We start from the raw sequence: 288,358 nt of genomic DNA, 5'->3' as shown, positions 1-288,358 counted from the left end.
AGTGCATGCATGGTTTATACTACATTTTGTCTTCAAATAACCAGAAGAGGCTCAAAAGTAACAAAGTTCCAAAATGCAGTAGCATTTTTTGCAATTGTTTTCTTTCTAATGGACTGTGTAATACTGGGGTTAATTGAGACTGGAATACCTGCAGTGATGACACTGAATGGCAGATCAATGACTTGGAAACACCATCAAAGTTGATGCCTGGGGTATTTGTCTGTGATACATGTAGGGTATGAGGTAGTCACATCAGATGAGGTAATGTCTAGAATACAATTGTGCCACTTCTGGGCTGCGCACCTGACTCACTCTACTGCTGTATTATAAAACACATAGATATCACATAATAAGCTTTTTAAATTTCCTCAGGGCCTGGAGGACAGGCAGAAAATTTGTGTTTTGAAGCATCAGTTTCCCACTAAACTAAACTTGAATATTGAAAGAGGCATCATGCATCAAAGTACCTTTGCAGGGTACTTTGTGGGAAAGAAATTCAAGAGCATCCTGGGCTGTACTAGAAGGAGTGATGCTAGCAGGTAGAGGAAAGTGGTCTTGCCCCTCTGCGCAGCTCTCATGAGAGATATTTGGAGGGTTATGCTAAGTTCTGGACATTTTTACCGTGACAGAGGTCAACCACTGGAAGATAAAGGTTGTGGAATCTCTATCCTTTGAGACACCCAAGACACAACTAGACACAACCTTGAGTATCCTGCCCTAAGTGACCCTCTTTAGTAGTGAATTGGACCATGGACTTCATGAAGTATTTTCCAATAAGTCTATGATCCTACACTCAGTGTTTGCCCTGTGCTAAACCAGATTCATTTCTAGAGTAAGTTCAAATGAGTGAGAAATTTTTATCTTAATATGCACAATGAAGAGAATCAAAGGCTCCAGAGGCTGAGAAACACAACACAAGGCAAAAAGTAGTCTGGAATCTAGGCTATGTAAAGACTTTTATGCTGGGACATAGAAAGCACACTAAGAAGTATTGGTAGCTCTTTTCTTTCCAGGAGAAAATGATGCGGACACATTTGCCCATTTAGTTCTTTCTTAAAATCTTATTTTATAATTGATGATCTGCTGAAAGTCTGGTAACAGTTTTCAGGAAATATCCTGCTATTTTTATTTTCTGCAATAGCTCAAATGGGTGAGCATTTTCATATATACCTATTAATAACACCAATAAGGAAATAAATGATTGTTGGTAGAGTCCTGGATATATTGCCTCAGGAAATAATAATTTGTCATGTCAGTCTTTCTACATACCATCAGCTAATATCTGAAAAATTTCTCCATAATTATTAGAGAGGTCAAAATCACACCTAATGACAATCTTGCATGTCTTCCTTTATCTGATCATATAGTATTTCATTCTCCTGCCTTTACTGTCATGTTAGTCTCTTGCAGTCCCCTGCTATTAAGCCTTAAAACACTACCTATCAGCTCAATCCAATTGATTCTCTGGAATTACAGTTCTTTTATGTGTTTACTTGACAGATAAGGGCAAATTTTCGATTTCAGATCTTTTCTTTGAAACATCCTATAATCTTATAGTCAACATTAAACCTTGTTTTCAAGGAAAAAAAAAAAAAAGAAGAAAAAACCCCTAAGGTCCTCACTGTTCTGTCATTTCCAAATTTTCATACATATTTCTGATAGTAAATTGTTAATAAACTGTTCTTCATCAGAACTTGTTTATATCAGTGGCTTACCTTTATGTTTTAACATATTCCATAGCATGCATTTTTAGCCTACTTCCATAAGTTTATACAATACTAATGGGACATATATGTGCTTGTCTGTGTGTCTACATGTGACTGCCAATTCTTTAAATCATTTTGAAACAACTTGCTGATTTCAAAGCGAGTTCAAAAATTAGGAAGCTATCTCAAAAGAAGAATGTTCTTTAAATTTCATGAAACTGTAAAAGTGGTTGACAGAGACCATTTCTAATGCTTCTACACAAAATCAATTAACCTATGAAATATCGAAGAATCTATAAGGGGGAGATACCATGGAAACCCACACTAAGACAGCGTAATTTCTGCTGTGCACGTCTGGTACTTCCATGTTAATTATCATACTTTGCTTTCTTTTTGTTACCAGTTTTCACTTTCCTTTCTCCTTTCCTTCATTTATTTGCTTTTGTTTATTTGCTACAAATTGGTTTAAAAAATTGAGAAGAAATGTAAACAATATTGGAACAGGAAACTTCTAAACATTTTCCTCAGTGCTTCTTAAGGGAAAAAAACACCCTGAACCCAGATTCTTTTTTATTTCTCCTTATTCTGCCATCACTGTTTTGCAGGTTTTTTCTAACAAGGACATAGCCAGCCCTTTCTGATGCTGGCCACCTTTAAGATAAATGTAAGCAGTGGAAAACATTTGCCAAGGTAGATTAATGTCATTTTAGTTGTATTTGGATTGTAGGACTTGTTCTCCTCCTAACTTATGAGATCTATGCACAGAAAAGACATTTTACATTCCATATGTTGCATCCCATGCCCTTTTGAGAGATCCTGTGTTTCCTACTATGGTGCTAAGTTAGCACCCTTGGTATGGCACACAGCTGTGGTTTCTCCCTTGAAGATTCCTCTTAGGGCTTCACTGGCTTCTCAGACCTTCTCTGAAGTACTTCAAAGACACAAAACAGCAATGTGCGTGTGGAAGTCTGACATATTGCTGGGTGAGTCAGTTTGCTTCTGGTGGTAATATATTGAGATCCTCAAAGTGCTCTCTGTACTCTCTTCACTTATTCAATCTGCCTCTTGCTGTGATGCACTGTGTGGGCCAACTCCCTTGGGTCAGCTTTACATTTGGGGCTTCTACCTACCATTCATAGTCTGTACATTCTTGGACCGCTTTCTGTGAATTCATTCACATAGCGTGCAAATGTCAGCCTAAGTCAGACTAATCTACTATCTGAAATAGAAATCTATAGATAAACAAGATACTGACACAGAAAAGAGAAGGTGCTTAGTTTAGGCTTTCTGTAGATTTGTGTTTATCTCTAAGTTTGGACATGAAGTATTATATCTCAAATATCCAGTTGAGCTCTTACATTGCCACATGCCCTCCTGTCCTTTGAGTGTTTGTTTGTCACCCCAACTATCTTACCAAGGCATGTGACTTAATTTACTCAGTAGCTATGCTGTGCATTTTGGCTGACCTTACCATCCTTATACCCAACACCTTCAAGAGAAACTGCTTACCTTTGCTTAAGCTAAAATGAAACCTTTTGTCTCTTAAAAAATATTAAATGTTAAATTATAAAACATTATAAGAAAACTGAAATTTTCCTTTTCCTATTGCTATGAGAAAAATAATTAGAATCATAGAATCATAGAATAACCAGGTTGGAAGAGACCCACTGGATCATCGAGTCCAACCATTCCTATCAAACACTAAACCATGCCCCTTAGCACCTCAATTAATTAATTAATAACTTGAAACTGATATTGTTCTGCCAGTCTTTGAAAAATCCAGGACGCCAAAAGCTACATGCAAATTAATTATTAAAAGTAATACCATACAGTACTATTATTACATTTCATGTTGTAGAATATTTTTCAGACACACTATGTCTTGAAAGGCTTTTTGAAGTTGGAATATGAACCTTAGAGGTCCAAATAATAGGAACTGAAAAGAGAGAGCAAAAGGGCAAGAGATATCCAGTGAAGAAATTTTTTCAGATGTGGTTTGCAAATAGATGGAAACATGGAGTATGATGCAAAGAGAATTTGAAACAACAGAGTCAACAAAATGTAGTGACAAAATTGGAGAAAGACACCTATATTCTTGAATATACTGAAGTTAAAATTGTCTTACATTCTTTACATATGTATGTTAAAGAGAATACTGACATCCAGAAGCTCCATCTGAAAGGATTTAATGAAACTTTAAGACAATGATTTCTGACAGAATAACTTGTCTTTTCAGGTATGGAATGTTGCACCCTCTGTTTGCATACAGAAAAGTGTTTTGGGATATCACTCAAGTCACATATAAATATATAATAATTAATGATAAATCTAGATAATGTAGCATCTATGAATGCAAGACTTTATTTCAGTCTCCACATCTTCTCTTTCTATCTTTACACTGTTAAGCTTTGCCACTATATGTTACAGGAATATTTTAAGGCTAAAAACCTACTAAACCTACTAAAATATATACTTGGTTACTGACCCGAATAAAATTTAAGATATACATACAAATCTGTTTTGTTTCATTTCATACATTAGCATCTGATTCTGCTTCATAAAATACTGACCTTTCATTTGTGTGGAGTTCCTTAAAAAAATGAAGAAAAGCCGCACAATTCAAAATCCTGCTGTGCATATTAAAAATGTTTATTGACGATTAGATGCATATGATGACCCTGTTAATAGCCCTGATATGCAGTGTTTGATGCTCTAGCCAGGGTGACTTGGGGTGATGTGTGCCTTTCTTTGCATAGCACACCAAGGGAATTCATTGAGTGTTTGGGTGTATTTTAGTGCACTTCTTCCTTCAAATTAACTGTTTAGACAGGAATTTTTAGTCAATTCCAGTATGGAGCAAATATTCTTGAGGATGAAATTCTATGCTCCTGCTTGGTGTGTGAAGAGGACAACCCTGACTGCCGTCAGTGAGGACATGAGATAGACTTCAGCCTGGTTCACCTTGAACATCTGTTGCTTGCAATTTCCCTCACCATCAGTGAACATCAATTTAAGGACATATAGAGAGGTTTTAGCTAGAATGCTGATCTTTATCAATTGTAAATCCAGCACCTACTGCAAAGAAATTAATGTTCTATGTATATACAACCACCACTAAACTCTCAGTTTGACTTTTCAGAGAACTTCATGGATTTTGTGATTTAAATTCCCTCTGGCACTTTTTATTACACAGTTTTGAGAAAATGTCAGAAGGTAAGAAGAGAAGTAGTATCAGAAAAAGGGAGAATACCATGAAAGAGGCAGCCTTTTGGTTTAAAGGGGAAAAAAAAATAAATCTTTGTCCTATTTATATAAGAAGATAATAGGTGTTGGAATGGTGTGCATTAAATATTACTTAAGGGGAAATTAAACAAGGTTACAAAAATGTTATTAAGGCTACAAAACTGAATAACTGTCAATTATTACCTTTGCAAATTTTACTTTCTGTCTCAGTTCACAAAATAAGGCAAGGACCTCTTGTGATCATGTAAAAATTGTCTATTTGACAGTTCTTCAGAGAAAAAAAGTCACTGTAATATGTCATAACGAAGTGTGTTCAGCAGCCACAACGCACTGATTGCTACCACTTCCCCTACAAATGATTACATTTGTAAGATGGTTAGAATATGACTTATAATGGAAATCAACTCAACCTTGACAACAGAAAGATGTTAGTTTCTCTTTAGTTAACCTCTGAATGTTATGAATTATTACATAGAGAGATATTAAATTATAATCCATGCAGATCAAATCCTTGCTTTGGTATTTTGTCAGTCTTTTACAGCACATCAATTTTATACCTGTCAGGGGGTTTAAACTATTGGTTGAATAATTAAATCATACTGTCTTCCCTGTACATCCAGGCAGGACCAAGTAATGATGTGGTTTCCCAACATTTGCTGTATAATCCGTATTTTTTTCAAAGACATTTTAAGCAATGTAATTATGCTCAGAGAGATTCTTACAAGATTTTTTCAAGCTCTCCTAGTTTTCCATGGTAAGGAACTGCATTTTATATTGTGTAACAATATGTAGTTTGTATTTTAATACACAAAACCAGGTTTTGCTGAGAAGTTATATCGGTAGTCAGTTTTTTAAAGGCAGCTATTTTGTAATTTGAGACTTAGTTCATTTCATAGAGCTAGAATTCTGAAACTGTTGCAAAAGTAGATGCGTTTCATAGAATCAGTAGGTTGGAAAAGAACTTTGAGATCATCAAGACAAATCAAACCTGTCCACTACTAAATACATCCCTAAGCAATTTATCTCCCTGTCTTTTAAATACCTTCAGGGGTGGTGATTCAAACACCTCCCTGAGCACCCTGTTCCAGTGCTTGATAACCCTTTCAGTAATGAAATTTTTCCTAATCTCCAAACTGAACCACCCATGTTACAACTTGAGAGCATTTCCTCTCATCCTATTGCTTGTTACTTGGGAGAAGAGATCAACACCCACATCCCTGCAATCTCCTTTCTGGCAGTTGCAGACAGAGATAAGGTCTCCCCTCAGCCTCCTCTTCTTCAGACTAAAAAATCCCAGTTCCCTCAGCTGGTCCTCATATGACTTGCCTTCCAGTCCCTTCAACAGCTTTGTTGCTCTTCTCTGGACATGCTCCGGGACTTCAATGTCTTTCTTGTAGTGAGGGGACCAAAACTGAATAGAGGAACCAAGGTGCAGCCTCACCAATGTTGAGAAAAGGGAAACAATCTCTTCCCTGGTCCTGCTGGCCCAGCTGCTTCTGATACAGGCAGAGATTGCTATTGGCTTTCTTGGCCACCTGGCACAGTGTTGGCTCATATTCAGCCAGCTCTCAACAAACACCTTCAGGTGCCAGGAAGATCTCTTCCCTCTCTTCCTCAAGCCTGTAGCACTGGATGGGGTTGTTGCATCCCAAGTGCAGGACTCCACACTTGGCTTTGTTAAACCTCATCCTGTTGGCTTCAGCCCATAGATCCAGTCTGTTCAGATCCCTTTGTAGAGCGTGCATACCCTCAAGCAGATCAACATTTCCTCCCAGATTAGCTTCATCCATGAACTTACTAAGGGTACATTCAATCCCTTCATCTAGATCACTGATAAAATTATTGGACAGAATTGGACCTAGCACTGAGACCTGGGAAACACCATTGGTGACCAGCCTCCAGCTGGATTCACATGCAGACTTCTAGCTGGAATCACAGATTTTTCACCCAACAGGGACTTTTGTATCAAGGTTAAGAAAATCTTTCAAAGAATATATTTTTTTAATCAATCCTTTAAAGATCACCTCAGCAATTGCAAAATTGCCTTTATTGACTGTGCAGCATAGGTTGTATAGTTCACACACCATCATTTCTAAATCACACTGTAGGGTCAGTTCAGCTGCCTAATAATACCAAAATCTAAAAATGTTACTGTAATATATCGGCCTCAATGCTGCAGCACTGTGGGAGGCTACCACTTTGGTCACTGCTAGACACCTCAAGAGGACAGTTATAGCAGCAAGAGTCTGTCCTCATACAGAAATATGGTGTTGATGTTGTTATACCTCCACTGAATTGCTGATTTTGTTCCAACACCCTTTCAATAATGCAGGAATTTTAAGGCTGAGGACATTACAGTAGTTTAACTGAAGAATATGCATTAGGCCCACCTCTTTAAACCAAGCAATGAAAAGCAAGAAAGAGAAGGAAAATCGAAAAGGATCTTCAAATGTGATTTTTTTTCAAATACCTTGACAAATTCAGTGTTATTTTTTCATTGTCCTCATGTCATACACTGAGAGTTTTTTTCCTAGATTTCTGATGTTAATATCAGTTTTAAAAGAACAAACTGAAATTATAATATTGTGCGTTCATACATTCTGAATGCTTTTGCTTATTTAGGTGGAAGTTGAAAGACAAATTAATGCCTGAATTGTAGTCATCTCCTTTCTGCAGGACTTATAGTGGTAGTCAAATAGAACATACGTCAATGAGAAGTCTTTTCAGTACTGAACACCACACTTTCTTGTATTTTTTTTAATAACTGCTAAAGTAGCTTAGTATTTCATTAAACAGTCATGTAAATTAATTGAATAAATAAATAGTCAGCCAATCTGCAGCTCAATTTAAAGTATGAAAATGTGAAACTTCCGTAATGGATCAAAAACCCTCCCCTACAAAAAGAAAAAAAAAAAAACAACCCAACTTTACTAAAACAAACCTGTAAAGAGCCCCCTCTCATAAAAACACTAGTGGGTGCAATTGTAATTTCAATGAGTTTTGGGAATAGATGATTTTAGAATTCTTAACCTCTCAGCTTTGACCCATTATTAGGTATAGAGTCAGTTGGAGTTAGTACAATTGAACAAAGGCCGCCTAAGTGGAAAATTGATCCTGGTTAGTGCTAACTTACTTGCTTGACACATTAATGTTTCCTGTTTTAGTGCTCTGAACTTTTGCTCTGTGATAATGTGAGTTCAAGTCCCACTAGGGATGTTGAACTTTCAGTAAAGACTTAGAGTGAGCATGGGGGATCTGTCATTCCTTTACATTTTAATTAAAAGGATAAGTTGAAACTAATGGAGAAAATATAATGAAATTACCATCATCATCTAGCTCTGGAACTGGGAAATAGACTTTTCTGTCACTTAGTCAAGGGAATGGTTGACTGGGGAATTAAAGCAGGCACTGAAAAGTATTGAAAGGTGCTACATCCAAAGTCTGATCTCTTTCGTCACTGTCTTCCTTTTCTGCCAGCCTGCTGGAAGGGAAAAAAAAGTAAGAAAGAAAAAAAATTGTTCAAGTGACTTTGAACAGAGTTTGTACTTCAAGCACTTATTAGTCAGCCATAATATAAATAAAATGAAATAAATGGATAGTTTCAAGAGCACCTTACAGAATAATTACATAGTTCTCACAGGACTCTCGGGAGATAGGCAATTAAATATCTTCCCAAATAGATAATTTTGAAAAGCTGGGTAGAGTGATGAACTAGGGAAAGTTACCTGGGGAGCCAAATTTAATGATAATGTGGAACTTCCTCAGGTCTCATCCTGTGCTTAGTTTAGTTGAGTGAGGCTGAATCTACAGAGAAAACTTGCATTTACCTAGGTTATTAAAAAAGCCTTTTACAAGGAGGAGTATAGTATCAGATTTAACAAGATATAAACATTTCTCCCTCATTTGCCTCTCAAAATCTATTTCTAACCTAAGTACAACATAGAATTTAGCCTTTTAATGGCAGAAAGATTTGGACACTTCCTGAGGTTCATACCAATCACTGTGTAGGTATCATATGAGCAATTTAGACACAAGATGGATTGTGTCCCTGCATAAGCTTTCAAATTTGGGTTGATACAAATATTTATGAGTATGAAAACTTCCTACCCCCAAATCTTTTCCAAAATTCAGGACAAAAAGGTACAAAGGTTCCAAATTATCTTTTCAGAACAATTTGAACTTTCATTTTGCATTTGCTAAGGGAGGCATCACAAATATCCATGCTTCTGGTTAGTTAGCAGATTCTTTAGGTATGGATAAGCTTTCAAAATTTTGGAAATTTATGCAAGTTAAACTTGAGTTTTTTCCATACTTCATAGATATAGAACTGCATGGAAAAGGAAACAAATTTTGAATCTACCGGACACTGGTAGCTAGTGTTACTATTTGTAAAACGGTCAGTTTTAGTAATGTAAGCACCAGTGCTTATGCTGTTCATCTTCCTGGAAAGATAACAAGGGCAAATGTAAAAAGCATATGTGATAATCACTGGCATTTAGATATCAGGTCAAAACTACTGCTGATGGATAAATATCACAAAATAAAAGTCTCCACTGCACAGCACTTGATGTACCAGCAATTTTTTTTTAAAAAAGTCTATTATTTCAAGGCTTATCCACATTTTTTAAAGTCATTTTTATTTCTGAATCAACAAATTTTTCAGCAGAGAGACATAACAGTTCATGTGCTGTTGCCCTCACAACTGCTTTTCATACATTTAATCCAAGATCCCAGAAACAGTCTCTGATTAGATTTCTTTCGTATGTTTAAACATGCTCCAGACTTGTCTCATCTGATAATCTGTTGCCAAGCTGATAAAATTCATTTGACCCCTGTTGCTTTAGAAATTGGTGGATGTTGTAAGCAAAAATGACAAATGAGTTGGATGACAGGAAAGTATCTGGGCAAAATTATGATAGGAAGAAAAAGAAAAAGTAAAAAAAAAAATAATAAAAAAAAATCCACCATTGCTTTATTTTAATGATGAATCCCAGGGCAGTATGAGTTTAATCATGCTGTCAGCAGGGTGGAAGGGCTGGAAGAAGCACCATATGCTGCACTAACCTGTAGCTACTGGGTCTTTGGTTATAACAGCCTAGCATTGCTTGATTGCCCTTAAGCACTCAAACCCTCATCCTAGGCATTGCCCCTATGATATACATAAATGCCAAGGATTATTACCCAGTTTGGCCAACACTACTGTTTATCTAGTATTTGTTATCAAGGAAGTTTTGGGGGGCATAGGGAAGAGTTCACTCCAATCATTTCCATTAAAGAGACAGTAATCTAAATGATTAATCCATAACGGCTCAGTAGAAAAAAAAAACAAAAACCTTTAAGTATTTGATAAAAACTAAGCTAGTATTTATAATTTTGCTAAACTGTGTTACAATTGCATATGTAACTAGTGTTAAATGTCCAAGTAAAACTTTCCCAAACAAAATCCTATGGTGTGGTTTAAAGTGACATTTAGGCAAAGCCAGACATCTACTTTTCATCAGGTAGTACTCATCAGAAAAGTAAGTCACTCTCCAAACAGGAGACTAAGAACATCCCAAATGAGAACTGAACCTGTGGCATTATGAATGGTGATCAGACACATCCTTTCATTCTTCCTTTTCATCCCAGAATTTAAGAGAATTCCTTGCTATTGTCTGCCTTTTTAAATGAAACAAAATAATTAAATAATAGAAAACAATCTGGATGTCCTCTGCCCTCAACTCCCAACAAATATTTGCTCACATTATCTGACAGAAAGGCCAAATACAGAGAAAATGAATCCCTGGTATCTGATAAGTAAGCGGGATTTATTTACATGAATTTGTTTAATTCCAATCTCCTGCTTGTCTCCTAGTTCATCTGCTCTGTTTCACTCATTTCATGCAGCAGAGGATTTTTCAATTATAAATCCAGGCAGCACAGTATATCTGAGCATACTGTCAGCTTGATTTGTGTTTACACCCAAAATGAATTTTAAGCTCTCTCCTCAAAAGTCATCACATACGATTTGGAAACAGAATTTCTCTGTTGCTTGATGGGATTACAAATTGCTGGATAAATGGGAAAAGTCTGAAAATAGCTAAATCAACCATATAGGAGCCAGTGATAAATCCCAACAGAATGATTACAGAGCTTCTACTCACGTTCTTTATTTTGTTTTCTATCCTTATTCTTCTATATCTTATTTAATCAATTATATTTATTTATCAGCCTTTGATAATTTCATATATGCTACAGTGAATACTGCATTTGCTACTTGAACTCTGTGAATAGATAAGCAACTATAGTTACAAATTCTGGGCTTGATGATTTCAGTCACTGGAAAGTAAGAAAGCCACAGGGTTCCTATTTGACAGCAAAATCACCCATGGGAATGAGCAGGACAAAGTGTCTACATCTTTGGCTGGGCAAAGGACCCTCATGTAGGATGAACCTATCTCAAGTGGAGAAGGTGATAGCATCAAGAGACTTCAGTAGGAAAATGGGATTTTTTTCCCCTCACATCTCAAGATGTAGGAGGAATGGAAGATGCATGTACGCAACTGCATGTTTGTGCAAGTATATACTTTATAAAACTGTTCCCTGCACCTGTAAGGGTTACTCAGGATCTGTATTTACAAGCTGTATTTACAATACATGTAGAAAAACTGTCAAAGAACTAAGGCAAAAAGCTTCATCAAAGGCAAATAATTAAAGCACAGGATCTAAGTGATGTTTATGTCACCTCTGAAGTCTTTTAGATTCCTGTGCAAATCTTGTTTGTATCCTATAAGAATATAGTCTTCTAAAACACTACAATTCCTTTGAAGTATATGCAACATTTCACTAATGAGCTTTCCATAAGGTGAAGGTTAGAGGTATGAAATGCTAGTGAATATTCAGAGTAATCTTTCTGACCCATGAATTCCCACACTGGCAACCTGACCACGTCCTTGTGCTCCCTGTGCCTGACAAAGACGTGTTTTTCTTGCTAGGCCTGTTAAATTTATTGACAACCTTAAGCGGCAGAAAACACATTGCTGTTTTGAAAGCTGGGACATTCCCGTGACAATCGTCAGTAAGTGGCTAGCAACTTGAATAGCAGGATAAGTCTGTAAGAAATCAGAGATCACCAAATGTTCAATTCTCACTATCTATAAAGTGGTTAGCTAAGAGCTTTGAGGAATCACATAATTAACCCAAAACTCTGGCTTGTCAATAAAATGTACTTTCGATGACATGATACTTTGAAACATGTTAATGCTGTCATATCTTTAACACTGGCCAAAAAAAAGTATTTTCTTTCTTCATTGTGACAGAGAGAACTGAAGTCTGCTTAAATCTGTGTAGGTCTTTTTGTTGTTTACTGTACACATACTAATAATACTAATGCTTTTGCAGTCTGTGTTTTTTTTCATGTAACTTTGAGTTTCTGAATGTGCATATGAGTGACTGAAAAATTTATTTTATTTTCCTGAGTCAAGCCATAACTTCAGCCTTTATAGGATTTCTCAATATAACGCCTACTGTAACCATGCAAACAGTTTAGTGGCTCTGTGATGGACCTAGATTGAGCTTTACCGCAACCTTCTTTTCTGGCCCTGCCTGCAGCCCTTCATACTTCTTGTATCCACAGAACTTCAGGTGTGCTGCGGCATCCTCAGCATGCCTGGGGGCAGGAGGTGGAGGCCCATACCAGCATCCATCCCTCTAACCATTGTGTGTCTTCCCGATGCTTGTCATATTACCTGATATTATCCCCTTCCCCCTTCACATCTAGTTTAAAGTTCTGTCAATGAGCCCTGCTAGTTCCTGAGCAAAGAACCTCCTCCCCCTCTGGGAAAAGTGGCTCCCATCTGATATCAGTAAATCTGGTGCCATATAGGCCATCCCATTGTCAAAAAAAAAAAAAGTTATTGCGGTGACAGTAGCCAAAGAGCCATGTATTAATAGACTGGACCCACCTGATCCTTACAGTGACACCGCTTGTAACTGGAAGAAGGGAGGAAAAAAATCACCTGGGCCCCATATTCCCTCACTAACTATCCCAAGACCCTAAAATCTCTTTTAATCACTCTTGCGCTATGTACTGCATCTTCATCACCTCCCACATGGAACAGCTGTAATGGGTAGTAGTCCAAGGGCCTTACCGGACTGGGAAGTTTCCTAGCAATATCCCTTACCCAGTTACCTGTGAGTAGGTGACTTTCCTGTGAGTGGGGTCTGCTCGACATACTAGACCCTCTGTTCCCCTCAGCATGGAATCCCCTACAACTATGACCTGCTTTTTCATCCTCGAGGCAGTTGTAGTAATAAAGTCTGTGTGCCATTCCAGTCTTGGCCCTTGCTCTGATGTAGACGAGTCATCACCCACATGCTCCTTCTGTCTGTCTTCCACATCTAGAGCTTTGTATCTCTTGTGCAGAGGCACCTGGGGAGGTGTGGGCAAGGAGAGGGTTTGCTTTCCTCTGTCGATGGATTTGCTTCCACTCACTATTCGCTTTAAGTCCCAGCCTACAACCTGATGAGGGTAGGATACCAAATCCCTTTGATCAGGGGCTTTTTCTGGTGGCTGTTTCTGATCTTGTATCCGGGAGCTCAGGGTGTGGTTCCAGCAGTCTGTCTCTTGCTCAGACTCCCTGATGCTCCTTATCCTCTCTCCTTCCTCTTGCAGTGCTGCTACCAGGCTGAGGAGATCATCCACCCACTCACACCTTACACAACAGTTGCCCCTGCTGCCCTCTGTTTCTGGTGTAAGCTGGTGGCACTCCCTGCAGCCAGAGACCTGGACAGCTGTGTAATTTCCCAAAAGCTCAGTCTGGGCTGATGTGTCCCTTCTGGCAGATGCAGAGGATGTAGCCTTCCATAGAGTTGATTCCGTGGCTGGACTCCCTCTCACTGACCAAACTCACCTCCTGACCATAGACACTCCACCCTCCCTGCATGCCCTGTCTTTGAGAACTGCTGTCACAAACTGCTTGAGCCTGCACGCTTCTGGGACTGCTTCCCCTGCGTCGGTCTCAATATAGGAGCTGCCACTTCCAGAAGCCTGGAGCAGCCCATCCCTTGCTCCCTCTGGGGTTTCTGGGCTTCCCTTGCTCTGGCAATCTCTCTTCACAGGGCAAAACTGGCTGGTTCCTCAGTTGTTAGGGTTCTGGGAGAAAGCGTGCAGCAGGGTGAGTTAACACTACATCACTCTTGTTCTCCAGCTAAGCCAGGAAAGAAAATATTATGGAGAAATGTCCTTCTTGGGTTTGTACCACAGAGTGGGCAAAGGCACCTTTCATAGTCTGAAAATGACTGGATTACTAAAAAAGAATAGGTGTCTTAACTGTTAGCATTAAATGATTATTTTTTAGCTAAAGTTACATGACTGGAATCCCACTGATATCAAATGAGCAAACTTAGGTTGAGAGAGCATGGGGTGAGTGAAGGCCTGTTTCAACAGCCCATTGTTTGCAGATAGGACTTTCATTTACCTTGACAGCAGATGAAAGGAGTAAGTTTTAAGCCTGCCAGAGGAAGAGACAGTCAGCCCACATCCTGACTGCAAGAGATAAGTGACCTTGTCATTCTTGGATTTTTTCACAAATGAAGATACTTTTTAAATATATTCAGAATAGAAACACTTATACTGTAGGAAAGGATGGCACTCTAAGTGCAAAAACAAATGGTGTTGAAGTACCCTCTTTAGCACATGGATGAAGAGCAGATGAATCAACCTCCCCTCCAAAACGGTTAACAAAATATACCTGATTCAGCACAACCTGGGGCAAGGTGCTTGGATGAGAAACAAGACACAGCTCAGGACAGACACAAGTTTTGCAAAGCAACCAAGGAGGCAGTGAGGTGAACAGAGGAAGTTAATTTATTTCTGGCAGAAGTAGCCTTCCTCTCCCATTCTTCAAGGTTTTGAACCCCAAGCTGGATATCAAACTTTGCTGTCTGTGAGTATTTCTCAAATGAGAAATGACTTTATATTTCTTCAGCTGACCATTGATATTCATGCTTTGGCAGATGCTTCAACTCTGCTCTCAACACATTCCCAAAGTTCTAATATTTTCTCTGGATGACTTGTGGGTATAGGGGTCAATGAACCATCTGATAAAACCTGGCATGTACTATATATTCAATCCATTTAGTGCCTCAGTTTACTGAGGGACAAGTTTTTGAATACATTTTAGGCACTCGTCAGTACCTTGAGTAAATTCACAGCTTTAATATTCACAGGTTAAGATAAAAGTACTGAGATGTTAGTTATTGAGATGATAAAATCTTACCTAAGTTGGTGAACAGAGCTACTGCTTCATCATTTCATGACATTGTTTTCTTCCAAAACTCTTACAGCATTAAGCATTATACCACTATTAAAATATGTAAACTCATGTCACTCATCTTGTTGCTCTGGTCTGAGGTGGGATTTGCTGGGTTTCTTACTAGATTTGCCTTCTCTTTGGCTATTGAACTGATGTTTCATTATGTTGCTGGTCTGTAGGTCATGCCAAAACTCATTTGGTAAACAGGAAAGGTCTCCATAGATGTCTGTGCCAGATTTAATCATGCTCAACATCTTATATGATTATGAGAGGGAAGCAGATGTTTGAAGGGCATGACCCATCAGATCCAGATCAGGTGAGCTGACCTGATCTGTAAGTGATCTTATTTCTGTTAATGATCCAGTCTAGCTCAGCTGCAGACATCCACAGTATTGTCATCTATGTGAGTTATCTCACAGCTACCCTTCAGCAGCTACACTGTACCCTGCAGAAGTGATTTCAAAATATTTTCTAATTTTCCTAAATGATGAAATTAATACCTGACTTATATGTCAAATCAATTGTGCAGTTAGCTCCATATTCTTATTCATGACTAGGATAATTTTATTGCTTCTTATGTATATTTGTTCGTTCTGAAATTAAAGAGTTCCTAAAGTTGTAAAGCTGTTGGAACTTCCACAGTTGAAATGTCTTCAATTAACATAGCCACAAGATAGATGTTTTAATCTTAAATGGAGAGTATGGATTTATTTTTTTCTTATCTCTATTACTGAAAGTGCTATGAGTGGATTTTCCAGAATGGTGCTATAAAAACAAAGGCCGATTGATTAATTATAAACCTACAGCTGGGAAACATTTTCCAGGAATGCTTAGAGGAAATGCACAATAGTCTATGAATAGAAGTAATTTACTGTGCACACACTGACAACCAAATTTGCAGGTATCTGATACATTTGGCTATAGCAGTGTCAGATATCATGAAATAATGACATTTTTCTGTACTCATTCCTTCCTGTTATGCTGAATCAGAAGATGAGGATACCAGAACCACAAACTGCCTTAGAGATAGTCCTTAATTATACCTTTAAATGTTTAAGTCTATAGGAAACATATGAGTGTACATATAAAAATACATACAGAAATTGTCTTCAGAATGCAGCAAACTCACTGAAAATTAGCCCTGCTAAAACGAAAATATTTATCAGTCCCTTCCTCATCTTTCATTACAAGAACAGTAGCCACAGGGAGGGCTGCCAAAGCTTAATGAAAGCAATGATAGTTTGTCCTTTGATTTCAAGTGTCTTTGTATCAGGCTGTACCCATTTCTAAAACAATCTGTGTATAAGCAAAAAAAGTGGGGAATATTTGAGAGTAAGAGAAAAGGCTTTGTATCATGTACTTTAGAGGGAGGTTAGACATGAAATAGTAATAGAACAAGAGACTTCAGGGAATTTTCCTATTTTTTTTATTTTTTTTCCCTTTTCGTGATAAAATGTGCTAACTTTAAACTGAAGTTTGTCATAATGAGGAACAGGAAATCATCACTCCCTGTTGCTGGTATTACTATGTCAGAAATTCTTTGAATTGCTGTCTGTTGCTGAGGTAAAATGTCTTAATCTGATTATTTTAAATTACATCATTGACTAGCTCTGAACAAATAAGTTAATAAAATAAGAGGATGTACAACATGTCATAATTAGACTTATAGATGCTCTTGGAAGCATGCAGGTTTAAACCCTCTTGCATTCTACCCAACCCCTGTTCCCCTCCCTTCTTTAAGGAACATAAAGTGGTTATGCTGAAGTCTGACATAACAGATGCTTAACAAAGATGTCTGAGCCGTCTTCTGTAAAAAGACAATCCGTTACAGTAAAGCACAAATCAGGACTTAAAAATATCTACTGAAGTCTGATTTTGATAAAATAAAGATAACATTTAGGAGAGGTTCATTCTGAAAATACCAATTAACATGTTAACCAAGATTATTTTCATTTTTCCTATTCATCTCTTATGCACGTATTACGTTTGATGCTATATTTTATTTGATGCTGTACACGAAACTGTAATCTCTGATTTAGGCTATGAACTCTTGTATTTGTTTTATGTAGAGCACTTTGCACATTTGAGGAATCATAACAGGGGGACTAAGAATGAACCTTACTGAAAATAGGATATGGAATTTCACTTTTCCTTGTGTCTATAGATCTGAAGACAAAGAACATTTCAGAACAAGCTTAAACATGTCCTTTTGAATAAAGGGTAATATTTCATAACATTGGTAAAGCAATACATACTCAAATTCTGTTACTACATCATCAGTAAAAAATCTTGCCTAAGATATAGACACTATGCACTGAGAATAAAATAGGCCTGTGCTTCTTCACAGCCCTTATTTCTTGTGTAGGCATGTTAGACTGCTTGGCTCATGGGTCAGATGGCAATGACTATAAGAAAGATAAGCACAGAAGCTGATGCAGAGGGAAAAACTGGCTTTTGGCACACACAACCTCTGAAGTCAGCAAGCACTGGAAAAAATCACCCCTGCAACATATGAGGTAGTTTAAGCTAGTCAAGTTCTTCCCTCTACAGAAAATGAAGAAAGGAAATGCAATTCATCCTATCTTAGGTATTTATAGTTAGGAAAGATGAAACTGAACTTCAGGTCTTAACTCAGAATTTAACTCAGAAAGGAGAGAAATTCTGGAATACTGCACCTGAAAGCTTCTTAACCCCAGGTCCAAATGATATCTTACCGTTCTATGAGCAAAATTTTACATAAATACATATATGTAGTTATTTACTTATTTATTTATATTCAGATATTTTTTACAAATTATAAACATATTATTACAAATTATAATTATTGTCTTCAAAGAATTCTCAATAGAAATTAGCTAGTGAGATGATGCTATATCCGTATTTTATTTAAGATTTTTATCTAACGTAAAGGGAAGAGCAGAAAAATTATACGTAACCAGGTCATGTGCTTTATTGTTATGCAAGGTAAAAGTTAGAAGCTGCAAGGTTAATTACTATAATTTGTAAAAGACAGTATAACTAAAATGCAGATGCTGTAATATCTATGTAATTAACTTGTAACTGTAGCATAATTGCAGTGGTTTTACTTTGCAGTAGATTGCTAAACTGGATTTATACCGTTTTACGTATGAATAGGATAATTATACAAATGTTAACATCATATTAAATTCATTTTTGTGACAAAATTCCTTCAAATTATCAATTGAGGAGTGTAAATTTTTTTCAGTTTCCTCAGAAGTAGAATATTTAACTGTACTTGTATGCTATATATTGATAGCATGCAAAGTTCGTAGCAAGTTAAACATGAATGCTAAAAAGCTTTAATTTATACACTATGCATTTCTTTTCCTCACAACATCTACCTCATATGTATCACTTGTACTGGTAAAGCTGTAAGCAGTAGAAGGAAGACTGAAACCTAAGGTCAAATGTATTCTGATGAAATGTAGTTAAATACACAATACAAATAATAATTAAGTAATTTTAGAGAAATAGTGGAGTGACACAGTTATCGACTATCTTATGTGTCTCCTGATATCCAGGTATACAGAATGACATATCTGCATCAATACATGGAAGTATCTTGTACTGCAGAGAAAACTAATGATTCTAAGCAATTTTTCTTGATAAATGTAACAGTCACCTCAGAGAAAAGGGAAAGGAGAGAAGAACTCTTCAGACCATGGTATACCTTGAGCAAATAAAAAACCCTACACTGTGGCTTTAGAAGATTGGTGAAATGTTGGAGCAGCTGAGGAGAAGTTTTAGTGTTAGTTAATGTTTTTTTTTTCATGCAACTAGTTGTTTATTCAATGTTTTGGATTAAATATCTTTTTCAGTTCTGTGGAACAGTGCAGCTGATTCTGATCAAAGTAAGTAAGTCTTTTGCCGTGACTGTGGTGAGTCCTAAGACTGGACTCCTTCCAAAATAGCTGGCAATACTCTCCAGAGTATTTAGAAGGTAATGGTGTCATGCTTCTAACATTAGGACATAGGCTAATTAGAGAAATTATAACACAGACATCTGAGAACATATGCTAGTTAGCCCTGAAGGTCTCTGGCATGTGTCAATGCAGCAAAGAGCAAACGTGTACAAGGGCCATGAAAATCTATACAGGTAACATGAATATGCCCGGTACTATCCCCATTTAGGGGGAGCTAGCATGAAACACCCTGCTGCCTTGCTATTAAATGTAGTTAGCCTCTTGCATCCAATTTTCATGCAGAGGATCATCCCTGGCTTTTAGAATATACTAGTTTCATTGTACTTATACTGTAAATGTTTTTTATTATAAAGAAATTCCATGTTCTCGCACACAAGGTGCAACTGTCTGAGCGTGATGTGTAATCTCTACTTAATTATAATTAAGGAAAAAATTATTTAACACTTTCATTGATATAGTTCAAGGCAGGCGTTGGTGGTATAGTGGTGAGCATAGCTGCCTTCCAAGCAGTTGACCCGGGTTCGATTCCCGGCCAACGCAGCTTAGCTTTTTATAGGTGAAGTGAAGAGGGTTGTTAGTAGGATGGTAGCATTAAATTTCCAGAGGGCAGACTTTGATCTCTTCAGAAGGCTGGTTGGTGAAGTCTCATGGGAGACAGTACTCAAGGGCAAGGGAGCCCAGGAGGGCTGGGAGCTCTTCAAAAAGGAAATCCTAGCAGCTCAGGAGAAAGCCATCCCCGTGTTCCGGAAAAAAAGCTGGCAGGGGAGAAAGCCAGCTTGGTTGAATAGAGAGATCTTGAGGGATATCAAGAGGAAGAGAAATGTTTATGGGCTCTGGAAGAGGGGACAGGCCTCTTGGGAGGACTACAGGAGGGAAGTGAGATTGTGTAGGGGAAAAATCAGAAGGGCTAAGGCTCAACTAGAAATCAGATTGGCTAAGTCCATGAAAGATAACAAAAAATCCTTCTATAAATATATAAATAATAAAAGGAGGACTAGGGAGACCATACAGTCCCTATTGGACACAGAAAGAACAACAGTGACAGGGGATGAGGAAAAGGCTGAGGTACTTAATGACTTCTTTGCCTCAGTCTTTAGTTGTAAGGAGGGTCGTTCCGTCTGTGTACTAACCTAGGAGCTAGAGGAGCATAATGAGGCTCCCATGATCCAAGAGGAGGTGGTCAGAGCCTTGCTAGCCCGACTAGACAGCTACAAGTCTATGGGGCCGGACGGGATTCACCCTAGGGTACTGAAGGAGCTGGCGGATGTGCTGGCCAAACCCCTTTCCATCATCTTCCAACAGTCCTGGAAGACTGGGGAAGTCCCACTGGACTGGAGGCTGGCTGATGTTGTGCCCATCTACAAAAAGGGCCGCAGGGAGGACCCAGGAAACTACAGGCCTGTCAGTCTGACCTCAGTACCAGGGAAAGTCATGGAGCAGGTGATCTTGAGTGCTATCATGAAGCACATGCAAGAGAACCAGGGGATCAGGCCCAGTCAACATGGGTTCACAAAAGGCAGGTCTTGCCAAACTAACCTGATCGCCTTCTATGATAAAGTGACTCGGCTGCTGGATGAGGGAAAGGCTGTGGATGTGGTCTTCCTGGACTTCAGTAAAGCCTTTGACAGAGTTTCTCACAGCATTCTGTTTGAGAAACTGTCAGCCTCTGGCCTGGACAGGCGCACACTCTCCTGGGTGGAAAACTGGTTGGATGGCCAGGCCCAGAGAGTGGTGGGAAATGGTGTGAAATCCAGTTGGAGGCCAGTGACAAGTGGGGTTCCCCAGGGCTCAGTGCTGGGTCCAGCCCTGTTCAGTGTCTTTATCAATGACCTGAATGAATGTATCGAGTGCATCCTTAGCAAGTTTGCGGACGACGCTAAGCTGGGTGGAAATGTCGATCTGCTGGAGGGTAGGGAGGCTCTGCAAAGGGATCTGAACAGGCTGGACCGCTGGGCAGAGCCCAATGGCATGAGGTTTAACAAGGCCAAATGCCGGGTCCTGCACTTGGGGCACAACAACCCTATGCAGTGCTACAGACTAGGAGAAGTCTGTCTAGAAAGCTGCCTGGAGGAGAAAGACCTGGGGGTGTTGGTTGACAGCCGACTGAACATGAGCCAGCAGTGTGCCCAGGTGGCCAAGAAGGCCAATGGCATCTTGGCTTGTATCAGAAACGGTGTGACCAGCAGGTCCAGGGAGGTTATCCTCCCTCTGTACTCGGCACTGGTGAGACTGCTCCTCGAATCCTGTGTTCAGTTCTGGGCCCCTCACCACAAGAAGGATGTTGAGGCTCTGGAGCGAGTACAGAGAAGAGCAACGAAGCCGGTGAGGGGGCTGGAGAACAGGTCTTACGAGGATCGGCTGAGAGAGCTGGGGTTGTTTAGCCTGGAGAAGAGGAGGCTGAGGGGAGACCTCATTGCTCTCTTCAACTACCTGAAAAGAGGTTGTAGAGAGGAGGGTGCTGGCCTCTTCTCCCAAGTGACGGGGAACAGGACAAGAGGAAATGGCCTCAAGCTCCACCAGGGGAGGTTTTGTCTGGACATTAGGAAAAAATTTTTCACAGAAAGGGTCATTGGGCACTGGAACAAGCTGCCCAGGGAGGTGGTTGAGTCACCTTCCCTGGAAGGGTTTAAGGGACTAAGGGACGGGTAGATGAGGTGCTGAGGGGCATGGTTTAGTGTTTGATAGGAATGGTTGGACTCGATGATCCGGTGGGTCTCTTCCAACCTGGTGGTTCTATATTTTTGAACAGAATTGTAACTGATGTCTCCTTTTAACTGCAGTTATAACCTTCTCCTATCACATCATAGAGACACAAGACAATAAACAGACCTTTGAAACCTGATTTTCTATGAGGTAGTAATAACATTAGCCACCTTTAGGCTTTTTCTCTTACACAGCAGAAGATAAAGTTGAAATTCTATCAAACAGGGATTCATTTGCCAAGAAGTAGCAGTATCTCTAATATGTTAGACTAGTGTGTTGCTGGAATTCAGAAGCAAGGACTGATATTATTTGCTCCACAGATCAATAATGTCCTAGTAGTTAGACACTTGGTTGTCCTTGTTATCTCTAGCATAACACTAATTTATCTACCACACCAAGAAAATACCAGCATTTCTTGACAATCTTACCATAAAACCACATCATGGAATGCCAAATTTCTTGCCAGGAAAACAGGTTATATAAGAAGTAGAAAAAGCTGATTTTGCATCCTAACATCAGGATCTGTCCCGGAATGCCTCATTTTATGAACTTTATGGACTTGAGAAAGAAATAATGTGGCCAAAGAGCTGTTCTCTACAGATTTTTTTTCTCTATATCTCTCTTTTTTTTTTTTTTCTTTTTGGTTCCAGATGTTGATTTGGTACCGCCATTCTTCATATATACTTAAGTATAGAAAATTGAGACTAAAGCTATCATGAGAATTAAACAGTATGAACAAAGATTATGTAAAGAAAGCACAACAAAAATTCACTTGAAAAGTATACTAAGTAGGCTTTTGAATTACACATACAACAATGAAAGGAATGAGAACATAGCACAGCTTACTATACTATAATCATAGGTCTCCTATCCACACAAGATTTCATACAAACTGGAAGGAAGATAAGGGTTTTGTACATATACTGTTATTTAATATATTAGCTGAGATGTATCAAGTACAAAATACCAATTATCATAATTAAGGGTTTTTATATGTATTATTTATAATGTTACTACCATATAATGAATGTAGGAAGCTAGAAAAGACTAACTGGGTCACAAAGTCCAATCCCAGATACTGTCAGAAAAATCACGATGTAGATGTTTAGCAGTGGAAAAATTAATGATAAACTTGCTACAGTGAGGCTGATAAACAAGCAGTCTGCTGGATTGGTGGTCTACTATTTGCTATGATATATTTTCGGATTTTAACACACCACCAATAAATAATGTTGCCTTTCTGGGGCAATGTCTTGTTTTAGTTCTAGTTTAAAAGCCCTGTAGCTAGTTCATTGCACTGACATAGCTGAAGTCAAATTCTGATAATAGGCACCATATTAAATAACAAAAAAAAAAAAAAAAGGAAGAACACTCTCCCCATACAAAACAAGCAAAACCCACCACCATAACCCCCCAAACCCAATGCTATTTGGAAGTTGGTTGTGATTCGCCCAAGTTGCTGCTCACTATTCCCTCCTTATTCAGCAAGAAACATAAGGATAAATTTGACTCCCTTACAATGAGCTTGACAGATTGATGAACAGAGGATTGACTTGATTGTATGCTTCAATATTTTTCTGAAATGATTGTCCTGCATAGAGTCAATTATTTTAGCATACTGAAGGCCTGAACTCTCTCACTGGGCACTTCAGGAAGAGTAAAGATGTGAGCTTTTTTTGTGCAAGCCCATAAACTGATCAGATTAGTTCTAGCTTCCAGTCATGCAAAAGCTGGTCCTCCAAAACTCATATCTTTTAGGGCATCCTTATGCCTTTTTAACTGTTGAGACAATCACTTGCAACCAGCAGAGGAAAAAGAAATATGGACTTACAAATGCATGGTAAACCCATGGTTGAACAGATTTGAATATGGAAAAAATTCTGCTGAAAGAGATTTGGTATATTTTTCTTATTTCTAACAAGATATAAAGAGAAAAATTATGATGAAATCATTACAGAAAGAATGCTGAGAGCACTTCAACTTCAGTCAAAACAGCTTCGTTTTCCAAAACATTTGTTTCATTTCTGTTTCATTCAGTACTGAATTCATTTTTATTCCCAGAAAAATCCATTCATCTTAGTGTCTAAAATTATTTCAAAGCCAAAATAAACATGATTTTTCTCAGTTTCTGAGTTTCAAAAAAAGTGTACTTTCTCATGTAGAATGATTCTATTTACATTTTCCTTGCCAAGTCATCATGATATTATCAATGTGCACAGACACAACTGTAGTCTGGTGTGAGAAGGACCATGGCTCCAGATCCATTCCCTTTGGATCATGATTAGCCTTTGGAAAATCTTTGAAAAAACAGCTGCTTAATTTTATGAGACATGTTGTTAATGCCTCATTTTATGAAGCTAATATTGTTAGCCCTAACATGGGGAGTACATTCAGGGGAGACTCCTTGCATCTGGCAAGTGAAATCCATAGCATGACCTGAACTAATATGAAAACAACCTTTTCTTGATAAATAGATACTGATTACAGAAAGTCAATTTATTATACAGCAAACAAAGCTGTGATGGGTAGTTAGATACAAATTAAAACAAGTAATTTCTTGCTTTATAGATTACTGAAGTGTAGCCAAAGTCAGAAAACACTGTGAAGACATAGCTTTTGTTGTTACTGGCTTCAAAATTTCAAGCAGGTTGTAGTTTATGGTGATTTAACTTACAGAACTACAGGAGTTCACCTTTGTAGAAAGTTATCCTTGAATAATCTGTGTGTCCAATAGGTTTCTTTCCTCCTTCATGTTGTCCCATTCTGTCCATGGCTATGTTCTTAGAAAGAACTGCAAATAGATATCTCTGAAGCACAATGTGGTTTGTTTTGTAATGGATCAGATGGCGTCCAGTGACAGATATATTCAAACAATCCATTCCCAGAGAGTACACCTCTTTTTCTCCACAGTACCTGAATTACATATGCTGTCTGTAAGTTCATTAAAATATCTGGAGTTTCTCTAACAGTTATACGCAAAACTGTTACCTTCTGTTCAATAAGAAAGCACAGTGTTTGGTGGTGTCATTTTTCTTGCTTGGTTTTTTTTTATATATTCTTTTCTGGGTTTGTGACTACTTTAAAAAAGAAGAGGATAAACAGATTCTTGTTTCTTTCACTAGCAGTGGAACCAATAATATCACTTACATTTTCCATCAAATCATTTCAAACACCCTGGATGTATAATACTGCAATTAGGCTTCATTCGATGATTCAACTTTTTAATTTTTTTTAATAAGGTGATGTGTTTACATGTACGTTATATTTACTGACATCTGAGTGGGGCTGTATGACAGAGGATGTGTTCTCTTGTCTTGTCCTGCCTTGCCTTGCCTAGCCTCTAAAAAATAAAAAAACCAACAAAGTATCATCATTCACCTTTAAGTTAGGATTCAGGTTCTCTAGAAGTTTGGCAATAAAACTTATTGAAGCTTGAATACATTCCCTCCATTTGTGGCTGAATGCCTTCTAGTCACTGAAAAGCCTCTAAATATTCTCTACCAGACTAAAATAAGGTTTTGCTTAAAGTCCAAAATGGCTTGAATTTTGGGAATGATGTGTTATTTTATTTCCATAATTCTGATTCTGTTCCATATTCAGCAGCACTTTATTTCTTAAGAAACGTCTGACTTAAGCTCTGGGTTTAAGAAAATAATCAGCCACATTTTGTATGATTCTGCTGTGTGCTATTTCAGGTTGGCAGGCAGGGACTATGCTCAAACCCCAGAGGTTACATCCATTTTACGGAGATTACTTTCTAACCACCCTTTGAAACCAGCATCTTATAAATCTCTGATGTTTCACAACCTCACCCAGCTAACAAGGACGATTTTGTTTTTGCAAAAATGGAATTGTTCCAATTCTTATCCTACAATTTAAAACACATTTTGATCTGTTCTCATACTTCCAGAAGGTCTCATTCTAGGTCCTGCTAAACATGAGCTTACAAATTTAACCTTTTCTCTCTTTCATAATAATAGAAGTTTGCCACTCAAACTTCTGCCTAGAGAAACAGTCAGAAGTTATTTGAATGTTACTTGATAGAAATAAACTGGAATGTTTTAGAAACAGTGGATTTAAATATTAATTTTAGTAATGTAAATCAAATAAGCTGATAGCAAATTGATGTAGATACTAAACAATGAACAAAAATTAAACAGAATGATGCATTGATATGCTTACATCCAAAACTATATTTCCAGCTTCACGCATTGAATGTAAATTACAATTACAATCCTGCTAAGAACTGATAATTCAGAAGCTGTGGATTTAGTTTAACAAGGAATGCTGGTTTGTTCTCTCACACAGGAATATAGAAACATCATCTGAAATGTAGGCATACGCTTTGAAGTACAGGGTAAAAGCAAAATATTCTCAGCATCTGCTAACAATTGTTAGGATGCTTGGGTTAGATCTTGGATATAATCTGTCAGATTATAGCAATCAATCAAGTTACACTTCAAGATGTAATGAAACGTGATGAACACAATTAAACACAATAACACAATATGGCAGCAAAAATGCATTCTTGATGATAGAGGGTAAAGAAAGTACAGCTTTGGTCTCGTGCATAAAATATTGCTTACTTTTTTGAGTATTTTTTAGGATACAACATGCTTTTTGATTCAGGTTTTTGGCTGTTCTCATAGAAATTTATAAGGGCATAACGGGTACATTTCTTACTACTGCACTGCTGAGGATTTTATTTGCAATTAATTAAGAAAAAAGAAACTGATCATCTGCAACTTTCTGTAAAAAATGTCTTCTAGCATGCTATTAATACAGATCACAACCTAGAGACTGTATAAAGCATGCATGGTATTGCCAACATTTAAAACCAGTTACAAATACATAACCCTAGGTAGTTTCATTACAGATTATAATTGAACAATGATAACAGACTACTTGACCAAACCTTCACAAAATCTTTATTGCTGTATTCTTCAGTCAAACCATTAATGAACTTGAGACTGGACACTGATTAATATCGTAATGATAGTCACGGCAACACTACCTGGACAAGGTGATCCCAGACAATAGCAGCCAGCAAAACACAGCTCTCATTAATTCAATTGTAAACATATTAAATCTACAAGATTTACTTGTAGAACAGACAAGTCTTTTGTGTGACAGAAATAATCTGACAAGATTTGGTTACATTCTATATGTCTTCATATATGTATTTTGTTCAGTAATACTGCTGACTTTTTGTTATATGTATATGCATTTATGTGAAATTCTTTAGAAGTCTATGTTTAGGACATCTGAATAGTGTTTCAGTTGTATAATAATAGCTTAATAATCAGCTGGCTTTCTGATCAGTAAATAAGTGACTAATACAAAGAAAATCCATAATCCTAAATCTTTTTTCTCAGTGCACTGCAAGCTGCAGATGTGATGGGTTATGTAGAGCACCGAGCAGGCTGCTAGACCAACTCCATGCTCAACATGCTGGTGGCAATCCTACCACATAAAGCTTAAGAGGCTGGTAAATCCATTTGTTTCTGAGTACTGGACTACCATCAATCCCATGCTTGTCTTGGATTTAATAATTTCATTTGTTTCAGAATGCTACTTGTAGCAAGGATTCTTAAAAATGCTTACAAGAGGCAGCCAGATCAATTCCTGCTAGGTTTTGTTAGTATCAGTGCATTCTACTCCTTTAAAAAGCTGCAACTTTATGTTTGTGACTCCATGCCTCCAGAAAGAAGTGTATGATTTTATCTGCATACACGACCGTTACTTATTCGAATCCAAGATATACGAGAAAAGACACCTCAGTGGAAAACAAGGCAACCAGGAGATCAATCCTTGAATCAGTTGTTGGGAGCTAGAGGGTTCAAAAGCTTGTAAATCTTGTAAATCTTATTTTCTTTGTGTAAGAGTTAAAGGTACTATTTTATATAGCTTTTTTTTTCAAATTTCATAAAAGCTATAGAGTGTTCAAAATCCAGATTTATGTCCTCAGGCCTTAAATTTCCTGCAGGGTGAATTTCATTACAGAAAGAATTGTTTCCTGTAGAAAGGCACTCTTCTCCTGTAAGCTGATAAAATTTAAATCTACACTGTCTTCTCTAACAACAAACAAACAGGTGCTGTTATATCTAAGTGAGCTGCTGTAAATGTGAAGTCTTTATTGAATTAAAAATACATTGAATTACCTTGAGGTTCTACAATAAAATAAATAAGTACAGAAAGAAAATTTCTGGGCCACGTCTTGAGCCATGAGAGGCAGCAAGACTCTGAAATTATACAAAATTTTAAATTATCTCTTTCTTACCTTAATTACAGCTTTTCACTGATGTCCTAGAAGCTGAGAACATACCATGTTTCAAAGCAGAGAAATATATCCATCCTACCAAAAAAAAAAAAAAAAAAGAAAGTATTGAAACAAGGCCTGCAATTTCAGATTTTTTTTTCAATTGTATCACACTGGATTTAAAAAGTAATATCAAAATCCTGTTCAGTGCCAGAGGAAAGTAAGTTTAATTATATTTTCTATGAGTAGATCATAGGCGTGTGAAACATTTAATGAGTGTTAAACTGAGATGACAACACAATGGGACTGAAGGTCTTTTTTCTGTCACTGATTCAAACACCTTTCAGCAAGTCACTATCTTTTTCTGTCATTGATTTATAGAGCAGATTTTCTGACCTCTTATTCACCTGACACAGTTTAGTACAATATATTTTTAAAAAGAGTATATTACACTGTAAACCAAACCAATGCTTATAGTAAGATCTATGAGACCCTGATCCTTAGCCAAAACATATAATTAGCGTTATGCAAGCTCAAAGGAAAAAGCTGGTCCAGGTATATGTAACAGTATTAAAACATATATCTGAAAATATGAGTGTTTACCTTTACTGTCCATCCCATTTCCCATCAGCCCAACAAAGATACTCCATCCACTTAACATGTAATACTTAACATTCAAAAGACACACATATGCATATTACACATATAGCTATAACTATAAATATATAAATATATAAATTTAAGATGATAGTATGGAATGGGAATTTAAAGCCGAAATATTTAACTTCAAGCCATGACTGTTCTGATATCACTGCATCTTCACATACTGCTAAATTATCATAGGAGATAGTCTTGATACAGGAACAGAATAGAAGATAGAATCATAGAATCACCAGGTTGGAAGAGTCCAACCATTCCTATCAAACACTAAACCATGCCTCTTAGCACCTCGTCCACCCTTGTTGTAAACACCTCCAGGGAAGGTGACTCAACCACCTCCCTGGGCAGCCTGTTCCAGTGCCCAATGACCCTTTCCATGAAATATTTTTTCCTAAGATCCAGCCTGAACCTCCCCTGGCGGAGCTTGAGGCCATTCCCTCTTGTCCTGTCCCCTGTCACTTGGGAGAAGAGGCCAGCACCCTCCTCTCTATAACCTCCTTTCAGGTAGTTGTAGAGAGCAATGAGGTCTCCACTCAGCCTCCTCAGGGCTAAACAACTCCAGTTCCCTCAGCCTTTCCTCATAAGGCCTGTTCTCCAGCCCCTTCACTGGCTTTGTTGCTCTTCTCTGGACTCGCTCCAGAGCCTCAACATCCTTCTTGTGGTGAGGGGCCCAGAACTGAACGTAGTTCATTTTCCCAGACAATTTTTTTTATGTATATGAGTGCAAAGGAGAGTGCAACATGCATAAACTTCCAGTACCTTTTTCTACTGAATAAGCATAAATCGATGAGTAATCAATTGCTGTCTCTAGAACCACAGAGGTGAAGAGGACAACAAACTCCCCGGCCTAAAGGCTAATCTGTTTTTAACTGTTGTTCCCATATTCTGGCTAACAGGATTAAATAGAGTGATTGTCCTTTTCTTTTGTGGAGCAGAAGATTATTTACTCTTTTCCCCTGGACTTCTCAGAGCAGAACCTTGTCCTTTAGTTTCAGCTACCTGTGGAGCCAAAATCACCATCAATCTTAGTTTCTAAGAATTCTGAGAAATGATACTAGGTCATCTGTATTGAGGTGTATATGGGAGCCAGTACTCAAGGGCAACGGAGCCCATGAGGGATGGGAGCTCTTCAAAAAGGAAATCCTAGCAGCTCAGGAGAAAGCCATCCCCGTGGCCCGGAAAAAAAAGCCGGCAGGGGAGAAAGCCAGCTTCGTTGAATAGAGAGATCTTGAGGGATATCAAGAAGAAGAGAAATGTTTATGGGCTCTGGAAGAAGGGACAGGCCTCTTGGGAGGACTACAGGAGAGAAGTGAGATTGTGTAGGGGAAAAATCAGAAGGGCTAAGGCTCAACTAGAAATTGGATTGGCCAAGTCTGTGAAAGATAACAAAAAAATCTTTCTGCAAATATATAAATAATAAAAGGAGGACTAGGGAGACCATACAGTCCCTATTGGACACAGAAGGAAAAACAGTGACAGGGGATGAGGAAAAGGCTGAGGTACTTAATGACTTCTTTGCCTCAGTCTTTAGTCGTAAGGAGGGTCGTTGCATCTGTGTACTAACCCAGGAGCTAGAGGAGCATAATGAGGCTCCCATGATCCAAGAGGAGGTGGTCAGAGCCTTGCTAGCCCGACTAGACAGCTACAAGTCTATGGGGCCGGACGGGATTCACCCTAGGGTACTGAAGGAGCTGGCGGATGTGCTGGCCAAACCCCTTTCCATCATCTTCCAACAGTCCTGGAAGACTGGGGAAGTCCCACTGGACTGGAGGCTGGCTGATGTTGTGCCCATCTACAAAAAGGGCCGCAGGGAGGACCCAGGAAACTACAGGCCTGTCAGTCTGACCTCAGTACCAGGGAAAGTCATGGAGCAGGTGATCTTGAGTGCTATCATGAAGCACATGCAAGAGAACCAGGGGATCAGGCCCAGTCAACATGGGTTCACAAAAGGCAGGTCTTGCCAAACTAACCTGATCGCCTTCTATGATAAAGTGACTCGGCTGCTGGATGAGGGAAAGGCTGTGGATGTGGTCTTCTTGGACTTCAGTAAAGCCTTTGACAGAGTTTCTCACAGCATTCTGTTTGAGAAACTGTCAGCCTCTGGCCTGGACAGGCGCACACTCTCCTGGGTGGAAAACTGGTTGGATGGCCGGACCCAGAGAGTGGTGGGAAATGGTGTGAAATCCAGTTGGAGGCCAGTGACAAGTGGGGTTCCCCAGGGCTCAGGGCTGGGTCCAGCCCTGTTCAATGTCTTTATCAATGACCTGGATGAAGGCATCGAGTGCACCCTTAGCAAGTTTGCGGACGACGCTAAGCTGGGTGGAAATGTCGATCTGCTGGAGGGTAGGGAGGCTCTGCAAAGGGATCTGAACAGGCTGGACCGCTGGGCAGAGCCCAATGGCACGAGGTTTAACAAGGCCAAATGCCGGGTCCTGCACTTGGGGCACAACAACCCTATGCAGTGCTACAGACTAGGAGAAGTCTGTCTAGAAAGCTGCCTGGAGGAGAGGGACCTGGGGGTGTTGGTTGACAACCGACTGAATATGAGCCAGCAGTGTGCCCAGGTGGCCAAGAAGGCCAATGGCATCTTGGCTTGTATCAGAAACGGTGTGACCAGCAGGTCCAGGGAGGTTATCCTCCCTCTGTACTCGGCACTGGTGAGACCGCTCCTCGAATCCTGTGTTCAGTTCTGGGCCCCTCACCACAAGAAGGATGTTGAGGCTCTGGAGTGAGTCCAGAGAAGAGCAACAAAGCTGGTGAAGAGGCTGGAGAACAGGCCTTATGAGGAGCAGCTAAGAGAGCTGGGGTTGTTTAGCCTGGAGAAGAGGAGGCTGAGGGGAGACCTCATTGCTCTCTACAACTACCTGAAAGGAGGTTGTAGAGAGGAGGGTGCTGGCCTCTTCTTCCAAGTGACAGGGGACAGGACAAGAGGGAATGGCCTCAAGCTCCGCCAGGGGAGGTTTAGGCTAGACGTTAGGAAAAAATTCTTTACAGAAAGGGTCATTGGGCACTGGAACAGGCTGCCCAGGGAGGTGGTTGAGTCACCTTCCCTGGAGGTGTTTAAGGCACGGGTGGACGAGGTGCTGAGGGATATGGTTTAGTGTTTGATAGGAATGGTTGGACTTGATGATCCGGTGGGTCTCTTCCAACCTGGTTATTCTGTGATTCTGTGATTCTGTGATTCTGTGATTCTGTGAGGTGCTACTGTTATTTGAGGTTGAAATAGGAGACTTTCATGCTGCTGACTCTGAAGCTAAATCTGATCTGGGATTTGTCCTCAACCCAACCATCCTAGTGGCTGAGACTTAGTGCTTTTCTAAAAACAAGCAAGCCCTCTCAGTCATTTAAGCTCAGTCACACTGTCAAAGCAATGCTATTCATACAAAATAAATTCACAGATAAAGGAGATTTCTTCATATAGATGGTTCTTGTTTGTTCTTTCCCAGTTCACACACTGTTATGCTTTAATCAGCAGGATATGGAAACCCAGCAGTGACAGTGAAAAAAAAATGACAATCTGCTTGGAAAAAACCTGAAGCTGCAATTTACAATGACAGTGTTTGTCACTGAAGTTCCATGGATTGTCCTTCATACATAAACAGGCAAGTCTATGCGTTGCCTTTGCCTTCAATAAGAAAGTGAAAAGGTAAAAAGATATAGCAGAAGAGAAAAAGTGTCTAGCAAAATAGTTTTATTTTACAGAAAACCTGAAAATCTTTTTTTTTCCTTTTTCTTTTTAGGCTTTGTGCATTTATCTGATCAAAATTTTACTTTTTTAAGATTTTATGCTGAGTTTTTTTGTACTTGCACTATACTCCACCAGGGGAGGTTTAGGCTAGACGTTAGGAAAAAATTCTTTACAGAAAGGGTCACTGGGCACTGGAACAGGCTGCCCAGTGAAGGTGGTTGAGTCACCTTCCCTGGAGGTGTTTAAGGCATGGGTGGATGAGGTGCTGAGGGATATGGTTTAGTGTTTGATAGGAATGGTTGGACTCGATGATCCGGTCGGTCTCTTCCAACCTGATTATTCTGTGAGTCTGTGATTCTGTGATACATATGAACCATGACTCTGTCAAGTGGTTACTTCTCTCTCAAATTAGTAGTCTGGAGCTGAGGGTTGGCTGAGTACACTCAAAAAAGAGAAACCCTGATATAATTGCATGCTACGGTAACACTAACACATATTAAGTATCCATAATGCCCATGCAAACCCTCTTTTGTCCTCAGTTTCCTTCTACAGTTGCTGGTTATTAATTTTTATACTTTTATTCATTACCAGATAAGTTATAATGTAACATTTAGGAAAACCTGTAAGCAAGAAAATGTGCCAGGAAAAGTCATGGAACGGGGGATCTTGAGTGCTATCATGAAGCACATGCAAGAGAACCGGGTGATCAGGCCCAGTCAACATGGGTTCACAAAAGGCAGGTCTTGCCAAACTAACTTGAATGCCTTCTATGACAAAGTGACTCGGCTGCTGGATGAGGGAAAGGCTGTGGATGTGGTCTTCTTGGACTTCAGTAAAACCTTTGACAAGTTTCTCACAGCATTCTGCTTGAGAAACTGTCAGCCTCTGGCCTGGACAGGCGCACACTCTCCTGGGTGGAAAACTGGTTGGATGGCCGGGCCCAGAGAGTGGTGGTAAATGGTGTGAAATCCAGCTGGAGGCCAGTGACAAGTGGGGTTCCCCAGGGCTCAGTGCTGGGTCCAGCCCTGTTCAATGTCTTTATCAATGACCTGGATGAAGGCATCGAGTGCACCCTTAGCAAGTTTACGGACGACACTAAGCTGGGAGGAAGTGTCGATCTGCTGGAGGGTAGGGAGGCTCTGCAAAGGGATCTGGACAGGCTGGACCGCTGGGCTGAGTCCAATGGGATGAGGTTTAACAAGGCCAAATGCCGGGTCCTGCACTTGGGGCACAACAACCCTGTGCAGTGCTACAGACTAGGAGAAGTCTGTCTAGAAAGCTGCCTGGAGGAGAGGGACCTGGGGGTGTTGGTTGACAGTGACTGAACATGTGCCAGCAGTGTGCCCAGGTGGCCAAGAAGGGCAATGGCATCTTGGCTTGGATCAGAAACGGTGTGACCAGCAGGTCCAGGGAGGTTATCCTCCCTCTGTACTCGGCACTGGTGAGACCGCTTCTCGAATCCTGTGTTCAGTTCTGGGCCCCTCACCACAAGAAGGATGTTGAGGCTCTGGAGCGAGTCCAGAGAAGAGACACAAAGCTGGTGAAGGGGCTGGAGAAGAAGTCTTCCAAGAAGCAGCTGAGAGAGCTGGGGTTGTTTAGCCTGGAAAAGAGGAGGCTGAGTGGAGACCTCATTACTCCCTACAACAACCTGAAAGGAGGTTGTAGAGAGGAGGGAGCTGGCCTCTTCTCCCAGGTGACAGGGGACAGGACGAGAGGGAGTGGCCTCAAGCTCCACCAGGGGCAGTTCAGGCTGGATATCAGGAAAAAATATTTCATGGAAAGAGTCATTGGGCACTGGAACAGGCTGCCCAGGGAGGTGGTTGATTCACCATCCCTGGAGGTGTTTAAAAGATGGGAGGATGAGGTGCTGAGGGGCATGGTTTAGTGGTTGATAGGAATTGTTGGACTTGATGATCCGGTGGGTCTTTTCCAACCTAGTGATTCTGTGATTTATCTTGCTCTTAAATGAATTCTGGACAAGAACAAGAGTAGGGACACATACTTAAGAATGTGATAGAGTTATGAAGATTTAATGAGTTACAGTTTATCAGCTGAATTTTTATGAATTACTGTTTGCATATTTTTCAGCTCTCCTGTCTTTGCAGGTTAATGGAAAACTAAGACAAGATTTTTCAACTAAAATATATTTCACTTTGTGTTGAGTTGGCTACAAGTGCTCATTCTGGCAGTGGTGGGGTGTAGCTAAGATGAAAGTGCATTTTTTTTGAGCCAATATTACTGACATCTGTACCTAAACGAAATACTCAGATTAATTTTTTTTTTTCATCATGGATTTTGGTGAAACTACTTAATTTGCACTAATATGAATGAAAGAATTGAATCAAAATTACCCAGGAAATGTAAGGAATTTTCCTTCATTAATTTCTACCATGACATTTTCTTCTAATTTCTGCTATTTTGACAGTGCTTTTCTCTTTTGACTTTTTCATAAAAGTCGACCTTAGTTGCTTCTCACACTGCAGGGGCTAAATGGTTGTGCAACCGTTTGACATTAATGAGTAAAAAGCTCTAATGTCTCACAATAATTAAAAGGACCATTGAAATTGATGAACACTTGGGGGAGAACGCTGTTCTTTAATTCAGAGAAAATAAAGTTCTTGACTTGGGTTTGGAGGAAGAAAATATGAAAGATAAAATGAGAAAAAAAATATATAAGGGCAGATGAGAAAAAATTCTGAACAACTAAGTATAGTAATTTCAAAAACTGCTGCTTAAAATTCTTGTTGAACCTGCAGCTGAGGAGTCCTCACTGGAGAATTAGATAGATTAGATAGTACTTCCAAGAACTTGCATTCACATGGTATACCAGAGTTAAAGGGAGATTAAGCATTAATTATATATATAAGAACAAGCATGCCAGAACACCATTATCCTCGGGGTGGGGTGGGGGGAAGGCTACATACGATGCTGAATTTAATTAAGCAGAAAAGTTGCAAAGACCCTACCTTGCCTCTGATTTCTTTCTAACCACTTTGCTTCAACTTCTGATCCCTGTTTTAAGGTAATCCTTTCCTTGGTGAGGCTTCTTTTCTTATGGTGAGGAATATTTACCAGGGAACTCGTAGTGAGACTGGACTAAGCAACGTGGAGTTTGGTTATTCCTCTCTTTTTTTCCCCAAGTAGACCTCTTATAGGGCTTAAAGATGTGAATTTGCTGATGGGTCTTTAATTTCTTTTGTATGGCAAGAAGATATATGAGTTACGCTACCTTAAACTGAGTTTCACAGATCAGAGATCATAAGATTTTCACTCAGTACCTACTGTTCTACTCAGTACCTACAGAGAATACAGTACCTACTGAGAATACAGTACCTACCTGACCAGACAAACCCTGTAACATACTCTTGTGAGAAAAAGAAAGAGATGTGTCACATTTCATGTCGTAAGCATAGAATTTTCATTTGATGATCCCTTTTCATGACTCCCAGATCACTCTTTTTCAACACAACTGAATCCTGTGATTAATTTGTAAACAAACTATGCCTCCTATGAGGTCTTGGTACAGCACAGAAGCTCCAGCATTCCACAGCAGCCAGGGAACATCTACCCCAGGATGTTCACTGTGGCTGCAACCCTGGCTTATGAACCCACCTGGCTACATGACATACCTTAGCATGCCAACAGGGGGAAAAAACTATCTTCTCATCAGCTGCCTTATGGTACAGTACGTCACCATGGCTTCATGCTCAGAAATCTTTATCTAGCAAAAAGCATTGACAAGTTTCCCTGATACTACAGAGCAAATTACTTTGAAAAATATTTCAAATTCTTTCCCCCTAAGCCTCAGCTATCTAGGAAAAAATGTCTAACCAGCTACAAGAGAATTCTGAAAGACATTCAAGATGCCATTTTTGCATTATTATATTGTATAAATGACAAATACCAGCCCCAGGCAAACCTCAGTACTTGTAAGAAGTACATTTTCCTAGTCTACTTTCCAATTTTTTTTCCCCTTAATTCTCTCTGGAAAGCTAAATTGGTCTTGTATCTCTAGGGTGCAACTTTCACTTGCTAAGCCATATATTGAAGTCAGAGCCTGGCTGTTTTTCTGTTATTTCTACTATGATTATGGATTAATAGACTATAAAATAAAATTAAAGTAGATCACCTAGAATATCCAACAGGATTTTACCCATAACGCAGATTAAAAAATATCATAATCTTCATAACTCTTTATCTGATTGTTGCGTAAACTAAAAACATCCATTTAGTAAATATTCTTTTGCAATTTGTTTTTTTTCACAGGCAGATCAACATTTACTATTACACTGCAGTTCTCCACTACACTATACTCTTGCTACTCCAGTTTAGTTACAATCATTAGTGAATAAGCTCCATTACAGGTGCTTCTGTAAGCACCTCAGTAGTGAAGCTGAAAATCTAGGTCATTTTTTTCACTGAAAAGTGAATAAAATTTCTTTCTGACAGTATTGGAAAGTGTGATAAGGAAAAGTTCTGCTGCATGTCTTGGTAAACTTTGATAGACTCCTGAACCTCAATCAGCATTACTAACCAATAGCATCAAATCACACACTTCTGTGTGAAGCAGCTACTAATAAATGCTCATCCAGCTAATGCCTCAGTACAGGTGGGGGCTTATCAGCTCTAGGAACCATGTGTCACTCTCATTTGCTTCTACATATTTCCAGACTCTCTCACCACTGTGTCAGTGTGACCAGGCAGGAATGTGTGAATAGAATTTAGCCACGTGAATCTATCTTACAGGGGAATTACATAACTAAATGAATATCACTGAAAACACAGAATAAAAGAATCCTAAACAAGGTGCTACAAATTTCCTGCTCTCCAGTGTGGTTTCAGTAGCTTCCCTCTCTTTTGCTCTTAATTGGAATATCTTAACAAAAATAACATTCCAACGAGGCCACTATGTTTCTGTACATGAAATCACTGTCTGGTGGTTACAGTGCTTTATGTAGTGAAGCATAATAGGGTTTAGATTTCTCTAATTTCACTCTTAATAGTACTGTCTTGCCAAAGTAAGCTGTACAGAACAGCACTGTTCTGTCTTACATTTGCAATCTATCAATACTCAATCAATTTCATGAGTGCAAATAAACATATATGAAACTTTGTTCTTACTCAAAATGAAGATGGACTGCATAATCAGAAATACTTATATATCTGATGCTGTCTAGCATTTAGATAACCTGGTCAGGTGGGATAGTTTTCCCCTATTTCTGCCCTCGCTGATGGTGCAATGTTAGGCAAGTAGCACAATATCACTCTACCTCAGCTTCTTCCTTCATAGAATGGCTATAAGGCAATCTCCCTGCTATCCTTTGTACTGCTCTTTGAGGTCTTCTGATGAAAGGTGCTAAAGTAAGCATTATGTATTATTCATATATTAATTCACTCTGGCATATTGGTTTCAGGAAACTTCATTTAAGTGCACTGGGAAATCAACATCAAAGAAATGCAGAGTTACATGCAGTGAATATACTCAGCAGTGGAGCAGAACAGGCTTGATGCACCTCTGAAAGGCAAATAAAAATTGAGCATAGAAACTCTGTACTCACTTTATGACCAGAAAAAGAACAAAAAGAGGCCCTATGATAACTTTTCTACAGCTTTGGGGACAGTCTTGTACAGCTTAGTAGTGAATTCAACACTGTTGATGGAATTTTGTAGGGGTGGCCCAAAATATTTATGGAAATAATTTAATTAGGTGGTAGTCCTAGACAAAACATTAACTGATTAAGGGCCTTTGAGTTCCTTGGCTTCCAGATTGATTTTTTTAAGAGGAATTACTTCTTAGAGAGTTTTGAGATGCTGCTTTTAACTTTCAGTCTTCAAAATATCTTGTATGGGATACCTGGGAGCTGACTATTCTGAAATCCCCTATCACTTCTGAGATTCTGGAACAAACTGACAGCGTGAGGGTTTTTTTTTAAAAAACCCTCTTCCTTATTTATTCACCAGGGTTTTTAACCAAGTTTCAAAACCAAAGTTGCATGTATGGCAAACATTTTTTGTTTTTTTTCATCATTTCTCTCCATCACTTTGAAAGTGATGTTTCATATATGCGTTTAAAATAAAAGAGTATGAACTCTAGAGGTAAAAGGAGAATTTCACCCGGCAGCACCAAGACATTTCCAAAAAAACTTTATAGCATAATTTCCTATAATGAGCCTTGAAACTTAAACTCTTGATTCTGTAAACAAAGGCAGTATATGTGCACTGAGGGAAGACAATTCATAGTAATTTTGTCAGGAAAATTGTTACATTGAAGGCCTAAGCAACACTTCATCTACCTGTCACTTGTCTTGAAAGGGCAGATTACTTTTTCCTCAATCTTGGCGCATCTGATTAAGGTAGACTTACAAGCCAGGCAGGTGTAAAGTGCAAGCCAGCACTTGTCCACATTAGCAATTATCAATGGAAAAAAATACATAAGAGCTGGGGCTTGGCACAACAGTTACCCTGGCAACCATTAGCACTCAGAGCCTCAGCAAAGACTAACATGACAGTTTGACACCTTTTCCCATAAAAAAAGATGATTGCATTCTCTCTTTCGCTTCCTGTTCTTTCCTTTCCCCTCCTCCTTTTGTGCTGTTTTTTCCAAAGCTCTCGGCAGTGACCCTTCCTTGTTTAACTCTAGTCATTCTCTTACTGGAGTGTAGGGCATTGAACAGAAATCCCTTGTTTTGCCAGCCGTAGAAGCATCCTGTGTGGAAAACAAGTGTGTTTACTGTTTACCTGGCCAAGCTTGAAGAGGCAGAAATAAAGGTGGAGAATCTGTATTAGTGCAATAGACCTAAGATAGTCTGAGACCTGCTTGCAAAGACAAGTTCGCTCATGTTACTGTTTTTTTTTCTGATATTCTGAAATATCCAGTAAGGCACACCATTTATCTATGGCAACTTGCATCAAAATTCTGGCCCCTCTCACTTCTGCTTGATCCTTTGCAAATTCTTCACTCTCTATTTACTAACTTCTCAATATGGAAGAGAAAGTCAGCCATAAGGATTTTGTGTAGAGGGGGAAAAATCCTTCCTCCTTAGTTACATCAACAAACTCTGTCCAAGCAAGCACTGCAGAAAGCACAACTTAAGAACTTACCCAATTACCCAGCCCCTGAGGACAGGGGAGCTTGAAGAAAGCTGAGCACCATTTTGATTTAGTCTTTGTTCTGTAGCACACTTGTGGACTAAGTTGTTCGAACACGTTGACTGTGTTAGCTGCCAATTCTGTTATTTCTGTTTGGGATTTTGATGTTAATTGGATTTAAAAAATTATATACCTACATCAACATGTTGTTAATTAATTAGTTTCAGGTAGAGTTTACTTGGCTCTCCTTTTGCTGCTGCTTGAAAGCCATTTCCTTTTCTTTTTTATTTTTTTTAAATATCCCTTTTCTAGACAGCCTTCTGACATCTCTGTAATTTTATATACATATTTCAATTTTAAAAGTGAATTAAAATCTTCCATATCTGGATGCTATTTAGAATTATTTTCATTAGTTTATTTTCTTCCCCCTTTCTCCCTTGATGTATCACATTCCTGTCCTTCATCTCAAAGTTCTCACTCACTATCATCTCCAAATGGAGAAGAGTGGACGGACTAGGGATAGTTGTCTTTTTCAGGTCGAGGTAGAAAACATTTTGTAAGCCTGGTATACAACAAAAGATTCCATGATGAAAATGAGCAGATCATCTGCTCCTTACTCTTAAATCTAGACAAATTGGGCACATACTCTGAAAGACAGAGAGTAAATCAAAGTAAACTTCTCCCAGTGTTTACAAGAAAATTTTACTTTTGCTTACAATTGCTTATGCTGCACGCTTAGACCTCACAGATTTCAAAAGCCTTGGTCTTAGCTATGAAATAACACTGACCTGAAAATGTAAGATGCTGAGCCAAATCTTACTGCCTATGTTTCTGTGATCTGTTTCCATGGGCAAACTCTATCTGTACTGTAAATTTATTTCTGTCACCAGGATGAAGGCATAATAAATAAAACTAGTAAACATTTTAAATGTTAAACATTTTTTCAGAACTAGTCAATTAGACAATCTTGACCAGGGTTAAATTTACTGTAATGTTTCTAATCATGAACTAGAAATGAAGTCGTACTTCCTCTGGTACAATTGCATAGATTCTGCACTGGTGAGACCACACCTCGAATCCTCTGTTCAGTTCTGGGCCCCTCACCACAAGAAGGATGTTGAGGCTCTGGAGCGAGTCCAGAGAAGAGCCACAAAGCTGGTGAAGGGGCTGGAGAACAGGCCTTATGAGGAGCGGCTGAGGGAACTGGAGTTGTTTAGCCTTGAGAAGAGGAGGGTGAGGGAAGACCTCATTGCTCTCTACAAATACCTGAAAGGACGTTGTAGAGAGGAGGGTGCTGGCCTCTTCTCCCAAGTGACAGGACAAGAGGGAATGGCCTCAAGCTTCACCAGGAGAAGTTCAGGCTGGACATCAGAAAAAAAAAATTCATGGAAAGGGTCATTGGGCACTGGAACAGGCTGCCCAGGGAGGTGGTTGAGTCACCATCCCTGGAGGTGTTTAAAAGATGTGTGGATGAGGTGCTGAGGGATATGGTTTAGTGTTTGATAGGAATGGTTGGACTCCATGATCCTGTGGGTCTTTTCCAACCTAGTGATTCTGCGATTCTGTGATTAGAAGAATGAACCAGGAAATTTTACTACTACTTTAAGATTCTGGGAATAACGGAAACTTGTTTCTTTCCCTGCTATTCTGTGGATTGCATTGCGATCTCTTCTACAACAACATAATTTAATTTAAAAATCATGATGCTATAAGTACTTGAGAAGCAGTTATAGCCATTCAGCCAGAGAAAGGTCATGTTAACATAAATATTGAGAAGAATGATAATTAGGCAACAAAACCAGCAAAACACATTAAAGACAAATGAGGCAATTTTAAAATGTTAACATCTCTGTTCAGAAATGTTTACACTATATTTAATGATTCCATTTTCAGTGGCATTCCAATAAAAAAGTATTACTGAGCAAAACTACGGAAGAGAATTACAATCAAAAATGACATTGTATACAATTTACTATCTTGAGAGAAAATGAATTGTCTGAACCTAGTTAAATACAACAGAATTCAAATTGTACAAGCATGACTTACTGCAAAATCAAGCAAAGGAGTCTATTAAGAGGAAAGAACTTAATCTTTTGTTGATCATTCATCATTTTAAATTCTAAATATTTGAAGTACTTGCAAAATATTTAATATTTATTAATAAAATTATTAATAATATATTTAATTTTTCCTATAAATTATCCGACCCATGTAGTAACACACTAAAAAACTAAAAACTCCTGAAAAGGCTAAGCTTATTGTTGTTTCAGGGAGACTTCAAAATTACAGTGCATGCTTTTCAAGTTTGATATTGGGGAAGGTTTTATCTAAACTAAAAATAATTAAAAATGTTTAACAATTGTATAAAAGATACACAGGTTTTGCATACGTTCCTTTGATATTTTTTTACATTCCTCTCATTTATTGCTCTTACCATTCAAATATGTTCTTTTTAAAATAATTTTTTTAGTAAAAGCTAGAGTTTGCTTTCAGGAAAATGTGAATTGTTCTTCAGTTTTGTTTGTGTAATCTGCCTCAACACCACAACACAAGTTAGAGTGCCACAATAATACAGTAGTAGCACGATACAGTCCCCAAATCAAACTCAATACAATTCTGCCAAACAAGGCTGAAAAAATAGGATAGACAGAGCAATAAAGAAATGAGCTTCCAACTTAACTTTCTTTTTTTGTTGTTCGTTTTTTTTGGGTTTTTTTTTGTTTTATTCTCAGTTTATTTGCCACAATGTAAAGCCACATGGTTTAATCTGCACATTTATCAGGTCAAGGAAACACTTATTTCAAAGGGAAAGAGGGATGGGTAACAGAAGTCAGATATTAGGAAGAAGTGATTAAGACATTGTAAGAAGGAACAAATTTTTATAAGAATCCCTTCATTGATTATAACTTCCTACAGCCTTCTTTAAAATGCAATTCAATCTGCTTAACTGAGTTTACTTTAAAAGGACTGTCATGTGAGACCACCATTATTTGCAGAGACCTGCAAACTTAAAGGAGAATAGCAGAATAGATTTCAGAGGACTTAGTCCTTTAAATGAATATAAAATATATTCCTGTGGTTTTCATTCCCAGGAGTCAGGGTTTCTTCCCCTCATGCAGCGTACCTGCCAAGAATATAATGTCAATTTACAGGCATCACAACAGGAGTTCAAGCAAGTTGCTTGCTGTTGTAAACAGCAGGATCACTATTCTAGCAAGGAAAATCCTGGATATTAGATAGTCCAGCTACCTGTGAGACATTTGAATATTATCCAAAAAAAGGATAGATGGAAGGTGCTTAAAATTATAACAAATTTATGTGAAGGAACAGCAGCAAAAGCAACAAAAACAAATCAAAACCATGGCTTTATTTTTCTGCTCTTTGGTACAAATACAGATACTTAAGCAGTGTTCAACATTGTGAGTATTATCGAGTCAATTTTCAGGATACCTAGAGGCACAACTACTGTGATTTCTGTAAACAGGCTATTAATTTACAAGCAAAATCTGATTTTTGGTTTTGACCATATTATGTCTCTTGACAGAATCTATCTGCAGAAATTTTAGCAAAGATGTACTTCTATGAAAGAAATACAGTCTCAAACTTCTCAGCAATACTGGTACTGGGAAATAGGATTTGGAAAATCTGTCCCCGGGCAACACTGAAAAAGTAAGGCTTAGTAGAAAATAGTGTGAAAAAAAGGGAGTGTCAAGAAATTATTCCTTGATAACCTGCACAAAATAATAAAAAATACTCCTTTTGGTTCACATTTTGAATCTTTCTATAAACCTCCTTGGGAAAGATGCCCCAGCCTCCCAAGCAACCTTTTTCTGTGTTTTACTTTTCTGTTACAAAGTTCTCTCTCTCTGATGCAGTTGAAGCCTTTGCCTCTTACTCTGTTCAATGAGGACAAAGAGAGTTTTATTCCTTTTCCCTTTGAAGGTCTCTTCTGCATATTTTGGAGATGATTATTCTGTTCCTTCAGTCTTCTTGTCTCGAGACTAAACAGTCTCAGCTCTTTCAGGAATTACACTGATTTTATAATGTCTGTTTGTCATTTTTTGGAATTTGAACAAACTCAACAGATGCATAATAACTCAAAAGTCTTTAAAAAGCAAATATGTTTTAGACACTAGTATTTGTTGATCCTTGCAGAGGAAATTTCTGTTGACTAATACTAATAAAAATAGCAAGAAACATTGTGTGAACTGACATGACTAACACTGGCCATTGTTTACCACATCAGATGAGTGAATCAGAGCTATGTTTATTACTTATCACAGGTCAATCCTTTGAGTGTTATCATTCCTTAGCTCAAAAATTTTGATGACAAAAATACATGTGATTTGCAAAGAATGGAACTATTCTGGACCATCTTTTTTCTGTGTTCATCTATTTCTGCTATAACAACCACTGTAAAAATTCTTGAAGAGAATATTTTTGTCAATGGCATATAACTACCTCCTGAGAACTGGGCTGTAGTGACGACACAGACTCTTAGGACTTTAACTTTTACATTTATTTTAAAATCAGGATTTGGTGTCTGCACATGCCATTTGATATGGGGAAGTAACCTTTCTCCAATGCATTTTTGACCATGCATACAACAACTTAAATCTGTGAAAATGAATCAACTGAGTCAGCTGCCGATGACTGCAAAAATGGCCAGGATGTCATTTACTGTTACCTTTTCAAGCAGGAGCTTGAAATTAGGAGAACTGTCATTGAGGAGAAATCGACTGCCTGGGATTTGCAACGCAAACCTATTCTTATCCCTTATGCAGGAGAAAGATAAGTGGGAATAAAACCATAAATTAACAGCCGTAAGAGTTCTCTCCCAGCTGCAGTTTCATCTTATTTATTGTTGCTATTTATTTATATATACATATTTAAAAGCTTAAATGATTATTTTTAGCTGTGCATCAAGATAACCCATATAAATGCATGTTTTATTGCAGATGCTACAGCTTTTAATATTGTTTATTATTATTCTCTTAACACCTAGAAACTAGTATCACACTTTAAGGCCCTACTATGCAAGTCTCTCTATGAGCAAGAGAGATAAGGGCAGTTGCTGCCCTAGAGGGCTTACACCAGAGCATTTTTAAAAGATGAAGCACATGACCATAAAGGCATCGAGAGGCAACTGGGGTGACATAATGATGTACAAGTCAATATATTTACTTGAAGAAGCAAGCTTTGCAGCAGAGATAGGTGTGTCAGCGCAAAATAGAGTATAGGGAGAGGTCTTTGTCATCTTCTGCTTTGCTGTGTGGCTTCAGATAGGGCCTTGAGCTGTGACTGGCTCTTCCCAGGCTCTTCACTACATCTGTATGGAGCCAGTGATGGAACAAAGGCATATTACTTCCAGGAAAGCACCACTTGGGAGTCTTTGGCATACCAGAGGAAAACATTGATACAAATACCTTAGGCTAAAATTACCAGCATCCATCTTGTGCTGTGAGCAACAATTCCCTAAATGAAAAATAAAACATTGTCGAAGGACTAGAAAACCTCCTTAGCCTTAAAAGATCAAAGAGGAAAAAAAAATCCAAACAACAGAAAAAAGATGTCTAGCTGGTTAACAAATGCAAGCTGGAAAGCAAGCACTCTAGCTGAAACATTTCAGAATTTCTGTCATCTGCACAATTTTTTCCACACTGTGGAAATTCTAGCCTGGATTCCTCCTTCAAGTTTCTCATGTCAGAAGAAGATATGATTTATTAGCTATTCTCAACCTGTCTGAGTCTTTATAGGTTAAAGCTAGCATTGTGGTTTCAAATGACTTTCACAGAAATGTGTATTCCCTGTTTTATAGTTTCTAATCTGGTCCCATGGTAGATCTGTTGACTGATGTTCAATGTTTTATTCAAAAGGATTTTGTATATGCCTATGCATATTCTGAAATCATCTACTATCTCTATAAGCCATCCCAGGGTCCAAGATCAGCTGAAGTGTTTTCTCAAGTACTTGTTGGGCAGAAAAACATAATGAGTGCTGGTAAGTTGTGTTCTCAATGGATGGGCTCCCAGCTATGTAATTTAATCCACTTTTTCACCCCTCACACCCTCAAAAGGTTCTTATTCAGCAAAATGGCAAAACATTTACTGAAAAGCTGATTGATTACACGTGTTGTATGCTAATTTTTAGGATCCATTGTTAAGGTCATCTGTTCAATGAGAGAGAAGGCAACCTGAAACAAGAGGCCAAGGAGATCTAACTGGGAAGAAATTAAACTTTAAAAATATCATTTGTGGTCCTGAGGGCTAGTAATATGTATTTGGCTAAATACCAAAATCTATGGATAGAATCAGTATCTTTTGATTCAGGGGGTTGAAGTTCCGCACAGGAAATTTTGAGCGAATATACTCTATCAAAAACAGTGTGCTGCAAATAGTGGTTGGGATTTTCTGTCCTACTGATCATGCTGCCTTTAGAAGCCAAAAAACAAGAGGCTGTCAAGACTTGCATTTGCTATCTTATAGATACCTGTCATTTTGAAATATCCACGTTGCAGGTCTATAGAGATAAGGTAGTTAAAAAGGTGCACTGGACACTATTATTTGATCTTACTTACGTCAAAAGAAACAGATTTACTTTGGAAACTAGAGGTGTATTTCAGACATCCAAAGTCAGGTGTTTAGCATTTACATGTAGACAAGTTGTCTACTTCATATTCTCCGGAGATCAAGGCAATACACCGCGGAGTTGTTATTCACCTCCTAAAATCACAGGTAAAACCACATCAACAAGATAACACCCTGTATACCTAGAAGCTCAATTTAGTTGGTGTAACTTAGTCACCTAGTGCCATTTGAGATGTTCTGGACTACCCCACTTGATCTCAAGCATCAGCTCCAGAAAGGTGGAGATCTCTAGTACACCCTCTGACAGTCAGATGATTTCAATATCATAAGTCATACTGATACCTGCATTTAGTCACCTGCATTGTTTCTTGTGAAATGTATTACCTCTGTCTACCTTGACTGAAATGAGAACTTAAATATCTACCATATGGGTAGATTCTTGTCTATAGTATAGATATATAACAGACATCTGAAAGTAGTTGAATTCAGTTGATAAGCAGAAACTGGTATAGTTTATGCTTAGAAAATAGCCTCCACTTAAGTGAAACAGACAGCCTTTTATCAGCTGAACAGCTGAACATCAATTACAATTAAGTGATTACACAGAAATATAATATACATCAGTACAATGTAAAAGATAGATAGACTTGGATGATATCACAATACCAGTGTTAACTTGAAGTACTGATCATTAAACCAGAACCTAAAGCATCATGACCAGTCCAGAGAAAAAAAAATCATCCAAAATCAAATGAAAATAATGTGATTCACAATGAAGCAGAAATTATAGGATGCTACCTAGGGAAACAGTTACTTGGACTGATTCTGTTGTGTCCTTGAAAACTACTGACTTTGTACCAGATAATGACAAAAAAGCTGTTTGCGATAAAGACAGTGCTAAACTCCTTGAATGCTCAAACTGTCTGGCCTTGCTGCCAGATGAATGTCTAAGTTTCTCTAGAAATGCATCTTTTTAGAGCAATTATGCTTATTAAAGGATTTTAAGGATCCTATCTGATCTTGAGCAACAGAAAATCTTTTAAACATTTTCATTTTCTTCCAGAAAAATTTACTTTTCTTTCAGATGTGTTATCATGACTTGGCCCTCTTTGTAAGTACTAATAAATAGTGGAGGATCTCAGTAAAATCAAGTTAAATTTTAGCTGTATTTTTCAGAACTAGGGTAGAACAGGATTTCACAATATTTGACTGATAACAGATGTCATTTCATGGAGATGTCATTCATCTAGTTCCCTCCTGGAAAGTCTGAGAATATACATAGTAGTCTAGTACATATTTGTACTTATTCACTTGAGTAGACTATGTTGGACAAAGACATAAAATAATCCCAAAACCCAATGCATTTGCCAAATTCATTCTCCAAAATTATGTTATATTCTGTTGTAATTTTTGTCTCGGGAAGTGTTGAACTTGAGCTTGATAGACCCAGTTCAATTCCCAGCCCTTCCACTATTCATAATTTGTGACAGGGTTTTGGGACCTCCTCGCTATTCTGATGTGGAGAGTTCTTTCCTGAAAGAAATGTCCTGGAGGGAAATAAAGGTAGGACTGAGATACACCATAAAAATAGAAGCCACAGCTAGTTGATATAGACAAATGCACACTTCTGTGGTCATTTTCTTTTTCTTTTCTTCCAGCCAGCAGGATATTCCAGCCTCTGGGAGGTTTTAAATGTAATGACTTTCATAATGTATTTCAAAGATGGGAATCTGTGAATGGCAGAACTCACAAAGTTTTATTTCTTGGGAATTTAGTCTTGTGGTAGATCTCTTTTCCAACAAAATTGTTGTACTGCTGTCATGTGAACTTATCTTACTGCCCACCAGGGAACTCTTATGGAAGAGAGATTTGCCTAATGCCTTAGCAGTGGGAAAATCTTCATTTGATGTTCATGACTTATTAGACAACAAAAAATTCATTCTGAGATTAGTGAGATGCATGCTTTCTGCTATCTGCTCTAGGGTGGATTGAGGCTGATGGTCTTCCTGTGATTAGAGCGTTCATGATGTCTTCTTTGTGTGAATCTTTTGGTCTCTAATAAGGATTGCAGTACTTGTCTGAAGACATGAGAGCAAAAATATATATAGTCTGTTCTGTTAGTTCAAATGATACTGTTAGAAAGACCCAAAGAGCTAGCTTTCAAATTGCATGCACAGTTTTTAGAACCAATACAGAGGAAGCTAACTTCAAAACTAGTGCAGGTAAAGACAATTAAAGATTAAGCAGAGTGATTGTAATCTGCTAAATAGTCTGAGGAAAAAAGGGAGTCCAGATTGTGGAAAACAATGAGAGCAGGAAAGAAAGGGATGCTGCTAACTATTGACAAATATCAATAAATTCACATATCATATGGGAAAGTAGAATGAACAATGATTTTTGATTATTTTCTCCATGGAGGAAACATTAGTGGGGCCAATGGCATGAAGAGATATCAGGTGTAAAAGCAAACAAAAGGCAATACTTGTTACATAACATGCAGTTACAATTTAGAGCTCTGTTACTGCAAGGCAAAAAATATAACCATGTTAAGACACAGATCAGAGATATTCATGTAGCTCACAGAGATCAAAATTCATACAGGATCTCTTACTTTGGAAGAGTCCAGATACTGATAGCCAGAAGCTAGGAAGGCAATAATCTCTCTATACATGCCCTGTTTCTCAAATTCCTCTTTAGGTGACTTTTACTGCCTTTTCCTACAGACAAGACTTTGACTTGGTGTGCCTTGTGCTTTGACCCAGGGTGATAGCTCTCATGTTCTTCAGTTACCAGTTTTAATTACCAAAACAGTGAGAACTTTGATGATTTCCATCTCCAAAGTGCTCTTTGTGAGGGTGAAATATTATAATCTAACGTATACCCTTGTTTTAGGTTGGCCATGAAGTACTGGCAAGCTATCCCAATGTTGAGGTGGACTTGAATATACAGAAAGTGAATTGGTGTAGTTATTCATTTTGCTTTTGTCTACTTGGTCTTCTAATACCTATTTCTGTCAGTTTGGCTAAATGTGCATTTAATATAGCTATCTCAGGTTAGCCTGAGAAGATTCTCAGCAGGTAGTCTGCCACATTGCAAAATGCAATTAGCTGAACATCTCCTGAAATCCCATATTCCCAGTAGTAGAGGTACATCAGCAGCTGAGAAAAGAAGACAGGGTGTCTCTTCCCATAAGGCAAGGTGCAAAAATAAAAGAAAGATGAGGTACACCACTGGGGAGGGGACAGGATGCAATGGGACAGGGCAAGACTTTGGTCATAGTTGTGAAAAAGAGGTGAAAGAATTTTCCATCAAACTATGTGTGTGGCTGAGGTGAGATAGCTAGGCACCCACCTTTCTGCCTCTCTCTTTACAGGTAGTAGGACCGGAGCTTATCAAGCTTTCTTGGTCACCATGTTTGGTCCCTGTTGCTGTAGCTCTGATGACACTTGTTCTGCTCTTTCAAGTCTTCGTATTACCTCTGCAAGCACTCTTCTTAAATGAAGTTTACAAATACATTAAGCCACCAGCTACACATTATTTCCTTTATTTTCCCTGAACATGCAGTCTTACTCCAATTTTCTAATTGGAGAATTCAGGAGAAATTTGTTTGAACTGCTCTTCATAAGCATTTTTCAATCTGGAAATTTTGAGTAACACTTTTCAAGGTACTCTTCTATAACGGAGCAGTGAAAATGAGAATTTATTCCTCTTTTTAAAAAATAATTAGTGAACAAAGAGAAGACACCGATCAATAGGTTCATAGAACATCTTCTTCCTGGCAGCTATAAAGAAATATAACTTAATTCAATGCTAAATCTCAGAAAATAAATTTTAAAGAAACGTCTATTACAATAACTTGAACTAATCTTGCATGTACCGTAGAGAACTGGGAACAACTCTTGGACTTTCTACAGAAAAACAATAGATGAGGTAATGCAGAGGTATCTTTGCTTTTTGAGACTACTAAGAAATGTATAAGTGTATGAAATATTCTTTCTGACTGTATAATCAATTTGCCATATCGGTCAATTCAGAAGCAGCCATCTTATATAATACTTTCTGTGGTTCACTTGTTAGAAACAGAAGTTCAGGCAAGGATAAACAGTCAAGCAATGTATTTTTGGAGAAATGGAAACTCTTTAGAGTATTTGCTGTGATTCCGGGTGAAGTGCATGGCAGAGACTTTGCAACAGAGGTGTAAGGGTACAGGAAGCATGAGGAAAAAGGTCACTTGGGAGGAAATGAGATAACAGAATCCAATTTTATATATTCATTGACTGGGCTTTGATCTTCAAGTGCTCTAAGAAGGGACTTTGAAAAGAAAAAAGTGTGTTTGAGGGGAAAATCTTCTGCCATAGTGTTGAGAAGTGTTAAAGGGCAAGAGTTAGAGAGTACAAACTCTACTGCCAATATTGGAATCTTGAAGCAATAACAGGAGGCAAACATGTTCAGTAAATAATTATGGACAGGACTAAAGATAGCCTAAAAACAATTTACAGGATATATGAACTAGAATAAAGGATCACAAATTGCAGCAAGAAGCAAAAGGAAGTGATTGTGTCAAAAAAAATTAAAAAATAAATCATAACAAGAGTGTGTTGAGACATTTAGTATTATGATTCGCTTTTCATTTTGAAGTCTACTGTATGCAGTGGGAATAGTTCACATGCTCAGGTAATCAAATATGTTGCTGAACAGAGTAACTAAGAACTTTGTCTAAATTAAGTATTAAAACTCGACAAAGGGACAGAGATCATGCAGACAGGTCCAGAAGATGCTGTTATCAATATGTAGCTGTTCTACAAAGGCTGGCACACTCTTAGGATGAAAAGGGAGGAGGAATCAGATTCCCATTTGGTGTGATTGTATGGGGAAAAGAAAAGCAAGAACTCAGGAATTTGTATTTCTTTTTTTAGAAGACTAAATATTTCAAAACCTTTTTGAATTCCATTGTAGGAACAATTACAATAAAAATCAGATAATAGGTGAGGAGAAATCTTTCATTAAAAAAAAAAGAAGATAAATGCTGCACTCTGATTTCAACCTGTTTTCGTTGTATATTAAAGTAAAAAGTGAAAAAAAAATCCCCGAATTTATTTTTAATTGAAAAAATTGACTGTTACGCAGTCAAACTGAAACCTCTGCACTCACCAGTGTAGCTCTCCCTCTGTGCACTGCCCTTGCCCTCAGCTCCAACCTCTCAGTGCTTATTTCTGAGCTAAGCGTTTACTTTTGAATATCCTGAAGCAGCTCCCCGCTTACTTCCTGGTATCTCCAATCCTATGCAGAACCATCCAACCCTCTCTAGTCATGCCATCAGGAGCTCATACAACTAGTCAAAGTGTTTTGATTCTGCTTCAGTTCCCAAATATCTGGTTCCCTTTGAGCCTTAACCTCAGACAGCTTCGTGTTTCAATTTGGCTTCCTGTAAAATGGATGTTTCATAACACACACATAAAATGCCTGTGAAGGGAGAAGACTGCTATTTCTGTGCAGTCCCCTCAGATCAGGTATTTTGTTGTAGTAAAATGCAATAAGTACTTGTACGTGCACATGTACATGTTCATGTTCGACTAGATGTACTCATTGTGTACTCTGTACTCATTGTGTACCATGACAAAATGCTAGAAGTAATGGCTAAATGATGAGAAAGAGGGAGAATCACTGAAAGGATCATTTTTGCATATAACCATGGTAATAAGTAATGACACAAACCAGTGTTGGCTCTTGGATACAATTGTCTTGTATCAAATTTGACTTCCACATTAGATAATAATGTTAAAATAGGATGTGGAATAAGGCCAAGGAATCAAGATTATTTTATTGTCTGACCTAACAAAAAAAAAAGCAACAATTATTGAGTTTTCTGTTAGAAAAACTAAGTCTTATAGCAACATTAAAAAGGAAAAAGACGAACAGACAGGGAAAGTGTGTAAAATAGAACTTACTGAGACAATTGACGAGGAAAAGATTTGAGCGTTATTGCAAAGAAAACTCTAAATTCTCAGCTCACTGAAAACTAGTGGAAAAAGCAAAGAGTGTGTAGGTTATATTTTAGGACTGTGACATATATGGGAGAAGATAGCAGTTCTGCTACAATAATAATTCAACACTAGTTTCTTGATAAACCCAAGCTTTATCTATAATCGGTTGTCTCAATACACACCAAAAGATGAGAAGTATTTCTAAAAGGTGATGATTTAGAGCAGGCAGAATTTCAGTCAAAATATTACTTTTTAGAGAACATAAATTACAGTGAAATATGTACAAGCATTGTGCCCATCCTATTCCAGCTGAAATCTGTAAAATGCTGATGAAGGAGATTGATAAGCATGCACCTGAGAGGAAAATATGCAAATTAAATCACCAGGGAGCTGCAATCAAATCAGGCAGGGCTGTGTAGCTGTGGGTGCTGCTCTCAGCAGCACTTACTTCACAGCCGCATCACCTCCCTGATGCTGTTCCCTGTGTATCCCTGGACTGCTGGACTGACAGCACTGGAAGTAGACTGAAGACTGGCATGAGGGGGACAGCAGAATCAGTGCCAATTTTCCCAAAAAAGGGAGCAGAAGGAAATAACTTGATAGAAACATGAAAACAGCAGATACAGTGATTGCAGAAGCTACTACTTATATACTTCCCATGTATTCTTTCCCTTAACACATCATTTGTTGAAGTCTGCTCAGGATACTTAAAGGTGCCCACTTGAGTTTAGATCTCTCTGATTAGGGAAAGCTTGAGTCACTAGCTTGTGAAAGGATAAATCAGATATCAGGTATCAGATATCAGGACTGGTGTAGATCAGGAACCTGAGCTGGTCAACAGTATTGTGTATGTGTGTATATCTGGAGGAAAAGAACTTAAGATCTATTTTTTAAAAATAAAAACAATAAAAAATATTCATACATGCTCTTGGCATTTAGTGATAAACCTAAAAATTAGAGAACAGGAAATTTTAAATATCAAAACACTGCAAAGAAGTTCTCACTGATAAGCTGATCAGCTGGATGATAAGCAATTAGTGTGTTCATGCTTAAAATGACTCAGCAATTCTTTTTTTTCTCCTTCCTGCATAAAATTCTACTGACTTTGCAAATGTAAGTTGAAAGTTTAATTTTGTTGACTCTCATCTCTCAGAGTTACAATAACTAGACACAACGAGGAATGATACAGTTGGTATAACTACTTCTTTGGGTATTTTTATTTGTCGCTTATTTATCCTGCTTCAGGATATTATTCTTCAAACTTTCAGGACACGGTGGAAATAATTAAACATATCAGTTCACTAGTAGCCCATCAGCAAGGTGTTTATCCAAATCCCACTATCAACAAGATGGAAGGAATCCTCTCATTTGCAAGATCACTCATATCACATAGCTTACAGGATCCTCGGCCCTGCAGCCATCTACCGAGGAGGGTTGAAAAGCTGTTTCATAGTGCAAATCAACAGCTTCCAGCACTGCAGGACAGGACATAGAAGCTATCATCTATAGCATTTTATAAAGAACGTAGGAAAGAACATTATTTTTTGTTTGTTTTAAAAATATCTCTTATGAGTACACCTAATTTGTTGACTGATATCACTTCAGAAGGATGAGATCTACCTCGCCATTTCCTACAGAAAAAAAATATTTTTTTCATACAGTTAATATAAACTCTGTTGTTGCATTATCTCCTAGACTATGTACAAAGTGAACCACAGCCCTGCAGAACTGAAATGACTCAATCACAACAGCACTATGGGCATGATTGTAAGTGTAAATGATCAGAAATACTCTGATATTTCTGTGGACTGCCTCTGTGGACTGCTTGTAGAGCTGAAATTTTTTTGATCTGAAATGGCTTATGTATATTAGATGTAGTCTTCTTTCTCTTATGTGATCTGGTGCAGGAGAGACATTTGTTGTAGTACTTTCATCTGCAGATCTCAAAGTAATATATGGATATTAATGAAGCCATAGCATACCATATATATGTATTTCAATACTATTAGAAATAAAGCATGCACAATTAAAAAAGTTTATGCTTAACACAACATTTTCCTGCCTAATTAAAAGAAAGCAAAGAAAAAACATGGCATAGACTATTGCCACACAGTAATATCTTAAGGGAAATGATTTCTTCTAAACTCTGTGTTTCGTTTCTTAGGAGAAAAATCCAGACTTATTTACGAATGTGCTTAGCTTTAAGCATTCAGAGATTTCAGTTCTGTAGTGAATACGACCTAATTTTTTTAATTAAGTGCCTCGTTGTCCTTCCAAATAATGTTAGACCTTGGTTAGTCTGGAAAAAAAATAAAAAAAAGAGAGAAAAAGCCACAAACAAACAACCCCAAAACTACATTAATTTCATTTATGCCTCCTCATTTCATTTACAGTGTCATTTGTCACTGTGATGATGCAGCAAAAAATAAAGCCTTGCTTGGCTAGTTTGCATTGCACCTCGCTGTGCCACTTCAACTCTCCATGCTTTCCTCCTGATTTACAGTATCTCAGCTCATCCCACCACATCAATCACCACATCTCTCAGCACTGAGGGAACAGTAAGGAGGAATATGCAAAAGTGTATGGGGGGGAGGAGGGGAACCTGGCACACAAAGTGCCTGTGAAGAATAGCTGGTGTTAGATTTCTGTCTACAGAGACAGGGAGATAAAATCTGGCATGTGAGATATCTTAGCTGAGAATGACTGTCCTAACTTCATTAAACTGTGATTACTGGCTTCAGGGGGAAAATGATGCCTTCTTTAGAGGAACATATAATCACTAACACAGCTTTTCCCCTAAAGGGAAACCTGTTTGACAAATAGCTTGCAAGATTAGTGTGGTATTTCTGTGGTAATTCTATGTTGTCCTCCACAGTCCAAAGGCAAATGCAAGTAATTATAAGGTAGATGAAATACAAGCCTGACATTTCAGTGTGTTATTAGCTACGTGCAGTATATGCAGAACAACCCCAAAATACAGACGGTCCCTGCTTCTGTGGCTTTGCAAATTATCAGTTCTCATCCCTGCATGCAAGTACAAACTGAACGTTGCTCTTGAGCTATGCCTTACATTTTAAGACAGTTTCAGTCTCCCATTGTGGCATTGCCATTTGGACTTAAAGGCTTTTCATGATAAAACATAGATTTTCCTGTTTCTGTTCTCTGCCAATCACTTTTCCCTCACAACAGTTAACATCTGTTTTCTTTTTGTGTTGTTTTTTTAAATACTAATCATGGGTTTGGACAATATTCCCACTGCAGATATCCTTTCCCATCGCAGATATCCTTTCCCATCGCAGATATCCTTTCCCTTCTGAAACACAGTTGAACTGCAACTCTGGCTCAGAGCTTTGGAGCTCAGATTTCTCTATTAGGATAGGAAAAGTGGAAAGTTGAGACACAAATATGCCTGAAATTCACGCGCATTTTGTTTTCCTAGTGTTGTTCTTGGTCTTACATGACTTTAATTCTACTGATTCTAACAGAACTATTCTTGACTTAAACTATCATAAGGGAAAGATGGAATAAAGATTAATGTAAAAAGCATTTTAAAATAATCAAAGATGCTTTGTTACCTATGTGGTCAAATCTTGGAATCTCTTATTGATACTTACTAATAAAATATGAAAAGATATATCGCATTTGATCGAGTGAAAAATAAATAAAAGATTCCAAAATTTTGATATGTACACACAGTCTTGACATAGACTTTCTTCCTACCTACAAGAAAAAAAATATTCATATTTTTTTCAACTTCATTTTCCTCAGCTCTTATATTATTTTAAATTAACATTCCTGGTATGTTACTTAGATGTGTAAATATTGTTAAAAGAAAACTGCTCTTTCTTCTTTAGTCTCTCTCTACCTCTTCCTCTCTTACATGCATGTGCACAGATTCATAGGACAGCTTGCATGTGTATGGAGCTAGGCCAGTTAGAAATATGCAATAAATTTAATTGACCAAAAGCATGTCAAAATTCATAGCAGATAAAAATTCTAGGCCAAATGTAATGATGCTAAGTCTTTCTGCCTTCTAGCTGAATAACATTTTGTGATTTAAGTGTTATCACTGCCCATCTTTATCTGACCTTAAACCCATGGTTTCTGAGCTCAGGCAGCGGAACCACAACACCAAGTGATACAGCGAGAGCCAAACAATGGCTTAACTAGAATTTCAAGATCAAAAATTATATTGCTAAATAATAATTGCCTTAAGACCATGCAGGTCTGACTGGCTTGTGTTCACACTGCTCAGAAGTATTCCTCTCTAGAGGGGACTTTCCCTGGCTAGGCTTAATTGAAGCAGAGCAATGAGCCTGGGAGAAACCCAGCAGTTTTGCAGTGGGTAGATTGAAGCATTGCTTGCTCCCTAGCTTTCTGCACAGGCATTCAGATGTAGCAGAATGGTAACTTCCAAAGAGCACGTCAACATGACCACCGAATCAAACCAAAATGGAAAACAGAATCTCTTTACCTTCCATGCTGCACTTGATAATGCTGTAGACCCCAAAACAATTCAGTCAAAGCATTGTAATACCAAGAACAGAAGAGTTGACTCAACAATACAGAATGTGCAATTTACATGCTGCCTAATCCAATATTAACAAAAATGAGAGCTCAACTGTTTGAAGCAGGGTCGGGGGTGGGGGTGATGTTGATGAAAAGTAAAGAGTGGAGTACATGTCAATTAAAAGCACAAGAGGTGAGCAATCATAGGAGGCGTTGTGGTAGATGAGAGTCTGTGACCAAACAAAGAGAAGCTGGCCTTGCAGAGCAAGTCAGGATCTGCAGAAGATAAGATATATACACCTAGAAAGACTACAGATAGGTGAGAGGGAAAACAAAGAAGAAAGCAAAAAAAAGGAGACCCATTACACCAGAAACATGATCTAGGCTCATACTGTATATTTTTTAACTGGAAAAGGGCTTGAGTCTGTCATTTCATAGTACCTCTCTCCACAACTAGACAGCTGTGATTTTTGGTCCTTATGACCCAGAGGAGTAAGGAAGATTTGGATTGTGTTTGTGTTAAAATGAGATTTCACTTCCTAAAACTTATGTTTAAACCTTACCTCTGCTTGAAATTCAAATGCTTTCTGTGATTTTTTTTTTGCCTCCAAGATTTAGCCTTCCTTCTCAGGACAGTTCTCTTAAGTGACTGATTTGTGGAGACTGAGGAGCTGTGAAGCAAAAGGTTGGAGATGGGCATAGACCCAGTCACAAAAGTTCAGTTCATTAAACCCTTATCTCCATGAATCCACATGTTAGACCTCACCCACCACCACGTCCCTCCACATGAGTATACATGAGTATACTCTACATGAGTATAACCTTAATGATATCAGTGGGGAGTCATTGATGGAAAATTTGTTTCATGCGGTAGAATTTCTGGCTGTAGACTGTTGTGCTTAAGATGCATGCCAGAGTCATTATAGAGATGACGAATTTTGACTGATCCTTGGGAAACTTTGGTATTCATAGTTCTCCAGCCACATATTTCTACTTATGCTCAATTAAATTGTTCTCTCTCTAAGTAAAATATATTAATGTTTGCCTGTAATTTCACTAGTACACGGCTGTTATCCCTGTACTTAGGTGAACTTTGTTTGTCAAATGGAGAAATACCTGGATGTTGTTGATCATACAAAGGTGTCTTAATGTATGTAATGGTGTGACCAAGAAGATATTGAGATATTGTGCTCTGAGAAGTGCAGGCAGTTGGAATCCTTGCCAGCTGAAAATGCAGAAGATAACATTGCACTCACATTTCCATTTGTTTTTTTTTTATAAAATACGGCATCGTGTGTGTTTTATGGATTTCAGCATGACTAGGAGTTACTTTCATAGCAAGTTATTAGGCAGTTTGGACAACATACTCAGCTTATCACGAGATGAGCTCGTCAGATCATTAAATATTGAGTCAACTCCAGAATGTAGACACCTAAATTTTCATGTCTCAATATGCCTATAAAGCAGATAGATTCCTAATTTCTCATTAAACTCAGTGGTAACCAACACAAAGAAGAGTGTAGAGATTTCTCAGCTTAATCTAATATAGACACATTCAGGCTTCACTGACTACATTCACTAGCTCTCAATTAGCTAGGAAAGTGAATTAGGTGTCTAGTTCAACACCCATTCCTACATGTCTACAAAGCTAAATCCCAGGCCAACAGTGTAATGCTGCAATTAAAGTGATATAAACGCACTGATGTTTAATCAGTGGGATAAAGTGACTCGACTACTGGATGAGGGAAAAGACTGTGGTTGTGGTCTTCCTGGACTTCAGTAAAGCCTTTGACACAGTTTCTCACAGCATTCTGCTTGAGAAACTGTCAGCCTCTGGCCTGGACAGGCGCACACTCTCCTGGGTGGAAAACTGGTTGGATGGCCGGGCCCAGAGAGTGGTGGGAAATGGTGTGAAATCCAGCTGGAGGCCAGTGACAAGTGGGGTTCCCTAGGGCTCAGTGCTGGGTCCAGCCCTGTTCAATGTCTTTATCAATGACTTGGATGAAGGCATTGAGACTTTCCTTTGCCTATATCCTAATTTGTAATTTAATTGTTATTTTATTTTCAGAGTGTTCATGGCAAGAAAAAACCTAGTATTTATAGTCTTTGTTTAAGCAGGTAATGTATTTTTGTCCTGAAGGCCAAAGGAGGAATTTGGAAATTTCCCATAAATATATTTTGGGGAGCAAGAGCCAGTACTGTGACAGATGAGACTGGGATGGTGTGTTTGCTCATTCAGGACAAGATACAGCTCTTCAGCTTTGCATTTTACTCTCTTGTGATCAGTGGCTGAAAACACTCAGATGTTCAAGTACAAATAGGAAAATAAACTTGACAAATTCGGAATGGAAAACTAGAAAGAAGGATGCACAGCTAGGGAATGAAGGAAACTCTCTAGAATACTTTTTTGTGATCACTCAGATTTACAGTGACAGAGAATAAACTAGCACAGACCTGGAATGAAATATCAAAACCAAAGAACATCTGTTAGAAATTGTTCTTAGATTGATTAGATTATGGAATATTTTTATTGGAATTTTAAAATCTTGATCAATACTGCTAAAATGTATCTGCATTTTTAAATTTACAGTTGCAGTTAAAGTGGAACTAAGATAAGTATTGCAAATAAAATCAAATGAAGAATGCGAAAAGGATCACACAGACAACCAGTAACATTTTTTATGTGTAACTTCTGTTGCATTTGGCTCAGCTTGTGGGCAAAATTAACATGTCTAAGGAAAAGGGAAGGAAAGTACGTCTTCTCCTCTGTGCTGGTGACAGGACTTAACACATAAATTATTACTCTACTCATTCTATTCGTGCCAGACCAAAAGTGGCCACCTGCAGGTCACTTACTTGTAAACTGGCTAGAATATTGAAAATCCAATGCAGTGCATGGTCATATTAACAACTGAGAAAAAGAGAAGGATGAAATATGAACACCTTTTTTTTCCCCCGCCCGATCCAAGAATCACCTGGACAGGCGCACATGCTCCTGGGTGGAAAACTGGTTGGATGGCCGGGCCCAGAGAGTGGTGGGAAATGGTGCTAAATTCAGCTGGAGGCCAGTTACAAGTGGGGTTCCCCAGGGCTCGGTGCTGGGTCCATGTAGGACAGGATTTGGCTAGCTTCAGGAAGACCCTCAGCAGGGACCAGTTGATAAAGTAGGATGTGCTGGACGTGCTGGAACTTGTCGCCGCAGGCCTTGGGAAGAGCGAGATAAGGCTTTTGTTTAGAAGGAACAAAAGAGTCTGGCTATGTGAGGATGAGCACAGGTGTCTGTGGTTGTGAGACAGTCACCTTGATAAGAGGAACTATTGTTGTTACTGAAGGAAGTACATGTTTGAAAAAAGCTTTTTTGTATTAACCAATCTGTGATTGCCTAGTTTGGTGTGGGGACCAATCGGTTTGAGACACGCTTCTTGTAGCTAGTATAAATATGTCTGAAGAACACAATAAAATTGACACTTTTTGCTTGTATCAAGTATTGTCCCGTCTCTCAATCGCAGCAGGTCCAGCCCTGTTCAATGTCTTTATCAATGACCTGGATGAAGGCATTGAGTGCGCCCTTAGCAAGTTTGCGGACGACACTAAGCTGGGTGGCAGTGTCGATCTGCTGGAGAGTAGGGAGGCTCTGCAAAGGGATCTGAACAGGCTGGACCACTGGTCAGAGTCCAATGGGATGAGGTTTAACAAGGCCAAATGCCGGGTCCTGCACTTGGGGCACAACAACCCTATGTAGTGCTACAGACTAGGAGAAGACTAGCAACGAAGCTGGTGAAGGGGCTGGAGAAGAAATCTTCCGAGAAGCAGCTGAGAGAGCTGGGGTTGTTTAGCCTGGAGAAGAGGAGACTGAGGGGAGACCTCATTGCTTTCTATAACTACCTGAAAGGAGGTAGTTTTCTGTGAAAGGTACCTTTCACAGAAAGGGTCATTGGTCACTGGAACAGGCTGCCCAGGGAGGTGGTTGAGTCACCTTCCCTGAAGGTTTTTAAGGCACGGGTGGATGAGGTGCTAAGAGGCATGGTTTAGTGTTTGATAGGAATGGTTGGACTCGATGATCCGGTGGGTCTCTTCCAACTTGATTATTCTATGATTCTATGATTCTATGATTCTAAGAATACAAACTTAAAACAGAACAAGATACCAGTGCTGCAATTTTGCAATTTGATGTAACTGAAGAATGGATGAGGAGAGAGGCAGTAGGAATATATTGTAATATCCAGGACTGTGAGCTCAGAGTATTTATACTAGAATGACTTCACAGGGACAGCAGAATCATAGAATCATAGAATCATAGAATCATAGAATAGTTTGAGTTGAAAAGGATCTTAAAGATCAGCTAGTTCCAACTCCCCTGCTATGGGTAGAGCAACAGGAGAGTGTGATACCATAGGTATTTTTGGTTCAGGACTCTTAAATAAGCTAGAATAAGCAAGGTGAGTCCTCCCAGGCTGGATCAAGTATAAACGTAAAACATTCATTAGTAAGGCTATAAGAAACTTTCTTAGGGAACTGGTCTTTATTTAAAATAAAATAATTTTGGAAGCTATTTCTAAGCCTAGGTCAAGCTTTATAAATAGAAAATAAAGTGGGAAAACAGAAATGGTCACAGGCTGTGTATTAGGCACTAAACTGGGGTGCAGGTGGTGAGGTTCAAGGACTATCTACTGCTTCATTTGGAACAATGATGTAAGCCAAAGTCATGGCCCTCCTAAGAACATGGCAGTGCTATGGTGCTCTGCAGTGGGGAACTCAGATCTTCGTACATCCATCTTAAATATTTTTATACAAAATTATATATAATAATATATATAAAATATATATGCTATATTAAACTGTACGAGGAAAGATGAATTTAAAAGCTTTTTTTTTATTATGCCCCTTTACTTCAGAGAGGACATTCGTCACTGCCTGTCCCACTATGCATTTAAACACTTCATACAGGAATAAACACCATCAACAGCAAAAGGTGGAAGCAGTCTTCTTCTGAACATCACACAGATCATACCAGGCTGGTACACATCCCTTCTTGTAGACAAGAAAATCAAACCAGAGGTTAATTTACAGATTATACCTTATCAAGCTGGAAGACAACTGAGCAACCGAAGTCCAGAAGTCTGCATGTTTTTCTTTCAGTGTCACTTTGCAGAATGTAGTCTCATTTAAAAGTATGCAGTTCCTATTCTTGCTGTATTTGCATGCAAATCCTACTTTCTGCTTTATTAGGACATATTTCTGTGTTATGCAGCTGTCTAAAATCTGCTTTTGCTTTAAAGACAGATGCAAACAGCTGTTTAATGAATCTGTCATTCCCTTATCTTCTCCATTTCTGCAGTGTGATTATTTCTAAGTGCTGCACTGCTTTTAGAGACATGTCTTGTAGGAGGAATAAGTCACATTATCTTCTGTACTTCCAATATTTATGTCAAATTGGGAAAAATATCCTTTCAACGTTAAATCTAAAAAAAAACAAACTAAAAAACTAAAAAAAACCCAACAAAGCAAGGGAATAAGTTGATATATTAGACATTAAATGTGATCTGATGTTTTACAAGTTTGATCTCACAAGGAGCATGTTGTCAAAGGAAATTCTTCAGCTTGTTCACATGCTCGTGAACTGAATGCCATTTCAATGCTTGATGGAAGTAATTTAGGATAATATGTTAAAATGCCATATATCACAGGTGAGCAGTTTTCTCTGAGACCTGCTGCATAGAGTCTAGACTGATTTTTGAAAATACTGTCAGTTACTGCCATAGTCTAGTACTCCTCAGGCTGACATATTCTGAATGGCAGATTGAAGACAGGAGTGAAATGCATTTAAAGGAAAAGGAAAAAAAGAATGAAATTGCAAAAAGATTCAGGGAATCTCTAAAAAGCATTAAGGTCTACAAATTGCAATCATGATGAGAACCATAAGAAATCTACTAAAGCATGAACTGATAAGTTATATGTAAAAACCCCATTGAGTGATATGTGCATGCCATCTTCTTTCTAAAAAAAGGTATAGTTGAACAGCTTTAAGAAAGTGAGCATTCCAAGAAAGTGATAAAGTTTGATTTTCAGTTTAGGATTAGTGTTGAGGTCTTTTTCTCTTGAGAAAATGAGTCCAACGTTTGAAATTCTGTTCTACTATAACTTGACTTACACTGTGTTCCTATCTTTAAGTGTTATAGTTGAATTACAAGCTTTGAAGTAGAGTTGAGACAAGGGAAATGCATACAAGGAAATCAGATTCTTTCTGACTAAGTAAGCAGTTGTTCCCTGATTAGGTGCTGGTTATCCACAATCACACTGTCATTGGGTGCTGTCGGCTAGCAAAATAAATCAATAATATAACAATACCTCTACCTCTGAGTACTTCCAGGGGTTTAGATACACTGCCTTCCCCCAGTATGTCCTGGATCGCTCAGATATTCCAGATTGCTCATAGATTAATTAAAACAAATTCATTTTTTTTCAACATTCCTATATTTCAGCTAACCCAGAAAACAATACATGGGGAAGTTTTCTTTGTTCCAAATACTCCTCCCCGCTTCCCCTGAGGTAGAGAAGGAGGAGTGAGCAAGTGGCTTCATGGTTCTTCTTTTTTCAATTGGGAGTTGTCACTAAACCACAATAAATATTAGAAAGATAGAAAATTATCTTAAAGTCATAAAATGATTTTTGTTAGAAAAGAACTTTAAGATCATCAAGTCCAACCCTTAGCATAACACTACCAAGTTCATTACTAAATCATGTCTTGAAGTATCACATCTGCATGTCTTTAAAATACCTGCAGGGATGATAACTGAAACAATTCCCTGGGCAGTTCATTCCAGTGCTCAAAAACCTTTTCTGTGAAGAAATTTTGGATAATATGCAATATAAACCTGCCCTGGAACAACTTTAGGCCATTTCCACTCACCCTGTCACCTGTTGCTTGAGAGGAGAGACCAATAACCACCTCCCTACAACCTCTTATCAGGTAGTTGTAGAGGGCAATAAGGTCTCCCCTCAGCCTCCTCTTTTCCAGACTGAACAACTGGTGTTCCCTCAGCTACTCCCTACAAGACTTGTTCTTCAGACCCTTCACCAGCTTTGTTGCCCTGCTTTGCAACACACTCTCCAACACCTCAAAGTCTTTCTAGTATTAAGGGGCCCAAAACTGAACACAGGATTTGAGGTGTGGCCTCGCCAGTGCTGAGTACAGGGGAACAATCACCTTCCTACTCCTGCTGGCTATGCTGTTGCTGTACGCGCCAGGAAGGTATTTGTCTTCTTGGCTACCTAGGCACACGACTGGCTCATATTCAGCCTTCTATTGACCAACACTCCCAGGTCCTCCTTTTTCTGCTGGGCAGCATTCTAGCTATTTACCCTCAAGGTTGTGGTGTCACGTGGGATTGTTGTGACCCAAGTGCAGGACCTGACACTTTGCCTTGCTGAACCTAAAGAAATCATAACATTTTATTTTCCTAGCTATTCAGAATATTTTAAAATGAAATTTCTAAATTTTCTATGGGAGTAAAAAAGAAGTAAAAAATAAGAATTATTTATAACACATTTTTCCCCTCAGATCCCCTCAGCATAGGACTCAGCACAATACTTCTACATAGTAAGCTGTCAAGCGACAAAAACATCAGGTGAAATCTCATACAGAGAAATAAATGACACCAATCCCCTAGACAGCCACTGAGTCAGGACGCTATCTCCAGCTCATTGTGAAACACTTATATCGAAATAATACACCCCTAAGCACATTCTTATGACATCATGGAACACTCCTTAATCTCTTTCACCTTATTAAGTATCTCCCAAATTTCATTTATCAGTTTTTGCTGAACGTGATGAATAAAATTGTGTTCACCTTATATCTTATCTGTACACAATTTCGATATGTTTCATTAGGTTTGAGAAATATCTTGAAATTAAATTATTAAATTAATGAAACTTTTGAAACTTATGAAATTAACAGTAAGTCTGAAGAATAAACAAATATGGTTTTTAGAAGAAAAACTGAAACACAAGAAAGGTGTTGCAAGAAAAAGAAAATTTGTGGGTATGTAAGTCCTTTTTTACAGACACTGATATGTAGGAATGGTTGGACTCGATGATCCAGTGGGTCTCTTCCAACCTGGTTATTCTATGATGCTATGATTCTATGATTCTATAAATGCTCAGGGTGTATTCTCAGTAGGCTTGATCTCACCAGTACCATATGTTTCTTGCAAGACTTCCAAAAAAGCATTTTCATGCCTTGATTTCCGTACTGGGTTTTCTTGATGGTGGTAGGTGGTAGGCAGAACACACCTGCATTTCTGGAGATTCTGGTTGATAAATTCACAGAAGATTTGGAAATGGATTGTCCTTGTGAACTACCTAGGAAGTGACATACATCCATACTCTGATGTTATTCTAACAGTTTTAGCCCTACCCATCTCCCACTAGTCTCATTCTAGCTGAGAGCTTATTTCAAATAAGTAGAGTCTAAAAAAATTACTGGGTTGAAAGATAGTATTTAAATTCTTTTTAAGTCTGCTTTCACTGATTAGGATTCTCTTGCTAGAAATATCCCTACTGGGAATTGAATGTAGCTAAGCTATTTTTTCATAAATATGCTGCAGTGGAAGTAAGGAAATGATATATTTAATATCTTTGATAATACTGACATATCCAAAGAGTGGGAATTGCTTGGCAGGAGAGCTTAGGAAGAACATCTGAATGTCCCCAACAATAGATACAACAGCTTTCAATGATACACTACATTTGCTGTTTTATTAGTCATTGTTCTTACATGTCAGAAACTTTTAACACCTTAGTTACCACATAAGTATTCAAAATTCGCAATTGTGTGAATTTCGGTTGCTTATTTTCACAGTCATTGGTTTTATTTTTTACACAGTAGTTATTGGAAAAACCTATAAAATTATTTATTGAATATATTTGCCTCCTTTATGTAGAACCAAAAGGCAGATTTTCATAGAGTTTCACATGTGGACACCTTATTCCTGGCTGCTGTCCATACTGTGGGTTTAGTGACTAAGCCCTGAGGCTTCTTCTGCATTTACTCCATGACCAGTTGATCCATTGTAATGGCTTGTCTCATCATTTCACATCTGGTATATATTTTCTTGGCTAGTTGAGACAGCATGTGGTTTACTTTGGCACGTGTTTTTTTCTCTTTTTATATCAATAATGACACAATGTCATAATAATAATAAAAAAAAACCCACCAAAACTTCAGTTGTACCAAAAATGAGAGCTCTGATCTCTTAACTAATAGATAGTATTTACTTAATTTGCCTAAGACACTCTTGTTTGGTCCTGTTGACAGTGCTGGAGAATTTCCAGTTGCATGGGATTATGAAGTCTTAGACAGCATTGCCATTCCCTGCAGCTTTTATGAGGAAACTTATAGAGCTGACATCACAAACAGCCCAGGTCCCAGTGTCATGTGAAAATCTGATCTTCCATGTGAAAAACTATTTTCAGCTGAGGAGAAGGCATGCAGTACCATTTAAGGACTTTTTAAAAAGCTCAAAAAGCAGAAGATCCAGAATATATTATCACTATGATAATTTCAAAGAATAATTCTGCTTACTTTCAGTCGATTCGCCAACTTTTCTTCTCCCTTTTGTTTCTTTTTACCACAAACAACAAAAAACTTATTGTTATTATTTTTTTCTTCACCAACTAGATTCATTGTAGTCACCACATTGACTCAGGCTTCTCATTCAAATTAAGTTTGCATTCTAAGTTCAGCACTAGCCTGTGCTACACTTATCTGGGCAATGATTTTGTTTCATCCATCCATTAAAAACAAAACAAACAAAACGAAAGCAATAAAACAAACCAAATAAAAAGTAAAATGAGACATTGCCAACTCCATAAAAATCTGTTTTCTTTAAAGAAAAGAACACTTCAGTGAATATATGATTGCATTTTTTTCAGACTCCCTGAAAGTCATGAGAATATAGATCACCTTGAGTCACCAGGGCAAATGAGGGGAGAAGAACAATTTTGATGAAAAATATGTCTGATGGAGTAAACAATCAAATAAACAAAGACCCCAACCCTGAGTTAGTGCCCAGCTTGCTTATAAAGTTCTACATACTTTTATTAGTTTGTATCTCTCATTCCAGGGGAAGGTACGAGGAATCCAGAAGTAACCATATCCAAGAACCAAGAAGGAACGTAACATGTTTTGGCTCTATAAACTCTTGCATTGTGATGGCTGTTATTTTCAGTAAGTTTTGAAGATGAAATTGCAAGTGGTGAACATTTATTCTCTGCATTTTTTGGAAATGCAAATAAAAAATAGCAAACTGCCTGGTTGAAACCTGGAATGCCAAGAGAGGATGGCAGACGCCACTATGTAGCACTTACAATAATAATGAGGCAGCAGTGATTAACAGCTCACTCAAAGAAACTTAGTTAAGAGTTAGTCCACAGCTACTAATGAAAGTTTATAACACAAAAATTAGAAAAATTACAAAATAAAAATCAAAATTTAGTAGAAAACTCCTAACATTCATGTTTTATAAATGTCTCAAGAAGTACTCTACTTTTTCGATTTTTGCTAGAGTGAATGCTGTCTTTTTTATACTTTGTTTCTAGGGCATTCAGATTTGCCCAAATTAAAAATCGGGTCTTAATATGGAGTTGAGATTGAGTATGTAAAAATCATAACATGCAATGTTACTTCTAAAACCAGAACTGTTGTGAAGGAGTGATAGATTTTACTTCTGATTTTCATAGAATCATAGAATCACCAGGTTGGAAAAGACCTCTTGGTTCATCGAGTCCAACCATTCTTATCTGCCACTAAACCACGTCCCTGAGCACCTCGTCTACCAGTCTTTTAAACACTTCAAGGGATGGAGACTCAACCTCCTCCCCAGGCAGCTTGTTCCAGTGCCTAATGACCCTCTCTGCGAAAATTTTCTTTCTGATATCTAGTCTGAACCTTCTCTGGTGTATTTTTTCTTGTTACAGGTCTTCAAAAGTTGAAGTTGTTTTTATAAGTATGAAAATCATTCTTCACCTGCTCCCAGTTAGTTCTTTCACTTTTATTTTAAAGAAGTCATGTTAACATAATCATGTCCAGAAATAACTAAAAGGAAGCTGGTGCCATGCATTATGAACTTCCAGTCTCACAGCAGGTGAAGTGGCAATGCTTTTGGTTAGATTATTCAAATAAATTGAGAGGACATAAAATGGAGATAAAGCAATTTTCAGTAAATCCTTTCCAGATCCACTCTGGAGGCTCTCAAACAACTGAGATATTCTCCTCCTTCATTATCTTTCTGTCATTTCTTTTATTATTATCTGTGTAAAATAATATTTGATATGTAAGAATATGGATGACCTAAACTATTTTAATTCTTACTTGAGAATGATGCCAGAAGAACATCCATGGAGACTAGTACCTTACTAATCCATGCAACAGATGCAGACATGATAAGACAGGAAACTTACTTCAGTCTCTTGCTGTAACTTGCAAGGGATTAATATTAAGTAATTAAAACAAACCAAATCCAAAATCCAAAATTATTAGAACCCAAAGAATCTCTTATTCAAATATTTACAGTCATAAGTACGTGCAAGATTTTATGAAGCTTTTGGGTTTTATTTTTCAAAGTTCCTTTGCCTGGTTTTACAATAAAAGTAAGCAGAATTCTTCAGAGCAACAAGACTTAGTTGATATTCTCTTTCAGACACACTAAACCCTATTATAATTCTACCCTCTAAGGAGTCAAGCTGTGAGCAATATAATTTTCAAAATGGGAAAGAATGGTATACATTGGTTATGGGCAATCTGCTCTTGTAAGTTCTATAATCAGCCAAGATGATGAGCTATGGCCTTCCCCATTATAACAGAAAATCAGATTTACCTCTGCCAAAAGAAATAGCAACACTTAGCATTTATATAGCTCTTTTTCTTGTAAAGCTTTTTAGAAATATTAACTAATTACAGACAGAGTTTTAGAGTTTTCTGAAAAAAAATACCACAGCCTTAAATACTATGAAGGGAAATAAAATTCCTAAAAAGGAAAAGGATCCTGGAAATGCATCTCATTTATACTTAAAAAAATCACTCACAGAGGAAAAACAAAATCAATAGCATCAATTTCAATCCTGTTACAACAATGCATTTAATGTTTACAATTGCTTTGCAATTATTTATAATAAAGAAAAAATCACTCATAGTGTTATTAGAAGGATGACTTTACATCATGTCTTTATCATAAGAAATTTGATTTTGTCATTCAGGATTTCTTTTTTTCCAAGTCAATGTTGTATTATTTACATGTAAGCCATTTGCTCTGGCGAAGAATTATCACTTAACTAGTACAGCTTAATGGTATAACTGCTTTTTTAAATCATTGGTATGGTCTGATGTTCTATAATGGACAAATCTTTCAAGCAGAACTACTAAGAGCAGAAGTAAAAATGTTAGGGCAATAATCTGATAAAAATGAAAATTTGTAAGGTATTTAAGTTCCTTGAGCTGTTTTACAACCAGAAAAGATCATCCTTTGAAAATTTTCCTAATGATCATTTTGAAAGACCATTTGTAAGGAAATTCTAGGGTTAGAAGGAAATTAGTTGTGGTTACCTTTTCTGTTACATGTAGCTAGTTTTATACTTTTATTAGTGTTCAGCACTATGCATTATCCACCTGCCAAGGGATTCTGGAATGAAAAAGCTGTAATTTATTTTCTGTTTGTATAGTGGAGTGTTATAGCTTCTTTTTTTGTTGTTGTTTTGTTTAAATTTATATTATTTATACCCTTATGCCTGTTCACATCTTTGAAAGCAGGCCAAATTAAAAAATATGCAGCTTACATTTGTAGTACTCTCCCACTAGAGTATGCTTATGGTAAAAAAAAAAAGTGTGTGTGTGTGTGTGTCTGTGTGTATATATATATAAAAATCTATTTGTTGAATAAGCAGACTTGTCAATCTTCGTCTTGATCCCAGAGTTTTAGATAACACAGCTTGTCTGGGTACTTTGTACTAGAAGTAAGTTCTTCAGTTACTTTGTGCTTAAATCCAGCATTGGTGTAGTTCACATAGATGGGAAAAAGAGTATTTATGGTCTGGGTCAGGCTAGCATCCAGTAGAATGAAATTGTTTTCTTAAACTGACAGATGTCTGAATCACATACACTGCAACATGAAAGACCAGCATGTGTCCAGAAAAATTTCTAAAACATTGACTCATTCCGAGTCTGTCTTCAGCCAAAATAAACTATTACTTTACTGAAATTTCTTCTGCTTGTTACATTAGTCTCACACTTGCTTATGTTCACTCAAACACTTCTTTGTTTATGAATCAGTCTAATTTGAGCATTACTTCATGTTGGTTATGATGGCAAGGTTAAATCTGCTGAAAAGCACTTTACCTTCTGTGCTTCCTTCTGATACGCTTGTCTATGCATCCAAGGAGGTACTTGGTCCGTTTTAATAAAGTCAGTGTAGATTTAGTTAATCTCAGGTAATGCAAGAAGAATGATATTTATTAAAGTTTAGCACAAGCAGAAACCCCAATGCCACAGTGAAACAAAACAGTCTATTGACCTCTTTTACTTGAATCAGGGCAAAAAGACCAATCATCCAAACTGTAATATGTGAGAGTTACAATGTCACTACAGTTGCTATCCAGCTGAAAGCAATGTAAGTTCATAGGAAATAAGGATTTTTTTTAAATTTTTTTTTTTTTTTATTTTTACCCCCAGTTTCTTGGATACAAGCTCTGGCCAGGAAGCTACACAAATTTTTGGATAATGCATACCATCAGAGTTTCTGAACATCTTACAGATGTTATTAGTTCAGCTGTTCTCAAACATAATCATGAAATGAAACTGACTTCTCTCTACTGTAAGTTCAATTTCCATAATCCTATAGGTCATATCTCCTTGTAAATGGAAAGTAGAAAAATGGGAACAGTGAAAAATAAACCTCATTAACCTTACAGCTGGGATACCTTACTTCAAGCCCTTGCTTTCTTTTGAATAATACAAACCTTTTTATTTTCTTCTCACAGAAAGGTTTAACTTTTTTTCCAGGCTATTGACATGTTTTCTCATAGTTGAATCTATACTGAAGAAACACAATATAAGGACATGGAACAGCTGCACTAGGCTTTATTTGTTCTTGATTTAGTAATTGAAGCGGTCAAAAGTGCTACTAGAAACGAAAGCAAGCCCTGAATTGGACTTTGGGCTGCATGAATCATCCCAGCATGAAGACTGACAGATGCTTCATCTCTTGGTCAGAAAAAAATCTATAGTCTTCAGTTCAGAAACACTATGTTTTGACACTATGTAAGTGCTATTCCCATATTCTCAACAGTGAAGTTCACTGGCAGAGTGCTGCAATGGGTTTTAGTATATATTGTCTATCAGTGTTCTTTATGCTAAACTACTTTTATATATCCCAAGGTATGTTTATACACTATCAAAATTTGAGGAAAAAAGTATTTTTTAACTAAAAAATTAGCAGAAAACATATTTCTTACAGTTTCACAGTTTGAACACAAAATAGCAAAAAATTGTTCCTGAGTGTAAGATTTTCTTTAGATTCAGAAAAACAAAGAAAATACACGCATAAAGAAAAAAAAAAAAGAAATAGTGGTTATTTGCATTAACTCCATGGTACCAGTAATTAATTCTATGATACCGTGAATATCATTGATTAAATGGTAAAAATTTTATACCATAAGTAGTTGTTAACAAGTAGTTTACGACTTCCAGTAAAGGTCAAAGCCCCTGCTCTTTATATAATCTTTATCTGGGATATACAGGGTGGGGGGAAAATCAAAAGAAACTATGAGAAAAGGCAAAATATACAATGCAGATTTTTTTATAATCTGATTTAACAACATCAGTCATAGAATCACAGAATCACAGAATCACAGAATAACCAGGTTGGAAGAGACCCACAGGATCATCGAGTCCAACCGTTCCTATCAAACTCTAAACCATATCCCTCATCACCTCATCCACCCGTGCCTTAAACACCTCCAGGGAAGGTGACTCAACCACCTCCCTGGGCAGCCTGTTCCAGTGCCCAATGACCCTTTCTGTGAAAAAATTTTTTCCTAACGTCTAGCCTAAACCTCCCCTGGCGGAGCTTGAGGCCATTCCCTCTTGTCCTGTCCCCTGTCACTTGGGAGAAGAGGCCAGCACCCTCCTCTCTACAACCTCCTTTCAGGTAGTTATAGAGAGCAATGAGGTCACCCCTCAGCCTCCTCTTCTCCAGGCTAAACAACCCCAGCTCTCTCAGCCGCTCCTCATAAGGCCTGTTCTCCAGCCCCTTCACCAGCTTTGTTGCTCTTCTCTGGACTCGCTCCAGAGCCTCAACATCCTTCTTGTAGTGAGGGACCCAGAACTGAACACAGTATATGAGGAGCGGTCTCACCAGTGCCGAGTACAGAGGGAGGATAACCTCTCTGGACCTGCTGGTGACGCCGTTTCTGATACAAGCCAAGATGCCATTGGCCTTCTTGGCCATCTGGGCACACTGCTGGCTCATATTCAGTCGGTTGTCAACCAACACCCCCAGGTCCCTCTCCTCCAGGCAGCTTTCTAGACAGACTTCTCCTAGTCTGTAGCACTGCATAGGGTTGTTGTGCCCCAAATGTGTCATAATGCTAATTGGGCAATGATAGTGCGGTGGAAGATAACATCCCCAAATTAAGTGTAGAATCCCCTTCTTTTTTCAGTTTTCTCTTTGTGCAGACTTACTTGATCCTTCCTGAACACAGGGAAGAAAAGGTAGACATGTCCTCATATCCACTATTGAGAGCTAATCATCTGTAACATACTTAAAATTCACCATTATGTGGTTAGCACCAGCTGTCAAAGGCCTCAAAGCTGCTTTCACTGAACCTACATGTTCTCTAATCTACAATGACAGAGGACTTTGGGCATGATCCTGTATGACTCAATCCAATGGGAATTTCAACTCTGATTTAAACAGAATGGGATCCATGAAACCAAATCAGAAAATTACTTCAGTACAGCTTTAGCCCCACTCTGGTTAAGAAACAATGCAATTAACCAGTCTTCCTTCTTCTGTGCAGTCATTCATCCTGGTTTGGGGTCTACCTGTTCATAATAGCCAGAAAATCTTGTTGGTTCCATTACATTATAAACCCACAAACCCACAAAAAAACCAAACCCACACACCTGTTTTGTGTCCTTACAACTTTACAGGACTTTCCCTTATGTTGTGCATTCCATTGTATAATGTCTCTAGGACATTACTGATATTAGAGACTGAGGGTATATACACTTATGAGAGTTCTCATGCTCCAAATGCCTATATTTCATTTTCTATTTCCACTGGTGCTAGAGGTAAAGCTTATCATGATTGGAACAATGAAAGCATACAGAGAAAGAAAATCAATTTAAGTCCCAAAAGTCTGAACGGATTACAACACACAGAAAGGGAAAGAAAAAGGGAGGAAAATAAAGAGGTACTAGTCTGAGTCACATTATCTGTTTGATAAAGCTGCTTTCCAGGTACCATACTCTTCAAGCATTATCAAAACTTATCTGATTGTTGGGGAGACTGGCATTTGACAGAAATAACACAGACTAACCCTGTCACATCAGTTGTGCCACTGCAATTAGCTATTTCCAAACAATGCACTTCACTGAACTACTTCTGCAAAGATTAAATGAGTCCTTCTGTCCCCACCCATCCTTTTGCTTCTTCCTTATGTTCTGTTATGTCATACTATATTCTGTTATGTTCTGTTATGGTGTTATGTTATGTTGTTTTCTATGCTTGTAGCCTTTTGGGGATGTATAATGAGAATAGCAGCACAAATGAGAAAGCAGAAAATACAAAGCAGTGAGCATAGGTCTAGGTAAAGTGACAGCTGCCACTAGAGATAAGGTAATTCTACTAAAAGGCTCCAACAGAGATTAAAAACTAGCCCACACTGCCAAGCTGCTAAAGAAAGAAAAGAGCTTTTTTCTAGCCATTTTTCTCAGCTGTTGTTGTTTTGGTTTGGTTTTTTTTTCAGGGAGGACTGTGGAAATTCATAAAGAATTTATCGTCGTCTTTCACTTATATACTCCTATAAATAAAGGAATAAAAAAAAAAAATCCTCTTTTCCTTTAAAGAATATAGTTGTGTTCTTGTACAGATATTATTCCCCAAGCCCAACCAGCTTCTGCCTTGTCCTGTCATGCCCCTCAGAAAAAGAAAGGCAGCACAAGAAAGGAAGAAGCACAGCAAACAAACATGGTGCAATTTAAAATGCTCATTCAACCTTCTGTGAGTGTCTGAAAATAAACCCATGAAAAAATTTCCTGTTAATTTTTCCATATTTATCTGAATTAATGACTCTCCCTTCAGTCTCCCATTATCTTCCAAAGAAAATATGAAAATTTTAAACAACTAAAATTACTTAATTAAGAAAGTACATTTATAAGTTCCTTGCCCAGCTCATTCTTCTTACAACAGCTTGAATCATACAACCTGCCTGGACGCTGGGTAGCTAAAGCTATAATATTAGTCTAGAAAAGACAGTTAAAAGATGACATTTGAGAACGTAGACCTTCTAGATAGATCTGCAGTAAATGTGTTATTCACATCTATTTCCATCTTTCCATTTGTAAAATCAAGATAATGTACCCCTGCCTAGATTATTTTTGGCTGCATAGATCGACTTTTGGAAGAAAAAAAAAAAAGGGGACTCGTAAAACATATTGATGATAAACGTTCCCGCTTACTGAATACATATTTGCAACCTCTGCAGGTAGCTCAGTACTAGCCATCTCTGGGCTTGGTGCGGTGTTTCTGCTATGATAGATACAATATCCTAGTACCTCTAAACTCCTTACTAGCCAGTGACTAATGCGTGCTTTCCTTAAAAGGGATTAGTGACCTAGAGGTATGAGCTGCAGCAGATAAATATGAGGAAAATAGCAAACTGATTAAATTAATTGGAGCACACCTACCCATCAGTGCAATTTGCAAGGATTTTCACCTTAAAGAAGGAAACTTTAAGCAACCACCTTAAAAGATCAAATTACCTTGGAAAAAATAATTGCTAAGAGTGCTTAAAACACAATAAAATCCAGCTTTGATAGGATTTGAATACTGTGAAGTCTGACGCTGATAGGAAGGAACAATTAATACACACTCTAAGGGGCAAACTTGAGGCAGTGAAGATGACTGTGCTGTCTGGAATCCTCTTAATTTAAAATCCCTACATACTATTACCTCATAAATCTCCTGATTTTATTATAATGAGTTGTTTTTCCTGTACTTTTCTATTGTTCAGATATTTTACTTTTGTCTTATCTTTTATGTGTGCTCTTCTACTCTTCTGCCAAACCTGCCACAGGTGAATGTCACAACAGTGAAAGTAATGCTTTTTTGTATTTTTTAATACAGAATTTTACTACAAGATGTGTGTATGTATGTATCTTGTCCATAGAAAACACCAACCTGGAGTCCTCCTCAATTGGAAATTTTGACTCATTATTCAAATAAGAAGATCAGTTTTATATTGCCTGCAGTGTTGACCAGGATAGATATCACATATACCAGTATGCACACTCAGAGGGGTAATTGCTTGAAAAGCATTTGTAAAAGTTCATTTATCGGTGATGTAAACAAAAAAACAAAATTCAAGGAAATGGAGCTCTTAACTGAAGAGACCGATTTAGTACTCTTGTACTTCAGCAAATTAGCCATCCTACTGCAGTCATTGGAGTAGTTTTGAAGTGGGCAAACACCTGGCTGCCACTTTTAGAAGGCAAATTTAACCATATTTAGCTGTTACATCTCTAAATTCAAGTATTTCAATTTTTTTTTTTTTTAAATAATTGAGTATATTACTGAAATGGCCTGCATGCCTACCTTAATTAGTCTAATGTCAGAGTCACCATATTATGGAGCAAGATTGTGCTTCAAACAAAATATATGTGTGGGTATACACATATATGCATGTTTGATTTAATCTGATTCTTAAAGTCAGAGATCTAAATAATGTATCTGGTAATGGAACAGCTCCTTCTTTTTAAACTTCAGGGAAATGTAGAAGATAGGAAAAGTTGCTATGAGAATTATCTTCTTCTGAGACAGATTAGATGATTAGACATCTGGTGGACTTGAACTGGAATACTATCCCCAGGCAAACAAACCTATTAACCTTTTTCCAGAACTGGCTAAATCAAAAAGCTCAGCAGTATCAGTTTATACATTTGTACATTCTTCAATGAAATGGAAGTGGAATGATTCAAAAGGAAAATCATACGCTGATCTACAATATAATATTCATAGCACAGTTTTGGATAGAATTGTGCAGAAATATCGGCATGACCACCTTGAATTAGGCATTTAAAGATAATTAAGACAACGATACTATTTAGAGATTTATGGACATTCATTAAGATTATGTGAATGTGCATAGGTGGAGGGAGTATGATAAAGAAAGAAGGGACGTAACCAGATGTTTCAGAAATGGATACACACACGAAACAGGTACAAAATTAAGCCAATATAACTATATATAGAAAATATTCAGTACAGAATTTCTATATCATTAGACCTAATGATGTAGAAATAAACATTTTTAAAAGGGCTTCATGAATTATTGTCTTAATTTTTACTAAAAGTAGACATTTAAATAAAGTTAAAAGGCAGAAATAATGGTGTTAGTGTTGACTTCTTTAATGGGACAGTTGGATCTTGTTGCCTCCAACCAAGGAGTAAAGAATCACATAATGCAATAGCAATAGTATAATTGGGAAAAAGGATGACTTATGTTCCAAAGGACAAAACCTGGCCCAAAATTTTATACTATCATAACATTACAAGTGTTAACTAAGGGAAAAGCCAGTCAAACAAAGAGATCATTCATATTCAAATCTGAGGAGTGTTTTAATATTAAGCTCTTTTTGCATATAATTAACTGTTGATAAGAGAAATCCATATATGCCTTTGTTTTCCTTCCTTTATCCAAGTTTTCCCATTCCCTTCTCTTCTTCTCTGAAAATAAATCAAAAAGCTGAATCAATCCAGCAAAGAGCAAACAATAGCATAACCCACTACATCAGTCGAACTAGTCTTATACCTAGTATTTTTTAGAAATTTTTTGTTTCAGTTTGATTTCTTTTTTTTTTTTTATCTTTTGTGACTGCTGATTATCGGCTCTGATCATCATTTATATTCTTTGCTGCTAGCAGCTGTCAGGCTTCTTATTCTCAGTATGGATGATCTCAAATAGCTAGAAAAGGCCTATCAAATCAGGTTTTGAAGTCTGAATAGAAAGAGATCTGTGTGTGGCACTCACATTTGCAGACATCTGAATACCAAAATTCTTACTTTTAAGAATTGAAGCATGCTGGTATGCAAAGCTAAGCAGCCACAATACCTTCCACTGACTAAGCTCTTTTTGCCTTTCCAGCCCAGGGTCAGGACACTAGTGCAACTTTTTGAACACTTAGACAGCCATGAGCTCAGCAGTAAAGATCCTATTATTTGACTATATAATCTGCAGGATATATAAGATGAAAACACAGTAGAGTAAATTTGGGCCTGAGTTCCTTAAAAATAAGAACCAGGAAAAAAGTATCAGAAAGAAATAATGGCTTGGGAGCAATAAATTCCCATCTGTCTATCTTACTGCTTACAAGGGGAAACAAGCCTCTGATGATTTATATAAAGAAAAATGATGAGAGCTACAACTCCTGTTACAGCAAGTCTGTTGTTTAATGGATATGGTGTCACTAATTAGTACAGAGACCACAGAGCTGCTGCATGTTGTACAGGCAGTGAAATCTGTACCGGGTCCTGCCATTAGTGTCCTTCAGTATCACTGAGAACACCTAAGGCTGTTTCACATGTCTGTTTACTACAGACAGAGAAGCAATTGCACTGACTGATCAAAGGTGGTGTAGAGATGCCCCAGCCAGCCCTGATCATTCAAGTTCTAAAAGCAGAACAGATGTGTCAAAGCAATATTGACTTCATAGTTTGGCCCAGTACTGAAGTTGTTCTAGGTCATAAAATTTGTTATACTATATGTTCAACATGGAGATGAATACTTTTACACATGGTGGCAATAAGAAGGCTAAATGTGAAGTTATGGTATGAATATTATATAGTATATGAACTTCAGGTTTAGATTAACAATAACTTGGCAACAGTACTGATGTTTATTGCATTGGGTGGACATGGACAACTATGCTTTTCCTTTCCTATATACTTTCAGCATTGTGTATATATAGTAGAAATAAGATGCAGTTTAGACATAGATGTCTGTATTTGCCGCAGCAACTGCCCTAAGTCACCTTGTGCAAGGATGCATATGAAGTCCTACAGCACATCAAAATCGCTATCAGAAGTCAGGTGTTTCCTGTCAATGTTCCCACATCTAACCCATTAGATCACTGCAACTTTACACAAGTCATCTAATCTCTATTTCATGTTCACACATTAATGGACCTGAATGAAGCTGCAGTGAAATAGAAAATAGTTTGTTATTAGTCTGAAATATTCCTGCATTAAAAACATTTAACATAATGATGCCATAAAAGAACTGATGTAGTACTGCTGCGAAGCTGGAACACAGATTTTTGTGATCATACTGCCTATATTACATAGACGATACCTGGAGGGTGCTTCCTGTTTATGAGGTGATAACCATTTCCTAAGCTGTATAATTCTCAGGTTTATTATGCAAGGGAACAAATATTCGAGAAGAACAAAAAGAGCTTTTGAGGCATGACATCAAATATTGTTTCTTTTTTTCATAATTTTACAAGTTTTTCCAAGGGAGATTCCAGTTGGACACAAGAGGAAAAAAATCCAGAATGAGAACAGTCAGAGAAGTAGTGGATTTCTCAACACTCAGTAGTTTTAAGATTCAGCTGGACAGGGTGCTAGGCCATCTCATCTAGATTGTGCTTCTCTGCCGAAAGCTTTGACAAGATAACCTTTGAATCATAGAATCATAGAATCACCAGGTTGGAAGAGACCCACCGGATCATCGAGTCCAACCATTCCCACCAATCTCTAAACCATGCCCCTCTGTACCTCATCCACCTGCACCTTAAACACCTCCAGGGAAGGCGAGTCAACCACCTCCCTGGGCAGACTGTTTGAGGTGCCTTCCAACCAGGAATTCTATGATAATCAATCATACCCTGCTTGATTCTCACATGACTGCAACAGACATTGTGTCCTTATTGTTCAGAAAAATTAAACAATGCAGAAAGAAAGAGACTGACTTTACTCTGCATTTTACTGTTGTTGCAGCATATATAAGGTTTGCTGACAGAAGAAAACCAGTGAATAAAGCCATATATTCCTGAAAACAGCCATTTACAAATTCTGGAGCAAAAGGACCTGTTCTTTTTGAAGTATGGGGGATATTTCCAAAGGAGGTTTTTATACAGCCTGAGTTGGTAGGACTGATTACAACTTTCCACTTCACATCTGCGTTTAAGTCATTGCACGATGAGCCAAATTTCAATTTGACATTTATAACATAATTCTGTCTGGTAGAGACTATGATGATTCTGCTGTGGAGAAAAAGGTGCCTTTCAGTGAGCAACAGTGATTTGTCTTTGAAACTCAAGTATCTACATTAAAGCATTCAGCATTTTTCTATGGTTAATCCCTTTTTAGCTGAACCCGGAAAAGTAAGGAAAATCTTTTACATTATGAAGAAACAGAATGAATTCCAAGTTAAAGATGTGACAGAGAATTTTTCACCTAGGTGTACTTTTTTAAAATACAGTTTATATACTTCTCAAAAAAAAAAAAATATGACAAAGCCTTAGAAGCCTTCTAGGAAATATGTTCATAATATGCACAATTTCAGCATGCCTGGTTATTCCTTTTTGAAAAGTATCTTACTTCCCGGCTTCAGGCAAGAACACTGAAACCCATCTGCTGGACAGCTAATACCAGTGATGTTATTGAATCTCATCTTAACTGGGCTTCAGACAAAGAACCTGAAAATATCACAGAACACTTTCTATGGCCGCTGATATGTTATCCTGTGGGCTGAAGACTCACCAGACCATATCATCCCATGTCCTCTGCTCTCTACCTTTCCACCTACAAAAAGGTCTGGACATGAGTTTTATTCATGCCTTATTTGTAAAGTGATCAGATGCTGAATGTCGTTCTTGTTTTGGAGGTTCTGCTGTAGTTCTCCCACGGATAACTACAACACATGGTACAGGGCTCAGCTGCAGCCTGTCACTTCTATTTAGTGCTTAATGTCAAGAACTTAAACAGTGTTTTTCATGTCTAGTGTCATGTATAATTATTCAGCTTTTCACAGTGTCTACATTACAGAAAAAAAAATATAATTCTCTTTCCTTCACCACGGGATGCATTACAGTCTTTTAAGTTATGCTAGTCCAAGAAGGGTTTTTTCCTTTCCTTCTTTTTTTGAGAATGCAAAAGTTAAGGTTTACTTCTCTCATTTTTTTAAGTTGAAGGACGTGGAAATTTAGTGCAGATATTTGTTCCCATGGTACACTTCCTTCTCAGCATGCAGTACTGTGAAAATGAACCCTCATTTGATTATAAATTCAATTGGAGGGATTGCAAAAAGAATTCCCCACAGCAAATGTCTGAAAAGCTCAAGCTGGCTTAAATTGAAGCCTAAATAATTTTCTATTAAGAATAGTTTTCCCTGGAGAAATACACCTGCCAGGTTAGCTTGCATGTTTGAGGTGAGACCTGAAGACCAGCAGCAATAAAGTCACGCTCAGCTGCACTGGCTGCTTTGCTCCTTCATCTCCTAAGTGGACTGGCAAGACACTTCAGCACCAGACACAGGATCTGAATCTAAGGAAGGTAGGTAAAATTTTGATATCAGCTGTCAATAGTGATAAAGAAAAGCAGCAAATAGGTACAAAAGATATTCCATTAAAACAGGAACTAGGCCTGATAGAATATGAACCTACCCTGGTGACCATCTGTTTTATATCTGAGCTTTTTTGGCAAGCCTGAATGAAACATTAGTGTTTCCAAATTTCCTATAGTGAACTTTGATGTTATATGGTAACTTAAAATAAGAAGGAGGGGGGGGTTAAATCCAGAAGGCTTTCATACTGCAAGACAGCCTGAGTTTTGAGTCATTATTTCTGAGCACCATTACACTAAAACGAATAAGGGTAAAATTTCATGTAGTTCTAGCATCCAGTCCAGGAATTTTGTTGGAGAGAAGTCTAATGATGTTCAGGCCCTGCCTGGAATACTGGTGCCTGTTTCTGAGTGCTACATTAATGAGGAAAATAGAAAGAAATTAAGGAATCTTCACAGAGTGTTAAATACTAATTGTGCTGACATTCCAAGATATAAACTAACATAGACAAGAGCATAAAGTAAGGTAGAGTTAACAAATGCACAGAAATAAGGTGGAATCATCTGATGGAGAGAGTCAATGGACTGAAGCGGAAACTTTCAAGGTATGATTCATCTAATCCTTGTACAACTGTTTACCATAGGTTAGAGAAATTACCCTAGCATGCCTCTTTTTCTGCATAGATGATAAATACAACCTGTTGGGATTACTGCAGATATAATCATCTCCAGTAAATATAATGAATATCAGAATTGATATCTACACGGGAAATGCAAAGATTTACATCTTTAGGTTACATATATTGGGGCAATTTTTAAGTTTTCAAAAAAAAATGCATTAGATTCCTTAAAAACAATTTGATTTATAGATTCATGGAATAAAACTCCTCAAAACTCTCAACAACTCTCAAAAACTACTGAGTTTGTGAAGGAAAAATAAGTATCAATTAAGTTCCCAAAGCTAAAGCAGACTAATTTAAAATAAGAAAATGTATATGCTATACCTGACTAGTTTGTGAGTGGAAAACATGTTTCAGTACTATGAAAGAAAAAAAAACCCCAAAACCCAACTTCATAGCTACAATTGTAGGAACTCTAAAGCAACATGGATTAAATATGAAAGAGTTTGCAGTTTCCTTCAGAAAAGGTATGATAGAGAAAATAACAAAACTATACAAAAAATTAATCACTTAAAGAAATAGTATAAAGCTTTTTAAAATTTCTTCCCTTTTTCCCTCCACCTTATTTAAAAAACTCAGTGCCAATTCAGGGATACAGATGAATACTGATGGAGGAACATCATATGGTGGTATAAATAGGTCATACTCCTTATAAAAAGAATTACGAAAAATTTATCAAAAATAGTCATCCTGAGTTGTAGCAGTAATTGCAAATAAAAAAGTACTTTGATAGAAACATAAAATCATTTAGATTGGGAAAGGTTTTTAAGATTATCAAGTTCAACTTTTAACCTAACAGTGCCAAGTTCACCACTAAACCATGTCCCTAAGCACTGCAGCTTGAAAAATACCTCCAGGGATGGTGACTGAAACAATTCCCTTCCAATGCTTGACAACCCTTTCCATGAAGAAATTTTGCCTAGTATCCAATCTAAACCTTCCCTGGCACAACTTGAGGCCATTTCTTCTCGACCATCACTTGTTATGTAGGAGAAGAGACCAACACACATCTCGCTACAGCCTCCTTTCAGGTAGCTCTAGTGAATGATAAAGTCTTCCCTCAGCCTCCTTTCTCCAGACTGAGCAACTGCGGTTCCGTCAGATGATCCTCATAAGACTTGTTGTCCAGACACATCAGCAGCTTTGATGCCCTGCTTTGGACATACTCTAGGACCTCAATGTCTTACTTGTACTTAGAAGCATAAAAGTTAACACAGAATTCAAGGTGCAGCCTCACCATTGCTGAGTACAAGGGGACAATTACTTTCCTAGTCCTGTTGGCCACACTATTGCTGATACAAGCCAGGAAGCTATTGGCCAGATCAACACAATTTGGTGTAATCTGCAGACTCACTGATGGTAAACTCAGTACCCTTGTCCAGTTATTAAACAGATCTGACCCAAACACTGAGCCCTGGTGAACACCACTTGTGACCAGCTTTCAAGTAGATTTAACTCCAGTCACCACAACACTTTGGGCCCAGCTATCCAGCCAGTTTTTCACTCAGCAAAGTGTATGCACATCCAAGAAGTGAGCAGCAAGTTCTTCCAGAAGAATACTGTGAGAAATAGTGCCAAAGGCTTTGCTGAAGTCCAGGTAGACAAAATCCACAGACTTTTCTTCATCCGCTAAGTGAATCCCCTTGTCACAGAAGGTGATCAGGTTAGTCAAGCAGGGTCATAGCATCATAGAATCATAGAATAGTTTGGGTTAGAGGGGACCTTAAAGAGCACCTAGTTCCAATCCCCCTTCCATGGGCAGGGATACCTCCTACTACACCAGGCTGCCCAAGGCCCCATCCAACCTGGCCTTGAACACCTCCAGGGATGGGGCATCCACAGGTTCCCTGGGCGACCTGTGCCAGTGCCTCACCGCTCTCATGGTGAAGAATTTCTTCCTTCTGTCTAGTCTAAATCTGCCCCTCTCCAGTTCATACCCATTGCCCCTAGTCCTATCACTACAAGCCTTTGTAAACAGTCCCTCCCCAGCTTTCTTGTAGGCCTCCTTCAGTTACTGGAAGGTTGCTCTAAGATCTCCTCTGAGCCTTCTCTTCTCCAGGCCACCACTTGGATCATGGGAGCTCCACTCTGTTCCCTATCTGTCTTCCAGTTCAGGGGGCTGGGTGATTCTTGCCTCAGGAATTGCAGGTCCAATACATAAGTGGAAAAGTCCGGGGTAAGGAAGACGTATCCTCAGGCCATGGAACATTTAAACAAACTGGACATACTGAAGTTCATGGGACAAGATTGTGTCCTCCACCCAGGAGTGCCAAGGAATATGGCAAATGTCATTGCAAGGGCACTCTAGATTGCCTTTGTAGAACTGGCAACCAGGAGAGGTTCCTGAAGATGGGAAGAAAGCAAATGTATCTGAAAAGCAGTTTCAAAACAGAACAGTGATTTCTAATGTTGAATCCTAATCTGTACCACAATGCCAGCCACCTATACATTTCCAAAAGTCTCGGCAGGCATTTCAAAAATTTAGAACAGCATCCCTTTTGACATGATTCAGTATATTTCATTGCGATATTCTTAATCACTTCTGAAACTTTGTGTTGAAACAGAAACAAATTACCCAAGGAAGTTCCCACACTGATTATAATTATGCTGCTTTCTGAACATGGTTCAAAGCTAGAAATAAGGGAGAGCTATCACGTGACATACATGAAATAAACTATGCTTGTCTTTGCCTAGAAGCTACAAGAGCAATTGTAGTCACCAGGTGTTTTCACAGTCCAGAAGCAACAATAAGCTGAAACTACTTACTTTTATTGAGAAAACTAGTCATCTCTATCAGATTGCTCCCATAAATAAAATAAACAAATTGGTGGCATTTTCATAGCTTTTTGACAAGGAATAGCAAGGAAATAATAAATACTTACTTTAAGAGCTTGTATTTTTCTAGTATGTTTAGGGGTTTAATCCCCTTTTTTTTTGTTTGAAACCAATTTTTTTAAATCCGTCACAAAATACATTTCTAGAAGAAGCACTAAAGTATGTTTCCTCCAGTATCTTTGTTTAACTTTATTGAAAAAAATGTCATTACTTGATATTTTTCCTGCTGTTGTTGATTTTGTCATATATATTACATTGAACGTCACTAAGCCACCAAGTTTCTTTTAAATTTAAATATAACACAATAACCTTGTAAAACAAAAAAAAATGCTATTCCTATTTTTATGTCAATGAAGGCAAAACAAGGAACAGTGCAGAAGCAAGCATTTAATGATCTGACTGGTGTTATCTAGTGGAATGAATTTATTTTTAACAAGTCTGGTTTACTTCTAATATGTGTAGACATTTTAAAACAAATGATGAAAATTCACGAAATATGAATCCTATTTGTCACATAAATGATATTAATATATCTTTCTTCTCTCCCCTTCTGCCTTTGATTTAAAAGGAAACAGAGATGAATGAATGAGGTAAAGATAACACAGCATCTATCAGCTTAGATCCTAATGTTTCCACTCAGAGCTAATTACTCAGAGAGTAACCCTGCTTGTTTATATAAGAATATTTAAAGAATAAGATAATGCCATGACTAAGGAAAGAAGATGTTATCTTCCGGCAGCCAATCAAGAAATAATACCAGCCTATATTTTTTCTGCATTAACTCTTCTGATCCTTAGTTTCTCTTACAGATCACCTGTCATAAGCTGTTTTCTGTCAAGTAGCTCACTCGGCATTGTTTTTTGGCTTCAAGGTTATTCTTTTATCACTAACTGCATCATCTTCTCTACTGAAAATGTGTTCTTTTCAGACAATTAAACCCCACTTATAACCAAGGCTTATGGAATAGCCTCAAATACTCAAGGATTATTTCAGTTAATGGCAGTCAAAACTTTACTTTGTTACTTCTCTGAATGATGAACCTTTAATGGCTCTTTATTTAGAGAGCTAGATATTTTCACCTGGACATTTGGAAATATGACCTATCTTCAACTCAATAATTAGGTCTGGAACATGTAATAGGGTTTTGAATATGCATCCAAAGGTTGACCAATCTCTGTTCTGCTGATTAAGTTTCATATAGTTGTTCACCCAATGCAACAAAGTTATGGTATAAAACCCTGAAGCAACACTGAAGAAGTCCTGTCTTCTACCAAACTTTAGCTTTTCTTCTAAACTTTCTACCAAACTTTAATTTTAGCTAATGTCATGCATTTTCAAGAGTAGTAAACAGTTGACATTGCTTCTGCATACCTACCATTATTACATCATCCTACTGATCAATGTTATATTTTCCCTGAGACTTTCTCAGAGTCTTTCTTTTCAAGATCAGGTATAATTTTGGACCCCATATAACTCCTGGTTCTATTTATCTTATTTGGAAAACATTGTCTCTCCCTGTTGCGGTAAGATAACATTTGTTTCAGAATGTATAGTCTTAGTAGAAACACTTCTTGATGGTTATTTGATAGACTGCTATGGGATGACACTAGTAAGACCAATAGGAATAAGTGACAGTTTATGGACCAGAAGAAAAAATCATGGAGCATAATACCAGCTATTGGACAAAACAATGAATTTCAGAAATTCTGGAATTAGTAGCAGTACAAACCTCTTGTACAGAATAGATAAAGTCCAGACAACATTTTTTCCAGCAAATCTTACCATTCATGTTAGTAGATTACAAGAGAGACATTTGAGTACCCACGAAAATTTCTTGCAATTAAAACTTCAGTAGTAATCAGTAGTAAAACAGTAGTGATCTTGCCTGCCTTTAATAGCAGTTAGGGATAAAAGTTTTGGAATGTATTTAAGGGAAAAAAAAGAGTAAAAAAAAAAAAAGATTAAATAAAACTGAAAAAAATGTGGAATGGTTTAAAGAAAACTGTGAATGAGAACAGGTAGATTTAATTTAATCACAGCTATTAAAAGATGATCAAATAATAACTCCTCTTGATGTTTAACTGGGCAGCTGAAGGTCTTTCTGTGGAAAAGGCTGGATCACATTTTTTAATTCATAACTACAGGCCTGGCTGTATGATCTCAAAGCTAGAAAAGACCTTTTGTATGGTTGCCTGTAGAATACAGATCATACAAATTCATAGATTAAACTGAGACCAGTGATATCATTGTGTTGTTTACTTTTATTCACATCTCTTCATATCTTCTCTAATTCTCTCTTTCCTCCCTTCTGTTACCCCTATGACTTTTCAGCAATTCAATATTAAACAATGACACCTGCATGCAAGTGCCAAACAATTAGCACAGGAAGGAGAATACAGGGTCAAAGAGAAGGACAGATACTGGGACCATGTTTCTTAGTTGCTGGTAGACTCAGGTTCACAACACTGCACTGACTACATACATTTTTATTTGAAATCATCAGTAATGCTTTCAATTTCTTGACACAACAGAGCCATATTTTACCTCATCTTCACCTTCCCAAACTACCCATGAGATCACCCGCTTATATCAGTTCTCTTGGACAGGACAAATTGCTGAAGCAACACAGGGTTGATCAGATATTTAAAATGCTGTACAATTAGAATGAAATCTTAGAGGACTGTTTTGTTTTGCAAGTTCTCTATGGTGTTACCATTCGTAATGCCTTGTTCCCCTTTCAAAGACTGTTATAGAAACATATAGAGTAAATGGCAACAGACAAGCACACAAATCTCATGTAAGTGTAAGTGCAGTGAGAGTCTGCAATCTTCTGATACCAAAGCAAAGAACATAATTGCAAGAAATAGCTGTAATGAGAGAGACTGTGAACACAAAATACTATGTACAAAAGGTATAGGCACAAATGGCTAAATAACAGGATTGGTGCAAACAAAATGAAAATGGCTTCTTGTATACTTAGAGATGATCCAATGAGAGGAGAATACAAGCTACCCACAGAGAAGAGATTTTTTTTTTTTTTCTTTTTAATTAGATTAGAGTGTCTCAGGAAATACAGCTGCATTCTCTGGGGGGGGGCGCGGGGAAGAGGTTGGGGAAGAGGGGAAGAAGAAAAGAAAGCAGCAGTCTAGCAGAAGAAATAAAATGGTTACAAATCTATATGATATTTAAAACAGCCCCCACTTTCAGTATCTGCCTGCCCCTAGCACTAGAATACTATTTAAATTTCAGCAGTTTTATTGCTCACTTGCAGAACAGAGTGCACTGTGAAAATACTTCCAATGACACATATATCTTTCCAGAGAGCAGAAAAAAATGTTGGGGGAGGGTAAGTCAAAAAAAGACACCTTATTTTTCTGTAAGAGACAAGTGTCCTGTTGATATCTTCATCCTTATTCTATTTAAAACTGCCTGCAGCTTTCAGTTGTTAAAGAATTCGTTTGTTAGGGTTTGATGGGTTTTTTTTTGAGAGGGATATTTTTTTTTAAATCAGTGATTATATATTAATAACCAGTTTCAAAAAGTGGCACTTCATATCAAGTATCAAGTATCAAGGGATACTTTTGTTTGTTTGTTTGTTTTTTGTTGATGTTTTCTTGAAAACATCCTGAACAGGGAAGTAACTGTAAATTAAAATAACAGAAAATTGTGATTAAATGTTTCTGGACATGGAAAGTAGACACAGTCCATTGTATGCTGGCTCCATCTAAGACTACATTAGAACTACAAAAGCGGCAAGTATTTGTTGGAGGATTTAGGATGGAGCCTTATCCTGAAAAGTATCTGAAGTCTGAACAATATTTATCTGCAAGAAAATTTTCTGGATACATAATCTACTCAAAAGTTCATATGGAATTACTGTCTTGGGTATGCTTTGAAATTGTTTAAAACAAACATTTATATTTCTGAATCACTTCAGGCAATTTTGAAACTGGCTGTGAAAAATAAAAAAGTTTAACTGCTCAGTTGTTAGACTCTGAGACAATTTTAGACTGTGCCAGCTCCCTTGTAAATTGTTTCTAGACGGCTTAGGAACTAGAATAAACAAGGGACCATTCCTAAGAGATAGTCTCAATTGTGTTTATGAATACAAATGCACAATTATTTTGTTAGGATAAAGGTAATTTATTTGGCCTTGAACAAACCCTTTGCTTCTTTGATTTTGCTTTCTGTAGATTCTTCCAACTCTCCAAAATGCAGAGGTGAATCCCTAAACATCTGGCTGATACATAGCTATGAGGGTGAAAATAGGAAAGGAAGGGTGACTTATATCTGTTAAACATACAGGTTTTCAAATTAACTGTTTGAAACCTCACATTTGAATACAGGGGAAGCTAAGCATTTCTGATGGTTGCATCCTATTTCACATATTTTAGTCTTCTAATATCAACACAGATACAATGGCACCAACATTTTACTGTCAGCTACTTCCACTGACAAAGTTGCTGAATCAGTAGCTGGGGGAGTCTGTGGATGTTTTGGAAGGCACTGAGGAATTCTAAATATTGCTGTGAATAATAGAAAACTATTCACATTTTGCCTGCTGCTGTCTTTTTCTGAGGTCTGGGTATCATGTTTCCTTAACAAGATTAAAAAGGATGGGTTGTTTATAAAATGAGCTTGTCCCACATGACAGGCTTCCAACCAGCAGGGCCAAAGATAAACAGTCTGGGCTGAATCTAGAGAAAAGAAACACACAATTGTTTCCTTAACGTTTATTCCACAGCTACTTGATGTTCTCTCCTTTCATAAGTTAGAGGCAAACACAGAAAAATGAGCAAACCCAGATGTACTTTGGAGCATTTCTGACACATATAACACAACAGAAAGGTAGCTGCTTTAATACTTCTGGGGCTACTATGCACCATATTTGAGAGGCTGTGGCAGTCTGGTGAAGTTCCCATCAACTGGAAAAAGGGAAACATGACGCATATTTTCAAAAAAGCATAGAAGGAAGACCTGGGGAACTAAAGGCCAAGTCTCACCTCTGTGCCTGACAAGATCATGGAGCAGATCCTCTTGGAATCTCTGCTAAGGCACACAGAAAATAAGGACGTGACTGGTGACAACCAACATGGCTTCGCTAAGAGTAAATCATGTCAGATCAATCTGGTCTAGTGGGAGGTGTCCCTGCCCATGGCAGGGGATTTGGAACTAGATGATCTTTAAGGTCCCTTCCAACCCAAACTATTCTATGATTCTATGGTGGCCTTCTGTGGCAGGGCTACAGCACTGGATAAGACAAGAGTAATGGACATCATCTACCTGGCCTTGTGCAAAGCATTTGACATTGTCCCATATGACAATCTTGTTTCTAAATTAGAGACATGGATTTGATACATGGATCACTCAGTGGGTAAGGAATGGGCTGGATGGTTGTACTCAGATACTTTTTCACAGACATGAACAGTAGGATCAAGTCTGAGGATGACACCACACTATGTGGTGTGGTTGACATGCTGGAGGGAAGGGATGCCGTCCAGTGGGACCTGGACAGGCTGGAGAAGTGGGCCTATGCAAACTTCAGGAAGTTCAACAAAGTCAAGGACAAGATTCTGCACCTGGATCAGGGCAATTCCAAGCACAAATATAGGCTAGGTGGAGAATGGATTAAAAACAGCCCTGGATAAGAAGCTGGGCATGAAATGGCAATGTGCACTTGCAGCCCAGAAAGTCAGTAGCATCCTGGGCTAAGTGTGACTTGTAGGTTGAAGGAGGTGATTTTCCCCTTCTATTCTGCTCTTGTGAGACCTCATCTGGAGCACTGTGTTCACTTCTTGAGTCCTCAGGACAGGAAGGACATGGATCTTGGAAGGACATGGAGAGGAGGGCCATGCAGATAATCAGAGGGCTGGAGTGCCTCCCATTTGAGGACAGATTGAGAGAGCTGTGTTTGCTTAGCCTAGAGGAGAGAAGGGTCTAGGGAGACCTTATAGCAGCCTTCTAGCACATAAAGGGGGCCTACGGGAAAGCTGGGGAGGGTCTTTTTATCAGGGAATGTAATGGTAGGATGAAGGGTAATGGTTTCAAGCTGAAAGAGGGAAGATTTAGATTAGATATTAGGAAGAAAGTTTTTACTGTGACGGTGGTGAGGCACTGGCACAGGTTGTCCACAGAAGTCATGGATACCCCACCCCTAGAGGTGTTCAAGGTAAGGTTGGATGAGGTTGACCAACCTGATCTAGTGGAAGGTAGCCCTCCTCATGGAAGGGGATTGGAACTAGATGAACTCAAAGGTCTCTTCCTAACCTAACCATTCTATGATTCTGTGATTCTATGAATCTGCTCACTCTGTACAGACAATAGGACTCTTCTGACCATTTCTGATGCTACTTTAACCACTAATGGCTAATAAAAGCAAACTATCACCTTTCAACCCACTGAATAAGAAGCAGTGTCCGCTGATGCTTGCATCCTTTTTCAGATTTATATTGTACATGTTATACACGCATCTTGACTATTACAAGCTCTCTGCTCCCATCAATAACAGTAATTGCAACCTATCCCTTTAAAGTCCATTGGGTTGGTACATTTCAGCAATGCCCAAGAAAGACAGCTACTCCAACTACCGTACATACTTCTGAGGTTTACGAACCAACTTTACGATTTTAATTTTGAAACTGTTATTAGAGAGACAGATTGCATTTAATAACAATTTTAGTATTGCCTGCTGCTTTGACCAGCAAGCAATAAAGCAAACTAAAGTTAAAACAGGAATCCACTGCTAGAAGGCAAGCATATATAGAAGGTGGCAGTCTGTTGTTGTAACCTCTATAAAATATAAGAAATTCTGTTCATACGTTAACAAAGGCCATCTGAAATTGAGCTCAATATATTGCCTTTAGCAAAGTAATACTCAGGGTGCTGTTTGCATCAAGGGCCCAAGACCTACTTCCCATAAAGGAGATTTGGGTAGATGACTGCTAGGCATTATCAATGGGGCATATGTATTATGGCTTAAAAAGCAGGATAGTTATTGGTGATCTGAAGTCTTCAAGCTATGTTTTCCACATATCTTTTTGACAATTTTCCTTCCTTCCTGTCTTGCTCCTCATAGTCTTCAAAACTTCAGATTAGAGGTTGAGGAGATTCTCTAGCTTTATGAACAATTGCAGGGCAATGGAGAGGATGGGTGGAGCTGTTAGGGCTTTTAGAACAGCTGATTGTAGAATACCTGCAGTACACAAAGCTGGCACAGACTATGCAGCTCAAAAGGCTATTAAGATGGGTAAGCAATCTCATATGTATTTTTTTCCATCGTGGAAGGAAAGAATTAGAACATTTCCAAGAGCATGAGAACTACCATGAAACCACATATTGTTCTGACAGCTCTTCAGGAGATCTCTCACAGATCTCTGGGGTGTCCGTGCACTTGTACTGACACCTGGTGGCAAAACCCGAATAAGAATAAATTGAATAAAGATGGCTGAGAGCTTGTTGTCTCTGGGTTTGTAATATTATCTAATTTCCAGGTTAACTTGCATGTCCACTTTGAAAATGACGTTGATCAAAGCATGCTGTCATCTACTCTTTCTGAAGCTTGTGTTGAGTTCCTTTAAAAGTTATTTTGCAAGGCATACATATTTTTGGAGCCCAGCTGTGAGAATTGTGGTTATTGTTTCTCATTTTCCATGTTATCAAATCATAAATGCTTGTGATCAAGGTGCAAGGAGTTGCAACAGTACTGGTCAACAGACCCAGTTCCACAATTTTCTGTTGCTGGTATGCTTAAGATTTATAGCATCATGTTGAAGAGAGACCTTTCTGGAATATTTGCAAAGCAAAATAGTACCCAGGAATATGCTAAGTATAGTTTAGGTTATGTAATGAAATCCAGTCATAAAATGGCTGTAAATTTTCTGTCCTTCCAGAAATCTAACATTTCCATCATCATTTCCTAGGAAGTTACTTCATCCTAAACCATTATTCCATGTGTAGAGGAACAAATAAAGACTGCTGTCCATGAAATATCATAGCTAGGAGCCAGAGCACAGGCAAAATTAACCTCCTTGCTTTCTTCCAAAGGTGGAAGATGTATCCCATTCAGTAACTTCTGCCACCATTACAGAAGTCTCTAACTCTTATTAACTAATTAATTTCAGCTTGCCCTAAGAGTGGCTAAGTAAAGCAGTTTGTGCTAAGTCTGAAAAATAAGATCTTTCTCTTCTGTTTTGAAACAAAACCCAGCACAAGTGAAAATTTATTGCATCTTCATCAGCACTGTCAAAACTGATGGATAGGCATGAATTCAAACAACCCCTGAACAAGGTTTGTTTCTGAGCTGAGATATATTCTGTAGCGTATGAGGGTAAGCTCTCTGTAGAAAGGAGTATGTTCTGAATGAAGTTAGTGAAATAGTTATTTACTTGGTGCCTGAACAGTGTAAATCATTACTGCTGAACATGTAAATAATACTTAATAAATTATCTTCTGTCCCAAGCAACAGTAGAGTCAGTTCATTTGGAAGCAAACTTATTTTCTGCTATATAGTTCATCCAGGTCTGTAAGAATTTGATCTAGTGTCAGTTCTTTTAATGAGTTGAAAATGTAATTGATTAAATTACAATGTTAGTACCTTTCCCAATAAATCTATGCACATAAAATATTAAAAAAACCCAGCCATGCTTCATTGTAAAAGAATGATCAAAAAGGCAACCTCAAACTATCTTTTGACCAAGGAATCACAAAGCAGATTATTCTTCTCAGCTGAAATTCTTATCACAAGAGCTCAGCATAGCTGTCTTCTTGTTTCCTCTATGCTTCCTCAGGGAAAATGAAAGATGATAAAAAGTGATGTGACCCAAATGACAAGGAAATTTAACTAGTGAAGTTGCCTTCTTTTGTATCACCCTACCCATTTTTGGGCTGCAAGAAGAATAGCAAAAAAAGAGATAATTTGTGACCTAATTTGAAATGCTGAAATTAAACACAATCATTGTATATTTCAAGTAATTTCTGCTTTTGGAATTAACTAGTTGTTAACCAATACAGAGCAGAGAATGTTGCAATTACAAAGGCATCTGAAGTCTTGAGAATTTGTTCATGTTTAGAGTTGCTTATATAGGCAGATAGATGCAATTTTAGGTGTAAATTCCACATATTGCAGGCCTCAATCACACTTTTGGACCTCTCCTGCAGTCCTGTTGATAATTTTCAGCAATAGTTTTAGCTATCCATAAATCCATAGAGCCAGTGATCTGAGTCATTGCTCCATCTGCAACGTCCTTGTGGAAATGTCAGTGGCAGATGCTGCTAGTTAAACAGGATTTAAGTTAAAAGAGTCAGAAAAAGATATCAAAATACTCAACAGGGATTTTAGCTGGTTCCTACTCTCCTTCTAGTACCACATTTTTGGAGTTAGTCCAGAATACAGTTTTACTTACATCATCTGTGGGAAGCGCAAAGCTCCTACCATTCCTGGTAGGATAAAAGGTGGACACTTAGAGATGACTTCTAGTTTATACCCTGCATTAGGACTTCTGTCATTGCAAATCAAACACGAAACACAACTGGTGGGAATGATACAACCTCCTCCAGCATTTGGGAAAAGACTCCTAGAGAAGAGAAGTGGCTCTTTATTAGAGAGAATCACCACAGAGTAGTAGCATTGTCTTGTAAGCAAACCTGGGGGGACAGTATAGCCTCTGGGCCTACAGCACTATATAGCACTAGAGACAGTCTCACGATGCCTCAGTCCAGCAGCCTGCACTAAACTACCCCTCTGAATTCCACAGAATCACAGAATGACCTGAGTTCTAAGGGTTCCACAAGGATCATTGAGTCCAACTCCTGTTCCCCCATAGGACAACCCTAAATTTATACCATGTGTCTCAGTACATTGTCCAAATGGTTCTTGAATATTGCTAGGCTTGGCGCCCTGACTACTTCCCTGGGGAGCTTGTTCCTGTGTGCCACCACTCTGTGAGTGAAGAACATTTTCCTAACATCTGGCTTAAACTTCTCCTGTCTCATCTTCCTGCCATTCCCTCAGATCCTATCGCTGGTCACCAGAGAGAAAAGGACAGTTCCTGCTCCTCCTCCCTCCCTTGTGAGGAAGCTGTAGCTTGCAATGAAGTCCCCCTCAGTCTCATATTCTCCAGGATGGACAGATCAAGTGACTTCAGCTGCTCCTTATACAACTTCCCTCTAAACCCTTCACCAACTTTGTGGCCCCTCCTGTGGACGGTCTCCAGTAGCTCGATATCCATTTTATACTGTGGCACCAAAAACTGCACACAATACTTGAGCTGGGGCCGCGTCAGTGTGGAGTAGAGTATGATAGTCACCTCTCTCAGCCAGCTAGCAATGCCATGCTAGATGTATCCCCTTACATGGTTGGCCGCTGTTGGCTTAATAGTCTTAATAGTCTTATGAGCCTAACTTGAAGACAAAGAGATCTTGGAAAACTACCTCCATATTTAATTTTTTTGTAAATTCTCCTCTCCCATAGTATTTTAAACAGTTTATTTAGCATATTCCAGCATTAAGATCCTTGGGAATTGTATTTACAATATAAGAGAGGAAACAAGCACAGAAGACTTCCAGTTACACTCTGCCTTCTCCCAGTTAGGACTCCATTTATCCAGAGGCTGGAAAAGAAAGTCAGATCCTCTCTCATCACATGAATTGGAACAGATGTTTTCACCTTCCAGAAGAGGATCCTAGTGACTACCTCTGTTGTGGTTTTCTCTGTCATTCTCCACTGTTGAGGTTGCTCTAGCTTGTCAAAATGAAATCTCAATATGCAGAAGAATAGCACATGAAATCCAGAAACTCTACTCTTTCAGCCATATTATATATCGGGGCACAAAATTCACTCCTTTTCTGCTGATCCAGTAAATATTAAAGTAGTCTTTCTCTGTCTTCCCAGGTTGTTCTAAAACTATATTTGTTTAGCAATGCATATGTGAATAAGACAACTTCTGAGGAAGGTTTAAGGAATTTCGCATAGCCACCAGAAAAAAAGAAAAACAAACAAAACCAAACCCACAAACAACACAAAATATCATTCATCTAGATTTTACCTACAGCTACATTCTGTACATGCATACTCATGGTGACATTAAAGTTCATAGGCAGAGTTGCACATTGCAGTTAAGATATTTTAATTGTCTTTCCTACTTCTGACCACAATTGTTGGATCTCTGTGACCTTTCACTTCACACATATGCCTAAAGACACTGAAATTTCTTTAGAGTCCAGAAGCTGTTTGTATAATATAAGTAACAGCCACATGGATGCTAGGCTTGTGTAATTATTGCTCGTTGAGCAAGATACAGGTGCCTAGACAGGATATTCCCTGAACACAGTCAATGTGAGTTAGCACAAGACTTGGAGTCAAGAACTATATGACCCTGAAGAGATTATTTAAAAATCTTTGTGCTGTTTTCCCATTTGGAAAATTGTCTTCCTACTTACAAGATATTTCTTTCAAAAGTGTTAAGAACTTATCTAGAAAGCACTTTGGGTTCCTTTAATTTTAATGAATTTCCTTTCACCTTTACATTACCTAAAGACTCTGAACCTTTCTTTTTGGTGCTAACCTTGTCTCTTTTAAATCTTTAGTGCTTTCAAACTATGTACAATACTCTTCTAAGAAAAGGGATTTTCAGAGAGTGGCATTAATAAGTTACTTGTAGTAATTCATTATTTCTTCAACTATACATGAGTTACTTGTGTTTCAGAGTGATGAGGTATACGTTCACTTCTATTCCCTTGGTATGACTTTAAGTTTTTATGTATTGAAAGTGCTGCAAGCCACGGCTTTCCAGAAAGAGAGCTGAACGTGTCAGGTTATTTATATCATGATGAATGTAACAAGGGTCTTTTCTGTCCTGGATGGAAGTATATTATTCCCCTCACTAATATAAATTGCACAGGCATATCAAGGAAGAGAGCACAAGCTTATAATGTTAATGTGAACTTACATAAGACTGTTTTATTTGTGAAGTATCCCTGAAGTTTTATACAATCATTATATTATTTATTCAATAGCCATTTCTGATACACCAAGCAGGAAGAGCAGGCAATATTTAATTACTCCTAGTAGGATTTTACAAGTATATCAGAGCTCATACCATTACCCTTTCTTATGAGGTGCTCAGTTCATAAGAAGTACAAGTAAAATCATTTCAACAGGGTTATAAATATAGTCTATTTTCTTCTAGTTGTAAAGAAAAATACTGGCTTGGAGAAGGCTGGCTACTTTAAAAGACCATTTATGAGGTTTCCCTTCCAAGAGGAAGAAGCAAGAAAATCACAGCTGTGCACATTCATGTTATCACCAGTGATTCCTTCATTCATTTATCCAAATGAAGCAGTATGGGGAGGAAAGATTTAGGGTTTCCCTTGGATTTCTCAGTGCAATTTATCTCAATGGGCAGTATGCTCTGTTGCAAGGCAGGAGTTTCAGTGCAAAAATGTTCAGAAGATACTACAATTTACAAGTCTGTATCCATAAGTAAGGCCATTGTGCAATGACAGAGCTCCTTTTGCAATAATCTCCTATGGTCTCTGCTCAGCACGCACACCACACCCCATTCCGTGAGCTGAAACACATGTTGTTTCTGATTGAAATATGGCTTATGCATGAGGTATGGAATTCTTGGCAGCATGAAGTAGTAGATAGGAAACAGAAGTGGGTTTGAGCTTTAAAGGATTCTGGGTTTAAGGACAATTTAGCTGCCATTCCTGTGAGTTCTTGGGACTTACTCCTTGAAATGAAAGTTAGGGAAGATTCACTCACAAAAGTCCTTTTCTGGATCTAGCCACAACAGCTCAAAGCTTGATTTTCACCTCAAAGAGGGACTAGAGATAGAGGCTGTGGAGTTGAAAAAAAAATACTTATCTGATTTAACTGATCTTACAGGGAAAATACAGTGCTTAATACAGCTTTATAGAGGTTGGGGGACTGGATATTTTTAAAGCCAATAGAAATATCTACATTGACTTGGCTATGGTCTAGAGACTTGCTTCACCAACTGAACACCAGTCTGCTGTTAATTAAAAGTTAATTCAAACATCTAAAGCCCTGTCTTCTTACTGAGAGGGGTCTGAAGCATTTGAAGCAGGACTGAGATATTTCTTACAACTTTGCATCACCCATGTGGCACACACTACATGTAACAGCCATGTCACATAAGCTTAGATTCATCTTGGAAAAGATCTGAAGAAGCCATTTTTCTGTATGTTGCAAAGTACAGAAATGACACTTTCCCATCAGAGCTTTTTGTTTAAACATGAATAGAAACCAAATGAAATATAATAAGAGGGAAAACCTAGAAGAAAAATACCAGTTGGTTTACTTTTATTTATATTCTTTGTTTACACTTGTGAATGGCTTTTCAAATATCATTTATAATATTATCGGCTATTTATAGTAATTTCTGAGTGAATTAAAATTTTGTTTTAATTATATGTGACTTGAAAATTGACAATTGTTGACATTTTCAAATTTATGGCTATTTGTGTGGTGAATTTGTTATAAAATAGCCCTGTGTTTTATATGACATTTTGCTATAGCCTTGATTATTTAAAAGGGCTTTTGTGCCTGAAAGCTTGTCAGATTTTTCCCACGCATACCAGTCATTTTAATAAAAGATCACAGGGTTGTGGGTTTTTTTAGAGTAGCTGAGGTTGAAAAGACCTCCGAAGATCATCTGGTCCAACACAGTGCACGAATCAGGGTCAGTTAGACCGGTGTGCAGCTGGACTTTGAATATCCCCAGGAATGGGGGCTGCATAATTTCTTTGGGAAATCTATTCTGGTATTTTACCATCTTAGCAGTAAAAAAGTTTTTTTCTTATGTTTTAACATCATTTTCCCGTGTTTCAGTTTGTGCTCATTGATTTTTTTGCTGTCACTGGACATCACTGCAAAGAGTCTTGCTCTGTCCCTGTTATTCCCTCCATTAATTGTTTATATAGGTTGATTAAACTGAGCCACTTTTTCTCTGGGCTTAACAGACCCAGCTTTCTCAGCCTCTCCTTTTATGTCAGATACTCCAGTCTGTTAATATTTGTAAGGTGCTCAGCTGGCCTCACTACAGATGTGTCTCACCAGGGCTGAGCAGAGGGATCATCTCCCTTCAGCTGCTGGCAAATACACAGAAGACTGCTGGCTTTCTTTACCATGAGAACAACAAAGACAACTTGGTGTCTACCTGGACTCCAGGTCCTCTACACAACTGTAGGTGCTTTGGAGAGGTGCCTGATCGTGCTGATTTCACAGATGTTGGAAGCTTCTACATCATACTCTCCTCTCTACCCTTTTAAAAGTGCATGTGCTTGAAATTACCCCCCTTTAATCCCTTTTTCCTGATTAGAAAGTTTCTCTAATCCACATCACTACTCACACTTTGCTTTCCAACACAATCCATCACTTCTTCATTTGACTGTTCGCCACCTCCTTCCCTTGTTTTTCCTAATTTAACCTATTCTCACTAGTGTAGTGAGACTGTTGGCAAAGAAAGCTGTTGCCCTCATTATTCTTAGTTTTCCTCTGTTCTAACTGCAATATTCAACCTACAATTCAAAGAATATTTTCTTAAAAGACGAGCTCTGAACAATACTGAAGCATAAACTAATCTGAGGCTGTAGAGGATGGGGTTGTAATGGTTACGCATAACTAATGGAAATTCAGTAGGAGGGATTTTAATTAAACTGTAAATTCAAGGAGTAATGCTCTGCCTGAAAAATGGCAAACATAATGGGCTACACAAAAAGGAAAATAAAGGTGATCCCTGCAATTACAGGACTTTATATTTGACTTAAGTGCTTTGTGAAGTATTATAACTGTTCTTGAAAGAAACAATAATTAAGGACACAGAGACAAAGGAAAGTGAGTAAATTACCCATATGGGTCAAAGGTGTCAGCCTAATCCAATACATGCCTTTTTTTTGAGCATTGATTTCTTAGATAAGATAATGCAGTAGATTTAGTACCTGTAGATTAAAAAAAAAATAAACACAAAGAAAAGAAAAAAACCCCACAATCCAATCCCAAACACTAGATATGGTTTCTGAGAGGAAACTGCTGCTCAAGGAGGAGATCATTGAAGAATATAATAGTAAACCAAGAAAAAACTGGCTAAAGAAGAGTCTGTAATAGCTTACATTAAAAGAGCTGAGTATGACTGGAGAAGTACTGCTACTTGTACTCTTCAGTCATCAGTCTGAAATTAGTTCCACTTAATTTACCAATGACCTAGAGAAAAGAAATAGATAGGTGTTCATCAGAACTTTCTACTGGCAAAATTAGAAGACACTGTCGATGTTAGGGAGGATTGAATTATCATTTAAAGAAAAATGGCAGAATCTGTGGAAAAGTCTGTAAGTGGGATGACATTTAAGAATACAGGTACAAAAGTAGTTTTCCCCATTGCTGCCCTCCTGACTGGACTGTGATTGGAAGGGTCCTGGGGATGGGAATCATAAGAATCATTCCCACAGCCATTTTTGCTTTAGTCTGAGACTTAATCATGAAGACCAATAGCTCAGTCTTACCTAGCAGTGGGATGTGTGCATATACGAGGCAATAGCACTCATTCTGTAGGTGATAATATTAGGGCATTATTTGGAATTTATTAATTTGGATATGCAATCAGGCTCATCCTCTTAAGAAAAGTGAGATTCAATTTTAAAGTACTATATATGTAGACCATGTGGGACAAGCTACCATATTAAAGAACTGAAGACATCGGAGGGAAAATTTGCACAACTTCCAATTTTTTATTCTAGGTAAAAATTAGATAAGTCATGTATGGAAGATCCAAATCACCTTGAGAATTCAGCTAGTTTCCATGAGCACCTCAGCCAATTTTTATACTCAAATATTTCAATAATATAGGAGATATTTAACCAAGAAATCGTTTTGAGCTTTATCTTGCTTTTTCCTTGGTTCAAAACTCATTCTCAATTCCACCAAGGATCAGAACATGTGTCGATAATGAAGCCTGTTTGTTAAAACTGCAGGTAAATGTGTGCATCAGCGAAAATTATGTAAATGTGTTAAAGTTTGAATACTCGTCCTCTAAAACCTTCTTGGCATATGCCAAACTCATTTCACCTCTGAAGAATCACTAAATTTTAAACAAACTTCACTCTGAAATCCTCGGTTGGATTTGAACCATCAAACTAAGCTGCAAGGCTTTGTATCATGGACTAAACCGTGGGACACGTTCAGTCCAAAGCATTCTCTCCTGTCAAAGCATGGAATTTTGTAATGGGATTGGGAAATGGCATGATAATCTATTCACAAACCCAATTTGGCATTCAAATGCCTAACAGAGTCTATATAACACTAAACCATGCTGAAGTATTTAACCTTTGTGTTATTCTGTGTGTCAAACTTTTTTTTTTTTCTTTCTTTACACCTCGGTCTCAAATCAGAGAGCCTGAAGAGATAGGGAGGCTGCACAAATCGGTTTAGAGGGCTCTGTAAAGGTCAATTTTGCACACTTGCCCATTACCTTCTGCAAAATATGCAAGGGATTTAAATTGTGGCACCTAATTCTAATGAAGATTGCAATGCAAAGAGGAAATGAGTGATATGAATTTGTTCTCATGACAAGGATAATAATGAGAGCAGAAAATAGCACAAATGCACTGTGGAGTCATTACAATTTTAAATCTCCAGTCTCCTATTCTGAATACAGTATACAATGGGCAGGCATGTTTTTCATATCCAGTCCATTTCATTTGCTTTAAAATGTAAGTCTACAATTCAGGATTTCATTCAAATTCTGAAGGAATTCTTGACTCTTGATTATAATTTAAATTACCTGCATTTCCTAACTGTTGATTTGTACTTATTGCGATCAAGTTCTTTGCTTTTCTATTCATTACGTGTAATTGCTACTTTCACTTTTTCTCTAGTCATTATGCTTTTAGCCTGAATTTCACTGGAGAAAATCTTCTGTAATGATCCTGTGATTGTGTGTTTGTGGAGATGGTATGTTTTAGGCATTTCCTAGTTAAAAAAAGTTTTTAACCCACTGGTCATTGTAAAATAAATTTGGCATATACCTAAAGGTATTTACTTCCCTTAAGTTTTGTGAAATAAGAATTTGCTAAGGCATCATTAAGAGTAAAACAAATCTGCAAATTCATTTCTTATTAGGAAAATCTCCTTTGGAGAACACTTTTATGAGTGAACTAGGATAAAAGCTTCAATCACAGATCACACAGTATTGGATACATGTCCTAGAGAAGTCAAATTTTATCAGGTCAACTGCATTTAGCTGAAGAAAAACTTCTTTTGGAGCTGCAGAAGCTTACAGGGTTTTTTTGTAGTATAGATAAAACTTTCAATATGTCTTCCACATTTTAGAAAAAGTCTTACCTTGTCTAGCTCTATCCTATATCATATCATGACAGCTACCACTGTAACATTGGAGACATAGATTGGCTCTTGGTACATTCTGACAGAAATTTCTTAGTCAGCAAATATCTGTGGTTTTTTTTAGACTGGAAGAACAGCTTACAAATGCTAAATTTCAATACATGCACTCGTATAGGGTTTACATGGCAAGGTTTCGGTAATGAAGGGGGCTGCAGGTATAACCTCTGAGCGAAAAGACCAGGAGAAGCCTTCATGTCAAACAAAGCCATTTTCCACTAGCTAGGTGCAAAGATTCACTACTGCTCAAAGTCGAGCCCATCAGTGACCCTGGTGGCACCTCTGTGACAACATATTGAAGAAAAGATGAAAAATACTGTGCAGCATCTGTGAGAAAAATGGAGAGAAGCAACTCTGCAAACACCAAGATCAGTGAAGAAAGAGCAGGAGCAGGTGCTCCAGATGCCAGCGCACAGATTCCCCTGCAACCAGTGGAGAAGACCATGGTGAAGCGGGTTGGCCCCTGCAACCCATGGAGATCCACAGTGCAGCAGATATCTATGCTGCGGCTCATGAGTGTCCTGACACCAGTGCAGGAGGATATGCCCTTAGGGAGGCTGCAGCCTGTGGAGGGTTCACCATGCAATAGCAGGCTTTCTGGCAAGAACTCTGGCCTGTGGAGGACCCATGGGTGGCCTGTTCTTGAAGGACTGAACCCCGTGGAAAGGATCTATACTGGAACAGTTCTTGAACTGCAGCCCTTGGGAAGGATCCACATTACATGCAATTAAACTGCTGAACTCTTCAATTCTAAGAGTCAAAGATTCAACACATGTTATTAAGTCAAGTCCAACCTTAGTATCTTTAACTTATTGCTACAAATTCAGTATATTCTCTTTTGACCAGTGAGAGGAATTGCATCTGGCCACATCAGCATGGTAGAACAGGAGATAGTAAGTCTCAGCAACAGACTATTTAGTCTGTTACACAAGAATGCACCACTATATTACTTTACATTGATTAGGTCTAGCAACATAAGACAGGAAAGGAATTTCTGAACCATCAAATCCAGTTTTTTGTGCCATTATCATGGAGAAGTGCATCACATGCTTTTTTGATGTTGGGCTTTCTTTTGGTCTGTTTTTTGTATACTTTTCAGTCTTCATCCAAAAAGCTGGCAAAATTTTTGTTCCCACTGCTCTGAACAAAATTCTGTCCTGTTGACAGCAATGATAATGCTACCATTGACTTCAGTGGATCTCTTCCTGATTTAGAAAGGCTTGGAGAAATAATAGGAAGAGTAAGGTAGGGAAATGGTATTTATTACTGCAAAATCATTTCAAAAGTAACCAATAAATATAAATGGGAGCTTTATGAACACATAAAAATGAACAGATGAATTGAAAAGGAATGTCAAATGTATATTTATATTATTTTTCATAGTAATACACAGAGAAGAAAGAGAAACGGTGAAAAATGGTATTTGAAAAGAATTATTTTTCTGGTGTTCTTAAAACCCTAACCAAAATAGACACAAAGAAAGCTTTAAAATAACCGTAATGAAAATTGCTTGTTTTGCCAAGCATGATTATGTTCCTATCCCTGATCTCTGAAGACAAACAAATACAGAAGAGAGACCTAGAATGTAAATAAGAGAGATTGTAAATACATGAAGATGATACTTGATCACATTCATAATGCTTATTGCTTCCTTAATGGAAAACTAATAATGATCTTTGCTCAGCAAGCTGTACCTCAAGAAGAAATAGAAATTATAAATTACTTTACTCTCATGACTTAAAAAGAGTAAAATATGTGGTATTCCTATTGGTTGGTAACTGCCCTCAGTGGATAAAGTGACTGAATCTTCTTCATGCTGTTTCTTCTCTCACAGAAATTCAAGTACTACCCCAGAAATAAGATTGAAGCTCCTATGGTTGCCTTGATTTGTATTTACTAGCTAAATACCATATTTCAAACATCCTTCAGAAGCTTTCCTTGGTTTTCTTTTTTCTTTTTCTTTTTTTTTTTTTTTGCTTTCTTTGCATTGTTGTTACTTTGTTACTAAGTAAAAGAAAGGCTTCTAGTTTTAAAACAAGTATAAAGAGTTCTATAAAGCATTAATCTAATCTCCTTAGGTACTCTGGAAATTTCTAGGTTCCTCATGCTATCAACATCGTCATGATATGTTCAAATAAAATTCAGGGATAATGAATTCAGGGATACTGCTGTTCCAAGAACTGTGCTCCCAGGGTTGGCACACCATGATGAAGATAGTCAGGCACTGAAGAATTACTAACCACACCTGTGGTAGGATACACAAAGGAAGAAATAGGGAAGAGATGAACAAAGACTGTGGGCCCTCATTTGAGATTTCATCTACAAAGTTCCACTAATTCTAATTTTTGTTCTCTGGCCCAAGAAATATTTCCAAAAAGTAGAATACATTAGGAAGATCACAGCCTTATTTATCCTGAATAGTTCTTTGTTTCAAAGCAATCAACATGCACCAGCCAAGTAGTGCAGACTACGTAAGAAACTTTTCTAAAGGTGGATATTGTTGGAATGAAACAATGAGATTTGAAACTCTCCTAAATAAACCAGTGGATCAGGAAGCAGTTGTTTTCCTACAAAGGCATAAACACAGATCCTCCACTCCATTCTCCAAGAACATATATTGAGCAGAGGGACACTGGATTATGCTACCTGGAGGAAGAAAAGAGGTGCACTTTGAGATCATTATAGTAAATATAGTAAATTTAGTCACTTGTTGCAGCCTTTGCAAGCAAGAGCAATTTGTGGGTACATGGAGGCTATTCTAACTGGGAGAACATAACCAAGACACTCAGAAGAGCATATAAAAGTGTCTTCAAACTACACTCCTCTTATCAGCTATACCAGGGTTCTTTTTCAGGCTGGCAATAAACAAAACCAGCTGTGCTTGCCTCTTAATCTCGTCCATTGGACCCAAGTAAAATATCTAATGTAAGGTAAGTGATGGAGAAACAGACCCACTAGAAGCTCTGTAAGTCCCCAGAAACCCAAGCAAAGCATTATTTAGTGCAAGACTGTATCTTTTACACTTTCAGACCAGGTTTTACACATTTCAAGACCCTGATTCCCTACTGCATTATTCAGCAATACTGCTGTCAAGCCTCAGGAGCACAGCTGAAAGTCATTTCCTTGGTGTTGTGCTAACTCCATAAAACATGTCTTAACAGCTTAGTCTTTAATGGTTTCATACACCATGTGCTACAAAGTGAAGACACTAAGGGTCACCAGGCCAGCATTAATCTTTCCCTCATGGACAACATTATGAAGTGATACTGCTGATATGAGTTAAATAGCTCACAGAAATAACCAGCATAACAGAAAAATCTCCCTAGTGTTAAGCCAGGTACTTCAATGGAATTGTCAAACATTTTGTCTGACTCTTGTGCCTTGATTAGCCATTTACACATAAGCTCAGGTACAGTAAACAGTTGTAAAATCAGACCTCACCATTCATATGGGTATAATATTTCATATCCGTAAGGGTGGTGGAAAGAGCTGCAGGTTCCGATGTTATGAGCTTACACAATCTTTTCCTTTTACTTGCAAGATAACTGGAAACATAGAGCAGAACAATGTTGAACATATGCTAAACCTACACTGTCACTGATTGTTTTGAATTGTCTCCTCTGTTACTAGAATGTCTCTTTATGGGAACTGCTGTGCTGTATGAGGAGCCAGGCTCTCAAGCCTCACGCTGGGCTATTCCGCTACCTGTTTATTACATGTAATTAGAGAATGCAACACTGACTTGAAAGTGCTGGAATGTCTTGAAAAGCACAAATATATTGCTTCTTTGTTTCCATGCATCTAGACATGGAAATCTCTATATTTTTCATAATTGTCTTAGACCTTTTTTGTTGCTTTTGTTTCTTTTTCTCCATCAAATTAACATGGATCTTTTACAGAAAAAAAGAAATGCTGGCTTTATGTTTGAGTTTTCAATTCTTTTTTTCTATAGGAAGCTAGCAGGAAAATAGCACACTTGTAAGAATAAGTGTACAAAAGCACACATATATTCCTATATTTTATTTTGTTCTGAGCAAACATAATAAGAAACAAATACATAAGAGAATGTAATGAATTAGGCAGGCTTGCAGGATTTCTAAGAAATTTTTTCTTTTTTGTTTTAGATAACCTAGAAGTATGTTTAAAACTTCACAAGGGTATGGAGCTGGAAGAGCTCAGAAGACTTTCAGTATAAGAGTCAGGTTTATAGACTTTTGTAACAATAAGTATGGGCCTAGAGGTGGATGCAGGTGTAATCCTGATTATTTTATGACATATTTACATTTACACTATTGTGTAAAGAATGCAAAGGATACATGACAGTCAGTCTGTGAGATCCCTGCAGATGCACCTGTATTTATGTGTTTGAATGGGAAGACAGCAGATGAATATTTGCAGTGGAGTTCTGTGGGAATATATAGATATAACTTATGGAAGGGTACCCCCAACAGAAGTACTGGAACAGGAACTATTTACAATTAGTCATTTAGACAGTTAAATGTAGGAAAACAATGAGAAATGAATGTCACAGGACAAGAACAAGTGGTTGCTCAGTTGTAGAAAGATGCATTCTTTCAGACACTTATAGAAAAAATCCAAAACCTGATAATGAATATAAGCACTGTTGCTCTTAGATGAAGTCAGTTTTCAACATTTTGTTTTTCTGAGCATGAAGAGTTCTTGCACACACATGGGTTTGTAATACTATTCTTTGCTTTCTAGCACAGGTACCAACATGTCAAATGGAGTCTCTGTGTTCTTTCTTATCAGTATTTGCCCTCTGGTTGGTAGCAATGATTGATTACTAGTGTCATGAGTCAAATGTCAGAGGAGGTTCTTTCAGAAACTAGCAATGCAACTGCTAGCACCAAGCTACACAGTGTCATAAAGATGACAAAAATAAATAAGGTCAAAAAACCCCTTTATAAGCGCATGGAAATACATACTCCTTACACAGGTGATACATAGGATATTACTTCAAAAGCAGGAGACTTTTGGAAATGTGGTACTTCAGTAAAACTCCCTTAGTTCCAGAAAATGCAGAACATCACCACTAAAGGAGCTTTGTTGTAGATTCAAACCCTTTTGCCCCTTTCATCTCAAGGGAGACAAACATATATGTGTGAATCATAGGTGTCTAATATGGCAGGAGAGTTCCACCTTTGATAACAGCAAGAAGTGTTATCATCTTTGTTACTGAAATTTTTATGCCCAGTTCATACAATGACATAGTAGGATACCATACAGGGTACAAATTCCAGGTTTAGTTCTTTCCTTTTGCTATGCCTTTACATTGTCCAAATAGGGTTTTAAACTTCACAGCTCCTATGAAAGTCATCCCATATACCTCCAGCTCATATATGACTTCCGACCCTATATCCAGCTATTATTCTTTTTTCTGTTTACCATACTATCCAAGGCCTGAACAGGTGAATCATTCTATCTTCATTTTTTCCGTACATAATAGCATGACAACTTTCTCTGTTCCCATTGCTCCTTGCTTATAACTCTGACTAACTACTTTGAATGGGAATCAGGTTTCAGATTAATTAAAGCACTTTCCAACACTGAGCATTTTTATAGGGTTATGGGTAATGGTGAACAGAAAGCAAGAGATAATGAAATTATTTCAATATCCATGACCCCTCCATGTCACTGGAATGATATTTCCATGATGATCTTTTTCTAAATTACATAATTGGTTGCTGAGGAATCTATGAAAATATAAGGGAGGAAACACCATAGAGCTGAATAAAAATGGTAAAGGTAGAATATATATTTGTATTCCAATTACTAAAATTGTGTTTGGGACATTTGTCAAAAAGTTGTTTAAAAAAATAAACTTTCATAGACATCCTGTTCCATCAAAAGAAACATTACATCTTCTTGATTTCAAGACTGAGGATCCATTTAGGCCAACACAGCCTCTCTCTTTCCAGTCAGATCTTGGAGAATATTTTAAAAATTAAGATATTTATCTTGAGGACTGATCTTGCACTCAGCTTACCTAACCTTCCTCTTTTACAACGCTGAGGCATTGTGTTTAATCTTCAAAATGGAGGAAAAAAATAAACAACAAACCAAACCTGAAAGCCTGGAAAAGTTGCCTAGATATGTGTCTCATTAGTGTCTAAACATAAGCCAGATTTTAAAATTCATTGAGTCAAGTTACGAGGAGGAAAGGGCCAAATTAAGTAAGTTCAACACTGAATCTGAGCTAAAAGACTTCTTTTGCTGGACTTCAAGAAAATCAAATAATAATAATAATAAAAATACAGTTCCAGATGCATTTTTTTTAAGATTGAGCTCTTTATATTTCACATCACATAGATGACTAAATGGTGAACATGATTTGCAATCTTTGCAGCTGCCAGTTCTTTCCCTTAAAAGGGTTTTTATCTTTCATTTCCTTTTTCTTATTATTTTTCCCTCTTAGATTGTCCAAATCACTGCTTTGTCCAAACACAAAAAGAATTGTTTTGAAAACCAGTTAAGGTTTCTAAGGAAACTATAAAGTTGCCATTCTCACATCATTTACAAAACCTATGCACTTTATGGCAAGGAAATGAATAATTAAAGGCATTATAAGTCTTATACTGGCAAAACAATGAACACATGCATTATTTTTCTTGGGAAAGTAGAAACAGAAAAACAAGACCTCTGATCTGAAGAATCCAAGAACATGGGGTTTTCCCTAGCCAGCTAACAGTAAACTCCTTTTAGCTGTAAGATATGAATAGATGTTTTTTTTCTAAGTTTCAGCCAGCCAGAAATATGTTCAGAAGTACTTATAAATTCAATGTTTTTTAAAAGTGATCACCCAGCTAGAGAAAGGGCGTCTTTACTTTGTCTGAGAATGCTGTGAATATGCTTTGATTATGAAAATTAAGCCCAAGGCATTTCAAGCTGTGCAGCTAAACTGAGATTGCCATATTTTGTTTAAATTAGAGGCCACACTTGAAACTATTGGTAATTTTGCCTGATCTTGTTCCTACTCAAGTAGATGGTGGAACAAAAATTGATTGACTTCAAAGACAGAAATGTTATGTCCATACTTCCTACCAAAGTCTGCAATATCAAGATTAATTCAAAATGCAGTATCCCTTTCCATTGCTGTGGGGCAGTAGTTAAACAATTGTCTAAGAAAAAGTTATAGGAGAAGAACAAAACCACATTTTAACCATTACAGCATTTGTGGAAGGAAAAATGCTTTTCCATTATAGCTCTGAACAATATGCACAACCCTCAAAGTCTTTGTTGCACCATTTCCCATGTTTCCCAGATGGTTTTTGAATGAAAAAAATACTATTCATATGAACTTCTAATGATGCTTATTCACATTTCATTCCCATATCCCAGTCTTGGCAGAAATTTTTATATCCTTTTCAAATTCAGCTCTTTCGTATATGATATTTCTTTCTATCCAGTCTCAGTTGCTGATCTCCTCTACATCTATTTTTATACCTTTAATCTTTTTCCTGTGAATTCAGTCTTGAATTTTAACCTCAGATCCAAAGAACTGAGCTTTTACCCCACCTTTTGCTCTATTTCTCTTTCAGCTTTAACCTCCTTCAAAGGCTTATTAGAAAATATGTTCCGCATGCCTTTCACCAAACCAGACATCTTACTTGTTTGACATGACTGGCAATTTTTATGATTTGTACAAAGACAGTACTATGTAGAGTTTGTGTACGATAAGCTGACGTGAGGACTAGTGGTATCTGTGCTATTCTTAAATTTCTCCTTTGGTTTGCTTTCATATCTGACTTTCCTATAACTTCTATGGGTTCTTCCAAAACAATGCTAATATTTCTACTCTAGCAGTGGTAGGATCATCTTTTTTTTATGTGTTAAGAAGACTTAGCAAAATCCATAGCCAATATTGCTGGACAAATGTACACAACAGATTCGTATGGGTCTAAATTTTCTTGTAATGGAGGTCAATAGCAAAGCCCCCCATCACAATGCTATACTATAATAATTTGTTTATGACTGCTCCCTTCTTTTTTAAATTCCCCTCTTGTATTTCCTCTGCTAAAGAGTTGCTGAGAGGTGGGAGCCTGTAGAAGAAGGACTCCTAGAGCCAGAAGCAGTGAGGCCATAGGAGTTGGATCAGTAGCTTCTGGCAATTTGACTGAAACAATCATTTTAGTGTTGGTTTCATTTAGATGAATCTTTGACTATAATAGGTAATAGGTCTTGTTATTTCTTCCCATTGAGTAATGAGTGAGTCTGAGCAGCTGCCAGATTTCTAAAAGTATGGGGAATGCTCCCATCACAGAGGAGTTTACCAATGTTAGAACTTCACTGTGTTTCACTAAATGTTAGCGAAAATTAAATATAAATGCTATCAGCATGCATGAAAAATATTTGATTGATCTTCATAATAAAAGGAGGACTAGGGAGACCACACAGTCCCTATTGGACGCAGAAGGAACAACAGTGACAGGGGATGAGGAAAAGGCTGAGGTATTTAATGCCTTCTTTGCCTCAGTCTTTAATTGTAAACAAAGTCGTTCCATCTGTGTACAAACCCAGGAGCTAGAGGAGCATAATGAGACTCCCATTATCCAAGAGGAGGTGGTCAGAGCCTTGCTAGCCCAACTAGACACCCACAAGTCTATGGGGCCGGATGGGATTCATCCAAGGGCATTGAAGGAGCTGGTGGATGTGCTGGCCAAACTCCTTTCCATCATCTTCCAACAGTCCTGGAATACTGGGGAAGTCCCACTGGACTGGAGGCTGGCTGATGTTGTGCCCATCTACAAGAAGGGTCGCAGGGAGGATCCAGGGAACTACAGGCCTGTCAGTCTGACCTCAGTGCCAGGGAAAGTCATGGAGCAGGTGATCTTGAGTGCTATCATGAAGCACATGCAAGAGAACCAGGGGATCAGGCCCAGTCAACACGGGTTCACAAAAGGCAGGTCTTGCCAAACTAACCTGATTGCCTTCTATGACAAAGTGACTCGCTGCTGGATGAGGGAAAGGCTGTGGATGTGGTCTTCCTGGACTTCAGTAAAGCCTTTGACACAGTTTCTCACAGCATTCTGCTTGAGAAACTGTCAGCCTCTGGCCTGGACAAGCACACACTCTCCTGGGGGGAACACTGGTTCGTTGGCCGGGCCCAGAGAGTGGTGGGAAATGGTGTGAAATCCAGCTGGAGGCCAGTGACAAGTGGGGGGTTCCCCAGGGCTCAGTGCTGGGTCCAGCCCTGTTCAATGTCTTTATCAATGACCTGGATGAAGGCATCGAGTGCACCCTTAGCAAGTTTGCGGACGACACTAAGCTGGGTGGAAGTGTTGATCTGCTGGAGGGTAGGGAGGCTCTGCAAAGGGCTCTGAATAGGCTGGACCACTGGGCAGAGTCCAATGGGATGAGGTTTAACAAGGCCAAATGCCAGGTCCTGCACTTGGGGCACAACAACCCTATGCAGTGCTACAGACTAGGAGAAGTCTGGCTAGAAAGCTGCCTGGAGGAGAGGGACCTGGGGGTGTTGGTTGACAGCCGACTGAATATGAGCCAGGAGTGTGCCCAGGTGGCCAAGAAGGCCAATGGCATCTTGGCTTGTATCAGAAACGGTGTGACCAGCAGGTCCAGGGAGGATATTCTCCCTCTGTACTCGGCACTGGTGAGACCGCTCCTCGAATCCTGTGTTCAGTTCTGGGCCCCTCACCACAAGAAGGATGTTGAGGCTCTGGAGAGAGTCCAGAGAAGAGCAACAAAGCTGGTGAAGGGGCTGGAGAACAGGCCTTATGAGGAGCGGCTGAGAGAGCTGGGGTTGTTTAGCCTGGAGAAGAGGAGGCTGAGGGGAGACCTCATTGCTCTCTATAACTATCTGAAAGGAGGTTGTGGAGAGGAGGGTGCTGACCTCTTCTCCCAAGTGACGGGGAACAGGACAAGAGGGAACGGCCTCAAGCTCCACCAGGGGAGATTTAGGCTGGACATTAGGAAAAATTTTTTCACAGAAAGGGTCATTGGGCACTGGAACAGGCTGCCCAGGGAGGTGGTTGATTCACCTTCCCTGGAGGTGTTTAAGGCACAGGTGTACGAGGTGCTGAGGGATATGGTTTAGTGTTTGATAGGAATGGTAGGACTCGATGATCCGGTGGGTCTCTTCCAACCTGGTTATTCTATGATTCTATGATTCCATGATTCATAAAGGGTAAAGGGCGGCTGTTGAAAATTATGAAAGTAACATAGAGAAAATGTGTGAACTTGTTATATAGGATTTAAAAAATAATAATACCCCTGGTGGCGCGAGTACTGTATTTTTAACCAAAGTATAAATTTCCTCAATTTATGTAATTCATGCCAGTTTTTCTTATAGAAGTAAGTTAAAGGAAATAAAAATGCAATGAATTGTATAAACATCTCAAGATAAGATGGTTAAGAATGTTACAGAATATGTTATGGGGCAAGCAAAATGATGTACGAACCAATATTTTGTCATATAAATTGTCGTTACGAATATACATATTTCTTAATGCCCACTATATCTGTTGCCATAACAGATGTGAATTAACTTAAAGAATTTAGAGTGTTTAATCTTTTAAATTCTCCCATCATCACTCATGTTCTGGTATTCAGTTCCACACTGAAACAATCAACTGCAGCTGCATGTTACGGCTACACAGAGTAGGTCCATTTGACCCTTTCATCTTCTGTAGGTAATAGTGCTCAACCTTAAAATAAACTCAGTATACATTTTGTCTGCTTGACAGCATTCCAAAACTGATGGCAACTCATTGATTATGCAAAAAAATTTCTACTAAGCTTTCATTATGCATTAATTTCCTGTTAACAATTAAAGAAATGAACATACTACGCACAATGTTAGAAAATTTCATTTTGTTGGCTTTAGCAAAATGCTAAATATTCTAACTATATTTGGGCTCTTCAGCACAATCCCATTAAATATACATTTGACATGGCACCCATTAATCTTACAAAAGACAGTCTTGAGTTACTCAGTCTTGTGACATAATGGATTCCTTTCTTACACCTTGGATGAGCAATCAAATGTAGATTGACTTTCTTCATTTAGTCAAATAGATTTATCTAAGCCATGTTTCAAATGACTAGATTAAGTAGAGCAATGTGAGTTTTTTATGTCTGAAGAAAAAATCCATTTAATAGAACTGTGATTGCAGAGTGAGAATTCCTATCAAAACACTAGACTCCTTTCTTTGTAGTTTTTTGTTATAATGATCTAGACAGTCTTATCTGCCTGTACAGCAATTGAGGGTATTAATACTCCTGTGACATGTCTGCAATATAGTATGTTCCAGGGCAGAAGAGACAAAGAGTCTCCTTATATGAGGCCATTTGTGTATTATGGTATGTGTGATGAAGAGGACAGTGAACAAATGTCCTTTTGTTATTATGTCACAGAAATTATTTTCATGAAGTATTAATTTGTTAAAAACAACAAAAGGGCATTTTCTTTTCTTGCTCATAATTAATTATGGGAGGACAAAGTTTCTGTGCAATAGAGAATTGTAATTATCTTACAACAGGGAATTTAACCATTCCTTTGCACTGTAAAGGAGATGAACAGAAGCTCCACAGTCTGTGTGCATTCTGGAGATCTTTGCTGAACTGAAAGAAAACCTCTCAACTCTTTGTCAAGACCCTACTATGGAAACAGACAACTCAATGGCATTTTATCATGAGAAAGATCTGAAGGGCAAGTAAAAGAATGTTTTTTGAGATTTCCCCAAACTTTTCACCAAAGTGTAGGTAAATATTTATTTATTAATTCATGATGAGTCTAATACGATTCATTTCAGATTATATGTGAATTTTTACTTGAAATGTGAACAAGAGGATTTATTTTGATTTTTTTTTTTTAAAATGCTGTCAAGATTTAAGCCTACTTGGTTGATAAAATTTGGTAGGATTCCTATGTTTTCTGGAATGAAATTTTTTTGAATCAGGAAGGAATAGTTGTAGTCAGAAATCTTAATAATATCTTAAAGATGTATGAAATACTTAATCTAAAGGCAGCTGTAAAACTAATCTGAAAGTGTCTCCAACTCTCCTGAAGCTGCGGCTTTTACAGGAATGTAGATTCAACAGAGTTTTGCTACAACCCAAAGCTATTTATAAATGGAAAATAATAAGAACTCCATATTGCAGGTCCCCCATTGTACTGGTCATTCTTACAGTACTAGTACCTCAGAAGCAGCTCTGTGATTTGCATCCACTGATGACCTGATCCACATAATCACATGAAATTGAATGTTAGCAATGGAAATGTAATTATAAATCTGAAGAAGAAAACTGAAAACTGTTCATTGAAATCTAAGCTTTGTTTTGGAAATGAACAAGAGAGTCTGCATTTTTTAAAGTAGCAGCATATATGATTTGTGATGAGAAATAAAGAAGTGGTTTGAATGACAGCTGAGGCATAGTTAATATTATCTCAGTTAAATGACACTGGTGGTTTGAAAGGAAAACACACTTTGAGCATCACTGGCCATGAAGGTGTGCTCACAGCTGCAAGAGCGGGCTGAAAAAGGCAGCTTGTCATATTCGCATATCTCCTTTCTTTACTGCACAATATCTTTCTTATTTACATCTGACATCTAACTCACATTAATTAGATTAAAAAATAACACAGATTAATGCTGAACTAACTATGAAGGCTTTGGAACACAAAATACAGTCACACCAGCTTTCACTTCCCTAATCAGCAAAAATCTATATCAATGGATTTCAGTGGTCCAGCCATAGTGTTTTCTTTTGCGAAGACCTGTGCTGCTGCTTCACAAGGCCATGTAGTAAAAAAAAAAAAAAAAATCCATATAAACACTCCATAATAACAGCCTTCATAACACTGGCCACAATAAAATGCCATATATTTTTTTTTCTTTAAAGGATGTACACCAGACTCTAAGGTTTATTGTTCGGCACTATCCTGTTCTAAGGTAAACCTCAAATGTAAGATGCCACCAGAATGAGGTACTAAATCTCTGCTGCCTTTTCTGCTAGCCCTGGGGATAAACACGAGTGGAGCACAAAAGTGAAAAAGAAAAAGTAAAATTACATAACACAATCTACTAAACAATCAAAAGATACCTTATTTTAATGCCCTCAGACAACTCCTTCTGTTGCTTTATTTTTGAGTTCTGATTCAGCATAAAGCATTCAGTTATAAATCAAAGGACATAACATTGCTAACAACAAGCCTGAGATGGTTTTCCACTACAATATACCTAGAAAGATACTTCTAGGATTTGATTGCTCTTTCCTCAAATTAGACTTCATTAATAAGGACTGCAGTATCTTTTTTTTTTTGTCCTTTTTTTAATGCTTACAATGACACTTCTGAAAAGAAGTTCAGATTTTAGGAAAGATGGATAGCCCATAGAAGGTTCTCTTTCACCATTGATTGAACAGCTTGCAAGAATTCTACTCTTTGAGAGAACTTTACAGGCTAAGGCCCTGATCAACACAATCTAATCTCAAATCGAAATCCAACTTTGAAAGACAGTCTAGTCTGATTGCTTTTGGAAGAGGTTTGATTGGATTACTGCCAGAGGTCACTTCCAGTATAAATTCTGATTCTATTTTCCTTTCTTTAGCAGTTCTGTATGTATCTAAGGACAGGCAGGCTGAACCTGAGACTGAGCGAAACATACGGGGCAGAAAACTAAACCTGCAGGGAAAGGAGGGATATAATTTTTTTTTGCTAATAGGCAATATTTTATTACTGCCTCGTGACTGTAGTTAGGAGGGAAAAGTCTTTCAATCAGGTGATAAAATGCTCTTAGGATCACGATAGAATATGTGGTTAGAAAGATCATATACAACCTTTCCTTTGTGATGGTAATGAGAACTCCTTTTCAGCAAATGTTATTGTCCGTATAAATTATTCATCAGCCAAATAGGCTGTATATAGATTTCTTAAAAGGAATATTTCATTAATATGACAAATTACATGTTTATCCATTAAATGCTTAGTTGCTTCCATGAATTTAGTTGGGAAAGACTCTCCATCTTATTCTTCCATACCATGACAGTGTATTCAGTAAACTATTTAAAAAACCCTGAATCCAGGCATACCAGGGACCAAGCATGTATGGTTCAAGTATTAATTAATTTAATTGTAGGTTACTACTAGTTTTACTGTCATATAACAAATACACATAAATGTCTGTTGGTTTCAGTTAATTTCCTTTTTTTTTTTATGAACATGCACTTTGAAGCTTAAAGCAGAATGTAGAGGTCATAGATGTGTTTATCACTTTGATACTAACTTCATATGCAAAAAGACAAATAGAAGAAAAAAATCTCAAATAGCTTCCTTATGTGTGATTGTTATTTCCCAGCTCACTTTAGACACAAGGACTGATGACAGTGCCTTGGTTTTCTTAGTGATCTGCTTGAAGTACCAGCTGTGGTTAGAACAGTGGCATTCCTGATGACTTTAATTGTCCAGAAATCAAATAATCTATTTTTAAAATTTGTCTTCATTAAGATATTTTAAACTGATTGTAGATCAAATATCCATAAACCAGCACAGTTGTGACAATTTTTCACATGTGTATTCTCAATTCCTCCAAATGTGAAGGAAACCTCATTGACTGAAAAAATCATTTTCTGAGGTTTAAGCCAATGCATTTTGTGGGGGCTTAGATGAGACATCAGCATAAAAGTCAGTTTCATTGACTTAATTAAAAAATAGTAACTCTGCACACTGCTGTACTCAGCCTGCATGTAGTCCTATGCTCATCTCTTCCATTTATATCAATGCAGCACTGTACTGCCAGTTTTCTAAAATTTAATCAAACTGTGCTTCCTAGGCATTTGCAGATGTTAGTCGAAACACTGAACATTAATGGAAAGATCTTTTACTGCTACCACTAAATTAACTTCCATTTGCTTTTTAAAAGGCATTTTAAGAGTGTTATGAATATTCTGATTTAAGGAGCACTCAGTGTTCAAGTATTTTTATCATGCAGTTTTTTTGAAAAGGGTTGCAGTCTTTTTGAAAAGGTTTGCTGCTTCTGATTTAGTGTAGCATTTTTTACTTCCACGTAAAACACTGTTAATTTAAATATTTTAACCATCAGATGCAGGTCAAGGTGTACTGTTAATTACAAAAATACTATTGTAGTTTCCTTTGAAAAAGCTCTATAATAGAAAGAAGATGGAAGGCAAAGCAGCCAGCAGTTAAGTAGCATGAAAACACTGCTTTCCTTCTTCAAAGACCTTGTTTACAAAATACAAGGTCAATAAGATCCAAGGAATCACTCTGAAGACAAACTAAACTTCAATGAAATGCCTTTTTCCCTCTTTTTTTTCTTTCTTCCCTGTAATGAGAGCAATTGGAAAACTTCTTGAACAAAACTGAACTTCACATCCACTTTCAAGGTGTTTTATGTAGATACATGCACAATAAATTGCAGTCATTTGTTCAGAAAGAAGAAGCGACAAGACTTTTTACCAAGTTTTGCCTTACATACCTGCTTCAAAAATGATGGCACAGTAATTTAGAAGCCTTCAGAATTGTTTGCCTGTATCAGGTAAACTCTTAAAGAATATCAGTATTCTGATTAAATAGAAAGTTAAATTAACTGTTACAGCTAAGCACTCACCAAATAATCAACCTATTTTTTGTTTTGATTGGCCATACCAGTAGATTAAGCTGCTAATATAGAAAAAGACAGATGTCAATCACTGCAGCATCTCAGCAATCTACTAATGACTAAGCTTATGAACTTTAATAATCCTTCTTATTTTAATGATAAGGGGTGGAAAAGCTGAAAGAAAAACTGATTAGAGCAATGAATTGCTTATTTTAAAAGATGCCATTTTAGCATAAATCTATTTTTTAAATCATCTTGTTCTTGATTGCATATCACTTTTGTTACTGGTTTGGTATTACTAGTAATTTTACTTAAAAAAAAATAAAAAAGAAAAACAACCCCCAAAAAAACTCAGCAGAGCTAAAGGAACAAATCAAAACAGAAAAAAAAATGCACATGAAAATGAACCTTTTTTAAATAACGTAGATTCAACTCAGCTGTTTAAGAAAATATAGATTTATCTTCTCTACTTGCTGTAGAGGGAAGCAATATGGTAAGGTTAGGATTCCCACTTTTCATGCTCACTATAGGTATTCTAGTACCAAAGGGTACATGCACCCCTATCAGAGTGATTATTTGGGAACCACTCCCATTGCTAGGCTCCTTATACATAGGATGGGCCCATCAAACCTGGAAAGGCAACTTAAAGGTTTGGATATTGGAAGCAGTGATGCCATAAAATTCATCTTCATAATTCAGAGTTGCAGCAATAGCAAGCCATTAGTCACCTCCTTCTATACATTTTACAGACTTTTCTTGCAGTACCACGGATGCTTAGAAGTTTATGCCACATTGCACACGAGTATTTAGACATAAATATATTGGTATTAGGCATGGCTCTGCTACCACTTAGTGGGAAATATTGCCTGACAGAAGGAGGCTTGAAGCTCACTGAAGCACAGGGGTTTGATTGAGGGCTGTGCATGGGCTATCTCTATTTGCTTTTATTCCAGAGAACCAAGTCCTCTTCTCAAGGTATGTGCTGAACTGCGCTAGCCTTATTGGTTAGCCTGAAGGTCATTCATCTGCTCTGCAAAAGGCAGGAAGTGCTTCCAGTCTCTGATCTAATGATTACTTCTGTGAAGTTACTTCCAACCGAAATCCATAAATTATCCTGAGCAGGTGGATCAGCACAGTGGACTCCTGTTCTGAGCTAAGTGGCTTAATCATTTCATAATGTGACCTCCTTTTACTTGAACAGAAATTCAGAGATTTACTGACATATTCTATTGATTCATGGGTCTGAATTCCACTCCAGCCTCCTTTTAGGTGGTAGGATCACTCTACATAAGTAAATTATGTATCTCTCTCTCTAGGTAATCTTAAATATTTATATGGCTCCAACTAATTGTACTCAGAAAGAGAAAGGTAATAAACCAAACTAGAATGTATTACATACTTCTAAATACAAACTTTCACAAGTTCAAGGGATCTGAAGTCCTAGATAAATGCTTAAAATATCTCTAAAAATTCGAGTTTTATGACTCACTTCTCTGAGGTCATACAAGAATACTTATCAAAGTAGAGAGCTGCACGTAATAGAACCACATTACGCTCCTATAAGTGTTCTAAACGCTATCTTTCCCCTCATCCCCAAACTTTTACAATTAAGAAAGGAAGAAAACACAGAGATATCACTCTAGGGTGCATTAGCCCCACTCTAAGCTCATGACTCCCACCTACAGACGCATTCGTATTCAACAGCCTCATCACACGAGAATAGGGTCATTTTGAGTACTCATATGGGTTATAAACATTGTCTGATTATCTCACAAACATTAATTCATGTAGCATTAAAGATCTTCTTTGAAACAATTTTTAGCTACAACTACAATTGGATATATATTTATCCAATTATATATATCAAATATATACTTATATAGATATACATATATGTGTATGTGTATATCTTTCCACAAAGAAAGCCAAAACTTACAATATTTATGAGATTTACCAAAACTAATAAAAATTCTCTGAAAACAAGAATAAAACAAGTTTTTTTTCTGTGTCTTAGTCCAATACAGAAATAAACAATTTTTTCTTGTTCACACGTGAGCAAGGAGCTCCACATTTACTGCATGCCTCACAGAGAATGAGCCAATACTCTGTCAGATGACTGTAAATATCAGATTCTGACAGATAATTTAGCATGCAGGAAGACAAGAATTTGTCTAGAAACTCCTTTTAAATAGAAAGAGAGGGTTGTAGGAAAGTCATAATAACAACAGCATAATATCAGAAGAGTTGTTTGAAGGGAAAGATCTGATAAAGATTAGCCTGGCAACACATTTCCCAAGATAACAGAATCATCAGACCTGGAAGAGCAATTTCAAGGTATTGGATGAGGTAGAGGTGAGTGAAGTGTGGCAGCTAGGAGACTGGAAGTAGTAATGCCATTAACTCTTAATTTCTTTAAGGCAGCAACAGCAAACAATTAAGTCACTCATTCTGTACGTTTTACCAGCTTTCCCAATACATGCTCAGATGTTCATGTATCACCAAATTCCTCATTAGTATTTAGACAGATGTTTATTGATATTGAATCTCATAGACTTCCTGCAGCCCCACTTGCCACCACGTTATGCCACAGCTTGATTCTGTATATCTGCTCGTTTCCCTCCCAGACTGCTGTCATCTGCAGATTTTCTGGTAGTTGAATGGACATCGGAGGAACATCCTGACAAAGAACAGCATGAAAGAAGGCTACCTTGAGGAGCTGAGTTGGTCTAAATGTCATAAAGGAACTCCAAGAACCTCCTGTTTATCTCAACAGCTTTCCTTTTTTTTTTTTCTACTAAGAGCATTTGCTTTTGAATAATGATAAAGTCAGCATCAGTGACTACAGCTAAAAAACCTGACTGAGAGGAGCTATCAGTTATTGCCAACTGCACAGCCTGGTTCACACCTGTGTAGCATTCATTGAGTCTCAGAGCAAGTCAGTGATGTTTTCAGGCATTAAAAATGAATTGAGGTGAGAATTGGAGCTCTCTGACTTTTTAGATTGTATTATACTGCTCTGTCTCTTAATTGCTAGTTAAGTGGAAGCTGATTAATGCCATGAAATCTGAAGCTTAATAGAGATAAAATAAATGTTATGCATAAAATGAAAAAGTAGCAATAGCTTGAAAATATTCTAAATCTTCTTTGCTACCAATAAGTAACCCCAACCCTCATGTGGTCATTAAGCGTCCCTAAGGATTTCAACACTAATTTGTTTGACTTTTAGTTAAAATTATGCAATCAATTTCTTCCCCCGGGTAGTTGCTTAAGGCCACTTTTATTGTACATCCTGTTTGTTCAACTTCTCTGAAGAGAACTTTAATGCATTAACATGAATTAGATGTTGCACATTAGATTTGGAAATTACAGCTCTGGTTCTTTCTTTATTTACTCTGAATTTAAATCTTTCAGTTGAGCATGTTGATGTTTTGTGCCTAAATATGCTTATTTAGAACATGAAATTTCTGTTGTTGGCTGTAAAACAAGAGTATACGGGTTGTGTGAAGAGGCTTTGGCTACATAGAATATCAGATTTTAGGTGACGGCAATTTTTATCTTTACAAGCTGTGAATGTTTGGAAGATTTTCTCTTGCAACAACTCAGAAACTATTATCTAATGTCTACAAACATAATCCCTTCCATTTGAACAGCAATATATACAAAACAAATTCAGATTCCTCATGTCTTTTTCAAAACTCCTAGCTGTAATTCTCCTATTGATCTCAATCTTTCTACCTATTTGTATGTTTTCTCAAAAACAAAACACAGAAATAAGTAGTTAAAGCAGAAAACAGTCACGCCTAGAACAATCAAAGTCATGTTAATTTCCACAAATGGTTTCACTGAACACAGCTAAAATATTGATTGTGCAAAGAATTCAGGGGCCAACTCTAGTCATGTTTAGCTAACATTAATTTCTCTTATTTCTAAGTCCACATTAAGTAATGAACTGCTTAACTAATTGCTCGATTTAAATATTTACATCTTCATATTAATAAATTCAGTCATTTTTAAGAAATATAGTGCTCAAAATGAGATTCAAACATGACACCAAAGCAATTTATTAAGAAATAAAAATTACTTCTACATGTGACAAATTACACACTTTAAATAATTCAATTAAAATGTGATTACAGACTCAGACTAAAATTTTAAACTACCATAACCACTCTGCCATTAAGTAATAATCAAACAAATATATAAATACACCAACTCCCAACAGACAACCATAAATACTTGGATTCCTTCTTCCTTTTGCGACTGATGATGAGTTTGAGGATTAACTTTATTAGCATAGGTTTCACTTCTTTAAGACAGCAAGATTTTCTACTGATAAACATTGGGCAAAGCAAACAGTATTTCAAACGGGAAATGGTGAGATGCTCCAATAGCTTCTTTGCTCCTGCCTGTTGCTTCCCTAGTGGGACGTGTCATGTTGTGGATCACAAAATGGACTGTTGCCCATACTGCTGATTCCACGGTTGAAAGCCTCAGAAAAATGAGCGAAAGTAGAAGATCACATGGGATAAGGATAAGATTCCACATATTTTCATTTATCGCTAATCATTTTTTAAATGAGCCATCTTTGGTTTTTGTGAGTTATAGTTGTGAGAAGTGGTCTTAGAGCTGCTTGCAGCAGAAAGACAAGATATGCAATAAGCACTTTCTGCAGCATCTCCACTCCTGGCTGTACTGCTGGGAGGTTAATGATCCAGAGTCTGAACTGCTGCTAGCTGAACTGATTACAGCTGAGATACACAAACAGGTAGATTTTACTGGAGAGAGATTTTCATAACAGCTGCTATACATATGAATACACCAGGTGAGGTTCAGCTCACTGAACTTTAGCCATTGCCAATAAACTTTCTTTAAAACTATTGCATGGGTTTTCTCTCTGTTCAAAAGAGTTTGACAAGGGCATTGGGGAATGGTTCGTCCCATCTTGCTATAGCATACAACTACAGGTATAGCCATAATGGCAAACAAACCAAACCCCTGCTTTGTTCCCTGATTGTATATTGTGTATTGTGTATAATACTGTGTTCTCAGAATAATTTTTTTTAATGAAGTAAATAATTCTACCTAATAAGAAGCCTAGATGTGGTTCTACAGAGTGTTTCTGACAAGTCTCACACCCCAGAGGTAGCTAAGCCAAGTTTGTCTTGAGCTCTCAGCTGATTCCTCAACACTTGTCCAGTAGCCCATGCACATTCATTCCAAGTCAGAGCACTCTCCAAAGCATGCAACGCAAGCTTGAACACCAGGCTGTAAAAATGTCACTCTGGCAGACTAAAATAACCCTCCTTGCCTTTCAAGAACATGAATGTTTTGGGGTGCAGGGTTTAGAGCTGCAGGAGTGACCCAGGTCATAGGCATATTTTCAGTCTGTTAGCCAGTTTTACACAGTGTAAATACCAGATTCTTTGCAATGCTTGAACTAGGAGACAGGAATGAACTCATCTGGGTTAATGGACTTAGATTCAGAGAGGATAGAGCAGTTATTTCTCTGAAAAGAGCCTAGAAAACTTTGTAAGGTTAGACATCTAGCGTCTATACAATGTAGTTAAAAGCCATGCTTCTTACTTCAACGTGTAGAGGAAACTTGAGAACAAATCTCAGAGGTTTTTCCCTCCCTCTAAATTAGTTGACAGAGAACAACAATAAACTTCCCCATAAATATTGTTGGCTGAGTCACAAAGCATGCAACTCAGGAATAACTTTGCATGAAAACATCTGACAGTGGTCTGCTGCATTTCTTGTCCAACCAGTAACTGCTCAGAACTGCACAGTATGAAACACTACAAAAAATAAAGTGCAATTCAATTTCCATTTTAATCTGCAGCTCTACAAGCAAACCAGATCTTTAGATTTTGAGGTAGACAATATAAGCTTCATGCATGTATATGAATATGTATATTAATAAACATGTAGTCTAAATCCTACATATATATTTATCTGTGTGTATATGCATATGCACATATGCATATATGTGTAATTACATGTGTAAGCTTAGATAAATATACTTGATTTGAGTTATTTTTTCTACAGGAATTCTGCAGATTCCACAAATTCTTGGACTGTCCTATGACTAACATTTCTAGTCTGTCTGTCTAACAGCATAACAGTAAGGAAACAGATGCTGCTCTTATTCCACAGGAAAATTCAATGGGAAATTATAAGAAATTACACGTAACATTCAAATTCATTGAAATCTTTAGATTTCAGCTGGATGTCCAAGGTTGCCTGATTGTACTTCAAGTACGAGCTTTAGCTGGGATTTCACAATTGCAAATGATCTGAGAACTGTCTGGCATCTAACTCCATTTTCATATGCTCGTAATAATATGTAGGTACAGGGAGAAGACTCCCAGTGCTCTGAAGCAGCAGCCAAGTAATATGCTGTAGTAGGGAAAAGGAAAAGACAGTTTGGAAGGGTCTTGTCAGGCAAAGAATCTCTTTGTTCATTGTGCAGGTAATAGCACATTGAAGATGTAGCTGCTTGTCTTAAATCTTGATATGAAAAATATTTCTCCAAAAGTTATTTATATTTTCTTTCTGCACAAACCAACTATGAAAAAGAGGGTTATTGCTTTAGAAAAATCCTTTATTCAAGTAATTGCTGTTTATATAAACACCAAGCTTGTGGTTGTTCTTTTGCTTGACAGCCTTCCATTTAGATGTATGACTGTGTGTCAACACCTTTAAGAATTCCTAAATAGCTTCATTTTCACCTAGTAACAACAATAGTTTATTTCTCTTAGGCTCTGCTTCTCTTCTAATTTGCATCAGCTTTCCCCCATGAAGCTGTTGAGATTAATCCCACGTGGGTGAAGAAGAAATTGACATTAGTAGCCTGTCCTGATTGTAACACAATTAAGCGAATATTGACATTCCACCTTACTGCAGCATAAGTCATATTAGAGTGATTCCACTGTACTAGTCATGATATACTGCACCATTGTTAGGTACATCTGCACAGAGCAAAAAAGCACTTTGGTAAAGATCTCTCTGATCACATTAAAGTATTTCTATGAATCTGTTATTCTAGCTTGGACCTCCAAAACAAAATTACAAGACAGTGTGGTACAGAACTAACGAATATAATAATCTCTACCTCTCAGTAGTGATAATAAGTTCAAGTGCAACCATACCAACATAACAATAAATGCTATTGGTTCCAAGCCTAGACCTCCTTAAGGCAAATCCCATGCATTACTAAAATATTCCTGTGATGTCAGGGTGTTGGTTGAGTTTATTTACATTGAATCTGCTTTCATAAATTTAATTAAACTCAAAGCTTTCATGTTATTCATAGGAGATTGTTCCCACCAAATTTACAAGGTGGCCTCTACACTCTGCCTTTAGGGTGAAGATTCCATTGGCAACATGCTAAAACATTGTTTGAGAGACCAGAGTTTAACCTGGATCTCCAATATTTTCTATATTTACTTTCAAAACCTTTGTTATGTTTGGGAAGGTAGTAAGAAATAAAAAACTTTTCAAGCATCTATTATAAACATCATCCTATTAAACTAGTTACATAAAATTAATAATTCTGAATTCAGCCCAGCCTTTGATTCAACTTATTGCTGAAAGAAGAATGATGCTGGAGTAGTTACAGCAGTGTAATTGTAGCATCAGCAAAATTTGAATGCTGTCTCATTATCAAAATGGAAGCTTTTGCAGTTACACTCTCATTTTATTCATGTTAATACATTTGGTCCAGGTATCACAGTCTCCATGTTCTATATGTTAAATCAAGATTTACTTTTTCTGCATTCACATTGATAAACATATACATATGCTTGAAATTTAGTTGTGAGTAGTGAGTGTTATGCAGAGGTAGGGTGCATTCTGCCGGTACGGTGACAACACCGTTTTGAAATTTAGTGAGACACTCATTCTTTGAGATATGTCATAACAATAGGTCTGGAAGATGCTTCCCTGTCCCTTGGGTTAATTTAGATTACAAATATGCCCTTTTGCCAATACATTGTAGAAATACAAAATTACATCGAGCTTATTCATACCAACTAAACCTTATTATTATCTCAGTGCTGATTATTATGGAATGAATATCTTCTCCAGAACTCTGTCATACAAAAAAATGCCATCGCAGATATCATTATCTTCGTATGTATTTGATTGCTTGTAGACAAGTGCTTTTGCTTTTAATGAGGTAACATTAGTTATTGTGCTTAAATCACAAACTGAAATGGAAAAGCTAATTTTTAGAGGATTTTTCTAGGTTTTTATACTGAGATATTGGAACAATTACTTTTTCTGGGATGACTATACAGTGCAGGTAATCTAATGGGTATCATCCCACTGTTCTCTTGTTCTCTACTAATCCTTTTCTTTCTGTTTTTGTGGCTTCCTGTTGCCTTTTTCTGTTGGCTTAGAAATGGATTACAGCTCTTACTGGTGGGATCACACCCTGAGCTCCAAGGCACAAGAGAAGACTCAGCCACAGGTAAGAGCCCAGGATCAAAGGGATCTGGTATCTTCGCCACCTAAGGTTGTAGGCAAGGGCTCAAAAGGAGGTAGTGAGTGGAAGCATGTCCACTGACAGGGCAGAAAACCAACCCCCTCTGTGCCGACAACCACCTCAGGTGTCACTTCACAACAGATTTAAGGCTCTCAATGTAGAAGATGGACCGAAAGATAACACGGAGGAAGATGCACCCACATCAGAGCATGGTCAGAGACCAAAATGGCATACGTGCTGTATTGCCACAACTGCCACAAGGACCAATAGGAGAGTCATAATTGTAGGAGACTCTCTATTGAAGGGGTCAGAGGGTCTGATATGTTGGGCAGACCCCACTCACAGGGAAGTCTGCTGCCTCCCAGTAGCCCAGGTGAGGGATGTGGCCAGGAAACTTTCTAACCTGGTGAGATCTACAGACTATTACCTGTTACTGCTGTTCCATGGGGCAGGGGATGAAGCAGCAGTAAGAAGCCAAAGGGGGATTAAAAGAGATTTTAGGGCCTTTGGATGCCTACTGAGGGAATCTGGGGCCCAGGTGATTTTTACTTCCCTCCTTCCAGTTATGGGTGGTGACATAGCACAGCTCAGATGGGTCCGGTCAGTTAATGCATGGTGTCACCACAACAGCTTTGGGTTTTTTGATAATGGGATGGCTTACACGGCACCAGGACTACAGGTATCAGATGGGAGCCACCTTTTTCAAGAGGAGAGGAGGGTCTTTACACAGGAGCTTGCAGGGATCATAGACAGGGCTTTAAACTAGATGTGAAGGGGGAGGGGGATAACATCAAGCTAACCTGTAACAAGCGGTGGGAGGACAGGTGTCGGGGGTCAGATGTCAGGGAGGATACTTCTCCAAAGTAATTTATAGATAATAAAGAGTCCACTAGGAAAGGGATGCAACTGGTAGCACAGCTGGAGTGTCTCTATACAAACGCACAAATCTTGGGTGACAAGCATGAGGAGCTGGAAGCTACCATGCTACTAGAAAGCTGTGATCTAGTTGCCGTCACTGAAACTTGGTGGGATAAATCCCATGACTGGAGTGTAGCAATTGACAGCTATGGGACGTTCAGAAGGGACAGACTGGGTAACAGGGGTAGAGGTATTGCCCTCTATCTCAGGAAAGGGATAGAATTTGAAGAACTGTCATTGAAGAGTAGCCACAAACAGGTTGAAAGCTTGTGGGTCAGAATTAAAGTCCGAAGAAACAACAGGAACCTTGTGGTTGGTGTATACTACAGGCCACCCGAACAAGGAGAGCCAACTGATGAAGGTTTCTTCCTCCAACTACAGGAGGTTTCACTCTCGCTAGCTTTCGTTCTACTCAGGGACTTCAACCACCCTGACATATGCTAGAAAAGCAGCACAGCAAGCTGTAGTCAATCCAGGAGACTCTTAGAGTGCATTGAAGATAATTTCTTAGTCCAGCTGACAGAGATTCCCACCTGTGGAGATGTGATACTGGACCTGATGGTCACTAATACTAGTGAACTCATCAGTGACATCAGGACTGGAGGCAACATGGGCTTCAGTGATTGTACACTCGTGGAGTTCAAGGTCCAGAGGGGTAAGAGACAGGTGAGGAACGTAGTCAGGACCCTAAATTTCAGGAAAGCAGACTTCCAGCTGTTGAAGCAGTTACTTGGCAGGACCCCCTGGGACATGGTCCTTACCAACAAGGGAGAAGAACAGAGTTGGCAAATACTTAAGAATGCTTTCCATAAAGCACAAGAGTTCTCAGTCCCCATATGTAGAAAATCAGGCAGGAAAGGGAAGAGACCAGCATGGCTGAGTTGAGACCTGCTGGTTAAACTAAAGAAGAAGAAGGAACTGCACAGGCAGTGCAAGCAGGGACAGGTAACCTGGGATGTGTATAGGGATGCTGCCTGGTTGCATAGGTCAGGAAGGCCAAGGCGCAGCTGGAGCTGAATTAGGCAAGGGAAGTAAAGACTAACAAGAAGGGCTTCTACAGGTACATCAATCAAAAGAGGAAGGTCAAAGAGAACGTACTCCCACTGATGGTTGGGAATGGTAACCTCATAACAACAGACAAGGAGATATTTAACAAAATTTTTGCCTCAGTCTTCACTGACAACTGCTCTCCTCACCCCTCCTGGGCCATGGGAAAACATATTGAGGACCTGAGGGGAAACCCCATCCCACTGTAGAAGAGGACCAGGTTCATGACCACCTGAGGAACCTGAACATTTATAAGTCTATGGAATCTGATGAGATGCATCCCAGCGTCCTGATGGAATTGATGTGGTTGCCAACCCAAACTCCATGATATTTGAAAAATCATGGCAATCAGGAGAATTCCCTGGTGACTGGAAGGAGGGAAAGGTTGTGCCCATTTTTGGAATGGTTTTTGATTCGAAGGGGGGAAGATTTAGATTAGACAGAAGGAAGAAATTCACCATGAGAGTGGTGAGGAACAGGTTGCCCAGGGAAGTAGTGGATGCCCCATCCCTGGTAGTATTCAAGGTCAGGTTGGATGGGGCCTTGAGTAGCCTGGTCTGGTGGGAGGTGTCCCTACCCATGGCAGGGGGATTGGAACTAGATATTTTTAAGGTCCCATCTAACCCAATGTATTCTATGATTCTATGATACTTTTTTTGAGCAAACTGTAAGCATGCTATAAAAAGAATGTGTAAGCATTTAAAACAAATGTTCCTGGAGAAATTTATGAATAGGATAATGGGACTCTCTAGAATATAAAGTTTATTGAACATGATAATACTACTAAGCATGTTCCCATACCAAATAAACAGCAAATTCTGGATGTCAGGAATATCTGAATTATGCATGTGCTTCATAAACTTCTAACCAGGTCTGCCGAATTTTTAACCAGAATTTTCTGGTTGACATCACCTCTAATATCTATTGAGATTAATGAACTACAGACAGTAGTTTTTTTGACGTATTTGTGATAAATTCAGTAGATCATGTATATAGTTATATGAAATTTGGGGGTTTTAATGTGCATAAAAGTCACATACTGAAGTTTATTTCATATCTGACGTTTCATGTCCAATATATATACAGTTTGGTCTGTCAAGATAAGGATAAAGGCAAATTTAAAGGCTTCTTTTTTCATTCCTTTTTTTTTTTTTGCTGCAAATGCCTGTGCCTTGAGACATTACTGTTCCTAAATTAGAGTTTTATCAAAAATATTCTTAAAAACAGATAGTTGGATTAAATATTGAATGTAGGAAGAAACAGATGAAGAAAGAAAAAAAAAATAAACTGGCAGAGAAAAGAAGTACCTATGCCTTGTGTAGTTTTAACTTGAGAATAAATCTGATTCAATGATCCAACAATTCAATGATCTAATCTTGACTAAGGATGATTTTTTTGTACTCTCATGAATGATGTGTACAGGTTCAGATTGTGTTTTAGATGGATGCAATGCAGACAATCTCTCAGAAAGTTTAGGTATCTTTCGGTGTAGTGTTCTTTTTGCTTTGCACTCCTGTCTCTAAGAAGAGTAACTCTTGTGTTAATCCTTGCACTACTGTTATTATATTTATGCTTTGAGGTTTTCCAGTTCAAGAGATTTTTGTATTCTGTAGAGGTTATTTCATTTGTGAATCTGGGAGCTCATTAAAAAAAAAAAGAAAAAACCACAATGTTATAATTCTGAAGTTCACAACACCTAATACAAAACTAGGGAAACCTAAGAGTAGGGAGAAGGCTTTACCACAAAGCCATATGATATTAGCTGCTGATAGCAGTAGACATATTCCAGTGACAAGTGTTAATGAAGGGCTTTTTTGCATGCAGTATGTGTTGTGCCTGAAACTCAACAATATCTAGCAATTTGTAGTAAATAGATGTAAAATAACATCCCTAAGTCCTGTCCTTGAGTCTGGACTTTTAAGTGGTCCACCTGGGTTGAACCACCTTGAGTGGTACTTGTCACCAGGCTGACCCCAGCCTTTAGGAAAATCCTACAAGTCTTTTTTAAATGTGAGATATATATGTATATATGCTTTTTTGTAACAAATGAGTTCTTTCAAATAAACATTAACTCAGAAGAAACCAGTCAAGCATTTTGACAACAGTTTTTTTGTACAATAATGTAAACTTCAGTATCATCACTCCAGCAGGTTACTGTCATTAAAGAGGGTCAAAGAAAAATAGATAAACTACTGATTACTATATCAGTAAAAGCAGAAAGTATAATACTATGTAGTGAAAACCTCAATTTTCACCTTAGGGATAAAAGGACCAAATCTTGTCATCACACTAATAGAAAGTCATAAAAATTCTCTTCTATGTTAATGTGTTTGTCTTCATTTAAGATTTTGCCTGAAGTTGCTTTATATTCATTATGTTTCTAACCATCTTAAGTGTAAGTTGATCTGTCGTGAACAATAGATGCCTAACAATGTTACTTTCCCTGTAATTTAGTGAGTACACACATTTTTAATTATGCACAAATTATTTTGAGTTCTTGTGCTGTTTCTTATTATCATCATATTTTCATTAGTAATGGCCATAAATTGGGATGTAAGCCAAATTTCTGCCCTCCTGTTCAGTGTAGAAGTAAGAAGAAATAGGTCACAAATATATGCCTCAAGAACTCAGCTGATTTAGTAGAATTATCCTTGATCTGGGTCAGTCAGAGTGCAGTTTTCTACCAAGGAACCACAGGGATATCAAAGCTGTCTGTTTTCCAAGAGACTGTTACATGAATCATGCTGGACCCATGGGTCTTATATTGTCCACTCTTTGGAAATAGTTTGTCCTTTACCACTGAAGGGTCAACATGTCAGTTATATAACAAGTATAAAATCAGATTTATCTTGCTTCTTTTAGAACCTGCACAGTCATTATGCTAAGGGATATTCATAACAGTACATGGCCTGTGTGTGTAGTTACGCTACACCTACTATTAGATGATTGAAGAGGCTCAAACTGGTTGTCATTCACAGCAACAAAGCTATTAAATGCTCTGAAAATTGCTCTTTCTCAACTAGACACAGAAGAGGAGAAGAGACATTAGTTTCTTTTAACACTCAGGATCTGTTCTAATTTATGGAGTTCACCAATGCTTGGGTCTTGTGGGTAAGCTCAGAAAACTTAATGCAAGTGCTGCCTCTGTCTTCCTGAGATTCATCACATGTATCGTCCCATGTATCACATGTTAAGCCCAGTAGGCAGCTAACCCCCACACAGCCACTTGGTCCCCAGAGAGATCGTGAAGAGACTCAGAAGGGTAAAAGTGAGCAAACTCATGAGCTGAGATCAGGACAGTTTAATAAGTAAAGCAAAAGCTATGCATGCAAGCAAAGCAAAATAAGGAATTAGTTCATCACTTCCCATTGCCAGGCATTTGTTAAGACATCTTCAGAAAAGTAGAACTTCGTCATACATAACTGTTACTTGGGAAGATAAATGCCGTCACTCCAAAAGTCCCCCTCCACCTCTTTCTTCACCTAGCTTTTATTGCTGAGTATGGTATTGTATGGTTTGGGATTTATATATAGTTAGACTGCATTGGTCAGCTAGGGTCAACTGTCACAGCTGTGTCCTCTGCCACCTTCTTGTGCACTGCCAACCTACTCACTATTGGGGCAACATAAGAAGCAGAAGAGGCCTTAACACTGTGTAAGCATTGCTCAGCAATAGCTAGAACATGTCTGTGTCATCAACACTGTTTTCAGCACAAATCCAAAACAGCACTATATATATATAAGCACAATGAAGAAAATCAATTTTAATCCAGCTAAAACCAGTACAGTATATCAAGAAAAAATAGTGAACCTTTAGCTTTCAGCTCTGCCTCTCTGAAAGCTTAATGGGATAATAATCATCCCCTCAGTTTAGTGAACTTTAGGAAATGTGCAGTAAGCACATATTAAGTCTAACGATGTCCGAAATGTATAAACTATTATTATGCCATTATAAAAATTGATGGTTCATCCTCCCTTGAATCTTGTGCTCGAGTCTGGTCATAGCATTTCAAATAAAGAGATAACAGGAGGAGAAAAAGTCTGTATTAGGGCAGTGAAAATTATTAGAGGCATGAAAAGACTGTTGTGTGAGGAGAGACAAAAAGGAGCAGGGGTGTTTAATTTGAGAGTCAAGTAAGACTTGATGTCACAGGGGCTTATGAAATCATACATGTCATGCAAGTCAACCAAGTGTTTCGATTTACTCTTTCATATAATACCAAAGGGAAATATAAAAGGAAAAAAATTCTACTAGCTGAAAGGAAATATAAAAATTTTTCACAACAGAGTTTTGAAAGAAACCAAGAAGATCACCGTAACAAGCTACCAAATGACTCAGAAACAGAGCCTATAAGAAATTAATATAATATCTTTAGCTACATTGGATGCAATATGAAACTGGAAAGAACAAGAAGGAACAGAGAAAATAAGGACTGAGTGATCGCAGGGTTCACCCAGGCTTCAGGGGCTCTACCACTCCTGTTCTGACCCACACTCAGTGGATATGAGTTATTCCTTGTTGTTCATGCTTTTCAGATATTGGCAAACAATTAGAAGATGCATCTGGTCAAGGTGAAGCACAGATGTTTAGTTGTCTTATTTTTGCCTCTTAAGTCATTGCCATCCTACTAATAAGTCTGTTACTGCTCTTTACATATTCTTTAACCATTGTTGGTTATAAAGGTATTATCATTTCCATATCATCTTCTGTGTTACCTTTGCCATCCCAGGTTACTCAAACTGCTTGACAAAATTCACTTCTAAATATCTTTAACATATAAACCCCCTTTCAAAGGGATTTAGCCCAACTTAAGCAGTGCAGTATGAATTCTCTCCTATGCCAGGATTTGCTACACTTCTTTTAAAAATCAAGGTAAGTGTATTTAGAGGATATTGAAAAAAGAACAATTTTGAGCCTGTTGTCACATGACAGAGATTCAATGAAACCATCAAGGCCTAAGTGTGTTCTTACTACTCTTGGAACAGAGTAAGAGCTCCCTATACCAAAAGAGATTCACAATTCATTAACTTAATATTGTAACATTGCGTCAACTGAACAAAATGAAATGTTTGAGAGAAGAGGGAATGGTGACTTGAATGTTAACATCTTGGCTATAACAATATAAAAGGTGATAAATGTCAGATATGCATTTTCCCACTGTTTACCCAAATCTTACAAATTAAATAAAATATGATCTATCATATTGTAGTTACTTTCATTTCCAAAATCTGGTGAAGGCTAAAACTTATGTTCGGTCTTGAGGAATCTCTGCACTGGGTTTTATATAGAGGCAGATGAACAGGCAGAACCCTCACAACAAACAGATCCAGAAAGATGCTTATCCCTAGATGAGATCGCTTAACTGAAAGGTGCATGTTCTGCATTTCAGCTTATTCCTATGTCTTATTTTTTCCACTAATAACTAATTTACTTATATTGATTTACCATATTTCGAAAACTCGTATATAAGCATTAGTTATCGTGTTTCATATGAAATATTTAATAGAAAATTTTTATTGCAAGTTGAAAACACACTATATATGACAAGTCATAAAGCACAAGGCCAGATTAGTCAAAAGTCAGCTGTGCTATACTGAAGAAACAGGAACACCTATAGTGTGGAGTACTAGTTAGAGAACATCTTAGTATAGAAAACAGGAAGAGTGAAAAAATTAATTTGTTTTACTTTTCTGTACTAGAAAAGCACTTGAGGGCAAGACTGCTCTCAACATACCACAAGGGGAAGTACTAATGACAGAAAATATTAAAGCCATTAGCCTAAATGCAGCACAGTACATACACAGTATCCTACTCTGATATATGAGCATACATCAGTGGCACAGTTACACGGTGTTTATTAGAAGATACAGCAGGGATACTACATTGCAAGACAAAGCAAGAGAAAACAGTCTCCCAGTAAATGGGGAAACCCTCTAAAATGCCAAATACAAGTGAAAGAAAGTTCATTGAGCACTACTAATGAATTAAATTTACTTATTTACTGGGACATTGTGATGATATTGTATTTTGTCATAACAGTAGCTTTTGTATATAAATGAAAGTTAGAATGACCAGGGAGAAAAAACGAGTTCGCATCAGTATACCCTTACTTTCTCTCAGGAGACTATTCTTGTATTCTTATCAGCAACTAAGGTCCTGGCTTTCCTTTAATCACACGTGGGATTGTTCATTACTGTCCATGTATTAATGTTTTTAACAATGAAAAATATTTCATGCAGCCAATGGCCTATTTTGTAAGTACTGAAGTGGGATCCCTAAATAATTTTAGGAATGAATTACTAACACTTAGAATTTACAACCATACTCAGAGATGTGATTTCTGTTAATAGTTTTCTACAAGGAAGAATATAAAAACAACTGCAGCTGATGCAACCATTTGTAGCTAGGCTTTCAAGAGAAGAAGAGACCCTAGGATTCTATCTATTCAAATGTTCACTAAGTTTTGCAGCTTTCTCTGTTCACATTTATGGGCTATCTACCACTTTCAGAGAAAACTGATTGAGTGGATGACAACTGAAATATAAGTAGGAGCTATGGGAGAAGAAATACACCTTAAAGTGTCCAAGCTCAAGCCAAGATGGTGACCTGAGATTATTAGAATACAGAGAATCCAGGGCAGCACAAGCTCTTAAATACATGCCAGCTTCTGATGCTTCAGATTTCATTCCTTACTGAAAAAGTAATTTAAAAATTAGTCATCAAACAACAGGAAATCAGGCTTCTTTCATGATTTTCTATGCCCAGTCTACTATTTGCTTTTTTATAGTTTTCTGGTTTGCTTCATTCTCTTTTTCTTTTTTCATTTTATATTTTTTGTTCCCAATATCAGATACTAGATCATTTCTTTCCAACATTGAGTTATGTTTACGTACCATGCAATCCTGCCTACAAATATTCACTAATGAGACATTAATAATGAGACAATGATAGTTTTTCATGGGCTGATTCACCATTCTTCAGCTGAAGCATTTCAATAACCAGAGAGTTATTAGGAATGTAAAAAAATCAAAGATCAAATATGATAAAGGTTTTGCTGAAGGAGCTCCTTCAGGAGGCAAAATGGATCATGCATGTAAGGCACATTATGAACTTCTCAGTTATCTTATTAAAGAAAGAACAAGCAAGAGACTGCTGTAGCACAGCACAAATCACACTATACAGGCTGGCTTAGTGCACTGTAGAATTTCTGAGCTGTAATAAAAAGTAGGAGTTTAGGTACATTGATTTTACAAGAAATGTGTAACAAATAATCCCCAGATTTGACTTTTAAAACAGCATGTTAGCTCAAGGAAATGTTTTTGTGAGAAACTGCAGGAAGCAGAGTTGCAATTGACGGCCTGCCTTCCCAAATCTTTTCTGAGTTTATATTACAGGCATGGAAATCCTGTAGCTGCAAGGAAGACTTTGCTTTGTTCTTGTTTGTTTGGTTGCTTGGTTGGTGTTTTATTTTTCTCTTTGGTTGGGGAGGTGGTTCTGATTTTTTTTGTTTTTTACTTAATGTTATACAAAATTTCTCAGAATGTATTAAAATATTTTTCCATTGTATGCTTCAGCTTACGCTGTTGCACCCTTTATGTTCACTAAAGAGAGAATTTACAGCTTTTATTTTACAATGCAGAAGATAGATAGGTGTATATCTGGCAGTTAGTATTACAGCTTTTTCCAGGAAGGATTTGTACTGCCTTGGATGCTGAATTAGTAGGTGGCTTTGCAAAGTTATTCCATACAATCTAGTAATGGTGTGCTTGGAGGATGAATAAAGGAAGGAGGTTTTCTAAACCTCTTGAAGCTTGATAGAAAGGGCTTTTTTCACACACATGATTATTTCTTCAGTAGCAAAAATGTTAAAAAAACCAACATTCAACAAGATGACATTCTGTGGTTAATGTACTTCACAGCCCAATGTGTTACCCTATAATCTTGACTTTCTCTAGCAGAATTTGCTTCTGGCTGCAAGGTTTTGCAGGGCTCAGACTGAAACATGACTATAAACATTGGACCTTACCTTACTGTACTGTGTCAAACTGCAATTTGTGTAACTGTGTGTTTATGTGTGTCTTCGTGTGTTTAAACTACCACATATTATGTTTTACTGAAGATAAATAAAAGAACTAGAATAAAGCTATATATTGAAAAAAAACCCAAAAACTAATGAAGAAGTGCTGTGCTAGATGGAAAGACTTACTAAGTCATTACTGCTGCAATTTAATTACTATCAGTTTCTTCAGGTACCATGATGTGACTTCTAATTTTTTTCTGAACAGAAGTCCAAGCAATATATAATCAGTCATAAACCCTTGAAGAAAAATAAAAGCATCATGAGCTTGTTAATCTTAATGTTCCTTGCACCCATGAGAAGTTTATATTTTCTACCAAAACCCTCGCACATCAAACTCCTGTAGTTTCTGATACAGAATCACAGAATCACTAAGTTGGAAGAGACCCACAGGATCGTCAAGTCCGACTGTTCCTGTCAACCACTAAACCATGCCACTCAGCACCTCATCCACCCGTCTTTTAAATACCTCCTGGGAAGGTGTCTCAACCACCTCCCTGGGCAGCCTGTTCCAGTGCCCAGTGACCCTTTCCGTGATCTTTTTTTTTTTTCCTGATGTCCAGCCTGAACTTCCTCTAGCAGAGCTTGAGGCCATGCCTTCTTGTCTTGTCTCCTGTCACTTGGGAGAAGAGGCCAGCTCCCTCCTTTTTACAACCTCCTTTCAGGTAGTTGTAGAGAGCAATAAGGTCTCCCCTCAGCCTCCTCTTCTCTAGGCTAAACTTACGTTGGTTTCTTGGCACTGGATTTAAATCTTTGCAAAGGGCCATTTATCTCTTAAGACCCGTTTAACCCTACCAGGGTAAATCTTTCCTTAAGGTATGAGATATAAATAAATTATTTTTTCCCTATTCAGATTTTCACTTAGATACACGAGAATTATGGTATTAAGCTCTATCTTTCCAAATGCTGAATGGCTTTAGGTGTAGAGTCCAGGAAATTGAACAAAAGGCATGAAGTTTTCCCTTCTTCAGTTTTAGGAAGTTTTCACACTATCTATCTCTGTGTTTCTAATGTAAGAGGCTACTAAAAATTATATGACCCTCTATTGCTAGTGGAAAAACATGTTTCCTTAGGTCTTAATTTGTAACACCTCTTTGAAGGTTACTGTATTGAACAAATCCTAGTGTTCAAGTAATGTTGGGTATTGTCAGGAAAGGTGTTAGAAGCGGAAAAGAAAACATCATTTGCTGCATTTACCCACGCTTTGAAGTGCTACATGCTGGATGTTGTAGAGTTAGAAAAATTTTTAGAGTAACTTGAACACAATGATCAAGTGGATGGAGCAGCCATCCTGGGTGAAGGGCGAGGCTCTGGGCAGGAGAAGGCTGTGGAGGAATATGATCATAGTTTACAAAGTCAAAGGGAGAAGATAAGGAGGATGCAGAACTCCTTGTTTGTTTGTTTGCTTTTCACCTCAAACTCACAAAAATAAAAGAAAAATGGGGCATTGGCTGAAGCTTGCAGTAGATGAATTTCAAACAGCTGAAAATCCTCTTTATACAATGGAAAGTGAAACTCCGAAACCGGATGTCAAGAGAAACTGATATAAAAGAGACAAAAAATCCCATAGGCAGAAGATCTATTAAAAGAAACTGAAAAGTCAGAGGTATAACCACTAATATCTCAAAAATAGCAGTTTTGGATACTGGAGGAGTCCTAGAGACTGAAGACAGTGGTTAGGATTTCATGATTTCCATAGGCAGTTTCTCTTATTGCTGCTGCTGGAGGTCAAATACAGAGCTAGTTGACCCCTCAGTTAGGACATTTCCTATTCTTTTAAATACTGAAACTGAAATTATTTCAGAAATAAAAATGAAGTATGCTTATTAATGGCCTGGCAACTGAGTAAAATAAAGTTCCTTGACAGCTGTTTTCCTCTTACCTTTTCTTTAAAGTGCTTTGAAGGAATGTGTGAAGGAAATGAATGATTATATTTAGATTTTTGATTGGATACCAGTGGTTTCTCATCAGGGGTCAAAAGGTCGTGTAAAAAAAGATGTTACAATAAGTATCCTGCTAGAACATTTCTGTAGATTTATTTCATGGCATTGACAGTTAACACTGTTTTATGTGTCATAAAATGCATCCTTTATCAACTTTTCATTTCTCTTGTGAAGTTTGTATTAGAAAGAAAATATTCCAGGGCATATAGATAGTTTATGGATTAGTGAACTACAGAGTATACAGTCTGATATAGAATTCAAAAAACTTTGTCTTTCCTGACTGTTATTCCATTGAAAGATGTAGAAAAACGTAAATTTATAAAAATCAGAAATGATAGAAGAATAAAAGCAGGTAGATGACACTTCTTGTTTATCTTCCTGTATTTTTGGAATAAAATTGCCATGAAATAAACTGATTTAATTGCTGTTTTGGTCCAGAAGTTAAAAACACAACAGAAAAATACACAATAAACTGAAGAATAAAAACTATTGGAAATAGGGCTAATCTCTGAGAAGTTAAATAGACATATCAATTGAAGTAGCAATATCTTGTTGGCTTGCTTCTCATATCCCAAGCCCGTGTTCCTTTATTATTTATCACTTTGTTATTATTTGTAAGAAATTATTATGAATAGGAACATGTTTTTCACTAGGTCTAAATATCGTCCTTCTATTTCAATTCTGCTGCTATTATTTGAAGCTACTTTGTAATATCATTATCATCTGCTGACACATAAAAGTCTGAATTAAATTAGGGCTTTATGAAGTGCTATGTTCTAAAATAAGAATTACTCAAACACAAACAGGTACTAATATATCCCAACGTACATATTTTCTAATCCACAGCAAAATGTTCATGATCTGCCGATAGTCATAATAGAAAAGAAATAAGTAGGCTCCTCAAAGCTTTTCTACTGGATCAGCAAAAATGTCTTTGATTATAGAAAAAGGGTAAAAAAGATCAAGGAAAAGCAAAGATCCAGAAGGACACAGGTTCCTGCTTATACCTGAGTTAGCTGAATATACATAAGAGAGCAAACCCTTCCATTTACAAAAGAAAGATGATGTGAAACTAAGTTTATGGGAAATGAGGGACAAACTGTGACCTCTGAATGATAGTTGATTCATATTAATCCTGTGATGGCACAAGGGGTGTACTAGCTGTAACATAGATATTGATGTTGATTGAAAGTCAGAAGCATAGATATCATAAACGTCATGCATCACATTGGCTATTTTCTCTTATTACCATAGATCTGCCTTCATTTGGTCTCTAAAGGACTATTGTTTCCAGTCTTAATTAATAGAAATTATAAGACAGACTTAAAGCGTATGAAAGCTTCTGATAAGTATGGAAAGGATGAAGGGTGCACATGATGATGGACATCATGATTAATATGTACTTCTAAAATATAGAATCATAGAATTGTAGAATAGTTAGGGTTGGCAGGGACCTTAAAGAACATCTAGTCCCAACACCCCTGCCATGGGCAGGGACACCTCCCATTGGATCAGGCTGCCCAAGGCCGCATCCAACCTGGCCTTGAACATCCAGGGATGGCGCATCCACAGCTTCCCTGGGCAACCTGTGCTAGTCCCTCATCACTGTTACGGCGAAGAAATTCTTCCTTCTGTCTAGTCTAAATCTGCCCCTCTCCAGTTTATACCCACTGCCCCTCATCCTATGACTACAAACCTTTGTGAACAGTCCCTATCCAGCTTTCTTGTAGGCCCCTTCCAGGTGCTGGAAGGTTGCTATAAGACCTTCTCAGTAAAAGTATTCAGCCATTTTAGTATATTATTTATCATTATAAAAATATGAACACGCGTTAAAATCTCATACAGTATTTTTAGCAGAGTGTGGATAGTAGGTAGAGCTGTTATTGTCTCAATGGCATATTTATTAAAATTTTCCTTTTGGGGACTGGGATTTTTGTAACAAATTTTACAGCAGCTACATGCGAGAACTACATGACAACAGACCATATCAAAATTCTGTCTTGTCCAATAGCTTCTCTCCAATCATGACCAGGAGATGACGATTAGGAAATTATCATTTTCTGAGGAAAAAAAGATGAAATAATAACTGATTCTTTCTATTATACTTCTTGGGAAATGTAAGATTTAATATCCACCAATGGAATTTGTCTACTTATCATTTCAAGAGTGAAGGGTAGATCCTGCTTATCTTGAGAAGTGGTGAATTTACATTTTCCACAATTTTTGGACCTCTTATGTGATTCTACAAAACATCTTTCACTCATCTCTTTTACAAAGTGAAGAATTTTTATCAATTTCCTTTATGCAAGTTATTCCATTCCTCTTATCCTCCGTGTTATTATTCTCAGTACTCTTCTATTTCTTCTAGTATTTCTTGTGATAGTACGACTGGTACACGTGCCATAAAAAAATCATGCAAGGAGCCATCCAATGAAATAGAGATATTATTTTATTGTTTACCTCTTTTTTAGTTGCAGCTCAATATTTTGTCTTCTGACCTTAGTCTTTCAAAGAAATATCTATAGCAATTCCATGATTTCTTTCCTGAGTATCAATAACTAATTTAGAGGTTCTGGTTAAATATATGGTTTTATATGGTATTTTTTTTCCTGTGCATTGATACTTTCAAGCTTCTTAATACAAAAAAAAAAAAAACCAACAAAAAAAAACCAAACCCAAAACCAAAAAAAAACCAAAACCAAAATCCAGTCAAAAAGCCATGAAAATCTGAAATCTACAAAACAGCACAATATGCTTCAAGGAAATTTAGGAGCAAATAATAAAACCTGAACAATGAAGTGTTCAACATGGTAGTGTAAGATAAAGGTAAAAAATAAAATCTTTGATTTAGAATAATACGTTCAGTATATGTTGAGGATAAAACCTACTGTCTACTAAATGGATAACATTGTTGGTAAGAATTTGTTGATAAGTAAGAATGTTGATAAGTAAGAATTGTTTGATAAATATTTTTGTTCTCTATTTGGAAATAGAAAATCAGAATGAAGTGCTACAACACAATGTAATGTTTTCCACTCCATTAGTAACAAGGAAGATGTTAAACTTCTATTAGTAAAACATATTTGTTACTAGAATGCTTGGATAACAATTTTCATCTGATTTTTGCACAAAGAAACACTTCTATTTAATGCCCTAAGACACAAATAAGCCACTTATGACAGTTTTAAAATACTTAGGAACTGAAGTTCTTCTCATTTTATTGGAGATAGACACCTATGTACTTAAAAAAAAATCCGACAAGCATCTACCTGCATTTTATGCACCTAAATAATTTATAATTCTAATTAATAATCTTTTACAACTAATAATTACACCATTAACTCATCCCTTCTCTTGGCTAAATTGAACACCTGCCTTCAATTATGATAACTTGGAAAACAGTAACAGCCTGAAGATTACAGAACTGTGGAATCAGAAGTGCAGTGTTACATGAGTACATTTTGTTTAAATAAAACCATCTTATGAGACAAGTGCCCAATTATCATTTGTATCAGAAAATATTTAATTTTACTCTTATTTGCTTTCAGCAAACATTAATTTCAGTGCATTTAATGGGGAAACGCAATGATCCTGAAAGCAGAAATCTCAGTTATAGATTATTTAGAAGCTTTTGGGGAATCAAAATTACTTCTCTTCTGATTGAAATAATTTCTCTTTTCTGATTAGGCTTGTAGACTATGGGCAAATAGTCAACATCAGCCTCTCTTAATCTATGAGCAAGGTAGCTTAGTTAAAAGAGAAACTGGCTATAACAGAATAAAGCAACTGAAAGATCCGAGGCACTGCTCTGTAAATCCAATGGAGCTGTCATTTAATCTATCCTAGGAAATTTATATTATACCAAAATTTTCACAATCAAAAATATTCCTGCAACGTGGGTGGAGACCTATCAAATTGAGTGCATTTACTATCGCACTGTTATATGAGCTTTGGGGGCTGGATAAATGTGTTGGCTTAAAGAAGCAGGCTGAATATGTTTGTTACAGCACGTGCATTGTTACTTTTTAGTAAGAATATATAAGATGATTTTTTTTTAAACTGTATCTCAAATTACAGCTGTAATATCTGTAAGAGAAAACTAGGGCTCAAATTTAATATTGGCAAAGAACCATATACGTGATTATGTTGTTAATACAGACCCTCTCACTTCAACATAAAATAATAAATTGAAATGGACCTTCTGGCTGGAAAGCTGCCTGGAGGAGAAAGACCTGGGGGTGTTGGTTGACAGCCGACTGAACATGAGCCAGCAGTGTGCCCAGGTGGCCAAGAAGGCCAGTGGCATCTTGGCTTGGATCAGAAACAGCATGACCAGCAGGTCCAGGGAGGTTATTCTCCCTCTGTACTCGGCACTGGTGAGACCGCACCTTGAATACTCTGTTCAGTTCTGGGCCCCTCACCACAAGAAGGATGTTGAGGCTCTGGAGCGAGTCCAGAGAAGAGCAACAAAGCTGGTGAATGGGCTGGAGAACAGGCCTTGTGAGGAATGGCTGAGAGAGCTGGGGTTGTTTATCCTGGAGAAGAGGAGGCTGAGGGGAGACCTCATTGCTCTCTACAACTACCTGAAAGGAGGTTGTAGAGAGGAGGGTGCTGGCCTCTTCTCCCAAGTGACAGGGGACAGGACAAGAGGGAATGGCCTCAAGCTCCGCCAGGGGAGGTTTAGGCTGGACATGAGGAAAAAATTCTTCACAGAAAGGGTCATTGGGCACTGGCAGAGGCTGCCCAGGGAGGTGGTTGATTCACCTTCCCTGGAGGTGTTTAAGGCACGGGTGGACAAGGCGCTGAGGGGCATGGTTTAGTGTTTGATAGGACTGGTTGGACTCGATGATCCTGTGGGTCTCTTCCAACCTGGTTATTCTATGATTCGATGATTCTGAAGACTGTCCAGTCCAGCTTCCCATGTGAAGATGTGTCAGTTGACACGTTAAAACACTTTGTTTGGGGCCTCATCCTGTTGAGTTATGAAATCAACAAGGCTAAATTTACATGAATCTGGGTTCCTATTGCTGTGCTCAGTCTCTCTTATTGTGACTTTCTTTTTGTCTTTCTCCTTGCATTTAACCAGAATTTTTGCAGCTTGTTTTCACACCCTCTTGCCCTTTACTGCACATCTCTGAAAACAGCCTTCCTTTCTTTTTCATCTCTGTAACTCTCTAAGTACCTGAAGACAACTTTTCTTGTAATTCTCCTCTCACAGCTGAATAAATGAGCTCTCTCAGCCTCTCACTATGTCTTTTGTATTTATTTCTCTCCCTGTTTTCCTTTGCATATTAGATTGCATTTACTGATATAGGCCATAATTTTCCATGACATGTTCTCTAGCCATTATACTCTCAGCTATGGCTAACATCCAAGCATCTTTCACTTTGGAAATTTTGCAATGTAGATATAAACCAATATTTTCTGATTGTGAACTTCTACTAGAATACCTGAATAAGAGAAGAAAAATATTTTTGTTGTTTCTAGGCTAAAATAATCTGAATTTTACCTCAGACTGGGTATTGTAGCTTTGAAATACTATGCATTATTACATTCTGTCAATGTCCTTTGCAGTGTTCCTCTTTGCTTCTGTTTCAGCTGTCTCCTAATTTCCCCATACCTCTACTGTCTATGCAGCCACAGAGCTCTCACTTCATTGTTTCAACTTCCATTACTCTGAACTCTCTATTCCCTCTATTTGTTCTTCCTTCTTCTAGTAAGTTAGGAATATTGAATCAAGGGTTATGAAATCAATATAAAAAATGTTTTTCAGGGGTTTTATACATTTAAATAATTCACTACTATTGTGAAAATAAGGAGTAGTCTACAAAAAAAAGAACCAACCAAACAAACAAAAGAACTCAAACCAGAAACAAAGCCAAAATAATATCCAAAATCAAAGCCATTGTATTTCACCTGCTGATGCCATTTCTACAAAGCAGCTGATGTGAACAAAAAATCTGTTTCATTCATCACTTCAGTTCTTCAGGTCTAGCTGATCAAAACCTGAATCCAGATTTGGATATGAACATTGTTTCACACCTTCTTAAGTAATTATAATGAAATGATGGATTTTGACATCTTTAAGTGTGGAAGACTCAAAATGAGGGCAATGATCACATCTCAAAGAAATTAAATAATAAAGTGAGTTCTAGTTCATATTCTTTCTTTAGCCACTGTGACTGTGCTAAAGGTAGCGTACCTAGCCCTGTGGACATGTCCTTCAGCTTGACAGAATACTTGGATGATGAGGAATGATTAAAGAGATGTTTCTAGTTAGACATTCCCCATGAGAGAGAGGATGATTGTCCTGAAACCCAGGAAATTCCAGATGTTGACATGAAGGGATTATTTGCAAAAACTACATATTAGGTAGCTGTAAAAACCCAAGGATTTTTCCTGAGCTGCATATTTAATATGTTTACAACATAAATAAAGATTTAGCCCATTCTCTTTATGCAATCTCATCTTTCATTGATGAACCAGAAAGCTACCACCTGAAGCCAAAGAAACAGACAATAAAAAGCAATCAAAAAAGCAAATACAGAAGAATATGATGGGAGATTTCTTTGTGATGTGAGATCTCACTCCTCTGGAAAGCTGAGTTTGCTGGGGTATATTCCTTGGATCTTTTTAGTTTGTTCCTTACCTTCCTCAGTCACATCACCTCTTTTCACGAAGTCATTTTGCAGTGAGTTACCAGACAATTGCAGTCACAGAAACTGAAGGAAAGTAAGAAACTCTTGCAAAACTCCTTGACCTAAAGAAAGTGATGGGCATTGCAGTGATGGCAGTATAGTGGACATGATGGGAAGTTTCAGCAGAGAAACCCGCAAAGAAATATGGGCTAACTGATAAATATTGGAAATCACTAGGTATAAAATATTATTCTTCCTTCAAAGCAAATTCATAGCTCACTATGAAAGAAATTCGAATTATTATATCTAATTACTAAGAAGTATAAATCACCATGGATTTTTATTTCTCAATCCAAACTCTAATAAAAAGAATAATTAACCCCCACACAGAATATCCTAGTGCAGCCTACCTGAACTATTACATTGATTTCCAGGGTATCATATAGGAAATTAATGCTTAATAAGAAACTCAGAGAGAATAAACTGAAAATATGAGAGGCCTAACTATTTATTTGTGAAATATCCCAATTACGTATAGCTTCATCTAAAGGAAAATGGCTTTTCTGGTAATATTTCCTCCCAATAAGATTAAGACCTTGAATGAGCAGGGAAATTAAAAGAAGTTTTAAAATTTCTTTGCAGTTTAAGGATGGGTTTCAGCTTGTATTTCTGCATTTTGCCAAATGAAGAAGAAAATTACAGGAGTCCTTAAGAATGTATAAAGTTATGAAGATGTCAGACTGTCATAGAGTACCACGGAGAAAATATTTAGGATGTCAAAATTTATAAAAGAAGGAAAAAGAGCTGACTATGGAAACAGAATATAGAAAACATCCAAAAGAAATATTTGAAATAATATTTGAAATAATAATGTTTGAAAATTTTTAAAGCAGAATATTAAGCAGAATATTTTATTCTGTCTTGAAAACAATGATTTAATACTAAAAGTTTTCTTTCCTTCAGATGCAGTCATATATAATTATACGTAGTGTTATACATCTCACTATAGACAACACCTAATTAATGCCTGTTTATATAAATTGAATAGAAGCTGCTATACTCTGCAAGCTACTCAGAAGACTGAACACTAGTGGAAGATTGAACACTAGCAGAAGATTGAACAGGCTCAGACCTTGGAGGCTGCATGAGAACTCTTGTAAAGATACAGAAGGGTGAATTTTGGACACTGAAACACTGAATCAATCTAATCCAAATCTTCCTAACCTGACACATCTCCATATCAAAATCAAGTGCCTATAGCTGCTAGCTAGTGTTTCTTGTACTCTTGCAGCTCTGAGAAGATGACTGTTCACCACTTCATTGTAAAATGATGGGTAATCTCCTAATTTCCATATACTTCAGGGTCAGAATCACTGACAGCTAATCACTAGTCAGAGATGTCTTGGGATTTCCTGAAGGTCAAAAAAGCTGGTGAAGGGCCTAGGGAACAAGTATTATGGAAGTGTCTGAGGGAACTGGGATTGTTTAGTCTGGAGAAAGGGAGGCTGAGGGGAGACTCTATTGCTCTTTACTACTACCTGAAAGGAGGTATAAGTGATAGGACAAGAGAAAATGGCGTCAGTGACAGGAGAGGCTGAAATTGGGTATTTGGATATATAACTTCACTGAAAGGGTTGTAAAGCATTGGAATAGGCTATCTAGGGAAGTGGTTGAGACACCATTCCTGGAGGTATTTAAAAGATGTGCAGATGCAGCACTTAGGGACATGGTTAATGGTGGAATTGACACTGTTAGGTTTACAGTTGGACTCAATAATCCTAAACACCTTTTCTGACCTAAAGTATTCTGTGATTCTGTGAAACAATTCTCTGAAAGGCATCAGAAGCTAAACACCTTCCAGCTTAGTTTAAAATTGTTTTTCCATAATAGTTTATACTTCCCTTCTCTATCTAGGATACCATACATGCTCCTTGTTTTGCATGCGCAGTGAGTTTTGGCTCTAACTCTTTTAAAGAGACGTTATAGTGGGCTCTGTGAGTCCAAGAGTCCAAGTAAAAAGGACTGATACAGTGTCAAATTAGAATTGGAAGCAATTAATACAATTGAAAGGTTCTACCTTATAACTCTTAAATGTCCTTTAGCTCTCATATGTAAATGTGTTGCAAAGCAGATCAAGGAGATTTTGTATGGGTAAGATGGAAATTCTCTTTCACACAGAACATGTAAATTATTCAAGCAGTGCTTATATCTGTATTTGTCATCCAGCTATCTCATTCTTCCTCTCTGACAGTTCTTTCTGCTTTTTTGAAGGCATTGCTCTTTCTTTCTGAGGTAGTAAGGAAAAGCTATATGCCCGTTTCCAACAAGACATGCTGATTTCATTTATTTAATTCACTGTAGTCTGCCGCAGAATTTTGATGCTTTTACTACAGCAAATACTCTTGATTATTGATGTTTTAGAGACAAAAACCCTTTTCTTCCTTCTCTTTCTTTTTGTGTCAATGAAAGATCCCAGTTCATCCAAGTACATAAATATATATGTAATTTTACACGTTTATGTGCTCATGCTGACTTCATTTACCACATTTTAAAACTGATATAGAGGACAAGAGGACTCTCCTTGACTGCTTTTTTAAATGGAAGTGTGATTTTTGGGGCAGATGGGTCATGCAGGAACCCTCACAGCAACTCAGGAAGTTTGACATCCCCTTATGGCACCCTACCTTCTGAGCTCTGCTAGACTGGTACATGCATTAGATCATGTAACACTGACCTGAAAGTAATAAGAAAAAAACAGTCACAGGAAAGGCTGTGGTGTGAAGCCCATAAATGGGTCCATGGATGATCCCACTGTCTCAAAGCTAGGCAACTCCACAGTCATACTTCTCTATTAAAAAAAGTGTTGAGTGGATGGATGCAAGAAGATAAACAGATAGATTAAAATGGATGCAAACAGTGGAGTTCCTATATAGAACCAAATTTGTATTTCACTAAAGTGATCTGAAAAATGTATCTAACATGACCAGGATGGGGTCTGGACTGCATTTAGACAGTGAAATTCTAAGTAGTCTGCAAAGCAACAAGTATTTAAGTGCATTGTAATGTTAAAATATGTTCTCTTCTGTGGTGATTTTAATCTTACAGAGAAATATGTTGAGTAAAAGCATGAGTTCAGTTAAACAACTGTTTGTTCTCCTTCACTTTTATCACCATTAATAGAATCATAACAATCAGGAAGCGGATATAAAGGTAAAGCCAAGCTGCTAAGAAGGTAAATCACACAAAATTAAAGTGCTTTATGTGGCCATACTTTTCATCATATTTTCTACTAATAGTTTTTATTATTCATAAATAACAGCATTTCTGCAGAAAAAATCAAATATTTTGAAGATCTTTCCATGAATATTCATTCACCATTTGAAATATATTCACACTATTACTTGTTGCACTTGTGTGTGTGCAGTCATGCAAAACAGTGCCGTAGTATAATCTTGGAGAAAAGAGAATTTTAAGATTCTTTCATTTCCCTGAGAAAAAAAGGATTCAGTAAAAATTGCTTTCCCCTAATCTTATTGGCCAACTAGTAATGACGACATTATCAGATGACATATTTAGTAACACATAAATGTGCATAGACACATAGAATAAAACACAGAAAAAAAGAACATTTGACTAAACAATAAATAAAGGAAAGCAAGACTTCTTGGTGACATCCTTATTCTTGTATTCAAATTCAGTTATGTGGTTTTCAGGCAACAAAAATATCAAACACAACAAGTATTTTTGTACTGAAAGGAATCGCCATGACATTGATGATGAAGGAAAATTAACAGCAAGAGACTGAGCCAAACGCTTCCCAAATGGAATAACAATATAGTGAGAGCAAAGAAGCCCCAGGCCCTATAATAGAACAAATGTTATTCATTCACTTTGTCCCTTTATGTGCAAGATGCAGGTTGCTGTGATCATCTCCATCTCCCCAGGGTACAAAGGTGAAAATCATCCCCCCTCCAAGTGCAACAGGAGGAAATTCAGGGGCTGTAACGTGCCTCTGTTTATTTCCCACAACATGGACACTCATCTCCATGATCTTGGGACTCATTATACTAAAAGCAAACTGCTGCATTGGGAAGTGATAGAAAACCAGGTTGGACACATGAGGTCTTTGTAATCAGAAGCTGTGGGGCAGCGTGGCACACTCAAGCATTTTAATGCCTACTTTTCCAAAGGTACAACTGGGTTTATTTAGACCATCCTGCTTTAGACCATGGGAGGTGCTCCAGATCTCACCCTACAAGCGTCAGTCTCCCCAAAGTGACTTGATCACCAGCATGACAAAGCCACTTCCCCTATCTGCAATTTGGCTGCTTAAGAGTTGAGTTGTATACCTAATTTCCTAAGAAAGCAACTATAAATTTGACTGCACAACAATGTATGACACAATAAACCTTCCACCAGGTTAAAAGTGATGTCTGGTTTGAACCAAAATAAAATTTCTCAGGAAGTTCATAACCAGAAGCCCTTCCTCCCTTTATCAGCTGCACTTTAGCTTCAGCATAAAAACTCACTGTGACAGAACAGCAAGGATGTTTACATTGAGATTCCTAGCTAAGGAGATATTTTTCAGATAAATTAACAGAGCAAAAATGTAATCCTCAGGCAAACTGCTAAACTGGATATTCCCAGGGCAAGACCCATGCCAAAGATATCTTGTAGTCACTGTGTCAAACACAAGGTGATGATTCTCTGGCAGTTTTACGTGTATGCTGTCCAGAACTGAGTTTCTGGCAGTCCAGGATGAAATCAGGGACCACATCAGTAAACAGCAAATCAAACTTCTCAAAGCCACTCAGACCTGTGTTTCACTCCTCCTTTCTTACTCCTCATTGATATGCTGTTCTTTCTATTCCAGAGTTCATAGGATCATAGATCATAGAATAACCAGGTTGGAAAAGACCCACCGGATCATTATGTCCAACCATTCCTATCAAACACTAAACCATGCCCCTTAGCACCTCGTCCACCTGTCCCTTAAAACCCCTCCAAGGAAGGTGACTCAACCCCCTCCCTGGGCAGCCTGTTCCAGTGCCCAATGACCCTTTCTGTGAAAATTTTTTTCCTAATGTCCAGCCTAAACCTCCCCTGGCGGAGCTTGAGGCCATTCCCTCTCGTCCTGTCCCCTGTCACTTGGGAGAAGAGGCCAGCTCCCTCCTCTCTACAACCTCCTTTCAGGTAGTTGGATACAGCAATGAGGTCTCCCCTCAGCCTCCTCTTCTCAGGGCTAAACACCCCCAGCTCTCTCAGCCGGTCCTCATAAGGCCTGTTCTCCAGCCCCTTCACCAGCTTCGTTGCTCTTCTCTGGATTCGCTCCAGAGCCTGTTTAAAAACAACTGCTTAACACCGCTCATGAAGTTCTCTCTGTTCTCTTGAGATACTATCATAGAATCATTAAGGTTGGAAAGCCCTCTAAGCTCATCCAGTCCATCAGCCCCATCCCACCATGTCCCCTTCCCCTTCCCGCCGCCTCATCTCTTCCCCCCCATGTTTTTTTTAAAAAAATATGTAGTAAGTACTACTTCAATACCTGGTTTAACCTAATTGAAACCAGTGCAAAAATTAAAACAAGCAAGAACTTTCTTCGGATTGTTTTGGCTTTCTGCAGTATCTTAGCTTTCTACATAATTTCATAATTTCTTCTTCAAATCCATTAAGGGTTCAGTGGTTACAATGAGCACATTATCACTAGCATTCCTGTACACAAAACTTTTAAAATAGAATAGGGAGATATAGAACTAGCAGATTATTGTTACAGAAGATTGTTGAAGCTGGACTCTTAATATTTGCTTATAATTCTTCTGATGTTATTAATTATATGACTTTAATTCTATTGATATGATAGAATCATCAATAGGATCTCCTTGTTAAGGTGACCTATAGTAGACACCAGCCACAAGATTACCTCTGTTGCCTCGCTCTCTGATTCTTATCTATAAGCTTTCAACCTTCTTATGGCTATTCTTCAGATACAGGTCTTCACACTCTATCCACTTCTCGATGGAGAGGGCAACCTTTCTGCCTCATCCTCCTTGCCTGTCCTTTCTGAACAGCTTGTAGTCATCAATAGCTGTACTCCAGTCATGGGATTTATCCCACCAAATAATGGCAACCAGGTCATAGCTTTCTAGCAATGCTGTGGCTTTCAACTCCTCCTCTTGGTTTCTCGTGCCCTGTGCATTGATGTAGAGGCACTGCAGCTGGGTCGTCAGTCATGTCACCTTCGTAGAGGCACAAACCTTAATTCCTTTGAGGTGTTTCACCAGTCTTTCCCTGTTGGCTTCTATTACCTCAGGAGCCCCTGGCTTATCTTCATTACACTTCAAGTGTGCTGCATTGCAGCCAACAGCTCTCAGAGCAACAGGCTGTGGGCTTTCACTAGCACCCCGTCCCTCCAACCTTGGTGTGTCTTCATTGTCACGGGTAAGCCTGTTATCCTCCACCCCCATAATCATGATTAGTTACCTGTGCTTTCACTAGAAATTTAAGGAGGAGGAGGTCAAGCCTCAAATATTTTATTTCTTATTAGAGTCTACAGAGACAATCCAGGATTTATGGAGGTATTTTGTCCTTTGAGGCAGCAGCGACTGATGGATGAAATGTTTTATGGATTGGAAAGGGAAACAGACAAAACAGAGCAATGCATTTATGCACAGTCTCTTGAGCAGAAAGCATAAATGTCTAGCTATTATTTCTGATTTTCTTTCAACTCTTCAACTCAAGCTTAAAGATGCTACAGAAAGATTAAGCCTTAGAATTATCCGTCTCAGATTTTATAGATGTAAATGTATTTCATTAAAGGAGGAATGTATTTAAATAGGAAAAGTAATCAAGTGAAATCTCAGTTTATAGACATCAATAGAAACTTTTGCATTGCTTTCAGTGAAGCCAACTTTTCACCAAGATATTTCATTTAAAAATCGAGTCAAAACCTCTTTCTTTTTTCTCACATCTCTGTATTTCAGAAAGAAGTTAGTCACGGAAGCTCATTGAACAAAGAAATATTAATATTCAAAATGAATCTTACTCAGCTATGTAGCTGTTCCAGTGAGACTGAAAAATGGTTTTGGAAATTTCCCTATATGTTAGTACTATTATTATCTTCAGCCCCTAGATGGTGCTGCTACAAATGGTCCTGCAAGTCAACCACACATACAGGCAATCGCACCTAAGAAAAAATATTTATTTTTTGTAGTGAGGTTTACACCAATATTTACCTAGTTTTTACTTGAAAGTCAGTGCATAAAGGTTTGTGGTTTGGTTTGATTTTTTGGTGCTGTATGGGCTTTTGGTTTTTTCCTTTTTTTGGGGCTTTGTTTTGTTTTGTTTTGTTTTCCATTGTGTAACTAGTTTACAGAAGTTATGCTTACAGAGGTAACATTAAGTTATGTTAAGTTACATCAAATTTCACACCATAAATATGAAAATATCTGTATCATCTTACGAACCCCACTTAGTATTACAGGATGGTTATGAGGCATAATTGGCTAAATGCTCTCATTATATGTTTTTCCAAGGTTAGATTGACCTCATCTAATTTTTGATCTGGTTCAGGTCTGTATTCATACACCAGAGTTTATATAACTCTACATGAACTATGTGAACTTGTCTTTCAGCTAGTACTCCAATGGGATGCAAATCTCCTGTCATACATGTGACCCCCATGAGAATGTCCCAGGAATACCAGGATATCTCACATGGTACAAGGAACAGTTGAGTCCTGATCAGAACTTTAGGTTAAATGAACATATATGTTAAAGAGAGTGAGGAACTGAACAATCAGTGTCATGCTGGAGAGCTTTGAGATCAATGGAATAAGATAACAAAAATGTGCTCATACCTATCCTAAATCCAAAGCACTTCATATTTCATAGAAGCACAGTCATACAGAAATATGAAACCATCAGCTTTGATTGTTGTTCTAGTTCTTTTTCACCTGCTGAACTATAAAGATCAGCCTCAAGAGACAAGCTGACTTTAAAACCTAGCTATTAAATTTGCTTGCAGTTGTCTGGAAAGGGAATAGCATGCAGAGAAATCAAACTATAAACATGTTCCCTGGAGACATTCTTAGGATAGGACATTCTCACTGTTGCGGAAAGTTAAAGAAAAGACAGATCTTTACATTGCAAAAGGGAACTCCTTTTCCACGGCAGGCGATAAGATTACATGGATTAGGTGACAAAGTGTAAAGGAACGACCGTGTTAGGATTTATCAGCAATACTTGGGACCTGCTGAAACTGCCACTTGGAATGAGCATTCAGAGGAATTTCTGAATGGAATATGGTGACACATATATGTTTATGCCTACTGAAGAAAATAGCATTAGCCAGTGTTGTCTTTGGACATCATAAATTTGTGTCAGAAAAAGCCACTCAGAGGAAGCCCAAGTGAAAATCTATTGATCTGTACATTATTCACATTCAGATATGAATGCAAAGCAAATTTAAAGTAGTATTCTTTCTCTGTTGCAGCATTTTTATAGCCATTCTGCCTGAATATCCTTATGCAAGTTTTTTGGGGAAAAAAGGTCTACTGAATTTATGGCATAATAAGATCCATCATTTATTGGGTCTTTATTTCATACTGTTTTGTCAGGTCACCAGAGATTGTAAAATCATAGATTTTATAAATGTCTTAGAGTACTGGCACATTTGCCTGTTCTTTCACAAGCAACATTTTGACAATTTCAAATTTTTGTTCTGATTCGTGAACTTGTAAGTGAATGAGTAGCTCGTATGTAAATCCTGAAATATAACCAAACAGCAAGATCTACGAGAGATGAGACCTCTCCCTTCAATCTGTAGATGCATAAAGCAGTCTAAGGGTGAGTAGGTAACCTATCTTCTATATAAAATATTAAAAATATGTGAATAGTTACTGTGTGCTTACCTAGATAGCTTAAATTTCTATATAATTGAGTATTACAAAAAAAACCCCCAACATTAAAAAGTACAGACTTTTACAGTGGTAATCATATTAAAGGAAAAAAAGGCATCATCATGAAAAAGACTGGTTTGGGAAGTAGGTCTGAGAGGTCTGAATGCCTCATCCCTAACAATTAATACAAGTGGCATCAGGTGCCAATGGAAGGAAAATATCTAAGAAATCTACACAAATGTCATATTGTTACACACTGCACTAAAAGAAAACTACTGTGTCATACAAACTGTACAAAACACACTCACATAAATAAGGATCCAGTTTTTTGAGAAAAAGAAAGCAAAAAAGATTAATGTGTCTGTGCAATTCCACTGAGGTTTTTTTGTGCATCCATATGTAATTTACATGATTTGGGGCATTTTTACCTTTACTTGTTCTGTAATTTGTCATGACAAATCTGCAGCCCCCCTTAGAATATGGAAGTGAAAACCAGGAAGGAAATACTAAAAGTGACAGGGACATGCCAAAACTCAAAGAAGTGACATAATACTTCATATGGCACACAAAGATTTTTAAAGCATTTTCTAAAGGCTAACTTTTCTCTAGTCTCTTCTCCTACAATGACTACAATGTTACTCAAGTGAAGGTCACTCAAGTTGAGCAAATGGCAAAGCCCCACAAATATATCTTCACAGTATGATGGGTAATATAGATCAGAAATGTTTTGCATGTATCAAATGCATGGAATCTATTGCATAATATTAGAATACCCAGCCAACTTCCTATTTACCTCCGAGGTAAAACAACATTACAGCTAGCCTCAGGGAAGCTCTCTCCAAAGAGAGAGTAGAGGTTTCCTAGCTATGTCTCCTGGTGACGGCTGCACTATGTATCAGAGTGAGTCAGAGCCTGAGCAGCAACAAGCACATAATCTGTACTGAGCAGTAGAGTTTAGCATTTCCAGCATACAACCCCCAGTAACTGTTGTTACTGCTATAGCTTTAACACTGCACAAGGAAAACTCAGCCCAGAAGCAGTTAATCCATATCAAAGCAGGGATGGATATATCCCCCTCCATGAGCTACCTTGAGAAAGCAAAACACAGGACAGAGGATGGCTGAGCATCTTGTAGTCTTCTGTCTCTTTTTTTTTTTTTCAGGAATGAAGCCCACACATGTAGCACAGTTTAGCACATGTAGCACACACTCCATCCAGCCTGACCTTGAAGAATTCCAAGGAGGAGGCATTCAGAACTTCTCCGGGCAACCTGTTCCAGAGTCTCACCACCCTTATTGTGAAGAATTTCTTCCTAATGTCTAATCTAAGTCTCCCTTCTTTCATTTTAAAGCCATTCCTCCTCATACTATCACTACATGCCCTTGATAGAAGTCCCTCCTCAGCTTTCCTGTATTCCTCTTTAAGTACTGGAAAGATGCAACAAGGTCTCCCTGGAGCCTTCTCTTTTCCAGACTGAACAACCCCAACCCTCTCAGCCTGTCTGGCCCGTCTTTGTAGCCCTCTTCTGGACCAATTCTAACAGTGCCATATCCTTCTTATGCTGGGGATTGCAGAACTGGACATAGAAAAAACTTTCTTAGGTCATATGGCATGCTGTGATCATTCAGAAAACAGTATGATTTGTTCCTCCCAAACCCCAAATGGACATCCTGTCTTAAGGAGCTGTCTCTTTCTCCTCATCTTGTGGACCTGGGAGATGATGAAGATGTTACTGGTGGATACCAGAAGGTAACACTGGCTTCCAGCCTGTCCAGTCAAGTTGAAGAAGGTGTGAAAATCTAGTAACAAGATATTGTCTAATAGCTATACACCTAAGTATTCCCTTGCCTTATACAATATGAAATTCATGCCACCATAATTGCAGTAAAGGATATCATGAGTCTGATGCAATTTGGAATAAGAAGAAGGCCTCACTGTGTAAGAATGTATAAGATTCAGCTACTTTAACTCACATATTATGCCTACTTAAGGTGGCTGTAAAATAAAGAATTCCCTTTACGTAGAAAGAAACTAGAAATTTCAAAACCTATTTTACAAGTTATTATAGGAATTTGAGGTTGTGATACCCTATAAGACAATTGATAACAACAGCATTCAAATATTTAATTTAATGTATTAGTGAGAAATTGCCAATTACACCAAAAATAGAATCCTAGAAATTATTTCTACAAAACTGAAGTAAATGGAAACTCAGATCTATTTCTTGTGGTCAAAGTCTTCTGGGAAAATAATACAAAAGAACAATTTATCAGCATGTCGTAAAGAGGATGATGCAAATACATTTAAGTAGCACATATGACACTATTTTCTAGGACCAATACTTAAATATAATGGATGTCACTTTACATTACTAACAATAGGCACAGCCAACAGTTTAAAATCCAGTTCTCTTAAACTTGTTTACCTACTAATAACATCTAATTTGGAACAATACAGAGAACAAAACTATGAATATAAAGGTTTTCTTGAATCTGAGCAATTAAAAACTTTTTATGAAATGGATTACTGTTAGTTGGTTTTATTATTGCATGCCCTAAAGAAAATCTGTGCCTCCTTTTAATGGGCCTCTGCTAACAGACACTACTGAAAGGTTCAGTAGATAGATTCTGTGCAAATGAGAACAGCCCTTGTTGCAGTTAATCTTCAGTAAATGTGCTAAATAAACAAGTGGAAACTGTTTAATATGTAATAACTTTCTTTTCACTGTCTTTTAAAATCAACTTGAATGCTCATTAAGGAACTAAAACTGAGATGTGTTAATAGAAGTGCCACATTTTCAGGCAATAATCCAACCATTAACCCTTGTCACTGATACAAATCTATTTGTTAAGCTACATTATAATTCTGAAAGAACTTGTAACCATAATAACAATAAGCCTTCTTGTAAATAAGCTGCTTGTTTGTGACTGGGAAGAAGGGGGGTGGGGGTGGGGTGGAGGATGGGGGGTGCAAATCATGCCTTGTTAGTATTATTTTGGAGTTTCTTACTATTTTCTGAAATTCTAAATATCCTAGGATTATGTGTTCCTGGATATTTAGCATTTTCTAGTGCAATAAATACATTCTGATAGCAGCTGCTAGTACAAATTTAATATAAACAATCATGCCTCATTTTCTGTGCTAATGGACTTACAGAAGCGCTCACCTCAATTAACAGTATAAGCTTCTAAAACAGTATTGGCGGAGACATCAGTTTGCTAAAACTTTAATAGTGAACATCCATTACTGAACTTCAAACCACTAAATTTCAAATGTGACTTTATATTATGTAACTCCAACAAGATGGGTGCAAGAACGCATACATCTGCAGCTCTCTAACTTTCTGTTCCCAACTATAACCATTTAATGATATACTCTGAATTAAAGGACTTCTGGTATGGAATGTCAAATATGCCTACCAAACAAGAGTCCTTTTGGTCTGCAGGTAAGAGTGATACCAATATGAAATAAAGACAAATATATAATAAATTATATTTATTTAAATCAGTCCCTATGTCAGGATTCTGAGAACACTAATTAGCCTAAACACCCTGACTAGTCTCACTTGAGGCCTTCACCTGCCTGATAAATGGGCATATGATATAGGGGAGAAGTTAGAAAAACTTAGAGTGCTTAGCTCACTAGAATTCTCACTGTTTGCTAGTAAAGGTCTTGAAGACCCTGGATGTTGATAAGGAAGGAGATTGTTCGCAGACATTCACTGATAAGGGAAAGCTGGAATGTGAGCAACAGCAGAAATCCAACTGCATCCTGCTCTGCAGTTCTGGAGCTTGACCAGGATGAGACTGCGCCTGCGCACAGATTGAGTTCAGGGATGCTGAAACCCTTTGAGACCCTTGACCACAACCACCAGGAGACACTGCACCTGTGCCAGTAGGGGAGAAGCTTCTCGAACCTAATTATAATAGGAAGCGGGGAAAGGTCGTGAATATGTAATAGGCATTTATGAATAGTCACGTCTTTACACTATAACTATCTGCTTGTTGGACCATACAGTGTGCGAGTTAGGAGGATTACCCCCTCGCACCTGCCGGTGAATAAACACATACCTACTTTATAACCCTTAATTGAGTTATAGAGTTTGATTCGTCAAAACATGCCCTCTTTGCACAGGGTCCCTTACTCCTTTATGAGCTGTATTATAGGTGTGCCTTACATCAGCCCTGTCCTGGCCAGATCTTGGACCTATGATTTGGGTAGTCTAACTCTAGTCATGCCTTTGGTCTAATCTCCCGAATGGACCTCTGGTCTACATTGCAGCCCTGTCTTCTGCTGCCCCTGAAAATTCCCTAGAAAGACCCTAGACCTAGTTACAACTATCATATAATGGAATCATAGAATGGCTTGTGTTGGAATATGCCTTAAAGATTGTGTAGTTCTACAACTGCCTGCCATAAGCAGGGAGGCCTTTCACTAGATCGGGTTGCTCAAAGCATCGTCCAATCAAGTCTTGAATAGTTCCAGGGAGGGCATCCACAACTTCTCTGGGCAACATATTCCAGTGCCCTGCTACCCTCATAACTTAGAATTTATTCCTTATATCTAGTATAAATCTACACTCTTTCTGTTCAAAGCCATTACCACTTGTCTTATCACTGCATGCCCTTGTAAAAAACCTCCTCCAGGTTTCATGTAGGCTTCCTTTAGGCACTGGAAGACCACAGTGAGGTCTCTCTGGAGCCTTCTTTTCTCCAGTCTGCAAAACGCCAACTCTCTCGGCCTGAGTTCACAGGAAAGTTGCTCCAGCCCTCCTCTGGACCCATTCCAACAGTTTCATATCCTTCTTATATAGGGTCTCCCAGAGCTGGACACAGTATTGAAGGTGGGATCTCATCAGAGTGGAATAGAGATGGAGAATCCACTCCCTTGACCTGCTGGCTATGCTTCTTTTGATGCTTCACACAATATGGTAGAATTTCTGAGCTGTGAGAGCACATTGTTGGGTCATATGAAGCTTCTCACCAGCCGGCACCCACAAGTGCTTTTCCTCAGGGCTTCTCTCAATAATGAATGTATACACATATATATATGCTATGAATGTGTAAAATATATGTATAAAACCACATATCTGACTGCATCTCTGTCATTTCTCTCCCTAAGTTCACTGAGTGGTATAAAGGTGGGGAAAAAGAAAAGAAAAAAAGAAAGGAAAACAAGAAGAGATATATAAAATTAATTAGCTTTGTTTATATGTTTGTGTGTTATAAACACTGAAATCCCCAAAATCTTCCTTTCCAAACATTTTTAAAGCTTCTTTCAGGAAACAGATCACGACTTCCTATGCATTAATTACATTTCATCCATCCCAATAATTTTTGCAATCCTCCAAGGTCTCTTTATTTCCTAAGGAAGGAACAAGTTTGCCTGAGTTTGGGTCAGGGAATGGATATGAAGAATACTCACCATAACAGGAGAGCAAAAACAAGATCATGCGAACACTAAAACTGATTGTTTGATTCCTAGATGATTTTAAGTCCATAAAAGCCATTTGTTTTAACTTGGGAGCTCATATATCTTCTGTCTTCACCCCATGCTTGATTCAAGGGTCTGTTCAGTTTGACAAACCATAACAATATTCCAAGTTGAAATTCATTTCTTCCTGTTCTTTTGTACAAAGATCCTTTAATTGCCACCTAGGTTTCCAGTTTTACTCTTCCACCTTACTACATTGCCAGTCTGGCAATTTAAGAATGATGTGTTTATGTATGTGCTTAATCTGGGAATATCATCTGACAAGTGGAAGGGATGTAATCCCTCTTCTACACGCCCTTTACTGAAGCTGTCTGGTTTATGTCTGCTGTTTATTATAATGCACAACGTGCTGTACTTACTGTATTTTTATTCTGTTCGAGCATTTCCTAAACTTATGATACATTAATTTTTAAATTAATTTTACTTTTTTGAATGCTTTGAATTCTGTGTAAATTCTCTGCATTATTATTCGTATGTGTCACTGCACAATGGCTTGAGGCTTTTTATCAGAATCGTAGTACTGATTAAAAAGAATGTTTTCTTTTTTTTTTGACTTCAGGAGTTTAAGTGCCTCTGGATAGCTTAAGTGGCCGTTCTCCAGCTAGGAACAACTTTGAGTTTCAAGAAAAATCTGTTGCATTGAATTGCCAGGATGATATTTCTCATACCTGTGAAACAGGCTGAAGCAGTGGTATATGGGCCATAACTAAGGCATTTAGCCACATTTTTCTTTGTATTATTTCGCCTTATACTAGGTTTTGGGTAAGTATGGTTGTGGGGTTTTTTTTAATAAAATATTGTGGTTCTACATATACATATACGTGTGCAAATCAGTGTTCAGAAAAAAACCCAACAAAATATCTCCATTTTTTTTTAAAAAAGGAAGAAAAATAATAATAAACAAGTTAGTTCCCCTTTCTAAGACATTTCTTTGCAACCAGCCACTTCAGAGCCCTGCTGCCAATATCCACAGGGAGCTGTGACCCTTTAGAAAATTTACAGGGAAGTAAGATGATTTCATAAGTTGAAATTCAGCTTTGTACCATACAGTTAAAGGGACAAAGTAAAAGACAACCTCTTTTAAGCAGCCTGCTTCCTCTTGTTTTCCTGCTACTGTAATATCTGTTTTGTGGTTACATTACTCTGAGATATATGATACAACTGGGACAGTTTCAGCACATTTTTGGTTGTTTTTTTGTTTGGTTATATGGAGTTTGGGTGTGGGGGAGAGTCATTTTGGTTTTATTAACCCACATAAATATTTTGAAAAGGATGGAAAATCTATCTTCATTTTTTCTTTCCTCTTCATTTATTCATCATACTTACAGGGACTATTAAAGAGCAGTTAGAACGGAGATGTCATAAAAAAAAACTGTGGAAAGTTCTCATGTTCCCTACCAGCCCTAAGCAAATACTTTCTTATTCCATTCCCTGCAATAACTCTCTTTTTTCTTTTCACTAGTAGTAGTATACATTTTTAATTAATACTGTGTGCCTTTTTGCCAGCCAGCCATCAGGTTAGGATAAAGTAACTTTTCAACCTTATGTTAAGAAACATTCAACCATAATTTAAAATATCCAGACCCATTCCATCCCCTGCCCTCTCCTTTCCCTTTAAATCCTTTACAGCAGTTTTGAAAGCAAATCTGTTGGAGAAATGTTCTTTTGTCAGGGATTGATGCCATCTAAAACGTTCAGAAGGGCTGGAAACTACAATCAGCATTTTGCTTTCATGAACCCCTAGAGAGCCATTGCTGCCACACATGAAATCCACAACAAATAGTACAATCTCTGGTTTTAGAGTAATCTTTGTGGAGGTAACAAGTCCTTTGCAACAATGGAGGACAACCAGCACAAGCATTTCCTCTTGAAGTGCAATTTTTATTTTCTTTTGTTAAAAAACAGCATTGTTTTTTTCTGACTTCAGTGGAGCTATTTCTTCTGTCAGCTGCTGAGGTTCTGGCCAGCAGTTTCCAATTGCTTGATTTTATGGTAATTTCTGAATCAGAGAGCTACACGGATGGTCCCAGACTGCAGATTTTTCCCTTCTATTTTAGTAAATCTTTTATTAAGTCTAAATAGAATTTGAGAAAAAAACAAGGATTTAGTACCAAATGTTGCTATCTTGCAGATTTCCATAGGAATACAATGCAGTTGTCTCCCTAGGTAACCATTTGACATAGGTATGAAGTAATACAAACTAATACATCTTTTTCTGTCATATTTATAGCAAATAGTGAATTTAAATAATTTGAGTTAATTACTGCAGGTTTGTGAAAACACACAGTTTGACGTGTTCACAAGTTTCAATTACTGTATGTGGAATGTAATTATGTGGAGTACAAAGCTCCAGGGAAGCTGTGTTTACTAAAGACACTTTGTCTGAAATGCAATGATCTTTATTTTTTTCCCCAAAAATTTAAAAATATCACAATTTTTGCCAATGGTTGATCATCCACTAGATCTTCCTGTTAGAAGCTGAGTGGACTGAGTTAAAAGAGAAAATAAAAATCATCTCAATCTCAGAAACATATCTGCTAGATGGACGTGTAAATGCAATTTTATTTTGTTTGAGGTTTTTCTAGACATTTTTCATGACTCTTCTATGTACTTCTTTTCACTGGGTGAAAGCTAACAGTACACCTTACTTTGTTTCAATGTAAGTCTTTGCAACAAGAAATTTGATAATGATAATTTATCAGCTAATTCATTAAAGTTTTTTTAGGAGTCATTTTCTTAAATGCATTGTAGCAGTTTTAGCTGCCAACAATTCCTTAAGAAAAATCACCTCATCATCAGGTCCTGGCAGATGTGATTTTAGGAAATATGCAGCAAATGTACTGTGTTCCACATATATCCTCCCAAATCCCACGCAGTTAAGAACTTAAAAAATAAAATAAAATAAAAATAGTCATAATATACTGTAGAAAAGGAGCAGGAGGGCAGAGGTCTAAGGAATGTGGCAGGGGAGGGAAATCAGAATTTTGCCATGGTACTAATCCTAGGGGGTCTAGCAGCTTTCCTTTTTGTTCTTCTGAGATACTCATTTGCTCCAGTGCCACAAATGCTGGGATAAATATTTGTATTTCTATGAGCTCTGCAGCTTCATCTGCAGAACTTCCATTGTGGAAATGCCGATTAAAATTTCTGTTATGCTTTTAAATGCATAAAATTTCAGAGTTGTTATATTTGATCCCCTCTGAAGCATCTGTGAATTTCATTTGCATCTCACAAAAACCAGATTGACAATAAAATCCATTTTATTTGGGTTACTGTGATAACCCCAAATAAACCTAAATTCCATCTGTTCATAATTACTAACATTCATGGCTTTGTAAACTCCTTGCCCTTCTGATGTCATTAGTTTTCTTGGTAGTAATGCTATATTCATATCTAGCATGGAATGCATATCTGCTTATTTTTGACAAATAGTGCAATAGACATGAATAAAGATATTTGTTATTTTTTCTATCCTTAATCAATTGTGTGTCCTTTCTATTGTGTCCTTTATCAAAATAACTCCAATTATTATAATTAAAATTTCATATTTTTCTTTTTACTAAGGAGCTGAAAGGTATGATTTTGACAGGTATTACAGTGGTTTGATCTGAACTCCTGCTTAGAGTACCAGTAAAAGCCTTTTTAATTATTTGGGTAAGTAGGACTTTCATATCCGCAATATTGCAACTTTTTTTCCAGTTAACTGGAAATGAGCAGGGCAAGAAGGAAGGTCAAGAGTTCTTTTTGACATAAATTATGCTCCCCCAAGTTGCAGTCTATTACATTTTTGCTTTGGCACAAGGCAGAACCTTCCTATTGTCCTTCACAACTAAACATTTTATTGCTGTATCCTTAGCTGATATACACAGCTAAAAAGGAGTCACAGTGGCATGTCACTCTCTAATGTGACCATTGTGCCCCAGTATAATTCTGAAAGAGTGTTGCTTCTGTGTTCTGCTCACATTAGTGTCGTGAAAAAAATACATCGTAATAGAAAATAAAAAATGAAAAAGTGAAAACTAGCATAACATTTAGCTCCACAAGCCTGTAAATTAGGTGAAAAATGTGGCTAGAAATAGTTTCTCACCTATTGACCATTTTCAACATAACAACTTAGATTACTGCCACTTCTTTTAATATATTTGTATGAATTTCTAGAAAGGAGTCTACGTAAATGAGAATATACTTCCTTGCCTGAAGATGCAAGAAATTTTTACATAAAAGTGTCAGCGTATTTTCTTGTTTAGACATTTGGAAATTTCAGTAATCTAGAATTATCTGTATAAGTAAACCATGGACTGGTGCCACTTTCATTTATACAGCATATTGGTGTATGGAATGCAATTAAACCAAATAATTCCCAGACTAAATGATTGCTACACTCACTTCCCAGTATAAAGCATTTAATGACTTGAAATTTAGAGATCAGTATACACAGTAATAAGGCATGTAGGCATGGAAAACACATGGAAAGCTTAATAAAAGGTAAAACTTTTCACATATAGAGATTAGATTAATTTTTAACCTCCCTGAGAAGTAAAAGTACTTCTGTCACAGGATAACTCAGCTGTTTATGTGAAAAGAACTGATAAAAGCTATCTACCTTACTGAATCCCTGGATTAGTGAACAGCTTTCAAGAGACATATTTTCAGCAAAGGAAAGGTGTAATGTTATTGGATAGCTAGAACATCTTCAGTGAATATAATTGTTAAAAATTCTGTACAAAAAGAAAGTAAAAATAAGGCTAGATATTGCAACAATCAGTAGATGTGCACTACGTTTCAAGGATAACAGTTGTTTCATTTTAGAATTCTGCTTAATTTGAATTTCAGCCAAAGCCTACTGAAGTCAATAGAAGGTTTGAATTTGCACTATGAACTTTAGAGCATGCCAGCGTACCATCCTCTTAGGTCTAAATTGATTTAATCTAATTTAGGGCAGCTGAGATGCCCATCCTTGGAGCCAAGTTACAAACAGCCACAGAGAATGATTTTCTGTTCTGTTCTGGTTTTTTGTTTTTATGGTAGAGCGATGAAATTTCAAAATAATCTTAGTAACAGATGTGAATCCCCCAAAGACTCGCAGAAAATTGTGATATACATGATATACTTAGCTACTCAGATCTTTCCACTGCTGCTGTAATATAGTTCAAATGGAGACAGTTCAATTAATATAGAATAATATAAAGCAATCGCAGGCTACTAAAGAAAGAAAAAGCTTAAACACTTGAAAGAAGAAAGGAAATATTTATGTTATTCACTCAAAGTAACAATATTTATCATCACACAGTACTAACTATCAACAAATAATGCAGACCATTTCAAGTGAAGAATTGAAGGCTGGGAGGGGACTTGTAACTACATTTTCAAAATGTGACCTCCTCAGTTTAAAGGCTAAATTTCTCTGCTAAGTCCGAATAGCGTAGGAAAATTAAGATTCTCCTCAATGGGGTGATGTCAAATGTTTACAAAGAGAGCTTACCTCTCCTGTTTGATCAACAAGAACGGTATCTTACATAGTGTTTTCCTGAACCAATCTTTACTGGTGTCTGTAACAAGTTAGGATATCTATACATCAAACATAGTACAAATTACACAATTTTTTTAGCTATTGAAGCTCCAAAAGTAGAAGCAAAGGTGCTGTCACAGACAAGGAAGGTCTAGGCCAGCTTTCATAGACACTTGAGGCTGTGCCCACACTAAGGAATGCAGCAACATGAGAACAGATGACCCAACAATGCAGTAAGTGGGGACAGCTGGGAGATTCCTTTCAAAAGTTCACCCTGCTACAAAATAAAATTAGGACTTTAGGTTCCTAATTCAATGTAGATTAATCAGACACTCTAGATTTACAAAAATTGTCTCTGATTGGTAAACATCCAATGGAAATTTCTCCAGGTGAAGCTGAGCGGTTTTTGATAATGGAAGTCTATATCTAGCCCTGAAATGCAAATTAATGAACAGAGAGATGAAGAGGTTTGAAATATTTCCATTTAATTTCAGATAAATTCAGAATTTTATTTAACATACTAGTTTTAGGGCTAGAGTTTTAATTAAGAGTTGCTTTTGTTCCTTCTGATTTTAGATGTTTTCTAGCAGACTCTAAGGTAAACAATGTCTTCCCCTCTCTTTTGGGCTCAACTTGAACGTAGATCTCAGTACCACAAGTCAGCACCAGAGTGGCTGGGTAGATGAGGAGATAACAGTGCACGCCATCTATCTTTAATTCAGCAAGGCTTTTAGGCTTTTGACACTGTCACCCATAGCATCCTTACAGGTAAGCTTATGAAGTGAGGGTTAAATGAGTCCACAGTGAGGTAGATTGAGAACTGGCTAGATGGTAGAGCTCAAAGTGTTGTCATCAGTGTTGCAGAATCCAGTTGGAAGTTTGTGGCTAGTGGTGTGGCCCAGGAGTCACTGCTGGGTCCAGTCTTGCTCAACATATTTGTCAATGACCTGGATGAGGGGATAGAGTGTACCCTCAGTAAGTTTGCTGATGATGAAAAACTGGGAGGAGTGACTGGTACATCAGAAGGCTATGCTGCCATCCAGCAAGACCTGGACAGTCTACAGAGTTGAACAGAGAGGAACATAGTAAGTTCCACCAAGGTAGAGTTCTGCATCTCAAGAAGAATAATCCCATGTACCAGTACAGGTTAGGGATTGACCTGCTGGAAAGCAGCATTGTGAAGAAGAATCTGGTAGAACTGGTGGACTAGAAGTTGCTGATGAGCCTGCAATGTGCCATTTTTGATTAGAAATCTTTAGGAAAAAAAATCAGAAAATTCAAAAAATCTTGTCCCTTGCTTTTAAATAAATGTGGGGATTTTTCCCACCATAGAAATGTCATCCACGTTTAGGCACTGGAATAGTGATCAAAGATGTTTCTGTTTAGGATGATCTCTGGCCTGAGATTTCTCACAAATTTTACCTCTGGTTCCTAAATAAGCTGACTAATAATCAGTGGCTTAGTAGAAAGCATCGAGAATTAACATGTCTTTTCAACCTGCCTGTAATGTCAAAAGTCTTCCAGCAGCATTTAATACACATACACAATTTTTATGTACTGAAGTGCTGGAATTTTACAATGTTAACAGTATGCTTAGAATATCAACTAAATATGACTGTGTAGTTAAGATTTCCATCTCCAATGCAGCTGCAGCAAGTAACTGGACCGCTAATCAAAGCAGTATTATAATTTAGAACTGATGAGAAAAGCAGTAGCTGTCAGAAGGGAACGACAGAAAGGAGACAGCTGCTTTCATATCATTTTAGTGTCCATTTCTTTAATGAGCCTAAGGAGATAATTCTCTGCTAACTATTCATTAATTAATGGAATTTATGAGAAGAGCTATCAGTATGCAAACAAATAAAGAAGAGGAGATGATGGTCTTCTGTTTACAGAGAATGAGTAAAATGAGGAAAGGAAACTCTTGAATAAAGTAAGTGATCTGAAAGAGGTGTTTAACAAAATGCCAAGTTGTCAATTCTTCAATTGGGCAAGAGTGAAGCGTGGTTTATAGCTTAACAGAGGTATATTACTAAGCTCAGCTTCTGAAATATCCATGGCCAGATAAGGAAGAAAGAAAGAAAGAAGCAATCTAGAGAATTCAGCAGATTGCTCTTTCACTTCTTGAGTGAATACTAATATTTTGCCCTGACTTGATTGTACTAATAAACACTTGGATAGATTCTGCCAGGAAACACTCTCCTTCCAGCTTATCTTTCAAAGTTATCTCAGTGGATTGCCCTTTGCTTGAGAAGTCTGAGATGCCTGGATTGAATTTTGGAAGGCAAACCAAATTCTGTTCCAGCCATAAAGATCTCAATGTGTAGAGCAAATCATGCCAAAATCAACCTGCAGAGATTAATAAAAGGAAGACAATATCACAGTGCTAGGCATCAGCCAAATTCAGTCAAGCTAGAGACCCTTTATGTATTTATGACATCCTAGGGTAGCTGAGATTGCACGATCTGTTGTAGTCTCATGTTATTTGTTCAAAAAGCAATTTTTTGAGCCTCTTCACACAACTTGAATTCCTGTAATATTAAACAAGCTTAAGCCAAAATCCAATTTGTGCTTTTTTGTTCTGATCAGAAAGTGTATAGTAGCTGGATTTAGATACATTTGTACTGAAGAAAACTGTCAATAATAGTGATTCTATCCACTTTCTACTAGGGATATTTTATGTAGGACATGTGAGGAACAGGGTGGAGCTTAGCTCTGTAAGCTGATTAAAGATTTGATATTAGCAGCCTGTGTCAGAGCTGCCAGAGAAGACTGGACGTGCAAGACAGACTTCAGTCGTAAAAGCTCCAAACAGTATCATAGAATCATAGAATTATAGAATCATAGAATCATAGAATGGTTTGGGCTGGAAGCAACCTTAAAGATTGTCTAGTTCTGCCCCCTGCCCCCGCCATAAGAAGGGACACTCTCACTAGACCAGGCTGCTCAAGGCCCCACCTAACCTATCCTTGAACACTTCTAGAGATGGGGCAGCCACAACTTCCCTGGCAACCTCTTCCATTGTCTCACCACCTTAATCGTGAAGAATTCCTACACGTATGCCTTCATGTTTTGGAGATTTACATTAGACAGGCTATAGTGACAATCACACTTGTACAACATGCCGCTCAGAGAAACCTGTTCCACAGAATCTTGCATCTTTTACATATGAAGTAGCCAAATACAAGAATTTCATTCTTGACACCATATACCACACACAAACTGTTCCACACATGGTCACAGGGTGGATGGTTATACCACATGCTTTTTCTCCTAAAGTTTCTGTATGTCAGGAACATTAAACATTTTTCTCAATGGCTGTTCTATTGGGTGGGTGGTGGAGAAATACACAAAAACCCAAAAAGAGCTGAGCAATGTTATCCAAGGTCTTAAGCAATGGCTTAATGCAAAACATGTCTGGAATGCATCATAGAAGAAGAATTAAAAAAAAAAAAAAGTATGGCAATTAATATAAGAAAACATGGAACACAGTAAGCACTCCTCACATTGTTTCATCAAATGTGTAAAATCTTGGGGTGAGGAGGGAGGAGGATTTCATTAACATGTGGAGACTTTGATAACAAAGGATAAGGCATAGGTAATAAATAGATATGTCTTTGATTACATCCTAAGTATACAGGAAGATAGGTTTTTGTCTATTAAAAATTCTGTTCTGTTGCATTGCTCACTTCCCTCCATACATTCTAAAATTTATAGCTACAGGCGTCCTATAAAAAACTAATTTATTTTTTTTAAATAGGCTATAATTAAAAAAGTCACCAAACCAAACCATAAAGATGAAAGTAAAAATGTGTATTTTAAAACATTGGCTTAATGTTTAAACCAATCTTGCAGTTCTGATTTCTTTTGTATTGTAAGGCGTAATCTGCTCAACCACTCTTCTTGACTCCTTGGAATGACAGTACCAGCTTTCTAGGGGAAAAGACCATAGTTATACAACAACTTTTTGCTTGTGTGAACTTAATTCATTGGCTCTGGCCTGGTTCTATACTTCAAAATTATTTCAGTACTAACATGAAATAACAGAAAATAGGAAATATAATTAACAAGTAAACAAATTCTAGTAGAACCCTTCTCACTACTTTCATGGAGAACTGTGTGGTAGGAAGTAGGAGCCTGTCTTGTTTCACTGTAAAATATTCTATTGATTTCTAACAGTATACAGCTTTCTTGGCCTAGCCATTTTATTGATGTGAATAAACTGAAATATCTGTTGAGATTAAACCACGTACTCCTAATTACAAACAGGCAATCAGATTTGAACCGTGGCTTCTATATTTTGAGAAAGAAAGATTTAAAAATGTTGACCATTTATCTCCTTTCGTTGCTAGAAATACATCTATTTCATCTTTAATCCAAACAGCAGTGAAAATATTACACAGAGGAATCCATTTATCCCAAATTAGCTGACATGAGTATCACAGCAATGGTATCTATCAGAAAAGATGGGTGGATTGTTCAAGGTAGCGCACACAGAATCTGGTGCCAGGATGCCAAAAAATTCAAGAGTGTTCTAACACTCTAAGTTCAAAACAATATCAAGGCTATTAGGGAAGAAGAGAGAGGGGTTGTTTTTAAGGGGAACAAGGAAAAGAAACAAAATTATCATTTCCTACCTATGTATTTTTTTTAAATTTGAAATTACCAGTTGAGCAGATCTGTCACACCTTCATGGCCCGACTGCTGAGCACCAGCAATTCTGGCCGAGGCGACAGATAGGAGGCAGCTATCAAAATACAAAATAGCTGGTGCATATGAAAACCCCGTTATCCCCTATTGTGCTTGGAGAATTCAGGGATATGGATACCCCAACACTAAGTGCAGAAGCCATGCAGGTGGCACATGTAATGGTGACTCAGAACTCCAAAATCGGCTCAACTAGTCAAACCACATTAAAACATTACATTAATAGCTTTATCTACTTCTTTCATTTAATGACTTTTTCCTCTAAAACAACTTGCCTCTCCCATAAAACAAAATCTCCAACACCATCTGTAAACAAGTAATTCTAAATTTATTTTATGGTTAGTTGTTTATGTTCATGAAAGCTAGTTTTAAAATATGAAGTCTAGACACAGTGTTCTTATCTTGTTAAAGCTACAGGATGTCTGAACAAATCCAGTGAAAATGTAGCCAACTTCCTAAGACACAGGAGAAAAAAAAAAAATCTCTCTCTCCCTTTCTCTCTCTCTCTGTATTGGTACAAAGAATGTAATAAAAATTATGACTGTGAAATATATGAAGATAGCCAACCTAGTGAGAAATTTGTATGCTCTAATACATCAAAATACCTCTCCTTATCCCCTTCCAAGACTTTGGTTAACCCCAACTATAAATGAACATTTAAATATAAGTGCTGTTAATACTAATTTTCTTGTCCCAGGTCTCATTAAATGAAACTTACCTATATATCTCATCAGAAATTAATAATATCTCATCAGAAATTAATAATGATTTAATACTTTCCAGTTTTCTCTCTTATGACATGAATTACAGGACAACTATTTTCAAAACAAAAGCTGAATCTTCTCTCCAGATTTCTGGAACTTTTTTTTAGTTCTACGGCTTTTTTCCTCATTCCTGAGAGCTATCAATAATTTCTTTTCATATTTAATGAAGGCCTGAGAGTAGTAAAACTAAAGATTTCATATTCTTAGAGGTTAAACCAAGAATTGCTACTAATTTGAATTAAAAATAATTACATTATCTTACTGTTCCTTGCGTAATTTAAAGACAACCAGTATAAAAATAAGGACTCGTAGCTCCAAGAGTGATGAAAGGATCAAATTGTTGGCATTCTTACCAAGGTTTTAGTTGTGATACAAGAGTATGGGGAAACTGCATAGAGTTAAAGGAAAGAAAATGTAAAGCTTGCTAAGAAACACTTATTTCCTCGTAAGATACTAACTGAGATTCTAAAACTCACTGCTACAAGTTATCTCTGACATCACTGAAACAGCTAGAAAAGAGACCTCAATTTGGCTTCACAGAAAAGTAAAAAATTACTGTGCTTCAAGCCCTGCTCCAGTTCTCTGACAGGTTTTTTTTTTTCAGTTCTGAGCAGAGATCTTCTCACTCAAATACCTTGTCCTCTATGTTTCTGTGGTGAAATAACAAAATGAAGTATTATAAGGACAGGTTCAGGGGCTTGTTTTTAATGTCTCAGATGGACATCACTAATTGTTCTGCAATGAATGAAAAATACTAAAAATATGAAGCTGGACTATCGCTGATTTACCTTCAGATTCCATATGTAAAAATTTCCTGAAAGACTGAGAATGAGTCAGTAAACACTTGTATTTCATTGTGATTATACTTCCCACTCTAGTTATTACAGACTAAGCTCCTAAGTTAGAGAACTGTGTCAGAATGTATTTTTCCCAATAGTTCAACTAGGAGCTACATATGAATTTCAGTCTCAACTTTCTCTTCATATTTGTTGCCCATAGAGATAGATGCCCTTGTTTCAGCTCGAAGTTCCTCCCTCCCCTTTGGCACCCCATTTTGCTTTAATTTAATAGCATGATTTAGAAATACCCTACCAGCATCTTTTTCACAGAGCTGAAGACCCCAGTCAAAAGATTACTCTGATGATACCCTGTATGCAGGCTTGTAACGCCTGCTTCTCATTTACAAATTCTTTGCAAGTGTTTAAGGCCTTGGCTTCTGACAGCTACGCTATAGAGAAACAGTACTTAAAGGGAACATGAGCAAAGAGGACATTAGAACTGCAGCTGCATCCCATAAAACATCTTGAGGAAGGAAATAGTTGGGAAAGTACAGTCATTAGGTTTCCGTAAAGCTGCTGAGTGTTGTGATCTTCACCAGGAAATTTTTCCCGTTATATTAACTGCAGGAGAAGGCAAGAACAGGTCTGAGGCATTTGAAACAGAAGTATACTGGAATGAAGCTCTTAGTTTATTTTATTTCTCTAGGAGTAAAGGTGGGTGTGAACATGTTTTCTAAGGCTGGTTGCATTTTTTTGGGGTATGTTTTTCAGTTTTTGTATTTTGTCCTTTTAAGATTCTAAAGGAAGATAGGAGACTGTGAGATAAACAAGCAAACTACATTTTTTTTCTCTATAATTCTTGTTATTAAAATTTCTGTTATTAGAATTGTAAATCCTGGAGGTCCGTTCATGCAGAAGGAAGGATAAGCAGATGTTTTATATATGAAATCTGCAAAGCTTTTGTCTGACTTTAAACAAAAAAAGAGGAAAAGTAGTTTAGTATAGATCATAGAGTTAACCAGTGAGAGATGAAAACTAGTCCAATCAGTCCTCAAACACTGCAATTTTGTATCCTGTGACTGAATAATCAGATCCTTCAAACTCCACAATACAGTTTACAATTTACACTAGAGTGTAAACTCCAGGTCGCTGTCCTACCCTCTTTCCTTAGCTGTAATGTTAGCATGGCTCTAACTTTATAATGACAATATCAAAATAAATTTTGAAGTCACATGCATCATGTGAATACAATTTATGAATCAGAATTGGGAGGCAGCGGACTTTAGCCCTTTACTTTGGTGACTTTAAGAAACAGGTGAGTCCCGATCAGAAAAGCTGATATTTGTCATTCCCACTTCCTATCACATTTATTCATGTTTATATGTGCTTTAACCAATGTATGTTTATATATAGTAGGCTTGATTGTTCTAGTATTTGCTGTAGCTGTACACTGATGTGAATTTATTGATTTTAGTTGCATTTACTCACAGTGCACCTTGGCATTAATGGGAAGAGAGTCATGCTTATAGTTCTTATGATTATTTGGGATCTTTTCTAACACATGTGAAGCAAAATATTTCTGTGAACAATTTGACATGATTTATGCCAGAAGTTATTATTTTTCTTTATTTTCCATCTAATACAAATGTACATGACTTATTGGAGTTGTTGGTTCTTCTGAAGAGAAAAACTCTCATAAATTCCACTGAGTAAAAAACTGCTTTAAGTGACTTTATATTTGAGTAGATAATAAATATGCCTGATTTTAACACTGGATTTACTGTGCTTTTAATTTTCTGAGTGATTGGTCATAGTTTTAAGGGTTTCATCTGAAACCATCTGGTCTATTTAAAGGGGACAATGTACTTAACTATTCAAAAGGCACTTGATCCCATAAATGCATTTTGCTAGTAATAGGATAGTAATCTTCCAGGCCAGTAAAACTATTACTCCCTGGAACACAAACAGATTGTGAGGAGGAATCCTCATGTTGATGGCTGGCAGCCTCACAAAAGGAAAAAGGAAATATGGCTTTTTCCTGATTTAAGTTGCATTGTCTCTACCTTTTCCAAGTGTTTATCTCAACTCCTTTCTTCTCATGATACTTAGACATACGTCATTAAAACACTGACCTTTATCAGAGGGAACATTTTAACAGGAAAAGATGTGATATGCTGCTATGCTCTGTAAATTTTGACAATGACTGACAATGTGGATGTACGTCAACATGGCAAAGCTTATGCTTATGTTTTTATATTGTCATCCTTGCATTAACTCCTGTTTTTTCAGTGTCTTTGGACAGATAAACTTGTTCTAATGAAACTCCTGAATGGAGACAATTCATGCTGCCAGGAAGCCTTGATTCACCCCACACCCATAGAAGTAACTTGTGCTCCAGGGGAAGAAAGGGTTTGGATAAAGTGGCAGGTAAACCTAGTAAATACCAATGCTGCTTCTATTATTTCGCTGTATGGTGAGGATACTGTCAGATTAAGAAAGTGCAGTTTATATCACCTGCTTTGTTAATGAATGTCACATATTGATAATGAACAATTGTTTCTGCTAATTTTTCCATTGAAGAGCTGGATTTAATGGAAGACAAGCACATTTTAGCTTTAAGAAAAGAGGTGTTGCTGCATGGAATTTGTATGCTTGGGACATAATCAATACATGGATTAAATTAATTTTCTTTGTCTTCAGGACTGGTGGGTAGAGGCACTTCATCACTCTAGTAGCAAAGAATCCCCTCCATAAGAAAAATTCATATGTCCGGGTAGTTAGACAAGGTGAAAAGGAAAGAGGCACAGAAAAAGCCATTTGTCCAAAAATAAGTTGCAAATGTTCAGTATCTTTTTTGAAATATAAATTATAACTTCCAGTGTACATTTCAATAGTCAAACTGAAATGTTTAAAAGGACTGTTTTTTTCTGTCTGAGGAGTGCAGTAGAGCTATATGGTATGGCATTTAGGGTTCAATTTTTTTATTTTTTTATTTTAGCCTAGCATGAAGAATATTTTCAGTATTCTGCAGTGCAAACAAAATTGACAGCCTTTGTCCTAGAGGATCTTATCTTGCAAACTCTTACACGTGAGTAATTTCATTCACTTGGAGTTTATTTCTGTTCCCAGTGAAATCACTGGTGAAATTCTCAGTAACTCCAACAAAGATGTATCAAAATGAAGAATACTAACATTGACTTATGTGAGAGCTCTCAGAGAATAAATCAAACTGGAATGCAATCAAAGCAATGAAAACTTGTTTTCTGTCTTTCACCTTCCATAATTTAGGTATAAAATTGCCTAGATGTAATACCACTTTTCATTCAACTCTCTGAGTGACATATAATGAGGTTTCATTGTTCACTACGACATTTTGACAAATGTTGTGTTACTACAGCTCTTTAGAGTGACTATACAAAACATCCCCTCTTCAGAAGTGTAGTGTGAGTATAGTGAGAATCTAAATGAATTATACATGAAACATGAGCAAGGAAGCAAATGTTAACTAATTTCAAAACAGGTCAAAATCGTGACAATTTAGTTGGTGACAAGTGAAGTAATTTTTCTAAAATATTAACCAACTGTGTCTCTTCTACTAGATTGATTACCAGAGCAGAAAAGGTCATTTTACAGGCAGATGGGGAATTTCCCAAGCAGAGGGGAATTCAGCTTCTACATGCCAGATATAATGAGAACCAATAAATTAGGGAAAGCTCCTGTTTACCTAAGCTGAAATAATGATGGTCAAGCCCACAAGAATTCTAATGTCTACATTCATCATTTTTTTTTTAAGTCTTGAAATTTAAAGCACAGTAGCACATGTTGTGATAGATCTATATATCATAGATAGAGTAACATTAAAAATGGTGCCAGGCACAGAATACAAATAAAATGAAACTGAACCATTTCAGTTTCTTCCATGCCAATTTCGCCTTTGCAGCTAAAGCAGTACTAAGAATAAACTGTATGCCTTGAAGTGCTGTTAGCACTTATAAGATCTTTTCACTTTTATGCTATCAGTTACTAGAAGCTGGTGTGCAATCTATCTGACACGATCCAGTGGTCTTCATCCAGTTCCCAGATTGTGACACTGAGGGGCATGGTTTAGTATTTGACAAGAATGGTTGGACTCGATCCGGCGGGTCTTTTCCAACCAGGTGATTCTATGATATCTCAGTGTAATCCAGTCACAAGAATGGTAACAAGCCTTTCAAGACAGAAAGGTGCCATATGACTGGAAAATGGCAAGTTTAATAGTTTAAGTTATGAGAACAAAAGTGATATGTACAATTATAGGTGTTTAACTCCAACTTCTGAGGTGTGTATATTAAAGGAGAGACTAATTAAAGGCATGAAAATGGGGTCAAAACCGGGTTAAAATACCAATGTTGTTTACCACCAGAACATTACCTGACAATAATCCAGTAATTTAGAAAAATGAAACGGCCTTTAAGAAACTGTAGGTGCATCTCAAGGATATGTCAACGCATGCAGGCAAATTTGGACAGGAGATATTTCTAAAAGCTTGTGCACAACAGCACAACTATGCAGTCATTTTAAAAATGGAGTGTGGTGATGGAGTGTGCTGGTGGATGGATACATGCATAGATGCACATGTGGAGCGCTAATGGTTGGGCAGCAAGTGAATGGATAGCATATATGGAATTCTGCAAAGGAACAGGCAAAAAGGCCTGCTGAAACTGTATGGGTCAGGATTAGAGGGGAGGTCACAAGAAAAAAAGAAGCATCTGCTTAATCAAAGAGAGGCCATAGATGCAGCCTCCTTGAAATCTCCTGATGATTAATCTTAGTTTTTATGGAAGAGTGCTGGGGGTGCTGGTTGATGAGAAGCTCATCATGAGCCAGCAATGTTTGCTCACAGCCCAGAAGGCCAACTGTATGCTGGGCTGCATCAAAGTGTGGCCAGCAGGTCAAGGAAGGGGATTCTACGCCTTTATTCCTGTCTTATGAGACCTCATCTGTAGTATTGTGTCCAGTTCCGGAAATGGAACTGTTGGAATGGGTCCAGAAGAGGGCTACAAATGTGATCAGAGGACTGGAGCACCTCTAGTGTGAGAACAAGCTGAGAGTTGGAGTTGTTCAGCCTGGAGAAGAGAAGGCTCTGAGGAGGTCTTATAATAACCTTCCAGTACATGAAGGGCCTACAAGAAAGCTGGGGAGGGACTGCTTACAAAGGCTTGTAGGGATAGGACTAGGGTCAATGGGTATAAACTGGAGAGGGGCAGATTTAGACTAGATGTAAGGAAAAATTTCTTTGCCATGAGAGTGGTGGGGCACTGGAACAGGTTGCCCAAGGAAGCTGCTACTATAGTTGGTTGTTGTGACCTAGAGATTATAGCATTTAAAATACTGAGAAAACTTGAGAGAATGAATAACAAAATAAATACATTGTCTTCAGGTCTTCAGGAGAACTGTCAGGATCCCACAAGAGACTGCCCTGAAGGCCAAAGAAGTCCTGGCTGATCTTTAAGGGCAAACTCCTCTAAGTGCAAGAATGACCAATCCCATTGTGCAGGGACACAAGCAGCTGTAGCAGAAGAACAGTGTAGACAAACGCAAAAATCCCGACTCAGCTAAAACACAAAAAATAAAACAAGTACAAAGAAGGAAAAAGCAGACATGGATTATCTAAAAGGACTATTAAGACATTTCTTGAGTGAGCAGGGATGGAATTAGAAAAGCCTCACATCTCGACTAGATTACAGTCTACCAAAAGCAGAAAATTGTTGAGAAAACAATTTGCAAGGAGGATTGAATCAGGTGTCATATGATAGGATACAAGATATTTTGATCTGGTACAGCTACTTTGTACTGATCTGTTATCTTAATGCTGAGCTAGTACAACTCCTGGGAATACTACTGTAAGGAAAATCCTGGCTGGCAGAGAAAGTATAGCTGGAATTTCTCCACAGTACTTAAAAAGTGGCCATCTCCAGGGCAAGGGTGGGAAGCTAAAACAGCTCATTATAGTTGATACTAGTTTTGACAGTAATGAAGACGACTATCATCTCTTCATACAAATACCTAAATATGTCAAGTAATAGGACTATTGAAAATAGGTACACATTCCAAATAGATATGCATTCCACATTTCACTTTTCCTTTTTTATAACTAAACAACAAAAAGAAAACAAACAATAAAATAGCTTAGAATCAGTGATTTTGGGGAGCCTTTAAATGTTTTAAAATAAATTAATACTATAAATTAGCACGAGAAAAAAAAAATCCTGCGTTACTTGCTATAGGAATTATTTCTTCTGCAACACTTAACATTGTTTTTCATAGCAACAATCAAAATGTGATGCTGGATTCTGATTTGTCTTATATAAATCCAAAGTAACACAATTATTAAAGAATTTGTTATGTGTATCTACATGGTTTTCTGATAGGAGAATTTAGTTCATACATTTCCATCATCTTTTTACATCTTCAATCATCTTTTTACAACAAGGGTTAACTGACTGTAGGCAGAAATAAACAAAATAATGTTTTAAAGTATGCTCCCTTTGAAATTACAGCCTTCTAATAATTTATGAAATTTCATAAAACACATGAAAAAACTTATTTGCTGACATTAATGAGAAAAAAAAATCAAAACTCTATAAGACATATATTTATATTTTATCAGGGCATGCTGCTGAATTCTGGACAAATTTGTCCTGCTAAAAAATTTATTCATAGATAATATCAGACTAAAAAACACCACACAATTTTCAGTACAGCCAAGATATTAAGAAGTCTTGCACTGCCATCCATATTGGATTCCAGATGAAATTCCAGACAGGAAGATTCATGCAATGTGCACAGAGTGCATTAATTCACTGCATGACAAAGTCCATTAATTTTGAATACTGCTATCAAGTGCACTACAGGACATGTTGATAACTACATTATTGCCTTTATAAAAGTGCCTTTCCTAACACTGAGGGCCTTGTTTTCACTCTCCAGATATTGTGTGCAGTTTTGTACACGCGTGTGTGCAGGCAGAAATCGCAAACATATATGCATTTATGTTAAATATTTGCATTAATATTTACTGCATCTTTAGTATCATAATATTGGGATGCTCATTTAGTTAAATTAGAGAACATTACTACTACTACTACTGGTACTACTTCTACTAGTCATAATAATAATTGTTTAACGTTGTAAATTAGATTATCCATAAATACGAACTACTGAAATCAAAGATCAAAAATAGAAAGTAAAATCAAGTTCTTAATCCCATTTTGGTGTATTTAAAAGGATGATACTAAGGTCTAAGGAGAAATTCTGGTTCAACTGAACCTTTCAATTTTATGGAGACAAAGTGTGCTTTTCAGTTTTGGAAGAGAGACTCAAATTGTTTAGATTCACATAGCATTTACCTTAAATGAGGAGCAGAGAACTAGATGCTTTTTGACAATGTCAAGGCATATTAGTGTGTACATCAGCTAACTGAACATGATCAGAGTGATCTTAACAGGCTAGTGAGATGGGCAGACAGAAACATCATGAAGTTCAACGTGGTCCAATAATGGAGTAGGTTTTCCAGAAAGGCTGCTCAATCTCTGCCCTTGGGTATGTTGAAGACATGACTGGAGGCAGTCCTGAGAAATTTGATCTTAGTAGAGCTACTCTGAGTGGACAGTTTGACTAGAACATTTTCAGAAATCCCTTCCAACCTAAATTATTCTCTGATTCTATGAATTTAAAAAGAGATTTCATTGTCATCTCATCCCAAAAATGGATTGTTATAGAAACTTTCCTGGCTGTGCAGAGAGATAAAATAAGACACAGCCTGTAATACAGGAAATTCCTGATAAACATAAGGAAAAACAACTTCACCATGAGGACAGTCAAGTGCTGGAAAAAGGGACAAGAGAAATTGTGAAATTTCCAGGCTTGGAGATCTTCAAAACATGGCCAAAAAGGTCTTGAGCTACCTGATCTAAATTTGAGGTTAGCCTTGCCTTTTGTGGGAGCCCGGACTACACCAACTCTAAGGTCATTTACAACTAAAATCATTTTATGACTCATAACGTATAACATTCTCTTAATTTTTTTTTCAATTTTTAAGGTTTACATGAAAAGTTGCCTCAAGGAATTCCATTATTATTTTTTGATAGAGATATCAACATCTGGTTGTTCTTTACATTATTTTACAGCAATTTCTGGTTCAAGTTTCTGTCTACAAAGATGTAAGTCACTCTGAAAGTGTGGAGATATATATATGACCAAATCCACACAATGCATAAGCCGTAACTAACTGTGGATTTCTACTCTGCTTGTAAATAGACAGAATTGGCAGAGCTGGAAATAATAAATGACTATATGACATAATCTAATTTTTGCTTTGTTTCTTCTTGGTTTATTTTGAAGAGATACATGTTAAACGAGAAAAAAAAAAATCCCACCCCACTATTTTATCATTGGTGCTCATTAAGACATTGTTTTGTCCACGAGTGGTTAAACTGTTTCAATAGCATGTAAATGTATGAGAGAAATGTGATTGTCAGATGTTTTAAACCACAGCCTACTTTCCACGTATTTTTTTTTGTTTGTTTTAAGAAGCCAAAATTCTGATTTTTCTTCACATGAAAAACTGGGTACTAATAGAGACTATTTTGCCATCTTGAAAATTGAATTGCTTTTCTATTTAATAATGGGCTCTTTTATTTTTCATATGTTACAATCTTTTTTTCTGGATTTAAATCTCCTATGTTCTACTGCAGCCAAAGAACCTTCATCTTATCATGAATGAAGCAAGGCATTGGTGTACAATGGTTTATGTAGTTTCTTCTGTTGACCAGAGAATGTTGGGGGTGGGGATAGGGGTTTGTGTTTAGTCATTATAATATGATTTCTTTCAAAATATTTCTTCATGTATATTACTGGGAGCAGCATTTATTTATTGCATGTAACTCAGCTATTCAGGCCTCTCCTATGAAACACAGTGGTAGAAGTAAGGTTTGAATTCAAGAGGTCTTTCTGATTTATTGCTCCTCTAACCTGCACACAAAGATAACCAAACAAAACCTTCTTTTCTGTCAAATACAATCCCAATTAAAAATTTAAGAATGGATGTGTGCTTTGAGTAACAATAAGAACAACCCTTCCCCAATCAAATTATTAACTGAATTCTGCTTTTGTAGACAGAATATCTGTTATGTATGGTGCTGATAGTGGCTTTTGTAATCATACTTAAGAAAGAAGCTACAGAAAAATCATGTGGTGTAAATCTAATGCAAAGAACCACTGACATATTTAGTCTGATGAAGGAGAGGAAAACAAAATACTGACAAAATATCAGAGCAGATGGCCTTTTGCCTCCCACATGTCAAACTTCCTGTATACCAGCTGTCATGATGCCATCTGTCTTTGTTAATAGGACCCTAGGTTAAGTCAGTATTGTTTTAAGAAAAGGGATTTTCTACGTGAATTTATTCCTGAAAGCTGAGATTACATCCTTAGGACAATTTATACATTTGTTATTTATATTGTAGGTTACAAGTTCCAAATTATTTACAGTGGCTGCTGGGCCAGAAATCCCATAACACTCTCCATTCTGTGACCACAAATAGCTGATTTCTAAATATTTCATTGGTCTAGATATCAGGTTTGTTGTGACTTCTTTAGAATTTTCTAAATTAATTAATTTCCTTCTGTCCATTGAACAGACTTGTGAAAAAAACCCAAACCTGTATATTTGGAGCATATTTGGTTGAAGGGGCTTCATTCATGTTACTTCTACAAATCATATAATTTAATATAATAAAAAATAATAATAATATAGTTTTATGCCAAGTTTATTTTCATTTATAGCAGCATGAACTTGAAGTAATGCCAGTGACTTCAGTGAACTTATCCCAGATTTACAGTGAGTAGATGCTCTGACTCTAGGAGATCATTGAAGTTGTTTCAGATTTACCTCACAGTAATACATCAGAGAACGAATCTGAGGTTTGTTTACAGGTGTATAAAAGGGTAAGTTTACAGAGGACAGTAGAAGGGCCAATTTAATTAACATCAGCAGCATCCCTGAGAAGATGTTGGCTTGGCTTTTATTTGCTGAGAACATTTTCTGTACAAACTGGATGGATTCTTGGAAGAAATAGCATAGTGCAAAATCCCATTTACAAATACTAGCAGTCCATTGTCTTATCTCTGACACATTTCTATTAAAGTACTAAATACAGCTCAGCCCTTAATGACTCTTTCAACAAAGAACTGCCAGTTCAAATAGCCACCTTTATGGTCTTGTGTATTATCAGCTAAATCCCATAACATAAAATATTACTATCATGTAGCAACCTGAGGAGCTATTAAAAACGTATCTGAAACAAAGAGAGAAACAAGCCAGCTACCCCTGTTTATTATGTCTATTCACACATGGCATTGGCTACCAAACCCACCCAGTCTTAGCAGAAGAAATAAAACTTATTAATTTAATGATTGGACAATAAAAGAACATGTCTTGCTCCTTTTAATAGTTCAGCAACTAATAAAATACCCTCATATTATTCATATTGTTCACAGTGAATTGTTCTGTGTAGAGATTGCACAACAGCAACGATAGTGAATCTATTGATCTTAAGAGCCTGTTGTACCAGTAGACTGACTGATCTGCCTTTTGCTTTCACAGTGTATCGGGGAAAATACGATAGGTTTAATACAGAGCAGGATATGTACAAGCTGAAATGTTCTGAGTTAGTCCCTAAGAAAATCCATTGAGCCACAGCCAATTAGGTTGTGATCAGGGCTAGGATACTGCTAATGGATAAAAAAGAAAAATACTAATGGAAACAAATCTATATGTTTATAAGATAGGAGAAATTAAGGAATTGACACAGAAAAGCCCTAGATAACTGCTTTTTGCCTTAATCAATTTGTAGATTATTTTTTCTAGCTAGTCTCATTTGCGGCTTCTTGAAAGCCAGGGAGACAGTTCCATTGTCCTGCTTGGATCAATGGTATTTTTTATCAAAGTACATTTGCTATATTTCTTAACTTACAGTAGATGCTGCAGTATAAACCAAGGATAGTTAAAAAATTAAATAAAAAACATCAAAAAAATGTTTAGTCATGAGTCGGTAAAGAAACCGGTTTTGACAGCTCTTGAATGCTAAAAGGCTGTGAGAAACAGAATGAAATAGAAAAAAAAATAATTGAGAAGTTGGAGAACTTGGAGTTCTAAAAACAAGTTGAGAAAAAGTTTGAAGGTTGAAATAAAGAAGTTTCAGAAACGAAAGAAACTAAAGAAGCTATTTTCCTACTTATATATGATAGCAAGTTTTTTGATGGCATAGAAGAGAAAGGAGTTTTCTATTAATTTGTTTCTAACTTTGACATGAAAGTTCTGCCCGACAAAAGAATCCTTTCAAAGAAACATAAATGAGGTCCTTGGTATTTCATTGTAAAAAATAAGTCATATGCAATTAAAGTGGGTGACATACCACTGTCTAAAAATTATACATACTGATGATCGATTCACATATGTGTCAGATATAGAAAATTTCTCCAAAAATTTCCCTATATTGTGAAACAGAAACAGTTCATATATATAGATATATATGCAAATAATCTGAGACTAGTCCTATATCTTGAGAACGAAGAGTGGAAGTGGAGAGACAAAAAGATGGATATAGAACATATAGAACCTGCCAAAGTAAGACAAGGCTCAGCTCAGTTGTTTCACTTAGTACAAATGGAATGAGTACACTCAGTACAAGTGGACATGTATTTCCAACCCTCAGTCAGAAAACATCAATGGGCAAGAGTGAACACTGAGTTAACATCAAGTTTGTGTGGAACAAGAAATCCACAATGGAAATTTTTCAGTTCTTGACTGAGGCTTATGGTGAAGAGATCCCAAAGATCCAGTCAGTGCTCAAAGAAACTCAGTTTGCCAGTAGATATGACAGCAAAACTGACAGAGATCCTCAACAGCCTTTCGGAAAATGACCTACGGAGTTGCTTTGAACATTGGTAGCATAGTATGCAGCTGTGTGTCAGCTCAGAAGGGAACTATTTTGAAGGGAACTATTTTTTCTTAAGTTGTTAAAGGTCACACTCACAGTCACAGGTTGGGTTGTTTTTTTTGATTTTTGGTTGGTTTTTTTGTGTCAGATTTCCGTATATCTATCTATCCACTATATCCATCCATGTATAGAAAAGTATAAAACTTGTTTTGCTGAATGTCTTGGAGGTACTTGTTGTGAGTTAATTGCTCTTCTTCACAGAGTGACCCTATCAAATATTTTGAAAGAAGCAAAGCTTTGAAAGTTTCTCCTGTGGAGGTAAATATGGTAGGACAAAGAAGCAAGGATTGTTCAAAGACCATGATCTTTTCCTGTTTCCCTGGTGATACAGTTCCAGAAAAGTTGCAACCATTTAAACTAGTGGGATCTGCTGCATTATATTTTTAATAAGACAGAACTCCACTGTCCTTCATTGGAATGAGGACAAAGTTCCTGAGCTCTGTTCAAACTCATTCCATCCTTCTCTGTTTAGATAGAATGAGCTAAGAGGAATGACAATGTAGAATCACAGAATCACAGAATCACAGAATAACCAGGTTGGAAGAGACCCACCGGATCATCGAGTCCAACCGTTCCTATCAAACACTGAACCATATCCCTCAGCACCTCGTCCAGCCGTGCCTTAAACACCTCCAGGGAAGGTGACTCAACCACCTCCCTGGGCAGCCTGTTCCAGTGCCCAATGACCCTTTCTGTAAAGAATTTTTTCCTAACATCTAGCCTAAACCTCCCCTGGCGGAGCTTGAGGCCATTCCCTCTTGTCCTGTCCCCTGTCACTTGGAAGAAGAGGCCAGCACCCTCCTGTCTACAACGTCCTTTCAGGTAGTTGTAGAGAGCAATGAGGTCACCCCTCAGCCTCCTCTTCTCCAGGCTAAACAACCCCAGCTCTCTCAGCCGCTCCTCATAAGGCCTGTTCTCCAGCCCTTTCACCAGCTTTGTTGCTCTTCTCTGGACTCTCTCCAGAGCCTCAACATCCTTCTTGTGGTGAGGGGCCCAGAACTGAACTGGCCCAGAAAAGCCATAGAGAGCATGAAGATCCGTGAAAATTCTCACATTTTGAGAAAGAGAGTTTTCAGACGTGCACTGTCCAAAAATAGCCTTCAATCCTTACACAATGATAGCATATACTAACATATATTGTTTTCTTTAGACAACAGTGTTCAAAGAACAATTTAAATGTACACAAACATAGAAACAAGCATGTTATTCTTCTATACTGATCTCACATGTTTGTATGCCAGTTTCAGAATAAGTATTTCTTTCCTGGAAAACCAGTTATGACTTCTTTAATATTAGAGTCAGGACATGGAGCTTTTCCAGGGATCTTAATCTGACACAGAAAATAGGCCAGATGAATTTTATTGTGACAGTACTGCTTTCCTTCTAAAACTTCAGCAGGAGCCCATACTGACAAGGTGGGACAGGACACCTGTATTTATAGACAGGTGAACTGGATGAGATGCATTTCCATAAGCCATTTGCTCAGGACAAGTTTGAAGTCTGGTGTCTATTTCTCAGAATGAGAGAAATAATTGTTGATCCCTCAAAAAAACAGCCAACCAACCAACCAAAAAATCCACCCTCTGAGGATCAGTTAATCATTCTAATCATTCAGACTCACAAGGTGTATTGCGTGCCTGCAAACCTGCCTCCTGACGCTAATGTTATTTTGAATAATGCTTTAAAAAGTTGTGATATCAGATACTGGTGACACCTTCTTCATACAGAAGAAATGAGAACTTTTTCAGGGTCTATAATATTTGGAAAGTGCAAACACCTAAAGAAAAAGCATATTTGTCAGAGTGAGGAAATACATTCAGCTAGAAGCAATGAGCAGAGACATTGTGCTGATTCTTCTCTATTATGTGTCAGATGCATTTATCAGGTTATAGTATATTTTGCCTTCGAGTCAACCTTGAAAACAAAAATTTTACCAGTTTTATCATAAAAAAATCTGTTAAGATTTGGAAAACCTTTTTGTTTGCTGGGCAACCACTGCATTAATTTTAGCAATTCAAATTTGTAACAAAATCAGTTTAGCTTTTACAAATAGAGGGATGGTTTCTGTAATATTAATGACTGACTTTGAACCCATCAAACAGGCTTTAAAGTGCCACTACTTCACCGTAGCATCATAAGAAGTTTGTGCAGAAGGAAAATGATAAAATGCAAGTGTCATATGTATTCAGTATAAAAGAAAGTAGCAGAACAGTTAGTGATAATTTCATTTGACAGTCTCTGTCCTAATTTATTATAGGCAATTTTTTGAAAACCCTGCAAATATTTCAATCCAAACTGCCATTACGTTTTAATACCAGAAAAATAATATCAGAGACTATCTGACAGAGAAATGTTAGCTAAGTACAATCTGCTTATATGTAAAATGAGACAGTGAAATCCGGTGCTCTGCCTTAGTTAGCAGGGTATAGGCAGCCTTACTCTACCCCTCCAGAGTGGACAGACCACGTATTGAGATGCAAGTATGAAAAGCAGCTAAGAAGTTTATGAATTAAAATCCCTATTTCCCTTATATTTAATTGTTCTCAGTAGATTATTACCCAGGGAGAGGTAGTGTTATATCCCTTCTATGCTCAACTCCACTTCATGTTGTAATGTTGCTTTCAGTAGTGAATTGACAAAGTGAACACTATAACCAGGGGACCTCATCTAAAACCAACTAGATCTTTTAACACTAATGTTGTCAGAAGTATTTATTTTTGTTCTTCTGAACTATATTAGTTGAGTCAGTTACCAATGCTTTAGTTTGATATTTTATACATGTGTTAAGAGTTTTGCTTTATCAATTATAGCTAATAAGAAATAATGTTATTTTTCACATAGACAGTAAATTCCACTGATTCAACTGTGAATATGCATGATGCCAAAAAAAATGATTGAAATGAGCTAATTATTAATTAGGGAATTGTTAAGAATGAGAGCAATCTCGGAGATCATCCTGTCCAACCTCATTAGTCAGGTCGGGTCAAATAAGAGCAAGCTGCCCATGACACTGTCCAGCTGAGTTTGGGATATCTCTACAGATGGAAATGCTAGAAAAGGATTTTAGCATTTGAATATACATCACCTGACTTTTGCAACCTATGCTTCTTTTTCTGAAGTTGTATTTTAGTTGTTGAATAAGAAAAGAAAATGACTTATTAACAAGAGAGGGTTTGATCAGTATATACCATCCTTCATACCTTCCCAAAGGGAAGAACTGCAGATACTCATATTGTTTCAGATACAAGGAAGCCGATGGCAAAGACGGCCATATAGCTTAGATGTCAAAAACCAGATAGGACTTTGATCTGGAAAAGCACTGAAACATGCAGTCTAAATTTGACTAAATGGACTGCTGAAAGTCCATTAAAATCATTGGGGATTATAGATGTACCTGATTTCTGATATGCTTAAATACACGCTAAGCACTGAGATGGAATTCCAAGTCAGTGAACTTCAAAACATCCAAGGAAACCTACATAAATGCAGTGGACCACTCACTGGCAACCTCTACATTGGGTACTTATCTATCCTTACTAAGCTAGTACCTTTTATAATGTTGAGATGACAGTATTGCTCATTTTCCAACCTTTGTCTGAAATGAAGATTTCTTGGGACAGTAGTACCTCTCAAGAATATCTACCAAACAAAATGGAGGAACTCTCTGAATGGGGATTCTCAATGCTTAAGGAAACACAACTCCAAACAACTTTTAGCCAAAACTCTCTGAAGATCTAATACACCAACATTTTATTCCCTTACTGAACTTGTACCCTCTTTAACTTATTGTGCTGCTTTATTTATAACATGTAGAGAATTTTGAATGTAAATGTGATTTTCACCTTTGCTTTCACATAGCTTTAAAAGTAACTACTAAACTGCACAGGAAATAATTCTTACATCCTCACAGTAGCACTATAAAGTAAGGAACATAAAATTGTACAGCTAGAAACCTCATAATTACAAATAATTCATCTTCATCTCCAGCCTTCACAACAAAAAAATATTAGTTTGGGCTTAAGGGGCTGAGAGAGATCAGTAACTGAGTAATTATTCATGCTTCCATCAATGTACACCAGTTAGTAATTTCTAATTGCATAAATAAAGCACACTTCTATTTTTAATAGTCCAAGTTCATTTCTAATAAATAAAAAATAGAGGCAACCTTTAAAAAAATTTACCAGTAGCTGGCTGATTCAAGAAACTTTCTCTACTTTTTTTGAGTACCACCTAGCAAACAAATATAAAGGTACATCTTCAAACAGAAACCAAAGATGGACTGAAATAATCTACCTCAGGCAAAAGCCAATCTGAACAGATGGGCTTTTCTCTATGCCTCCAGGTACTGCTGCATTACTTGTGGAAATGAGTTCCAGAGGGGAGAACCTTCTCTTGAGAATTTGTCATCATTTGCCTCAAGACGTTAAACTTGTATCACAGAAGGAAAGTAAAAATTTCCCCAGAAAACTGGAACCTAAAGCATCTTAGAAAGTAGTATGAGTTTATCAGCATGCAATTTGCACGTAACTCTCTTGAGCTGTGGTGATAGCTTGTGCTGTTCACCTCTAATTCCATTCAAGCAGTGTGGGAGAAGCTGTCCTAAGCAATGTGGTCACAATAGCTCTGTATTTGCAACATCATTCTCCAGATACCGTCAGAATTACCAAACAAGAATGCTAGGGAACTTAAGAAATTTCAGCAGCTGAGAAACCTGGATATGAAGATCGGAAATTAGGTTCAGAGAAGCTGCATACTGCCACAAAGTAAGAAAATAATTTCTGAAAACCAAAAATATTTCTAGTGTTCCAGCTGCCCGTAGCTATTAATAATTGGTGTTGTATAAAGAGACTGTTTGACATACTCTTTGATTCTGTGAAGACTCAAGGTTATTTGTTTAAAGACAAATATAAATGGAAGGTTTTGTCAGCCTTTTATGTGCATCTGGCTGACACATTCATGTTTAAACAGAATTCTTTATTTCTTCCTTCTAAATTTTAATTGAAGTTTTCATTATAAAAACACAGTCCTACTGCTTATTTTATATACAATTCATTCTGAGAGTGAGGTCATTTTAATTAAAGCTTTTCACAAAAGGGAAGACTATAATTGAGACTGATTGACAGAGTTCCCTGAGAGGCGGTTCTGAAGGGCAAAGGATTCCAGGAAGACTGGACATTCTTCAAGGAGGAAATCTTAAAGGCATAAGAACAGACTGTTCCCATGTGTTAGAAGACAAGGTGGTGGGTAATAAGACTTGTCTTGCTGAACAGAGTTCTGGCTGGAACTCAGGATAAAAGGAGAGTTTATGGCCTTTGGAAGAAGGGGCAGGCAATTAAGGAGGACTATGAAGATGTGAAGTTATGCAGGTAGAAAATTAGAAGGGACAAAGCCCAGGAGGATTTTAATCTAGCTACACAGGTAAAAGACAATAAAATATGTTTCTATAAACATATTACCAGCAGAAGGAGGGTTAAGAAGAATCGCCATCCTTTAGTGGATGTGTGGGGAAAGCAGTGACAGAGAATGAGGGCAAGTCTGTGGTATTTAATGACTTCTTTGACTGTCTTTAATAGTAAGACTAGTTGTTCTCTGAGTACCCAGCCCTCTGAGCTGGAAGACAGGGATGGACGGCAGAAGGAAGCTCCCATAATCCAAGAGGAAATTGTTAGTGACCTGCCACTCCACTTAGACATGCACATGTCTTATGGGCCTGGATGTGATCCACACTAGTGTACTGAAGGAACTGCTCACCAAGCCACTTTCCATCATGTCTCAGCAATCCTGGCTAACTGGGGAGGTCTCACTTGATTGGAGATTAGCAAATGTGACATCCATCTACAAGAAGGGGTGAAAGCAAGATCTGGGGAATTACAAGCCTGTCAGTCTGACTTCAGTGATAGTGAAGGTTATGGAGCAGATTATCTTGAGTGCCACTCATGTGGCACTTAGAGGATAGCCAGAAGATTAGGCACAGCCAGCATGGGTTTATGAAAGGCAGGTCCTGCTTGACTAACCTGATATCCTGTATGACAAGGTGACCCTCCTAGTGGATGAGGGAAAGACTGTGGATGTTGTCTACCTAGACACTAGGAAAGCCTTTGGCACCATTTCCCACTACATTCTCCTGGAGAAACTCTCTGCTTATGTCTTGAATGGGCATAATCTTTGCTGGATAAAAAATTGGCTGGATGGCCAGACACAGACAGTTGTGGTAGCAGGAGTAAAATCCACTTGGCAGCCAGTAAAAGTGTTGTTCCCCAGGGCTCGGTGTTGGGATTGGTTCTGTTTAATATCTTTATCAATTATCAGGATGAGGGTATCAAGTGAACCTTCAGTACATTTGCAGGCAACAGAAAGTTGGATGGGACTGTTGGTCTTTTTAAGGAAGGAAAGCTGTACAGTAGGATATGGACACGCTGGATCCATGGGCTGAGGCCAATTGTAACAAGGCTAAGTGTCAGATACTCTGCTTGGATCACAACAACCCCGTGCAACACTACAAGCTTGGGGAAGAGTGGCTAGAAGGTTGCCCAGTAGAAAAGGAGGACCTGGGGTTGTTAGTCAATAGTCATCTGAATATGAGCCAGCAGTGTGCTCAGGTGGCCAAGAAGGCCAATAGCATCCTGGCTTGTATCAGAAACAGTGCAACTAGTAGGACCAGGGAAGTGATTGTTCCCCTGTACTTGGTCCTGATGAGGCTGCACCTCATTTTTGGGGCCCTAACTACAAGGAAAAAAACAAGTCTTAGGAGTAGTGACTAAAGGAGCAGGGGGTTTTAGTGTGCAGAAAAGGAGGCTGAGGGAATACCCTATTGCTATTTAAAGCTACCTGTAAGAAGTAGCAGTGAGGGAGGTGTTGGTCTCTTTTCCCAAGTAACAAATGATAAGATGAGAGGAAATAGCCTCAAATTGTGCCAAGGGAGGTTTAAATTGAAATATTACTTCACTGATAGGATTGCCAAGCACTGGAGCAGGTTGCCCAGGGAAAGTGTGGAATCACCATCCCTGGAGATATTCAAAAGACATGTAGAGACTTAGGGAAATGGTTTAGTGGTGGACTTTGCAATGTTAGATTTATGATTGGACTTGATGATCTTAGAGGTCTTTTCTGTGATTCTGTGATAATCAGTTAAGGCTATATAGAAGTATTTCAAAGCAAATAGATTCAACACAACTTTTCAGAAAATCAGCTCCTTCTCAGTAAATGATGTATTGATTTTACAGCTCTGCAAGCATATTGTGTCACTTTAGGGAAAATGTCTATTCCAAGTGTCTTCCTATTCCTTGTGAACGTGCATAGAGAAACCTGAATAACTTGCCAAGGTCAGGTCTAATTTATTTACATTACACATTGTCAACAGCAGTAGGTGGCAGTCACCATGAGACCAAAAGAATGGCACTTTGAGAGCAAATATAAAGTGGAGAATGAAGGTGGTGCTTGCATGCAGGTTGAAAATGGGCAGTAAATGAACTGGACTGAAAACCACATGCAGTACTTGGGATTGATTCTGACTTATTGTGTCACTATGAGGGTGAAAAAGTATTTTAAAATCATCCTATTTAGGAAGACTGTGGAATTTAAGAAAGAACAGTTCTTTTTAAGATAATGTGAACCCTGTGGCCTGGTTTCCTAAGAAATGGATGGCTTTCTGTTCTCAGTGATAGACACAGAAAGATCTACTTTGGCATGTAGTGGCAAGCAGGGGGTTATCTATCTCTGGGTGTAATCCTGCACTGTGATATCAAAGAGTGTCTGGACAATGCTCTTAGTCATATGGTTTAGTCTTAGGTAGTCCTGCGAGGAGTGGGCAGTTGGACTCGATGATCCTTGTGGGTCACTTCCATCTCAAGACATTTTATGATTCTGTGATTAAAACATCTGAGCCAAACTGATAATGGGGACGACAGACCATGACCAGTGGTACTGTTGCACTAGTCTGAGCACCAGATTTCACTGGGGTGAAAGTTACTGAGACTTCAGAAACGTCTCCATATCGCATGAGGTTAAACACAGGATTTTTGAAAGCTCTTATACAAGCAGAAAAAAGCACAATGGCCACTTGATGAGGATAAGCACTTAAAGCAGAAGAAGCCATGATACAAATGTCTACCAATACCTAACTGGGATCTGGGATGTGAAAGTGGGACATATTCCACATGCTGGTTAAGGATTCAGGCATCTAAGCTTTCAGCCATGCTAAAGTGGGATATTTTTTCTCTTATTCTGACTTGTCACTTCTCTTCTGAACCTAAGGAGCTACCTTAGTCTTTCAGAGATGGTAGGTGTTTCTCTGAGGACATTTTAAGTCAGTTAAAGCTGAGGAATGGAGCACAGTAGATGAGGTATTCCAAAGGGAAACTCCTCAGTTTCACAACCAGTGAGTAAGCTGAGAGAAAGAAAATGTGCATAAATGACCATTTTTCTGCACTTAGAACATTCTGAAGATATGTTTCAATCATATTCTGTGGGTTAAAAAATCAAAAAAAGAAGTAGTGAACTCTTGTTATCTCTCTCAGTTCTCTCTGTAAGGGACCAAGCTGCTGACTCAAAGCAAGGCTTAGCTTAGTGCCGTGTTAAAGAACTACCTTGTTTTAAAACTAGGAAATGGAGGGGTTTTTTTCCCCCATGACTTGTAGTTTTGGAATTATGCCACTCAACTTCCAGAGTCTTTTCTTTCTCTCTCTTAGCCTCATAATATAGGCTTTATTCTCTTCTCACTTTTTTATCTGCTTTAAAACAAAGTGTAACTCCACTAACATTGGCGGACTCATTCCTGAGTTATACCCTGGAGTAACGAAGTGAATGACAACCCAATATGAAACATATGATTGTATAGAATCAATTCCATATTGGCCTGCTCCCTGCATAATTGCATAGAAGTCAATCTAAGCCATGTCAGTTATTGCTGATTTTTTTCATGAAAGAAAAAAATAAAATAAAAGAATCTGTGTCTAGCTTTGTGTTTTACCCTAAGCCAAACAGATAGACAGCTTGCATTTGCCAGCCTTCTCCGAAAGAGCCTAAAGGGACCTGTTTGCCAACATTTGATTCCCTGGCAGCAAGCTTTTTCCAGTTCTGTTAATTAGGTAGCACAGGGTGTTTTCAGCATCTTTGAAATACTTTAGCCAAGGGCAGACTCTATGGACACACATCAGAAAACAGTCACTGACTCTATAGAAATCCATTGAAGAATCCCATACTCATTGCTTGCAGGATTGGAACAGATGCACTGAAGAGAGAAGCCCAGGAATACAGATTTTTATGTATGATTTTATCAGCTTAAAACTGCTATAGTGGTACTTGTTTCACTTGCCAAGCAGAAGGCAATGGTTTCATCTGTATCAGGCACTAAGGCGGAGCAGCTTGCTAGATATTACAAACAAATATGCTACAATGAAACATACTTTATTTTGTTAGAAGCAGGGCTAATTTTGTGTCAGAGAAGTCTGAAATGTCAGCATTTATTAAATGCTAAACATATAGATGTGTAAGCACACACATTTTGAGATGCAGACACCTTCTTCCAATTATAATTAGCCGAAGTGTTGAACTACTACCCAATAGTACTCTGCTTTTCATGGCATGGTAATGTAAACATCCTAACAATCACAGCAGCTTGAAGAACACAGGCTGTGGCAAAAACATGAAAATATTTTAGAGGAAAGATAAGATATGCAACTCTTGTTTTGTTTATCAGAAATTACATCTCTTGTACATTCAGATATGATCTCAGTACATTGAAACACAGAAAGAAATATATATGGAATAAAACTTTACACAAATGTGTTCCACAAGAGCTGAAATGCCTGCTAAGCTTTCTCAGAGAATAGGACACTTAAAAATGACCGAATCAAGCAAGTCCACTAAATCCACTAAATTTCCCTCACAATGAAGAAAGTTGAGTAGATTGCAGGAAAAAGTAAATTGCTTTCTACACAGTGAAAGCACACCAGCTAACATTAGTGATATGTCAATGCTGTCTGGTTTTCAATGACTATTATTTGAGCAGCAATGTTCTCTTCAGAGGAATAAATAAAGAGAAAAGAGCATCTAGAAAGATTCAGAATGTCTTAAAAAATAATTGGTAGGAAACGGAAGTTTCTAAAAGATGCATTTAAAATTATCATAAAAAGAGAAAATTTCTGGTCCAGGTCTTCCCAGTGGTCTTGTGAGAAAGGCATGTTTAGTATCCCGTATTTGTGACTCCAAAGCAGAAAAAAATCTACTTACTTTTTAATAAAATCCACCTTCCTCTGTATGCAGAGTCTCAAACATCTGCCATTTTCCTAGTCATTAGATATTAAATCTGAAGCTGCTTTTCAACACATCATACACAGAGGAGATCATCACTTGGTGCAAACTGTTCCAATTTGATGCAAACTTTGCATCCTAACTGTTGAAAACTGATACCATTATTCCAATAATTATCATACTCTAACACATTTACTCTAGCTGAGGACTGGTTTCCTGCATTTTTCTTGAAGGAATGTTACAGTTAGGAGTAAATTTCAGGCACAACTAATGACTATCTAACTTTGTGAGAACAATAATTTGTTGAAAAATCGTTCATATTATATACTAATGTACTGAGTCTTATGTCCAATGGAAGGAGTTAAATTATTTCATCTTATTGTACACCCACCTGAGAGCTAGAGCTGAAAAGCAATATAAAGAAGCATACACCATAACAGACCAATGGACCAACAAATATTTTGACTTTGACAGTGACCTGTAAAAGTGCATCAGAAAGTTATCTAAGATCTTTGTATTGCACCGTGAAATAATCTGTCTGAAAAAGGAGAATTGCCTCTATTCTTATCATACTTCAGGTTGAAAGGTGTAATTTTTAGGTAAAACAGATGCATGAAATCTATAGAAATTATTAACTTAGTAATCATGCAGAATCATTTCAAGAGAAAGCACACAAATTAGTTTTGTCTTTAATTTTTGAATAATTTCTGTAAATTGAAAAAAAAATTGAATTTCAAAGCTTTCAAAGAGAGTATTTCTACAAGAACAAAGAAAAAACATAAAATATTGTTAAAATCTATAACAGTCACTTAAATCTTGGTATTCTGTGTCTTTCTATGCCTAATTTTCCTTCTCCCTGAATGTACTGTATCAGCAACCCTCTCAACTGATGATTACCAGAGCCCCGTCCTTGGAGTCCAGCTGAGGTTGCACAAAACTTTCAGCAAGTTCAGGGACAATGGCCCGAGAGAAACCCCAGCAGTTTTTTTCCCTTTTAATTTTGCATCTTTTTTTTTATTTTATTATTATTAAGATTTAACTGGGCTTTGTTTCAGAGTAGTGGACTGTGAAACTAGCATAGGAAGATTAGACTTCAGTGGGAAAAGTTATGTATGAAATATTACTATGACAAGGTTTTGTGGATAGTTTGTGATGTGTGAAATGAAATCTCTACTCAATGTGCCTAGGCAATGCAATTAGTGCTATCCTGGTCAGGAATTTCTTTTTAGAACTGGAAAAGATCTGTCCTGAAAAACAAGTACCAAATGTATACTTATTTAAAGCAATTAAAAAGGTAAAATTATTAAGTTATCCATTTTGATTTATTATTCTAATGCATCTATAATGGGTTAAAGTGAAGGGTTGTTTTCAATAAACTTTTTCGGCTAAGTTCTGGACATCTAGAAAATTCTTGATCAGAATAGTAAATGCCTCAAAATCATGACCTTGGATTAAAAAATTAACAATTTCTACAGAATTATTTTTTCCAGAAAAAACCCACAAAAACAGAAAACCCAAAACAAATAATAAAAAAACCGAAACAACCACAGATCAAACCAAACCAAAGAGCAGCCTAGAACTTTCTCCCAGGAAAATTGAAATACTGGGTGCTAGGAAGTATTTTCTCCAGGAGGGGGAAGACAAAACTGACAAAAGGTTTTCTGAACTGAAAATACAAATTTTTGTTTCTCCCTTCTGATGATGAAATGTAACGTTTTTTCCTGCTTTCTTCCAATTTCACAGAAGAAAATATCTTAAAAAATGTCATTGGCGAAAAACAAATACGTATCTTGCAGTCAAGTGTAGCCATTGGAAGCCATACAAACAGCTCACTGAGACTGAAGTAGGCAGGCTGCTTTAACAGTTAGTCTTTCTTGTAGCCTTAATATTATTTAGGGAATTTAGAGAATTATTTTCAGGGCATGAATGGTTCATAAAGTTTTGTTCTGACCCTGTGCACAGAGATAAAAAACACATTTGCATCATTATGTTCTTGCTGTAAGGATAATTTAAAAAAATGTGATGGAAATATTAAAAGCTTCTAATGTGTCTGAACCAATTTTCAGATAAAAACAGCACAAAAATTGAACATAGTAAATCACAGGGACTTGGGAAGTTTCCCAGGCATTGGAGTGTGTTCACTAGGTCCATAAGCTGTTATGTTCCTCAGCATGAATTTTGCCAGTCTTGTTGTACAATTCCCTGATAGAGTTTGGCTGTCAAAATATTCCAAAGGTTCCCAATAGCTAGTTTCTACACAGCTTCCTTGTTTCAAAAGCCAAGACATGGTACTTGTCAAAATGTAGTCAAAATGTCCTGACTTTTGGCTATCCAGATGTGTGTGTTCCCTGCCTGTGTCCATAAGGACAGGCAGAAACCACAAATTTACTGTGATTATATCTAACTGAAATCATAAAGGGGATAGAAAAGATGCTTACAAAAAAAAAAATAAAATTAAAACTTCTTTGAAAAGTCAAGTCTGCCTTGAAATAGAGGTTTCCAAAATCTGAATTCCAAGTCATTGCGAGGTGATCCCATGATTCAGGGCAGCCTAGAGGAACACAGTCAGATAAATGTCCATAGTCAAAGAAATAAAACAGAAATTCAGGTGGGAACTGGTCTGAACAGTTACTATATTTTCCACATTGGTGAGAAAATCTTAAAATAAGATCTGAAATGTGTAATTTCATTCAGAGGGTTGAGTTTAAACGGAGACAACATGTGCTTTTCTCAGAATAAATGTTAAATTTTTGTCATGTGTAACTGATGTATATATGTGACTATCTATTTTTATTATTGTGAATTATATGTAATGAAAAAATAACTAAACAGGAAAACCCCATCATGCCATTTCATAACACAGACTCTCAGAAAGATAGACAAAGTTCTGTTTACTTACATGCATTTAAATACAGTATCTTCTACCTATTTCTTTCTTTTGCTGATTCTCCTCTCAGGCACTTAGATTATAAATTGTCTACTAACAAGTGTGTTTTCCTTACTGTACATCACCTAGCTCAGGAGAGCTCTGATTTTTATTAAAAACAATAGATGGATTACTGCTACAAATAATTCCAATTTATTACAAATTTAAAAAGCAGTGTTATCTTCAGAGTAATACAATTACCTTGTTTGGGCTCTGAATCAGAAACTAGAAGTCAGAGACTGTGTTCAACCTAACAGAAAATGGTCCTCCTCTTGACTGGATCTTTGAGAAGCCACCAAAATATGTATGATCAGGAAGTAAAAATTAACAATATTTCTTAGTTTTGATGAAGTTGAAAAGATAAGGTGTAAGACTGCTACATAAAAAAAGGGAATCTGGATAAATTAAAGTGGGAATATTAAAAGAGGGATTCTGGAGAGTGATAAGTCTCTAAGGGTTCCCTGGGAACAACATTGCATTTCAAAACTGAAGGGAAATGCAGTTCAAATGAGTTTCAAAACTGGAAAATGAATAAACATTCAGTTGAATCTTGCTTTGGGAATTAATTGCACAGTTCTTTGCAAGAAGCAATTCTACTGAAACTACTAGCGTGGAATGGTGTTTGTTAAAAGGAGGAACAGCTGATTGAGATGAGATTACAAACTTTAACACAGGTTTCTACTGTGGTGTATTTACTAGGTAATTGAACAAATCTTTCATAGGGAACTATTTGCAAGCTTGTGACTTTTCCCTTCTTTTCATTCGTTTTGTACTTAAATTATCACTCCAAATGTATCAAAGGGACTCTCAGCAATCTGTTAGGTTAGAACTACATATTGAATAGAAGCAGCATGGACTTGAAAAGAAAAATATAATTTCTTAGAATTTTTACTCTGCAAATATTTTGTGTCTGCCAAGAGTTTAAAAACTGATACATATTCAGTGGAAATATTTATTATGCAAAGAATAATAGAGCCCATCAACAGTTTGTTGTTAGTGTGCTAATTATGGTTTTCATAATTTGCAGATGCTTTACAAAGACTCGAACATGCAGACTGGAACTAGCTGAAATGCTTTTTGATTCAAGAGATATTCAACAGAAATGAGTTCTAAATAAAAGCTTTTTGTTTGCTTTGCTTTTTATTTTTCTCTCAAATTATCAACCTTTCTTGGGGGAAAAAAACCCCACAAACTCCAAATGGCTAAAAATTAGAAAATTTGGACTATTCAATACCTGAAATCATTTTTATTGAGTGTTTCTACTGTATCTTAGGGGAAACACTATTCAAGTCATCACTCTTGTAGGACCATTTCCTGCAAAGTATGTAGCACTCCTGCAACTAGCTATTACATTCTCTTACATCCTCGTGATTTTTTCTAGATCCTTTCTCTCCTGTAGCTTTTGTTGGAAGCTTTTACCTCAATGAGTCATAAGGAAAAGGCTGTTTGAGTAGACTGCACATGCTAAATCCCATGTTAACAACTTAACTTCAACAGCTAAGACCTCACTAGAGGACACAGGTCTTTTTACGTATAACTCACTACTGAAATTGCCATAGGTCTCATCACCTGAATAATGTATATGCTGAATAGACTTTAATCACAGATTGTCTTCTGCTTTATGAACTTCATCTGAAGCTGCAGAAATCTCTGTGAATTGGAACAGAAAAGAAATCTGCTTCTGCTGCTGAATAACTTAGTTTGGAAAAGACATCAGCACATGATCTATTTCTAAGCTCTGCTTAAAGCATGGCAAACTCTTAAAAAGTTGCTTAGGGCCTTCTTTGGTCAAATCTGAAAATCTCTAGGGATGGAGATGCGCAAAATCTCATTGTTGTTCCTTTTCCCTAGTACTTAATCCGAATTTCCTTTTCTGCAACTTCTGCCCATTACCTCTCATGCACACCTATGAGAACAGTCTGGCTCTACCTTCTATACATCTTCCCACTAGACAGATAAAGACAGTAATAAAATTCCCCTTTGAAGTGAACAAGTTGAACTGAACAAACTCAATTCTTTCAGCCTTTCCTTGTACATAAGTAGTAGTGCTTTTGTCTCAAAAGTCATGACAAAGAATTCAAAGGACAATTGGAGCCCTGAGAACTTTACTCATTTTCTCAGCAAACACTATTCCTTTGGGGTTTTTTCCCTGTAAAAAGCTGTTTAAGGAGAAGAAGTTGGAATCCTGCATTTCATCAGGAGATGGAAATCTCAAAAGGGTCACTTCTCCAAGATAAAATAATCAACAAAATCATATTAAAATTAATATATTAGTTAAATTTAAATTAAAATAAAAAATTAAAAAAGTAAAATTTTATTGATAAAATAAAATAAATAAAGGGAGAGGGCAAGAGCAAAGGAAGGAATGATATAATTTGGTCCTAAGGATTGTCCTGTACTACTTATATACAAGGTATATACACAGTGAAACATATTACAAGCCCTATCACACTGTATATTTCTAGTTTATCCCTGAGAGTCAAAATATAAACCAGAGGAAGTGTGCTATAAGGGCTGTAGAGTTCTAGGATGATACCAAGATTCTGGATCCCTGTGTCTTTCCTCAGCAAACCAGAGAGGATGCTTGTACATCAAGAGGATGGTTTGGAAGTTAGTAAGATATGAACTTCCCAGGCTTAACTGTTTGCAAAGAAATCTTAAGGCAAGCCTGGTTAGTTTATTCTATTCTTCTTCTAGAGCTATAAGTAAACCATAATACTGCAATGTAAACCCTTACTTCTTATAAACCCTACTGAACTAATATAAGTTGCCAATGTGAGGTACTTTCAGTTTATTCCATGCGTTCATCAGAATTGCTTGGATGTGGAAACGTGATTTGTTGAGGTCTTTACTGTGATTCCTCATGCTGAATTCGTGCTGAATTTGATGACAAGCTATATTAGCCGTGTTTTGTAACAATGTCGTAGGTACTGAGTATTAACGAAATATGTTTATGACTCCTGAAGTTTTCACCTTTTTAATTTAAAATAAAGATGTCATATGAGTTGTCAAAAATATTATTTGTTTTTTGTCAGTACTTTCCCATGTAAATAATCTGAATGTCCTGAAATGGACATCAGAAAATTGGCAGAAAAACATGTTAATACTAAGAAAATGACAAGCCAACCACTCATGTGAAAAAATGGTATGTTAATAACTTGTGAATTGTGTTTGCAAACAAAACACTTGAAGGCAACAACTCTATGAAAAAAACCCTAACAATAAAGGTCACTGAGTGATACTCATGTTCTTAAAGGTAAACTCATTGTACACAAAGATGAGAGTAAGATGGATATGCTCATGTGTATGAGTTTTTCATTAATTCAGGGTAGAGAAATTTTCAGAATAGAGTCCTTAGAGTGGAGTGGAGCTCCTATCATATAAATTCCAAACATGAACAATGCGAGCTGTTGGACGTCAATGAAGTTGACCCATGCATGCATCAAGAGTCAAATGAAATGTCCTAAGAAGACCATCTCTGCCTTCCAGCTAGCACTCTGGATGGATGTGTTCTCACAGAGGTCCTGGCTCACCTCTGCCCTTTTTTGCACGTCTTCGAACATTCCAGACATCTCTAAGGGCAAATCCCCTGTCAATACCATCAAAGCAAGTCTGTACATCCATTCAACTAATCAGACTAGTTTAGAGTAGAAGCCCAGTTTTTAAACAGCAAAAATAAAATGAGGCTTATTCTATTTTCAGTCTATGCCGTTTGTTAAAACAATCAGTACTGCGAGATTGTGGTAGTTGTGAATAGCACAAGAAATTCTGAGTATGTTCTAACTTATGCTGATGGATTTGGTGATTAAACTATTCCCTGATATTTGGGGATCCCAGGCTAAAGGGAGAAAGGAAATATGCTGAACTAAACCTTGGGATCTGTGATAACAGAGAAGAAACAGACAGAGAGAGCGAGTGGTCTCTTTATTTTATATAGGTCACTGCCTTTATATTATGAATTCTTGAGATCACTGACAATGTAGGACAGACTTTAATTTGTACTAACAGGTTTAACATCTTAAACTGTTCTCCTGGGCCTCACCATTCTTAGCTTTTTAGCATTCAGGTTTTGGGGTTCTTTTTACGGTTTATTTTCTTGCTACCTTTTTTGTTCCCCCTGTATTTGTTTATTAGTGTTGCAAATGAGTTTATACTACAAAGCTTACTATCCCTTTCACTGTGTTTCAGGATTGTCTCCAAGATGTCTATAATTATGTGAAAACAAACTTCTTTTAAAAATTCTTGTTTCAAGAACATACAGCATTTTCTGAAAATGAGGGTTCCAAAGGGACTAGGGATTTTTGAGTAATAAATTGAGTGACATATGATTTTTTAATTATATACTTTAGAGAATACCTTGTTTTGTGTTGTGGAAAGATAAAATTGCCTTCTCATTTAAAATATATATTTTTAAGATATACAAATGCATCAAGGAAGAACATAGGTTTGGCATAATTATCTATGGTTTTAAGTTGAACTCATGTCTCATTTTTAAAACCTGTTGAAAGATTATTTCCCTTGGCATGCTGCCTGAATTGCATTTTATTTTAAATGCAGATTTACATAAACAGCTGCTTTCTTCCACTGCAGTCTTTTAAGAAGCTCCCAGAGTCCCTAACAAAATGTCTTTACCTCTGCCTGAAGCTGTAAATATTTAGAAAGGGACCAAAATAGCAGAAGAGCATTTACTGTGGTAAAAAATAAGCTGAAGCATTATTATTATAAATGGAAAAATTCTTATTAAAAGGTCTAACTAAAATAAATGGTTGTGCTGTAAAAGTTTGTTTTCATGGAATAAAAAAAAAAATATGTGAGTATCATTATGGGCCATGTAGAAAAAGAAAACTTGGCTGTGGGGAAAAAAATTGACAAATGATACCTTCAGAAATGAAATGATGGTATTCATCTGAAGATAAAAAGCAGATGGATAGTACAGGTATATCTGACCTACCCACTGTTATTATGTTATCTGCCCCCTCAGAAAAATACTAAAATGCATAAAAAATGTTTGATAATTTGTTTTGCTAGATAGCGTTTGCCTGCACAGTCAAGGGCTATTTATTTAAAGGTCTTTCAAAACTGGAGCACTGGAACATTTTCTAAGAACATAGATTAGAAATAGCAGCGTGTCTTTTCCTCCCTCGTTTATCCTGCTCTTATCAGCAAAGCCTTGATTGGATCAAGGAGTTTGTGCGTGTTTGAAAACTATTCAGGAACAATAACTAACTTGTATTTCTGAGATCCAAAATCCATTGAAGCCACTGAAAAGATTTAAATGATCTTTGGCTGCAGCAGTAGTTGTTAATAAGGTTATTCCAGTGACTGATCCCATCTATCTAATCCTACAGACTAATTCTCCTTTCTGGACATACTGTCTATTTTCCTTTATTTTCCTTTGTATAATTAGAGCTGAAGAAGGTGATAAAGACAAATCATAGAGTTTCCTTGAAAGTCTTGAAATAAGCTTTTTCATTCAGTAAAAACAAAAGCTTAGACTATCCATACTGAGAAATTTTGTGCTAATAATATAGACTACTGCATTTTATAGTCATAATGATGGATGTATTCTTTGGCAAAATATCAAATCACTATGATATTACTCATATCATACACAACTCTTATATACCATGCCATACTAAAACCCATAAAATCCTCCAAACCTTCTAAAAACCCAACAAAAATACCCAAGAAAAAAAATAGAAAAAAACCCCAACAGCTTCTCAATGTTTACAATATACAACAACATGCTTAAAATGACTGCTGCACTTTTCTTCTTGGTAATATAAAGAGATATACTTTCCCAGGCTGGTTATAGCCACAACTAAACGAGAAAGTCTTCTGGATTTTCTCTGTCAGAATTATTCTCAACAGGACAGTAAATATGAGAAACAATAGCGCAAGTAAACACATGTAAAGCCTGGAGATAGCCTTTTGAGTACTACTATAAGAGGACATTAAGAATCATAGAATCATAGAATGGTTTGAGTTTGAAGGGACGTCAAAGATCATCTAATTCCAACCACCCTGCCATGGGCAAGGACACCTCCCACTAGAAAGCTGGTGGGAAAAAATGTTGGGTGGAAGAAACTGGTATAGATCTGGGGCCAACCATAAGCACTAAAGAAAATTTTTCAGGAGTTTTATGTTAAAACATCTTTCACAAAATCATGGAATGGATGCAATGGGAAGGCATCTGTAGAGATTTTGTATTCTAATCCCCAATTTTGTATCATCTACAAACCTGCTGAGGGTGAAATGTGTTGTGTCATCCAGGTGATGAATGAAGATGGATTATGGGCTCCAGTACAATGCCCTGGGGTCATTACAGACCTCCAGTTTGACTTTGTGCCACTGATAACAACACTTTAAGACCAGCAGTTTGGCCAGTTTACACCACACTTCATGATCCACTTATCTATCCATACTTTCATCAGTTTACCTGTGAGGATGCTATGGAAAGTAGTGTGGAAAGCATTGCTAAAGTCAAGACGAACTATAACCACAGCTGTCTCCTTGTCCTGTCATCTAGTTTCAAGACTGCTTGACTGAACTCATGGCTAAGCCGTATACTTATGGTCTTGTCAAGATAACCATTTAAGAAAATTGAATTCTTTAGTTTTATAGGGCATATAAGTTCCCAGAAAAGTATTTTTCAGGTTATCTGGTTCACACAAGAGATATAAGTTCTCCATACATTCCTGAAAAGATTTAAGAAGTGAGATTCATGACAGTTTATCAATGTATATGCTGCTTTGATCAAAATTCCTACTGATTTGAGGGTAAATATCTCACGATAATGATTTGACAGACTTCTATAATGTGTGATTTTTAGGAATATAAATTTCTGCAAGATGTAAACTCTATAAACCTGCCATTATGAATGTGCACTAATGTATACAGCAGGGTGAATACATTAAGAAAAAAAAATCTGTCACTTATTTGCCTTTGTCTCTTTTTTCACTTTCCTTTTTAGCATGGCAAGACAGCCAGATTGCAGAGCCCTGTAACTCTGGTCCCTTGTGCGATCTTGCTTTTTAATGTCATGCATGTTTTACTGGAGATTGCTCACAACTACAGTGCTAGAATAATTTATCTTCTGAAAATGTGCTGCATTATGAAGCAGTGTGGAAATGTGTAACAAGAAGAGTTGAATGCTACAGAAATTAAAAATGCATGTCAATAGTGATGGTATTAGTCACAACCCTTTTTCTCTGAACACCTTTGATTATTCTTATTTGAAGAGCAGTCAAGATACAGAAGATCAAAATTTGGACTTAGTTACTCTGATTGAAATGCAGGGTAACTGCACTGCATGTAAGTGTTCCTAACAAAAGAACCAAATTTTAATTTTGTTTCCAAATACAAAAGATGTATTTCACTAGCAACCTGCTACAGTGAAGCTTTGGGATTTTTTTCCTTCCTACTCTTTTGATTCATCCCTTCAAAGTATATTTATTTATGCATTCTTTTATAAATGCAATCATGGCTCATTTTGCATTTCTCATTGGGGTATCATTTAAGCGTAAGTCAAGCTCTGCCACATACAGTCAGATGGTTTAATAAAAGATTATTTAAATACCAAAAGAACGGATTAAAACAAAGCCCTAGTGGATGCCTCAGTAAATATTTTTAGAATATTACACATACCTTATCATATTTTGTAAAGAACTGGAATATTACCTCATTTTTTTTATTCCTTTCTGAATATGGGAGTTTGTGCCTCTCCTGGTGATGGACCAGATCCTGAGCCCATATACTAACACAGCCAGAGAACTGCAAATTCACCCCACCTCTTCTAGCTCCTGGGTAGAGCAAAATTTATAGTGTGGTTGTGTCACACAGGGTTGCTGGTAAAAATACAGGCAACTACAGAGCAAGATTATACAGGATGTGTAGGTGGTTCAGTAGCTCTCTACAGTACTACTGTCTAGCAACAAAATCTGCAGCCAGCACAGAAGGAAATTATTGGTCAGTGTTATCTACACTGATTTCAGTGCTGCTACATGCATTTTTCAGAACGTGTTTTCTTGAGACTTTTGCTGAAAAAAATTGTCTATTTCTCACTCTTTGTCTTTTGAGTTTGCTTTGCAATTCCTCCATCATCTTTTATGTACAAAAGTTACTATGGAAATATTTTTCAAACTAAACAGGAAAGAGGATGGGTCAAGACATCCCTTTAGAATATTGCAAGGTTATAAGGAAGATGGTACAAAGAATGACTTAATCTTCTTTATCTTTTCAAAGTATCTGAGATTTCTGTTCACTCCAGGTGATACTAAACATATGTTTTTGTGTCAAAGCTTAAAGATTGCTTAATCACTATTTTTCTTTATTTTTTCTTAGAGAGTTAATACAGTCTCCCAATAGCTCCCATATTCTTGGAGACTGCAGTAACTTCTCGATGATTTACACAAGTACACTTGGAAGTTCATACTACAACAAAGAGTTCTATAATAAAAATTCTATTTCTCTAGAAAATGAGAAATGAGAATTCAATGACTATGTGGAGGCAAGATGTAAAATCATAATACCCTTTACAAATGGGTGATGAATTTTTGAAATCTTTGTGTGAAAATAGGCATCATCATGAGTGGATGAAGGAAGAATAACAGAAAATACAAGGTATCAGCTTTTTGTACAAACTTCGTAGACATACATCAGAAAACATTGAAGTTTCATTTTTGTATAGACCTTCTGAATTGAAGAAAGAGGGAGACGCACTGTTACGAGGAATACATAGTTATTTCCTGATAATTGTCGATGATGTCTCATGAAAATCTTGCCTTCCAAAAAAATATAGAAGAACAAATTATTTTTTCAGATAGTTATTTTTATGATACAAAACTGTAGCTCCCACTCTCAGAGTCTCCTATCCTCTTTACAAACTAAACTTTTACTTAGTTCACAAAATCTGCCTAGCATGAATGAAAAAAACTGTGAATGTGCTAATGTATAGAAACTGGATCATGACTTACAAGGTCTACATTAATGTTGTTGGTTGATTTATTGGAGGGGTGAAAGTATGATGCTATAGATAACTGAAAATATTCGGATTCTGGGTTTTTTCTGTTAGTAATATAATAAAAACTATTGTCATTATAATATAATGCAGTAATAAGAACATAACAAATGAGACAGATATAAACTTGATAAAAATTAATAATTTTAAAACCAGAAAAGTTCTGAGTTTTGAGGTATCAAGCAAATACAGCTAAGAAATTTTTTTGGAGAAAGAATCAATGTATAAAGACAAAACACTAAAAAAACCCTGAATACGCTAAGATTTTTGAAGTTTCCTTCAGGGCTGTATTCAATAAGTCAGACTGTAAATATGAATGTACTTAGAAGAGTTATAGTGATTTTGTCCCGTTCCTCCTTATTTTATATCTCTTTTGGCTAGATGAGAATTGATTTTATGCAAAAGTACTCATAGATTTTTTGCCTGTAGTCAGTTGTTGACTTGCTATAATAACATCTACACAACTGCTAAGACATTAACTTTGTTAAGTAGTAAATGCTTAATTGCCTTTATCAAATCTGAATGTAATCAAACAGTCAACAGAGGACTTTTTTTAACCAAGAGGTTTCCTAAGGAAGAGACTGTCTGTGCTTCAGCAGCAGCTCCATTAGCATTGCCATGAGAAGGTTTTCTAGTGTGGACTTCTAGTTAGTGTGGAAAAACAATGAAAACTTATTTTAAAAACTGTCTGTCATGAGATCATAAAATAAATGTCCCTGAGCTGAAGAACGTATGGCTATACTCACAGCCAAATTAGCTGCTATAGAAATTGTAATCCTGTTTCCTATAAACAGGGCAAGTCAATCAAAGTAACTTCAGATACTGTTTTCACTCGTGATTTTTTTGGTTTTGGCCTGGGAGATATCTTAAATCTCTACAAATCTTCCCCTGTTCTAGTAGAACTTTTTTCCACTTCCCTAGGAATGGTGCATTTTTTTAGGCTGTATGTTATATACTTCATTATAAAAGGAAAACTCACAATTAGGGTGGAGGACTAGATCTTAAGGCAGGAACATGACAGATCTTTCTGCTGATAGTACCAGAGACAGCAAAAATGTTAATCTGAGCAGATAAGGGAATGAGGCTGTCTCAGCCTTGTCAAACTATCACAATTATATTCATACTGTCCTCTTTCAAAGGAAGAATCATCTCTATTGCATGCAGAATTGAAAGAAGGTATAAGGAAAGCAGTGGACCAAAAAAATGATACAGTGCTTGTTTTAAATTGCACCTATTGAATCTTACATAGCAAGAAGACTGAAACTCACTAAAAATCAGGAAAGCATGTGTTGTTCCTTACTTTGAGAGAACAAGAAGCAAATATGGGTCTGACAGTATCATTCTAGGCTTGGTCATGTTCCTCCCAATCTTCAGCTGAGATAACCAAATAAATGCTTCTATAGTCCTTGAATACACAAGGCACGAATTTCTGAGTGCAACATTTCCAGCCCTTATGCTGCCTAGCAGAGATAACTGGATCTACTTTTTTTCCCATCTCTCTAAGAGAGACACTATGTTGGTACTACCCTTCTAGCCTGAGTATTCAGTTCTTCAGCAAAAGAGAAAGGGAATGAAACTTCAAAATCCTAAATGCTTCTGAAATATTTTAGAATATTCTGTGAAATGTTTCTTGGTACTTCACATAAGCTTCTTCACAGTGTGTTAAATTCTAAATATTGAACAATGACTCTCAAATTCTCCTAAGGATAATGTTAGACAAATATTGACAAGCCCCTAGGATAACAGATACATAAAGCCAAAGAGAAGTAATAATTTGCTTAAAAGTTGTTTATCTGACTCTGTAAAACCGTACAGAGCTCCAAATCACTGGAAAAATGGGTTGAGGGAAGTGAGTGAAAAATGAGAGCACCAGAATGCCCTCTTCAAAGAAAATAAAAAATATGTATATTTGTATATTCTGTTTTACTGTGGCAAGTGGCAAGTAAGTGCAAAAGAACCTAAAAATAAGACACAAATACGACAGTGTTTTTGCAGTATATTTCCCTAATGATTTAATGCAATCTATAGCTTAGAGAGTTTTGGAGCTAGTATTATCTTTTTTTTTTTTATTAGGTCTTGAAAGATTTCTTTTCTTCTTAATCTAATTGCTTTTTCTGCACTGAGTTCCACAGCTACTCTGCATTTTTTGTAACAACACATCTGGTTTGCTTTAGCTTGGTTACTGAGTCAGATCACCAAGATTTAGTTATTTCACACCCGTTTTTCTGTATTTGTTGTGATTTCATGGTTCTCTATCATGCACTTAGTCCATGGATTCATCCAGTCTGGAAAACTATAGTTGATTTAGTCCCCTCTGACTATTCACTACTTACAACTGGAAGTTGTTCAGTACTTGGGATTGACTTAGTCTCCTTTATCTGTATCAGAAGTTACAATGAGACATGAAGCATTTGCAACATCTGTCTCATAAAGGAGGTCAGCAATATGCAATAAGCATAAGCAATCAGGGAATTTCACAGTACACACACACAAAAAACCCAAACCAAAACAAAACAAAAAACATCCTGAAAATGAAATGTATAATTCTATATATAATAATGTATGAAAATACAAAAAAACATACGCAACCTAATGATTTTGCTAGCCGGTGAAACGGGGGTGCAAAGTGCATCATGTAGTTCCTAAGTTTCCTAAGATCAACAGGCTTTCTGATCTGTGTTGCAGACAGTGTATTTTGTATTGCTTTAAAACAGCTCATATTTGTAAAAATACAGACATATCTTAGCCTTAGAGACAAAAAATTTCACTGTGATGATTCTTACTGAAATTAAGGGAAGCTGGAGTGTAGAATTCAAATATTTTTATAGCCATAATCTGAATAGTTTTTAGAGGAAAATCATGATTTTAATTCCTTATCCATCCTACAGGTTAATGGAAAGAACAATGGGAATAAGTTTATCACTTTGAATCAATAAAAAAAGTAATGCATATTTCCCTTCTTCTGTACTGATCTTAACCAGATCAATCAGACATGGAAACTTTGTCAATTTTGCGCCTTGTGGTTAGCACTTATGAGACATTTGGATTTTCCAGAAGTTCACTAGGAGAATTTACCATTACTCATGCAGTTCTGCAAAATGTTACACACAGCTGAACTCAGTGTGAACTTGGAGATCTCTACTTAATCAGAGACATAGAACTAGAAAAGATTTTATAAACCATAAAAAAATTCAAATATGTCAGCAGGATTTATTAACTTGACTGTTGTAGTACAATTTCAGAGCACATTTATAGCTTAAATCAGATATATCTCAAGAGTAAAGTAAGGTTGGAAAGCTGAAATCTTTTTATATAGGAATTTTTAACATGATTTGTAGATTTGTCATTGATATTTTGTATCTTACTTGAAAAAAACAAAGAACGGCAGAACAAACTGTGAATTTTTTAAATCCATTTTGGAATTAGTCAATTGTTTTAAGTGATAGGGCCTGATCGAAGGGCCTAAAACAATATAGGTCATCCTTGGATGATCCATATTGGATTGCTATGTGTACTGTTTAATCTGTAAATTCTCACATTGCTACTATCTGTAGAATTATGCTGTCCTAATTTTAATATATAGAGTGTGTGAAAATGCATCACAGTCAACATTATCAGTAGAATTGGGATATACTACCTTAACTGTAGCTTCTCCAGCATACACAGGAGAGAAAAAGACCATCAGCACCCTGGCTGACCAGTCAGCATGAGCATGAACACTGTGTGAAAGGAGAAAATCTATGCAGGAATGCTGCACCTCAAGAGCCCCCTCAGAGAAAAGATAAAGAGATATTAATCTGTCTCCTTATCTCCTTTCTAAAGGCCTTGGCCTTGCTACAAGAGGGGAGGAAATGAATTTCTATGTTTTCAGAATGAAGTAAAATGTTTATTTAACGACATAAAAGCTGGACCCCTTTTGCAGCAATCTTTGGAGACTCTATCTACAAGTAGATGCACTGCGTAGGACCCCTCCAGTTGATCAGGACAGGGTCTCCAAATCTTCGCTGCAAAAGGAGCTCCAGGACAACTGCAGTCTGGATGATGGTAATAGGGCAATTGGTGATGTATCTTTCTTAATTCCTATATTTATTCTATTGTAGTAATGATTAGACACATTGCCTTTAAAGCTGCTACTGCTAACTTGTTGTTAATCACTACTAATCATTTGTCAACATTCTTGTTTCAATAAGCTAAGTAAAACTTCACAGAGCATTTGAAAGCTTGGGCTTTTATCCAGATCGCACTTTGTGCTTAGCACCATGTAATAAAACACTGTTTTAGAAATTATTTTAACTAAATATGATCTTTAAAATAAAATTTTGAAAAGCTCAACACTCTTGTAGATTTATTCAGATGATTTATAAGTCAGTTTAAGTGTTAGAGTATTCCTGTATTAAAAACTACTTGGCTTGTTTCTTCAGTCAGAGAATCATAGAAGCATGGAATGGTTTGGGTTGGAAGGGACAACACTTGTCACGGATCTCCATTTGGACATTGAGCCATTCACCACTGCTCTCTGAATGCAACCATCCAACCAATGCCTTATCCACTGAACAATCCACCCATCAAATCTGTACCACTTCAATTTAGAGAGAAGGAGGTTGTGGGGGACTGCATCAAAAGCTTTACAGAAGTCCAGATAGATTGCATCCATTGCTCTCCTATGTCCACTGATTCCTGTGCCAGGTTTTTTGTTTCCAGGGTCATCTTTTCTACCCTTTTTAAAAATGCGCATGATGTTGCCCTCCTTCCATTCACCAGGGACTTCTCCTGATTGCCATGACTTTTCAAATACCATGGAGACTGGGTTGGACACCACATCAGCCAAGTCTGTCAGGACTCTGGGATGCATCTCATCAGGTCCTATAGACTTATAGATGTTCAGGTCCCTCAGGTGGTCACAAACTTTATCTTCCCTTACAGTGGGAGGGGCTTTACCCCCCTGATCCCCATCTTGTTGTCCATTGACCCAGGAGGGGTGAGGAGAGCGGTTGTCAGTGAAGACTGAGCAAAAAAGTTGTGAATACGTCAGCCTTCTCCTTGTCTGTTGATTCAAGGTCACCATTTTTGTTCATCAGTTGGGGTATACTTTCTTTAACAAGCAAGGCTTCTACAGGTATGCCAGCCAGAAAAGGAAGGTTAGTCTTCACCCCTTGCCAAGTTCATCTCCAACTGCACCTTTGCCTTCTTAATTCTCTATACACATCCCAGGTTTCCTGTCCCTGCTTGCACTGCCTGCGCAGTTCCCTCTTGCTCCTTAGTTTGACTAACAGGCCTGAACTCAGCCACTCTGGTCCTTTCCCTTCCCTGCCCAATTTCCTGCATCTCGGGACTGAGTGCTCTTGCACTTTATGGAAAGCATCCTTGGTTTGAGATTTCTTTCAGACAGAAATAAATCCTCTAAAGAATGAGAGTTTCTGAAACACATATGGGATCATACAAGTAACAGACCAAACTGTGAATCCCAGCTTCAATAAAAATGAAAATATGCATTAAGATACTAATTTTATTTAACATTAATCAAGCTCCTGGAAAACGAGAGCAGAGGGACTAAATATTCTCTGACCTCTTGTGCAAACACTTTGTGCTGCTATTCCTATGTGGATTTGTACGATTTGCATATAACACATCTTCTTAAGCAATATAAAACTGCTTTCAGTAGTGATTCTTTTTTGTGAAGTGATGGACCGTTTTCTCGAACAGTTTAAGGTCAAGTCTCAGCAGAGTTATGATGAGGGCGTAAGGAGAGATTATGTCACCATATACTAATTCTAATTAATATACTGTGGTACTGTGATCAAGTCACTTTCTGTATACCACTGTTCATCTTCTCATTTTTCATTTCTTTAATCTAGTTGAATAAAGAATCTCTACCTCTTTAGGGCAGAAACAGTCTTTGATTTATGCATGTCAGGAGAGCAATGTTCATACACAAAATAAAACCATACAATTATACTAAACATTTTGCATTCAATTGAAGTTTGAAATGGGTCACAATCTGTGGCTGAAGAATTAGTCTGCTACAGCTAGGCTCACGTTCTGCAACAGCAGTTAATTCTTATCTTGAACAAGTTGTAATATCAGCCAATATTATCATTATCACACTTCAAAAATAGGAGAAACTGAAAAAAAGTAATTTATCAACAAATAAACTGAACTCAAAATGTGTGGCAGAAGCCTGAAAAAGTGATTATGGAACTCTACCACCAATATTGTCTTTGTATATCTCAGCTGGGTAATTGACGAGCAAAAATATTTTTAGCTAATTTTGTCATTTTAAATTCAGAAATATTTGTCTTTCCTAATATACTTGGTGTATACTTGGCATTGCTGCAGTTGTGTTTCAAATATTTCATTCTTTTTTTTTCACTGAGGTCCAAATTTGGTAAATTGTAGACCAAGGATTAAGCAAATTGTTAATTTTTATTTTTCTTAATAAGGCACTAAAAGTACTTCTCTGAAGATGATTGTGAGCTGAACTGAATGGGAAACAGTTTCAAATAACGATCCAAGTAGCCAGATAGTCTGGGCTCAATGTAAACCCCAAAGCTTTAAGGGTTGTCAGCAGACATACAAAGATAGTTGTGATTTCAGTGATGCAGATCCCCATTTTAGAGTATTTAGAGTATTATTTAGAGAATTTTAACTCATATCAGGTATGAGTTCAAATTCTTGCTTAAAAGAAAAGAAAGAAAATAAAAAGCAGCCCTTGTTTGTTAGTTTCCCTTGCTAGTCATGCAACTTTATTATACAGATACCTGGCATCAGATGGGGATATAGTGTGTTATTTCTTTGAGAATATCTTCAAAAACCAACCCCTTTTAGGTAAAATTGTCATTCTTAAAAAAAAAAAAGATTTATTTCAGGATTTATTTCAATAAAATTCCTTTAAAGCAGTGTTTCAGAGCTTTTATTCAGCCTAAACTTGAACTTATGTGAACTATGTAAATGAGAATAAAATTAGTAGATAGTCCCAAGAAAGTGTCATATTTCACATTTGATTGATTGCCATAAAACAGGGTTGAAACGCTAAGATATTGATTAATTCTTGACCATCAATGGAAACTCAAGTATCTACCTACATATGTACTTGGACTGAGTCAGGGATCTGATTGCTACCTGTGAATGGATGAATTCATGTCTTAAGAAATAGTTTTAAAAATTTTACATTAATATTACAGGAATACAGTCACTAGGCACAAGCAATGACCATTCAGAATTGTTCCACTAGTTATGTCAGTGAAATATTCTTTATGACTTCAACAAAAAGGAGAAAAAACAAGTATTTTCTCTTTCCATATGAACACTTAAAAACACTTTTCCAATTTTTTTAAAGGGTGAAGAGAGTTTTAGTAAAGTTTGTCCTTTCCACAGAGCGGATAATTCCTTGAAGGGTCTCATATCTCTGGATAAATATCACAGCCCCTAAATTTTTTTATGCAATGTTCTCCATTCATTTTATCAGTTACAGCTGATATGCAACAGAGTGATATTTAGTAGAGTAAAATTATTAAAGGAGACTTTGACTGTACTAAATATATTTTCATAGTGTTTTGATTTATTTTCATTTAGACAGTCCCATTTAAGTCCTTAGACCACCTCATGCTTTAAAACTAAGGAATTTTTAAAAACATTTTTCTGGACAGGCAGAAAGAGATCAAGTCTTGTAGGCTTTATCTAAATAGTTGACGATGGGTTAGAAAGTTTTAACATGTAATGTATTTCAGGTATTTTTTTTTTCCTTTTTTCTTTCTCACTTAGCTCAATGTGACCAGTTTGGGATTGCCTGCCCTAGGGAACAACCTTCTTCCCTTTCTGTTTTATTGGCTAAAGCAGTAATAGTGAATTTACCATTTGAAAAGTGGTAATCTCTATGGAGGATACAGGGACAATAGTACACGTTCTGAATTTGCTAACATAAAATCTACTTGCATAATTAATATAAAATAATGCATATTTTTATCATTAGAGACACAAGAAGAGATTTAACTTATTAAACTGTAATGAGATGAAGTTTCATTCTCATTTACCATTTCCTAGTTATAACAGTTAATAGAGGGAAGACCAATTTAATTAAACTTCAAGAAAGACTAATCAAATAATGTTATGAAGTGGATTTACCTTGATTACGTGTCAGAAATCTTCTCCCAGCCTTCTTCTCTGAAATGAATCCGATCTTCATGTTTCTACAAATTCTCTCTTAAAGTTATGCAAGATTCAGACTAGAAGGTCCTGCTGATTCCTCAACTTTTATGGAGCTACATCTGTGACCTACAGGCTGTGGGGACTCTTCTGATGACAAGGAATGATCCTTGCGAGGGTACAACACAGAAATGGGTGAAATGATACAATCTTTACAGCCCAGAAAATTCTGAACACTCTGTGGCTCTGAAGTTTTATTTCTAGGCAAATCTACACAACTATCCACATCCTCTTTTTTTTTTTTTAATTCTAAATTGCATCACATATCTCTGTGATGTGACATGTAACTTATTATACCAATATCTTTGTTGTATCTGTAAAGAGTTCCTATGCATGTAGAAAATTTTATGAACTGAGAACTTAGGGTAAGTACATGAAATGGGAATAATAGGAACAGGCAGGCTGCAGTTACTCATTTTTCACTGAGCAAAACTGGTCATATTTCTTATTGTATCTATAACTTAGTATAGTTGAAATACCTAGCAATTTTAACTAAGGAGCAGAACTGCTACTTATAAAAAATGCACAAAGTAATAGCACCTATGGCACCCAAAACTTCAAAATCTGAGTGCAATACATGACAATAGGCCTTATGAAGAGTGGCTGAGAGAGCTGGGGTTGTTTAGCCTGGAGAAAAGGAGGCTGAGGGGAGACCTCATTGCTCTCTATAACTACCTGAAAGGAGGTTGTGGAGAGGAGGGTGCTGGCCTCTTCTCCCAAGTGACAGGGGACAAGACAAGGGGCAATGGCCTCAAGCTCCACCAGGGGAGGTTTAGGCTAGACGTTAGGAAAGAATTCTTTACAGAAAGGGTCATTGGGCACTGGAACAGGCTGCCCAGGGAGGTGGTTGATTCACCTTCCCTGGAGGTGTTTAAGGCACGGGTGGATGAGGTGCTGAGGGATATGGTTTAGTGTTTGATAGGAACGGTTGGACTCGATGATCCTGTGGGTCTCTTCCAACCTGGTTATTCTGTGATTCTGTGATAATGTGCTGTCCATACTTTGAGTCACATGTTTTCATGTGTAAGTGTGAGGAGTAAGTGTAAAGACATCTAATGCCTCCAATAAAACACTTTAATACACATAAATCTATTAATTTGAAAAACAAAGACAAATACCCAACCGATATTTGAAAGGTGATTGTTTCTTAGAAGCTAAAGGAAACCAAGAAACAAAACCAATATGTGTTCCCAAACCACTAGTTCAAGTACTTCATTCACTAAATCATAAAGCTTAAAACTACAAAAACGAGTTCTTTTTCCCCAGCAAGTTTGACATCTCCAGGTGAATGTTATGGCCCTGCATAGAGGACATGGATTTCACCCAGCACTAACAAGGTTAAAATCTGTACTGTCATACCTATTTTGTTTGTATAACTTATCTCAGTCTTCTAATGCTTGCAAAGCATTTTTAAAATCCAGTCATTGCAAACACATGAAAATAACCAAGTTTGTTCTTCTACTGGTATTAAACAACCTGTGTCCTTTCTCTGACCCACTGTGAATGCCAAGTACTCAAACAAGAAGAAATAACTGACAGGCAGTTTTGGAGACACTGGTATAAGGACAGGGCATAATGCTGTGCAATAGATATTTAGGCTTGTATTGGCTGGTAAGTCAAACCAAGAGCAAAAGGAGAAAAAATCACTGAACCATTGAGAATGTGGGAGCAGAGCAGCAGCAGTTCCCCACTGATGAGTTAAAAGGATAGATAGTAGGATAATGATACTGTTAGACCAACAGAAACTGAAAAGGGAGAAGAGACAGAAAAGAGAGAGGAGTTAAACAGATTTGGAGAAAGTACTCAGTACTATTCAAACTTATTTTAATTATCACTCTCTGAAAAAGATGAATAAATCTGAAAATGGAAAAAAAAGTTGGAGGGAAGGAAATGGATTATGTTTGTTTGGCACCTGCAATTATAAACAGCTTTTTTTTTTTAATTTTTAAAGGCAAACTACAACAAAGATTCAGATAAGATTAAGGTCAACAAATGGTGGCAAATTATCAAATGGGTTTAATTCACAGTTAATCAGCTAAACAATTAAGGGTTAGATTAGGTCACTTAAAACAAAAACTATGAACATATTTTCAAAGTTACACAGCAAGGCTCATTTGTGTTCGGCAGCTCCATTTATGATACTAATATTACAAAGTGGTTGCAGACCAGAAACATTTATATCTAACAAATTTAAATTAAAATAAAATAAAATAAATAAAATATGCACACCTAGTAGGTACAGTAAATTTGAATTTACATGAAAAATTAGCATAGTATGACATGGCATATTGATTAAAAGTTAAATTTTATGCAAGATGGATGGATGAAGCCCTGTGATGGGGGGATTAAATCTGCTTTACTAACAGACTGCAAAATGCAATTGTTAATTTTGTACAAGAAGAACTCATCACTCAAGGTCACCCACGAATAACACTCTTGTTCCACTGCTACTTATTATTCCTGGTCTTGATTTAAATGACAATATAAAGATACTTCTGATTAAAACAATAGATAACACACACAAAAAAAAACCCCACAAATGAAAAAAACCCAAAACAAAACGAAGTAAAAAAACCAAACCCAAAACAGAGGACCGTAAAACATGAAGGTTGTTTAGTTTCTGTTATGAGACAATCTGATCTGCCAAGCATAGTAAGCAAAGTACAGGAAAACATCATAATCAAGATTTATGTCAAGAAATTCAGTGAGAAACAAAGAAAGTATATTCACTGCTGGGAGATTATGGCTTGGACACCAAAGATTCTGCACGAAAGAAAAAGGGTGCAGTCATGACTGGAGACAACTCAAAGCTGTTATACCTAAAGGAGTGCTGGATAAACAACTTGTTGCATGCAGGTCAGGCTCCACTATAAGAACTAGGCTTTAACCCAGGTATTTATCCTTTATCTAGTTAAGTTAGATTTCCACAATGATTTGAGTGCGGTCTCAGCCTCATGTAGAATTCAGATGTCACCTAGACGTTAACCAGCTAGTTTCCTAATTCCCTCAGCAGTTAAAGGAGACAGTAAATTTGCCTCCAGATTTGCAGATGAGGATTTCTGAATAATTCTGAGCTTAACTGTTTAAAGCCAATAAACTTTGTATAAATGTATGTTTTCTCTTTGTGCATGAGGAAATGTGACATGAACTTGTTTGGATTTCTGTGTTTGTTGATTAGGTTTTAGGAAATATGTCTGTGATGATTGTTAGCTTATTCACAACTATATACCAAATGGGGGAACTTGGTACATAAGAAAATGTATTTGTACCTTAATATGTAAAAAGCACATTCCTCAAAGAGGGAACCTAAATCCCTACGACAGGGAATAGGGAGAATTGCAACAAGGAGGTGAAGAAACAGTGTTTTTCTTTCCACTTGCAGGGAATACATAAAAACTATGTACACAGAAACTTTGTATTGAAATATGCATCCTGTATAGTTCTGACTACAACCTCCTCTGTAATGTTTAAAAGTTACAGGCTTTCCATACATTATCTTTCACATTTTGTGAATAAGCTCCTTTGCAAGAAGTCATTCTCACGAAAAAAAAAAAAAAGAAAAAAAAGGAAGAAGAGGGAAAGAGAGAATGATTTTCTTCTAAATCACTTATTTTTGATACTGTTAAGAGAGTTTCTAGATTTCAAAATAACCATGTAATGTTCTCTATTGAATTTAGGACTTTTCTCTATCTGAAATATGAGTTTAAGGATTTCATTTTATAGAAATAAAGCACCTTTTTTCTCTGAATTTTTTCTTGAACTGACATCCTCTTATGCAATACTTTCTACAGCTGCATTACAATGGGTATTTTTATTAAGCATGGGTAACCCTGAAACATGGTGAGTAGCTTTAGAGCACCATAGGTTTTATTTCACTCTAATTTGTGATTTCAAATCATACAGTGTAAAGTTCTTGTTATCAATACTGAATTTATCCTTCAATGTACTGAAATCTTTCCAGCTTGTGTGTCCTGATACTCCCATATTCTTAAGGATGATGGCAACCGTAATGTTGAAATACTGAAGGCCATTAAACAAGCAAATGTGAAATTCTCATATCTTCAAGCACTTAGAGAACAGGACCCATCAAACAAGTAACAGAAAAGTAACTTGATGCATCTCTATGAATGAGACTGAAAACAGCACTGAAGCTTACAAACAGACAGAAAATAGGGCACTGAATGCAGCTAAACTGATTTTTTTACAGAAACTGTGTTTCAATGGAACAGATTGACATGTAGAAAGCGGGATGTTGGTTTGGCAATTATCTTTTTCAGGCACATATCACTTTCTAAAAAAGGTCTGTTGGGACTTCCTTTGAGGGGGCTGATCTTTCAAATACCAGCAAATTTACACACAGATAAAGAACATCCAAATAGATGTGCTCACTGTTGAAACATCAGCTTGGAATGACATCTGTAAAGAAAGGCTGGAGCTGTCAGGGGAACCTAATGCTTTTGAAAATGCAATATTTTTGCACTCACAGCACCACAACCAATTCTGGTTATTTTAATGAATGCAAACAGCTGTGAATGTGGTCCACATGGGAAAATTTGAGTCAAGTGCCCTGTAACTGAAGTTCATTTACAATCACAGTGAAAGTTGTCTAGAAGATCCTGCACTGCTACTGATAATTTAAGGCTGGCACTGTTACCACGAGGTCAGAAAAAGAATAGAAAACCACAGCCCACTAATTATACAACTTTTTGGCTGCAGAATACTTCTAAAGTCTCTGGCAAACTAAATGCTATCTGAACTTAAAGGCAGATCTGTTGAAAATAATCTGTTCTTTCTACATCTCTGTTGAGAACATAAAGGTATAAATTTCAGATATTCAGAATTTCCTCTGTGCTTTAGTCTTTCTTAAAGAAGAGGAGACATGAAGATTAGGAGAGATAGTCTAGAACAATTTGTTTCATAATCCTATAATTTCATAGCTCAAAAACTATTTGCAAAAATGTTTGCAGTGCATTGGCTAACCCTTAACATGAGTAACTGTGAGACTAGAGAGGATGATAAAGTGTTACCAGTCTCCATATCTTAAAAGCACCATGGTTCAGAGGAAATTTATTCCAAATATGAAAAAGAAACTCTAGCAATTTTTCAGGAAAATAAGGACTTCTGTGTTTCACTGGAGATGTCTCTGTGTTGTCAGGGAAGCACCAATACCTCCCTCCTCTCTGAAACACTGTGACTGCTTCTCAATGCATTTGCAAATGTTCCTGTAGCAAAGTGATCATTTACTATTTTCCATAAGTGTCTTTCACAAAAAGACGATAATAAAATACATTCAAACAACTTATTTCACCCATAAAACTGGACATGATCCCATTACTAGCTACAGGACAGAAACAGGAAGACAGTTTTCAGCTCAGAAATTCACCAGTTTCCCTGGTAAAGCCAGCACTGGTTTTATCTGAAAGAAAGAGGGCTTTAAATTTGCAATATACTTGAAAGATGGGGAATGATTTATGCTGTGAGACAGGATTCTAATTATTGGGCTATTCATCCTGAGACCACATAGGATGTGATTCTTCGAAAGTTATGAGCTAGACATCAAGACATTCCCAAATACCAAACATTTATCGTCAGTGCAACCTTGGCTGGAATTCCTTTATCTCCAAGAGATAAAGATGAACTTTTTGTATACTTATTTTATGACAACCTAAAAGGAGATTAGAAATTTGTAGTACCAAAATTAAAGTTCCCACGAGGAAGACAGGTAATGACTAATGATTTAAAATAGAAATATCTTTCAACAAACAAAATGTTTGAGGTTTAAACTTCTATTCTCTACACAGTGGTTCATTACCGCAAGTGCTCTAAGAAAATGAAAACTTGTTTTTCCACTAAAAAAAGCTGGAAAATATTTGACCAGTTAATTCCAGCTTGTGCAGCTATGCATAATGTTTATGGCAAGCAATGACTAGTGCAAATGGAGAAATAATTACAAAGGTCATTGTGTATTTGAATGGTACATTAAGACACATTATGTAGAAATAATGGCATATTAAGCTACAGGTAAGTAAAATCATGGGTCCATTCTTCCCAAATTTAAGTCGTAAAAAGCACAGCAACATAGAACTTGCTCTCTGCCTGGCATGTAAACTAAGATATGACAAAAAGCAGACACACAATTACATGAGTGATGTCTCTTGAAGTCCCAAATAGCAATTCTGCTCTTAATCAAACAGATTTGGAAAAACTACAGGTTTAGTCTCTGCTCCTGCTATTAAGTATGCCCGTGTAGAGGGTTTCTAAGAGAAGCAGAAACATTAGTAAAATAAAACTTGTTAGCAATATATCCTCTCAGTGGTAGAATCTGACTGATTCATCCCTTGAAATTAAAGAATGGATTATTTCAAATAAAACTGACAGCATCAGCCATCTGTGAACAATCCAATCATGTCTAACTCCTCTGACCTTTTCTCACAGTACTAACTACCTTGGCAACTCTAGTCAAACCTCAGCAGAGCCTTTACTTGGCTCCTGCACACAATCTAAATCAATCAAATGCCATAAAGGCAACACCAGCTTGTTAACTTCCTCCTCTGATGGTCTAGCTGCTTCTTTGTGCACTTCATCATCATTAAAATATATATTGCAGAGGAGATTGGGTAGCTCTGAAGGTTATTAATAGGCAACTGGACTTCTCAGGTCAAAAAATATGACAGATTTTGATAACAGATTAGTGACTGTGGCAGTTCAGCCACAGGCAACAAAAAGATCACTCAAGATCACCTGCTCCATGACTTTCCCTGGCACTGAGGTCAGACTGACAGGCCTGTAGTTCCCTGTATCCTCCCTGTGGCCTTTCTTGTAGATGGGCACAACATCAGCCAGCCTCCAGTCCAGTGGGACTTCCCCAGTCTTCCAGGACTGTTGGAAAATGATGGAAAGGGGTTTGGCCAGCACATCCGCCAGCTCCTTCAATACCCTTGGGTGAATCCTGTCCGGCCCCATAGACTTGTGGGTGTCTAGTTGGGCAAGCAAGGCTCTGACCACCTCCTCTTGGATCATGGGAGCCTCATTATGCTCCCCTAGCTCCTGGGTTTGTATGCAGAGGGACCAACTTTCTTTACAATGAAAGACTGCGGCAAAGAAGGCATTAAGTACCTCAACCTTTTCCTCATCCCCTGTCACTGTTGTTCCTTCTGCATCCAATAGAGACTGTATGGTCTCCCTAGTCCTCCTTTTATTATTTATATTATTATTATTTATATTGCACCCTTAGCAAGTTTGCAGACGACACTAAGCTGGGTGGAAGTGTCGATCTGCTGGAGGGTCGGGAGGCTCTGCAAAGGGATCTGAACAGGCTGGACCGCTGGGCTGAGTCCAATGGTATGAGGTTTAACAAGGCCAAATGCCGGGTCCTGCACTTGGGGCGCAACAACCCTATGCAGTGCTACAGACTCGGAGAAGTCTGTCTAGAAAGCTGCCTGGAGGAGAGGGACCTGGGTGTGTTGGTTGACAACCGGCTGAATATGAGCCAGCAGTGTGCCCAGGTGGCCAAGAAGGCCAATGGCATCTTGGCTTGTATCAGAAACGACGTGACCAGCAGGTCCAGGGAGGATATTCTCCCTCTGTACTCGGCACTGGTGAGACCGCTTCTCGAATCCTGTGTTCAGTTCTGGGCCCCTCACCACAAGAAGGATGTTGAGGCTCTGGAGCGAGTCCAGAGAAGAGCAACAAAGCTGGTGAAGGGGCTGGAGTACAGGCCTTATGAGGAGCGGCTAAGAGAGGGGGGTTGTTTAGCCTGGAGAAAAGGAGGCTGAGGGGAGACCTCATTGCTCTCTATAACTATCTGAAAGGAGGTTGTGGAGAGGAGGGTGCTGGCCTCTTCTCCCAAGTGAAACGGGACAAGACAAGGGGCAATGGCCTCAAGCTCCACCAGGGGAGGTTTAGGCTAGACGTTAGGAAAAAATTCTTTACAGAAAGGGTCAGTGGGCACTGGAACAGGCTGCCCAGGGAGGTGGTTGAGTCACCTTCCCTGGAGGTGTTTAAGGCACGGGTGGATGAGGTGCTGAGGGATATGGTTTAGTGTTTGATAGGAACGGTTGGACTCGATGATCCAGTGGGTCTCTTCCAACCTGGTTATTCTGAGATTCTGTGATTCTGTTATATATTTATAGAAATATTTTTTGTTATCTTTCACAGACTTTGCCAATCTGATTTCTAGTTGAGCCTTAGCCCTTCTGATATTTTCTCTGCACAATCTCACTTCCCTCCTGTAGTCCACCCAAGAGGCCAATAATGGTACTGACCTTTCATAAATGCTGTGATAAAACTGAACAGTATCTGGAAAATACCTACAAGAATTGAAAGTCACCCTGAGAATACCTCTTCTAGATGTCCGTTGTCTATTTTGAATGTATGCCCCCATTTAGCACAAGTTGTCCCCAGAAAAGGAGCCAGTGAAGAATATGAAAATGTGCTGATTTAGTATTTTGACTATGCAGCCTTTGTGTGAACTACTCCTCTGGTTCCCCTAAAGACAGTCATCTTGTGATATTATTTCTTCTAGGAGACAAGCTGATAAAAAAATTGAAGAGGATGTCAGAAATAAAGCTCAGAAAAGCAGACTGTTCCAAATGATATAGTTCTAGATCTATGACACCACACTCCTCTTTTTTGTGACAAACATTAGAGGTCTAACGTGAGAATTTTTGTTGCCTTGTTCTGTTCTGTTCTATTCTGTTCTGTTGGGGTTTGGGGATTGCTCCCATCTTTCTCCCCGCCGGCATCCCACTCCCCCTTCCCCACTCCTGAAACATACCTTACTCCCATTAGTTCCTACCTCTTCCCTACTAAACAGGAGAAATCTTTCCTTGAATTTATCTTAGGCTTTATAATCTCAAAAGCATAGAAAAACCAAGGAGACAAAGGTTCTTTCGTGGTTGCACACAGTACATCCTTTATAACACCTCATTCTTGATGTTATAAAAGGATTGTTTGGCTTTTTGCTTTTTTAGCATTACAGCTATAAAATATCATTTGAATGGTTTTATGCAGCAGACAGTTTAAGTCACTCCAAGAATTTCTTATACATTCTATTCAATTAACACCACAGTTATTTTTTTCAAAGTTTACTGTATTTTACTGATGTGAAATTCTCTTAGAATGATTTTGGAAAGGAGAACTAAAGGCAATAATTTCTTCTCCCTCAGAGATCAGTGTGCCTGTTCTGGACACCCACTTTCTCTAAAATAGCTAAAATATACTCAATTAGAGCAGAAGCCATGTTTTAATATTCTGTCTCCCTCTCTTCTGTACCGTCTTCACTGTGGAAGGGGTGTGAAGGTTTTCTCTGCTTTGGACAATGCACAGAATACATACAGCAGAAAAGGTGGAGAGCTTCCTGCTTAAAATACCTGAAAAAATAGTGTTTACCTTCTGAAACAAAAGGTTATTATTCCACTATCTTCCTCTGTGCAAGTGGATACAAAACCTGGTTCCAGATAATGTGTGGGAAGGACATGCACTGTTAGAGAGATTCTATTTCTTCCTAAAGTATAAGTTCATATAAAATCTCTTATAATAGAGTTAATTTCTGATTTCATGAACACTTGATTTGCTGACACAAATGTAATGTCTTTATTTATACAACAATGAACTTGATCAACATGCTTGTAGAGCAGGAGTACATAAATATATATAAATATATAATATTTATAGTACACAAGTATATATTAGTCTATAAGTATATAAATACAAATATTTTTGTAATTCATGGCAAGCTCTGAAGAAATTGTTTTGTGGAAAACTTAATTTCTTAAATTTGCAGTTTTCTTAATCAGTAACAAAATCTACATTATGTTTACAACTTGGGTGATAAATAGTTTTCATCCTGAGTGATAGTTTTCAATCCAGACATACACTTCCTCATCAGCTTGTCTCTAGTGCTTTGATAATCTAACACTGCGCAGATCAATGAAGTACTACATTTCCAATAGGATTGTGAAAAATTAGATTAAGCTGCATAGTTAAAGGGGCAATTTTAAATAAATGATGAGTTAAAGTGGCTTTGAGCTGCTGAACATTATTCCCAGTTCTTTTCTTTCCTGCCAATTTTCCACTCATTGCCAAAGAGAGTCATGGACCCACAGGAATCTGCAATATTCAGCAAGTTTTTATTTTCAAGCAAGAGAAAATCCCTGTTTTGATAGAATGCTCCTTGTATGCCAGCCATTCAGATTTGATGTGTTTTGTATGCAAATAATCTGTGATTATTTATCAGATTAGAACTAGGCAGGGGAAAAAGTAAATCTGACAATTAAAAATGTTAGTCAGGTACATGAAATACACTTGCTAAACTCATTGTTAGATTTATTTTTCATTCATTTAAGAGGAAGATATCCTAAGAACTACAATACCATTAAGTAGTAGAAATATAAAAAGCAACCGACAGCATCCCTTCAAAGGAATCTATTTTGCAAATTAAAGAGTTTATGCCAGAGGACAATATTTTTCTTTATATCAACGTGGGCAACAATTTCAGTGCCAAATTTTACCTTCATGAACTACTAATTCATATAGAGCTACTTCCCTTTCTGAGCTCTCTGAGTTAATTTTTTGACTCGCACATGAGGCTGAGCTATAAATTTCATTAATGAGGCCTGAGAACATCTGTTATTCTGAAAGGGAAAATATTGGAAAGAGCTTGGACATCAGAACCTGACATATAGCTGCTGTGTGCAAAATCTTCAGTGCATTTTTATCCTTGAAATGGTTCTTTCTCTGCTTTCAAGGAGCTACAAATTCATAGTGTGACAGCCTAATATCAGCTGTGATAGCCTTCATTCTGCCACACTCTCTTGGACAGGGTAATTAATGTAAGCATATGAGAAACCATAATTGACATACTGATCAATAAAGGCCTGCTTGGCATACTTGCAAATGACATTTAAATGGGTTCCCAGGAGCTATTCAGATATCAGCAGAGGTATATCATGTGAATATCTTCAGCTGCTGTGCTACACAATCTGTAATTTGTAGTACAGTAGGTCATTAAGATTCAAACATTTTTATAATTTCTTTCTCATAGCAATATCTGCCTGAAGAAAACTGCTCACACAAGTTTTTTAAACAAAACAATGTGTGGATAGATATTAGCGTAATGAAAGGAATCATGGAATCATAGAATCATAGAATCACTAGGTTGTAAAAGACCTTTGAGATCATCAAGCCCAACTATACCTGTCCACTAATAAATCGTATCCTCAGGCACTTCACCTACCTATCTTTTAAATACCTCCAGGATGGTGACTCAGCCACCTCCCTGGGCAGCCTGTTCCAGTGCTTGAAATCCCTTTTGGTGAAGAAATTTTTCCTCATGTCCAATCTGAACCTCTCTTGGCGCCTCTTGTTGCCATTCCCTCATGGGATACGTTTGTCATTTAATATTGGGTTAAACAACCAAATTATCAAGCAAAATTACTAAAAGAAGGAAGTACTCTGTTATTCTATTTTGAGAATTGTTAACTATGATGTATCCAGAACAAATCCAGTGTTTTTAATGAAGTCATACGGAAAAAAATCAAAAGATGTTGTATTACACAACTTCCTTGAGATTATGACTTCAGCAAAACACCTAAGTATGCAACTAGACCTGCCCTGGAAAGTACACCCAAATGTTTGGGGACTGACTGATTTGCTCAAGACCACAGTGTGAATAAATACTCAGCAGGAATCCCAGACAAAACACTAACTTAATTGCACCTGAAACTAATAAATAATCCTATATTTATTCTCTGCTGTGGAACCTACACCTTAAATAAACTGGTAGTGTATAACCAGGGATAGAGAGAGACCTTTTTTTCTACAGCACACAGTGACAGAGATATCAGTTGCTGGAAAGAGATTTTGTTCTCTTAGTTTGTAATTTTAGAACTTAATACGCAGGATCTCCTGGGTTTTTTTTGTTTGGGTTTTTTTGTGTTTTTTTTTTATTTTTTATATATATATATTTGTCTGTACGTTGTAGAAGCAGGTGGATTTTTTTTTCAGGACATAAAGAGAAACTCATTAAATATACCACTGAACAAATACCACAACCCAGGCAGCTTTTTAGCAGCAGGAGAGGCGGGGGGCATGAGTGCAATGAAAGTCGTGCACAGCAGAGAGGTGTTCATGGTTTGCATGGGTTACAATCTCAGCAGCTCTCCCTGCTGAGATTCTTTCACCTGTCCCTGCTGTCTGCTTTCTATATAACCTCAACTTGAGCCTGGTACCAGAAATGAAACTGGTGAAGGAAGCATTTTTGGGGTGGCAAGATCACAGAGGATGCAAATAACAAGCAAACAGACCGAAAATACATAGAAGCAGCTTTAATTAAAAGTATAATCTTTCTTTGAAGCAATCTGGGGAGAGAGAGGAACAGAGTAGCATAGAGCCGCAGCTGAAGGGGGACTGGGGGATCCCTCTGAGTGATGCACTCCAGACAGCATGGACTGCAAAGGCTAAAGAGGTGGTTGCAGAAAGCCAAATGAAGAAACCATACAGAACAGATAAAAGGAAAACAGAGCTACTTACTAGGCATAAATCAATGTCTCAGAAGGTCTGCTGGCCTTCCTGGGATAGGAAATTAAGAGTTTTCTTCCTCTCAGATTATTACTGCAAAATGGCTTGTGTCTCAACATTTACAGGGCTGCTAAATCCAACTCCATAAGTTTAACTGCCTGAGCTCTTAAATTCCAATAAATCAAGAAAACTGACATTTCTAAATATAGGTCTTTTACCTATCCTGAAATAATTACAGCCCAGGAGAACTAGAGGCATTAAGAATACATGAAGCCTTATGAAGCCCCTGGGGTATGATTCATCTCACAATAACCACACCCCTCACCTGTCTCATCCTTGTTAATCATTAAATATATCCAAGTTTCTCCCCCTTCCTATTATTCGCACCTCTTCTCCTCACTGTAGAGGATTCCTGCAAAACTGAAAGCTGACACAAAGAAATGGGAACAATAGCTTAAAAAATTCCATTGTTCAATTTCTGATGGAAGAGTTTCTGGGTCTTGTAGAGTGAGAGAAAGAAAATCTCCAAATGCTTCTCTGGCTCCTGGTTATCAATCTCACAGCACTGAAGCAATTTAGGCACAGCTGGGAATAAATACAGTAAATAATAACAAATGAATGATTGCTAAAATGGTAATATAACAGATGGAAAAAAACTGGCTGGAGTTTCATTGAGCAGAAAGATAAGTTCTAACTCCAAAGGGAAACTGTAGGAATAAACAATTTTTAAACACATTTTGTCCATAGATGGGCTGAGTATCTTCTGAAATTGAAGGATTCATAGGAAATAAATGGTATTTTTCTCTTGTGTGACAGAAGTCTATATCCTTGTTGTTTCAGTACAGAAGACAACTTCTAGAATATGAAGGTTCAACTTTAAAGGCAGCCCCTCAACCTGCTGGCAGTGTAGCTAGAGAATCTTATACTGCAAGGGCACACATGGCTGAGAGCAAAATGAATTGCAGTGATTTTTGTGACTACCAGTTCCATTTAAAAGGGTAATGAATAAAAAAACGTGATATGACTTTTGACTACTGGCTGGGAATATAACTGCTTGGCAGCATCAGCAATCAGTTAACACATATTTCTCAAAATTCTTTCAGAGAGTTGTTCAATTTTTTATTTATGATGCAGACTGTAACACTACCTGACATAAAACAAAACTGCCACTCAATTCTGAAAAGATAAGAGGAGAAAAAGGTGTATTTACATCATGTAGAATAAAAGATTTAAGTACAGCCAACCTTATCTTCAAGACAGCAGTGAACCTCCTTGATATATGTTCTTAACTGGAAATCCATATTTGTCTGTTTTGGCAATTTGGTTCTTTCCTCTGAAATAGCTGACAGTAGCCATGGATGGAGGCAAGATACTGCATTAGATAAAGTGTTCATCTGATTCACATTGATGATCATTTTCCTGAAAAAACTGAGCTTTGTACATATTCATCAGTTGAGCTGGTTGTAAGAGCTTAAGAAGTTATTATTACTGTAATATTGAAAGATAACTAATTAATTCCATCCATTCTTTTTAATATCGCATGTTATAATTACTTTAGTGTTGCATAAAATTATTACATTTCTGAATGTTAATTCAAGAACTAACTTTTGTCTTACCCACTTCATTCTTATCCCCACCCACATGTTTAAAAAGAAGCATTGACGAAGTGTTTTTCTAAGTTGTTAATTAGAGCACTGTGTACAGAATATTATTCCTTCATTACAGAAAATTACAAGTATGCTCTTTTCCTGCAGAGACAGAAGGGGGACTTCAATCAGTGTTCACTTTTCTCTCTCATTTGCTCTAGGAAAAGTTTTCAAAACCCACAGGAACCAGGAAGCAGTAACATTGATAATTCAATGACTTTTTTTGCAGTTGGACCTGAATAATCAAAAAGCTGTAACTGAACTCAAGCTGAGACTTAGCCTAATCTGTTCAATAGCCACAATAGACGATTAACTTTATATCACCAGTTTAGATGTTCTGACTTCCAGCCAGAACAGGTGAATAATACCACTTCATTAAATTAGGAAGAAGATAGTACATCCCTATTTCTGGATCCTCTTGCAAGCCTTTTTGAATAAGTCTGGGAGTAAGATAGCAACTCAGAGATAATGTGGTTTGCACTAACTTCAATATCTAAAGGTGAAGTGTCCAGTGGAAGTGAAAGTGTCTTTACTGGCAATGCAAAAGATAGTTCACAAATTCCCAGTCTGTGAAACTATAAATGGGGGAAGTCTTCAATGTGAATGATTCTCTTTACAAGTCTTTGTCTCTTTTATCCTTTTTTCTTATTATATTGTTTCCAATGCAGCTGTCATTATCTAAACTTTTAATATAAGCTGATTAAGAAGATTGTACTAATTTTAAACATCACTGTTCTTACAAGAGGTAAGTAAATGTGAAATTTAGATACTGAAAGTATAGAAATTATTGTCAATGTATGTAAATGGTATCTGGATATCTGTGTTGGCTCTTTTAGCTATATTCTTGCTCTTATTTTGGTGATTTTTTTTCTGAAGGTACCACCTTATGGAAACAATTGAGTTCTGCATATATACACAGATTTAAAACTGATTAGTGGATAAGGCTCCATCAAACAACATGCCTCAATATGTGGCCCTGTCTGTTTGTGAGGATGTGCCAGTAAAGATTTGCCTTACAAGAACTTCCCCTAATATCCATTTTGCAACGTTTCCTTTCACATGACTTTTTTTCCCAACAAAAAAAAGTTGATATGAAGTGGTGAAACACTTGGAAAATTACTTGAGGGTTCATAAACAAGAATATAAAATTAAAATTGATCAGAATAATACAGAATTTTGAAGTGCTGAGTTCCATCTAGTGCATTCTTGTATTTTGATACTGGTGCGTGATACTGAGGCTTGAATAACTTGTTTGCTGTCAACGCTTACTTAGAATTATGAATTTCATGGGGAGGAGGATGTCTGACATGTGGATAGACAGATGTAAACTCAGGTGTGGTTATATGTATATACTTTTTCCATTCCGGAAAAATAGAAACAGTCATTACTGTACTTAGCTATTTTGATTCAGGTCAAAAGTTACTTTTGAATAATTTTCAGTGGAGTTGAACATTATTGTGGAGCCTTCTACTTGGAAGAACCCGCTGGGGACAGTCAAATAATCCAGAAAGATGTAGAACAAACCAACCAACCAAAATGTTATGACAAACCACATAAGCAATGGCAGAAACTGAAATGAATTCTTAAAATGGTGATAGGAAGAATGAAACCAGTAATTACTTTACATACGTGCAAGTCTAAATTTCAATGTGAGAAGTGACTTTTATTATCAACATGTTGAACTACTACTGCATTAGACGTCAAAGGACGGAGTGCAAAACAAGTAATTCCCCTGTGATGGAAACTTTTTCTATAAAGGAACTGAATGGTATTTCTTGTGGATAGAGAGACAAAAGAGATATCCTCTCAATAATGTCAGATGGGTTTCCTGTCCTAGAATCCCCAGAAGCTTATAAAATCCTTCTCAATGGCTTGTCAGGGTGTTGGATTGGCCCAACAGACAGGAATGTGCAGGGAATAATAGCACTGGGAGTAGAGAAAAGGTTCTCTTGTGAATCTGGGGACAGTGATATTGATTTAATAAAAGGTGTGACAAAGTTTACTTTATGCATTGTAAAATGATTCTCTAAGCCTCAGCATGTGGCTTTGTAAGAACACACGCTAATTAAGTAGTTACATGAAACTATGGTCTCCAACTTTTTCCTAAAATATATTGTTCTTTACATTTTATATTAATTTTATTAGAGATAAAACAAGTTGCCATTTGAAGAAAAAATAGAAAAAAATGAACAGAACAGGATCAGGAATAATTAATAATATGTAAAGAGGGCTACTTTCAGTAGCCAGAACCGGCACATCAGTCCTAGCTCAGGGAACCCTCTATATGCCTTACATGTTCAAATGTTAAGTCTACCTCAGAAATATTAAAACAAACAAACAAACAAAAAATAGTATTCTATCAGTTTGTGCAAATTTCGAAGCACAGATGAAGAAAGTCTAGAGATTTTAAGAGAAAAGCAGTGGTATGAATTGATAAATTTCAGAGCTACCTGTTAGCTATGTACAAATATTAGAGTTTTAGGAAAGATTTTACAAAGCTCATAGAGTCAAACAGTTGTTCAGATCTTTTGGCTGCTTTTGAAAATCTCAGACATAACTGCTTCTTTTTCAGCAGGGCTGTGTGCTATGCTCTGTTTAAATTCTGAAATCACCAATGGAAAAACATTGTTTATTTTGGGACAGAGTTAAGGCTGTAGTAGTGTGATGAAATTTGTATTTCCATCTGTTTGATCAGAGTAATCCTCTTACATCTATAATGTATTCAGCATAAACATTATGATATCTTTAGCCATTAATTCCCCTGACATTAAGTGTTTGGGATTTAAATATGAGGCAGCAAATTAGTGCATGGTTGCACTTAGCAACTAAACTTAATTTTCAGCAAAAATGTTTTTCGTCATTTTTCTCTTGCAATTTCCCAGGTTCTGTTTCTTTCCTTAAATAAAGGAATGATAAAAAATTATATTGAATTGAAAGAACCATGACTAGAGTGATGATAAAGCAAACTTTATCTCCTTTTCTAATTCTAAAATCAGCCCTGCAGGAGTCCATAGGTTAAATGGCACTGTCTGCAAGTATAAAACCAGCATGCTTTTCAGAAAGTTTGCACTGACAGGACTACAATAGTAAGAAACAATTCATCTCCCCAGTACCTCTCCTTTCACTGTTGAAAGATTTTATCAATAGCAGAATCTCTTTTCTATTGCTACTTTTTTAAAACTTTGCAGTAGACATCTGAAAGTACCTTCCTGTCTCACCTCTCTAAAAAGCTCCAAATATCTTTGCTCTCTCACTGTAGGAGCCACCTTCCTTCTTAGGACAGGAACTAACCGTTCATTTAATTTTTTAATATTTATTTTGGAGCTTCTGTCATAAATCAGGATGTCAGTATTTCCCTGATTTATTGACTCAGTTTATTTCACTCTCTTTCTATTTCTTCACTGCATCACAATCAAACTCTAAGTACCATTGAAAGACACACTGTTGAACTTGCAAGATCAGCTCTGCAATAATTTCCTCCTCATTCTCTATTTTTCTTCTGTTTCTCCCAGTCTCTTTTCTTCGTTCCCCTACTGTTCTCTCTCTTATTTTTTTTTCCCTTCTGTTGGTATCCTTCATCACACATAATGTTTAACATCTTCCAATGAAAAACCTGCCTTCTTAAAAGCCAAAATCATGTGCAATGGATTCTATCGTTACCAAAAATAGGACAGGGATGAATTATCAAAGTCTAAGTCTACCACTGACTCAAGTTCCACATGTTCACAGAAAAGTTCTGAGGTTTGTTTACGAAAAATCCAGCTATCACTCAAAAATTTTCTCTCCAGAAATAGTTTACGTTTGTAATTCAGTGTCTGTATTCAAGGGCTTTAGAAAGTCATGTAAATCTATGTCATTCTCACATTAGTTTTAGCCATTAGAGGGATTCTCAGAGAACTCCGTTTTGGATCATCTTCTTAGCATGGTCCTTACAGAAACAAGAAGTAGTTATATAATTAATTGGTAAGGTTTTTTTAATTTCTTTTTATCATAGTGTAAATGAAACCTTTCAAGATTTTAACAATTCATCTGTTGCTTGTTGTAGGAAATGAGACCACAGTGATACTGGTCCCAGAAACTTGTTTTAATTCTCTTTTTAATCTACCTGTAGCATTGATAACATCAACAATAATATCACTAATATCAACACAATAATGTGCTTTGTTGGTTAATAATTACCTTAATGTAGGTCCTAAGAATTCCACTGCAGTTTCATATGGATTTAGTTAAAGGTCATATGTGGTAGGTGACCAAATTTTCCCAGTCTCTTGTATAGTGGTTTAAGACAGGTTTCACTCTGTAAAACTAGGTAGGTCAGACTTTTAAGTTTGAAGATAATTGCTAGTCTCCCATGAAAGAGGGGCAGTACCAAGGAATAAAAGGCAGATTTGTGAACATAGCTAAGAGACAACATATTAATTGTCTGCTCTGTAAACTAAAGCACATTGCTTTCTTGTTATGTACACACTGAACAAAAAATGAATGCACACACTAAGGGTCAGAAATTTTACAACCCTCCCTCTCAAACAGTAAGTAACTATTTTATTTGCTTAGCTTATGAAAGATATGTAAAAATCTAAATGCAACTCCCTTTTGAAAACACAAGTTTACAAAATTCTGCATACTTCTGCGATAGGAAAATAAACCAGTCTACTTAAATATGATTATTAATACAGTAGATCAAATATTATCTATTATTATCTTGTCAATTTTCTCAGCAAAAAATAGACAAGCATATATTTTGCCTATATTGTAAATTTTCATAACCATTCCTGCAGCACGGATCTTTTTTTTTTAGAGGCTAAATATTAGGTGTTATTTATGTAGTTCTGAGAATTTAAAAGACTTTTTGCCTCTCTTTTGTTCTCTTTTTATGTTATGGGTAAGAACCGAACTACCATGAGAAAATATTTTGACATAATATGTCTCATCAGACAGAACTCTTCTCATAATATACAAATGAGGATATTTCTTCTTTAAATTAGCTACTAATTTATCACTTTATTTGCAAAGGATATTGGAAAATCAGATTTGGTTTTGTGTTATTCACTGTGCTTGGCATATACACAACTTATCATTTCTTTCATCCAAACAGTCCTTATGCTCTTAGCCTGAATTGAAGAATATATTTTTTCAGTGTTTTGATAACAGAGCTGCTCTTAAGGGATACAATAAGATTTTGCAATACTTCCATTTATTTATTGCATCTTTCAAAACTCTTTAAACAGATGCTCTGCTCTATGTCAAGCAGGATTCCAGAAGATTACAGAGGCATCTGTATTTTTCTGTTGCTCCTTGTTAGGCTTCTAAGTTAAACTAAACCCAAACAATTAACATTTATTCTCCTTGTAAATAGACTTACACATAAAAGAAATACTGCTAAGTTGTGTAGTACTTCTTTCTTCACCATGAAATGATACTATCTTGAACTGTTAGCAACCTGATTAAGAGAAAATCTTGGCACAAAGTAATTTGTTGATATACTTCAATATCCAAGATTTGGAGATGATTTGGAAATCTTGATAAGACATACTTGTGGACATAAAATTCAAATTTGCATTACAATTTCATCACTGAGTAAATGACAAATGATTTGATACTCTATCCAGCCTTACTAGGTTCTTTTGCAATGTATGATATTCTGTATGGTTAGTTTTGGAGGGTTTTTTCCTTAAAATAAAGGAAACATTTAGCTCTTAAAAAAACTTTTTGTAGTGTTTGATTCTGATTACAGTGTTGAGTTTTTTACTTAAAATATAAAAAATAAACCTATGAATCAGACCACCAAAAACACTTTTTAGTAATATTCCTGCAAAAATATAAGAAGGATATAAGACTACTGATTGTTTTCTTGGTATATTTCTCCAGTCTGCAGCAGTTTGCGAGATTCTGTGACAGAGTTTACACTTGGATCATCATATTTAATAGTGATTGCTGAACCTATCTTCCATGAATTGTGTAATTCACCCGGAACTTATTTACAGTCTTGATTTCCCCAATATCCCGTTACACAATTTAATTATGCAGCATCATAACTTCAGTTAGGTTGACATCAGCTTCTTGAATATTAATCATATTCTTTATAAAACAGTAAATATGCATTCCTTAGTGAATTTTCAATAATACTCTTGATACTAAATCTTCTTTTTTTGTCTCCAATACTGCTAAAAGAGACACACAGTGGGCAGACAGAAGCCTAGAGAAACCTCATCAGTGCCCTGAACCTTCCAGGGTCTCCTCAGGAGGACTTTTAAGATCTAGTGATAACTCTCACATTTGAGATATCATATCAAATATCACATCAGTATTCACAGTGTGAATAGTGCAAAAAGCTGATGAAATCTGGAAAACTACATGGAAAGAAAAAGCTGATCTGAAAGAAATCATGTTTCCAGATTTCCTTAATCTTGAAATTATTTGACGAATCAGAAGTGACCAATGTTATGGCTTCCCTAGGTAAATTCATGACTCTGCCTAGTCCAGTTTCTTGTTTCGAAATATAATTAAAAGTAAAGATGTAGTGAAGAATTGGAACAACAGGGTAAACATAGCCATATTTCCAAAATGTTTCAAAAGACTCCAATAATTTGGAATTCAGGGAGAGGTCGGGCCAAAGGAGGTGTGTTGTAAGACAGGTCAGGTTTGGGGTGAATATAGTAATCATTCTATATTTTCACTCACTGCAGAATTCAGATTTTAGTGCATGTTTTCAATAGCATTGCTTATTTCCATGTCATATAGTTTTTTCTAGATCTAATATTATAACAGAAAATAACTTTTGGCATAAATATGTTATCAAAACTGGTTGGGTGCAATTAACTGATGTTGCAGAAAAGTATAAACCAAAGGCAAAATTCAAACTGAGTTAACACAATATAAGATTGATTATGAAATTCTTCCTATGTCAATGTGATTACCATTTTATACTAACAAACACTCTTTATGTAATTACAGTGTACCTCAAGCCGTTTAATTTGAAAATGATCTAAAATTTTGAGGGGAAAAAAAAAAAAGAAATATCCCCAAAACATCCAGTATGCTTAAAAGTGATGAACTCAAGTGATTAATATATGTGGAAGTGTTTGATAGGAATGGTTGGACTTGATGATCCAGTGGGTCTCTTCCAACCTGGTTATTCTATGATTCTATGATTCTAAGTCTAAATGCTTCCTTTGATGATTGTGTCATCTGGCCAGCACCTTTTAATATTGCTAAGCCACTCTTTTCCAAAACTTTCAGGTCTGGAAATCAATCATGCCTTTCGTAGATTCTGCTTTGGGGGCTCTAACAGAAACCAGTGGCCCATGAACAACAGAATGACTAATATCTCTCCAGGATTGCGTACAAATATGATCATAAAATCTGATAAATTCAGTAACACAAGTAACACGATATATAAACAATAGGTATAAAGCAGTGGGCAAAATGAATTAGTGGGGACTTGCTCTTTTTTGAGGGGGGAGATTATTTTTTTGTTTTTTCTAATTTTACATAACAACCTCATCTGCAACATACATGAAAGTTAGAGTGAAAACATTGTCTGTGACAAGAAAAAAATTATAACAAAAGAGTTGTAAATGACAGAAAGAAAATATTATATCTGATGCTGTGAGAATTTGGTGAAGATGCTCACATCTCCTTTGAAATGTTATAGTAGGATAGCATTCTGTACTTTTAATATACTTTTTGGAAAGTAATTTAGAATTAAGAACTTGCAGTTCTGTTTCAGCTAGTTGGATTTCCACACAATTTTAAGCCAAGTGCCTGGGATTCATTATATAGGTAGTATTATGTTTATACTGCTTACCCTCTTGCTCAGAAATAAATTCCCTGTTAGCAAGTATAATTTGTCTTTGAGCTATTATTACGATCACTTATTTTCCTATTGAAATCAAAGTTCACCACTGACTGGAAGGACCTTGCATTTACAAGGTCTTCAAAAGCATTGGCAAATAAAATAGTTTTCACTGGAAGACTGCTAAAAGGAGCAGAAAAATGAACATGATGCTTGCTGTATCATTACGTATTTGTGTGTCTAAGTTGTATATCATAGTAAAAAATATTCTATTTAAGCATGCCAAATAAAATTAAAATTGTTTTAATTGAAGAATACATTTATACTAGCTCATGTTAAAAAAAAATACAAAAACATTGTATAAGCCTCATTGATTTAGACAATGACAGAAGACATTTACTGAGCTATGGTTAAACGGCACTCATCTGCTTCCAGAGGAAATGGGCCTGTTCTGGATGTCTGTGATATATTTCAAAGTATTTTTCTTTTCATGCATTATATGTATGAAATGTGCATTCTGTTGACTGGTAGCACAATCAGCAGGATGTATTTTGACATCTAAGTGGCAAATTTGAATTTGACTTTCTTTTTAGTTCTTTTTTTTTTTCCACCTTCATGTATAATATAGCCTTGCTGAAGGTTTTAAATACCTCACAGGTCTTACCCACAACATGTCACTCCCTGCGCCTAGATAAGTGTCATCATGTCCATTAAGCTGGACATGCTGCTCTGTTACAATGTATAGTATCAGGAACGTCTTCAGACTTTATCTCATGGTAATGGTTCTACCAATTACTGCTGGAATGAGTAGATGAAGCAAATTTGAGGGACTAGGGGCTTTTCCTTTTCAGAAAGAACAGAACATATTTTATGGTTAAATGGCAAAGTCAGTTAAAATGTTTAACTTTGCATGAAATTTTGTTTGGGGGAAGATATAACTCCACCGTTTTAGTGGCTAATTAAGAAAAATAGAAGATATTACTCTGCAGTTTTGTAGTGCTCATTATGGAATGGTTTCAAAGCACTTTACATCTACTGGACTAATTCCTAAGCTAGCAGGAACTGCTTTCATGCACAGATTCCATGAAATTATTTTAATTGACTTATAACAACATTATAACGTATTTAAGAAAACCTCCTGATGAGAGTGTGCTTGGTATCATTACATCCATTTTACAGATGAGTGAAATGAAGGGAAAAGGGATTAGAAAGCAATACTAATCTAACCTGTTGTTATGGATGGGATTCAGTTTAATATTAAAACATCTAAGTTTCATAATGGTCCAGCATGGGTCTTAGTTATACACTTATAAGGGGTCTTATAATGCCCTAGGGTATGAGACTTCCACAAGGAGCTGGAACAGGAATTACCTAATCCTGATGAATTTCAAAGGTACTAAACATATACGTTTGTGATGTGATTTTCACCACAGATATCTTCTGTAGAATGAGCTGAATTGTCCTCCAGGTGCCACAGACTGTGTGTTCAAAGTAGTTGCCCAAATACAGCTTACAGCTTACAGATGCCACTCTGCAAAGTCTAAACCTCCCTTGGTCTGTGTCATTTCTGACAGTTCCATACACATTTTCTGGGCACCCTACAGCAATTCATCTGGTGCTTTTGCATTTTGGAGTTGACGCCTAACTTAAGTGCAGACATCGACATTTAATACCTGGAGCTTAGACCCGCTGCAGTTAATGGAGAGGAAAATCACTCTGGGGACGTGAATCATCACTCCAGCTTGTGCATCTACCATAGGATAAGAAGAATCATAAGTGTCTAAAGCCAAGTCAATGAATTCTGTCCCACTTGACTAAAATAGCACCACAATTCTCCTTGAAAGGTAAACACTATTTGTGTGACACAGTATTTGAACTGAGAAATGTCTACTGCAAATAATACAGTAGCAGTAAAGAGTACAACAAGACCTAAGAGAACCTATAAAGGTCCTACTAAAAGCAAATGAAAAGGAAACTGAACACGTAAGTATGTGAGGCTGCAACATGGCCGAGAAAATGGGAAAATGCTTTAGAATAATATGGCACCTGTGAATACAGTTAATAATTCTCTGTCCAGCTTTGAAAGTTACTGGCTGCATTTCAAATGCAAAAAGAATCTCGCCTGTCTGGAAGTTCATTTTAATTTTTTCCAGGTACAACCTAGTGGAATAAATTAGTTTTCCCTGTGAGCTTTGTCTCATTGAACAGTTCTTCAGTCCATACAAGGTCTTATACCTAGGAAAACAGATCTTAAAACATTACGGAATGGTAAGTCAGAAGTGATGTAATCTCCACATCTAATCTCTCTGAAAGCTTAAATCCTAATAGCCTTTGTATGTTAACCAGGTGACTTCCTGAAAAGGATGGATAAGCAAAAAAAAAAAAAAAATTATTTATTCTCTAATTTGTTTTCTATTAAAGTGTGGTGCAAAAGTGGCTCAATCTTGAAAGGAAAATGGTTACCTGAGCCATAAGAAACAAAATTATACTGAAGACAGGTAAAGAGGTAAAATTGTTCTGACTGCAGGGTTAGATCCTTCTAAACTCCAAAGTGTGTGACTGAATTCTTCATGATAGTTACATAGGTCTGTCTTGTCATGATGTGGATATGATTACATTCTTTATTAGTCATTACCTCCTTGCTTGTACGATAAAAAGCTGAAATTTAGATAACAGAGAAAGACGAAAATACCAGGGTTTTATAAAATACTACAGAAACTGGTGTTCTTTCCTTAATAATAATTTAGATATCAGACTTCTATGCATTTGGAAGAGGTGAGAGGTTAGGAGAGATACTGAGGAGAGAGCATAAGTTTGAAATTAATACCGATCTCAATCAGGAGAATAGGGAACAAATTTCTTAAATCATAACCCTTTGTTCATGTCAAAGAAATAGTGATTACAACTCTTTTCCATGTTATTCAAAACATTGTCTTTCATTACAACACAGTACACCTTAAATTACTCATTGAAGAGTTTGTGTGAGGTTTAACTCTAAGACTCATCAAATCATAGAATATTTCTTTAAGGAAATAAAAAGCCATGGTTACTGAAATCCTGGCAGGCGAATATCTCCAAAATCTTGCAGCTGATCTTCTACTATGGACTAAATTACACATAATTTGCTTACACTTCTGTTACATTTTCTCTCTTCAGAAGTGAACTGCATATTTCATTTTAATGATCTTTTACTTCTCAGCTCAGAAATTGTTTGGCACTGAAGACTATGCAGTAAGGTTGCAGTACCAAATTTTCCAGTAAATAGTGAAAAGATAGTGATACATTCAGACTTGTTTTTTCATTTGGAAGACAACAATTTAAAAATTATCTTGACATCCCCAGTATCTTCTTTCTCTATTATTTAAGCAAGCAGAAACTCTTCTCAATATACAAATAAACAAAGCCTTGGTGTTATCTCAGAAGGAGAAAGTGAACAGGCTTGAACCATGTTAAGGAACATTAAAATTATATTGAAGACACAGAATAAAGTAAACTTCCATCATTATTACTGCAAGTTGTTTAAGCTACGTATTAAGGGGAAAGCCAGAGGTAGGGAGCTCAAAATGAATTTGTGTAAATACTCAGATAAATCTATTGTTTGGGCACATTCTCATATCTGTGTTCTGGTGGGTGCTGTTTCCACTTTATTTTGTAAATCATTTCCGTATCACAGAAAGCCAGGCTTGGATTTATCTTGTCTAGTTTTAAGCATCAATATTACAGACATCTCTATGTGGGACACTCACATGCCATGGGTGACTGAAGCTGCAGTCATCTACATAAGTTTTATTCTTTGACTTTAAAGGGAGTATAGAGGGATTAGCATACATAGTAGATGTCTAAATTTCATCACATGAATCGTACCCTAAGTAGTGACAAAAGACAGTCACCCCGGTACATATATAACACCTCATATATGAAAAGAGACAAAATCACTGAAATGAAAAGCTGTAGGTGTTCCTATTTAGAAAATAGGCGTATGTACAGCTTAACTAGTTGTTCAGAGCAGTGTATGCTGTGCAATTCTGTCAAACTGAAAATAAACCTATTAGCTTGTAGGCTTATTTTCCCTTGATGTTGTTTCCCTTGTTTGCATGACACCCAGGAAAAAAAAATAGTAAAAACCCCTAACAACCAAAGGCAAAAAACTACTTATGGAATAAGCAGTAATCAAGGAAAAGGATCAGTCAGATACTAAGAATTCATTTAGACCCATAAAATTTAAGGCAAACAGGGTTAGTGCTTCAGTAACCAGCATGTAGTGCATGATTAGCAGAGACAGTCTAATAATGAAGAGCATAATAATTTTGAGTCTCTTATAAGCCAATGAGGTCTGGAATTATTCTCTCACTACTGTTATTTTACATCTTAGATTCTGACCTTTTAAGAGCCCACTTTGAATTTGACTAATTTATCTTTTCCATTCATTTGTAGCCCAGCAACCATACAAAGTAGATTTTAAAAGCTGTTTGGTTTTTTTTCCTTATTCTTTAGGAAGGATTGAAAGCGGTACAAAGATGAAACAATTAACAAGGAATGAAAAATAAACAGTGTGTTTTCTCTGTCCCCCAAACACTTCTGGAATTAAATCAAATAAAACTAAGATTGGGGAGAAAAGATTGTTTCAAATGGAGTCAAAATAATTGCTGGTCCCAACCCTATTCCTAAGGGAAAATCAAAAATCAAATAAGAAAGCAGGTCATTGCAGGCCACGAGAAAATACCCTCACTATTTGAAATTCATTACATTCAGTTTAATATTTTGCAATTTTTTTCTTTTTATTCTAATTACAAAAACACTTAAAAATCTGCAATGGCAAACATAAAACAGTTTCAGAAACCATGGAAATTCTGAAGCTGTGCTATCCCGGCAATACAGCACCTTCTTAATAACTTAAATGGACTTGAGCTTCCTGTTATGCTTACTTTGGAAATTCACAAGTATGACAATTTTTTTAGGTACTTCATGAAGTTCAAGTCTTTAGCAGGATGACGTATGAATTTGGTTTCAGAGTTCACAGACTCTTTGTCTCATGGCCACTTGGAGATACCAGGAAAACAAATACTGCTGAACTCAAAAACCAGGAAAATGAGGACTCCAAAGCATCCAGAGCTGCCAGACATGTAACAGCCTTCTGGCAAAGACTTGAATAGAAGACCTCTGAAAATATAGACTGTTGAAGATCTAGACTCCTGGTACTAAGTTTACAGAGACTATTCAAAACCCAACCACTTCAATATCTTGCCAGGAAACGGGACAACTTTCCAGTGGAACACAGCCTATAGTTCTGTCAAGGTTTTGTCAAGTTCAACGTATTTAGTTGAAATATTTAAAGCTAATAAAATTGATGGCTTTTGAGCAAACTTCACTTTGTAAAAGAAATTCTGATCTTTTTAATAATTGGAAGTTTTATAAAACGTTCATGTTTTAATTTGTGCAAGACTCAAGTAACATTATGAAATTATAAGTTTATGATAACATATGGAGAATTTAGTTACAGTGCTTAGCCAGCATTCATAGAAGAAAAAAAGAAGTCACACAATAGGGGCTTATTTCCCATAACCATCGATAAGATTCAGATACATAATCAAAGTTATAAATGAACAGCAGAAATAGCATTATGTTTGCTCTTAACTAACCCATCTTATGCAGGGTTATAAAAGTAGGTCAATGTACTTCAAACTTATACGTATTTGGACATTAGAGAGATGATTAAAACATTTACTCCCATCTACTGTCCATTATCAAAACATCTCTATATCTACTCAAAACTGGCATAGCCACACTTCTTGTTGATGATTAAAAAAATGTGAATCCAAGTATGTATTGTACTCAAAAATGTTTTGCTTGATCTCATCAGCTTATCTAATATAATTTAATCTGTTTATCTGATGAATGATAACTTGCCAAGAGCCATAATTATATCATGCACCTGAGACTAAACTCTCCCAAATGCATAGGTCACTTCTGAAAATATTGCCTTTACATCCTTACGGCTCTGAATGTGGGTATTGACCACTTGTTTCTCTACCTAAAAGCAAGACTGAGAAAGAAACAAGATTATTACAATAAAGTAAAAAGTGAATATAAAAAAATAGATATTGTATAAAATTGCATTAAATTAATTGAATAATAACTTTGAATAAATATGACAATATAATGCTCTATAATCATCAAATGGAATACTCAAGCACATAAGGAATTACTGACCTTCTTAATGAATCTAGTATTGTTTTTTACAAGAATCTTACTATCTTGTACTGAAATATTCAAAATTCTGTTTTCTGCTAATCTTAGAATAGTAGAAATATGTAATTATTAAGCAAAACCCTTCTACTTTCTCATGGATATTCCCATTAAATGGAACTCTTCCTTAAATGTCAGATATTTACATAAGCATCTTGATGATATGACCCTATAATTTTGGCTTTATAAATTTACTGGTATCTGTTAAAAGACTACTATGAAGCAGTCAGACACAGTGATGAGGAACTTCAATAAATAACTAGCTTGCTAGCTACAAATGCTTCTTATTGCTTTCCCGTTAATACTCACTCCCATATGCTACAAATAGGATAATGTATTTTGCAATAAGAAAGTTTAAAATTAAGGTCTCTTATTACTGTAATGCAGTAAAATTTAATTCCAATAAATGTTTGATAAAGCTAAGAACAAGGAAGTTCTTCCAATGGCTTTACTTCAAAGTCAATGGAAAAGATTCTTCATTTAAGCACAATATGATCTTTTTTCGCAGCTGATACTACCATATGCAGGGAAAAGAACAACTCATGTAAGACTGCTAGTTTTCTTACTGTGAAATGGAAACAAGTTGCATTTATCTTCTTTCAAACCCCACACCTTCAAATATACTTTCCTCCAAATCTGAGTGCCAGGTTAACCTATGGAACACATTCATATTCTGATTTTCAGAGACTGAGTGACAATATCTTTCACACTTGTGGGAAGAGGGTATTTCCTATTAGCTTTAAGAACTTTGAGATGGAGGAATTTTGGTGGTGGAAATACTTATGCTCTGAAATTCATGATTCCTGCCCCCTGTAACATCTCACTCTGGAATGTAAAAGCAAAGCTTCTTTTAGTTCTGAACCGTCCCAGAAGAAATGCAGTCTCTCAACACTTACAGAAGACAGATGCTGAGAACCCCTCCAGCAGCTTTTGTGTGTGTACCCAGGCCCTTGCGATCTATTTCTCGCACAGGTCTCAATCAGTACTTCTATAAGCGGAAGTCTTCAGGAACTGTCACTCAACACAGCCCTTCTGTTTATTCTCACTCCTAATTCAGCTCTGCAAATGTTAAATCAGCTAAAGAGGTATAAATGAAGGCAGATTAACCTTTGAAACTGCTTCTAGGAGCTGCTGATTACCTTATTCAAGTCAATGAATCTTCACTAAAATCTACATTACTGACACAAAGCTTTTAATACCAATATACTGAATATGCACATGTTGTTACATGCCCGTACCATCAGAAACTTTTTTCAGTATTTTTTTCAAATTTTGAAAAGATCCTCTTTTTTGACATTATTTTATTATTGCTTTTATTTCAATGTATTAGCGGGGCATGAGATAAAGCACATTTTCTTTCTTTAAAATATAATTACCCCTTGGTAATCATATTGACAATGTCTCATGCAACAACATTATAATATCCATGCATATTTTTTTTCTGCTTCTGTAAGGTCTACCAAACATCAGTATTTATACTGAACCCTTCTTAGTGACATCTATATCAAATGACTTCCTTTAGCTTAACAGGAATGAAACTGAAGTGCTGATTATTAGCCCTCATAGTAAATTGCTGCTGACTGACTTTCCTTTTCAATCAGCCTTTTCTCTTAAAGAGCTGTTGATGAAGTCTGACTGGAAACTTTGAAAGCTATTCTATTTAAAGACAATTCTATTTATATACCATATGATTGCATTTATGGATACAAGTGACAAAACCTGGTTTCTTATGATTAGAGGACCTTGAATGAGAACAGGACTTTGCTATTTCTATATTTTCCTTTCACTGAAATGTCAGATACAAAGCACAGCCCTCTCCTCTGAAACTATAATTATTTCAAATGCTTCAGTAAGAAAGAATGGAATATGGACTTCAGACTCATAGTGTAAACTACCAGTGGGGATGTATGAAAACAAAATAGAAGTTTAGACACGGGACAAAAAAAGAGGACGAAACAAATAATATTTTGAGATCTCACAATTATTCTGCAGCACAGATCTGCTTGGAAATATGAGAGAAGGCTAGATCGTAGGGTTTGTTAATTGTTTAAGCTATTCTTCAAAATATAATCTGGCTTTCTACCTCATGTGGGATTTGGTCCATGAGATTTGTACAATGGTGCTGAAGACTATTCTACTAGATTTTTGACTTTGCCCAGAAATTAGATTCATAGCCCTTAGTCTGGCAGAATATTCACTGCACAGCACATAGAGGATATTAGAAGTCAAAAAAATTGATTCACAACAAGTAGCTCAAATAAACCCTCTAACTGGAAATGCTTAAGAATCGGTTATTTCTTCCATTGTACTGGAAGAGTGAGCTCTGTGAGACTGTCAGACACAATCCCAAACCTCTTTAAGCTCTAAGTCAATAGTTTTTTAAGTACAATGAGCTCCTTCACATCACTTTATAATAACAAGGAAAGAGTAATTGCAGTCTGGGTATGACACTTTTCAAGGAGCTCAGAAACTTGGTTCATCTGCATGATGGTCCTTCAGAAATCAAAATCTACTCCTTTACCATGCAAGACAATATCCTAAATCAGTAATAATAGTCACCTGATGATCCTTACTCTGAACTAAATCCACTAAAAATAGTTCTAGACTGGAAGCTGATTTTTATAATAATCAAGACAGGATTTAAAATAAATGGAATCAGTGATTCATAATTTAGAGTAAAGGAGTTTTTGGTGCTTTTCTTCTCTGGATATAGGCCTGAGTTCATAAGTATTATTATATAACTTATTTTATATTAAGCAATTTCTAAAATGGAAAAAAAATCCCTGCGTTCCCTCTAGATTTATAGAACTTCATAGATATTTCCCCCCCCCCCATCAGAATACTCTCCCTTATCTCTCACGGGCAAAAGAAATCACCAATTGCACTTGGGCAACATATGGGCAATTAAGATCCTTACACCTCAAACATTCATCTAAGGAAAATATGGAAATATAGTCCCTACATAAGGTGGTTCATACATAAGGAGGTTCTCTGATGATAATTTTTTCCTGTAGTGTAAGGTCATTAATATAGCAAAACCAAAAGCAAAATAATCCCCAAAAGCCAAAAGCAAGTTCCCATGTGAAGATTTTGGAGTCAGAAATATTCAGATGAGGAATAAATACTGGCAATGCAAAAATAATGGCAACAAAAGAGAAAAATAACATAATCTGAGAGGTAGTGTTTTATTTCTCACTTGGGATTCTTGAGAGCAAGTTTTGATGCCTTTCTAAGGGATATGCTCATCAAGAACCTCCAGGCTAAAATCTACTAAGCAGGTGGTCAAACTACTCTGCCTTAATTTCTTACATGCATGGGCAGAATTTCAACCTTTCCAAACTCAGTAAAAGAGTTCTGTGTAATGCTCTTGGGCCAGCATTAATTCTGTAAATTATGATGATTCCTGTGCCTTCATAGACTTCTCCTGAACAGAAAATATTAATTGCAGCATAATTAGATAAAGACAGGAGAGAAGGGAACATGCAGGCAAGACATTAGAAATTATGAAGATGAGAAAAAATGTAACCACAAAAACAGGAAGTACTTTATGCTAGGATACTTAGCACTGTTAAATAAATTACAAAAAGCCAAATATTGAAATAAGAAATTAGCAAGAAATTACATTCATACTTTCACAAAATGATACAGAGAGGTCCTTTTCATATGAGATACTATGGAAAAAATGCATAATGTTGAGGGGAAATGAATTGACTTAATTATATAAAATAGGATGTGATTTTCATTTGGACTTTTTTGATTTTATATCAGAAAGATTCAAAGATCATTGGTAAAATAATAAATAGTATTTAAAAATATAAAGAGTATTTGAATACGTTTTCAATTTGGAAAGCAATATCTAAAATAAGGATTTTGTTGCGGTGCTTCTTGCCTTTTGAAAGTCTAAAGTATTTGTTTTGGAAATTAAGTTATCTACAGAAGTGTGTGGGCATGGAAACAGTCATAAGATTTAAAATGTATTTGAACTGAGTCCTTTGCAAGTGAGTTTTGGCTTTTAACATATGAAGGACTTGGTACATTTAAAAATGGAAGGAAAGATGACTAGTGTATTTTAAATGACATTCAGTTACAATAACGAATGACAGTGTTTCTTTCTCTGTGAAATCCATTTTGTAAGATCATAGACGGGACAACACAGAGAGACAGCCCTGAAGTATGTCATGAAAAGATTTTGCATGACCAAACAGCATCAAAACTGTTGAACTATTTGAATTTAATTCTCCTGTCCATTCCACATCCTACCAGAGCACTAAGCAAATAAGTTCAGGATATTGGACTATAAATAACAAAATAAAAATTAATGCATAGCTAGTTGGAATGTGGCATATGATTTACTGACAAAGATCCTTCAAATTCCACACTTTTTGAAGCCGTATGAGGAATGAATAACCTCATGCTTGTGCTTCTCTTTAATTTTGTTAAACATGAAATATTAAAAAAATAGATACAATGATTATTTTAAAATAGAATAAAAATATTTCTAACAAAAATCTTATTTTTCCACAGTCTTTCATATATGAATAAAGTATTTTGCATATTTTTGACACATTATGTGAACAGCATAAAAAAGATCAAAAGCATTTTTACCTTTTTTCCATTGTGTATTACAGAATTTCAGTGAACCATTAAAAACAAAAGCTTTTAAAAATCATTTTTATATTGAAAAGAAGTGGGGAAAGATGTAACACTTAATTTCTATAACTTCTTACGTCCATATAATTTTTTAAATCATATTTTTTATTCAAGCATCTGTAAGAGATTGCAGGAAACATGCTTCAATGTAGCCACTGTCTATACTGAGAAAAGGTTTTATACACAACTTTTCTTACTATGACTATTAGCTAGCATCAATGAGGTCAAAGAATAGTGTGGAAAATCATATGGCAACCTGGGAAATGCCAAAACATGTCCATACACCTCTTTCTGTGTCAAACCACATTGTGAGAATAGCCAAACATCCGCCTGCCAAAATATCAACATGGGTGAAACCACAATATATTTTGCTGGTTTTAATAAGCTGAGGAGATTGCATATCTCCAATTGTATTGATTTCCAGCAACGTCAATCTTGGCTGCTCTGGATGCCTCAGATCTCTAACAGGCATTAACCTGGGTTATTCGCATGCCCCTAGTCTCCTCCAAGAACACAGTCTTATTGCAACCAAAACTGAGTAGCATGGCCAAGAGAGCTGCTCTTAAAGTATTGCACCAGACATTGCTCAGAAGTCTCAAGTGAGTCACTTCAGTCTAAGTTGGGAGAGCATCTCTAAAGCGATTGGATGGTGATGGTGTTGTTCTGTCTCTGAGATTTTTTTGCTGCCTCTTATAACCATTTTGCCTTTTACAAAGAGTCTGGCCAGCAAGCTGGATGGTCATAACATCTGATAAATGTTTAGGGTGAGTGGAGTGGATACTACTGTGCATTGACAACTGAGCATCTGATGTCAAAAGTAATCTCTGTATGTAGAAAAACTAGAAAAGATGCAAGTATAATTGCAGGATAGAAAGAAACAAGGGTGGGGGTTTCTACAAGAATGATAATGAGAATGATTAGGAGATGAAATAAAGCTCTCCTCCATGAATAGAGATTGCAAAGAATAGTGTTATTTCCTGGAGAAATTAAACAAGCAAGAGGGGACATAATAAAATGTTTAAAACAAATGCGGTGTGGCAGGAGGAATGGCGACTACTATTCCACCCTGGAATAAAGGATGCCTTCAATCAAGCAAGAAAGGACAATTGCTGATTATTTTTAGACAATAAATAATTAGGCTGTGCAATACACAGCTGCATGGTACAAAGGGAGACTGGACAGTAATATGACTAACAACGCTACTGACTTAATGATCCACGTTTTGGATAGGGACATAAAACCCCATAATTTAAACCAGTGCCTGTTAGCTATTAATAGCAAGTCTTTGGAATTAAGTAGGCTTTTTTATCTTTTTCATCATGTATTTTTTGTAGCTACTTCTCTGCAGCTACTACTGAAGACAATAGAAGATCCGATGAACCATGGATGTGATATCTTATGACTTGTACTGTAGCCCATGAAGTGCTACAGCACATTTCAGCACAGTATGTGATAGGCCCCTATTTTTGGATACTATTCATTGCAAATATATTGCCCTGGGAACAAGATTTAAAATAATCCTGTTCTGGTAGATTTATGCAGAACCTCATAATCTCCTACTAAGTCTCACATTCAAACTCTCAACAGCTAGTCCAGAATTAGAGACATGAATACCATCAGAAGTAGCACTTACTTCCTGTCATAAATTTTATTTACAGGGAATGCATGTGCTAGAGATACAGAAACTAACCCTTAAAAATTTCCATATTCCCCTTCTTTCAGCTTAATGGACTGACACTTCTATCTTGTTCAGTTAGCTGATGGTAGCTCTATCCTAGGTTGATCTCCAGGTGATTGCAGTGACCTTCTGATGTGTCTTCTGGTGTTGCCCAGAAAAAGTCAACTTCTGTGCTGTACGTACACCTCAGAGATGCTGCACGGAGAGCTAATGTGGTCAAGCTGAGCAAAGTTTTAACAAACTGTGCCATATTTCCTGCTATTGCCTGTATTTCCATGGTCTAACAATTCCAGGAATTGCATTTCACGTAGCAATTTTCTTCATGACATGGATTTTCCCAAATACTTATGTTTCTGAAACCTTTTTGTTCAGCAGAAATTTATGAATCAGAAAGCATGCTGGAGGTGCAGAACAGAAGATTTGCCATTTAAGGAATAAACAGTACCATTCACAAACCACACACTTGTTAGACAACTCTCCTGCTGTCACAGCTTGGTCAAAAGCAATAGAGCTGTCTAGATCCCTGAGGATTAGTCAGACTTTTGGTTAGTGAACCACTTACTAAACTGGCAAGACTGTATACAGTGCTGACTTTAACTCTGTAGGAGTCCAGTGAGCATCACTACTGTAGAGTTAATCAGTTGGCAAGCTTTCATAGTGCTCTTGCCTTTGAGACAAGAAAAACCCTGGAATGCTGGATTTTTGCCCTATGCCTCCTGTCAGCTTTGATATGGGGGAAGATATGCATCTCTTTTTCATAAATGCAGAGAGAACTAGCTCTCTATTTTGTCATGTGGAGGTGGGTTCAGAGAGACAATTTTGACCTCAAGGGACACAGCAGAGTGGCTGAAGCAGGGTTTATTAGGTTTTTTTTTACAAGTCATACAACCGCTGCCTTCTCTATGTAACACCTTTGATCAGCCCTGCACAAGGCTCTTAGACAGGTTTGATATTTTGATCTGTTTTTTTTGGTTTGTTTTTTTTTCGGAGGCATTCAATAGTTGTTTGTAGGCTTTAGATGGTCCTGCCTGTGGGTGGGGAGATGGGAAAGGTTGGCAAAGACAAGCTTCAGAGGTTCCTTCCAACCTCAATCAATTATTCTGTGATTCCATAATACCAATGACAGGACAGTTGATTACAATTGTCCATTTATAATCACAAACAACAAGGGAAAATACATTCAGCATAGACACATCTGCCCCAAAGACTTTACAGTTAGAACCTGCTGCTTTTTTATCCTTTCAGTGTCATCTGCCATCTCACAAAGTTTGTTTCTTCCTTCTCAGTGGGAAGCCTGGTGATCGTGTCCCTCTACATTGAACATACATATGACATGAGTATTAGCTGACAACATTCAGGTACTGTGATGAGAACTGCTCACAAAGTTGCTGATGATACTGGTCCTTATTCTTCCACCTGGGATAGAAAAATCCTCATGCAACAGGTGTTTTGCAGGGCACAGCAAGCGTCCTCTACTAAGAGGGCATTTGGGACAGCGGTGACTAGCCATACACTTGCAGTAAGCTTGTCAACTGCATATTTCCACATGGCTTATAAAAGAGTGAAAACAACCAACGTATACACTCTTGTAGTGTCCAGGTATCATAACATTACATAGCAGGGTTAGGCAGTCTCTCTGACAATGCAAACAGGTACCAAAATGCCATAATAGACTTTGTCTTGGCATGGAAATAAAGCAGTCACTTCGGGCTGGAAATAAGAGCAATCGGGCATTGCATGTCCTGCAAAACCTCCCTAGATATCTGTAAATGTGCCTAAATGTTCTACTAATGTTTGCAGAAGAAACCATAAGGCTTGTACTGAAATGAAGTTACAACTGCACTGGATTGTACTGAGGACCGAGTCAAGCAGTGTTTATACACTTCAAGAATGAACACGAAGTAAAGGCTAGATGGCAGCATAAGAAGGAAATGGATGTTGTTAATCAAAGGAAAAATATCTGCATGATGGCTAAGAAGAAACTGGATTATCTTGACCATAGCCACCATGCCCATCTCAAACTAGCTAATATTTGACCTGTAGGTGTCTGAGACCATAGCCTGGGGATCTGTGAAAATCATGCTCTTAGGTTTAAGTATACGTTTCCAAAATCATGGTCTCAAGTATGGGCTCAGCCACTGCAAATTCTTGGTGACAGCTTATATCAGAGGACTTCAACTTTGCCTCTCTGCGCTTCTTGGTTCTGCATTAAGAACACTACCTTTCCAGTAGCCTGAGCTCAGCTGCTACTTGCATAACCACCCTCTGACTGGTACAGAACAGTGCAAGAAAGAGAAGCTGTAAGAAAAAGAGATGTAAAGAAATCTGGGACATTTGTGACAGCTCATCAGTTTACTTCAAGACATATTCTGCAGACATATGAGTTACCCTTCCCTGCTGGACCTGTCTGTGTTCAATAACCTCACCAGGAGCTTGGCCAGTGAGGGGAATTGGATGACCATTACCATGACATTGCTCATGAATCAAGAAGAACAGGGCATCAAGATCTGAAAAAGAAATAAGCCATGAACTTATGGATCTTGATTCTACAATTGAAAACTTCTAAAAGGGTTGACAGCAGAAAGAAAAAAAACAACCCTAAACTCTTACCATCATCCCTGTAAGAGAGATGAAAGGGTAACATGGTATTTCTGAGGGTTGCCTGTTGAAAGGTCTCCTGAGGGAAGATATTGAGGGGCATAATTTTATTTTGTACAGCTTCAGGTTATTTTGCCTGCAGATGAGACTAGAACTAATCTAAGGTGAAAGACCTGAAATGTCTGAAGTACATATGTTAAATTTTTGGCACCACCTGCTTCAATCTACTCGACCTGCTATTCTTGTGCTAATGAAAGCAAAACCTGTTGTCAGTCTAAGACCCTGGACATCACACTCTGCCTATTGGTTATCTCTCAGGCTTAGCTTTTGAAGGATCAAATAGTTCTCTCTGAGGATAAAGTCAAGAAATTTTCCAGATGGTCCTTTTTCTATCCCATAGTCCTAAAGAGTGATCCATGCTGGCTTTTCCTCTAAACAATCCCATGTATCTGGTGCCACAATCCAAAACGTATAATATGTACACTTGGCTTTTGCCATGTCTGGCACTTCTGGCAAGTTGTGGCACAGGACTTAACTGTTTTGGAGTGCACTTTGAACTGAAAGAATGTAAAAATATTCACGCCAAGCACACTTACCAGGGCCTGGAGGAGACTAGGCCAGGTGCTATGTGGTGTGAGTACAAGGAGTACTCACACCACAGTGAGTACTTTGTGCTCCACAAGGAGCTAGTCCCAAGCAACATGGATACAGTGTGCAGTTCTGCACCATGGCCTGAATAGCACAGTTGCAGACAACCTTAACACTGCCAATATTTTCTGTCTTCTTGTCTTTATTGTCTGCATCTTGCTACTTAAGTAATTGTAGCAATGTCAAACAAAGCCTGTACCCTCACAAAGAAAATTTCCTTATATCTGAGTTTCAGGAAATTACTCCAGTGATCTGTTTCTCAGGGATTAACCATTTCCCTTATTTTTCAGTCTAGAAAGGAGGAACGATTATCACATGCTAGTTGGCACAACCAGCATTTCAGCAACTCTACATACCAAGCTTCAATGAATTTTAGCTCAGTTCCTGTTACAAAATGCTCTCATTGTCTGGGAATGCCCTTCACAAAAGGCTTAAGTGCATGCCATGAATATATATTTTACACAAGGTAGACAACACATATTTTTTATCCATGTCTACTGCCCAAACAGAACTTTACTTACCAATATGATTCTTTTGTTGATCTTATCCCTGTTTAACCAACCATGTACAAGAATACAAAATAAACTCAGAAAAATCATTACTCTGGCAAGGAACCCTTTTCTAATAATTTCCCAGGAGCTCATGCTTTTCATCTACATTAATGGTCACTCAATGGGCAAGTGAAAAAGCAGGGAAAGCTCTTGAGAAAAAGTGTAATTCAAGTACCAACATCTTTCCTATTAAGTACACAGCAATTTTACACAGAAACTGGATACTGTAATGAATGCCCAATAAAACAAAATTGCTGTGTAGAGTGCACAAGCAGGCATTTGAAGAGGCTCTGAGGGGATGCGTACTAGCCAAGAGCGAGTAACAGGGGAAAGAAAACACCCAATGATACTTACGTGAAGTGTTTGCATGGGGTTGGACTGTCAAGCCTGTGCTCTTTTGTGCACTGAATGTTCTGTCATTTTGTTTAACTTGCTGCCGTTGCATGCCCTGATGGCAGAAGAAGGTGCTCTGCATGCCCAGTGTTGATTCTTTCAGCTTCAGCTGATTATTTTGCCAATCAGTCAGATGCAATTTACAATCAGTTTTAAGATTGCCCATCATTTTCTATGACTGCCAGGCTGACTCTGACAGAACAACAAATTAAAACCCACACCAATCAGCAGCATAAACTGGTTTCAAGCCTTCTCCTTTTGTTAAGCAGTGGTATATATCTCTCCTTCTCTTCCCGGGGAAGTTGACCACCCTTTCTCAGCAGACAAGGACACAATGAAACACACACTGTCTACTGGATGCCTATACACTTGCTACAGAATCTACATTTAAGATAACAGTGAAAAAATTGAACCTTCCTGAAAAAGTTCTGTTGTATCCCAAAACAATTAACAGAAAAACAGTGAAATACTCTAAGCAGCAGCTTAGTGGAATATATCTCTGATTCCCCTGGCTGGAAGCCACATTCTCACAGTCTTAGATAAAAGATTATGTAACTTTCCTTAATCTCTTGATCTCGTATGCCGTAGTATTCAGTAATTCTCATGATGGATGCTGTTAAGTGCGTAATCTGCATTCAGAAAATCTAACCTAAGACTTCACAGAGGAGAGGCCTGACAGCCACATCCTCATCACTTCCAGCAAAATTAACAGTATTCCCCTACATGAAGTTTTAGAATATTAACAGCTTAAGTACAACTTATTACATTAAGCACTCTCATTCCTTACAATAGCATATTCTGAGCTGTAAATGCTCTATGAAACAACAGCAACATAAAGAGGCTATCCTGGCACCAAAGATGTGGCAAACTCACATTAGAAGTGGACAACAATTGTGAGAAGATTATTCTATATTTGACCAAGATCGACTCTTCTTTTAGAACTTACAATGTTTTATATCTGCATAGTCAAATTTTTTCTACTGCATCCAAACTGTTCATCATTCAATGAGCAAGGAGTTTGCATCCTTTAAGCAGGAATTTTCAACTGAACTGCTAGGTAATGAACACACAAATACCTCTGCTCTTTTTTTATTCTAGTTTCTTATCCCTTTATTTTCTGTTTCTCCATTTGCTCTGCTTAGGAAACATTCTCCAAGCACTAATGATTTAGATTACCTTAGCTGAATATTCTACTTTTGAAGGGAATTGAGGCTTTGATGGAAAAGGTAGATGATTTAAGTAATTTACTGTATTGTACCACACTGCTACGGGTTTTTGTTTGGTTGGGCTTGTTTTTTTTTCAGAAATGTCTGGCAGTGCAGGAAATACCTTGTACAAAGAACAACAAGAGTTAAGCTGCAGACAATCCTAAATCAGTTAGATTTGAGCCAAAAACTTATTCAAGGGCATTAAAACAATTCAGTGCACTGGTAAGTATTTGGAACATCTGCTTTATTTGTTGCAGGTGCTTAAAGCAGGAGGTATTTTACATAGAATTCTCTTATAACACTTCATATATATATATAAAAGGATTGGGAGAACCAGAGCATCAGGATGATGATGAGGGAAGTGCCAATGACTCCAGCCTTCCTGAATGGCAGCAATAGTAACTGCAACTGTGACTGTGGTCAAGAAAACATTTGTCTGACAGAATGTGAAGCTGCTTTCCCTTACAATCATTATGCAGTTGACTGATTCAGATGTTTTCATATAATTGTCTTGCTTGCCAAGGAGTTTATTCTTGTCTCCACTTTTAAGATAATTTCTCTGACATCCATATGGACATGATTTGTTTGTTAAAAAGCCTGCCCTGCTGTGAGATTGGTTTTGGAGACAACAACTTTTTTGTTTGTTTGTTTGCAGAAGAAGTGGAACAGGAGAGGAAGCTACCCTTTAGTGTTTATTAGTAGTTTGACCAGGTATTTTAATCAATGTTTTCTTTTGGCTTATCCTGGGCTAGAAATTTTGGATAGAATTATGCAAAAGTAACATGATGCTTTTGAAAGAAGCATACTCTAAACATACACAAAACACACCTAAATAATTTCCTGCAAGAATGGGAATTTTGCTACTGCAGACAAATATTCAAAATAAAACATTCAAAATCCTGTGACAAAGCTTCTAAGTCTATATGATAAAGAAAGTTTATAATGACATAACCTAGACAGGATGAAACAAAAGGAAGTATGAAAAGAACTTGTTGTCACAGGGTAAAGCCTGTATGAGTTTTGTAACAGCCCTTAAAAATGTTCACAGCATTTACAAAGAGATTTTATATTTAGAGAAGAGCTTGGAAAGTCAAAATGTTTGAATTATTTTCGTATCCTTCATATATGTTTGTGGTATAACCTTGGGCAAGTCAGTCAGCATTTCTGTGTCACAGCTTCATAGGGGTAGGACAGAAATTCTCTCACATAAAAAGCCACATACACTCAAAGAAATCTCAGAAGAGAAAGAGGAGTAAAATCTCTATCAATATAACATGATCAAACCCATAAATTTAAACCACAGAAGAGCTCAGGTGACCTTGCCTAAGCCATAATGTGGAAGATGCACATACCCGTAAGGAGAACACCTTTGCTGCTGCAAAGCAAAATAGTAAATAGAAGAAGAATGGAGAATAAGAAACCAGTAAAGCTGAGAAAAAAAAAAGCCTTGGAAAGGTGTATGGAGTCAAAAATCAATTAATGGAGCTGAAATTTCCCCAGAAATCTTCAGTTCAAGAAGAAATCACCTATTTTTTAACCAAGGTAGAGTTACAACACATTGAAGTCAAGAGGATAGTACCCTACTGAAAACTTACTCAAAAGCAGGTGACTTGTGAAGTAGAAGGCAATAATAAAAACAAATAAGACCTCTGCAGATAAACGTTGAAGCAAAACAACTCGAAGCTAGAGGCAAGTGTGACAGAAATTAAAACTAGTCAGAATGAAACATTAATTGGAATCAACATGTAGTTGTGAATATGTTTGAAATACCTAAATAATTGCAGCACTTAATGCTGTTGTCTTATAGAAAAGTGGAAAGGTCAGCTAATTAAATTGTCTTAATGTCAACAATAAGAAATAAAAGCTGCAGCTTTTAAATGTGTTGGAGTAGTACATAGAAAAGTATGAGAAATTAAATTATTCAATGCCAAGGAAATTATAGTGAGAAAGGAGTAACCTACACAAATTGACATTTCTTGAAGCATTTAATGTAAAACCCTAACAAAGCAAATTACCAGTAAAATGAAAATTGATAATTTGTTTGGCTTAAGTGATTTACAGTTCTTCACATGTTGTGGAAAGTTGTATCCTAATTCACATGAGCACTGGCAATTAGCAAAGACTTGAGACATACTGAACCATGTAAGAGAAAATTCTGTTTACTCCTTAGTGAGGTAAAGGATATAATTTCATTTACCCATCCAGTCAGTTTTGAATAAAGTACAAATTGTTGGAGATAAAGGAGGGTGGGAATTTTTTTTTCTTTCCGGCAGAAATACTAGGAAGATGAAACGTACACCCTTCCCCTCCCACCCCCACTAAGGGGGCAGCTTCTTTACATTGTCTAGCTTTCTTCTTATATACATCCATCTGCACAACAATCCATCTCATCTACAATATTCTCATTCTCAGATTAGCGTACTCCTGGGAATAAGAGACTTAAAAGAATATTATAGAACGTCAGCATTAGTTTTAATGGCTAAGACCTCTCTTCACAGGATTCAGCCAAAGACTCTGCAACATTTGAAGAAGGCACAGAAACTCTTGCAGAAACAGCGTAAAACCAGACAAACAAATAAATAAATAAATAGATCTCAGTTTTGTACCAGTTTTCCCCTTCTCCAAGGGTCTTCTTTCCAGACCACGCTTAAGCTTCTGCTGCCTGGTATCATTTAGCAAAAAAACTTTGAGGAGATTAGTATTGACTTGGAAAACTGTCAGTCTCTGAATGAAGATTGCTTAGATTCAGCCTATGACTTATTTGCTGCATCTGAGCTTCCTTATGAAATCAAGCTTATGAATAACCATTTAGCACATAGAGTAAATCAAGTTAATTACCATTTTGCAGTAAAATAATAAGAAAAAAGAATTAAAATGAGGATTTTTTTAATGCAAAAATCCCCACACTTTAAGTGTACATTATATCATTTACTATATATAGCTATGGCAAAGCATTATATTTGTTAGGGTTCATGAAACACCCATATACATACAAGAAGTGAATGTAATGATACTTAGACCACATTTAGAAAACATGACAAGTGAATTCAGTAGTCTACCCTGGTATGCTACACTCTAATCACTCCCGCTGGAGGAGGTGCTGAAGCACTATAGAGCTCCCATTTTTTCTGCATACCTTGACCCCAGAAGATCTAGACTCAGCAGCTGGGAAGGAAGCACCCCACTTCAAAAACATAGTGTTGTTTCCTCATCATCAATTTCTACTTTTGATTCTGTCAACAGAAGACCAGGTAAGATAGTGTGTTACGCAAACTTCAAGTCTTGACTAAAACTGTGTACTCTTACTCTAGAAAAATGGAAATTAAGCATCAGATAGTGGTCAAACTTGCAGAAATATTCCCAATTAGATCTCTTGAATTCTCACAGAGTATCATATTGGCCTGTAAGTCAAAATGCTAATTTCTTCTTTGTAATGTTGGAAGCATAAAAGCAAATCAATATCCGGAAGTGTAACTCTCTCAAGTTAAGTAGTTATAGTTGCTTACAGAGTATGGGAAAGTAATAGTTACACCAAGGAAATTAAGTTAGGTGGAGTTTTTATTGGTTCAGAAACCAGTTAACTTATTCCAAGGTTGTATATTTGAGTTATTACAAAAAAAGACAAACATGAGAGCGGGAGAGAAACAGTCTTTTTAAATACTTTACTCAGCTCCAAACAAAGCATTCCAACGGTCTCTAGTTTTGAGCAATGATAAAATAAAATGTTCATTTTTACCACTTTCCTGCCTTCATAAGGAGAGTGTTTTATGAGTTACAATTTAAGGGGGTCTCCCCTCTGTGCAGGTGCCACAGAATTGATCTGTATGGTATTAAAAAATCTCCTGCCTAAGGGAATAAGAGATTTAAGGATGTTCCTGTGCAACCAACTTTAAGCAAAACTGCTTTGGCAGGGGTATGGACTAGACAATATAATTAGGTTAAGAAAAAAATTAGACAATTAAATGGACAACAGGGATTTGGCATACACATCCATGAGCCCTCAGTTGTGCTGTGGGGGATTGGAGGAAGCCACCAGTCAGGCTGGTTTGCTCTCCCTGTGTGATGACTTTTACCATCTCCTGGGAGGGCAGTAATCTAGATACATCATTGTGCAGAATATGGGTGCTCTATATTTGTCATACGGTGACACTGTTACTCTAAAATTATAAAGTTTAGGCCAGAGGCTCTCTGTTGTGGTACATATATATAAACACCTATATCTGTATCTAAATATCAGGCAGAATACAGCACCAGTCCAGATTCACTCCCTTTAATTATTAGACAATGCAAATAGGTGATTTCTGTGGCTAGTAGACAAAATCTGGTACCTCTGTTGCATCTAAGGCTATATGGAAACATCTTCCTTTCCTGAAGAAGGTATCAAATTTAACAGGAACAGACTGGCAGATTCTAAAGTTACAGGACAAAAGTGGGAAAAATCCACAGTGCTTCCTTACGATTTTTCCTCTTGAAAAATGGATAACCACCCACCATATCTCCCCTTGCCAAGAAATTCCCCAGTAATCAGGAATAGCTGGAAGGAGACAAAACTCATCACACAGCAAAATGGAGCATGAAGAAAAAAAAACCTCAACAACAAATATTTGAAATTCATAAAATGTCATATCATGAAAGAATTACAGCTTGATTTTTGATACGCCAAAGCACTCTCAAAGTAACAACGGAACTCTGTATGCTGAGTTAATAAATATAAAAAGTGGATTTATATTTTATTATATCTTCCTGAAAATTATCTACATAGGGGTGATTTTAGGTGTATTTTCATGCACATTTAAGTGTTTTATATCACTCTATCTGTTTCTTTATGCTCACTGTTAAATATCTTAGCACTTTAGGACTCTGAGAAACAAGACCTACATATTGATTCTGCAATTATTTCCTAATCAGAAATTATGCATAATAAATCCATTGCTCGTACAAAAATGATATGATATAAATATAAGTTACCAGTTCTGCTAGAGATCATCAAGATTCTGCAAGATGATAAAGTTACATTCAGGAAAGTTTACCTATATTTCAAAAAAGCAATGACACAGATTTTTTACTAAATAAAAAATGACAGAAGTCTTTCAGACTTTTCAGGCTTATTTTATAAAATGTCAGAGTTATCAATCACAGGCTCCAGGAGACTTCCTTTTTGTTCCAGTAAGAATTTCTACGTGGGAGCCAGGCTTCTTGTTACCTTTTTTTATTCATCTGTTACTTCTAAATATATAATAACCCTAATTTCAGTCAGAAATTTGTCAACATAGTCACAAAGCTTCAAGAGTAGATTGCCTTCACAAGGAAAGGCAAAGCATGAGTGGTCAATGGCCCCAACCCAAGCAGTAGTGACAGCCTCACCACAGCCTCATATACAGACTCAGCATATCTGAGCAAAATGATCCAAAGCTGCCTCAGCATGGATGGCAAGGGTCAGGTGCCACAAAAGCCCATCATCACACAAATGACAGGGGGCAAGTCATGTCTGAAATCAAATCAGCAAGTCAAGACTGGCAAAGGCCAGAGCTGGAGAAGGTACATCAACAAAATCGCTCAGGTCCCAGGGCTGAGCTTAAACAAGATTCCTGAGCAATGGACAGCGGGCACCTGGGTGTGGGTCCCAAATGATCCTGGTCGGGTTAGTGGAGGCCTATGAATGCAACCAGACATTAAAAACTCAATGCTTAGGTCAGATGCAAGAAAATCTTCATGATGAGAATGGTGAGGCACTGGAACAGGTTGCCCAGAGAAGCTGTGGATGCCCCCTCTCTGGAAGTATTCAAGGCCAGGTTGGATGGGGCCTTTTGCAACCTGGTCTAGTGGAAGATGTTCCTGCCCATGGCAGGGGAGTTGGAGTTAGATGATCTTTAAGGTCCCTTCCAACCCAAATCATTCTATGGTTGTATGATTCTATAAATGTACAAAGGAAGCAGCTTGCTTTGTGGTGTACCAGATAGATAACATTGACTGGAATTCTATCTCACTCTGTATAACTGGATTTTCTACCATTATTTATTAATATTCCACAAAACCTTGTATATTGGCTTCTTAGATTTTAATTACCCATATACTTACAAGCATGGATAGATAGCTCAACTTCACTCTCAACATCTGCAAATACATAATGCAGCATTTTGACATAATGGCTCCAATAAACAAGGTCAATGTTATCTCGTTCTGTTCTCCTTATGCAATTGCACAAAACCACAGATATTCACTTTAAAATGAAAAACCGCAGTAACCTATGGAACATTTAATAAAAAGAAAACATTTTTTAAAAAGAAAACATATTTTTAAAAAAAATATTATGCCTTTGACCCTTTTTAGGTTTTGAATTGTTTTTACAAAAAGAAAAAAAAACGTTGTTTTCTTTTAAGTTACTCTAATTTCCTGCTTTTTCATTAAAGTTATGTTTCCTGTTTGGTTCATATCCAGGAAAGCTTTAATTGATAGGAAGATGCTATCTTTATTCTTAGTCCTTAGGATAATTAACCCTGAAACATACAATCAAGGCATTCCCTTTAGTATGTTATACTGTGGGTCTGTATTTCTGAAAATGCTGTACACATTTCCCTACAGTCATCCTTGACATTTCATTAACAGCAGGCACAAGAGTACATAGGGTGAGAAAGAGCTTGCTATAGATTATTTTATAAAAAGCTCCCATTCTTTACATTTCTGTCCAGTCAATTTTAATAATCATCATTTTGCATGTTTTGTTTTGTTTTCCTGAACAGCTGCAGAAGCTGCAGATTTGATACCTGCCTCTGAAGGGCACGGATGCAAGACAGACTCATCTGGAAGTCACGCATGACTGAAGCACCGTTGGTGCCTCTGATACACTTACAAGAAAAAGACACGTAGGTGCACTAATGTGCACATGTAGCTCTCAGCTCACATCTGGATTATGTCTGGCCATAAGCCATATCTCTGTGGCATGCATTAACCAGCAATCAGAATCTGTTCTGGGATCCAGGGGACTAACAGACTAATCAATGGTGAACATCACATCTTCAAAAACTCAGGAGAATGAGATTTGGCTGCTAACCTACACTGAGTACTAAAGCGCTGATGGTATCAGGCAAACAGAAATGTTCATAACCTTTAGCAGAAATACTGATTCCTTACAGAGAGCACCTGGCGATATTATGTTCTGCAGGATAGCTAAACACTTGTGAAAAGGAGGAAGTTTGGGGGCCTGGGTATTTTTATTTATGACTTTCAACCTACACTGTGATAACTGCAGAACTAATCATTGGATTAGTATGTTATTGGTTATGAAACTCAATATGTATATTTGCAGTCCTGAAACTCTTACAGTGATCTAACTACAAAATTCACAGAGATCCTGTGAGGTTTGGTGAAGGTTAAAATGAAAACAATATATAGTAATGAAAAGCCTGCTTGTTCTGTCAGTTCTGTGTGTTTAGAGTTTTTTCTGTGCACACTAGAAGTGAACAGTCTACTTTATCCTAAAACCCAAAGTTATTTATTAAAAATAATAGTTATTACAAGGCTTTCTCTGGAATGAAGAACCCTCTTGTTAACATTCTAATGTCTTATTTTTATCAAAATTCCCAGAGTAAGACATCACTAGAAACCAGTCATGCACAATTAACTTCTTGGTATAGAGATTTCTCATTGGAAAATACTTTTATTACAGTAATGAGAATTCACAACATAGGTGAAACACTAACTTGTACTGGAGAAGGACTCTGGTAGGTGTAATAGTTCTACTTTTGCACGTTTAAAATTTGCTTAATGAGTTGGCTTGATGTGAGCTCAAAATAAAGAGTAGAAGAATCAGAATAGTTGGTCAGAGAGCAAGAAGGGAGAACAGAGAGTTGCAGAGAACCTGCAACCAAGCAGACCTCCATCTCTCTTTTTACTTTTGAAATCAATTTTACAGAGCTTGGTAGACTGAATGCCTTATCAGCAACCATCCTACAACGGCAATCTGCTCTTCTATCTCTTTACAGATTTATTTTTCAGGCAGGTTTGTATTTTCAGATACATATGGACAGTGAAAGGACACTAAACTACTTTAATTTGACAAACCATTTAGTATAGTTTTATAAAGATAATTCCTATTTCAATTTATTGAGTGTTCTCTAAAAGTTGAAGCTAGTGCGTTCTTCATGGCTGTGAGGAATGACAGCTCCCCTTGAAGTTCATATTCTAAAGGACATGAGGAGAAGATAAAGAAAAAAATAAAGGAAAAAGGCAGAAGGAATGTGGAAGGAAAATAAAATCTAATTCCTATGCCAACCAGCTTGACAGAGCTGAGGGTCAAAAGGGTCTGTCATGAAGCATAAATGTGAATAGGGTGAGGGGCTATGCCTGACCACATGAAAGCTGTGTAATGCTTAAGGGGCATTAATATAGGCCTTAGGAGATGCTATGCTTTGGGATGAAATGTTGGGGAAAAGGAAGGTTAAAGAAGTGAGTTAGTAAGCCAATCAGTGCTTCAATAGGAATAGTGAAAGGCATCATGGTAGTAGCAACTTCTGATATCAGACCAAAGCAAATTGAACTGGCAAAACAGCAGGAAAATTTGCAGGTGTCCTCACAGATCCAAAGTTATTTGTTCATCCGTCCTCTAGACAAATATTTTTTTTTTTAATAGCAGAAGAAACTTACTCATCCCTCTTCAACAGCAGCCAACGCTTTAAAGAAACTTTAGCTCTGATTTGTCATTTTCTGTCCATTTTCATGAGGAAGTCAGTATGATGGAAATTGTTAGGAGAGCCAAATTAGTAAAATATGAATATCACAGAATTAGCATTGATTCTTTGAGGCTGTCAAGGAAAGAACTTGTACTGATCACAGAACATTAGTTATCTCAATAGCTGCTGCAATTTGATAATTTTCATTAACTTTCAAGGGTTAACCCTAAAAAAACCTAAATGACACCGATTTTAGAAGACTTTTGTTAATAATGAAGAAATAAGGCTCATATGCTTATCTTCAAAGGTTCCTAAAACATTGGATTTTGCCCTGCTTTAACCATTGCATGGTTATGTGACATTAAAGTGTCTTTAGATTTAAGGATTAAAAGATTTTCATTCACAATTCATCCCAAGACAACAGTAATTATCAAAGTGTTTAATACTTCTAATGTCTACTACAAGTCTAGTACATTTAGTATTAACACATCCCAATTCACTTTTCACCTATCAAATTGGTTTTGGTTTTACTGATTTTACAAATACTTTCCAGTAATTCCACATTTGAAGATCTCAGGAGGTACTAAAATATATTTCTGCAAGAACATCGCATCTAGGTTGTATTAAGAGATCTATTCTGTTTATGGTTTTGGTTTTTTTAAGGAATTCTATGTTGTTTTATCAAAAAGCAGGTAACAAAAACTTAACACATGATTTAAGTCAAGCTAGGAAGTCATGCTGGGAACTACTAAAATTGTTAGCATTTGAGAATGCAACAAAAGATAAGATCCTACCCACAAAAACTCTGCAAAGGACTTTGCAAACCAGATATTTAAATCTGTGTTAATCACATTGATATTTAAAATCTTATTTTGTTAGGTTTGATAAGGATTTGGAGACACTGAGTACAAGATATGTGACATCCATTGAATTGCATGTGTGTTTCATCATTTGGAAAAAGTGTGGGAAACCTTTTTGTGGACTGCAAACTAATTACAGAATCACTAGGTTGGAAAAGACCCACCAGATCATCGAGTCCAACCATTCCTATCAAACACTAAACCATGCCCCTTAGCACCCCATCCACCCGTCTTTTGAACACCTCCAGGGAAGGTGACTCAACCACATCCCTGGGCAGCCTGTTCCAATGCTCAATAACCCTTTCCGTGAATTTTTTTTTCCTGATGTCAAGCCTGAACTTCCCCTGGTGGAGCTTGAGGCCATTCCTTCTTGTCCTGTCCCCTGTCACTTGGGAGAAGAGGCCAGCACCCTCCTGTCTACAACCTCCTTTCAGGCAGTTGTAGAGAGCAATGAGGTCACCCCTCAGCCTCCTCTTCTCCAGGCTAAACACCCCCAGCTCTCTCAGCTGTTCCTCATAAGGCCTGTTCTCCAGCCTCTTCACCAGCTTTGTCGCTCTTCTCTGGACATGCTTCTACATCCTTCTTGTGGTGTGGGGTCCAGAACTGAACACAGTATTTAAGGTGCATTCTCACCAGTGCTGAGTACAGAGGGAGAATAACCTCCCTGGACCTGCTGGTCACACCGTTTCTGATACAAGCCAAGATGCCATTGGCCTTCTTGGACACCTGGGCACACTGCTGGCTCATGTTCAGTCGGTTGTCAACCAACACCCCCAGGTCCTTCTCCTCCAGGCAGCTTTATAGCCAGACTTCTCCTAGTCTGTAGCACTGCATAGGGTTGTTCTGCAGGACCCAGCATGCAGCCTTGTTAAACTTCATGCCATTGGTCTCAGCCTATTTCTGAAACAGAAATGTTTCAGACGTCAGACAAGTTCAGAAGAACTAATCTCTTGAAATGTAGGGATTATTAAAATCAGAATGGAAATGAGACATACATAGAATGAATGGGAAAAAAACTTTGCAGGGCAACAGAAGAGGATGATATTGGAAAATGGGTTTGCAAATACCAAAGAAGTTTGAAGTAGTCCTTTGTATAATACCTAGAGAAAAATACTTTCTCTATTTAGGAGCTACCTGAAGGACTTAACCACTTAAATGATAAATCTTTACCCTTGGTTTAATGATATCTCTAGGGCTGCAGATACTGGACAGCATATAGTAAGGATATGTGAGGTCCCTGAAGGCCATTCAATTCAATACTGGAAGTATTATGAGCAAATCTGCATGTTATTAATCATATTAGTAAGTACATGAAAATGATTTTACCGTTTCTGAATTGAGCTACTTTCTGAGCTATAGACCTAGGATAGACCAGCTCAGGTCTCTACTATGCTCTCTATAACTACCTGAAAGGTGGTTGTAGAGAGGAGAGTGATGGCCTCTTCTCCCAAGTGACAGGGGACACAACAAGAGGGAATGGCCTCAAGCTCTACCAGAGGAGATTTAGGCTGGATACTAGGAAAAGATTTTTCACAGCAAAGGTCATTGGGCACTGGAACAGGCTTCCCAGGGAGGTGGTTGATTCACCTTCCCTGCAGGTGTTTAAGGCACAGGTGGACAAGGTGCTGAGGGGCATGGTTTAGTGTTTGGTAGGAATGGTTAGACTCGATGATCTGGTGGGTCTCTTCCAACCTCGTTATTCTATGATTCTATGATTCTATGTGTTCCTTTTTGCAGTCATTCCTGTGATGCTGCTCTGCAGATCTGCTCTTCAACTGCATAGTCATTGAACCCCTTCCCCCCGGTCCTGAAAAAAAGTCCAGAGTAATACTGCTTTGTTATTTTAGCAGATTATTGCAGATCAGAGAAAAGAGAAGACGGCAATGGAGATGGCTAGTCATGTTTTTCTTTGCTTCAAACTAGGAATTGAACATATGAATTAAATTATGAGAAAATACTTCAGGCATGACTCTTTTCTGGGAGCACCCTAATCAATTTATCTATCATATTGCATATATTCAAAAGCAACATGTGTACTGGGACTGTTTTGCTGTGCTGTCCAATGCCTCTGCCCTGATGATATGAACATGCTGAACTGACTGAAAGCTCTTTATAGTGGTCTTTACACACAGAAGACCCCCTTCTCCTAGATAAAACATGACAATATCAAGCTGAGTGGTGCAGTTGTCATATCAGAAGGATGGGATATCATCCAGAGGGACCTGAACAAGCTGGAAAAGTGGGTCTGTGTGAACCTCATGAGATTCAGCAAAGCCAAGTGCACGGTCTTACAACTGGGTTGGGGCAATCTGCAGTTGCAATACAGGATGGGGGATGATGTGATTGAGAGCAGCCCTGTGGGGAACAATTTGGAGGCACAGGTTGATGAGAAGATTGACAGGAAACTGCAATGTCTTCTGACAGCCCAGAAGGCCATCTGTATCCTAGGCTGCGCCAAAAGACATGTGCCCAGCAGGATGGGAGATGCGATTCTGCCCCTCTTCTCCTCTCTCATGAGACCTTGCCTGGAGTATTCTGTCCAGTTCTGGAATCCTCTACAAAAGAAGGATAAGGAGCTGTTGGAATGGGTCCATCTTCAAAGATGATCAGAAGGATTGAGCACTTTTGCTATGAGGACAGGGTGAGTGCTTTTGGGTTCTTCAGCATGAAGAAGAGGCTTTGAGGAGCCTACAAGGAAGGGGGAGGGACTTTTTAAAAGGGCAGGTAGTGATAGGATGAAGGGGGCGTGGCTTTAAATTGGAATGGGGAAGATTTAGATTTGTCATTAACATGAAATTCTTCACCACGAGGGTAGTGATTCACTGGTGCAGGTTGCCCAGGCAAATTGTGGAAATTGTGGATGCCCCCTCCCTGGAAGTGTTCAAGGCCAGGTTGGATAGGGCTTTGAGCAGACTGATCTAGTGGGAGGGTGCCCATGCCCATGACATTGGTGTTCGAACTAGATGATCCTTAAGATCCTTCCAACTCAACCCATTCTATAATTCAATGAAAACCTTAGGTGGAAATCAGACCTCATATTTCTACATCTTATGTCTATTTTTATTTGCTTGTAGAGTTACATCTCTGTTTGAAGAGTAGAATACTGAAAATCCATAACTTGAATAAAGGTCTTGTGTGGCCAGGTTCAAATAGTGTGACTCAGTATATTAATGTTTTACACACATTTAACGAAAATTCTTCAGTTGCCATGTTTTTTTTCTGAAGGCAAAGTATATTAGAATAAAATAATTAAGCTTGAAATCCGTGGTGATGAAAATACATGAGAGTGGTTCATTTATAACTCAGCTACAAGTAATTGGCGCATTATTCTTCTCAGTTTTATTCTTATTTGCATCTTACAATAGAACATCATATCACTAAATCAGCTCTATTGGTATTGCCATCTTAAAGGCATCTTAGCCTGTGCTTTTATGAAGTAAAGGCAAAGCTTTTAATTTTCTGTTCTTCACTGCTTTTACTACACTCACAGGGCCATCCTATGTCATCCTTTTCCACTGCAAATGCTTTTTCCCTTGTTTTTTTGTTGTTTTTCTTTTTTTGCTGTTTTAGTAAAAATTTCAGCAGAGCAAACTATTGCTTTATAAGAGAAACGATAAAAGAGCTTGGCCTAGATGCATGGATATCAGTTTTTCTTTTTCAATAAGGATAATCTGAACTTTTCAGGGGTTTGTTTGGGGATTTATTTATGAGTTTTTTTGGGAGAATAGTGGTTAGAAGTTGCTGAAAACCTTTCTGAAGAACAGATTTTAGTTAAAAAGACCACACAGCTTTGCCTGAATCAAACCATTTTATTTCAACATTTCTCTTCAATGACATTTTTAATTTTGAGTGTCATTTTTTACAGCCTGTGTTGACACAGTAAGATGGTTTATTTTAATTTCATAAATTCAATATCCCCATAAAATCTTTAATTCAAATGCTATATACAGTGTTTCCTTTACTACTTGCTTTGGCCTTACAGAAGTCCTGCACCTAGAAAAAGGAAGAAGAAAGCCGAGAAAAAATAGTAACCCTCGCTGTTAATAAAGCAAAATATTTCAGTCATGAGAAATATTGAAGGAGAGAGAGCAAAGTAAACTGAGACTTTAAGGGTCACATTCCCTGCCATGGCTCAAAGCTAATATCAGAAGGTCATGTGTGATGTGAAGAAATTTGGTGGAAGAGGGATGCCTTTTAAAGGTCTATGAAAGAAACCCTGACCAGTGTGACTGCTGTGACAGAGCAGTAAATGTTCTCGTGGATGAATGAATTAATGGTAACGTGCAATATTAAAAAGACGTCAGCATGATGTTAAATGACAAGGTCAGGAGATAGCTAGCTTTCTACAACCCATCAAATCAATTACTACAACCCACTCCAGAGGTCAACTCATTGCCCTCACCATGATCCAGGTCCACACTGCAATGCCACACAATGAAAATAAAATATCTGTGATCAGCATGAAAGTTGCCTAAACAACATTATGAACAAAAGCATCAGTGTAACACCAGGCAAAACAACATCAGGGCTGAAGAGAAAAAAATTAATGGAGAGGCACCAGAAATGGATGAGCAGAATGGCTCTTCATCTTCTCCAGATATCGCATTTTATGTGTCCATTATACAGTCATCAACCACAATCCTTAAATATTATTTTGTCTTTACAAATACTTTATCACTTCACCACATTTTTTCATCAGATTTCAACCATCTCCTCTGAAATATATTCCACAGACACCTCTGTATTATTGAAGGTGGAAAACAGATAGATAAAGAATCTCGCAATCCCATAGGTGTCCTCCCATACCATTTCCAGCTTAGAACTGGACTGAGTTTGCTTGGCATGCTTGCTGTCAGGGCAAGCTGGTATTTTCCTAGGCAGAGCTTTCATCCTTTCAGAGGAAAAGAAAGCCCAGAGTTTTTGCTGTTGCTCATTTCTGAAGCTTTTACCATTCAAATAAGTAATATGCATGTTAGAATACTGCAAATGCTCAATAAAACTGAAGTAGTCTAGACTTTCAGAAGCTGTTCCTGATTTGTGCTGTGTGAACACCGTCAGTCATGCGTGGCTATTGTAATGTGGTTTAAAGCATAAAAAACTGAGGAATACACGTTATCTGTGTGTCTATTCTATCTGCTAGGATTTAGAAGTGCATTTTTAAAACCATCTACTCTCTCCCTCAAGGATGCATATATTGAATTATTAATAACATAAATGCTGTCCTGCATTGTCATTTTGTTTCATTACTTTTACATAATTATCAGAGCTGTTTTAAGGCACTGCCAGTTTTTCAAAGCTTAGCCACACTGTATTATAAGCAAATAAAACATTATAAATGTAGTCTTTGTGAATATAAATTGTGAACAGTGTGTATTTACTGACACACAGCTGAAAATTCTCTGTCTAGATGAGACAGGTTTTATACATAAAAGCTACCATACAATAAAATAAGATGAACCCAATTTACTGTTCTTTAATAGAAATATGTACTAAGGTATATTTTTATGTACAGTTTTAAAAGTGCAGTTTTCATTCATATATCATTTTATAAAAAGTAAGGTATAAGTCCTGTAAAGTACTTTTAAAGTACACGTCATGTATTTACTGGGCAATGAAGTTATCCATAGTGTAACTAGGAAATACATTGAGGCATGATCTTTAAACATGCATTGATTTTTTTCTCCCTTCTCTTAACTACCTTCTCCTCCATTTACCTTAACAATCAAAAAGGCATTTAAACTAGAAGGAACTTCTCCAGATCTCTCAGCTTATCTCTCAGTTTAATGTATTCAGTATTTTCCTATCTTACTTAAAGTGAGATGAACCTGAAGGACAAGCTATAGCCTCACATTCCTGATATCAGCAGATTACATACCTGTGAGAGTAAGAAGAAAAGTAAGAAAAGACTGAAATGGAACAAAAGAAGCCTGTTATGTCTTGGTCAGCAGGGTCACATGAGTCCTCCACATTTCATAGTAGTATTAAACTAAAGTGCCATGTATCATCATCTCTCTGCACTAAGCTCAGCATCAAGTGTTATTGGCTTACTGCTTGCTTGGTCAAGCACCTAATTTTCTCATTAACTTGGCTGCATTTTATATGGTCTACATTTTTCAATACTCTCTTAAAATAAATAGGATGCAAAAATAACAATAAAATACTAAGTACTTGGATTGTATTCTTCTTTACACCTTCACAACCATGAATAATCAATATATCTTTAAAGAATGTTGGTGGGCTAGGTATTATTCTTTGGATGAAATGAAAACTCAGCTGCAGATAAAAGTCATGAATTCCCTGGAGCAAATTTTGTCAGCTTCAGCTAGGTCACGATGAGCTCGGTATGCTCAGCAATTCCTCGGCTTCAATGCTGTTGCTACAGCCTGATCTCACAAACATCATCTTCCTTCAAGAGCTGTAGCTCCAAGAGAACTAAGGGAAGGAGTGTAGTGAGGGTATGCAGAATACATATAAATGGATGAACCACTTGGAAACTTTAACTATGCCATTTACAATTTCCATCCTCTGTTCCAAATCATCCATCAGACAAGTCTTTTTAGTTCTTTCAGGTATTCTGTTTGTGGAAATACAAACCTTACTGGTCAGGAAAAAAAAAATGCTGGAATAACAGTTAATTTTAGTTTTGATTTCTCGTGTGTTACAACAATCATAACTCAGTGGCACTTTAGTGAAAGACATATGTATTTAAACACAGTGCCTGTGGAAAACAAATTAACAACTAAATAAGCCACGGGCTGAAACAGGAATCAAACACATTTGGAAAGCAGAAAGGAATGTTGATGAAACAGCATGCAAGTTTTCCCTGGTAAAACTGGACCCTGTGTTTGAATGTTGACCTGACACACTCTTTATTTCTTAGTTGATATTCATGCTTAAAGATCATGTATTATTTGTTTTTGGTTTTGTTTTTTTAAAAAAAGAGTATCCATCTGTTTAGCAATTTGCATTCCCCAGTACAAAAAACCAAAAATGTCAACCAGGTATTCTAATGCCCCAGTGACTTAATGATCAGTGCATTTTTTTCTCTCTGCCTTTTGAACTCAGAATCCAGTTGAAGATACAAATTCTGAGTTTGCACCATGATGACTGTTATTTGTTTTTTCAGAGTATGTAAAAAACATATATTTAAGTTAAAAAAAATATGTAAAGGGAATGTTCAAGTCCCAGAGTTTAAAAACTTTATCCTTCCTCGAAAATTCATAGTGTAAATATGTCAGAGTCATCATACACTGAAAAAAGACCCTTTTGTGATTGACCTTATAGTTGTTCACAGACTGTACAAGAAATTTTGTGGAAGTAGAAAAGTAGTTTTGAAACTAGTTAGATAATGTTTTGGTGTTGGTTTTGGTTTTGTTTTTTTTTCTCCTATGCTCTGGATAATTTTAATCTTCTGAATGTAAGAATATACATCCCAATTATAATATAAATGAAAAAAAAAATCTGAAGAAGTTGTTTGGATTGGCAGTACATTTGCACAATACCTTCTTTACAGTAAACTCCAAAATAGTTCTTTGATTTTTTTTTCACCCTTTTCTGTGATGAATGTTTATTAGAAAATCAATCTGGAACTCTTGGTCCAGTGTTACTTCGTGACAGAGATGTAATCAGTGTTCTGTGAAGGTGCACTGCCTGGAACCAGTCCTGCTCCAATGTTACAATATTGCCTTCTTCTTAGAACTCAGAAAAAAAGTTTAATTTGGAAGGGATAACCACATATTTTCAAAAAAATCATTCATTACATCAAATGTTGGGCTAGATCTGAAATAATTTACAAATCCAGACAGAAATTGATAAATAAATCATTACAGCACTGGGAAAAAAAAATAATCCCAGCCATCCAACCACTGAATAAAACAAATCAATCCTTCCAAAGTAAATTTAAAAAATGGGCAAGGTTTACTGTTTTATCCAGTAGCCTATTGAACAATATGCTAATCTGTGCTTAAAAGAGATCTATCCTAAACCTACAGTTGGCACTACCTTATATGATATTCTGAATAGGGCTGCTTCTATTTCTTTCTTTTCAGATTTTCAAATTTAGGAAGACTCAGGGCAGGACAGATTTTATAAGTATACAAGTAGGGAAAGGGGGTCTCCAAGGTTTCAGTAGCTCATTTTTCTCATGGAATATTTTTTTCCTGAAAACGACATGGAATGTCGTTCCACTTTGTTTGCTACAATATTTTTTTTAAATCCAGGTATAGGAATTTCCAAGAAGGACCTGTAAATGTAAAAATACCATGTTGTTCTATTTCTCTTATCAATATAGAATCATAGAATAACCAGGTTTGAAGAGAGCCACCAGATCATCGAGTCCAACCATTCCTATCAAACACTAAACCATGCCCCTCAGCACCTCGTCCACCCATCTTTTAAACACCTCCAGGGATGGTGAATCAACCACCTCCCTGGGTAGCCTGTTCCAGTGCCCAATGACCTTTGCTGTGAAAAATTTTTTCCTAATGTCCAGCCTAAATCTCCCCTGGCAGAGCTTGAGGCCATTCCCTCTTGTCCTGTCCCCTGTCACTTGGGAGAAGAGGCCAGCACCCTCCTCTCTACAATGTCCTTTCAGGTAGTTGTAGAGAGCAATGAGGTCTCCCCTCAGCCTCCTCTTCTCCAGGCTAAACAACCCCAGCTCTCTCAGCCGCTCCTCATAAGGCCTGTTCTCCAGCCCCTTCACCAGCTTTGTTGCCCTTCTCTGGACTCGTTCCAGAGCCTCAACATCCTTCTTGTGGTGAGGGGTCCAGAACTGAACACAGGATTCGAGGAGCAGTCTCACCAGTGCCGAGTACAGAGGGAGAATAACCTCCCTGGACCTGCTGGTCATGCTGGTTTTGATACAAGCCAAGATGCCTTTGGCCTTCTTGGCCACCTGGACACACTGCTGGCTCATATTCAGTCGGTTGTCAACCAACAGCCCCAGGTCCCTCTCTTCCAGGCAGCTTTCTAGCCAGACTTCTCCTAGTCTGTAGCACTGCATAGGGTTGTTGTGCCCCAAGTGCAGGACCCGGCATTTGGCCTTGTTAAACCTCATCCCATTGGTCTCAGCCTAGTGGTCCAGCCTGTTCAGATCCCTTTGCAGAGCCTCCCTACCCTCCAGCAGATCCACACTCCCACCTAGGTTAGTGTCATCTGCAAACTTGCTAAGGGTGCCAAGGGTGCTTGTGTTATGAAGTACATAACGCAATCAAACACAAGACTTTAAATCATATTATATTCATTGGTAAGGATTAGGAGGAAGATCAACAGAACAGATACCCTACTGGGAGTCTGTTATAGGCCACCTGATCAGTATGAAGAGGTAGGCGCAACACTGTAAGCAGCTGGCAAAAGTCTTGCAGTTGCTCTACCTTGTTCTCATGAGGGACTTTAACTTACCTGACATCTACTAGAAATCTCAGAATAACAGAATGGTTTTGGTTGGAAAAGACCTTTAAGATCATAGTGTCCAACCATAGATATATAACCAAACATCAAAATATAACACAGCACTGAGGAAACAGTCTAGAAAGGTCCTAGAATGTGTGGGAGATAACTTTTTGACGCAGCTGGTAAGCAAGACTGTCAGGGGAGGTACCTTGCTTGACCTACTGTTCACAAACAGAGGAGGATTGGTGGGAGATGTGGTGGTCAGAGGCTGTCTTCCGCTTAGGAATCATGAAATAATAGTTTTCATTTCTCAGTGAAATAGGGAGGAGGGTCAGCAAAATCATGATATGGACTTCAAGATGTCAGACTTTGGTCTGTTCAGGTCACTGGTTGAGCAAGTCCCTTGGGAAATAGTCCTGAAAGATAAAGGGGTCCATGAAGGCTGGACATTTTTCAAGAAGGAAATCTTAAAGACACAGGAGCAGGCTGTCCCTGTGTGTGCAAGATGAACCAACAGGAAAGATAACAGTCTTGGCTGAATAGAGAGCTTTTGGAAGAGTAAAGGAAACTCATTGGGTCATACAGGGAGAACATTAGAAAGACAAAAGCCCAGCTCAAACTCAATCTGGCCACGGTTGTAAGAGGCAATAAACAATAATTTTACAAATACATAAACAACTAAAAGAGAATCAAGGATAGTATCCATTACTGGATATGGAAAGGAACATTTCTACCAAGGATGAGGAAAATGCTGAGGTGCTTAATGCCTTCTTTAGCTCAATCTTTAATAGTCAGATCAACTATCCCAGCCACCTCAGCTGGAAAAGAGGGAAGAAGAACAGGATAACCCTTTACTCAACAACCTGCTATGCCACCTGAACACCCACAAGTCTATGAAACTCGATGGGATCTGCTCAGGAGTACTGTGGAGCTGGTGGAGGATCTTGCCAAGCTACTCTCCATTATTTATCAGCAGTCCTTGCCAAGAGGGGAGGTCACAGATGACTGGCATCTTGCCAGTGTGAAACCCATCTACAGGGAGGGCCAGAAAGAGGATCAGGGGAACTACAGGCCTGTCAGTCTGACCTCAATACCAGGAAAGATTATGGAGTGGTTCATCTTGAATGCCCTCTCCAGACAGGTGCAAGTCAAGCAGGGGTTTAGGCCCCGCCAGCATGGGTTCATATAGGACAGGTCCTGTTTAACCAACCTGATTTTCTATGAATAGATGACCTGTCTAGTTGATGAGGGAAGGCTGTGAATCTTATCTAAATGGACCTCAGTAAGGTCTTTGATACTGTCACCCACAGTATTCTCCTAGAGAAGCTGATGGTCCATGACTTAGACAAGTGCACTCTTCTCTAGGTCAAAACTGTCTGGATGGCTGAGTACAAAGAATTGTGGTGAACAGTGCTAAATCCAGTTGGTGGTGGGTCGCAAGTAGTGTTCCCCAGGGCTCAGTGTTGGGGTCAGCCTTTTCTACCTTTATCAGTCATCTGGATAAGGGGACTGAGTGCTCCCACAGTAAATTTGCAGATTACACTATATCGGGCGGAAGTGTTGAACTGTTTGAGGGCAGAAAGGATCTGCAGAGAGACTTGGACAGGCTGGATCGATGGGACGAGATCAATCGCGTGAGATTCAACAACGCAAAGTGCCAGGTTTTACACTTTGATCACAGCAACCCCATGCGATGCTACAGGTTTGGGGAAATGTGGCTGGAAAGCTGCCTGGCAGAAAAAGACCTGCAAGTGTTTGTTGACAGCCAGCTGAGCATGAATGAGCAGTGTGCCCAGGTAGCCAAGAAGGCCAATGGCATCCTGGCTTGTATCAAAAACGATGTGACCAGCAGGAGCAGGGAAGACATTATGCCCCTATATTTGGAACTGCTGAGACTGCATTTTGAATATTGTGTTCAGTTTTGGACCCCTCAGTAGAAGAAAGCTGCAGCAAAGCTGATGAAGGGTCTGGGGAACAGGTCTTCTGATGACTGGCTGAGGGAAATGGAATTTGTTAGCCTGGAGAACAGGAGGCTGAGGGGTGGCCTTATTGCTCTCTACAACTACCTAAAAATAGATTGTAGCAAGGTGGGTGCTGGTTTCTTCTCCCACGTAGTAAATAACAGAACAAGAGGAAATAGCCTCAAGTTGTGCCAGGAGAGCTTTAGATTGGATATTAGGAAAAAAAATTCTTTACTGAAAGCATGGTGAAGCATTGGAACAGGCTGCTCAGGGAAGTGGTGGAGTCACCATCCTTGGAAGTGTTCAAAAAGTATGTAGATGTGGCACTACAGGACATGTTGTAATACATATGCTGGTATTGCATTGATGCCCTGACTTGATGATCTTAGAGGTCTTTTACAACCTTAATGAATCTATGATTCTATAATTTTTTGGGTCAAGAACTGTGATTTCTTTGGGATTTTTAGATGTTCGTAAAGCACGATGGATGCTTTGAAGAACAGGAAACCAACCAAAATGCATCTAATATATTTTGCTATAATATGATACTTGATATCTAGCACAGTTAATACTGGTTTCCAGACAGTATTGTTTTGATGAAGAGTTGACAGGAATTCCTTTTCCTTTATCTGATGCTGGGAAGCTTTTGAAACTGAAAAGACCACTTCTGATGAATCTATCTAATTAACCTGAGTGGTTAACCAAGTCTGCCATTACCTATCCTGTTGTAAAGTCAAGGTTTTGATACTCGTTGGTTGGTCAGTTCAATGACTACTTCATTAAAAACTTCACTAATATATATTTGAGTTTGCAGTGAGGTAGATTAAGCAGATGGAAATAGTTCTGCTACTTTATCATTAGAATAAGTTAGGTGGGTGCAAGAAATGTGTTTTTCATCAGAAACAATAGACAAACTGGAATAAGTTGGGAACTTGTTTAAGTTTGGAAGGCTATGTCCATTTTTAATGTAATTCATGAGAAAAACTATGAAAAAGGACAGTTTCAATTCCTTTCATTACAACTTTTTATCACACCGTTATAGTACTTTTGGTTCTGATTTGATGTGAAATGAAATCAACTCTCGCTCCACTAAAGCAGAAATTCCAATTTTTAAAAAGCTTGAGTTAATGATGCTGTTCAAAAAAAAAAAAAAAAAGTTTGTCTTCCCAGCTCTCTGTAGCCTCTGTATTTCTAGACTAGTGATTAATAAACTTGGTTCCATTCTCCATCTGTAAAATGGAGTGGATTGCAGTAATCTGATGAAAGAGATGTTCACAAACAGCACAGCAAGGGAGTCATCTAAGTACGTACATAGCTAGATACACTGCACTCTCCAAAGCACTTAATGGGGAAACTAAATATAATCCAAGAAACTGGACTTCTTCTGAGTTCAAAAAGATAATTAATCTTTGTAATCATAACTGTTAAGTGGCCTCAAGGGGCTGATGTATTTTTAAGAGTTCTGCAGATGCTTTTTTTCACTACTGTTATCAGCTGTGATCTTGAACATTGACAGACAGCTTCCGTAGGCTATTTTTTCCCCTTTTTGTTAATTACTCGGGCTTTGTGAAATGGCTTTTATTCTTTAAGCAATCAAAGGCTTTTTTTTTTTTTTGAGAAAACAGGTATTTATAAAAGCTACAGGGAAAAAACAAACAGCAAAAAACCCAGTTCTTATTATATCACTAGAACTGTTCTCAGAAATCATTAAGGAGAAAATAAAAAAGGTCAAAGATAGGGAACAAAGAGAACAAGGCGACAGGAAAAGTTTAGTAGGGGCAGGATGTCATTCTGTGGGAGATGAAATATATCCTTATCTATCATCCCTCCAATCAGCCTTACTTTTCTTCCTCTTTTCCCTGGAGAAAAATAGGAGATTTGCTTTGCTAAAGCCAGTGTATTTCACTGATAAGCACTGGTTACCTCGCCAGTGTCTCACTGCTTGCTGCTCTTGCTGCTTTCATGGTGCAGTTGTTTATTCTGATTTCACTCCAAGGAAACAAAGACTTTGGCTAACGTTCCTTTGATGTTTTAATTTAATCACCTTGCATTAGAGTGTTGCATTTAGGAAGCACAAGACAAATCGGAAACGAAGTGCATTTTCTCTTTACCATGTCAATACATAAGTAAGAAATCTCTGTATATTGGATATTTCTTTTACTATTAGAAAGATACTTTGCTTATGTTCCAACTGACTTATCAACAGAATCTGTAGCAGAATGTAATGACGTGTATTAATACACAACCTTTTAATTTCCTTTTAGCATAGCCTGTGTGTGTTAGAACAAAGAGAGTGTTTTCCAGTACTTTGAAGTACTTCTTCCTTATAATACACAAGTTATAAGGTGTGAACACACCTTCCATGCCTCCAAAAAATAGTCAAGCTTTTCCAGGGCTGAGACATTTTGTTCTAATTTACTTTCAGTTGTGGTTTTTTTTGGTCTAACAGTTATACGTATGTTTTAGAATTCAAAAGGAAGTACTCAACAATCAAGTCTTTGTTCTCCTTCATGAAATCTGCATTCCATTGATGGCATCATACAACTCATGTCACCATACACATATGGTTTATTTCAATTTGAAGACACAGATTTCTCATGTCTGGTTTTCAAAGTTATTACAACATCATTATGCTTCACCATGGGCAAAGACTATAATTCATGCTGAAATATGAAATAAGTTTTTATGTGCCTTTTATTGGACAGGTAATTGGTAATTATTAAAGTGCCACAAACTTGTCTCCAGTGAGGCAATAATAATAATAATAGAGTACAAACTCAAAAATTATGCATAGAAGGACTAACTTAAAAAAAAAAACCCAAACCCAAACTTCTGAATTTTCTTTGTATTTTACTTCTTTGAGCTGCAATTACTTTGCTAAAGTGAAGTAGAAAAAAAGACACTGATGTCAGAGTTATGAGATGATTACACTCCTCCTTGTTTATAGTTGGAAGAGTGGACATGGAGCTATGGCAGCCTTGTCCCTGTGGGGCTGCTGGATTCAGTAGCTCCTAACAACCTGCCTTAGTTTTGTCAGCCTGCTGGTTCTTTCAAAGTTTGGTCCCCAGCAGCAGTTTTCGGAGACTCTGGCATACCAGCTTGCTGGGAAGTGGGTGCACAAATGCAGCTTGGAGAAACCCGTCTTCACTATTAACCAGTCACAGAGCAGTGCAGTAGAGTCTGGTCTATCTTGTGGAGAAAAAAACAACCAACAGCAACAATAAGAAAATTGTGTATGATTCTGTATTTCCATAAAACAAAATACGCCTAAGAATTTCTTTTCCAGCAGTGGCTTTAATATCTGATCAGTGGCTTTAATAATCTGATTTCATAGAATCATAGAATCATAGAATCATAGAATAACCAGGTTGGAAGAGACCCACCGGATCATCGAGTCCAACCATTCCTATCAAACCATGCCCCTTAGCACCTTATCCTCCCGTGCCTTAAACACCTCCAGGGAAGGTGACTCAACCACCTCCCTGGGCAGCCTGTTCCAGTGCCCAAGGACCCTTTCTGTAAAGAATTTTTTCCTAACGTCCAGCCTAAACCTCCCCTGGCGGAACTTGAGGCCATTCCCTCTTGTCCTGTCCCCTGTCACTTGGGAGAAGAGGCCAGCACCCTCCTCTCTACAATGTCCTTTCAGGTAGTTATAGAGAGCAATGAGGTCTCCCCTCAGCCTCCTCTTCTCCAGGCTAAACAACCCCAGCTCTCTCAGCCGCTCCTCATAAGGCCTGTTCTCCAGCCCCCTCACCAGCTTTGTTGCTCTTCTCTGGACTCGTTCCAGAGCCTCAACATCCTTCTTGTAGTGAGGGGCCCAGAACTGAACACAGGATTCGAGGAGCGGTCTCACCAGTGCCGAGTACAGAGGGAGAATAACCTCCCTGGACCTGCTGGTCATGCCGTTTCTGATACAAGCCAAGATGCCATTGGCCTTCTTGGCCACCTGGGCACACTGCTGGCTCAGGTTCAGTCTCTGTCAACCAACAGCCCCAGGTCCCTCTCCTCCAGGCAGCTTTCTAGACAGACTTCTCCTAGTCTGTAGCACTGCATAGGGTTGTTGTGCCCCAAGTGCAGGACCCGGCATTTGGCCTTGTTAAACCTCATGCCATTGGACTCAGCCCAGCAGTCCAGCCTGTTCAGATCCCTTTGCAGAGCCTCCCTACCCTCCAGCAGATCGACACTTCCACCCAGATTAGTGTCATCTGCAAACTTGCTAAGGGTGCACTCGATACCTTCATCCAGGTCATTGATAAAGACATTGAACAGGGCTGGACCCAGAACTGAGCCCTGGGGAACCCCACTTGTCACTGGCCTCCAGCTGGATTTAACTCCATTTCCCACCACTCTCTGGGCCCGGCCATCCAACCAGTTTTCCACCCAGGAGAGTGTGCGCCTGTCCAGGCCAGAGGCTGACAGCTTCTCAAGCAGAATGCTGTGAGAAACTGTGTCAAAGGCTTTACTGAAGTCCAGGAAGACCACATCCACAGCCTTTCCCTCATCCAGCAGCCGAGTCACTTTGTCATAGAAGGCGATCAGGTTAGTCTGGCAAGACCTGCCTTTTGTGAACCCATGTTGACTGGGCCTGATCCCCTGGTTCTCTTGCATGTGCTTCATGATAGCACTCAAGATCACCTGCTCCATGACTTTCCCTGGCACTGAGGTCAGACTGACAGGCCTGTAGTTCCCTGGGTCCTCACTGCGACCCTTCTTGTAGATGGGCGCAACATTAGCCAGCCTCCAGTCCAGTGGGACTTCCCCAGTCTTCCTGGACTGTTGGAAGATGATGGAAAGGGGTTTGGCCAGCACGTCCACCAGCTCCTTCAAATGTTGAAAGAAAAACTAAATTCAGGGGAAAAGTCTATCAGGTGAACATAAAAGTATTTCAGGAGGAAATAATGTGAATTTTAATTATAAACATTCGTTGCAATACTGATGTAAACCCCAGGATTCTCGATTTTTGTCTGTTTATGAAGAAAAATTATTAATATGTTAAATTTTGAATTTTTCTTTCAATAATACTCAGCTAATAAGATATTTAGTTTCTTATATGGGACATTTTTCAAAGTTGTCACATTTCTTGGAACATTAGAGTTGAACAAAGATCTTGTAGGAACAGCCTATTTCTCAGCTCTCCTCTCCATGACTTGTAAAATGATGTAAAACTGCAAATAATTATAAGAAGTTTTTTTTCAGTTTTCTAACATTAACGAACAAGTTTGTGTGTATGTGGGTTCAGTATGTCCTTCAGACTACATGTATACCAACATAATTGTCCCGATATGAACGTCCCATCTCTTGAGAGATTTCAGTATAAAATAAACTGCCGTAACTCAGATGACAGGTCATAATATGTGTGACTAAATGTAAACAGTATTTTGGATGATAGCATGACTTTCACTGTTAGAAACTGCATGTTTAATCCTGGGTTATAGAAGAGCAGGGTTGGATGTCACCTTAAAAGTTCATCCAGTCCAAATTTTGTGGGAAAGGTAGCCTAGTTGAGATTACCTAACACCTACTTTTTACATCTAAAACAGTTTTATTCTTTCTAGAAGAATTAAAATCGTTCAATGAAGCCTCTTATGATCAATAGATGCTCCAGAATCATCAAATATTCTGGGTACTTCATCATACAATTTAAACCGTAGCATGACACTAGAAGACTTTTAAATTAAAGACTGTAGAGAGTCTAATATCACTATGATATTGCATTGCAAATACTGGTTTTATCATTTGCAGAGAGGACAGACTTCCAATTTCAACAATAACAAAAATTCCCAGAACTCATATTCAGGTACTTCAGGGTGAGAAGTTAGGTTTATTAAAGTTTAAATCAAAATTTTCATGGCATGTTATTGTATTAATTATTCCTTTAACTGCTGTACTTCTGCAGAACTGTCATACCTTTCATTAAAGCTGCAGCTTAATTGCGCTAAAAGTATTTAAGATGAATAAAAACATCCTTGGCAATGAAAATGATTGAAAATGAAAAACTAATTTAAATAGTCTTGAATGTGAACAGTGAATTACGTGGACTGAAGACTGGAAAAGGACAAAAATCACAGGATAACTAGAAGACAAGATTGCCTCTTAAAAGTTTGTATGTCAGTGCTTTACATCAGAGGTTGTCTTAAGCTGCCATTTTATTTAATACAAATAAAAAATTTCACACCAGGAAATATGTTGTCAATGACCTATGTGGGTTTCATGTCAAAAGTTTTTTTAACTTCATTACTTAGTAACAAACATAGACATAAATATTACTGAAATTTATCTGACAGAATTAAATTCTGAATTTTACATTTAGCAGTGAGGATAGATGTGTAATACAAAAAGGTCCAGCTAGGTTCAAGTAAATCAGGAATTGTCCTGATTCTACATCAATATTTTTTTGCCCAGGGAAATGTTCCTTCTGGTTTAATGTTTTTACGAGTCAGAAAGGTTGTGATTTCTTGATAAAGTGTCTGCTTTTTAAAATTTCAGCATTAGCCATGTGAAGAATTGCAAAACTGTGTTTGCAAAAGATAATTGCCTGGTTGTATATGATGAAGATGCACAGGTACTTGTGACCTGGACAGATTTTATGCAAAATACCAGATGACTCGAAGACATAGTGCAGCCAAATGATGCTAATGTTTCAGCTGGGCTTCTGAATATTAATTAGATCAAAATTCTTGTTGGGCATTGTCCATAGTTAAATATAGTGAGATAATAATTTTACCTGGTTTTATCTAACAGTTAATACTCTAGTCCAAGTTGTTCGCCTAAAGGTGTTTTATCCTTATGGTATAGAAATTATATGCCCCTTTGTGGAGTGATTTGTCTTATCATGAGAAGGATGCTCTTGCACAACAGGAATGACTCTCTCTACAGAGGTCAATTTCTCTCTGTTGATTTGAGTGGGAATTTCTATCATGTGGCAGCATGCTGTACTTAATAATACGTATATTTGTTAATATGTAAAAACAAATAATGTACGTTTAGGTATTTAATAAGTGTATCTAGAAGCAGTTTCTATTTGTATAGCATGTTTATGAAAGGTGAAGGACAGGGTGGCTAATTTAGATAAGCAACTGCTGTAGATACTTCTCCCAAGTTACCTTTATGCCTTCCAGTATTTTTATGAAAAACACCAAACCCAAAACCACCAAACACATCTCTCTGATTAATAGTCTGGCTTGATGGTTTTGCCTAATTACTTAAAAGAAATATTGATTTTTTCCTCCCAAGAGGATAAGAGTCTGACTCAGGGCTGCAAGACAAATTCTCCGATGTTCACTTTAGTCCTGAAAAAAATAATGTTTCAGTACTTAAAGAAGATTGGTTCTTTTATTTTTTTCCTTAATAATGAAAAATGGATGTACATGTTCATGAAGAAAGAGAAAAAAAATTATGATATTATTTTTTGTTTGGTGGGTCTCTTAGGAGAAAGGAGCAGAATAAGGGTAGACCCTTTATTTAAGGTTTCTTAAGGCTTTTATCCACTGATGATTTAATGGAAAATGCATAAACATTCCCTAAAGCACTTAGAGCTATTTATAAATTTTCTACTCTAACTTCTAACTCAGGAATGCACTTTGCACTTGCTTATTTCTGACTCAAATGTGTGCTGTAACCACTGGGTATACACACAATAAAAAATGTGAATAGCTGCACATATTCTATCTACAGTCTTGCCATCCAGGCAATGAATAAACATCAACTAAAGTCAGAGCTAGCGTATAACAGCACTGTCATCAGAGACAGAGGAAAAATCTCAGTGTCTGAGTCACCAAAACCAAAGAAGTTCCCTGCCAAACAGGATGTATCTTGAGGATGTAGGAGCTATTAAATTATCCATTTGATTCCAGCCAGGTTTCATCTTGCTTTGCCTCGTGACATTTTCAGGTGAAACTCCGCTGAACTGTTTACCCTACTCAAGGTAAATCACCCTCAGAGCAACACAATCTGTCCCTGCTGAGGGGAAATGAAGACTTTTTTCCTCATGTAAGACAAACAGCAGCAACATCTCTGGCCCATCCTCCTGGAAACAAAGCATTCATTTTTGCTATTACACTTGCTATCAGCATAGCAAAAGTCTGCTAGCTTCCCCTTTTCACCTCTCCCAGCTTTCTAGTTTCTTGTCTGAATGCACTTCATCATTTTCAAATTTTCCTTTTGGCAGATTCAATACTCAAATAACTATTACTTTGCAATGCACACACAGTAACCCCAATTTTCCATTCACTGGATTTTCTTCATTTTCTGAGGAAAAAATAGCACTTCATTACATATCTATTCATCTATGCACTTGATGAAATGCAACATTATTCCAGGCAGAATCTGTGCTATTTATTTATTTATTTATCTATTTATTTATTTATTTATTTATTTATTTCTGGGAGAGAAAAGGAGGAGATGGGTGCATAATTAGAAGAGGTATTAAACTTCAGGATTTTTGAAGGAGGACTTAATATGTCATTGTTAGACTATACATAAGTAAGAACCTCTTCACCATGAGAGTGGGGGGGGCACTGGAACAAGTTACCCAGAGAAGTTGTGGCTGCCCCATCCCTGGAGGTGTTAAACGGCAGGTTGGATGCGCCTTAGGCAACCTGATCTAGTGGGAGTTGTTCCTGCCCATGACAGGGCAGTTGTAACTAGATGATCTTTAAGGTCCCTTCCAACCCAAATTATTCTATTATTCTATTATTCTATTATTCTATTATTCTATTATTCTATTATTCTATTATTCTATTATTCTATTATTCTATTATTCTATTATTCTATTATTCTTTGTATCCATTAAATGGGCACCTTATATTTCCAATGCAAAATTTATGTTATACAATGATACATGCTTTTTAACAATTCCGGGTTATATAGTTAAATGGTGTTTTAAAGCATTGACATGAAAAGCTATGTCAAAGCTCAAAACTGCAAGATTATGCTTCCTTGTCTGGTGATATCAAGTAATTTAAGGTTTTGCAATAAGTATGCTTTTGTTGTTGTTCTTCTTTTTCAGAACAAATAAAGCAAGATTTTCTGACACTAAAATATTGGCTCTGTTTTGGTACCAGGGATCATGCTTTTGCCTAAGGCAGACTCACCACCACTTCATAGCAGAAATGAGGACTAAGGTAACAGGAGGGATAATCTACCTTTGGTCAAGACACAGTTGGCATCACTGTTAATGAGGACAAGAAGACACCATGGACATTTTGAAGGACAAATTTCAATTCAGGAGTTCTTTGTAGCAGATATTATTCCTCTACTGATAATGAAATAAACCCCCAATTGTCTCCTGCAAAAATTTGATCCAGGACCATGGCTAACGTTCTGATGTACAGGGTGAGAATTGTAGGAGACACTTGAGATTCTGGGATGTGCGAGTGGGAAGGAGCAGGAAGAAAGCTATGCTTGAAATAAATAAAAGATCATCAGAATTGGTCAACTTACTCTAAGGATGTTTTGCAGTTTTGTAGAAAAACTACAATAAATAATACAGTAGATCACATAGATAAAAAAAATACATAAAGCCAGGAAAAAGACACAGTATAACTTTAACATATCTTCTGGTCTTTGGAAGCAACTGTTGTAGTTTCATCTATCTTTTGTTTGTTGTGTTAATAACCCTTATTCTATTTAGATAAGGTATATAATATACAGCCCTGAAGATGAATCCATTGGCAATGAAGAAGAAAAGTCATGTTCATACGAGTAATAAAGTATCATGATAGGATGTTGCAATTTTATAATATATATATTTGAATATTGAACTAAATTTCCAATGTTTCTGATGAAAGGAGATTTTTATTATTGTTTTTGGAAGTTCCTCTATAGAAGGCATTTTAATTTCATTTTCAGAATAAAATGCTGCTTTCAAAATCTTACTTTTCGACTCACGCTAGATTCATACTGTGTTGTATATAAAATGAATGAGCATTCTTTTTAAAAGAAAACAATTTCATACAAATTAAAATCATATTTCTAGATGTTGGAAAAACATATATTACACTATGGAAGAGCAGTGACAAATCAAGATGGTTTTGTTCACTTACACATTTTCGTTACATAGATGCATCCTCGTTTCATTGTGACAGCACAGCTGCATGGCCAATTATCTATTGAAGGATTATAAGTATGTATTCCAGTTCAGCCCAGTAAGGGCCCTAATAAAAGGGAACATTGGTCAAGAGGGAGATTCTTATCTCTTCTTTCAAGGTAAACACCTCATTCTCTCACATGGTTGTCGTCTTCTCTCACTTTTGATGCCTTACTGGCAACCAAGGATAACAGTCCATATTTACTTGTGTGAGTAGAAATAAATAATACTGCTAATAATTATGCTACAAAAGTTAGACAGAAATTATTTCCAATATATTGAGTTAGCTGCATTATGGTGTTAAGACTCACACACACAAGTCAGAAGAAAAGAAAATAGAATGGTATTTTTTAGAAAAAAGAAATGGAAAAAAGATCAGGGAACAGCAAGACCCTAATATTTCTCAAAAATATGTTGTTTATTGTATGAAATAATTGAAAATACATTCTAATATATTGGCTTTTCCTTGTTTAAAACTTAGTTGATGTAGTCATGCAATTAAATAAACTTCTCATAGCATTATTAGTGAAATTAAAACTACTAAGACACAAAGGCAAAATATTGCTATAATAGTGACATTTCTGAATACACTGAAAATGGTGAAATGTTACACATAGCAATGTAATCTTTAAGTGTCTCCAGGTTAATTTTTGTGTGTGTGTACATCATTTCCACGTTTTCACCTGGAGGTTTCTGTCTTTCTGACCCTTTCAAGAAGGTATTACATCATGAATTAAAAAAAAGAAAACAATAGATGGACTGAATAATCCTGTATAAAGCTAAGAACTTTTGAAGTCTTTCTGGAGCTGGGATCTTGTGGTCAGCATTTTTGCGAGGCATGAGAGACAACAGATGTTGTTGCTTCTGTGGGTAGATAGAGATCCTTACCCCTCATTTCGCTCTTCTTTTTTTTTTTTTGTTTCCAGTTTTCTTTCCTCATTTTTGTTTTTTGTCTTTTTTTTTTCCTTTTTCACCCTTGTTTTTCCTTGTTTTTCTTTATTTTCTTATTTTTTAAAGACTAAATGGTTATATTAGAAACAAGCACAGGAGATCAGAGCTGGAGTCTTTAATTCTTCACAGACTTAATTGCTTTCCCTGTAATTCCCTTTCTTCCTCTGTGCCCAGGCAGAGGGTAAAAATACTCCTGGGGTAAACAATTACTGGCACAATGGCAGTGTCCCTACTACTGCACTACCCTGCTTGTATTATACATTGATTCACTCTATTCTTCAAAGTTACCCGCTTGGAACATTTACATTTGAGTTTTTTTAACATCTACAGCTTTTAGAAAATACTGCAACAAAATCTGAAATGACATTTGCTGTTCTCTGTTGCCCCCAGGATCTGCTACAAAGTTGGAGTTTAAGTTGTTTCACCCTAAAAGTAAAGAAAGGCACAAGCTTGTCAAGAAATTTGGTCCCCTAAGGCTGTTCATTCCTACACAGATCTCAGCTACAATTTTCATTCTTTCTTCCTTCTCTCTTTTCCAGGTGATCTTTAAAAGGGTGAAATCTTAGGTTCAGAACTCTGTTTCAAAAGTTTTTTCCAAGATGTAGCTAAAATTTTTGGGGTACTTAGAATTTGTGTTAAATAATTCGTACAGCTGGAATATCCAAGCCTCTGTCATTCATTTGTAAGAGGATACAGCTTTTATCTCCCAGGCATGCTATTTACGTATAAATATTTTTATAGTATTTTGTCATAGAGACTACTCTCTGTACAGAGGTGAATAGTGCAAGTTAAATTTCTTTGTAAGAATCATGTAATAGTGCCTCAATAACTCCTTTCCAACTTTAGGATTGTGGCCTTATTTATGTCAAACAACAATTAAGGAGAAGAAAATAATGTAAACTGTAGCCACAGACTTTTCTTTATTAGTCACTAATTTTTTTTTTACCATAAATGTCAGAAATGTGAAAAAACCCTGAATTTTTCAATAAAAGAACATAAAAAAAAATCCTTTTGTTCTGAGATTCCCCTAGGTATAAAATCTCTGCTGAGCAGAGTTGTGTATATCAATTTGTCTCTGTATGGGTATCTATCTTCTTATTATATTCATGGAAGTCTGAGCTAGTGCATGAAAACTTGTGGTTCTCCTTCATCTAAGTTTAGTGAATAACATTTAATGAATTAAATTTGCTTTAAAAACATTATAATAGTTATCTGTGTGAGCTAATGTATGCTTAGAATATATACTACAGATATAAAATAGAAAACAAGTTAAAGCTGACACAGTAACTCAGTATCTCTAATGTAAAATGATCAAAGATTGATTTTACTGTACTTTCATGAACTCTTTCAGGAAAGTTTAAAAAATGTAACAGTGACTTACTAAAGGTACCACTTTATCTGATAGCATTCAAAAATGAATCTTCATAAGCAGCCCCTTTTCTAGATATTTGTTTCCCTTGAAAATGCTGTAACATTTCAGTCAGATACATTCAGATTTGTTAAAGGTCTATTGAGCCAGGCTGGCCTTGTACCTTTCCTGGATAGTGCTTTACTACTTTTTCAGGTTAAAAGACATAAGTAATGTCTAATCTGCCTATAATTTATGACAGCATCTGAAAGACTACCAAACAAAATGGCAAAGACAAGCTTAACAGAAATATTATAAGATAGAAAAAGAATTAAAGAGAAGGGAAAATGGAAACCACTGGGTTGGAAAGAACTTTTTGGAATAAATATCTCAAAGATCAGTCTGGGAATGATCTCATTTAATATTTGTAATCATGGCATGACCTAAAGTAGTTTATTAGTCATATTCACAGATGATGAAAAGTGGGAAAGCATCGTCAGTACAAAGAAGTTGGAACATGCTGACTTGTAAAACCTGGGATAAGAGGTGAAATTTAGCAGTATAAATAACAAGCTCCTGCTTTTGGATAGAAAATGAGATAGACAAGGTAATACTGAGGAAAAATCCTGAGATCTTGAATGCATGGTAGCATTCCAATTGCTCAAACTTATGAACAATTAATTCAAAATAGAACAAAGACAAGAAGAGATTAGTAGGTTAAATATGTGAAAAAAAAAAGGAAAATTTATTAATTGGAGCAGAAAGCCATAAAGTAGAAGCTTCAGGGAAGACAAGATGATATGTTGTATAAAAAAATGTGTCAAGGGAACAAACACCAGAGATGTAAAACAACTATTTCCCTTAAAGACTAGGAACAAGATTTGTCACAGATAGAAGAAAGAGTCTGGATAATTTCAAGATGGAAATTAGAAGAAGGCTTCAGTATCTCAAAGAATACAATTCTGGGAGAGTATTCCAATAGTTCAAGAGAAGAGAATCTAATCTAATCAATTTTACAAAACATTTCAGAAGGCAGATAATTGGCTTATGGCTGCATGATGTGGCCATCTGACGTGATACAGAGCTGGATTTGTAATCCTCTTGCAAGTGTTGCTGATTGCTGGAGTTTTTGGTTTTTTTGTGTTTGTAAGCATGCCAGATGTAATACCCTTTCAAGTTACTTTTTAGTAACCACAGGTATTAAAAAAGAAGGGATAAGATAATTATTTGAATAATTTCTCACAGAAAATATTCTTTATACCCACACAACCATCTACATTAAAAATATATCATATCAGTAATATATCATATCATATCTATTTTTAAATCTAGAAAATTACTAGACTACTGAAAAACTACATAAGAAAGAGTACTTCAAACAATGTATGGTACATTTTTTTATGGGTTTAAGAGATTTATATTGAGCTAACTCTTAATAGTTATCTCCAAAACAACTTAGTTTAAAAAAAAATCTTAAATTAAACCACCAAAAAAATCTGCTTCAGGGTTTGAACTGTAATTCACAATTTTTCATTCTTCCTCCTGGAGAACTGGACTTTCATTGAAGTTAATGAAAACTTTCCATTCAATGCGTTTCCTCTACATTGAATTTATAGGACTGACCCTTAAAGCAAATGGTAAGAAATATGAAGCAACTACGACAGTTTGGTTTTTTGTTTTTTGGGGTTTTGTTTCTTAAAGCAAGAAAGGGCTAGAACTCCACTGTAAGGAAAGCACATCCTGCTGACAAAAGTCTTGTAACAGACAAATGACCACAAGAAGCATTGAACAAAGGATTTGGAATAAACTGCTGAAACCCAACAAAGTGAAATACCCAAATCCCACTACTGTTACATGTCTCATCTAAGCTGATCTTCCCAAATACCCCAGATATCTAAATATCTAAATATCTAAATTGCCTCTTGTGGGATGGGTCGTGTTCCTTCATAAAGATCACTGTTGAATGTGTAAACAGTACACAGAAGCAGAAAAGTTGTTAAGAGAGGTTCTCCATCAGGTAGTGGAGCCAACATATCCTTCCTGCCCCACCCAAATCAGAGTCATAACTAACCAATTATTACACAGGGACTAAGAATTAGCTGCAAGTCCAAATAATTTATCCTGTTTAAAAAAGACATGCATGGTTACACTGAGCTTCCATGAGAACTATGAGCTGTCATCAGCTAGTTCTGCTGCTGGGAAGGCATTGAGTTTGTCTTTCCTCTTGGCTCCAGCAATTCTTTTTACATCTGTTATTTGCTTCTTCATTCATGGCAGCACAAGCACAAGCACTGAAGTCACTGTGTAGTAAAATAGGCTGTTGAACCAACCTGAACTAAAAGTAGCCTGATCAGAGTGCATTTGTGTGCGTGTATTTATCTGGGATCAGTTCCCCAGAAGAACACTAGATTGCCTAATTATTCACATGTTT

General features: G+C 37.2%; 1 non-coding gene across 1 annotated transcript; it reads left to right on the top strand.

Moving 5' to 3' along the window:
• Positions 1–19,656: 19,656 nt before the first annotated feature.
• TRNAG-UCC (transfer RNA glycine (anticodon UCC)) lies at positions 19,657–19,728 on the top strand. The gene has a single exon. It is a non-coding gene; the product is annotated as a tRNA-Gly (tRNA).
• The last annotated feature ends 268,630 nt before the right edge of the window (positions 19,729–288,358 follow it).

The sequence above is a fragment of the Phaenicophaeus curvirostris genome, chromosome 1, assembly GCF_032191515.1.
Source record: "Phaenicophaeus curvirostris isolate KB17595 chromosome 1, BPBGC_Pcur_1.0, whole genome shotgun sequence".
Classification (NCBI taxonomy): Eukaryota; Metazoa; Chordata; class Aves; order Cuculiformes; family Cuculidae; genus Phaenicophaeus; species Phaenicophaeus curvirostris.
Note: the sequence above shows the minus strand (reverse complement) of the source record. Positions and strands in the feature narration are given on the sequence as shown.